This window comes from Amphiura filiformis, chromosome 16 (assembly GCF_039555335.1).
Source record: "Amphiura filiformis chromosome 16, Afil_fr2py, whole genome shotgun sequence".
Taxonomy (NCBI): Eukaryota; Metazoa; Echinodermata; class Ophiuroidea; order Amphilepidida; family Amphiuridae; genus Amphiura; species Amphiura filiformis.
In genome coordinates, this window is record NC_092643.1 from 37,025,738 (window position 1) to 37,314,095 (window position 288,358).

The 288,358-nt window shown below is 37.2% G+C and overlaps 6 protein-coding genes across 9 annotated transcripts in view; 3 read left to right on the forward strand and 3 right to left on the reverse strand.

Annotated features, from left to right (window-relative positions):
* Window positions 1-747: 747 nt before the first annotated feature.
* LOC140172620 (uncharacterized) lies at window positions 748-45,113 on the reverse strand. Its single transcript, XM_072195757.1, has 25 exons — window positions 44,477-45,113; window positions 42,430-42,759; window positions 41,369-41,498; window positions 41,044-41,241; window positions 37,933-38,292; window positions 33,701-33,964; window positions 32,457-32,729; window positions 30,790-31,047; window positions 30,107-30,361; window positions 28,887-29,095; window positions 28,674-28,710; window positions 27,745-28,011; window positions 26,928-26,978; window positions 25,467-25,739; window positions 22,082-22,120; window positions 20,914-21,198; window positions 14,448-14,600; window positions 12,322-12,638; window positions 11,216-11,384; window positions 10,374-10,632; window positions 9,069-9,227; window positions 8,490-8,625; window positions 7,252-7,485; window positions 6,455-6,713; window positions 748-5,516 (listed from the first exon to the last, which is right to left on the reverse strand). The coding sequence occupies exons 1-25, from the start codon at window positions 44,987-44,989 to the stop codon at window positions 4,318-4,320; spliced, it is 6,627 nt and encodes a 2,208-aa protein (XP_072051858.1). The 5' UTR covers window positions 44,990-45,113; the 3' UTR covers window positions 748-4,317.
* A 5,134-nt stretch (window positions 45,114-50,247) lies between these two features.
* Window positions 50,248-54,186, forward strand: LOC140135944 (uncharacterized). Its single transcript, XM_072157638.1, has 2 exons — window positions 50,248-50,803; window positions 53,288-54,186. The coding sequence occupies exons 1-2, from the start codon at window positions 50,683-50,685 to the stop codon at window positions 54,097-54,099; spliced, it is 933 nt and encodes a 310-aa protein (XP_072013739.1). The 5' UTR covers window positions 50,248-50,682; the 3' UTR covers window positions 54,100-54,186.
* Window positions 54,187-75,620: 21,434 nt separating this feature from the next.
* Window positions 75,621-112,916, forward strand: LOC140135945 (ranBP-type and C3HC4-type zinc finger-containing protein 1-like). Of its 3 annotated transcripts, XM_072157640.1 has the most exons (13): window positions 75,621-75,758; window positions 85,553-85,683; window positions 88,583-88,736; window positions 89,402-89,495; window positions 92,292-92,490; window positions 94,333-94,598; window positions 96,253-96,432; window positions 103,613-103,794; window positions 104,576-104,687; window positions 105,697-105,975; window positions 107,818-107,961; window positions 110,314-110,428; window positions 112,040-112,916. In XM_072157640.1, the coding sequence occupies exons 2-12, from the start codon at window positions 85,653-85,655 to the stop codon at window positions 110,392-110,394; spliced, it is 1,722 nt and encodes a 573-aa protein (XP_072013741.1). In that variant the 5' UTR covers window positions 75,621-75,758; window positions 85,553-85,652; the 3' UTR covers window positions 110,395-110,428; window positions 112,040-112,916. The 3 variants fall into 3 exon arrangements, with proteins under 3 accessions (XP_072013741.1, XP_072013740.1, XP_072013742.1); XM_072157639.1 differs by lacking the exon at window positions 110,314-110,428 and having other exon boundaries at window positions 112,040-112,915; XM_072157641.1 differs by lacking the exons at window positions 75,621-75,758; window positions 110,314-110,428 and adding an exon at window positions 77,407-77,765 and having other exon boundaries at window positions 112,040-112,915.
* Window positions 112,917-130,471: 17,555 nt separating this feature from the next.
* Window positions 130,472-219,171, forward strand: LOC140135947 (1-phosphatidylinositol 4,5-bisphosphate phosphodiesterase gamma-1-like). 2 transcript variants are annotated; one of them, XM_072157644.1, is made up of 33 exons: window positions 130,472-131,047; window positions 136,861-137,010; window positions 138,504-138,597; window positions 139,334-139,381; window positions 151,509-151,590; window positions 152,143-152,223; window positions 153,076-153,110; window positions 154,426-154,477; window positions 157,323-157,421; window positions 159,558-159,673; window positions 161,505-161,590; window positions 162,265-162,385; window positions 163,645-163,730; window positions 165,700-165,840; window positions 166,907-166,971; window positions 167,916-168,029; window positions 169,493-169,680; window positions 170,156-170,224; window positions 171,659-171,859; window positions 178,292-178,414; window positions 181,888-182,065; window positions 182,553-182,621; window positions 183,454-183,557; window positions 184,307-184,464; window positions 185,747-185,904; window positions 187,347-187,443; window positions 192,749-192,964; window positions 195,919-196,067; window positions 198,057-198,174; window positions 198,850-199,026; window positions 202,664-202,752; window positions 213,887-214,065; window positions 217,769-219,171. In XM_072157644.1, exons 1-33 carry the CDS (start codon window positions 130,870-130,872, stop codon window positions 217,935-217,937), a joined length of 3,990 nt encoding a protein of 1,329 aa, XP_072013745.1. In that variant the 5' UTR covers window positions 130,472-130,869; the 3' UTR covers window positions 217,938-219,171. The 2 variants fall into 2 exon arrangements, with proteins under 2 accessions (XP_072013745.1, XP_072013746.1); XM_072157645.1 differs by lacking the exon at window positions 170,156-170,224.
* A 33,697-nt stretch (window positions 219,172-252,868) lies between these two features.
* LOC140172621 (transmembrane protein 70, mitochondrial-like) lies at window positions 252,869-253,366 on the reverse strand. The gene has a single exon (XM_072195758.1). The coding sequence runs from the start codon at window positions 253,364-253,366 to the stop codon at window positions 252,869-252,871; it is 498 nt and encodes a 165-aa protein (XP_072051859.1).
* Window positions 253,367-281,538: 28,172 nt separating this feature from the next.
* Window positions 281,539-288,358, reverse strand: part of LOC140136584 (uncharacterized) — a 10,288-nt gene continuing 3,468 nt past the window's right edge. The window contains exon 2 of the mRNA XM_072158272.1: window positions 281,539-281,909. Within this exon, the coding sequence (XP_072014373.1) occupies window positions 281,602-281,909 (308 nt within the window). The 3' untranslated portion in view covers window positions 281,539-281,601. The remainder of the gene's footprint in view (window positions 281,910-288,358) is intronic.

A 288,358-nucleotide genomic window follows, 5' to 3' on the forward strand; every position in this document is an offset into this window, starting at 1 on the left:
CAAAGCATACTCATGCGAAGGAGACTAACTCCTGCAACTATCAGCAGTTGTGCACCCTTCATGAACACTTTTTGACATTACCATGATTGTGTGTATGTGTTCTATCCAAAAACATCCGTGAAAATTACATGATTGAGCGAGTAAAAATCTACCAAAAGCATGACGGAATCTTGGCCAAGGAATCTGAGACAAACCTTGTTTTTGTTGCTGCAGCCCACTTTTGGCTAAATATTGTAGGTGGCCCATGCAATTACCTCCATCCTGATCTAGCCCCCTACATATTTGTGATTTATTCCGTATTCATTATGTGATAAAAGATTTAGGGGAGTAGATCGAGATTCAGGTTTCTGCGTGGCCAGCAGCCCTATAACCACTAGACTCCTCATGCAGTTTGCTAGCCTGGAAACATTAAGTATATCCTTATACTATTGTACTCTTTGTAATATTGCTAGTATTATGAATGGGCTATTCCAGTTGAAATCCATATACCCCCTGTGATAGGCATGACTTTAATCTCCCCACAGGGAGTGTGAATATCAAATGGAACAACCCAATTGAGCTTTGTAAATTGTAATATGTTATACTAAACACTGAATTTAGAGAAGTTTTCTAAAGTTCACAGGTATCAAAAATGGTTATTAATAACCTGTTCATATGTACTTATTTATACATTTTGGAAGAGACTGATCACACCAATTGTAAGGATGTCAGGATGGGTCTAATTATTAGTCATCCAGAATTAAGATATGAAGGACAATTTTTTTTGTGTGTGAACAAATTGCTAGAGTAAGAGCATTGACTCTTCCCTTTTTGCCAAATTTTGTAAAGGTTTGTTTTTTGGTCAACTGAAAGCAGAATATAAAAACAGGGAAAATCTGTACCAAACTGACCAGCGGGGAACAGGGAAAATAAGCTGGTCTCCACTACATTGAGAGCAGGTCTCTTATTTTATCCCTTGAGAAAGAAACGTTTTGTCTTTTCGAAACGTCTGGTTTTTAACTTATATAGTTATATGTTTTGTGTTACTCCCCCATTGGATGTTGTGTCATATTTTCCCTGTTTTTAATTTTGAAAACAGAATAACAGATTTGTGAGAAATCAACTTTTCTCTAGGAGCAGAAACAACAGATATTGGTAGTTGTGAAAAAAATTATTTTGTACAGAAAATCTTGATGATGAGTCGACCTAATAATTTTATGAATCTTTCCACAGTGCAACAATGGCTCAAGTTTGATATAAAATTGGATCAATTGAGCCCATATTTATTGGTTGAGCTATGAATTTTAATACTTTAAGTCCAAAATATTTAAAAACTCACAGCGAGACCAACAAATATTGGGCGTAAAGCATCCAATTTTATCATCATTATGTTTTGGATCCAATATTTTCACACACTTGGATTCATCAAAACATAAAATGGTTGCAATTGGATTTCAAGTTGAACAGTTCATGCGAGGCCAAAAACTTATTGCAAAACATTAACATACAGCCACACACACCCCTACAGGCCTAGAAATCTGTGAGAGTGTAGGCAAATCTATTTGGATTCTCGCAGACGTTTGCGAGAATCCTTTTCATTTTTTTTATACATGATTATCTTTTAAGCTGCTGTAAACAATCAAATACAAATTTGAAACTCTTTTTTATCCATATTAGTTCCAAACAACTCACTTTGCTTGCTCATGCCACACATGCCAAATTTCACATGAAATATTTAACTTAACCTCTACCCATACCAGATGCCAATAAACCTATTTTTTTCAACAAATGCATGTGGTTCTCAACTTCGAAAAACAATCTTTTTTCCAGATATCAATCCTTTCAAAATCAAATCCACTGGTTTGAAAACGAAAAGAAAAGAAAAACTTGACCCATCAAAGCCAAGTGACATGCAGTCATAAATGTACAATGTTGATCATAAATTATTTTTGCATGAAGTTGATGAAAGTATGACCCCCCCCCAATCTTGGCCCAGATTTGAACCCACATACTCCAGGACTCTACACTAGCACTTCTACCAATTAGGGATTCAATCATGTTTCACCGTTGTTCATCACCGATTAACAGCGATGCGTCTGCGTCGTCTCGAGTGGTTTACTTGGCGAGTTTACTTAGCTGCCCGAGCCAAGTAAACCACGCAGATGCGCCGGACGCGAGTTGTTAATCGGTGATGAACAACGGTGAAACATGATTGAATCCCTTTCAACAACGAAAAGAAGCTAAACATCGTATAATTCATGATTATTTTCCGAGGAATGTCAGTTCATCATTGCCACTCAGCCTTACAAAAGCTTTGATGATTTCTCTTTTGATATCAGCAATAAAACTACAATGTTTAGCCGCTTCCTGATAAATACTGAATTCAACTTGCAAGCTGGCATACGCACAAAGGTTCCAGGCATGACGAATTTTATGCGCTCTCTCGTAACGCGTAGTCTCGCTGGCGTTCTCGTAAACGCTACAGTAAAAGTGTTGGTTCATCACGGATTAACAACGGTTGGCTCCTGTACAAAGGTATAGGAAGAGTTGTTGAATGTACAATATCCTTATGACAAGAGGAGAAACTAAAGTGGACAATGACCTTGGACATTCAATATAAAACCCCTATATTTCCCCAGCAGACCTAATTTAATATATTTGTGTATTTCAAAACATAGAATATTTGTTTTCAATCATACAGTGAGTGAGATATACAATCAGTAGGTCATGTATTGGGCTAATCAATTTTAAGTCTACACTCTGGAAGAGTTTGGAAAAATCATCCACAAGGGAAGTATGGATTTCAAATGGAATTAGCACATTAACCAACTCTATTTGAAACTCATCCGCCCTCTGTGGAAGATTCAGGTTGAATATTTCTCAGAGGGTGTATGAAATTCAAATGGAGCTGCCTAATAAGTTCATTCCATTTGGATGAAAGATTCCAAAAGATATTTCTAACATCTTGTCAAAACTTATCACATATGTACACACAAAGACTGTGCACCAGACCCACAGGGCACAACTGCCTTACAGCTCTGATGTCACGGAGTTGAAGACAAAAATGTGATGTGATCCAGCAAAATCAAACATCTGTTGAGCAAAATAAGTTTCTTGTTTCCTCTGTTTAACAGGCCACAATATGCTGATAATTCTGATAATTGGGACTTACCCTACCCTTCTTAAAATATGTATACATGTATATGCATTATGCCAAAAACTATAAAATAAACTTCTTTTACTCATATCCCAGACTCAGTTCACCCATTGTATGGATGGGAATTGAACTGGTCATATAAGTTATGTAATTCTTCCTTTCATGTCATGCCAGTTTGAGACTCTCCTTGCATCATGGCGGAACCGTGCAATAGGCGAATTCTAGCAACAGACAACTTCTTTTGTTGCCTCAAATTACAAATAGGTAAAGTATACATATGTTTATCCACGGCCAGATTTCAGAAAGACTGGAAATACACACCAAGTACCCAAACCATAGCTTACCACATTGTCTATGCATGACCCAGTAATGTATTAAATTACAATCTTGATGTATACCAAGCATGAGGGATGGGCACATGGCAATCAATCCAATCACGGTGGCGCAGCGGTACAGGCTCTGTTCTGATTGCGAGTTTGAGCCCCGATGGTGCCATCGTGTTGTACACTTGGGCAAGGTGTTTTGCCTCTCTCTACCCATATTGATACAGAATGGCATGCACACAGTTGGGCGCAATGCTTACATTAGTTGTGCGATGCATAATGCGTGACGGGCGCACGCTTATGTGAATTTACATGAGCTTGATTTGCGCGCAATAACAAATTCCGGATAATTTCCACCTTATATAAACCGAACGAACTTTCACAGAGGGCAAAGGTCAGAAAGGCTTTCAGAAAATATGGCCTAAACTATCTAAAGGTACGTCTTCAAGTCCAATCCAATGTTGAAAGTGCTATTAATTTATATGTTTGGGTACTTAGCATGATTTGATGTCTTAGTGAAATTGAGCTATTGCAGTTGAAATCCACACACCCCCCGATGGAAGACATGACCTTAGTCTCGCAAACAGGAGGGATGTAGATAAAAGTCATGTCTTCCACAGAGGGTGTATGGATTGCAACTGAAATAACCCATTGGTCCTAGGATAATGTCTTAAATCTTTGACAAGCTTAAATTTTTTACAACCACTTGGTTCAATCTCAAAAACATCTTGAGAAAAATATACTACCAGGAAAAAGTAGAACATATAACACATCTTTCTAAGGCAAAAAGGAATATTTCATGTTCAATCTGAATAAATATGAAAGAAATCTTGCGTCCATTTCAAGCAAGCTTCTAAGTTACAGAGTAGTGCCGCCGAGACTGAACCCAGCGATTACATTTCTCATCTCATCGTCGTCTGTTGGTGGTGATCTTATGTCATGCTTGGCTAATCTACTTGCTGATGCACTCAAGTTTGTTTGGTATCTGTCTCTATTATACTGATAATTATCTCTTTGATTCGTCTGTGGCTGTCTCGATGGGTGACCTCTTGGTATCGGTGCAGATATCGGCGCATCTGCCACAACGTTTCGGACGACTGGAAAGTCTGTTCTTGACGGCGGATGATGTATGTGATCTTCTTGATTGATTATGACTGATTGTTCTTTTGGTCGTGAATACATATCTGCATCTTCGGATAGCTGCAACGTATATGGCGTCGTCGGAAGAGATGCGTATTGAGAGTCTCGACTATGTATGGATGATGTATCACCACGATGTTGTCCATCATCATCATATCCTACATGACCAACATGTTGTTTACTTGAATTACCGATAAGTTCATCATCAAAACTTGATGATCCCCTACTTTTCAACATTGTTTGATCTTGCGGGGTAAGTCTATATGCACTAAACTGCGGTTGCTTATTCCCATTTGTCATGGGCCCACTACTACCAGCAACTTCAGCATACTTCCGATAATCTGCCGCTGGATTTGAAGTAGCTCCTTTTGGTGCACTCCCTTGCGGAGGACTAGTGAGTGCATCAGCATAGTTACGATAACATAATGCTGCATTTGCAGCGGCTTTTGATGAACTCCCTTGTGAAGGGCCTCTGTGAGTTGTGTAGCTAATAGCAGGTGTTGTTGTTTCTAGATAATGCGCAGGAGCAGGAGGATGTTGTGGAGGAGGAGCATGAGGATGTTGTGGAGGACTCACACCGTAAGACGACGTACTGCCTCTGCTACCGCTAACATTTGTCACAACATAAATGTTATCGTCAACTTGCATCTCATTAGATGAAGCACGCTCTCTCAGACCGGGCAAAGGAGCTTGTTCGGCTATTTTATCAATGGGAGTTGTCTGTTGGAATTCTCTTGTGTGCTTATTCGCAACATCAGGGTCTTGATACATGCACATGTAGCCGTCACAGAGTAGGCGTCGTAATGGCGGAGGCAGATCTTTGTCTTTAGTTTCTTTCAGTACGGTTTCATTTTCAATCCATTGCTGGAATTGGGGTAGATGGGTGATTTCTGGGATGTTGTATCCTTGTTGATCTCCTGCAGAATGAAGAAATGGAATCAATGATTATTATAGAATATCATGAAATGATTTTGCAATACAAGATTTACACTGACTAATACTGCCTTTTTATGTGATTTCAAAGGGCATTCCATGATCCACAGCCTCATCCCCCACTTTCCTCAACACAGGTTGAAATTTTTATACCACTGGAAACCTCTAGCTACATAATGTTTATGTAGAAATAATTTCTTGCAGATTAATTTGTGTAGCAAAAATATTGTCTAATTTTAATGACTTTCTGGTACACCAAAACAAAATTACAACACTGGCCTATGGAGCAGTGTAATACACTTGAATCATGCACAACTCGCAAATGCAAAATCGGAATCAACTGAAAATTTGAGAATAAGCATTTTTCGTTAATATCTACTGAAAAATGTAATAAAAAGAGGATGTTAGGATCACGAAATACTCCTTTAAAAAAAAAAAAAATTGACACGATCTTGGGAAAACAAAGCCGTGTAATGGTACACATGCATTATAAAGATTCTAGACAAACAGTAACCAACATAAATTATATTATACATTTTACATCAATATACAGCAATTATGTGATTATTTAGTAACCCCTTGAAATTTATCTAGGCTCAAATTGTGTTTCACAGGAAAACTAACATACCGTAAAAACTCGATAGTAAGCACATGTGCTTACTATCGGGTGCTTTTAAACATGCAAACATAAAGAGCTCCATCCATAAAAGTGTAAAGGGTTTTGAGCAAATCATCGATACACATAGTTATACGAACAAGTAAACCTGCAAATGTGTGTATCAACCCCATTAGCTCAGTTGGTAAAGCACCAGACTTTGGTACAATTTCATGTTTTCGAAAGCACTCAATAGTAAGCACATATGCTAACTATCAAGTTTTTACGGTATAAGCAAGTTGAGAAATGAGTGAAGATTGCACCTACCTTCCCTATCTGCCATGCTGTCAAAGAAAACCCACTGTGCCTGTTGTCCTGACCCACTGCCAGCTTTCACAAAGGCCACATAGTGACTGGTTTCAATACACACCACAGCAAACAGCTCCATCATCTTGCGTGGCGCAAACACTTTCTCGTGGATCTCTTGCTCCATTGTGCCGTTTTCCTTTTCTTGAGCGTATTTGGCAAGAAATTCATCTCCCAGTTGGTAAGCCTTTACGTTGTGATTTTTCCTATGGGCGTGGACCTGAATAAAAAATAAAGGATATTATTAGGGTTGCATGACTTAATACCCTCCTTCGGGTCCGTGGATAACGACTGGTAATGTAGACTATACCATTAGTAATCAACCCAAAAACATGGGCCCTTGGAATATGCAGACATTTTACCTTCCACTTCAAAAGAGTCTATGGGAAGTTCTCTTTTACCGATCCAGGGTCAGGCGAGTTTTCTATATATCACATCCGTGGTCTCACTGTCTTGCCGTTTGTGTAAGCGGCTACTTAGCCTGACCAATCAATACAGATCTCAGCAAACAAGGCAATATTTGAAGTGAATTTCATTGATCATAACCAACGTGCGTACAAAATGACAATGAAACTGGGACATGTATATATGTTATGTGCCTACCATATTTGAATTGGCAATGGGGCGGGCTATCATAATTGAAGCCACAGTCACGTTACATAGCTTGAAAAGTAGTTGGAAGAGACTTTTCTATTCAAAATCCAACAGTCTCAGATAAGGAGAGCTATTATAAACAAGTTATCGTTGACGGTACTTACTGTATTACAGCAATCCTGGCAGTATGAGTTGATAGCTTCAACGATACCCGCTTCTTCAAGTTGTCCGCTGCAATCCCTGCACTCATACTCAGCCAACTTTCCACACACAGTACATATCCTTGGCCAACCTTCTAGTAAGTCCGATATATCCAGATACAGGCTTGGGAGTATACGGTTGTACATGCGGTATTCCTTACCAAACCTTGGCATTTGCATGATCAGACATGGTGGAACCTATTTTGGGAGGGTGATAAACAAACAACATTCACATTTGTATGTAGGCTTTATAAATGGTACATATTTTACATAGTCTTGTTTACAATAATAAATATCTCAAGTGCATTTTTTACCCCGATGTGGCAGTGATGTCAGTGCGCATTACTTTGGGTAGAACTTCAAACTTCAAGACACCGCATACACCCTTAGAGACACTTGAAGTCACTACAACATCAGGTTGGAAAAACCTTTTTTACATTGTAGCCAGAATCTAAATAAGCCTAAACAACAAAAGCTGTAATAGGTGTGAATTGGGGCATTTCACTTCTGTATTACATCATGTTTTTAAATGGTTTCAGAAGTGTGAAGAAGTTGTTTAATATATCTTTTAGGATGTCAAACACACCCTAACTGACCAACTCAACTTAAAGAAGTAAGTTTGCCTATTCGCTGTCGAAATGACGTAATAATCAGATTAACTACCATAGCAATAAGACTACAATTTTTGAATAAATTGCCCTGCACTACAACATTCACACGGTACCTATGCATTGAACCATAGATGTCAACGAAAAGATGATCACTGGCACCTGTAAGATTAGTATCTTTGCACTAATCACCTGTGTGCAAACATACACAGGTGATTAGTGCAATCTGCTTGTAGTGCAGGGCGATCTATTCAAAAATTGTATTTATCTACTGCTATGGTAGTTAATCCAATTATTACGACACTTCGACGGCGAATATTTGCTGACGTAGTGCAAGTGTACATTAGTATCCATTAGTTACTGGTTCAAGCCTTGGCTCAAACACCTATTCCAAATTATGATATGCCATAGGCTTTGTATTGTGATCATTTCGATCAGTGGTTCATAACCAAGAAAGCGTGAGCAACGGTCATATTCTAACATGCACTACGCCAGCGAATAACATGGTTTCTTCTGTCCATCACCGTACCAGCTTATTGAACATTGAAATAAAGAACTATCCAACTATCTCTTCATGACAAATTACATACATACCTTTGTTAGTCTTAGGTCTGAATGAAGGAAAGAGTAGTGAAGAAGTTGTTCCACTGTTGGTAGCTGGTAGGATTCATTCTTCTCCATAAAGATCTGATAATGGTAAGATTTCTCCACATGGGTACTTCCTTGTTGCCTGAAAATTTTTTTAAATAATTTGTCAAGTTATATGAGGTAAAAGTAGTGATTCTCTCAGTCAATTAGAGTGTTCACAGATAGGGGTCAAAGGTCATTTGGAAGTAAAAATTGGCCTGATGTGCAGGAATAGTTTCATTTCTGTGACTTCCTGAAGAAATTCCTCTGGAACGTTTTCTTCACTAGTCAATTCCTATGGGGTGTTCATTCATTGCAGGCAAAGGTCATGTAATGTTTAAAACTCATTCTGATATGCAGGAATGGTTATGTTTTAGTGATTTCTTAAAGAAATATGTGTAGGAATTCCTCAGGATCCTGTTCTTCGCTAATCAATCCTTATGGGGTGTTCACTGATGAGGGTGAAAGGTCATAAAGGTTCATATCTCACCTAATTTGCAGTGTTCATTGTTGAGGGTTAAAGGTCAATTAAGCTTCATATCTCACCTGATATGCAGGAATGGTTCTGTTTTTGTGACTTCTTGAAGAAATGTGTGCAGGAATTCCTCTGGATCCTTTTCTTCACTGGTCAAGCCTTTGGTAGTGCCTAGCTGGTCAAGGTATTCTCGTAGTTTCAGTACTCGGTCTGCTCTCACAAAGCCGTAACTTTCGGAAGAAAATATTGAAATGGAAGGTTTCAGCTGTTAATTTATTTCCATCTTTAAGCGTAGATAACTTGGCGGTCCAAAATATTTTATTTCGAATCATCTTTCCAATATGGTTACTGTATAACGGGAAATTTTTGAGGGGGTTTAATTTTTGCGCTTTCACAGTCAAACAGGCAGCCACAAAATTATATATTATGAATATATTTGGAAACACAAAATTTAACACTAAACTGTCCAGAAATGATAAAATTGCAAAAAAATTAACATAGCGAAAATATCACACTGTACAGTATGTGGAAACTAAAATTCTGAAAGTTAATAAGTGCCTTAGGTTGGACTAATTGGATTTTCTGCCGACTAACATTCATTACAAAAAATGTAGAAGATAAAAATTAATTGAAATAGATTGAATAACGACCACTTGTTGAACGAATATTCTACATCAAATATTTGCCGCTTAGTTGCTCAGAATTCTCAAGAGAAGTGGGTATTCCTGGCACCTTCCTGTGTATTGGACCAATCCATTTACAGTCCAGACTCCCACTGTGGAAGATTTTGGAAATATCGTTCACAGGGGTAGTATGAATTTCATACGGAATGAACACATTAAGCAACTCTATTTGAAATGCACCCTCCTTCTGTCGAACATCAAGGTTGAATCTTTCGCAGAGGGTGTATGTCCCTAATGTGTTCATTCCATTTGAAATTCATACTCTCCCTGTGGATCCAACATCATCCACAGGGGTAGCATATATTTTAAATGGAATAGCCTATAGACCACTTGACATCACTGTTTATCAACAAAGGCGAGGGACTCGTCTATCGATATGCTCGAACGAGCCGCTACACTGTTCAATGGCTTTCTTGTATTGTATGAAATGTGGCGGGCGATTTAAAATGCACATGCCCTTAGCAGACTACGATGCGCACGCACACTGCAGGGCAAAGAACAATGTAAATTGTCATAATGCGCGCGCATACTGCCGGGCAATGACGTCACATGCCAAGTGGTCTATAGGTATTTCAGTAAGAGCCCCAAGATGTTCATATACAAGTTATACCACTTTGGCTTCAAATCGTAGTACATGGAGAATCTGAGTAGTGGCCTGCTCCACAGCCGACTGAAATGAATGAATTTAATTACCTTCTGAGTGGGTTGACAATGTTCTCCCTCAATATCGTCTGAACGCTCTCATATTCAGTCAAATCCTTATGAGTCCCCTTTCGGTGTAAAATATCGTCAAAAATGTTGGAGTATGCGTACATACTGTATAGTGTCGTATCAAGGTAGCATGAATTCTGGTCACCTTGGATGCCTTTCTTTCTTCCCACAAATTCAAGAGTGAGTTTCTTTGGTGGATGGATGTAGCCTTTCAAGGTGGGTGACTTGAAACCACCAAAATCTGAAGGAGACAGAATGATGAAATAGGTTGAAAGGAAGTCATTCAAATATTCTTTTTCTATAAGGTAATGAAAAATGCACGATGCGCAAAAAGCGTCGACATTTGTGCATTTTGGGTACAATCGCGCATTATAGATCTGACTGCAGATTTTAAGATTTTCCCAAAATAACCATTTTTCAAGTACTTATTTTCCAAAAGTTTTCACTAATATCAAAGAATCCATATGATCTGCAACACAAACCATGTTGAAAAAATAGAAAATAGGCTGTTGCAAACAATTGCAAGAAATTATAAATAGAAGAAAAAAGTAAAAAAAATAAAAAAATAATTAAATATTGCAAATCCAAACTTTTTGGGGAGAAAATTAACACATTTTGCTCTCAAAAATTGTGCATTTTCCCTGTGCTTACTATAAGGCCTGTGCACATCGCATATTAGCACAGTTTTGCACATTACAATTTTTCCCCCTTTAAAATAATCAACAAAAATTCTAGCCTTTGTATTTATAGCTACAAATGAAGAGCAGAAGCGATAAAAATGTGATATATTGTTTATTAGACTTATTTTGTGAATATAATTGTACCTTGACTTGTTAGCCTTTTACGCTTGGTAAACGTCTCAGTCTGGGATGGAAATCTGGAATCGGGTTTCACTGATGATAATTTCACAAATATCGCCCTCCCGTGCTCACAATGGAAGCATCGGTTACCAAATAGTGTGCCGTCAGTACCTCCTGATGTTAATTTCTCCTCCTGGAGAAAAAAAAGATGACAGGATTATGTTTAAATAATTTTTTTTATAATACAACACTTATATTCACGGTAGAATACCCTATAGACAGCTCCATCCCCCACTTGACCCTATAAAATTTGAGAGTTTGACATATAAAACTAAATGATTTAAGGGATCGGATAGCAACGTCCACCATTTGCACATTTTGGCCTTTCATAGTGAAGATATACATTCTTTTCCAAAAACCCTAACCCTAGAATTTCAAAAAACCAAATTTATTTGATATCAAAAGAACATTTCTCGTATTCAGAATGCAATTTGGTGTGTCTGACGTGCTCACAGGTCCCACAAAAAATACTGTGCAAACATTGCTATCCGATTCCTTAAAGTAGCAAAATGTTTTTCTAGAATCCTCATTTTTAATGCTAGAATAAGGGTATGGTTCAATACATGTTGATATAACAAAAAAGTGATTCGGACATTGACTTTGCGAGGAACATATTACAGTGCCCCATAAGGTCACTATGTTGTAAATTTTTGCAAACAGACAGAAAATACAATTGGACAATCAAACGGCAAACAAAATATAATAATATTAAATTCTAGGTTTTGATGGTATAAAAAATTAGTAGGGAGGGGCTGAGGCTCTGAATCACAAAGTGCCCTTTTCATCCTACTCACCAATTCTATATCAGCCATGGAACTAACACTCTGGTTATACCTCATCCATCACATTACTCTCATAAAATTTCTCATGCACTCAAGTGATAAAATTAACAAAGTTACACAAAGCTCATATGGCATCCAGTGAGATGGTTTGTTTAAAGGAGGTTAGTACTGTGATAACTCAGAAATGGCACTCTACTGTTGGTACGGAAGGACCTGGCCACCCACCATACTATTCGGCCTTTAATTATTGTAAACATGAGAGTATGAAATCAAAAGAAAACTACTCACCAATTCTATACCAGCCATGGAACCAACTCTCTGGTTATACCCCATCCATCTCATCACTCCATAAAGTTTCTCATCACTTTTGGTAATCTCCACCATGGAGTTCACTTCAAGACTATAAGTATTGTCCGGCAGAGGGACCGATTCAAAGAGCATACTCGCATGTTCCTTCACTTTCTCTTGTGTCACCGGAGAGGGGCGAGAATCTTGCGCTGCGGCATCTTTATTGTCCAAAGCTTTAGAATTACTACCGTAATAGTCGTGCTTCACTTCAATTGGTACAATCCTCGATGTGTCCTTGTCAATTCTTGAGCTGTGAGCTGCATAAAACAAAAGAAAATACATCAGTTTGTAAGCAATCCTGCTTTAGTTTGAAGAATGTCTTACATAGTGAAAATTATAATCCATTATAATTTAATCTTTAGGCCAAAAAAAGTTGTTTGCTTGTCCTCGTCCAACTGACCGTCTCGGCAGTCCCGACCGTAGAACTTTTTTTTTTTTTAAATAAGTTTTTTTACAATTTTCTCAAAAATGTCATGAACTTTTTGATTGAAAAACTGAAGATTTAAAAGATATGTTGTAAAAAAAAACATTTCCTGCATGTTTCCCTTGTCCAGTCGTACCTGGCTGAGGGTTTCAATATTTCGTACTATCATTCTCAGCGTCTACACAAGTAAAACACTGTTGAACTTTAAAATGCAGTACCGGTATTTTAAGTCTGCCAGACACGTACATATCAAATAAAGTAGAGTTTACCTCAAATTTGTCTTTGGTTGAAATTCTGTGGTCAGTGAGTGTTTTACATAAATACAAACAAGTACTTCACATTATACTTTTGGTACATGAAAAAAAAAAACTTTCCGACCGACCAACCCAACTTCTGAAAGAGATCTATGGATAAGCAAACAATTTATTTTTTTGGCCTTATTTTAGCACTATAATAATCCCAAAATAGATAAAAACATCCAACCTTTGTAATTTTTGCTGCTTGGACTTCAGATTTTCCCACTGTATTTCCTACCATTGCATATAACAATTGCACTTTATATAATAGTCTCAGTTTTGAATATGATTGACAACTGATTTGTACATCTGTTTGGAGTACACACTGAGCTATTCCAGTTGAAATCCATACTCCCCCTATGGAAGACATAACCTAATAACCTTCCACACAGGGGGTGTAGATTTCAAATGGAGTCACCTATTCAGGTAACCCCATTTGAAATTCACCCATGTGGACGATTAAGGTCATGTCTTCCATAGGGGGAGTATGGATTTCAACCAGAACAGCCCATTTTATCTCCGGTATTTCCTGCTTGTTCAGATCCCCTTAAATGGAAGTATATTTATTTTAGTACAATTATGAATACATCTCTTAAATTTGTTATATTACTTCCTGAATATATGAATTAGGGAAGAGCTTCAGGATGTGATGAGATCATAAATTATGATGCAATAATGATCTGTCCACCTCCCCAGGGTAGGCAAATTGCAAAATGGCATGACAATGACTCCCCTCCCTCAGCATGCCAAAACACTTTACCACATCCTTTGCACATGCCAAAATTTTGTGAATCAAATCTGAATTAATGGTCTACATATATAATATAATACACATACATATCGAACACAATGTGTGCCAAAAATCTTTTTCCTCTCATTCCAACTTGCCAAAATCTTTCCCCCTTTGCCAAATATTGCTTGCCCTCTTTTGCCTCGCCACAAATTGCTTGCCAGACCTGGAAAAGGTGGAATCAGGAAGCTCATTCCAGTGAAATTTTGGGATTTGGAGGGAAATCTTGCTTCCCCATGTACAAAATACCTCAAAATTTTGCTACATTGGAGCAAATTTTGGCTTGTCTTCCCAGAATATAAATATTTTTCCAGTCCTGATGAACATTTTCTAAAATAGAAAGTTTGATCTGATATTAAATTTGAACTTATTACTTAAAAAGATTTAATGTCTAGAATAAATTCAGGTAACCTAACATTACAACATATGGCCAACTATATCAAAAATCAAAACACCCTATAGTGTAGAGTCATCCAGCCATGTATTCCCACATACACCACACACTATGTCAAGCCAAGCCAAATCTTTAGTTCACATGATTTTTAGTATAACATACCACAGTCAACTTCATCATTGCCTTTTGCTTTTATTTTCGGTGTTTTGTTTTTCCTTAACCAATTCATTCCAAAGAAAGCATCAAGCAAATCGCTCCCGAAATTTTCCACCAAAACTCCGCCACCACCAGCACCATAGACGCCAAAACTCATATTGTTTTAATTCACTATCAGTCACCCTGATCACAAGTTTCCGTGTTTTGTTCACCATTTAGCGGATATCATATGCTAGCCCTCCTACCACTAGCTACCAGTCATCCTGCATGAATGCACTTCCTGAATAGGGATTTTCCCAAGTCAACTAGATTGTTCCAGAACACTGTACTATACCATTCACAATGTGACCTTGTCTAAGCATGGATGATATAAATCAGAGTAATTTGTGCATTCTATGACCATTCATGCATGTCCTGTGACCATAGTGACACAGACCCACACAGTATACACATTCCACTTGTGACGTTGACACAATTTGAGTCACTTCTAACAATATATTGTCGATACCAAAAAATGATATGATCAATTGTTGACCAAATGTCCAACTTAGCATACAAGTATTTTTAATGATACTGTAATGCTAGCACCCGGGGCTAGCACACAGATTACACACAGTCCAGTCATCTATTCCAAGAGTGATACCACATAAATATTGCTGATACACGTTCCTCATACAGAACAATGATTATCATGTGACAAAATGATTAGTACACTGCTCTGATAAAATATGACATGGTTACAAGGCAAGTCCTGAGAGTCATGTGACCAATAATACTGATTATGTCATATCTGAGCTTTATATGGAAGCAATATCCTTATCTGTACAAATGGAATTCCCCTTTTGATCTGATATTTTTAATGCAAGAAATTTTCACAAATTAGACATATTCATATAGTGTGTACTTCCTTGTTCTAAAAGTGTGTGAATACTTAATAATAGTACCCGCCCACTAATTATGGACTATAGTTATGAACTTTCTGAGCTTAAATCTGTCCTAGTCCCCATTTTGAGTATACTTGTAACTACATGTTTTTAATTTCGCAAACATTTAATTTTTCCAGAAACAAAGGGACCTGGGATCTCAATGATTTTGACCTTTGATTTAATTTTACTGACTCTATTATCATGTGCTGAACTCCATTGTTTTGCACAGGATATTCCCATGAAAACCTGTCAAAACATTATTTTAAAGGCACTTTCATTGAGTTACTAAAGCAGAATATCTAAAAAAATCATTCAAAATTTGTGATTTTCAACGTTTTTGTACAATAAACAAGGTGAATTGAAGCTGCACTCACTGACGTCACTATTACGCTATGGTGATAATAATACAAGATATATTCTACTGAATGTTTCACTTTCATTGAGCGTGTTATAAAAAAAGATTGAATTATACTATAGCCCTAAATAGTATAACTGCCATTTCCCCAACATCAACATTGAACACTTATGTAATAACATTATGGTATTTAATATAATGTAATAACATGACTGTGTTTATCTTATTGAACCTGGGTTCCTTAGGCCATACCAACTTACGGGTGATTAGCCAACATAAACTTCTACTTAATTAAATCGATGACTTCAGGATCAAAGCAAACAAGTAATAACCACCATGCAAATCATGCCTGCATGAGTGTGCCACTTACAGCTTTTACTATGTATGATGCAGATTTATTATCCTAAATAAATACAATTTAAAGAAATTTGAAATATTTGCACAACTATTTAAGACTGTATGCATGTACAGCCCTCTTCTTATTAATCCTTTTTTCTTTCTTTTTTTGGTTTCTCTTTCCATGCAACATTTTTCTTTTCCCTTCTTTTCCTTCCTTTTCTTGTCTTTTTTTCTTTCCTTTTCCTTCTTTCCATCTATATTTTTCTTCCTTTTCTTGTCCTTTTTTCTCTTTCCTTTACCTTCTTTCCTTCTATTTTCCTTCCTCCCTTCTTTCCTTTTTATTTTTCATTCTACTTTTTTTTTTTTTTTTACTTCCTGTTCTGCAATGCCATTACATGTACAAGAATGTAACACAATTCACAGATAAAGTCTTTGAGAAAAGTTGAAAACGAGCACAGAATGGTAAATTTCCGGATTGCTTTGATTATTGGTATTGATCCAAATAATGCATAACTACCAGTTTATTGTTATCTATAACTGGACATGATAACATGTGTAAGTGCCATCAATACCTGAACAAAAACATCATTCCTCAAACAGCATGAAGTTTGTTCAATGACTGGAAAATTATTATGATTCAAATTTGACCACCTGATGATTTACAAATTATTTGTTTTGTGTGATGAGTGATTTGATATGCTAATCATAGCAGTCACTGAACTTGTGTACCTCACATGACAAATATTAACTAATTAAAGATATAGAGGTGATATAGTATAAATCAAAGGTCAATGAAATCATATCTGTAAGTATACATTCTGGTCATAGGTGAAACAAACTAACTTAATGACATCAGATTAGTCACAGCATACATACGACCTTAGAACTAAAAGGGGGTTATTAAGTCACAAAATCATGAAAAATTATTGAGTGTCGAGTCTCTGCTACAAGGGGTTATCTACACCTTCTGTGCAAATTTCATAGTGAAATAATGTTGTAGAGCATTGAAACTGCATAGACATAAACCACCTCCTTGCATTGTGACCACATAGACATAAAAAACGTTTTTCCCATTTATCTCAAAATGCACTCTATGTGACTTAACCCCCTTTTAGTTCAGAGGTCTTCAATTTGTCTGAAGCTATAGACGAATCCAATTTCACACATTCCTACACCTCAATGGCAGCCATAGCTGGGTCCCCCGGGTCTATCCCACCTAAAATGGGAAATGATGTGGCCTTGGCGGGGATATTAAACTGCATTCCATCACCTGTGTTACACGTAGACAAACGAATGATGACAGTTTACAACACAATACAAATTAACTTCGATTTTTAAGCGGATTTAATCCACCCAATTGGGCAGTAACAACACCAGTTTGGTGCAGACGGGACCCAGTAATGGCCGACATAATTCTGACCATCACTTGGCTCGTTGGATTTGTCTATATTATATAAATACCACATTGAGATTTGGGTATGTACATTGGATTGTTAATGGTCCCCTAGCTTTTCTGGATGATACATCATTACATACATAATGTCGTGTAACGTAGCAATTCATATCTGTATTCAAGCAGCGCCTCATATTTTCCTACACAATTTATGTACTTACCAAGCAATTTAAACTACAACCTTATGACTACAACTAAAACTATAAATCTACACAGGACTACACACAATGAAATAGCATAGACTAAAAAATACAAGTTACTAGCTGATTACCCATGTAACAAAAATGTGGGTATGGTCTATATGGTTCTAACCATGCACTGAACCTACCAAGTATAGACTTGATGCAAATGAATTTGAAAAAGGATTTCACCCTGGTACGACTACAGACCCAAGAGACTACAGACTACAGACCCAATGGTTAAAATCTATAATAAATTTCTTATAAAATCATGAAGGCACTGTGCATACATGCATCCCAGGTGATGTGATGACGCAATCACCCTAATTCATGTACGCAGTTTTGTTGGCTGGACCAGCGAAACACCTGTGACTACTGGTCGCCAAACGAGTGTTTGGCAAGCGAAGGGTTTTAAGTTTGGATTTCAACAGAAACAAACACTTTCTTTGTTCATCCTCTCTCTTGATACCTTCTTTAGCAGTCAAGTTAGCTCAATCGATAAGGCGTTCGACTATGGTGCGAGAGGTTGCGGGTTCGAACCCTGGACAAGGAACTTACTGCTAATTTGTCTCGTTGTAACCCGTACGAAACTCGGGGAGCTGATCCTGGTTGCGAAGGTTATTTGTGGAATGCCTAGGGTGTGCGCTCTTGAAGCAGCAAAGTCCCTGATTTGTTGTTTAATGGTTTATGGAATTATGTGGGCCGTAGTGGTCAGCGACAACCTGTAAAGTGTGCTGAGGCTTGTGGATCAACGTCTAGGCATTGTGCCTGTGCGTAGCGCACTATAATTTTGTTTTTCTTTATTTCTTTTCAATTGGCCAAAAAGTACAATGGGCATTAGAGTTAATAAAACCAAAGGACCTACTGCTGAGTGAGTATTGATCCCAGCCCATAAAACTTGTTGATCAATGTTTCTTTTTCAGTGTTTTTTCAGAATTCTCAAAAATATCACATATATTATTTACCAAATCACCTATTATTCACACCAAATTAAGTGCCCTGTGATTATTTTCATATCTAGATGAACAAATTCTGAAATTCTAGTTCCCATGCACTTTTTTTCATTTCACAAATGGCATTTGGAAATTCCTTTGGTTTATATCTATTGTCCTTTAATAGGCTTGAAGGTACTACACCCTGATAAATTTTAGATTAATTTTGCATTTTCTCGAAAATAACTACACACTGGTAACAAAAGTTATGTATATTATAGAGGCAAGGAATCCAATTAAAGACAAGTGGTTCATTATATATGTTAAGAAGTGAGGTACATTCTAACAGTACCTCTTTTCTTATCATAAATAACATACCGCTTGTCTTGAGTCACTGAAATTCCAGTGTAGTAACTGGATTCCTTGCCCCTATAATATACATAACTTTTGTTACCAGCGTATTATTATTTTTTGAGAAAAATGCAAAAATAGTCACAAATTTATCAAGGGGGGTAATACCCCCTTAACCCTAACAAAATACTTCTTTCTTTCTTTTCTCTCTTTATTCCTTCCTTCTTTCCCTTCCCGTCGCCAAAAAGCCCTTAGGCGGTTAGGGTTAGGTTACCACTATCGAAACTCAGTATAGGCTTCCTTAACCCTAACAGGACGGTATACTACAAAATACTACTTGATATATGCGCTGTTCATGCATGCATCACACATGGTGTGATGACGAATCGCCAAGTGATATATAGGCACGGTTTCGCTGGCCAGCGAAGCCCAAGACCCGTGGCAAAGTGTTGCTGACCCAGTGCTTGGCATGCGAGGGGTCTCGGGTTCGAATCCCACCCAGAGCAAACAACTTCTTTCTTTCTTTTCTCTCTTTATTCCTTCCTTCTTTCCCTTCCCGTCGCCAAAAAGCCCTTAGGCGGTTAGGGTTAGGTTACCACTATCGAAACTCAGTATAGGCTTCCTTAACCCTAACAGGACGGTATACTACAAAATACTACTTGATATATGCGCTGTTCATGCATGCATCACACATGGTGTGATGCCTTAATCGCCAAGTGATATATAGGCACGGTTTCAGCTGGCCAGCGAAGCCCAAGACCCGTGGCAAAGTGTTGCTGACCCAGTGCTTGGCATGCGAGGGGTCTCGGGTTCGAATCCCACCCAGAGCAAACAACTTCTTTCTTTCTTTTCTCTCTTTATTCCTTCCTTCTTTCCCTTCCCGTCGCCAAAAAGCCCTTAGGCGGTTAGGGTTAGGTTACCACTATCGAAACTCAGTATAGGCTTCCTTAACCCTAACAGGACGGTATACTACAAAATACTACTTGATATATGCGCTGTTCATGCATGCATCACACATGGTGTGATGACGCAATCGCTCAAGTGATATATAGGCACGGTTTCGCTGGCCAGCTAAGCCCAAGACCCGTGGCAAAGTGTTGCCGACCGCGTGCTTGGCATGCGATGGGCCTCGGGTCCGAATCCCACCCAGAGCAAACAACTTCTTTCTTTCTTTTCTCTCTTTATTCCTTCCTTCTTTCCCTTCCCGTCTCCAAAAAGCCCTTAGGCGGTTAGGGTTAGGTTACCACTATCGAAACTCAGTATAGGCTTCCTTAACCCTAACAGGACGGTATACTACAAAATACTACTTGATATATGCGCTGTTCATGCATGCATCACACATGGTGTGATGACGCAATCGCCAAGTGATATATAGGCACGGTTTCGCTGGCCAGCGAAGCCCAAGACCCGTGGCAAAGTGTTGCTGACCCAGTGCTTGGCATGCGAGGGGTCTCGGGTTCGAATCCCACCCAGAGCAAACAACTTCTTTCTTTCTTTTCTCTCTTTATTCCTTCCTTCTTTCCCTTCCCGTCGCCAAAAAGCCCTTAGGCGGTTAGGGTTAGGTTACCACTATCGAAACTCAGTATAGGCTTCCTTAACCCTAACAGGACGGTATACTACAAAATACTACTTGATATATGCGCTGTTCATGCATGCATCACACATGGTGTGATGACGCAATCGCCCGAAGTGATATATAGGCACGGTTTCGCTGGCCAGCGAAGCCCAAGACCCGTGGCAAAGTGTTGCTGACCCAGTGCTTGGCATGCGAGGGGTCTCGGGTTCGAATCCCACCCAGAGCAAACAACTTCTTTCTTTCTTTTCTCTCTTTATTCCTTCCTTCTTTCCCTTCCCGTCGCCAAAAAGCCTTTAGGCGGTTAGGGTTAGAGTCACAAAACTAAATTAGGGTACTTTAATTCTTTTTATATAAAACTTACCCTCTACACTCAATGACGTGATCATTTTGACCAAGTCCGTTCTGCCCATCGCCTGCAACACCTGTAGAAGCTCGCTCACTTTACGCTTGTTCCCTTCTCCACGCCGTACCCACGTGTCAAGAGCGTAGTAACATCTTCTTTCTGGTTTCTGGTAGTTCACTTTAATCATATCAATGTCTTTGGTCTCCAGGTTCAAGGCATTCACCAGTGGATTAAATTCCACATGTTTGGCCACGTCGAGCATCATTTGATATGTAACAGTCGTAATTTCACTTATGTTTGTAGCTGAAAAATTAAAAGTGAATTATTCGCCAGTAATTAGCACTATTTACTACTCCAATGTAATTTCATCTTTTAACAGAGGTTTATGCAAGAGTGTCAGGGTTCCCGCACCTTGAGGCCTTTAAAATTTAAGGACTTTTTAAGGACTTTCAAGGTCCAAAAGCATGATTTTCAAGGACTTACCACAATACAAAAATCATGATGCGGTTCTCCATGTGGCATATATTAACGGAAGTAACAGCTCCTCTCCACTCCCCAAATTATACTTTAGGTAAAACTCCCATTTTCAAGGACTTTCAAGGACCTTGTACAAATTTCCAGGACTTTCAAAGCCTTGAAAAGGTGTTTTCAAATTCAAAGACTTTCAAGGACCGCAGGAACCCTGTATTCCTGTAAAGCAACTTATCTTGAACACCAACTTAATTATCTGATTCAAGATATAAAATAACTACAAATATATCTGCAGAACTATTGACTTGTTTTTACTGTACATCTTTCCCTTCCACAACCACCAAGTGCTTGCTTTGGCAATCACATTACAAAATCTTACATTTTGTTTCAACTATTAACCCTAACACCCAACCCTGCTTTTTGCTATCGGAAGTTAAAGAAGAAACGAAAAAGGAGAGAAAATGAAGAAAGAAGTCATTTGGCACCCCCAGGATTTGAACCTTAGACCCCTCGCATGCCAAGCACACAATGACGGACTGGTAGCTACACGGGTGCTTGCTCAGGGAAATGTGGGTTTTTTTGTTCTCTTTATGATGAAATATCATCATCCAATTCCAGCATTGTCAAAAAAAAGAAGAAAATAATAATAATAAATACGAGAAACTTCCACAAGAAACTTGCATCCCTGATAACATGATAAGAAACAATCAATTACCTTGTGTGTCTGAAGCCATCATTGGGGAATCAGTAGTCTCTGAAAGGAGAAGAGAAATAGATAGAGATATAAAAAATCCTACTTTTGTTTTGTTATTGTACTTCTTAGTGTAAAGTTGTTAGGGATATGAATGAAATACCAATACACAGGAAGGTCTCAGGAATATGCACTCATTTCTGGGCTGTGAATTCTTTCCCTAGGGAAGATAAAATATTTGTAATGTTCTCAATTAAAATATTTTGGGCACATTTGCCTGTGAAACATAGCTAAACCAAAATATCTGAAATGCACCCCAAAACCATGGCTTACACCCATATCAACCATCAAACAGGTAGAAAGCCTTGAATTCTTAGTTCAAAGCATGGGTAAATCCTGGGCGATTACATCTAATCTACTGGGCTATTCCAGTTGAAATTCACATACCCCCTATAGAAGACATGACCTTAATCTCCCACACAAGGGGTGTACATTTCAAATGGAGTCACCCATTCAGGTAACCCCATTTGAAATTCACACTCCCTGTGTGGAAGATTAAGGTCATGTCATCCATATGGATGTATGGATTTCAACTGGAATAGTCCATTGTTTACACATAGGCAAGTCCTGGGTGAATGCCAAGTGGGTGGATTCTTCTATGCTGCCTTGTGTCAGAAATGTCAGTAAGCGCCCTTCTAATAATAGAAATATTTTGTAAATATTATAGTCCGTATAAATGGTTAAAACTAAGGAAAATAGTCATAAATGTACGTAAACACAGTGCATATACATTGTAGTCTGTCACATGTTTATTGTAGGGGTGTGAGAGGCCACAAACCAAAAGTGAGGAAAATGACTAAAAACGCTGAAAAACAGCATAAAATCAGGGTAAAAGTGCCAAATATGGGCCGATAATAAAAGAAAAGGCGTAAATTTTGGTAACAAAAAATGAGGAAATCATCTGAAAAGAGGAACTCTCACACCACTGTGATATTGAAAACTGTGGCATTGCAACAAAACCGAATTTAGCGAGAAGTAATTGTTACAGAACCAAATAAGACAACCCACAATATAAGTGCACCATTTTCTTTTAGGATTACTACATTTCTTAGCAAGGTCCCTATGCACTTATATTTCCTGACATGATTCAATTAGCCAATCAGGATTCACTTCGATATTTTACACAGTACAGAGAAAACATCAGCAAAAAAAAAAGTGTGAAAGAACTGTGATAAATAGTGACATCACTTCAAAGAACATAATGTTTATGATGTGGCTATATAAAGTGGACATAAGTGAGTGAAAATCAAACACAAATATAGAAGCGCCTTCCAGACACCAAGAAGCAAAGAAAGATAGGCTTTTAATGGTGAAGTTGGTAGGAGTTAGTTCGAGATACTCTAGCTAAAATACAGGTTTACATTTACTATCTTACATTATCTTGCTGTATTTCAGCTAGAGCTCCAAACGACAAGCTTCCGGGTTTTTTTTGGAGAACAATACTGTTACGTAAGATGAAGAAGAAACCCACCTCGGAGCCCGCCCTACTCATTATTTCATTGTACTTATTGCAATTTGCCTCCACACATTACGTAATCAACACAAAGCTTTTGTGAGGATTAGTGAGTGGATAAGAAATTGACAGTGGAGGATACAAAGGACACGCCGATTGTTAGTTGTCAATCATGAATTGCCGCAATGTATTAATATTTTACTGCATGGCATTCCGCAAACACCAAGACAAATTATGCCGTATTTTTCCAAAGATCATCTCATATGAAGTAAGCTGAATGCGATCTGTACTTTTGTAACATTCCGATCGCTTTTGATCCCCTATTATCGGCGAATTTACTTGAAAACACGTGAGTTCATGTTGTGTAAACATAATTAGCATAGACACAAATGAAATTACGATGCAATACAATGCAATTTGAATGCGCAGCAGATCTATAGAAATAACATTGCCCGGTTTTATGCAGAATTAGACCCTGTCTGGTAGGAGTGCTGGTCTGGAGACTTGGCAGTCAAGTAGAACTTGATTGCGAGTGTATAAACTTGAGTATGATTAAAACTTTTTGCTTTTATGTTGGTGTCTGATATGTATCAAATAGGAATATAACAGGTGTCCAGAGCATTCCAAGGGTCAAAGTTTACACACTACACAGGGGTCAAATTCAAGTCTGTTCCGATTTGGTTAAAACCAATCCCAAAATATTCCTCTGGTAATAAGGATTCAGAAAATATATACTTTGATCTATCTTCAGCTTATCTGTCTGGAGTTTTTAGCAAAAAGGTTAAAGGTCAACATTCGGGCTCCACACGGGTCAAAACAGAAAATATCCTCAGATTTTAATGAAAATTATCACAAATTGTTTGCCTTGTATATATACCAATCCACAAAAAGAATATATGTGACACGATCAAGGGAAATGAGTCGGATGTCGCTAATATTGATTTTGAGATATTGGCAAAGAAAGTGTTAAAATTCTTTTGTTTTATATTGTTTACAGCGATTTATAAATTGACATAACTTCACAAAGAAAAGTCGTATCAACATGGGGTTTTCAGTTTCTGAAAGCTCTAAATGTCCTCTTTAGAAACATGTGTAAAACTCATTTTCGACCGGGCCGACATGTGACTCATTCCCCTTGATCATGTCACATATGTAGTTTACACTACAGTTTTTGTCAGAGAAGAATGGCACTTGTTTACATTTTGAGAGCTTGCAGAGCATAAACACGGAAGTGGGGTTCTGATTGGCTGCCTCAATCGTCTGACAATCATAGCAAGAGACCGATAATCTGATTGGCCATTAAATCATTGGTCAACGCAGATCGGTGCCCTTCAAGTGCACACAAATTTAAGCTGTGTATGTTGCTCATTAACACTAAGGGCGCTCGAATCAATCTGAGAAGGGACAGCTGTTCTTCTCTGAAACCCAGTGTATATGTAGGACATTTTGTTACCAAGGTAAGACAACAAAACAGGTGAATCCCCATGCAGTCTATTGATTGTGACCTATTTTGCTTTGTGCCCTCCATAACAAAATGTCCTACATAGTGCAAACTATTCATTTTTGGACAATGTTTCTTTGTCTGTTTTGACCCATATAGAGCTCAAATGTTAACCTTTTTCTGAATCCTTATTTTGAATTGTGACCCTGTGTAAACTTTGACCCTGGATATCTAAAATATTGACAAAATTTAGTCAAAAATCCACTTAAAATCTACCAATAGCTGAAATTAAGATAAGCAAAACCATTCCATGTGACACAATATTTCTGAACTAAATTAAAATACTTAATTAAAAAAAATAATTAACTACAAACATTGGGAAATGCAAGATGGAGACATATAGGAATAGGATAGCGAGGTGTTGCATTAAGCTTCCACAAATCAATTCAACGAACCTCTTCGGTTATTCCAAAGTTTTGCAATGAGATCCCTATGGCCACATCTTTCCATAGCTCTCTCAAGATCTTTTTGACCACTGTAGCCTGGCAAAAGCTTTGTTTCTTTCCAAGTTTGAAGCATGCAGTAACACTGATCAGCACTACTAGGTGCTTTGCCTTCAATGTCTATGATTTCATTCTGCTTAAATCCCAGGTCATTTGCCATGCGTTTCCAACGATGTTCAATTTTGCCTGCTATTTCTAGTAGGTCCTCTTCTTTTACTGGTGATTCTGTTTTGTAACATAAAATATTTGACTAATCATAAATGGGGCTGCATAAGGTTGCTGGACATGAAAAACCTCCTGTGTGCATATGACCTTTAAATCAAAATCTCTTCAGTAAAAGTGCGACCAGTTCTAAAACCAGTCTGTTATGTCATAGTCCCAATACCCAATACTATGCGATTAAGAATGATCGGTGCTTAAACTTGTGTTGCAACATGAATCTTCCACAGAGGGAGAATGAGTTTCAAAACAAGTTGGTTTAATGTGCTAATTCCATTTGAAATTCATACTCCCCATGTAGAATGTATTTCCAAAATCTTCCACAGGAGTGGTGTGGATTTTATGGAATGGCCCATTACAGCCCAACAAGAACCAAGTTCACTCTGATTCATATTAATTTAAAGCAAGCCCAGAATGCAAGACATTGATTTCAAACAAGAGTCTTTGCTTAAGCCATGAATCACTTCAGAATGTCTACTATGCATTACGCTTAACATTCTAAAGTGGAGTGTTTTGATATTAAAGCCAATTTTGCACAAAGCCTGATTGTTGTATTCCAGTTAAAATCCTTACACCCCTATAGAAGACATGACCTTAGTCTTCCACACAAGGAGTGTACATTTCAAATGATGGTACCTGAATAGTGACTCCATTTGAAAAATACACCCACTGTGTGGGAGATTAAGGTCCTGTCTTCAATATGTAGTGTATGGATTTCAACCGGAACAGCCAATTATGAAACTAGGCCATGTTTCACATCTATAGGTTTCAATGGTCAAATGCACATAGGTTTTCCGGCCCAGCCACAATAAGCAAACAAAAACAAATGATGCTGAAGGGGAGGCATCCAGCCTCTGGTAATTTGTGGTATTTACTGGTGTTAGGGTTAATTAAATTAGGGATGGGGAAAAAAAGAAGTTGTGGGCAGAAGAGGCAAAAAGGGGGAACAAGGAGAAAAACACTGCGAGGGTGATCCGGTATCGAACCTGGGACTCAATTGTGACAAAATGCCAATCTCCTGCACCACGCCATGACTGGTCTGCTGCCAAGTCCAATATTTTGGTGGCTAGAGATAGGTTCTGACGACACGTAATTTCTGGTACTTACTGCTGTCCCTGACTAGTGTTAGATTTGCTTCAACTACATAGACTAACTTTGTATTTTCTTTCAATAAAAATATAAAACATGACTTACCACTGGATACCGAATATGAAGAAGTTGGTTTGCTGAAGTCGTTGTCCATACCTGGTAACAAATAGGAAGATCAAATATGATATTTGATTTTGATATTTATGTTGGAAAAGAACATCTCTTATCATTTCATTCAATTGTCTTAAAGGGATATTCACAGATGAGTTTTAAAGGGAGTCTCTGGCAATTAAACATTATGCCTTATAATGTTGGAACAATAATTATCAAGCACAAATCACATGCTTTTATTTAAAACAAACTCATAATGATCATGAAAACGAATAAAAACAGTCCGCTCTCAGCAGGCGATATTCAAAATTCCTGTGCCGAAATGGTCTAAATGCAATGATGTAATGGCCATTTGTGCTCAATTGTCGTCAGCCTTCATTATATTACTTGGACGTCATTGCACTCGACAATTTTGGCACCCGGGAATTTTGAATATCGCCTGTTGTGAGACGGATGTTTTTATTCATTTTTATGGTCAATATGAATTTGTTTTTGGCATGTCAAAACCATGTTGTTGCAACTTCCATTGGTTATTTCATGTTTAATTGATTGTCCAAGATCATGAAATCAAAAATATTTAGCCTAAAAATTTCAGTTGAATATGCCCTAAAATCTGTTAATGTGCTTTTACGTCAGCTGATTTTCATGGTACATTTCTCATAAAAAAATCTGCATGTTTCATAATAGTCAAGCCTGTACACAACTCAATTTATCATAAACTGGTCCATGATGCATGACTTTTTTGTATGATGTTACTTTAAATTTAATAAAATCAAATACACTGCAAAACAATCTCATTTTATACACATACCTGCTCGTGGTCCTAAAATGCTAACAACCAAGTCATGCCTTCCACAGCTTTCTAGAGCTTGGATCAAGTCCTTCTTGCCATCATCTCCAGCTGGACGACTTTCTTGCCAGAGCAGTAGCAACTGATGACATTTATCCTCTGGTTTGAAGGAAGTCTCCGATATTTTGAAGATATCGTTCCGATCTATGTTAAGGTCTCCAGCAAAAATTTGCCACCTTGAGCTCAGTTCCTTTGCTATTGTCATCAATTGGTCTGTGGTTATTGCATCTGAAAATCAAGTTTATTTGTTCAACTGGGTTAATTTAATTTGTTGTACATTAGAAGCTTTCATTTATTTGTAAATATGATTACAAGCGGTAGTCTTTCAATGCTTGTCTTGTCTGTACTTAGATTGGGAATATCCAAACAGCAGTGGGATGCATTTGGTACAGTCGAGGTGAACACCCTACTCTTTTTGAAACTTACTGTAATATACAGGTATAATAGGTATGGCTCGCTATACACTGCACCAATGGCTTAAAATCTCTGAAGGACACAGTAGTCTCTTGTTTCACTTAACCAATTCTCACTGAACCATGGAGAGAGAAAAGTCTGAATTCAATCTACATATATTGCCAAGAATTAGATAAGCAGGACCGGGACTCCATATACCACCACGTACAATCGCGCCGTCAGCTATAGGGTCTCTGCAGACGATGGGCAGAGATGAACGAAAACAATTAAATGCGCCTCATCTGAAGTGTCTTGGTACTCACATGCAAGTCGCATCAAGTGCGTTTCTCAAATGCGCCCATCATCCATATTGTGCTTGCATGATAACGTAATGCCTCAAGCTCATTCCGAGGGAAACCAAATACACCCAATTTCTGATCCTTGCCTGTATCAAGATGGTGGTTGAATCCCGGTTCAATATCACAGCAAGTTACTACCATTGGGATTTGAACCGAGGACCTTGTGACACCATTTCTATTTCACATCAAACATAGTTTTGTGAATCACACTATATGAGACACAGATTGTGGATCTCTGACATAAATTATACCACATACCTTTGGATGGAGAAGGAACAGTGGCAATGTCCTGGCCTCCAACCAACTGTACCACTAAATCAGCGATATCTTGCAGTCCACATTGCTTCAGACCACTGGCAAGATATTGGACTCTGTCCAAATCCTATAATGTTGCCTGTACCTCCACTGGCAAAGCATTTTGTAGATTCTCTGAGCTTCTAGCTTATTCCCATCTTTGATGGCCTCGATGTCAGCTTTTTGAAATCCTAGGTTTTTGGCCAATTCCTCCCATTCATCTGCGATCAACGAAGCTATTTTGTCAAGAACGTTATCGTGTATACCTAATACAGAAAGAGAAATGTTTATACATGGTTAACCATCTCCACAAGGGTGTCGACTGCAGACGACAAAATCCAAACTTTCTTTAAGGATTCAAAAATGTCAAAAAAGTACATTTTCATGAACATTGGAATTAAAGATTGCATTAAAATGAGTACAAAGAAGCCCGGTATTGGTTCAGTGGTTCTGGAGATAGCTTTTGACATCTCGAGAACAGAGAACATATCTAAAAACTTTTATGTCAAAGCCTATGGCCAGCACCAGGCCCGTACACAGGAGGGTGCAACGCCACCCCCAACCAAATTTGGAAAAGTATACAAAAAGTCTGAAAATTTCAGAAATCGTTTTTTTACGCATTTTGGGGCAAAAAAGGTCCAAATTTTGGGAAGAAAGTCCACTTTTCACAAAATCGCCCAATCCCCTTGGAAAAAAAGTCCACTTTTTCAAAATCAGCACCCCCAAATGAAATCCTGCTTACGGGCCTGGCCAGCACGTACAGCATTAATAGCCATGCATGAGGTTCAAGTTCATATCAGTCACAGAAATTCTAGTTTTCTTCCAACTGACATGATTCAATCATGCTGATGCATGTTTTATTTTTCCACGCCTAACAACAGACTATTCCAGTTGAAATTATACACCCCTATGGAAGACATTATCTTAATCTCCCACACAAGGGGTGTATATTTAAAATGGAGTCGCCCATTTAGGTAACCCCGTTTGAAATTCACACTCAAATCCTGTGTGCGATTAAGGTGATGTCTTCCATATTTCCATAAGAAGTGTATGGATTTCAACTTGAATAACCCATTACACCAGCCAAACATGTCATTATCATTTCACCACCTTTTATCCATCCAAATATTTGTTATACAGAAAAACAACATAAATGTCACTTTATACAAAAGGACATAAATTTGAATCTTTCGGCCGAATGTTATAAATAAATAAAAATAAATAAATCGTATGCACTGAAATTTTGATTCAATAAATTTTAACTCTTAGCAACCCACCTTGAACTAGCCAATCAGCTATTTTTCTGTGTTCCGTTTCTCGTAGCACTTTGGCAAGTTCTCCAAGGAGATCGCAAGAAGCATGTTGTCTTTTCCTCCACTTCACCAGTACCTGGTGAGCTCGTTTGGCATCATCGGTGTAACCGTTCGCTAGTTTGCTCAGTTCTGCATTTGGAAGGTGCAACAAGGTCCCGATACGTCGCCAGTCCTTTTGCAGCTTGAAAGCAAGGTCATTCAGTAGATCTTCATCCAACCCTGTAAAATAAATAGAGCAACATTTACATATTATTATTTAGTATAAAATGTATTATCAAACGTTATCGCATTTGCATTTCTGTCAAATGCACTTCAGTCTTACTCATTCATTCACTGACTTACTCATTCACTCACTCTCACTCATACTTGCTCAATCACTCAATTTAACTCATACATGCATGCTCACTTACTTTCAAACACACCCCTACTTTTGTGTGACAACCGGCGACACACAGCAAAACACAGTTTACATCTTTTACTGAGAAACTGGGGACTTGGTCATAGACTTGGACTAAGTAGCTCCAACAGGGAGTTTGTTAAAAACCAGGGACGTCCCCAATTTGTCCGACGTCAACTCTGTGTAAAAGTCCCCGATTGCCAGTGATTACGAACGCACCCACTCATTCAAAATCAAAAGAGACATTTACCTCTGCAAATTTCCCATGCTAACTGCGACAGTCCACAATGTTCAAGGGCAGTGCTTATGGCAAGGATTTTATCCGATGTAAATGGTTGAGTGTTTCTCCACGAACCCAGCATAGTGTAAACACGAAGCTTGACTACATCACAAGAGTTTTCCAGTGCTATAAGGTGCTCATTTGAAAAACCAAGGGCTTCGCCAAATGGGAACCATTTTGTCGCATCGACCATTCTTGATATCCTTTCCATCATGTCCGTATCCAAACCTGCAAAGCAAAAAAGAAACAGATTCAAAATAAATTGATGTTGCATTAAGATGTATGTTACAAAATAGCTCTGATTAATAATCATTTGTCAAAATTACCTAACATTTTCTTTGATGAATGAATACCAAATTACCAGGCCTAAAAAATTAGGAGGAAAAAAGCCAGACTTATATACATGAGATCATTGCGATTTAAAAAAAGCTGCAAACCACTTTGATCCAAGACTCAACTTATTTTAACTATTCAGCATTATCCAGGGATGCAGCATTATACAGATGCAGTACCTCAATTAGCCTACAGAAAGAATAACCATCGCAGCCAGGATCAGCACCACAAGTTTTGTATGGGGACAAATAGCAATACATTCCAAGGGAATTTCAAGCTGGCTTAATTTTTCCACAAAAACAACCCCCAGAATTCGGACACTGCAGGGGCTTGTACTGTTTTGCATCAGATTCAGTGCCTTATCGCTTGAAGCTAACTGGACTTGACTCTGCACAGAATAATATAATGCTGGTTTCATACTTTCTGCCGCTTGCCGCTGAGCGGCGTGACGCTTCATCATGCCGCTTGCACTTGTCTGCAAGCGGAGCGGCACACCACCGAGAGGCAGTGGCATGACTCTGAAAGCCACTCTTGTCTCTCAGCACCGCTCCAAAATTGTATTTTGTTCTCATACGTCAGCGCGGTACCGCTCTGAGTTGATTTAAATTGAACTCCCAGTGGTGCTGCCGCCGCGGCTGGTGCGACTGCATAGTGAAGTAAAATCATCTTCTGAGCGGCAAAGCAGCAAGCGGCAGGAAAAGTATGAAACCAGCAATTTGAAATAAATGCTGCATTTGGAGACTCATCTGCCTTTGTAATAAACTGAGCTCAAAAAAAAACTTATAATTTTTTAAAACTTGTGAATCACAAGGTCATATCTTAAAATACTGTCAATCAAAATGAACCAAAATTACACACAGGATTACCTTAATACTCTACTCAAAACACATGTCAGTAACCAAGCAGTTGTCCCAACTGACACAACAGCAAAATGCACTGTCATAGGACAGCTTTCTGGACTTCCTTCACTTTTACAGCCCAACATTTGGCACCCAGGACAAAAAATCTGTGAGAATGCACACAAGATCCTTGCACAGATGATAAAACGGTGCTGCTTTCTGCTTTTCATACACTTTTTTCATGAAACAGGGCTGGGCTGTGAATGTGGTCCAGGAAGCTGTCCCATGTCAATGCATTTTGCTGTTGTGTCAGTTGGATAACTGCTTGGTTACTGACATGTGCTAAGAGTAGAGTATTGAAGTAAATCTGTGTGTAATTTTGGTTCAATTTGATGGACAGGATTTCAAGATGTATGACCTTGTGAAAAATTATAAGTTTCTTTTTGAGCTCAGTTTAGCTCTTACCTTGTTCCAGTTCATTGGCAAGCTCTGCATTACCACTATGCCGACAAGCACGCACAAGCAGCGACAGTTTCTCACAACCGATGCTGATCTCTTGATCCCAGACATCCAACATTCGCCTAGCTGCATCCTTGTATAGTGGTGAACCAGACTTGTCAATCTCTTCAATCGTCTCGTTTTCAAGGCCTAATTCACTGGCCAGGCTTTTCCATTTGCTGTAGGTTCTGTCAGCTACTATGTCCAGTAGTTCCGTGTCCATCTCACTTTCGGATATTGCTGCAGAAAATGAAAGAGATTTTTTAAAGCTCAGGATGCCCAACCACACTTTGTGTAACCAGTACTGCCTGCACTTAGCATAGCCTACATCTTAATCAGAGGATTATGGGAGATTCAAGTATATTTCCTAATTGTTCAGAGCTATGTGCTGTGCGTCGAGGGTACATGAGCATGAACGCATAAGTAATAAACAATCACGATGATTGGTAAATTTCTTGATTCTTGACAGAATATTGAGATTTATCACTGTATAATTCAATTAATGAGAAACAGAATGGTTAGGGCAAGTAGGATGGCAGGTGCCATATTTTTTTAAAGTTCAAGCAATTTAACTAAAAAAACTGCAGTGTACTTTTTAATATTATACATATTATAGGAAATGAGTCAAGGAAGCCAATAATCACATAGTTTATATTTCCATAGGGCTTATAAAATCCCGCACATTTCCTACGGTACGGGTCCGTGTGACCCCGTAAAAATTGAACCAAGCAAAGAGCAGAAAATCCTAGTTTTGTTGTTCCACTGGAAAATCTGGTTCACATAATACGTCCAGCTGCCTGAGTTCACTTTCATTCTAGTTTCCCATCAAGTTTTCAACCCAGGTTTTCAATTTTTTTGAAAATGAGTGAGGACCCTTGAAATTTCAAAGGCAAGGGTCCGGGGTTGGACCCTTGAAAATTGGCGAGGACCCTTGAAATTTCAAAGGCAAGGGTCCAGAGGATCCTTGGATTTTTTTTCGTGTTTCAAGGCCTGATAAAATCCTTGCCATCAAGCAAATGTTTTGGGCATTTCCCCCTCCAAAGAAAAATCATGCATATGGGGCACATCAAGCCTTGGGATCGCCTTGATAGAATCTATACCATTCATCCTGTGCATCAGCTTTATTTGTCCCAATATTTAAGTGCAAACATCACTAGATTATGCTACTCTCTAACCTTTAGTAAGCAAAGTTCGTATCACCTTGCACTTACCTATTAGAACTCGGCCAGCCAATTTTTCTAGTTTAAGCTCTGACAGTGCATACGCTAGAGTCTGAATAGCCTGTGGCTGCTTGTGCACTTTCTTCCACCAATGAACCAAGGTGAGTATTACACGGTCAGCTGAATTGGAAGTCTTTCCCGATATCTTCTCGATTCTGGTCTTGTCAACTTCAAGATTGTGTGCCAGAAAAGCCCAGTTGTGGTCCACTTTTAAGCAGATTTCCTCGATTAAGTCTGTTCCCAGAGGAGGTAATTCTGAAAGAAATTACGGCAATTCAAACGAGTCAGCTTCCATGCACATTTCTACACTACTGTATAGCAGGAGTTTTATTTTAGCATTTTTCCAAAAATGTATACCGCAAAAACATCCCCTGTACTACAAGTAGTCTCTTACTATGAGAGTGTAGGTGTAAATGACATGTCCTCCCCTTCAAGCACTAAAAACATATGTTCCCTCACCATACACTTGTACTTTTTAGATCTTTTCATGACAAAAAGTACATTTTTAGACGATAGCCTGAACAAATATTTCATTTCCCTTCTCAACCATTTTTCAAGGCCCCTTCCTCTTGAATCCCCTGTGCAAATATTGATTCCCAACATGTCACATGATATGTTCATTACAATTAAGCAAAATGAGTGGCATCTGTTGTGAAAATGGGATATTCCAGTTGAAATTCATACACCCCTATGGAAGACCTCATGACCTTAATCTCCCACACAGGGGGTATAGACTTCAAATAGAGTTACCATCACGTAACTTTATTTGAAATTCACGCTACCTTTGTTGACGATTAAGGTCAAGTTTTCCAAAGTGGTTGTAAGGATTTCAACTGGAATAGCCCACTTTGAGAGATGACCTACTGCATTCACATTGTTTTGTTTTCTACTACTGAATGAACAGAAATTATTCTTTCAATTTTGATGCATCCCATAATTCCTTGCAGTTAGACCCCAGATGTCATCATTTGATGTCACGCCGATGCGCACATTATTTAGCGAACATCGCTACTGCGCACTGCAAGTTGGTGTGATGTCAAATGACGATATCTGGAGTCTAACCGCAAGGAATTATGGGATTTAACATAAAGGTCACTCATAAATTTTGATCAAGAAATTACCAAATGAGACCTGTTCCCACAAAAGCAGTGGAAAGTCACCAGATGCTAAGTATATATAGGCCATCATTATACATGTCACAAATCAAAAGAAAACAAAAGAAAAGCTCAAGGAAAAGTCAACTTTTGAACACCGAGTGAAAAATCAACATCGACATGTCCTATATCATTTAAATATAAATATGGCCATAACATCAAATAGGTGGAAATCATTTTGCTTGAGATGTCAGAGCCATAGAATAAAATAATGCTTTAATCTATCTGCCATGATAAAGTTCAGCCTATATTGTACCTACCAAAGTATAGTTTAAGTAAGTTTTGGAATGTAAATTTGCTTCACCTTGTGCTACTTAAGATAAATTTTGAAAATGTTGTTTACAAATGGACTAGCTTATGTTCAATATGGGAATTCCCCAGGAGAATCACTCAATCGCTGGGGAATTCCCTTCATTTTCACATAGCACATTATCACAGGTGGAAACATGTAAATGTATGTTACAATTATAAACCAAATCAAATACTGTTTTGATACTTGCTTATTAGTGTTGAAATACTATAATACCACCCAAAAAAAACTCACTTTTTAACTCAAGAGAGAGAATTAAATAAATTTAAGCTATCATACAAATGCTAAAATAAAGTACCTATTTCCATAGCTAAACTAGTAAAATCACCGATACAGTCATGTTTAAAACTGGCTAACTAAAATAAGCTTTCATAATAGTGCCTTTTGTTTGGGAATAAATATACATTCTACAGGTATCTACTCTGTAAGCTTACATGACAGTCTCCACAAAGATAGAGACTATAAAATATACATGTACTGTGCCCAAAAAGTGTCAGAACACTTGAAACAAACGCCATTTGTTAATGGCACCAAAGCTAAATTACAAAATAAAGTAGTTGATAGAGAATTTTTGTTCTGCGTATTCCGATACCTCATTCGGTATGATACAATGTTATTTTACTAACTTATAGCAATTTGAATAAAAAAGAGTGTTCCAAACATGACAAAAATTTGTATTGACTTTTCCCTCAAAGCAGCCAGATATTGATCACAGCGGAGGAACTTATTGGGCTTTATTGAACCGGTAACAAAAGGTAATAGGAAACGCCTTGAAATAGGAAATATCTAAATTTGTCATTTTTGAAATTTATCATTCAAACGAGTATAACTTAGTAAAATTGCAATGGCTGAATAAGGTATTAAAGTGCGCAGAACAAAATTCTATTTTGCAATTTAGATTTAGTGTCTTTAAGATACAAACCAGTGCAGTATGGCTTTTGTTTCAAGTGTTCAGATACTTTTTGGGCGCAGCATACTTACAAGTATGTGGCCAGGCAGCGAGGGAAGTAGGCCTATTAAATTGGTGATCAAAATTTCAACAAAGACATACCAAGACAAAGGCTACACTAAGGTGCACGATGCAACATCTTATCTACCAATATAAACTGCAACATGGGCTAGTAACAGGTCAGAGGGCATCAGAGGCGTTCATTGACTGATAGCATTGCTCTTAATACTTTCAAACAAGGATTGAAATCTGTGATAAGGTGTTCCCTCCAACATTCAGGTTAGTATACAAGGCAGATATAACAGGAGTTATCAATTGGTGTGTTGCAGGGGTAGTTTTGTATAATTTATATGCAAATGATCTCATTAATATTGATAAAACATGCAAATCATGTGCAAAACCATACATTCATTCCTGTCCCTTACATTGCATTTCAGTGGTAGATTAGATTAACAAACGATGCGACCAAGTGAGCAAAAAATGCAAATTATGTTAAGCCAAACCCTACATGACTTATAAAAATCATGCTCTTTCACCACACCAAGTTTCCATACCAAATATGCCAAAATGTGATATTCAAACAAAATACTGGGACAAAACAAAATTCCATGTTAATCCATCATAGTAATGGGGGTATCATTAGTAAATGACTTGGGCCTGTCAACCCAGCAAGATAAATAAATAAAGAGAACAAGACACAGAACAAAGGAAGGAAGGAAGGAATTAACATATGAACCAATGAATACTCTACTAAACTCTAACCCAACAAAAGCCACAAAAAAGGAATGAATGAATGAACAAATGGATCAATAATCTACTTAACCCAATCAAAAGCCACAAAAGCTACAGTACCAATCAACTGCGAGTATCCCGCATGTTGCGATTGCATCATCATGAAGAAGCACAAATGAGCATGGAAAGCGCACGGTACTCCCACATGGCACGCTATCGGCGTTCACATGTCCAACACCCAGGCCGCTTTCTCTTAATCTTCTTCCTTCCTGCCTTCTCTCTTTCCTTCCCCACAGCCAAAAAGCCTAGGATTACGTTACATGTTACTGAATACATTTTTTGTACCGCGCATCACCTCACTTTAATTCCCCTATATTTTTGATGTGTTTCACTGTCTGGGTTGTTTCTACTGCTTTGCAAAGGTAGATAACCATTCATGTCCCATGGATTTAGTAGGTTCATGCCCATGCATTTTGTAGGGAGATTGGAAGTACAGAAAAACTTTTTTTGTGACCTTTAAGATGCTAAGGTCAGGTTTGGTTTGGATCATGTGTGCTGTATTGTAGCTTAAGTTTAAGTGACTTTTGGTGTACCCACTAAATTGTCACCGGCACTGTTTCTACTGCCACTATTAATCACCTCAAAAGGTGGTTGACAGTGGATGAGGTTACCCTTCACCTGAACTGTTTCTACTGGGACCGTAACCACATATTAACTTGCATCATCCATCAACCCTTTGCTCAGAAACATGTCTGGTAAAACACCTCAGGCATGAGAATGGCTTTTTTGAAAACTGCCTGAAAAAGTGCATGAATTCGACCTATAAAGCCACAAAACAGGCTGAAAAATATAAAAATTTGGAAATTTGGACAACAAAACTGCCTGAATTCATGCAAAAATCTGAAAATTCTCATGCCTGACACCTACATGCAACAATCACAAGCAACCTACATTCACAAGACGAGCATTTTCCGACAATCACCGTGCAACAACAACAAAAACAGCGAGCAACTTGTTACACCCATGCCAGCAGACACGCAAGGCAGGGAGCAATGCTACCCACAATGCTCAACACTACCTGTTACATCGACTTCGGACAGGGGAGACGAATCGAGCTCTACCAGGGCAACTTTGCCCGACACCACTGCACTGAAGCTAATACCTGCTTGTATCGAGGTCACCTCCTTGTTGCTTCCCAGACTCTGCAGTCTGTTCATGAAATCCTTGCTGAACTTTCGGAATCCTTTCGGATTGCTGGCGTTGCCGTTGTCCTTGCTGGCCTTTTTGGCGCTGTCAAATAGTTGCTCTTGCACCTTGAGGTTGATGTCTTGGCCTTTGCTATTGGTTCCGTCGTTGGATCCTGATGACAATGTTTGTAATGGAAGGTAAGTATTCTGGCATTGGATGGTTGCAATTTCGGTGGGATGTGCATGCATACCTAGTGAAATAACATGGAGGACACATCAAAGAATACATACAACTACTCTGGACCTCCCAACTCAACACAAAAGTGGGTAACAGTGATGTAAGTGCAGACTTGTGTTTAACACCACAGTACCTGAAAGGAGTATCCCATCATGCATTGCAGTATATCTGCATGCTTCATAGCAAATGTATACAAAATATTAACAAGAGCCGCTTAGATAGTGAGAGCTATGGATAGTTTCCCCAATACTTCAGGGGTCATATTTTTTCAAACAAAAGTCTAAGAAATTGAAAGTTGAAGTGAGGGATTTTGTGTACATTTTCTATGACACATTTAGTATGGTACTGCAAAGCATAATGGGATACTCCCTTTAGCTGCTGTGGTTAAACACTTTTCTCATAGTCATCATTCTTCAATTTTTTTCAATACCTCTTTTGCAGAGATTTTTCAGTAAATTTATCTCTCTTTTTCATGCAAAAAAGAAATACCCCTTTTCTGGTTTTTTTTAAACACCTCTTTTCAATGAAATTTGATAGCAACCTCATGGATGCATTTAACATGGCCTTTAGTTTGCTACCAATCTAAATAATTGTGATGTACTTCAGGTCAGTGCCGTGCCGGCCCAGCCGACTCCTATAAACGATTATAGCCAAATAATTGCGGCGAGTTATGGCTACTTGTTTGATCTAAGTACCTCAGATGTTGTTTCTGAAATTTCACGGATTCCTTATCTGAAACACAATGCATGTAGATTTTCCCAAAATACCCCATCCAATTTTTGTGGACAGTGTGACTTAGGCCCTGTATCCATAGGCTGTTCCCTTGTGGCGTGTGCCCTTGTTCCATGTTCACTTGTTCCCATGTGACCTGCCACACAGACAACCTATGGATACGGCCACTAAGCAAAACAAAGGTTCGTTGTCTGTGTGGCAGGTCACATGGGAACAAGTGAACACGGAACAAGGGCACACGCCACAAGGGAACAGCCTATGGATACAGGGCCTTACATACCGCCCTAGTATTTTAAGCATTTCAAGGTCCACGCTGTCAGTTGAAAAAAATAAAACCTTTTCCGTGATATTTAGAATGATTATGGTTACCCAATTTTATGTTGAATTGGTGGCCAGGACAACTACATACACAATTACATAAAATTCCTATGATTTGACAGGCAAAAGAAATCCTGCATTGTATTGTCTTTGTTTTGTTTATACTGACAATGGTACTAATCCCATTGTGTATTATTGCAAACTTGGGCTAGGTACGACACCCACCACAAGCTGCGCTTTATTCCATGAGTATGCACCATTCTCAAAATAATCAGAGGGTGAATGACACTGAACCTGGCATGCTAGATTCTAAAATTGCACTTGACATGATATACCAAGATGAGAAGCACACTAAGTAAAAAACAGTCAAAACAGAATTTTCAAAAAATATGAAAATTTAACAACTGAAAGATCATTTTAGATAATAAACCTAGATGCAAATATGTGACATGATCTGGTCCATGGGGGCCAAGAAGGCATTTTTGACAATTGAGTTACTGTAATTATTACATTATACATACAATAGGCTATCATTTACTGAAAACACCAAAGTTCTAGCACACTTGGTTGATTGGTTCGAAAGTTATGACGTTTTTTGATGTCTATTTTCTTATGTATTTTATTGTTTTTTTACTCCATATTTGTACCTTTTTCTCAGTTTCAAATTTGCCGCCTTTGCCCCCATGGACCAGATCATGTCACATTATCACATATGAAGTATGATACTAACATGACACCAAGAAATAGCGAGTACATAATGCAGAAACTTCAAGGGCCATTTGCTGTATGCGCAAAACTATATTAGATCAAGTCTAACTTTACACCTGGTCTAACTATGGAGGTTAGACTTAGGCAGGCAATCATCCCTTTAATATTTTATTCCTTTCCTCCTAGCAAAGTCCAAAAATTATTCTGTAGCCAGCTTAATATTAAGCTACATGTGTTTGTCCTTAATAAGATCTACAAAATTATAGAATATAAGGTATGTAAATACTAATAAGTTCCTTCTAATTAGGACTTCTCCATACTTAGACCATATCGAAAGTTAGGCCTGGTCTAACTTGTTTTGTGCATATGGGCCTTAATGTAGAATTTCAGCCAAAAATGTGAGACTTCATATCACCCCAGATGGACCGTGGATGACAATTCAACTGCTCAGTGCCAGAAGGGGGTAAGTGCAATAGCTGCACAGCTACACATGGCAGCTATTGCACTTACCCACTTCTGTCACTGAGTCATGGTATGAGAATAGACAAAAGAAGCCTGAAATAATGTACAAAGATGGTAAAGAGGAGAAGGGTGGAAGATGTTTCACAAGGGTAGTTGAAAATGACAAACAGAAGGCTAATGAAGATCTCAATTTAGAGGGTGCCTTACAAATGTTGGTCTCAAAATTTCACATACAGATCTGCAAATTGGCTTTAGCTGCAGTGATTCTTTTTTAAACATTAGGAATTTAACCCAATTAAAGACCTTTCACCTTATTTCACAAAGAGTAAGATGTGATTGGGCTATTCGAGTTTAAATCTATGCACCCCTATGGAAGACATGACCATATTAATCTCACAAAGGTACAAAAAAAATGTATAGATTTCGAATAGAGTCGGCCATTTAGGTAACTCCATGTAAAAGTCACACTCCCTATGTAGATGACCAAGGTCATGCCTTTCATTGGGGTGTATGAATTTTAACTGGAATAGCCCAATATACCTACCTGTAAAGCTATGCAACAGACTAGGCGTTCCTCTGCTTTGACATTCACTGCTATTCTTCTTTGCACCACCAGCTTTCTTGTTACCCTTGCTGTTCACAGTCACAGATTGAGTTGGTTTCGTCTGTATATGTACGGCTCTACCAGGGGGCGGTTTACTTTTTGGTGGACCAGAACAGGACGGTGTTGGGCTGCTACATTCTGTTACAAGTGAAGTACAAAATATTTGTCATGTATTTGATAATTAGTTTGCAACTTTAGGTATTCAGTAACACACAATAAGGGTTTCTATCCAATTTAGCCTATGGGTGAATACTGATCAACATACCTTGTTCTTCAAGGAACCCAGCTGGCACGATATCGTTTATGGGGACAAGCTCTGAATACCATGGAGTTTTTGGTTGGCACAGCCTGTGACTCTTGAAAGTCCCATCCCAAGGACTGGTTCTTGGCTTTTCCTGCAATATATGAAAACATGACCACAAAACAATGACTATTTTATTTAACATAATCCCAATGTATGGGTTGATGCAATGAACCTGTTTTAAAAAAAACAATAAAATTTACAACAATTAAAAAACAACTTGTGGGCCTATTTGATCAATTACTCAAAGTAACGATGTAGAGTCATGGAGATTAAGATTATAATAATTATGGTACACAATATGACTACAATACATATGTGATGTGATCAAGCAAAATCATTCGGAACTCAGCAATCCTAGTAATGAGATATGGGCCAAATAATATGTGTAGGGGTGGAAAAATCAAAATTGCACTTTTTTGCAAAAATGGAAGGGAAAAACTTTTTTTCACATGAAAATATTTTTTATCAAATTCAGTGGGGAAAATGTTAAAAAAGTGACTTTTTTACCCCATCCAACTTTGATAATTGTCAAAAATCATGAAATAATTCCAAAAGAAGCTCGGATTTAGCGTTTTGTTATTTCAAATTTCGTAGACACATCTTAAACCAAAGGTATTGTTGCTAAGTTGACTACATATTTACATACATGTATTTTAGGTGTGCTAAAAATGACTCAATTAAGGTGGTACTACACCCCTTGATAAATTTGTGACTATTTTTGCATTTATCTCAAAAAATAATAACACACTGGTAACAAAAGTTATGTATATTATAGGGGCAAGGAATCCAGTTTCTACACTGGAATTTCAGTGACTCAAGACAAGCAGTATGTTATTTATGATAAGAGAAGAGGTACCGCTAGAATGTACCTCATTTCAAGTAATTGGATTCCTTGCCCCTATAATATACATAACGTTTGTTACCAGTGTGTAATTATTTGTTGAGGAAAATGCAAAATTAGTCACAAAATGTATCAGGGGGTGTAATACCACCTTAAAGTAGTCCAACTTCAGTCTACCTACCAATTCCACTCCAACGTATGTGAGATGCTCACCCCTAGGTTTACCAATGTAGATGATTTTCCCTTTGACATATTCTTCTTTGCTGCCTTTCTTTGTTGATACGTACACCTCCATATTCTTTTTGAGATCAGATTCCACGAAGCTTTGTCGTGGCGCTGCCTTCACACTACCTGATTGTGACTCCTTTACTCTAGGTGGAATTGTTGCATACAGTGCATCTTTGTCAAATTTCAGTTTATTTACACCCACAAAAACAGCGCTATCTTTATTACAGGTAAAGAAACGCTTCTTCCCAAACATACCATCAGAAGACCCTTGGCCTGGGTTTTCCTGCAACAAAAAGCAAAGCAAGAATTTTATGATTATTTTATACATCTGTTTCACCAGTTTCAAGTATATGACACTTTTTCTGTACATACTTTTATTTTGAAAAATACAAACAACATAACATTCAACAGACAATCAAGAATTGGTACCTGGTTGTCTGGCACAGATCTACATTTTCCCTTCATTTGAACACTATAATTTTTTGCCTGACGCATAATTTTATACAAAATGCTAAATTGGTATGCCACTGCGCCACTCACCCAAATGCGTGCAAATATGGTGTGCAAATTCGAAGCTTGAGTTCTCTAGACTCTTACAAATGTACATACATGTGTAGTCTAGTACTGTTTACTTGAGAAGTCTAGCCACGAATTTGCTCGCCGATACACTATAGCAGATTTATAGCTTCACATTCACGCAAGCCTTGAAATAAGCAGACTGGAACCAGGAGCAATTTGTTTTTGAACATTGCTCCTGGTTCAATGGGATTTTACAAGAACCAGGAGCAATTTCTGCAGAAACAGGAGCAATTTTCAAATAGTAATCCTTTTCTGCATATAATACCAGCACTATTGCAGCAAGTGCAAAACTGGAACCAGGAGCAATTTGTTCTAGAAAATTGCTCCTGGTTCATGTGAATTGTACAAGGACCAGGAGCAATTGGTGGCTTTACGAGAGCAAATTTGCTCCCTGCGCCCGCTTATTTCAAGGCTTGCATTCACGGGTCAAGTCCATTGGCCATTGCTATCAAAATCTAGTAGAAATCGATGAAGCATGACACTGTGTACAGCAATGGAAGTTCTGAACAAACACATATAGCCAATTATCACGAGTGGTCCCATCAAAAATGTTGTTCAAATTACACTTCAACTTAGAATACGGTACTGGTAATATAGCTTTATAGGCAACGATTGCTGAAAAAGATTAAAAGTTTTTGTCAGAAAAGAACGACGCTTGTTTACATTTTGAGCGCGTGCAGAGCGTAAACACGGAAGTGGGGTTCTGAATGGCTGAATCAATCGTCTGACAATCATAGTAACAGCCCAATAATCTGATTGGCCGATTATGTGTGCATCGTTGGTTGGCGCAGATCGGCGCCCTTAAAGTGAACACAAACCTCCGCGTATGTCGCTCATTAACAGGACGCTCGCGTCAATCTGAGCAAGAGAGTGCCGTTCTTCTCTGAAACCCAGTGTAGTACCGGTAACTGTAGTTGACTCACATAAATAACTACATTGTAGTCTCATCCAAATTTGAACATGAACAGATTATTTAAAATGCGCTGCAAAATTGTAAATACGACAACACTGATTTACCAAATTCGTAATTTTAACCTTATATAACTCGGGTGGTCTAAAAGAAAAGATCGCCACAATATTATAGCTTTGACTCTAGCCTCGAATGTGTAACCTATCATTTAAAGCTAGAGTTCTAAAGTAAATACTATAGATAAAATATTTAATTCTCGATCATGAAGACATGAGAGGATGTACTCCAGCTGTGTACTGCGTACTTTTGGTGGAACAACACAATCACGCAACCAAGATCGTGATTGGTCAATACTCAAAAAAGTGCTTGCGTCGTAAGCGTGTGGCTTTGCGTAGTACACTTGACGCAAATACTGTGCGTACCCGAGTTGGCTCTCATGATCGAGAATTATTTATTGCCTTCCTACATGTATAATTACTGAATAACTGATACCTAAATATTAAAAACCTACATGTAATTCTATTCCAAATTGTCTTCCCCGCTCATTTGGAAGTGGTCCGATGTATCTGACAATACCCGGTAGTGTTTGCTTCATTGTATCACATTTCACATCAACCTTCACAAGCATATTTTCTTGCAGCGCAAGAGCATTTTTCAGTTGATCTGGCTCAAAGTAAACTCTGAACCTCTCATTATCTGAAGTTATCGCAGACAGAAGTTCCATTTCGTCTTTCGTAATTCGTTGAACTTCGGACGCATAACAATCGATTTCATAAGATGCTGTGTCATTTCCAATTTGGAGACGTCGAAGTTTGATAACTTTACCATTACCACGTAGAGCTCTTCTTGGTTCTTGCCACTGAGAGGTTGCATGAACAGGCTCCAGAAGAGATCCACGTAATAATTTCTGGTGTTTTGGTTGCGAGTGAAGAAGGGAAGTACGACTTCCCTTACTCTCAACTTCTTTATCGAATTGCAGGATAAAATAACTGCCATTTGTTGGTTCATCGTGTGCCGAAGCCATGGTTAAAGCTTGGTACTTCGCACAGACAGCACGAAACCTCGGAAGAACTTAATTATTCTAGTTAAAATACTAATGTTTACACTACTTCCTCTCCCATTTCTCGCCAATGTCCTCCATTTTGAGACTGTGCAGTGTTGCCTGCCTAATAACAACTATCAGCCGATTTGGCCGATCACTAACATACCACTATAAAAATCACTACATTGCTCAATTGGCATCTAGACAAAAAGTCAAAAAGGCTACACAAAATTAATGATCTCAGTCTTCATCGGTCTTGCTCAATTTTGATTTAATAAAGAAAGTTACATTTTATTAATTTTTAGAGAACTGTTATTTTGGGTAGCCTTACCTGACATGTTCACCAAGCGCGTCCTGCGTATCGCGCCCGTGTACGATGTATCACATATCCTGCATATCGCGTACTGTATAGACGCACCCCTCATCCTGTGCGCATATAGGCCGTACATAGCAACCGCTATTATTTGCCCCCAAAATTACAGATTTTGAAGCCGATTCTTGACCGTTTTCAACCAAATAAACCGAAATAATGTTCGTTACCCTCCCAGAATATTAATCTCCTGTGTGAATTTGGCGACATTTGGATCGAAACTGACTGAGCCTTTATGGGTATACTTGCATACGCCCATACAACTTTTCGCTATTTATTAATGTCTGGCTGGCAACATTTCAGTCAGACTGGTAACTTTATGAGTTGAGCCCTGTGCCTCAACTTGTATAGCATATTTTATCCCGCAAGTATCCAGTAAATTACAAGGGGGGAATGCATTAGACGCATCAACATCTCAGTACAAGTGCATTATTTTATAAAATTTCTCGAGCAACAAGTGATACGCATTTATTAACCTATTTCATACACGAAAAAAATCCTGTGATTTTTGTTTTTTGTATAACAAAATTGTCACTAAAAATGTTGGAAAATGAGCTAAAATGCAAGCAAATATAAATGCATCTACCCGCAAGAAAAATGAACGCGTCCAAAAGCACTGCGCGTACCCGGTGCGCGTACTACGCGGAGTGTACGCCCGTGCAATTATACAATATTTATGCACGGCTAGTAATTTACTAACGTTTGCTCTGATTGGTTTGCACTCTCTAGGAGTGTATGAAAGATCCTTAGGATCTTTGGGGCCACTGACCAGGTTGTGGAGTGGTCAATCAGAGACATAGGCTAGTTTTTCAATTTGGCAACACCTAAACATATTTTTAATCCTCTAGAATTCAATTTTTCCTTTTAAATAGAGTGAAAAACAGAATGGATGATAAATCTCTGTGCTTTTTTTAAATAAATTAATTGAAAAGAAACCTTTTACACATAATATTCAGCATATTATAAGCTGATGCCAAATATCCAATTAACATGTTGATGACGTAATGTCCTAAAAATATCGGGGAATTCCCTCGCCTCGTTTTCACACACATCACGCAGTAGCCTACCATAAAATTCCCCGATTTCATGATTTGATGGATTGATACTATGATTTGATAGGTGCCTGGGGCAATGAGCTCCCAATGAGCTCAAAGTTTCAGGACTTGAGTCGATCGTTTTTGGGAGGGAGGGAGGTGTTGATAAGTACGTGGGCCTAAAAAAAGTTTTAAAAAAACTTTGCATGCCTAAAAAACGGCAGAAGTGGAAAAAAAGAGATAAAAAAAAAAGAAATGGTATAAAAAATTGAACAAACACCAACCAACTAAAAACAAATAGGCCTAAACAAGCAAAAAACAAACAAACATCAACAGCTATCAACATAGGCCTACCAGGTCTATTTACAAGTTAAAGAGTATGCCTTCATCATTACAGGACTATGATACCATTCATCAAGTTATTCAGTTTGTAAATGCATGATATTTAATCATCATTATTTTGTTGTAGTTTAACTATAGGCCTATTGTTTACTTTTACCTTTTTGTATCTGTTACAATTATACAATGATTTGATCATTTAGTGTAAGATGAATATCAAATAAATAAATCTTGAATCATTTAATACGCATTTTCTGGATAACGAGGAAGTGCTGAGCATGTTATAGGCTATAGGGTATTCAGATTAAAATAAAGGGCAAAGTTCAATGATGATATCAATGTTGTTTGACTTTGACTATAGAAGTAAATCGGACAGAAGTTTTCATAAAATTATAGGCCTATTATAGGCCCCGGCCTACTGTTAGAACGGTTGCGTTAAACTTTATGTGGGCCTACAACCATGCCGCAGTCAACCAGGCCAAAAAAAGGGTTGTTCATAGGCCTATATGACACTCAGGGATGGGTATAGGCCTAATATGCAAGGCTAGGCCTACATGAGTTTTGTGTTTGTTTGTTTTGTATATCTGGCTAGTTATAAATGATTGAGAATAAATTTTTACCAATATTTTTACATTAGGCCTATAGTCAAGTGACTCGTAGGCCTATAAGGCGGTACCAAGCGTTTTTTTGGGGGGTGGGGGGCATGGGGGCAAGGTTAAGTTCAGCCTCGGAGCAAAATCAACCAATTTTGCACACAATTGCTGCAAAAAGTTTTTGTAATTTAGGGGATTTGTGTGGGACTGTGTGTGTGTGGGGGGGTAAACAGTAGTGCCGTCACTGATTTAAAGTTAAAAAGGAAAAAATACTTTAATAGAGCATTTTGCCTCATGACCCACCTTAAAATAATATCCCAACAGGAAGAAGCCTGAACCCATAGTTATGAAAAAAATATGACCATGCTCGCCATTACCGTGCATAGTTGTTAATGAACTGAAGAACTTAGCCTACCTGCAAGCAACTGCACAACCCGGAAATCAATGCCCCAGAGACCACGTATGCCAAGCCACAAAAACAGACTTAAAGGTGTGCATTAAATGCAAGGTAAGGATTTATCTTTATACATGTATATGGTCAACACTGAATAATTCACATTATTTGCTATTTCGAATATAGGCCTACCGGTAGGCTTTCGTCACTGCCGTAAACGGTCAGACGGTAATTAAGCTTATACTTTTTCATGAAACCCACACAAAGACAGTCATGCATGCGCCGCTCTGCAAAAATTAAGCCTCCAGCATACTTTCCTGCCGCTTGCCGCTGCGGCAAGCGGCAGGGCGTTTCAACCAATGACAAGCCTTTATTGTGTCCGTTTGTCTGCAATGCGCGTGCGCCACGCCGCTCAGCGGCAAGCGGCAGGGTAGTATGAAACCAGCATTAGGGGTGGTGCCCGGGGGGTGGTGCAATAATTATGTGTAGGCCTACCCCCGGGGTGGTCAATTCTCAAAATGGTCTGCCAAAAATCGCTTGCCCCCCCGATTTGGACGTGCCAAAAAACCTTGGCTCCCCCCTTTTGATGTGCCAAAAAATCTTTGCCCCGCCCCTTGCTTTACGTATGCAAGATTTTTGGGAACCTGAATTTAAAACCGTAACTTGTCTTGGCATATAATCATATAATGTGATCGCAGCGAGCAGGAAATTTTGCATATTTGAATTTTGAACGTGTTCGTAACATTTTCCTACACCTTTTTAGGGTGTAATATAGAAACAGGGTGTGACTGTAATATAGAAACAGGGCCCAAAATATCTGTGCCAAAAATTGCTTCCCCCCCTCATTTCAAAAAATACTTTCCCCCCCTTTTGGCCTGCCAAAAAATCTTTGCCCAGTGATATTAAAAATTCACCATCCCTTGGGTACACATAATTATTGCACCACCCCTTGGGGGGCGCTGGATGCCCCCCCCTAAATACGCCTCTGTTAAATTTTGTTTTAGGGGTGGTGCAATAATTATGTGTAGGCCTACCCCCGGAGCTGAATTATAGGGGGAGCAAAGATTTTTTGGCCTGCAGGTCGAAAGGGGGGGGGCAAGCGATGATTGGTACAGATATTTTGGGCACCATATTACGCCCTAAAAAGGTGTATAGGAAAACGTTAGGAAAACATTCAAATATGCACAATTTCCTGCTCGCTGCGCTCGCATCTATGAAATAGACTATTTAAGGTTTAAATTTCGGTTTCCCCAAAATCTTGCATCATGTTTTAAGGGGGGGCAAAGATTTTTTGCCACATCAGAAAGGTGGGGGGGGGGGGCAAAGATTTTTTGACACAGCCAAAGGGAGGGGGAAAGCGATTTTTGGCAGACCATTTTGAGAATTCACCACCCCGGGGGTACACATAATTATTGCACAGCCCCTTTAAACTAATAGAAAAAGTTAAAAGTACAAATTTGGACGTACTGTTGGCAAAATATATTATTGCCAAACAATAGACCTTTTTCTGATGACGTCACCTAATCGATATTGGGGTCTCAGTCTCAGATGTAAACAAACAACACATGCGTTTCCCACATGCCCATAGTGTGAAAACACCAAATACTGCATATTTTCTCCTCTGTTTTGTTATCTTTCACATTAGCTTCCATAAAATATTTTTTTAAAGGGAACTATATACTGGTTTATTTGTTTCAGATTGTTTTGATACCACAAAATACAAAAGATACGGAAAAACTGCCATGCTATTTGAAAATTAATCTGTTTTGTTTCACATTTTTGTTTACTTTTTACACCGTGGCGAACTAAATGCATACTGCGAGCTGGCAATTCCGCGCAGGATGCCCAGCGTGGCACAAAGTTGATCGCGCGCCAACACAGCATTTGCATTTGGGTGCTGATGACTCGAATGCTGGACCCCAATATCGATTGATTGGTGACGTCTGAGAAAAAGGTCTATATTATAGAATATTTAGAACAATGTATGTCAACTTGTCAAAATATTGAAGAAATGTGCTCCCCAAACAAGTACATGTAGGCAAAATAATTCCCCTTCAAACGTTTGGGAAACTGAAAGTGCATAATCCCGGCAAGTCGGTATACACAAATGTCAGATCAGGGGGGGGCAAGGGGACATTTATTTTCTTTCCCTCCAGTTTGTCCCCCCCCCACTTTTGAGGAAAAAACCCAAAATTACATACGTTGCAGCAATTTTGCATAAAATTAGTCAATTTTGACCCCCTGAAATTCACTTTGCCCCCACCCCCCACAATGCCCCCCAAAAAAATTCCTGGTGCCACCACTGCAGATCAATTGCCAAAGACACCCTTCTTTTGATGCAGTTGGATATTCAAGTAAGTAAAAAAAACCAGAAAAATATGGCAACCTGTCATCTGATTACTTCAGAAGAGTTTCAAAAGAGCACACAGAGCTAAGACTATGATGTGCAACTTTCCCAAGTTTAATATGTATACATGTGATATGTCGATCTTGAATTGGGTCATAATGCTGTACCAAACACCAGTGGACCCAAAATTGTTGATATTTTTCATTTCCCAACACTTTCAATTTAGTTTAACCCCATGAGAACTACCTGCCGATTGGCCAAAAAGAAGTTTTCATTATCAATTGGACCAATCAGCAACATTGTTAGAATAATTTCACCATGCAAAAAAATTTGGATTAATTATTTGCAAAGCTCCATTCTGATTGGTGATTAAAGTGAAGACATCATGTAATTGACCAATCAGAGGCAATGTGAGATCGACAGGTAGTGCTCAGCCCAGGGGTTTAAAACCAACAAATTCTGCAGGCGAATATTTCACTTAATACAGTACTTCACTGTTTACTATTATCAGAAAGCAGATAAAGCTATTGTACAGCAGAGTGAGTCATCTGCATCTGACAGTGGAGTGGGTAGTGACTTTTTGGGGCGTGTTGAAGCCATGACTGTCAAAGATCATGACAACACCACAACAGCTACAGCAACAGCTACTCCAAGCAGTGATACAGCTACAGCAACAGCGAGTGATACAGTGACCTCATCAAGGGCAGTTGATGAATCAAGTAAGTGGTCTTAATCCCATACATGTGGTCTTGACTAAAGTGGCAAGTTCTCTGTGTCACAGAAAAACAGAAAAATTTAAGAAAAAAACAGAAAACACAGAAATTCGTAGAAAACATGTTTTTCCTTGAGAAAATAAAAATGAAGTAAAAATAATGAGAATGTGAGGTAAAAATAATGAAAATGAAGTTTGTCAACCTTAAAACAACTAAAAATAATACGAGTAACTTCTTTTTACCCCGATTTTTAGCGGTGCGCATCTTCTGCAGGGACGGATTTAAGCAGTGGCCCGGTGGCCCGGGGCCAGTGGATTTTGCGTCGGGCCAGTAAACATCCAACAACGCTATTCCGGCGGGCCACTAGATTTTTGAGCCAACGTATATGAGACAAGATATAATCAGTCATAGACATTATTTACACAGTTTCTGCTCCGCCTGTCACCTGTAATTTATATCTTTATTCAATGATTTTTCGTATATTTATATTCTTATTCTTGCATTGCTAGCAAGTTGGAAATATACGGCCGCTTTTTACGGCGATAGTAGGCCTACGTAGCCTACTACTTCCAAGCTCTTTCATGCTCTATCAGATGATGATAGCGATACCGCAAATACCGCATAGTTGAACCTTTGTGAACTTTTGACCTAAAAAAGGCAGGACCAGTGGCGTAACAACAGGGGGCAGAGGGGGGCAACATGCCCCGGGCGCCACCGTTAGGGGGCGCCAAATTCAGCATCGATTCTGCGCCCCTCCAAGCGATGAAAGTCAAACTTTCTGCACAAAATCAATTGAAAGAACATTTTAAGATGGATATTCAACATCTAGTAACCAAAATTAATTAGTGTATAGGCCTTACTTGTCCAAATTTTTGCAATTGTTTCAAGAATGGGGGAGCATTATGTATCCTTAGCCCCTGAGTTACGCCATTGCCCGCGTCTAAGATATTTATGGGTGGGGGGAGGTAGGGGTGCCAATTTTGTTTCTTGCCTCGGGCGCTACCAACCCTAGTTACGCCACTGGGCAGGACTACTGACTGAACTCGTCTTAGTGACTACTACACTCTCTACATTGAGTACATGTCAGTACAAAACAAATGTTAAGGTTTGCTTGACTTTAAGGGCTCGGATAGCGACGTTTCCACATATTTTTTGTGGGACCCATCAGACATATCGAATTGCATTTTGAAAACGAGGAATGTCCTTCTGATTTCAAATTATTTTGATTTTTTGAAATTCGTGATAATACATAGATTTTTCCCCAAAACACCAAGAAAAAAATTAGGGTTTTTTTTTTTTTTTGCAGTAGAACATATTGAAAAAGCTGGGCCAGTAAATTTATTGCAGGGCCACTAGATCTGCCATTTCACTGGCCCGGAGGGCCAGTAGAAAACTGAAACCTAAGTCTGTCCCTGATCTTCTGTAGGCCTACCTAGCACAAGGGCATTCCATAATTTCTATAATGAAATCACAGAGTTTAGTATTTAAAACCACCCATGGAAAATCATGGAATTTGGTGTTTTAAATCACAGAAAACTTGCCACTTTAGTCTTGACATGTGTTTTATTTGCACATGACCGTGTGTTGGACATCAGTATCACACACCGACATCGCCTGGCTAATAATTATTTGGTGCAGCAGAGACATTAAAATGAATACACGGGATCGATACACATGAATTGCTATGCACGATTTTAATATCAGACGAAAATCTTCGGATACTGGGTTAGAAAATGATGAATATCTCCCGTAAATAAATTTTTCTCAAGAAACCAGATGTGGTCTCATACACTTGAAAATATGTGTTGAACAGATATTATAGTCGTTAGCGTGCGCTTTGAAAATTGGCTGTGCGCTTTGAACTCAAAATTTGACCAAAACTCTCATTTTATATTGCGTTGGTCCTGTAGGCCTATGGACTACAGCGCGCAGCAGGCTATAGCGGCACTCACTCAAGTGGAGACATTAACCATTGACCGCAATGTCGTATACAAGCTTGCTCACACAGCGAGAAATCAATTACCCCGTCTATTGTCATAGCCTTAGTCAGGTCACTTCGCTAATAATATGCATCTCATAAGGTCCGAATAAAATAGCCATGTGTGGCTGTGGATTCAATCTACCATGGCGATTTCTACTATGAAGATATCGGGGCGATGTCACTGTGTATCACACTTACCTTATTGGACATATTGATTTGAGCCAAAGGAGGAGGAGGATGTTCCCATGCAGAAGCATGAGTAATCCTAGGGGGGCACTGACCACGATTGGGCAGTTTTCCTATGGGATTTTCTAAAATTTTCAAAGCGATTGAGGGCCCCTATGATGCTCCGCCACTGTAGAGAAGTCCCAGCATAAAAAAATCCATGTTTCCTCGTTTTCTTGCATAACTGTAATGAATGAATATAGTTTACATGTTTCATGATTTAATACAAATATCAATGTAAAGTAATTAATGCATTGATCAATTTCATCCATTTATTGATACAGATATGAAATGGCGATACCAGCACACCATAGACCCTGCAGCCGGTGATGTTAGGGCGTGTCAGATGATTAGTCCTAACCAACTGGCTGTATGTGTGCGCCACTGTGTGAAAGTGTACGATGTAACAGGAGAGAGCTCACGTCTGGCGTACACAGTGGCAACTCAGGAGTGGAGAATGAGGGGCATCCATGGTGTCGCAGTTAGTGAATCCTCTCCTGATAGCATGCTGGTGATCTGCGATGGCCTACCGTATGTGTATCAGTGTCCTCGACATGAGTCGACTGTAGAGAACAAGAAATTTGAGATTCAAAGTAATGACAAAAACCCATGGTGTATAGTAGCTAATGCTAGTGTTGCTGTCATTGCAATGTCTCGCCGTTCATCATTTATAGTGTGGAATTTACCTGATTTTACTCATCAATCTCATGTACAAATAGGTCTAGATCCATCAGATATGACAATCACGTCAGATTACTTGGTGGTAGCGAGTGGGAAGGTAATGATAGTGAAGGCGTTATCTGATGTTACTCAAGATGTTGCTAGGATAGAGTCACCGGATGGGGGAGAATTTAGTAGCATAGCGTTTAGGAATAATGGTAGGGAGATCTACGCTGCATGTAATCAGGTTGAGACGTGTTGTGTCTACAAATATACATGGGATGGTGTAGGCAAACCTGAGTATGTTAACTCTGGTAGCATTTTTGAGTATGATATTATGAGAGTGTATTATCGGGTATTATCAGTGACTTCGGGGAGGTTACTTGCTGTGGGACAGTACATGGATGGGATTGTGTTGATATACAAATTACACTAGGCCCTTTTTAACTTTTGGATCTTAGCTTCAGGTAGCTTTCGGAGGTAATGGTAGGGAATTCATACCTGGGGGTGGTTGGAATATAAGGCAGGGGGCGAAAATGTAAAAAAAAAAAAAAAGGGTAATAATAAAACAGTGCATTATAGGGGAGATGGGGATCAAAATTTACCTTGATGATGTATGCTAGATCCAATGTAAACATTGCAAAAATTGTAAAATAGGTTCTCTCTACACTTTTCCGGTCTTTGTTATTTGTAAGTTCGAACAGACATGTTCACCCATCAATGTCCGTAAAAGTCTAAGTTGGAACTTAACCAAAAACAAACAAAAAACGGTGACTCTTCCTGCACTTGTATATATTTCTGATTTCATATAAATTCACATGATTGAACATAAATTACTCTTTTTATTGAAAAGTAAAACTATAAAGTTGATTGAGTTTTGTAAACAAGGTACCGTACATTTATAAGGCCTAAAAAAATTGTTTGATTGGCGTAACATAAAAAAAATTAGGGTAGGTAGGTCGGGATTCTTTTTTTTTTTTTTTTTTTTTTTTACTTTTTAAGCTGTAAATGTCGTTTGATAAAGGCTTTGGAACTTTTTTTCTTCTTTTTTTTAAATTTATTTATTTAAATTTATTTTTTTAAATTTTATTATTTTTTTAGGCAAAAAATAAATAAAAAAAGTTAGGGTAGGGCCTAATTTTATGGTAGGTCGGGTTACGCCAATCAAACAATTTTTTTTTTTAGGCCTAACTTACAGCCTGTAATTTGATGTAATATTTTCTCTGTGTATAGATTGTTATTTGAGTTTGAAAATGAAAAAAAAAATGTATATAATATTTAATATTTTGATATGTATTAAGGGATCTAAAATGAGCGTTTATTGGGTTTCGACAGTATTTTTTGTGGGACCTGAGAGCACCCCAGACCTATCGAATTGCATTCTGAATACGAAGCATGTCTTTCTGATATCAAATAATTTTAATTTTTTGAAAATCACAATATAATACAAATTTTATGACAAATTATAAAATTTTGATATTTTTCAAATTTTTGATATAATACAGTCCTCGAAGTAAATTATATAAATCTAATGATATATTCTTAAAGTGTATGTAGCAGGGAGGAAAAGCCCGACGGTCAATTGAAAATTTTGACCTTTCATATTGAAGATATGGATTTTTTTCCCAAAAAGACCTAATTTTTTTTGGTGTTTTGGGAAAAATCCATATCTTCAATACCAAAGGTCAAAATTTTCAATTGATCGTCGGCTTTTCATCCCACCTAAATACACTTTAAGTATAAATCATCAGATTTATAAAGTTTACTTCAAGTACTGTTAAATATCAAAAATATCAATTTTAATGATTTGCCATAAAATGTGTATTAAATTGCGAATTTCAAAAATCAAAATTATTTGATATCAGAATGACATTCTTCGTATTCAGAATGCAATTCGATATGTCTGATGTGCTCTCATGTCCCAAAATAAATACTGTCCAAACGTTCATACCCCATATACCTTAATGTGTGTATTGAGACATCCTTGATAAGTTGTTGAATATCTATTTTTTATGATACATGCATATGATAATTGGGGTTAAGCGTATGCGAAATTTAGGTGTTTTTGCCATAAACATACTGTCTTGCCGGTAATTGTTTTTGTTGTCGCTCAAATCTCTCTGCGAAACAGATGCATTTGGTAGGTTAGTAGCACAAATTCATTGAGAATAGTAATGCTTGCCAAAACCAAACAGGGCCTCAATTTTGTGTCAGTTTGCGAGAATCAAAAAACATCCAAGTCGCTTTACTTACTGCATGATTCAGTAAAAGAAGTAGATTCTCGCAACAAATATTACGAGCATCGTATACATTACGAGAGTCGATTCTGTGATTCTCGTCAAATCTGAGGCCCTGCCAAATTGTACTCGCAAATCTCACATACTTAAGCTTTTGCCTCCTTAGACGGAGGCTTGATCAAAAGAAGTGGTCTGCTCCACTGCTTTCTGTTTTTGATACAAGCACACCATAGACCCTGTTTATAGATATGACGTGGCAATACATGCATACCATAGACCCTGCAGCTGCTGATGTTAGGGCGTGTCAGATGATTAGACCTGATCAACTGGCTGTGCATCACTGTGAAAGTGTACGATGTAACATGAGAGAGCTCACATCTGGCGTACACAGTGGCAACTCAGGAGTGGAGAATGAGGGGCATCCATGGTGTCACAGTTAGTGAGTCCTTTACTGATAGCATGCTGGTGATTTGCGATGGCTAACGTATGTGTATCCGTGTCCATGTAATTAGTCAATTGTAGAGATCAAGAAATTCAAGATTGAAAGTGATGAAAAACCCATGGTGTTACTCAAGATGTTGGTAGGATAGAGTCACCGGATGGGGGAGAATTCAGTAGTGTAGTGTTTAGGAATGTAGGGAGGTATATGCTGCATGTAATCAGGGTGAGACGTGTTGCGTCTACAAATATACATGGGATGGTGTAGGCAAACCTGAGTATGTCAACTCTGGTACCATTTATGAGTATATGAAACTGTATTATCGGGTATTATCAGGTTATTTGCTGTGGGACAATACAGGGATAGGAATGTGTTGATATGCAAATTGCACTAGGCCCTGTTTAAGTTTTAGATTTTCTCTTTAGGTAATGGTTTTGGAGGTAATGGTAGTGAATTCATACTTGAGGGGTGTTGGTGGTTGGAAAAGGTTGGAAAATACGGCAGGTGGTTAAAATGTTTTACATCCCAAAAAGGGTAATAAAACAGGGCATTATAAAGGGGCGGGGATCAAAATTCGCCTTGATTATTTATGGCTAGATCAATGTAAATAATGCCTTATTTTTTTTATAAAATAGGTTCTCTCTACACTTTTGCAGTCTTTTGTTATTTGTAAGTCCGAACAGACTCGTTCCCCCATCAATGTCAGTAAAAATTTAAGTTGGAACTTAACCAAAAAGCGGTGACTCTTCCTGCACTTGTATATAATATTTCCAATTTGACATAAATTCACATGATTGAACATAAATACTGTTTTGATTAAAAACTAAAGTTGGAACTTCACCAAAAAATGGTGACTCTTCCTACACTTGTATATATTTACGATTTCACATGATTGAACATAAATTGTTGTTTTGATTAAAAACTAAAGTCGGAACTTCACCAAAAAATGGTGACTCTTCCTGCAATTGTATATATTTCTGATTTCACATTAAATTCACATGAATATTGAACAGTAAAACTACATTTGATTGAGTTATGTAAACAAGGTACATGTATGTGTATAACTTACATCCTGTGATTTGATGTAATTTTCTCTGGTTATAGATTTTTGTTTGAATTTGAAAATTAATATTTAATATTTTGATATGTGACACAATATGGTCCATGGAGGCCAAAGGAGGCATTTTGAAAATTGAGTTACTGTAATTATTACATTATACATATAATAGGCCATCATTTACTGAAAACACCAAAGGTCTAGCATACTTGGTTCTAAAGTGATGAAGTTTTTTGATGTCTAATTATGTATTTTATTGTTTTTTACTCCATATTTTTACCTTTATCTCAGTTTCAAATTTGCGGCCTTTGGCCCCTATGGACCAGATCGTGTCACATATATGTATCAATGTGTATATTGAGATATCCTTGATAAGTTGTTGAATATCTATTTTTTATGTACTTGAAGTTGGGATTAAGCGTATGTGAAATATTGTGTTTTTGCCATAAACATGCTGTCTTACTGGCGATTGTCTTTTGTTGTCGCTCAAATCTCTGTGAAACAGATGCATTTGGTTGGTTAGTAGTACAAATTCATTGAGAATATTATATGCTTGTCAAAACCAAATTGTACTCGCATACTTTAGCTTTCGCCTTCTTCAACGGAGGCCTTGATCAAAAGTGATCTGCGCCACTGCTTTCTCAGTGTATCTGTATCTTTGGAGCCCGAGTCCTCCATGACCTTAAGAAACAATTGGGAAAGAGACTACCAGCAGCAATTACCATGGTAAAATCAGTGGAGCCGTTCACTTATTGATCAAGCTTCCGTCGAAGGAGGCGAAAGCTAAATATGTGAGTACAATTTGGTTTGGGCAAGCATAATCTACTCAATTAAAAAAAATCTGGAGCTGAAATTAAAGAAAAAGTTCAAACAGATATAAAAAATTTGGTGAAATAAAATACTAGTAATTAAATTGAAGTCAAAATGAATGTTTCAGAATGTATGCTTGGGTTTGTCATTTAAAATGTAGTAGGCCCTACCTGTACACACATTATTTTTGTATTAACACATGATAAATAAACGTAATCCAGAAATGTATGCTGTGATTCACTTTGTTATTTAGTTGTCACCGGTTGTGTCTCCATTCCTTTCATCATCCATCCCCTCCTTAGTTATGGCATGTTTCAAAGGATGATTTAAATACTACCCAACACTCCACTGGGTTAACTTGCTGTTAGCATCGCTGTGTGAGTGAACATGACACCACTGCTCGCCCACTGCATAGACGTGCATGGTTACATTTTAATTTGGACTGATATATTTACAATTAAAACACATTCAAAATGCTGGTCGATTTCACATTTTATGTTATCTACAGAATATGTGAATTATTATTTATGCATACATCACTTTTGTTCTGAAATCGACCAAATAATAATGAAACACACACAATTTTAAAACAACATCTTTTGCACAGAATTCAATGGGATTTGAAAAGAAAAGTAATTTGAAACTTTAGTGACAACACTTTTACAGTGCATGATGGGGCTTCCTTAAATCATCCTCTGGGCATTTTTGGTAACTATTATTTTTGTCATTTGTACTACATCAAAATCATATTTGGTCATTAACCTCTAATTATCGGATAGGTACCACCTCAAATGATTGGTAATGCCCTTGGAATTTATTTATTTAAATTTAACAGTTTTTTGAGGCAACCTTAAAGTTATACACATTGTTTTGGGATATTTTTAAAATTCCATATTGTGAGTCCTCAGGCCTCATCAAGGGTGCCACTTCCCATATTTGTGTAGTTTTCAAAATTAGATATTTGACAAATAGCACCCCCAAACAAATGTCATATAAGTGATTTTAAAATGAAATAATGTGGGCCCTGGAGTACTACTCCTCATACTTGTGTATTTTTCAAACTTAAATATCCCCGGTAAATATCTCAAGAACATGGTGACTCTCTGGTAGATAACAGTGCTGGTATGTCGTCCATGACTCTATCAGCAGTAGATAGCAATGCTGGTATGTCATCCATGCCTCTATCAGGAGTAAATAGCAATGCTGGTATATAATCCTTGCCTCTATCAGCAGTAGATGGCAATGCCGGTATGTCATCCATGCCTCCATCAGCAGTAGATAGCAATACTGGTATGTCGTCCATGACTCTATCAGCATGCATGCAGCAGTAGATAGCAATGCTGGTATATCATCCATGTCTCTATCAGCAGTAGATGGCAATGCTGGTATGTCATCCATGCCTCCATCAGCAGTAGATAGCAATACTGGTATGTCGTCCATGACTCTATCAGCATGCAGCAGTAGATAGCAGTGCTGGTATGTCGTCCATGTCTCTATCAGCAGTAGATAGCAGTGCTGGTATCTCATCCATGCCTCTATCAGCAGTAGATAGCAATGCTGGTATGTCATCCATGCCTCTATCAGCAGCAGATAGCAATGCTGGTATATCATCCATGTCTCTATCAGCAGTAGATAGCAATGCTGGTATGTCATCCATGCCTCTATCAGCAGTAGATAGCAATGATGGTATGTCGCCAATGCCTCTATCAGCAGTAGATAGCAATGCTGGTATGTCATCCATGCCTCTATCAGCAGTAGATAGCAATACTGGTATGTCGTCCATGACTCTATCAGCATGCAGCAGTAGATAGCAATGCTGGTATGTCATCCATGCCTCTATCAACAGTAGATGGCAATGCTGGTATGTCATCCATGCCTCTATCAGCAGTAGATAGCAATGCTGGTATGTCATCCATGCCTCTATCAGCAGTAGATAGCAATGCTGGTATGTCACCCATGCCTCTTATCAGCAGTAGATAGCAATGATGGTATGCCATCTATGCCTCTATCAGCAGTAGATAGCAATGCTGGTATGTTATCCATGCCTTTATCAGCAGTAGATAGCAATGCTGGTATGCCGTCCATGCCTCTTATCAACAGTAGATAGCAATGCTGGTATGTCATCCATGCCTCTATCAGCAGTAGATAGCAATGCTGGTATGTCATCCATGTCTCTACCAGCAGTAGATAGCAATGCTGGTATGTTATCCATGCCTCTATCAGCAGTAGATAGCAATGCTGGTATGTCATCCATGCCTCTTATCAGCAGTAGATAGCAATGCTGGTATGCCGTCCATGCCTCTTATCAACAGTAGATAGCAATGCTGGTATGTCATCCATGCCTCTATCAGCAGTAGATAGCAATGCTGGTATGTCATCCATGTCTCTACCAGCAGTAGATACCAATGCTGGTATGTTATCCATGCCTCTATCAGCAGTAGATAGCAATGCTGGTATATCATCCATGCCTCTATCAGCAGCAGATAGCAATGCTGGTATGTTATCCATGCCTCTATCAGCAGTAGATAGCAATGCTGGTATGTTATCCATGTCTCTACCAGCAGTAGATAGCAATGCTGGTATGTTATCCATGCCTCTATCAGCAGTAGATAGCAATGCTGGTATGTCATCCATGCCTCTATCAGCAGTAGATAGCAATGCTGGTATGTTATCCATGCCTCTATCAGCAGTAGATAGCAATGCTGGTATGTCATCCATGCCTCTATCAGCAGTAGATAGCAATGCTGGTATGTTATCCATGCCTCTATCAGCAGTAGATAGCAATGCTGGTATGTCATCCATGCCTCTATCAGCAGTAGATAGCAATGCTGGTATGTTATCCATGTCTCTACCAGCAGTAGATAGCAATGCTGGTATGTTATCCATGCCTCTATCAGCAGTAGATAGCAATGCTGGTATGTCATCCATGTCTCTATCAGCAGTAGATAGAAATGATGGTATGTCATCCATGCCTCTATCAGCAGTAGATAGCAATGCTGGTATGTCATCCATGCCTCTATCAGCAGTAGATAGCAATGCTGGTATGTTATCCATGCCTCTATCAGCAGTAGATAGCAATGCTGGTATGTCATCCATGCCTCTATCAGCAGTAGATAGCAATGCTGGTATGTTATCCATGTCTCTACCAGCAGTAGATAGCAATGCTGGTATGTTATCCATGCCTCTATCAGCAGTAGATAGCAATGCTGGTATGTTATCCATGCCTCTATCAGCAGTAGATAGCAATGCTGGTATATCATCCATGCCTCTATCAGCAGTAGATAGCAATGCTGGTATGTCATCCATGCCTCTATCAGCAGCAGATAGCAATGCTGGTATATCATCCATGTCTGTATCAGCAGTAGATAGCAATGCTGGTATGTCATCCATGCCTCTATCAGCAGTAGATAGCAATGCTGGTATGTCATCCATGCCTCAATCAGCAGTAGATAGCAATGCTGGTATGTCATCCATGCCTCTATCAGCAGTAGATAGCAATGCTGGTATGTCACCCATGCCTCTTATCAGCAGTAGATAGCAATGATGGTATGTCATCCATGCCTCTATCAGCAGTAGATAGCAAATGCTGGTATAGACCTATCACCTGTGCCTCTATCAGCAGTTGATAGCAATGCTGGTATGTCATCCATGCCTCTATCAGCAGCAGATAGCAATGCTGGTATATCATCCATGTCTCTATCAGCAGTAGATAGCAATGCTGGTATGTCATCTATGCCTTTATCAGCAGTAGATAGCAATGCTGGTATGTCATCCATGCCTCTATCAGCAGTAGATAGCAATGCTGGTATGTCACCCATGCCTCTTATCAGCAGTAGATATGATGGTATGTCATCCATGCCTCTTATCAGCAGTAGATAGCAATGCTGGTATGTTATCCATGCCTCTATCAGCAGTAGATAGCAATGCTGGTATATCATCCATGCCTCTATCAGCAGTAGATAGCAATGCTGGTATGTCATCCATGCCTCTATCAGCAGCAGATAGCAATGCTGGTATATCATCCATGTCTGTATCAGCAGTAGATAGCAATGCTGGTATGTCATCCATGCCTCTATCAGCAGTAGATAGCAATGCTGGTATGTCATCCATGCCTCAATCAGCAGTAGATAGCAATGCTGGTATGTCATCCATGCCTCTATCAGCAGTAGATAGCAATGCTGGTATGTCACCCATGCCTCTTATCAGCAGTAGATAGCAATGATGGTATGTCATCCATGCCTCTATCAGCAGTAGATAGCAAATGCTGGTATAGACCTATCACCTGTGCCTCTATCAGCAGTTGATAGCAATGCTGGTATGTCATCCATGCCTCTATCAGCAGCAGATATCAATGCTGGTATATCATCCATGACTCTATCAGCAGTAGATAGCAATGCTGGTATGTCATCCAAGCCTCTATCAGCAGTAGATAGCAATGCTGGTATGTATCCATGCCTCTATCAGCAGTAGATAGCAATGCTGGTATGTCACCCATGCCTCTTATCAGCAGTAGATATGATGGTATGTCATCCATGCCTCTTATCAGCAGTAGATAGCAATGCTGGTATGTCATCCATGCCTCTATCAGCAGTAGATAGCAATGCTGGTATGCCATCTGTGCCTCTATCAGCAGTAGATAGCAATGCTGGTATGTCATCCATGCCTCTATCAGCGGTGGATAGCAATGCTGGTATGTCATCCATGCCTCTATCAGTAGTAGATAGCATGAGAGCAATACTGGTATGTCATCCTGTCATGGCATGCCTCTATCAGCAGTGGATAGCATAATAAGGGCGCTATATCATTTTCTTCGGAAATGGATACAGCCTTGCTATCTACTGCTGATAGAGGCATGAATGATATACCAGCATTGCTATCTACTGCTGGTAGATGCATAGACGACATACCAGCATTGCTATCTTCTGCTAATAGTAGGCATATCACCTCAAAAATAATCGCAGCAGAAACACGTTATTTAATGTTCCTACATTATTGAGCTTTATTAAAGCATCAAAAATCAAAAAACAGAATTGAAATCGGTCAATGCATTGTGATGTAGTGTCAATTTAAAGATGCTCGTAGATGGAATGAAATCCTGCCACAAATGGCTGTAATGACAAAAAAGGTATATTTGGACGCTTGCTTGAAAAAGCAGCGTTAATTTAAATATCACATGTTAAATGCCTATCTTTCCTGACTTCGTTACAGAAAACAAAATTAAAAAATCTATCATTGAATAATCATAATAAATTAACCAAATATACTATTTTAGCAATTTCGGCCAAACTGCAGACAAATTAAATCTCAAAAAATGACTAAGTTCAGCTAATTAATATGCAAAATTGATGCCAATAGAAAACCGTACATGATATTAAGGTGCGGGTTTTTTTGCACACATATGTATACAACGTTGTTTCAATTGATAACAAAAAATACACAAAAAGTAATTAATTATGCAAATTAGGTAATTACAGCTAATTATGTATTATGCTATTATTATGCAAATTAGGCATGAGTAATTTTAGGTTTTTTTCAATATTTAATGAACGTCTGTTCATTCATCATAATTTTTTTAAGTATGATCCTGTTATGAGGTTGAATAAATGAACTGCAGTTAATTATTTAAAAACAATACAAAAAAAATAAAAAGTTTGACATTTTGACGGTGTATAGAATATAATTTTCATTTTTACTGTAAACATGGTATGTGTCACCATTACTCAAAGCCAAGTCCGAAAAGTAAAAATTAAAATTCAGTTGCAATGAGACTTTAAATTAACATTTTGTCATCTGGATTAACATGGGAGGATAATCGGTAAAGTGAACAGCAATTTTACTGTACCGCGTATACAAAAATAGTATGGCTTAGAGCTATTGTGGTTTGGAAAATTACTCCCTAAAAAAACCATTGATTAATGTTTTGCTTCAACTGGTTTTAGGGAAGTGTTTCATTTGTTGTCGACGGAATTAATTTACATGCTAAGAAAGACTAGTATTTCAGCTAAATGGTGGTAGTTCCTTTACTTCAATAGGCCTATATTTACTGATTTATGAGCGATCTTCAAAAATCCATAAAAACAGGCAGTAGCTCTTAAACAAAACAATTTTTAATTTTTGAGGACCCGATGTTAGCCACGGAAAGGCTTCACATATCATATATTAAAAATTTAAACAATTTGGATAAATGAAGCATATGAAGAAATTCATTTATCGACATGGATGTTTTCTAAAATTGGCTAAATTTGAAGCGCGCCCTTTTCAATTCACTGTTATGCTTGCATGCACAGTGTAGCAGAATTATTGTGCAGCCACTGTGACATACCTACTAATAGAGGCACGGGTGATAAGTCTATAACCTACCAGCATTGCTATCTACTGCTGATAGAGGCATGGATGGCATACCAGCATTGCTATGGATGACATACTAGCATTGCTATTTACTGCTGATAAAGGCATGGATGACATACCAGCATTGCTATCTACTGCTGATAAAGGCATGGATGACATACCAGCATTGCTATCTACTGCTGATAGAGGCATGGATGACATACCAGCATTGCTATGGATGACATACCAGCATTGCCATCTACTGTTGATAGAGGCATGGATGACATACCAGCATTGCCATCTACTGCTGATAGAGACATGGATGATATACCAGTATTGCTATCTACTGCTGATAGAGGCATGGATGACATACCAGCATTGCTATCTACTGCTGATATAGAGGCATGGATGGTATACCAACATTGCTATCTACTAGTGATAGAGGCATGGATGATATACCAGTATTGCTAGGCCTATCTACTGCTGGTAGAGACATGGATGATATACCAGCATTGCTATCTACTGCTGATAGAGGCATGGATGACATACCAGCATTGGTATCTACTGCTGATAGAGACATGGATGGCATACCAGCATTGCCATCTACTGTTGATAGAGGCTTCAACAACTCCTCCTATACCTTTGTACAGGAGCCAACCGTTGTTAAACCGTGATGAATCCACACTTTTACTGTAGCGTATACGCGAACGCGAGCGAGACTACACGTTTCGCGAGAGCGCGTAAAATTCGTATGCCTGGAACCTTTGTGCGTATAGTAGTGCTCGGTGGTATGCAAGCTTACACGTTGAATTCAGTATTTTTCAGGTAGCGGCTAAACTTTGCCGTTTTATTCTGTAGTTTTATTGCTGATATTAACAGAGAAATCATCGAAGTTCTTGTAAGACTTTAGTAACAATGATTAACTGACATTTTCTCCTAAAATAATCGTGAATTATACGATCTTTAGCTTCTTTTCGTTGTTGAAAGGGATTCAATCGTTAAACGGTGATGAACACCGGTGAAACATGATTGAATCCCTAATTCAACAACTCCTCCTATACCTTTGTACAGGAGCCAACCGTTGTTAATCCGTAATGAATCCAGCGTATACGCGAACGCGCGCGAGACTACGCGTTACGCGAGTGCGCGTAAAATTCGTCATGTTTGGAACCTGTGTGCGTATGCAAGCTTTACTAATTAAATTCAGTATTTTTCAGCGGCTAAACATTGCAGTTTTATTCTGTAGTTTTATCCCAGTTTTATTGCTGATTTTAGCAGAAAAATCATCGAAGTTTTCGGAAGGCTGAGTGGCAATGATTAACTGACATTCCTCATGAAATAATCATGTGAATTATACGATCTTTAGCTTCTTTTCGTTGTTGAAAGGGATTCAATCATGTTTCACCGTTGTTCATCACCGTTGTTCATCACTCGGGCAGCTAAAGCTAAAGCTGCCCTCGCGAAGTAAACCACGCAGACGACGCGGCCGCATCGTTGTTAATTAGGGATTCAATCATGTTTCACCGTTTGTTCATCACCGATTAACAACGATGCGTCCGCGTCGTCTGAGTGGTTTACTTCGCGAGGGCAGCTTTAGCTGCCCGAGTGAAGTAAACCACGCAGACGCGCCGGACGCGAGTTGTTAATCGGTGATGAACAACGGTGAAACATGATTGAATCCTTTCAACAACGAAAAGAAGCTAAAAATCGTATAATTCACGATTATTTTAAGAGGAATGTCAGTTAATCATTGACACTCAGCCTTACAAAGACTTCGATGATTTCTCTGTTGATATCAGCAATAAAACTACAGAATAAAACGGCAATGTTTAGCCGCTTCCTGATAAATACTGAATTCAACTTGTAAGCTGGCATACGCACAAAGGTTCCAGGCATGATGACGAATTTTACGCGCTCTCACGTAACGCGTAGTCTCGCTCGCGTTCGCCTATACGCTACAGTAAAAGTGTTGGTTCATCACGGATTAACAACGGTTGGCTCCTGTACAAAGGTATAGGAAGAGTTGTTGAAACGGTGATGAACAACGGTGAAACATGATTGAATCCCTAAGTATTGCTATCTACTGCTGATAGAGGCATGGATGACATACCAGCATTGCTATCTAGGCTACTGCTGATAGGCCTATAGAGGCATGGATGGCATACCAACATTACTATCTACTACTGATAGAGGCATGGATGATATACCAGTATAATTGCTAGGCCTATCTACTGCTGGTAGAGACAGGGATGATATACCAGCATTGCTATCTACTGCTGATAGAGGCATGGATGACATACCAGCATTGGTATCTACTGTGATAGAGACATGGATGGCATACCAGCATTGCTATCTACTGCTGATAGAGACATGGATGACATACCAGCATTGCTATCTGCTGCTGATAGAGGCATGGATGGCATACCAGCATTGGTATCTACTGTGATAGAGACATGGATGGCATACCAGCATTGCTATCTACTGCTGATAGAGACATGGATGACATACCAGCATTGCTATCTGCTGCTGATAGAGGCATGGATGACATACCAGCATTGCTATCTACTGCTGATAGAGACATGGATGACATACCAGCATTGCTATCTGCTGCTGATAGAGGCATGGATGACGTACCAGCATTGCTATCTGCTGCTGATAGAGGCATGGGTGACATACCAGCATAGCAATTTGCTATACTGCTGATAGAGGCATGGATGACATATACCAGCATAGCAATTTGCTATACTGCTGATAGAGGCATGGATGACATACCAGCATTGCTATCTACTGCTGATAGCTAGAGGTATGGATGATATATCAGCATTGCTATCTACTGTTGATAGAGGCATGGATGGCATATACCAGCATTGCTATCTACTGCTGATAGAGGCATGAATGACATACCAGTATTGCTATCTGCTGCTGATAGAGGCCTTTTTTGGGAGCTCAAAGACATACAGTCTCTATATATTGTATGATGCAACTGTAATTTTGTTCGTCTGTGCCCCCAAATTTTTATTTTTGCCCCCCCCCCCCGACCAAAAAAGCTGGCTACACCCCTGTATGAAACTGAATTTGAAACAGTCTTTGATAGTGATTGGTCGGTTGTTTGCTGATGGAGATGTGTGTATTGATTAGGGGTTATCAATAAATAGGCCTAATTATCTATCCTCCTAGCCTTTCCTCTTGGTCTGCCTAAAATAAAAATTGCCTCTTGGCCTGCCAAAAAAAACAAACATTCACCCCCGGCCCCTCCAGTGGTGTAGATTTCTTTTTGACATTGGGAAGGGGGGATGGGGTTGAACAATTTTTCTTGAAGTAGTGAATCCCCAGGTGAATCCATCACCTTTTGGCGACATTTAAAAAAAATACAAATGCGCGCAAAATGCACGAAATATTTTGGCATAGGGCATTTTGGGGGCTAAAATGGCAAATAAGAGGTTCATTTGGTCAGAAAACCACAAACACGCGTCAACATTGGGGGAAGTTTGTATGGACCATCCCCATGGCAAAATATCGGGTCTATAGGCCCCCTATTAGGCCCAGGCGTATACGCGAGTAGAAAATTGTGCATGCTTATAACCTGCTTATAGTGTTTTGCCAAAATCGCTTGCCCCCCCGGCCCTCTCGGCTGACCAAACATTGCTCCCCCTTTCGGCTCGCCAAAATTTCTTGCCCCTCCCCAATTTTACCCTCCCCAGGGCTCATAATTATTGCACAGCCCTTAATCTGTTTTAAGAAAAAGAAAAAAAAAGGAAAAAAAAAAGGTTTCATTTTTGCCTGATGTCCCACCTTAAAATACCAACAGGAAGTTTACAACCCGATGAACATGCGTAATAGTTATTGAACTGCAGAATTTACCCTACCCTTTTACATACATGCAACAACCGGAAGCCCGAATTTATGAGTTACAAAGTACACAAAAGGTAAGAATTTTATATGTTATCTTGGAAATATGACCCACACTGTATAATTCACATTACAATTCATATTAGTGCCTTTTCTTGTGTGCAATACTAGCCTTTCGTGACACTGCAATAAAACGATAAGCTTACATGTTACATGATGATGATGTAGGTACTTGGTACTTGGACATTGGAAACCTCCAAAAATCTCCTTGCAGAAGTTTAAACTGGAGGCTCGCGAGGGTGGATTAGTTTTTGTTTAGAGCTGGGTCTTGCAGGAGAGATGACTTGAACTTGAAGGGGTCTAGGTATGCTAGGTGAATTCAAATTTGCCATCAAACTGCATCATTTTATATATCAAATTAAAGCCCTGGCCTTGAGTAAACAAAGTCAAAACTGAAAACCCTTTTTTTATAGCACTTTCCGTGTAGCAAAGTTACATCTTGTCAAAGATTGACTTTCATCAAAAAGATTCAGCTAGCAAAATTCCCCAAAACGGCATTTCGGGGTGTTTCTAGATCTTTTGTCTCATTATGAAAGCAGGTTTTTTTAATGCCATAATGGAACTGCTATCAAAATCCCTCTAAAATTCCATGAGCGAGTGTCTTATCACCATAAAAAATCATATATTTGGGTCAAGTGAAGTATAGAAAACATATTTATGTAGGTTTCCTTCTTCGCCAGTTGTTTTAAATTTCTATGTAAAAATGCATTGACCGTGCATTTTCGGCGAATTTGGCTGACTAGCAAATGTGTTTGCCTGGCATACCTACATGATGACATGCCTACAGTGTCATGACTGTCTGAGGCTACTCCATAAATGGCATCATGTATCTGTCTCTGTTGGGACCAGAGAGTTGATATTCTTGAGAGGGCACTCTATTCACGTGGTTTCTTTTCCAACGCTAAAAGATCATTTAATTTTGGTGGTTTGCAAATGAAAAGTGTCCGCACTATCGATTGATTACGTAACTGTTATGAATAATTTATTAGGTTTTTCAATGCAATCGCCTCGACCCATTAATACATTATTATCTGTATTATCAAAGTAATTGGAATAGCAATACGGTGAGTTCACTGAACTACGCCTAATACTGATGGAGTTTTAATGGCGTTAATCCTCTCCATACACAGATGAACAAATACAATAGATGAAGGTCAACACGTATGACCTCCTATGTGACATGTTATATGTGATGTACAAAAACCTGAATATCATAAAGATCAGTATTCGTTTGTGCATATGAACTGCACATTTACGTTGCTAAATATTACTCTAATATATATATATAATGACAAATATTGGTATTATGACAATACGGTATATACATTGTATATAAAACGACTAATAGATCTACTATCATGGCGTCAGGTCAATGTTCATCATATCCCGTATGTTTCTTAAAATTCATTCTTATTTGAGACAAATTGCTGTGCCCATTTTATAGGTGCACAGGTAGATCCGTGTTTTTTTTAATTTTCATTTCCTTTTAATGAAAGAATTTAGGTTTTCCACTGCACGGGGGCGGAAAGGGGGATACTAGTTTTAATGCTATATTTTCAAAGCGAATAAGTGTTCCCGGTTGGCTCTATAGCGATTTCACAGAAAAGGTATTTCTAGTGCAATGCAGCGTCGGACTCTAGCTGAGAGCGTAGCCTAAGTCATTACGGACTCCAAGAAGGGCTCTCCATACACAAATGAACAAACACAAAGGAGGGTAGTCTCCTCCGTGACCAGCTTGATTTCGATGGAGCGGAACCAAATTGGCTGCAGAGGAGACGGGTCATTTTGCTATGCAAATGAGTTGAGTGTCATAGCCCTGCCCGTACGCAGGATTTTTTTTTTGGGGGGGGTGCTGATTTTGAAAAAGCGGACTTTTTTTTTTCCAAAGGGGGGCAATTTTGTGAAAAGTGGACTTTTCCCCCAAATGTGGACCTTATTTTACCAAAAAAACGTAAAAAACCTTTTTTTTGATCGCTACGCTCGCAAATTCTTAAATTTTGGGACTTTTTGTATACTTTTGCAAATTTGGGGAGGTGCGGTCGCACCCCGCACCCCCCCCCCTGCGTACGGGTATGGTTGGGCCTGCTGGCCACTGGTACTGCCTGCATTGTGCAATGCATGACTCACAGTGACATCGCCCCGATATCTTCATGGCAGAAATCGCCATGGTAGATTGAATCCACCGCCACGCATGGCCATTATACAGTCGCATAATAGGCCGAATCGAAGGACATCTGACTAAAGGCTACTGACAATAGCCCCGATTAGCTCGGTGACTAACCTCGCTGTGTGTCAGTCAAGCATGGTATGCCATAGGTCATTCTTTTAGACAACCTTCACGATTGGCCTATACACTGTGCTATATAATTCGGCACATATAAATCAGAATTATTGCGGAATTATTGTCAGTTTTTGACTCAAGACGCAAGCTACTGTCTCAAAGCGCAAGCTAACAACTATCATATCTGTTCAAAATATATATTCATGTGCAAGGAACCACATCTGGTTTCTTTATACGAAATCATTTACGGGAGATATTCATCATTTTCTACACGGTATCCAAAGATTTTCTTCTCATATCAAACTTGTGCATAGCAAATTCACGTGTATCGATCCCGGGTTATTTATTTTAGTATCTCTGCTAACAAAGTAATTATTAGCCAGGCGATGTAATTTTTTTTTTTTTTTTTGGGGGGGGCATGGGCCATGGGCGGGAGGGGTAGTCCGAATAATCAGTCCCAGAACAAAATATTCATTTACTGACATGATCGTGTTCTGGGTCTGAACATGGACGTCTTATTTAGTACGTCCATGATCTGAACGGTTTCCATTCGAAATCTTGATGGCAAATTGGACACAAAAAGCACACGGTCCTACAAAATGTACTTCAGAGCTCTTTTAAATCCCCTCATGCTGTGTGAAATCTGTGAATCATCCTTCTTATACATGAGTCTTTGGACAGTGTTTGCGCGCAGTTTGTTCGACGCACAACAACACGCAAACGCCGGTCAATTGTCTGTGACATTGGAACAATTACGCATTTTGCGGTCAATTGTGAGATATTAATGACCTCGATTTGCGTTCGCGTTTTCACAAATAACTAAATGTAATTGGATCGCACTCATCGCGTATATTAACGCGGCTGTGTACTCTAGCCATTGTTTCTTTCTCAAAATTGAGTTTTTATGATATGTTTGTACCTTGTTATGTTTTTTATAAATACAAGGACTGAAAATCCAGATTTGTAAACTCCAACTGCAATATTTTAAGGATTTTATTTCACTATTCCACTCGTGTTTGAAATTGAAAAGGAAAGAAAATCTTTGTTGTACCAGCAAGGTACACGCGCGCAACAACTCATCGCGTTGTGTATCGCGCAATTTGTTAACGCACAAATACGCGACGCATACTGCTGACGCTTATCTGCATCTTGTGGCGCATCTTATGGAAACACCACGGAAGCACTGATTTCACAAAAACCTAGTGGTTAAATGGCTCCGTTTTAGCTGATAAAATGTGGGTTTTTCAAGTTCTTTCCCCGATTTAAATATCAAGTTATGAATGGATTTCGCTCAAACTTCTCAAGGGGCTGTGGATTTACCCGATGTTCACGTAATATAAGTTACAAAAGCGAAAACTGTCGCATTCTCCTGTGAGATTCGATGAAAGTTCAAAATGTGACCACTTTAAACTTCAACGGCCATTATTTCAATGTTCATTTTTTCGGTAAAATGACGATTTAGGTACACGATAACTCAATAAATACAGCATCTATAGATAAGCAAATATGATCATCGTAAAAAGCATGATCGACTCAAGAAACGGTTTTCTCATTTTTTTATATTTTGATCTATTTCCAATTTTGGGCATCATTTTGTGCAAATAGGCGTTTTTGAATTTTAAAAGTTCATTTTGATGCCTTATATGGTCAATATCTCAAAAAATAAGGCCAATATCAAAAAAATAAAAAAACCGTTTTTGGAATGGAGGCTCAAGATTGAGATAAAAACAAAATAAAATATTTTGGAAAGAGTTTTTTTTTTGTTATGATGTACCTAACAAATATTGCCAAAAACTCACTTTTTTGTGATTTTCTTCAAAATTGTTGTTTTTACCCCAAATCTGTATTTATATTAAGATTTATTGATGTCTTGCCTTCATAAAAATGTATACTTTTATATGTTTTTGCTGAATAATTACAAAGTTATTGCACTTTTACTACATGCATGTCTGAGAGTACACAGCCACCTTAATGAGGTTATGAATAGATATCAATGAAAATGAAAAACCAGACAGTTTGAGCCTCTTAACTCTTTTCGTTTTCACATAGCATCAATCAGCTCTCAAATTAATCGAAGGCAGTTGCCTTTGATGCCCTACATGTATAGTGTTGCCTTGGTGCCCTACATTTCTGTCTGTCTGTTTTCAAGCCATTGAAAACCATGTAATTGCCTTGGTGCCCTTTTCAAATTTTTCAAAATGCCTTGAATTGGCTGCCCTTTCAAATTCTTAATTTGAGGGCGAGCGTCAATTTGAAATTTAGGGTTAGGAACGGCATGAAAAGCGTGTTGTCGCATGAAAGTCCAACTTTAAGGGGCCATTTCTCCCAAGCTACAACCCCCTAGAACATTAAATGACTCTACTCTGGGTTTTTTGGGGCGTACCCTCTACGGAGGGTCGCCCAGTTTTTGACATTTACATGACCTCCAGCACTTTTTATCATAAGCAGAAGTTGCAACAAAATATTATTTACAGTCTACACTCTACAGATATTATATAATTATGTAATATTTGCACAGTATCAGTCGCCAGTTTACATGGGTTATTTTGCGTTGCTTTTACTAATTGACAGTGGCATAGCCAGGGGAGCTCCAACCCCATCCCCCTTCCCACTGTGAGAAGTTTTGACACCCTCCTGGATGCTGGCCGCATTTTTAGGCATTTTTTTGTAAGCCCATTTTAAACAATGTTTTTCAATTTTGTCCCAAAGTTGTCCCAAAATTGAAATTAAAAAAAAAATTATATGTTATTGTTATGAGGGGAAAAAAACAATTCAGATTTTGTTTCCAGATTTTTTTTTCGTTTTTTTCCCCCGAGTTTTTCACTCTTGTCTAATTTTAGGAAGATTATCCCAACAGCCCTTGATGTGACTTCTAACTAAATGGTAGTCCCAGATATTATTCTGGTGAATCTGGTCACTGGAAGGGGTTACCTATCTCGCAATGACCAGAGGCTACAAAACGATTTGTTTGGGGGATTTTGTTTGTTTGGGTTTTTTATATGATTATGAAATTAAAAGTTTATTTTTTGGCCAAAGTGAATTGATTTGACTGATATTTTAAAAAAAAATTCTATGTTATTGTTATTTAAAAAAAATCAGATGTTGTTTCCAGTTTTGTCAAGTTTTCTGTGATTTTTAGGGTCATTTAGCCTCTCCCCAAATTTTTTTTTTTTTTTGCTGCCTGATATTTTCACACTCTTGTTATGTTTTGTCTAATTTCAGGAAGATTATCACCAAGCATTAAATTTCTAACGGCCCTAGATGTGACTTCTACCTAAATGGCAGCCCCAGATATTATTCTGGTCACTGGTAAGGGTTACCTGTCTCGCTATGACCAGAGGCTACAGAACTGGTTCCAAGTGGTACCTGTTGAGGGTGATCCAGAGAATGCTACACCAGTGAGACTCTTGATATTACAGAATGATGGGTTTAGTCTCAAAGCTGTTCATGATAGGAATGGAAGTGTAAGTATTAATGCAATTTGAATCAGGAAGATTATCCCCAAGCATTAAATTTCTAACAGCCCTAGATGTGACTTGTAACTAAATGGCAGCCCCAGATATTATTCTGGTCACTGGTAAAGGTTACCTGTCTCGCTATGACCAGAGACTACAGAACTGGTTCCAGGTGGTACCTGTTGAGGGTGATCCAGAGAATGCTACACCAGTGAGACTCTTGATATTACAGAATGATGGGTTTAGTCTCAAAGCTGTGCACGATAGGAATGGAAGTGTAAGTAGTTATGCAATTTGAAACTTGTAAAAGGGTTCCTGTCTTAAGTTAAATATATGACCTCTTCTGGATTAAATGTGTCTGGAGTTGACCCCCCCCTAGCTACAGCCCTGGGGAGGGGGTTACTGAAATATAAAGATAAAGGTGTGGGTTATGTGACTATGTGCAGCTGTCAAGGGTCCCTTGTTCAGGCTCTCCGACAGTTTCTTAAGATCCACATTTGCATCATGCCCCAGTTCTTTGAACCTCAAACTCTGACAATTGTAGCTCAGATTTGAAAAAAAATGTCTATAATTTCAGAAAATCAATCCTTATCTTAGTTTCCAAAGTGTGTGGCATGTAGTTCACTCTGCAAATAGTGCATGCAACTGTACAATGTACAGTGCACTGTAATGTCATCATCAGATTAAGCTCTTAAAAGGGCATTTCGTGATCCACAGCCTCATCCCCCCACTTTTCTCAAAAAAAAGTTGAGATTTTTATATCACTGGAAACCTATGACTACATAATGTTTATATACAAAAAATTTCTTGCAGATTATTTCGTTTAGCAAAGATATTGTGAAATTTGAATTTCGTTCTGGTGCACCAGAACACATTGTCTATGGAGCAGTGTAATACACATAATCATTCATAACTCGCAAACGCAAAATCGGAAACAACTGAAATTTTGGGAATAAGCTTTTTTCGTGGATATCTACTGAAAAATGTCATAAAAAGAGGATGCTAGGATCACGAAATACTCCTTTAAGGGAACTTGTTTCTTTGTTTTAATAGCGGGAGGGGGGACTGACATGAAACACGTCTTCACATACAAAGCAAATTTTGGAAACTGTATTTTGTCAGAAATGAGTATGACAGAAATGAGTATGACAGTATGTGATCCAGCAATGAACCATCCTTGAATGCCTCAAAACTTCAAAAGTCTAACCTACTGCATAATTCTTGCACTCATCACATTATTGTCTGACACAATAGTCAGTGGACACTGGACAGTTAGCATCTGTGCTAAACCTAACACTGAAGGATGGAAACACATGATAGTCATTAGTCCCCCGAACAATACAATATGCTTGCACCAGGGATATGCTTGTACTCATTATATTATATTCTGTGTGCACACTTGAAACAGGTGGTGTTAGTATGCAACTTTTCTGAGACAATTGTCAGTGGACAGTCAGCATCTGTACTCAACCTAACCCTGAAGGATGGGAACAAGTACTGTATGCAATTCACGCACACTGATGAGGGCGCTCAATTTCAGATGATTCTAAGAAGCGCTTTTGAAGAAGCAAGGAGGAAACGTAAGTACATACATGTACAGAACGAATTGAGTGGATTGCATTACATTGTTTATTACGTACACACTAGTGTGTATAAGGGGGCTATCGTTTTCTTCAAAAGGGGGGTCCAAAATATACAGGGGGTCATAAATTTGAAAGCAAAAATTATAGGGAGTTCATAAAATATTTGATGACCAAAAGGTAGCGAGTCACAAGATGACCACAGATAGTGTGTTTATTTTATTCAATACAATTTCAGCCTGTTTAGGGTATAAGGTGTATCGGTGGTTGGGGGTCATAAAATTTTTGTTGCCGAAATAGGGGGGATCGCAATTTTATTGACGGCGACTTTTTATAAATTTGGGATACCCCTTCCAAAGAAAATGATAGCCCCTAAAGTGGATACAACGATTATAGATCTATAACGGATTCTCAACTGGTGGCGTCCACGCATTGACGCAAGCCAAAGCCAAGTGGCGCTTGACCTGTGTAGGGTGCATACATGTATGCAACCATGTCCCAAGCTCAGGTTTATGGTTAACTGTTCAATTACAAATTATATAATTGAACAATAATTTATGTAAAAAATTAAAATTGGGGTGAAATTGTAGGAAGTGTAAAATTCGCTTATTTCCTGTGCTTGTAATTCTATTTCCTCTCAACAATTTATTTTTCCATAGAAATAAACATGGTAAATTATATTTAATTTAAAAACAATAGATTTATCCTTCAGCCTCTCCCTTTTGAAATATTTTTATGCTTTTGAGAGGAACACTGATTTAAGGGGGTACTACACCCCTGCCCAAATTTGCGCCTATTTTTGCATTTTTCTTAAAAATTATAGCGCATTGGGGACAAGTAAGATGTATATTATAGGGGCAAGGACTACAACTACTGCACTGTAAATTTTATTTCAGCACAGACAACAGTTGTGGGGTTACAGTCAAAAATGAGGGGAAACCAATATTTGATCAATAAATCAATAACTACTTGCTTTGAGTTGCTGAATTTTCACTACAGTAGTCAGTGTTCGAATTAAGGAAAAATAAATGGTTGTCCCACGGACAACCAGGTTACAATTTCTGGTTGTCAGTCTTAAGTTTTTGGTTGTCCGCTAAAAGATACACATACAAAGGTAAGTTTTGGCTACAGATTTATGGTTGTCCGGCGGACAACCGAATCAGTATTTCTGGTTGTCCGGTGACTTTTTTGGTTGTCCCGGGCGAACGGACAACCAAAATTACGAACGCTGACAGTAGTTATAGTCCTTGCCCCTATAATATATGTACATATCTTACTTGCCACCAATGTGCTATAAGTTTTGAGAAAAATGCAAAAATAGGCATAAAATTGGCCAGGGGTGTAGTACCCCCAAACAATATTATTACCTCTTCAATATAAACACATCAGCTGAAAATTTCGGAGGTAAATATTTTGTATTGTGATCAAGAGTTAAATCTTTCTATACATATTTTTCTGTGCACAAACAATATACAATAAGAAAGTAGAAAAACAATTCCACCATTTGGAATTTCCAAGTTTATTTTTAGATTGAGTTGGGAATTCCCCTTTTAGAGCATGCATTGTGCAATTGTTGTTTGCACAGTATTATACCATGTATACTGCTGTGCATTGATCTGTGTGGTGTGACCTTCACTGTATTATTATGCTGTTGTGAACTGGTTATCATGCAGTACACAACCTGACATGCACACCTTGCGGACTTTGTGCAGTTGCAAGTTGATCGATAAAACATTGGAATATTTTTATCAGGAAAAAGGATTTATACCTGTGGGGTGCTGTTGATGGGAGAATGAGAATTATTTGTGGACGTTTAGTTTGATATATATAGTACCCTTCTATTTATAGCTGACTGCAAAGCGTCCTTGTCTTTTTGCAAAACACGTTTCCTGGTTTTGACATTCTATACATGGTATCAGTGATAAAGCTTTGCGTTATTCTTTGGGTACCTTGCATTGGTTGTGTGAATTAGGTTGACCTACTTTGATACAATGTTTGGGCCAGGAGGTAAGTTGTTGTCTGAAAATTTGAAAAGATCTATGTTAAAATTTTTATTAATGTTCTGCTTCTAAAATCTATATGTTAAATATATATTCATGTCATGAAAATGTGTCAACAACATTAGTTTCATAATTTTTAATGAGTAAAGTTGAACAATGAATGCTACCTGTATATGGTACAATGCGGAAGTTGCAGAGCTCGCAAAATGTTTGTGTTTGTTTTTGATGTTGTTTTTTCTGTGAGGCCAAACAAAATTAATTGTTTGTCTCATGTAAATGGCCCTTGAAAATGTATTGCGGTATGTGTATTATTTTATTTTTCATAATTTATTAATGCCAATTTTGGGAATTTTGTACAGTACCTAATATCTCAATATAAACGCATTTCTGTAGTATTATCTACATTACTTTTGCAACCACTTTTCTGCCAAATTTTGTTCAAATGTAACAAAAAATAATAAAAAATAAAACTTAAAACTTAATATGCAATAAATGCAAATGTGCCGTTTTATGTCAATACATGATGATATGAGTCTCATTTATTTTTGCCTATTATAAACCAAACTAGAAAGATCATGTTTTGCATTAACATGCAGACCTGCTAACTGTCCCTCATTTTTTTTTTTTTTTTTTATCTTTCCCACAAGACACAAAGTGCCCTGTGCTTTTATTTTCATTATATATTTTCATTTTGAGTGACTGTCCCTCACTTGGGGTTTACCAAAGTGAAAAAGAGGGACAGTCCTGTTTTCTGAAAATTTTAGTGATAGCAAATTTAATTATAAGAACTGCATAAAATGGTCGATCCTTCATGTAATTATTTCGTGTAATCTAATCCTAACTCTAACCCTAATCCTAACCCTAACCCTAAGCCTAATCCTAATCATAACCCTAATCCTAACCCTAACCCTAATCCTAACCCTAATCCTAACCCTAAACTAACCCTAACTCTAACCCTAACCCTAACCCTAATTTCGTGTAAAATTACATGAAGGAATAACCCATAAAATGATGCAAATTTCACTTTAAAATTTTGCTATAGCATTCTCTTTAGTCTATAGAGGCCGCCAGCGTGACGTCATATGCCGCCATCTTGTGAGTACACGCTGCGATGGTCGTTCGATCTCCATGCGTAAACAGCAAAATCACCGCGTTGATGCGTGGTAACAGCTTGCGCGTAGTGTCCGACGCATGAACACGCAGATCATTTGTACCCACAAGATGGCAAAAGGCTGATGGCCTCTATTGTGATAAATTCAGACCTGCAAAACCTTCTCTGAATTCTGAAAGTATTGCACACCTCAAGTCTTTGAATTTGTCTGTACCTGGTTTGTGTAAATGTACAAGGTTTTTGTCTCAATGTCCCTTTTTCTGACTTTGGAAGGTTGGCAGGTCTGCACTAAAATGCACTTGCAAATTAGCACACCTATATATACTCTTTACAAATATTAATAAAATCTGATTATTAACAATATTTTAGATTTTCTGATTTAGTGAATCACTGCTAGTGCCTTTAAATACTGGAGGTAATAATTCACTTTTCTTATGTTGCATCCACAACCTGTGGACTTGATGTCAATGTAATAGATGGGGGTTGGGAAAGAACCTTTAAGCCCCATGCATCTGACAACTGAAAGAAGGTTGCCCATTTTTTTGATGATAGTCATCTTGCCCGGATCATGCCTCCCCTAGCACCTCTTTATAACTACTTCTCCTTAAGAAATAAAGGGTGCAGCATTATCCTTTACACGCAAATAATGTGTCCGAGGCAGTAAAAATGTAAATAATGGGTGAGGCGCAGCCGAGGACACATTATTTGCGTGTAAAGGATAATGCTGCACCCTTTATTTCTATTCTATTACCACAAAATAGTGCGATTTAAAGAGAAACTATCATAAATATTTCAAGTTGTTTACCTCAATGTGGAGCGCCTACGCGTAGCCAAAACGTAAGTGATAAAGTTTGTTGCCCTGGCCAATTTTTTGCTAATTAATGGTCTTTCATGTGACGCGTTTCAACCAATCACAGTGCGCGATTTTGAATAATGGGTCATGGGGGTAATAGAATTGAATGGTGAGTAAAGAGTACAGTGAGTAAAGAATGGTTGCTTCTTAATGGAAATGTCTGCTGAAGTCCTGTGGTTCTGGATGCAATGTAGCTATTATCATTTTGGAGCCTTATTTACATGTATTACAACTATCTACATGTATTAACTTGTTTTTGTCTCGCCTGAACTTTGTTCAGGATGGGACTTAGTAATCACTATTTCTGTCTGTCCGTCCGTGTGTGTGGATGGATGTGTGTGTGGATGTATGTATGTATGTGTGTCCGTCCGGAGCTGTATCTGGGGAACCGTAAGACTTACGGCAACGCTACATGGTGGGAGGAAGGGTATCCAAGTTTGCTCCGTTTTCGGTGAAAAATATGCAAATTAACATAGCTAATTTGCATAATTTATCTTGAAAATCAGCGCAAATTGATAGCGGAGTTTGTGGACAGACTATCTCAAGATCCGTCGGGCGCATGGTAGCGAAACCTGGTGTCAGCTATGATACACATCTGCTGATCACCTGATTAGTTTAAATGAAAAGTATGCGCATTTAGTTGTTAATTGGCATAATTTATGCGGAACGATTCTACAAATATGGTTGGAAATCTGAAGAAATCCGCCTTGTGGAGCTGTATCTGGGGGATTCGTAAGATCCCTAAGCCCTATCAGAGAAGATGAGAAAAGAGGAGATCGCTCGAACATATAATCCGATTACCCACAGTTAACCTCTATTCACTTTTCTTTGTTTGAGGTACTTAAAACACCACTTGAATCTTCCTTTGTGGTAATCTGTTCATCCGCCACACGCTCGTCTGATTTGGTAGTTCTCTCCAGTGGAGAAAATATTCCACACACGGAAGTACATCGTTAAAGTCCCAATTTTGCAGTCAAATCATGCTTTTTTTGTTTTAAAAAAATAATACTAACCAGGGTGACCATGATTTTTAGACGAGTGAAGAAGCATTATATATATTGCAACTCCCATTAAAAAAATCAAAAAAATTGTTAAGTTATGGAAAGTCAAGCATAATTAATTTTCCAGTCAAATTAATATAAGGTCAAAGGAAAAGAAATTTAAATGATAACTATTTGAATATTTACGGCAGTTTACGGAAACATAAAACCAGTGTAATCAGTAATTCAAACTCGTGTCAGTTTCTCCATATACTCCCGTTTTGTGTCCAAACGTGTCCAAAAATGCTATTTGGATCCAAAATGCGGGTCTTTTTCACAGGGATCTCGGGTCAAACTTAGCAGCCAGTCATGCCAAACAATACAGAAATTATATTTCGCGGTTAACTGACGTAACAAATTGATATCCGGGCATGCGTCGTTTAGAGCTAGACAGTCGTGACTCGCAGTAGCCACTTATCGTATTAGTTGATCAATCGGATTAGATCATTGTTTCCATCAATAGGCGGATGCACACATTATTTATTTGATGTAGGCAGCGAGCGACCTCCTCTTTTATCATCTTCTCTGGCCCTATGATGATGAAACGTGGTAGGGGGTAGTATGACCAGAGGATCTCAATCCGATTCGATTTTCAGCGCAAAATATGGTAATTAAGTACCTAATTTGCATAATTTATGCATAAAATGCAAAAACCTATTTTCTCGGAGACTAGGGGTCGCACGTTATTCAAACTTGGTGGGTGGGTGCATCTTCACCCCAGACAGAACAAGTTTGTATTGGTTAGTGCGTCAAGGTCACCTAAGGTCATCCAGGGGTCATCTGAGGTCAAATGACTAAAAACTGTCGTATGGGCACGATACTTGGTGGGTACGGTCAACATAATGTGGTAGGGGTAGTATGACCAGAGGATGCACACTATTACCCCCCCCCCCCCCATGTGGCCCCTCCCACACACTCAAAGTTGGGGGGGTCAAAAATTTAATGAAATATTGTTTTTATATTGCGCATTACATATATCAATTTCGGTCATGTAGGCCAAGTCATTAGGCCAAAAAAAGACTTTTAAGAATGTCTCTCATGTACAAAAGTATAGGAAACTGTACATTTAAAACAACCTTTTTAGGGTGAAGCAAGCATTTTTTCAAAAAAATGTCTAAAACGGGTTTTTATGTCAGAAATGTCTCTGTTGGGGTGCTACATCGAGTCAAATGTTCACTAGCACCCCCCCCCCCCATGTGGCCCCCTCCCACACACTCGAAGTTGGGGGGGGGGGGGGTCAAAAATTTAATTAAATAATGTTTTTTATATTGCGCATTATATAATTTTATATTGCGCATTATATATATCAATTTCGGTCATGTAGGCCAAGTTATTAGGCCAAAAAAAGACTTTTAAGAATGTCTCTCATGTACAAAAGTATAGGAAACTGTACATTTAAAACAACCTTTTAGGGTGAAGGAAGCATTTTTCAAAAAATGTCTAAAAGCGGGTTTTTATGTCAAAAATGTCTCTGTTGGGGTGCTACATCGAGTCAAATGTTCGGAAGATTATTTCGGGGTCATCTGAGGTCACCCAGGGGTCATCTGAGGTCAAATTACTACAAACTGTCGTATGGGCATGAAACTTGGTGGGTACAATCAACATTTAGAGTAAAATGTTCGGAAGATTCTTTCGGGGTCATCCGAGGTCACCCAGGGGTCATCTAAGGTCAAATTACTAAAAACTGTCGTATGGGCATGAAACTTGGTGGGTACAATCAACATTTAGAGTCAAATGTTCGGAAGATTATTTCGGGGTCATCCGAGGTCACCCAGGGGTCATCTAAGGTCAAACTACTAAAATCTGTCGTATGTGCATGAAACTTGGTGGGTACAGTCAACATTTAGAGTCAAATGTTCAGAAGATTATTTCGGGGTCATCCGAGGTCACCCAGGGGTCATCTGAGGTCAAATTACTAAAACTGTCGTATGGGCATGAAACTTGGTGGGTACAGTCAACATTTAGAGTAAAATGTTCGGAAGATTATTTCGGGGTCATCCGAGGTCACCCAGGGGTCATCTGAGGTCAAATTACTAAAAACTGTCGTATGGGCATGAAACTTGGTGGGTACAGTCAACAGTTAGAGTCAAAGTTTTGGAAGGTAATTTCGGGGCCATCCAAGGTCACACAGGGGTCATCTGAGGTCACATTACTAAAAACTGCCATATGGGCATGAAACTTGGTGGGTACAGTCAACATTTAGAGTCAAAGTTTCAGAAGGTAATTTAGGGGTCATCCAAGGTCACCCAGGGGTCATCTGAGGTCAAATTACTAAAACCTGTCGTACGGGCATGACACTTAGTGGTTACAGTCAACATTAAGAGTCAAATTTTTGGAAGGGCATTTCGGGGTCACCCAGGGGTCATCTGAGGTCAAATTACTAAAAACTGTCGTATGGGCATGAAACTTGGTGGGTACAGTCAACATTTAGAGCCAAATTTTTGGAAGGTCATTTTTGGGTCATCCAAGGTCACCCAGGGGTCATCTGAGGTCGAATTACTTGAAACTGTTATATGGGCATGAAACTTGGTGGGTACAGTCAACATTTAGAGCCATGTTTTTGGAAAAGTCATTTGGGGTCATCCAAGGTCACTCAGGGGTCATCTGAGGTCACATTACTAAAAACTGTCGTATGGGCATGACACTAAGTGGTCACTGTCAACATTAAGAGTCAAATTTTTGGAAGGCCATTTCAGGGTCACCCAGGGGTCATCTGAGGTCAAATTACTAAAAACTGTTGTATGGGCATGAAACTTGGTGGGTACAGTCAACATTTAGAGCCAATTTTTGGAAGGTCATTTTGGGATCATCAAAGGTCATCCATGGGCATGACACTTGGTGGTTACAGTCAACATTTAAAGTCCAATTTTGTAAGGTCATTTCAGGGACATCTGAGGTCACCCATGGGTCGTCTGTGGTCAAATTTCTAAAACTGTCACAGGGGCATGAAACTTGGTGGGTACAGTCATCATTTAGAGCCAAATTTTGGACAGTCATTGCAAGGTCATCTGAGGTCACTCAGAGGTCATCTGAAGTCAAATGACTAAAAACTGTTGTATGGGCATGACATGTACAGTCAACATTTAGAGCCCAATTTTTTGGAAGGTCATTTTGGGGTCAGTAGGGGTCATCTGAGGTCAAATTAGTAAAAAATTGTCGGATGGGCATGAGACTTGGTGGGTAGGCCTACAGTCACCATCAGCCAGGTAATTGTGCCCAGCCGAGACCCCCGGGGGGGGCACTCAAAATTTTTTTTGGTAGGGGTGTGCCACCGCCATTTTTGAACTTGAGGTCTAAGGAACTGATCGGACAGCCAAAAAGGAGGGTCTAGGGAACTGATCGGCCGGTCAAAAAGGGGGGTCTTGGGAACTGATTGACCGACCAAAAGGGGGGGGGGTCTTGGGAACTGATCGGCCGCCAAAATCCGAAAAATCTCGGAAACTAAACCCGCAGGCCAAACCAGGGTTAAATTTTGTTGCGTTTTTGCCACAGATTTTTTGAAGGAATCGATTTCACTTTGAATTGTGCATTAATGCAAAATAGGTCTGGTTTGGCCTATTACGATGGAAACCTCAACAAAGCAAAACAGCATTCAAATCAAAAATTACTAGACCCTGTAGACCTACAATCTATGCTATTAGCCTACTGACAATTATAGCAGCAGCCCACCATAAAAACAAACCCACAAGAATTTTTTTTCTGTGCCGAAAAGAAAAACATTTAGACAACATTGAACTGCCATGCGTAACATGAGATGATTGAGTGAAGTGTGCACGTGTGCAGAATTTGACACCCATTCCACTCCCGATTTCACTAGACCAGTAGATCGTAAATTACCTTTTAATTCATTGTTTATGGAGAGCTGCAAGGATGTGTACATAATTATTGAAGGTACTTTTCCTCCTATTTGGCAATTTTATTCCCAAAAGAGATCTCAAAATCATTTATTTCTAGCTAAATGTTCACCAGCTGGAGGCATCGCGATAGTGCTGCAATGTTTATAACCAGTCAACCAGTGTTGCCACTATAAAAGGAGCCCAAAATCCCGCCCAAAGTTCACTTTACAATGTGTTTCAATGGGGAAGAAATTAATGGAAAATTCCCTTTGAAGTTTTTGGGCTCGCAAAAGTAGCTTTTGGGTCTGCTTTTGGGCTTGAAATAGTAGGACAGAAAACACGCCTCTCAAGATGCCGATGAGAGCGGAAATCGATGATCTGAGGGTCTATGGAGCGGCTAGAAAAATTTTTGGGCTTCAGAGCGGGCAAACAATGAATTCAGAGGGTCTAAGGAACGGCCAGCGGCTCTGAAAAAGGGGGTCGTCGCCGCGGCACATACCCGTATAGCTGGGAAATGTGAGTGCCCCCCCCGGGCCGAGACCCACCAAAATTTAGGGATCAAAGGTCAAATTCCAATATTGGTCCAATCAAGCTCAAATTGAACAGGCAAATCGCCATGGGTTGTTGCAGGTTCATTTACTTCTACCAAAAGTAATCGTAAAAGCAGGCGATCGCGAAAGCAGGCGAGACTCGTGGTTCGAGAACCGCCTTGTTTTAATAGCTGTTAAATCTCCCATTTGTCACAGTAGGGCAATGTGTTTATGAAGTCTCTGTACCCAGATGTCCAACTTATGATGACATACATGTATTTTCCAAACAGTGCTTGAATTATTATTTTCAATACAAAATCTGCATGAAGATAAACAATGGTAAAAGTAGTTTCTTGATCCCCCCCCCTGAAAAAAAAGTGGATATCTTATCTCAATCATGTTTTATTTTGTGATTAACACACAGCAACTGGCAAACCATACAGCAGTGGTACTAAGCTAGGAGGGGCTGCTGCTGCTGGAACATTACCACCCCCTGCTAAAGCAATGGAAGCACCAAGGAGCCCATGGGGGGTGCCACAAGTGGAGAAACTGTTGGTAGGTCAATGAGGTAGAAACCAAAGAGTACCCACTGTGCCATGTTTGCATGTTACTCACGGGGGGAATAGTGTACCTCGGGATTATTTTGCTATGCACCCATTCAGTTTGGGCTTTAGCTAGCCGATAAATGATTGAGGTATACTATTTGCCCTCTATGAGTGACCCACTACAATGGTATTTTTAATGGCAGATTTACCATAGCATTGCACACAGGGCCATTTTGAGTCGGTACTCTTTGTATCTCTGTGGCGTAGGTTAAGCCTCAGGGTTTTGCTCAATTTTTTTGGGCAAATTGCACCGCCCATATTTTTAATCAAACTGGGGCATTGAGGTAAAAAATTGCATATTTTGGAAAAGTTTTACAGCAAAATATTGTGTTTTTTCCTGAAGCCTACTGACGAATGTCAAGAACACATTAACTTACGATCAATTGTTGTTGTTTTTAGTAAAATTACATTGCAAAAGAGTTATTTTGGAAAATTCCCACAATGCGCAATGGGACACGAAAAGTCCCCTTTTTTTGTGCAATTTGGCGCTATGATGCGAAACCCAGAAGCTTAGCTAGCATAGGTAGACACAATACTTAAGATCTTAATTGTTTGTTGTTAATTAATGTTCAGTTAATTTTCAGTGTTGTTAGTTATTTCTGTGGTGAAAATTACTTGATCAATTCTGAATAGACAATTGAATACCTGAGTGGAAGAAGGGCCCAACTCCATCAAAACTGTTTTTGAGATATTAAGAAAAAACTTAATATTTGGAAAAGTTTTATAGGCAGAATGTTTTCATCTTCAGAGGACCTTTAATACATGAACATACAATATTACATACATTCGAAATTATAAAAGATGTATCCATGGCAACGGTACAGGTCTTAATACGAGCTGGAGTTGGGCCTTTCTTCCACTAATATACTGCAACTACCAGTTTCGTAAGCAGATGTGTTATAAATAGCTACGGAAATTTGGTAATTATCCATTAATTACACAAATAGAAGCATGTAATATGTTAACAAGAAAGTTTATTGTAGTGAAAAGCAAATTTCATGGATGAGCAAAATTCCTCTTTAACCCAATATTTGTGGAAGAAGGGCCCAACTCCATGGAGTTGGGCCTTTCTTCCATACGACCATGATTAAGTGTACGTGGAAGACTATTTAGAGAGTGGATTTTGGCTCATCTTTCACACACAAGGAAGAACAATCTGCTGGCAATAAAATGCTGGGTCTAACTCATTTTTGTAAAAAATTGGAGTTGGGCCCTTCTTCCACTCAGGTATTCAATTGTACAGTCTGATATATTGTACAGAACTTTCTACTCTGAAAAAAACAAAACCTCTACAAAAATAGACCAGTCTGCACACTTTGATCTAAGAGGAGAGTGGGCACTATCATTGTCGGGTGGTACGGGTATGCGCCGCGAGGCAGTCACAACTCCCCTTTTCACCCTTCTCTACGCCACCTAAGACCCTTGTTTTCAGCTAGCTTCAGTTCTTTTGCCCTATATTTTGCACTTTTCCAAAAAAAAAATTAGCATTTTGGCTAGTCATCATAATCACCACTTTTTGGTACTGTTTACATGTAGTTGTCATTTAAGCCATAATGTATGATTTCTGTCAACTATTAATGTGTTATTCTTTACCAAAAATGATAAAATAATATTAGGGTCAGTCCATCTCAAATCACCTAATGGGTTGGCTGGTCACCCTCTCAGATTTTGTTTAAAATCACTTATATCATAGCCCTATGTGCCAAATGAACACATTTCAAACGGTAGGTCTCTACTCCCTGTCGTTTCCGAGAACCGGCCTATTGAAAATTGGGTCAGACCCCCCTTTTCGACATTAATTTTCTTCCGAGTTTAGACATCCATATCTTCCCCTAGGGGTAAGCTACAGGGCTACAAATTGGAATCTAGGGTGTCTTTGACCCAAATAACCAGATTCTGGACTCATAAACAATGTATCTCACCCCCATTTGCTGATACAGACATAAAAATGCATGTTCATGTTGACGCACATGGCATATTCCTGTTTTTGACCCCCTTCCTCTTCATCCTAGATGTCAGACATCATCTATTTGGCTTGTAGGCAATATAGGTTCAGGTGTGCCCCCCTATAGCAGGGTAGACCACTCATTGGCTTAATAAAAATTTCACAGGGGCTCAAAGATGACTCCTCAGCCAAAAGACCCCCCGTTTGTGACCCCATTTGACCTTGGGGGAAATAATCCACCATAACCAAACTCACACAAATTCAAAATACTTGCATGATGTTCCTCTGTACCAAAAATCTTAGTGGTATCAAGCCATCTTCATGGTTAAATTAGTGTTTGAATCTCTCATTGAAATACACAGTAAATTGATGAACTTTGCATTCTGGGAATTAGAACATTACTGTATATTTCAATGCGATCTCCAAACAGTCATTTAACCATGAAGATGGCTTGACACCACTTTGATTTCTGGTACAGAGGAACATCATAGAAGTATTTTGAATATGTGTGAGTTTGATTATGGTGGCTCATTTCCCACATAATAAAATTTGGGTTGGTATTTAGGACAATTTTGTGTGTATTTCAATGGGAACTGGACAAATTGCATCAAAAAACACCAAATATTCAACAAGCCATAACTCAGAAACGACAAGGAGTTGAGACCTACCGTTTGAAATGTGTTCATTTGACCCATAAGTCTATGATATAAGTGATTTTAAAGAAAATCTGAGAGGGTGACCAGCCAACCTTTTCTGAAAATTAGGTGAGTTGATATGGAATGACTCATTAGTAATGATTGTCAGGAAGAATTTCTGTCTATTTTAGGCTGAAGTAATGAGATAAAATGAAAGAAACCATATATTTAACCGTTTACCTGGCAAATGTGATTTTTCCCCCATACAGGGGCCCTTATTGAATCATTGAAGAAGGCCTTGGCAGCAGGTGATGTAGCCAGTGCAAAGGAAGTAGCTGGCAATTTAGCACAACTCAAAGTCAAAACTAACATGATTGTAGAAAGTGTGGGAGATATTCCACCAGGAAGGCCTGGGACTATCAGGTATGTTGAGTGTTTATCTAAAAATGAAAATGGGAAATATATCCTGTTACTTTAACAGCAGCTTCAAAACTCGACCAGTGGTTGATGGCGGTTGAACCATGTACGTTTCATTATTTAGAACAATAAAAACTGGCTCCAACCAGATGGAACCGGGCGGAACAGGCAGGCAACAGGCGGTTGAGTTTTGAAGCCATCCCTTACCATCCATATACATCTGTATATCAGTGCTTTGTTGTAATCTGATTTTCTTTCATTCTTCTATTTGATATTTTTCTGCTGTTACATGTAACTAAATAAATCGCATTCTTGTATAAATATGCACTTACATATAAAATTTTGTAGTATTTCCGATAATATGTGATCCTTGTATGCATGCGAGCCACCATGTTGATCAAAGGCATTAATTTTGCCTTGCTAAGACACTGGCTATATCCTTCATTTATTAATCTGGTCTTGTTTTGAGCTCACAGAACTTATTCAAGCATTAATTTTAGAATTTAGCATGTCACAGCCATTAATTTTGCCTGTCCCAGGAATAAACTGCCCATCCAAAATGATGGGCAATGCTGTAAGTTGGGCAACATAACTGTGATAATGTGTAAGTGTAAAAATGACTGGAAATTTGATTTTGCCTATTGAGACATTTTATTTATTTCCATCATCAGACTTAATGTAAATGTAGAAGACAGGGTGGAAACAGGTGTGAAGATCATCTTAACAGTAAGACCAAATGACACTATTGCTGCACTGAAGAGAAAAGTAAGTGTTATTTATCTCAAATACTAACAACCTAACCTGGAATAAACACATCAACCATATTACATCTTCTGCAAATAGATCACTTGGCTTTATAAAAAGGAACCTTTACTCTTGCAACAAATCCATCAAAGAAAATGCATATTTCACCTTAGTTCGCCCACTCTTGGAGTACTCATCTTCAGTTTGGGACCCCCATACACAGGATCTTATTAACAAATTAGAAAAAATTCAAGGCAGAGCCGCAAGGTTTGTCGTCAATGACTACTCCAGACAGAGCAGTGTTACTGAAATTCTCACCAACCTTCAATGGAACTCACTCAAGAACAGAAGGACAGTAAGCAGATTATCAGTTCTCCAGAAGTCTAAAACAAAACCTCCTCGCCCTGCCGGTGAATGACCTCCTTCTGCCGGTCCGACGTCTGTCACGGCACCAACATCCCAACTGCTACCAAATCATCACATCAAACAAGAACTGTCACAAATACAGTTATTTCCCCCAAACAGTCAAAGATTGGAACTTACTACCCTACTCAGTAACCACCATAGAAGACACCAAGCAATTTAAAACGGCCGTCATAAACCACCTCAACCAACAAGACTAGTAAATTTCATGCGCACATCTCATCCTGCATGTATGACTCCACCAGGAGTGTTATGCAGTATACATTCAGATTCAAATTCAGATTCAAAATGTTCTTTTACAACAATTAATGCTCTCCGGAAAAAAAATTTCTCAGAAAAAACCTTTTTTAGCCCATAGAGGGCGTAAATATAGAAGTGATGTCCAGTTTGGATAATTAAATCATCCCACAATCATGAAATATTGGGATTCAATTGGGTCAATGCATTAATACTAAAATCTAATTGTTAACCCCATGAGAACTACCTGCCGATTGGCCAAAAAGAAGTTTTCATTATTAATTAGCCCAATCAGCAACATTGTTAGAATAATTTCACCACGCAAAAAAAATTGGGATGAATTATTTGTAAAGCTCCATTTTGATTGGTGATTAAATTGTTAATATCATGTAATTGACCAATCAGAGGCAATGTTAGATTGGCAGGTAGTGCTCGGGGGGTTAACCCTGGAAGTAAAAGATGATTACCATCGTTGGTCAAAATGCTTCTTATGGGAAGGGTCAAGTGGGGTGTCAAGGACAATAAAGACAATGGCCACCCAGTGATCATATATACATAATATTATCAAATTGCAGAAAATGCCTCTAAATAAATTTAAAGGTGTTGGAGGTATGTTAAAAAACAACCAGAGGTCCTCCAATGTTGAAGTTCATATAGAGGTCAAATTGTAATTTTTTATATTATTTTTTTTATTTCTGGTTTTGACAACCATGGATAACCCAAGAAAGCCTCTATTGAAGCTTATTTCCATTGGGGTCCATTTGAATACCGGGACAGGTTGGGAACAGTCAGGGGTTAACAGCCTACTCTTTTCGAAACTGAATGCGAGATACATCTACAGGTATGGCTCTCTGCACACGGGACCGACAGCTTAACATCCCCTCCGAAGGACTGAGTACTTTCATGATTCATTTACCCAATTCTAAATGAACCATGGGGAGAGCGGAAGTCTGAATTTAATCTACAGAGGCTGCCAATTAATTTCAGATTTTTCTTTCCAAGTACCTTTTTGCTTTCCAAGCAGGCCCTCATACATCAACAATCAATCAGATTTATTTTATTTCCATCAAAAATTACAACAAAATACAATAATTATAAAAAGTACAACACGATGGAGGAGGTACAACGATAAGCGAAGCCTGTAAATGCTGCACCCCCTGTATAATTAAATTACACAAATTAAAACAGAACAAAAACAAAACGAGGATTTGTAGCCAAAAATTTTTTAAACACAAATATATCAATTAATGAATCAATAAAAAGTTTAAAATATTATCTAAACACTTAAGTAACTTTCAGTGGTTCAGCATTCTGAGATTTGCCATCGTTAATGATCAACGATAGATCTTTTTTACATAGTGATATCAAAGATTAAAAGTGAACCAACAATATGTACTATGGACTTTAACATTTGCGCCAAATTTTGGTACACTTTTTAAAAGTTAACAATATTATCTAAACGCTATCTGTTCATCTATCGACAGTTAATAAATTTGTTAGTACATGTCGTTTGTTTTATAATATATTTGAGTAAGTTTTGTTTATCTGTACTGGGCCTCCGAATAGGCTGCCTAGATAGAATTGGAGAATATCCAACAACTTTTTTTCCAATATTTCTTATTGATAAATAAGGCCAAAAAAACAAAGGTTTGTCTCAAAGCTTGCGCGCGCATTTGTAAAATCACATGATTTGAAAAAAAAAAAATGCAGAATTTTTTTATTTAAAAAAAATTTTGTTTTTTGTTTTTTTCAGAAAAATTCCGCGAAAATCAGACTTTTTTCTCAAAATATCATAAAAATACCAAGTCGGGAATAAAAAAAAATGGCATTTCGCATTTGTTTCCAAACCACTCGTGAGCTTTGAGACAAACCTTTTTTTTCTTATAACATGTGTACAAGCTACACACAGAAACACTGGCAAGGATGCACCTTTGAAAGAACTCATTAATTCTCAAAAAAATGCAAAATTGTCTCTTCAAACAAAATTTGTCTTTATTTCATACAGGCCTCAAATCGAATTGTGACCAGGAATGCATAAATGTATTTTTCAATTTGGGAAACAATTGTATTTTTATAGATATCTATCTACAAGCACCAGCCAAAGTTCGTTTATTATCATTATATATTTATTTGCTTCATGATTTGTGATTATTCCAGATGTTTCATGAATATACATTTCCTGTTCAAGCGCAGAGATGGATTATGGGTAGAAGAATACCCAAAGACTTTGAGACTTTATTAGAAAACGGCATTGGAATTAGTGGTGCTAATTGTTATCTGTATTTGGTATCGGCTGAGAAAGTTGGTGTCACAAAGAGACAAGCAGAACTTGAGAGACAATCATTAAACCATCCAGGTAATGTTCACCCTAACGCTTTTTGAAATCAGTCGAAAAAATATTTTATGAAATGAAAACAAATATGTATGTGTAGCCTTATTTGTTGTACATTTCTGGACCAATTTATATCATTGCGCATCATTGCGTTCAGTCACAATGGCTTATGTAAAAAAGAGGCCATTTTTAGAAGTTGCATCCGAGTCTATAGGAGTCAACTCTCAAACACTACAGGAGACCAGGCCAATATTCATGTGTTTGTCAAGGAAAGATGACTCCTATGGACTTATGTGCAACTTTTAAAAAATGGCTTATTTTTTATGTAATGAACCATTGTGACTGAATGGAATGATTTGTGATGCTATAAATTGGTCCAGATGTATAGAACAAGTAAGTCTATACATACATTTTTACATTTTGCAAACTATTTAAAAAAAATTTATTTCAAAAAGCGTTAAACGTTTTAAGTTGTGGATCCTATTTCTATAGGGCTGAATCTGTACTGCACTTCCCAGCAACAAGTATAAGATTTATAAAGTAAAACACAAAAAATCAATCATATATTTCACATATCGTTATCTCTTTATAGTGTATCTTCAGCTTCTGATATGAAAGCTGTGATTTTGTCAGGGGCCATTATTTGTATTTTGTCAATATTGTTTCACCTGATATTTGTTTATGGGGCAATTGTGTAGGATTTAAAGTCCCATTCAGTGATCCCACGAAAGTGTAAAAAAAATTAAATTGTTCATTAATTGCTTAAAAGTGAAGGATAAGTCAAAAACAAAGAAAACAGCAGTATTGATGAAGTTGAAGCCCCATTCAAATACATGTACATGTAGCTAATTTATGTACTCTCATAACCACTGAACCACTAGCAGGCTATGTTAGCACATCTATGACAATGACAAATGTACCAAAATCTGAATTTTTATGATTTTTTTACGATTGTCCAGATGAGAAAATCACTGAATGGGCCTTTAAGGTAGATCATGAGGCATTTTGAAAATGTTTTAAACATGTACGAAACAATTGAGTATGGCAAAGTACGATCAATATGCCTTTTGTTTGAAGCAAATCAGACATATGGTTTTCATAACATATCAATTTATATTTTCTTTGTAGCTTATTGTTTTTATCAATAATCAATATGGTTAATGAGCTAAAATGACTGAAAAGGCTCATGTAATTTTTGCCAATATTTTGATAAAATATTAATGCATAAATATTCAGGGTACATAAAATTGGTATACTTTTGCCTTGAAAGTTAGTCAGTGTTTCTAATGTGCTCAAATGGATTGTGAACTAGACCTGATTTCTGTGTAATAACTGTTACATTTGCAAATTCACTCCCACATTCCCAAAAAAATATTGTTCATCATAATATGTGACGTGTCATGTCAAAAGGAGACACTTTTGGGCAGGATCGTAAATAGAGAAATAGCCAAAAATCTGCCCGGGGGTGATTTTTTCACAATACGGGTTTGTTGCGAATTTGTGATGTTATTAATGTTGAAAATATTGTCTGATAGTTTCAGACCAGAATATAACTGGCATCTTGTATTTTTTGAGACATTTTCAAGGTAATTCCTACTCTCAACATTGTCAATAATATTTTTAAAGGCCGATATCTGAATCTACAATTTTATAATACCATAACTTACAAACTCAATATCTTCGCTTAGGAATGTCCGATTTCATTGGAGAAAATGGCGTTGTGGAGCAAAATATCTCTTTATGTAAAAACCTCAAAATTGATAACCTGCCCAAAAGTGTCTCTTTTTGACATGACACGTCACACATATAGAGCAATCAAATTTCTAAACACAGCCAAATTATGTTTGATTTATCCTCATCCTACAGCGACACCTCAAAATCCTCCAGGCTTAGACCGCGCTATACCAGCACCTGTCTACCCTCCCTACGTGGAGCCACAACAAACATATCTTCAACCTCGACCAGAAGCATATCAACCACAGTCAGCTGGTTATACTACGTTACCACCGCCTAGAACCAGAATACCGTCAGGAGGTGATAATGGTGGTTATATGAGAATGGATCCAAGGCCTAGAAGACCTACTCCTGCACCTACACCACCTAAAAGACCAGCTAAGCCAACTGCAGATGAGGTATGTTGGGTGGGTGATTATGTATGAGAGGGGTGTGTGTGTATAGGGTGTGTGAATTGTGGTTATATGAGAATGGATCCAATGCCTAGAAGACCTATTCCTGCACCTACACCACTTAAAAAACCAGCTAAACCAACTGCAGATGAGGTATGTTGGGTGGGTGGTTGTGTATGAGAGGGGATGTGTGTTGGGGTGCGTAGGAGTGTGTGAATAGTGATTATATGAGAATGGATCCAAGGCCTAGAAGACCTACTCCTGCACCTACACCACCTAAAAGACCAGCTAAGCCAACTGCAGACGAGGTATGTTGTTGGGTGGGTGGGGTGGGTGTATGTGAGAGGGGGTGTAGGGGTATGCGTGCATGGTGGTTATATGAGAATGGATCCAAGGCCTAGAAGACCTACTCCTGCACCTACACCACCTAAAGACCAGCTAATCCAACTGCAGATGAGGTATGTAGGGTGGGTGATTATGTATGAGAGGGGTGTGTGTGTATAGGGTGTGTGAATTGTGGTTATATGAGAATGGATCCAAGGCCTAGAAGACCTGCTCCTGCACCTACACCACCTAAAAAACCAGCTAAACCAACTGCACACGAGGTATGTTGGGTGGGTGGTTGTGTATGAGAGGGGATGTGTGTTGGGGTGTGTAGGGGTGTGTGAATGGTGATTATATGAGAATGGATCCAAGGCCTAGAAGACCAGCTCCTGCACCTACACCACCTAAAAAACCAGCTAAACCAACTGCAGACGAGGTATGTTGGGTGGGTGGTTGTGTATGAGAGGGGATGTGTGTTGGGGTGCGTAGGGGTGTGTGAATGGTGATTATATGAGAATGAATCCAAGGCCTAGAAGACCAGCTCCTGCACCTACACCATCTAAAAAAACAGCTAAACCAACTGCAGATGAGGTATCTTGGGTGGGTGGTATTGTGTGAGAGGAGATGTGTGGGGGTGTGTGAATGGTGATTATATGATAATGGATCCAAGGCCTAGAAGACAGGTGCTCCTGCACCTACTCCACCTAAAAACAACTAAACCAACTGTAGATGAGGTATGTTGGGTGGGTAGTTATGTGTGGGGGTGTGTGTGGGGGGGGGTGGCGTAGGGGTGTGTGAATGGTGATTATATGATAATGGATCCAAGGCCTAGAAGACAGGTGCTCCTGCACCTACTCCACCTAAAAAACCAACTAAACCAACTGCAGGCGAGGTATGTTGGGTGGGTGGTTATGTGTGAGAAGGGGTGTGTGTGGGGGTGTATGTGCATGATGGTTATATGAGGATGGATCCAAGGCCTAGAACACCAGACCCTGGGCTTACACCAGCTAAACCAACAGCAGAAGAGGTATTGTTGCATAGGGGTATGTTTAGGGGTGTTTGAATGCTAGTTATAGAACACCAGGCCCTGGGCCTACACCAGCTAAACCACCAGCAAAACCAACTGCAGAAGAGGTAGGGGGTGTGTGTGTAGGGGTGTTTGAATGCTTGTTATGTGAGAATGCATCCAAGGCCTTAAAAACCTGCTCCTGCACCTACACTGGGAGGAAGGATGTCCCTGGTTTCATGTGTGTAGTCAAGTAAGGTCTGCTGACTATCACACCCCCTCTAGGCAGCTCCTATAACATGAACTTTATTTTCTTGTCTCATACAATAGGTTGGTTGGCACTGCCCAGCATGTACACTTATCAATCCCCCTACATTCCCTGGATGTTCCATGTGTAGTACAGAAAGACCTGCTGACTACCAGGTACCACCAGAAGGTTCTTATATTATGGATGCAGATGAGAAAAGAAGATATGAAGATGTGAGGAGAAATGAGCAACTTATGCAACAGGTGAGAGCTTAATTGCATGTACCATGTGCTGCCTTGTGTTGTTTTTTGTCAATGGGCTATTCCAGTTGAAATCCATACACATCCAAAATGACTTTGTAAAGCGCCCTGGGCAGTTAATGGAATGAATACAGTACATGTTTTGTTAGGCTTTGGTAGGCTTCAGTGGTAAACAAAACAGGATCATATTGGACCACACCCTATAACCAACATATGGCAAAAGACAGTAACATTGTTTTAAATTCTTTGTATGTTACAATCCTTTTTCCATATGAGTCATGTAGAGAGGTTAACTCTCTTCACACGGGTGTCGACTGCAGACGACAAGTTTTAAAAAAAAAAAAAAAAAAAATTCAAAATTCAAAAATTTCAGAAATGTTAATTTTCATGACCATATTTGGAATCAGCATGAAAAATGCATTAAAATGAGTACAAACAAGCCTAGTATTGATCCAGTAGTTCTTAAGATAGCTCTTGATATTTTGAGAAAATATTTCAAAACTTGAACTTTTTCCATTGAAGCGCATGGCTAGCACGCAAAGCATTAATCTCAACCATGTGATGTAACTGGGAGATATCAACTGCTCAGTGCCAGAAGTAGGTTTATCCTTAGTGTAAGAGAGCATGAAATACTAATAGGATTAGATTTAGGGTTAGGGTTAGGAGTTCGGGTTAGGATAAAGGTTAAGGTTAGGGTTAGGATTTGAGTTGGGATTTGTTTGGTATTCTCTTACGCGAAGGATACACCCAGAAGTGGGTAAGTGCATTAGCTGCCCCTGTGAACATTTGGCAATTCACGCACAGTTTATTGTACTCATCTACACATGGCAGCTATGGCACTTACCCACTTCTGGCACTGAGCAGTTGATATGCTCTTTTACCATATTACGGCAAATGGGCTATTCCAGTTGAAATCCCCACACCCCTAACCTAACCTTAATCTTCCTTTCAAATGGAGTCACCCATTCAGGTAACCCCATTTGAAATTCATACCCCCTGTGTGAAAGATTCAGTTCATGTCTTCCATAGGGGGTGTAAGGATTTCAACTGGAATAGTCCGCATGAAGGTAGGTTATTCCATAGTGGTGGTTTGTAGGTGTGGTTCCGTAATAAACCAAAATAAGACGACAAATATTAATTGATTTGCCAATTAAAAATCGACATTGGCTTGTCTTTTGCAGTAACAGTTTTGTAGTTAAGGCATCGTGGAACAATTTAACAGTAATTTTTAAATTTCTGACATAGTTTTTGGACTTTTTGATTGTTTTTTGCAGGCTGATTTGGAACCACAACTACATGACCTAGACCTACAACCACCACTACTTTTAAGCCACAATGCCCCAGTTAGGAGGCAACGCTATGATAGTGATGATGACGATGATAATGTTATCGAAAATCCTATATAGAATTCACACACAAAGTGCAATAGATCATATAGATCATTAATATGATAAAGAAAGAGTATGTTGTATATACATCTCTGAGAAGAATTAACATTATGGATTATGGAACTTGTAGTCACAGTTTCTTTACAGAGATAAAGCTGAATCTTATTATTGGAGAAAAATATGAATCTCATTATTCACACTTTGCACGGATCTGCCATTTTGCTACCAGGGTTGTCACCAGGACCAAAAAAGTACTGGTTAAAATATTGAAGGCGAAGCATAGCGAGCGAAGCTCTCGTGCCTCGCACTATCTTTTTAGTGAATGCTAGGGATCTGGGAACAGGCTTTGAGGGTACCACCCCCCTAAAAAAAATTTTTTTGCTCTTTTTATGATGAAATATCATAATCCACATCCGGAAATTAATTTTTTTTTGTGAGTGCCAGACGGCCCCGTACGTCCAGCGTAGTGACAACCCTGTTTGCTACCAAGATGAAGCTCTCCCTGCAAACGCATGCACAAAAAAAGGCATTGTTTTTTCTAGTAATGCCCCAAAAGGATTATGCAAAGCGTATGCGTAACTAAAGCATGTGTATTAAAGGTGCACACACACAATACGCACATTAAAGGTAGAACGTCATTTGAGATAACCCTGTAAAGGTCAATAGGTGGAAGTGGAAGTGAACATGTGAATGTGATGTAATCTGTTAATTAACAGTGTCTCGGAAGCGAGCTATTTGCCCTTTGCACGGATACACCATCTTGCTACCAAAACAAGGTCCTCCCTCCAAACGCATTTTTTGTTTATTGTACTTTTCTAGCAACATGCTAGAAGACTTTTCCAAAGCGTATGCAGTAATTCACGCATACGTAAGACAAATGTACGAACACACAACACACACTTTGCGGGTAGAACCTCGTTTTGAGATGACCGTGCAAGGCACATTAGTTAATAATTACTTTACATTCCAAATTCAAGAGAATCAATTTCATATATGTAACCAAAGCAATTACTTAGAGAGAATAAGCGATAGGAATTTTTATTTTGCCTATCCTCTCGTGTGATAGGCGACAGGCAGGTCCAATATTTTGAGTAGTGGATGCCGGCGCAGCCGTATCCACTACGATAAAAATATTGGACCTGCCTGTCGCTCATCATAGGTAGAGGATAGGCAAAAATAAAATTCCTATCGCTTATTCTCATTCTTAGTCAGTTAAATATTATTTTAATAACTGTAAACAATTTTTTAAAAGCAAAAACTAAGTTACCGTCATAAAACTCCCCTCATTATAAAATGAAGCGAAACTTGTTTACAACTTCACGTATTCTGTTGCGGCGTACTGCTAGCGCGGCGTATTCCGCACTAGTCTCACATTACAGCGCAATACATACGCGCACCTCTACAAGCGTGTAAGGCATTATCAAGACGCTTGATGACGTGGGGTCGATCACGGCCTGATAAGCGGCACCGAAATCTTGCGATTGTCCAATCAAAATGTGTCACTGAACTAGACCACTCCCACTGACTAAGAATATCTATTGAATTGATACACCCATCAGTTCCACTTGAGTGAGAGGGGTGTTAATATGGGTAAACTCAACACCCCTGTCATTGAAGTGGGACTGGTGGGTGTGTATTGAGTGAATAGATTGAGCAGGAGAGGTTACACATGTGTGTATGTCTGGTAAAGTAAATTTCCTAATTGTCCATGTGATATATGTGCTGTGCGTTGAGCATCTATGAACAAGTATGAACACAAGTGATGAACAACCTATCAACAACGATGACAAGAAATTTGACTCATTGGTCATCGAGTGTGTAGAAAGTGTGGAGATATCAACTCTTCTTTGTGCTCAATGATCACCATCTTCTACCCAGAACTCTGAGGAATTGGGAAATTACTTTAGAAGGGTCAAAGTTGATAGAGTTCCTAAATGTTATGGCAGAATATTCATGGCAGAATATTCAACTTGGTTAACAGAAGCATGACAATATGCCTAACCAAAGCGATTAGATTATAGCAGATTCAACCCATCGTGGGATGTTTTTCAAACAAATTCAGGCTACCGGGTGATCATTACATTACATTACATTACATTACATTACATTACATTACATTACATTACATTACATTACATTACAGGCAAGAACGATCATGCATATCACACTATGCATGACTGGCGGATGATTGACTGGCAGCCTGGATTTCTTGGAATAACGTCCCACAATGGCTTGAATCTGCTATAGGAGGTGTTGCACTGCGCCATATGATGTTTGCATGTAGAGAAGAAAGGTCAAAGACCTTGTGTATTATGCAGTTCCGTGCAATCATAGACGAACACTTAACTCGGTTCAAAACAAGTGCAACATATTGATTGGTCTTTTATTGAATTGACTGCAATGTGATAAGAGACACTAGTATGAATCCTTTATCCTCTGTTATAGGATGGAAGTTGTGTGGCGTAATAGTGTTCAGATTGTAAGTGAGCACTCTAAATTATAAATATTGCATGTGTATGTGGGGGTGTGTGTGCGTTTACGTAGCCAGGCAAACAAGGACACATGCAAGGATACGATTGTGGACGTCCTTGGTCTTTTAGATATATCCAGGACATCGCAAATAACGTAAAAATGCACTAAAAAGGGTTCACCTTTGGGTGGTATAGGATGGGCCACGGTATGGCGATTAAGAACAGGGTGTGTGAGTCCTCCGTTAGTATGTTTTAAATCAAGTGAAAAATGAGGTCCTTGTTTTCCTGCCTACACGAGTGGGGGTGTGTGTGTAAGGGTGGGATGTGTTATATATGGGTTTATATGTTTCCAATGTGTTCACGGAGTGAACGTGTACATGTTCGAGTTGAAAACAACATGTCAGCAGCTCATATCAGATGTGACATGATCTGGTCCATGGGGGCCAAAGGCGGCAAATTTGAAATTGAGATAATGGCAAAAATATGGAGTAATAAACAATAAGATACATAAGAAAATACACATCACAAAACCTCATAACTTCAGAACCAAGTATGCTAGAACTTTGGTGTTTTCAGTATATGATAGATTAATGTTACTACAAGGTAATAATTATAGTAACTGAATTTTTTTTTAAATGCCTCCTTTGGCCCCCATGGAGCAGATCATGTCACATATAAATGTTTGAAATACAAACAGGACCAACTATAATTGTTCTTTAGAGGCTGCAATATTATTCGGCATAGTTTTGCAAAAAGTAGATGATATACATTTAAATGCATACATTAAGCTTTTACTTCATAAGTATAAGAATGTATTTTTTTGAAGTCGCTATATAGCCAATTGCTGTTATGTTATAACTGTACACAAAAACTGTTTGTATTTATGTGGGTGTGTGTTACACATTATACATACACTCACATGAGCACACCTTACAGAGTGGGTGACCCGACTCCCTATTCTAGAAAAATACAGCACTAATTTTTTGGAATTAAAAATATATTATCCGGATTTGCCAAATGAAACGTACCTAAATCGTAATCATTTAGTTAGTTCTAACTGACAGAGAGTAACATTTTAATATTTTTGCAATTTGAGGGAAATGGGCCAAAAGCATGTTTTCTTACAAAATTCTAAGACTTGCTTGGTACAAGTCTAAGCATTCAAAACTTGAGTATAGGCTAAGAGTTAGCTCATAAATTTAATATTTTGTGAATTGGTTTAAATGAAAAAGATTAACAAATGTGTTTTCCAATTAGAATGCTTAACTTGAAATTAGTCTTTGTACAAGTCTTTGAGCTTGATTGTCACAGCATATGAGAAACACCCTAACTTTCATTGCCAATTAGAACTAAATGATTAGGATTTAGATATGTTTAATTTTATCGAAACAGGATAGAATGTTTTAATCCAAAGAAATTAGTGCTGTATTTTTCTGGAATAGGGAGTAGACAATGAATCAACGAAATAATCAACATAACTTCTTGCCTGAGTAGATCAGATCATGTTAAAATATAATGCATAGAAATATTCAAAATTTATTTATATTTTAACCAAGACTTATATTATCTGTGCCTCAATTACAATAAATAATGTTATAGAATACAATGTGTTGTGTCCCAAATTTCTATGTAAAACTGATGCAGGGTATCAAATTAAAATCATATTGATTGATCAGGATTGAATAGTTAAGTTAATATTTAGAACTTGGGGTTAAGATGATAGCAATAAGATTAGCTGCTGTGAGCAATTTTGAGAACACATCAAAATATCATCAAAAAAATCACTGATATAAGGGGATTTGCAACAAAAACAGTTTTTGGCAGGACCAGAAACTACTTTTGTTGCAAACCCCCATCAGTACTTTTTTTGATGATTTTTTGATGTGTTCTCAAAATTGTTTATGTAAGGGGTTTTGCAACAAAAAGCTCTTCATGTAGAATAACCACCACATCCAGGAATTCCTGATTTACATTGGAGTAGACTGTCACAATTAGCAGTAAATTTCTTGTCCAGGGGAATTTCAGGCTAGCTGAATTTCACCATGCATTATTTAAGTCTTTTGTATAAGTGATTGAGGTAACTGTATTACTCAGGACTCTGTTTCTGTTAGGAGAAACAAGTATGCAAGGGAAATTTGATTACATGCTCCATGAAGTAGGTTTGAATGTGTGTGGGGTGTGTCCAAGAGGCAGGGGCTAAATTTATGACGATCCTGTAGTGTGAGCCTATCAACGAGAGTCACTCACAGCATTCATTCATTCATTTTATTTTTCAATAAATTAAATGTGGTGCAAGAAATGTGTAATTGGAGATGTTTCATGTATCCCTTATATCTGCAGTCACATTTTCATCTACAAATTCAATTTATGGTGACAAGTACTGAATTTTTGATTTTGCAAAGCAAAATGTATAATGACTTCAGCTCCTACATTTTTACATAACTTGGAAAATTATCACAAAATATATTTACTGGAAAATAACCACTTTTACAGGAGAGATAATTCCAGTTATGGGACTTATTCAAAAGCAGACTAGATGCTAGTGACAGAGACTAGGCTATGGTGACTTTTGGAAATGAATTTGGTTCAGTTTTAAAAACAAATGCAGAAGAACCTGAACCCCAATTCAATAAAAAAATTCACAAATCTGCTTATTGTTACACTAAAGGTAGTTTAAAGCAATTTTTGACAAAGCATATCTTTCCCTATCCCTGAGATTACCAGTTTAACATACAGCCAAGATGGGGAATCAGTGGTTAGTCCAGCTTTCCAGAAAGTGACCATCACTTCAGGCTATTGGTTTTAAATAGGCCATTCCCGTTGAAATCCATACATCCCCTATGGAAGGCATATGATTGTAATCTCCTTCACGGGGTGTAGATTTCACACAGAGTCGCCCATTCAGGTAACCTACTTCAAATTCATACTCCCTGTGTGAAAGATTAAGGTCATGTCATCCATAGAGGGTGTATGGATTTTAACTGGGATAGCCCTATATTAATGGTTGGTGAGAGGGTCTTGCTGAAAGCATGTTTTGACCACAGTGGTTAAATAAATTTTTACACCCCTTTTCAGCTGAAATGTTAATGCTCTGCGTGCTAGCCATAGGCTTCAACATAAATTTAAAAAAAAAAAAGATTTGAGGTATTTTCTTATCTGAAATTCTGTAATTTTTGAATTTAAAAAAAACCACTGAAAACTTGTCGTCTGCAGTTGACAGTGACACCCACATGGAAAGAGTTATAAAAGTAGTCTGTATAGCTGTGAAATTTGTTCATTTTGATTGGTCGGTATAGCATAATGTTCTTGCATTTTTCCTTACAGTTGGAGCAGGATTGGGAGAGGGAAGCGAACGAGGAAGCAGCAGCAAACTTTCAACGGATCTTAGACACAGAGGGCCAGGAACTGATTACAAACACAGAAGACTTTGAGTGTCTGATATGTTATACAGATGTGGCACCAGGTGAAGGGGTGGTCCTCAGGGACTGTTTACATACATTTTGCAAGTAAGTTGGTGGACTTGCTCAAGTCCTCCACTAATAAATTTTACCATCTCAAGTTTAAGCGATAACTTGGTTCAAGGAAGTTGGATGATTGACACTTTTCATAGAGATTCTGTGGCACACATTTTTTGCCTATTCAGAATTTGTACTGTGTAAATATATAGAAACATGGTTCAAATTGGCCCGGACCCCGGGGGATACTTGGTACAAATGACCATTCAGTGATGTGTAACAAATATGGGTAGCATTTTCGGCCTCTTGGTATATAAATTACCCCCTTTTCTAGGCCAATTTTGATGTATGGATGGGTACTTTTTTAAAAATGTTCTCTTTTTTTTTCATTTTCGGACCAGAGTCAAATTGTAAAAACTAAGACAATTTGTGTTAAATTTGGCTGCAAATTTTGACTTTTAGTATATCAATGGGTCCAAATTTCTTGAAAACTTTGTATATTGATTGGTCCACTGTGAAAATATCAGTGGCATACCCTACTCAAACCAAACTTGAGTACTCTTCCCCCCCCCCCCCTGGGAGATTAGCTAATTGAAATAAGGCATGACATATTGTAAACTCATAGTTTATAGTCATTGATTCTTATTGTAAGTCTCACCCTCTACCCAACCAGAATCACTCATTTTTTAATCAGCAACAGTAAGCAGTCAGCAAACAGAAAATTTCTAATAATCCCTTATAGGGTGTATGCAGCAAATATTATTGTGATTTGCCATAGCTATTCAAATTTGTCCTATTTTTGACATTTTCTCATTATGACTGCATTTTTCAGAGAATGTTTAGGAGAGCACATCAAAGCAAGTGAGGAGCCTGTTGTGATGTGTCCTTATCAAGATGGGTTATACTCATGCCCAGAAGCTATAACAGAACGAGAAATCAAAGCTGTAAGTTAATAAATGCATACTATTGGATATGTTATTCTTCCCCTCTTTAATGGGCTATTCCATTTAATATCTACACTACCTCTGTGGAAGATTTAGTTAAAGTCTTCCACAGAGGGAGTAAGAGTTTTGAATAGAATAGACAATTGGGTAGCTTCCATTTGAAATACTCACTCCAGTTGTGGAAGATAAAGGTAAAGCCATGATACAGGGGGAGTATGAGTTTCAAAATGATTAACCCTGACCAATAGAGGCCATCAGCCTTTTCCGCGGGATCCACCATCTTGTGTGTAGTGCCGTTCTGCATGTCATGCGTAAGACATTTTGCCCCCGATTACACAGAAGTCGCAGCGCGTGACGCACCTCTTCAGTCAAGCGTCAACACAGTGATCTTAGCAACAAGGCACTCCGTACCCACAAGATGGGGGCGTTTACGTCACAATGACTACCTCTATTATATTTGAAAAACATACTCCTATGGAAAATATTTCCAAAATCTTCCACAGGTTTAATGTGGATTTCAACTGGCATGGCTCAATGCTCTGTGTGTTAATGCTAGCCATATACTAGGCCTCAACATAAAATGTCCAAGTTTCAAAATATCAAGAGCTATCTTGAGAACAACTTTTAATACATTTTTCATGCCGATTCCAAATATGGTCATGAAAAGTTACAATTGTAAAAAATTTTGAATTAAAAAAAAAAAGAATCTTTATTAACATTTAGCGTGTAACTTCAGGGCTTTTAATGCAAGGAACTAAAGTAAAATTTTTAATTCATATATACACAAACAATGGCATTAAAAATGCCTTGGTTCATGAGAAATTGCCCCTGGTTCTTAGCGAAAGCCCATGAATCAGCCTGGTTGTCAGTCCCTTATTTCGACCCATATTCTTTTAATACATATACCTCCCTATCATCCACCATTGTTGTTCACAATCAGTTATGGCATGTATCATGTTAACATTTTCTGTTAGAATGAATGTACATTGTTTTTTGTTTTCTTTTATAGCTTGTAACACCAGCAGAATTTAAAAAGCACCTTGATCGTGGACTAACGACAGCTGAATCACAAGCAGCTAACAGCTTCCATTGTAAGACACCAGATTGCCCCAGTTTTTGCTTCTTTGACGATAACAACAACTTCTTCCCGTGTCCTGTGTGTGGTAAACAGAACTGTTTGACATGTAAAGCAATACACGAGGGAATGAATTGTAAACAATATCAAGATGATCTAAAGAGAAGAGCGACTAATGATGATGCGGCTAGGAAGACGCAGGAGGCACTAGATGTGAGTGGTTGGAGCTGGGGTGTGTTGAGGGTGGGGGCAGTTTAGTGATAAGTAAATGGTGCTGTGTCTCATGGGTGATTTGTAAAGCAATCCATGAGGGAATGAATTGTAAACAATATCAAGATGATATAAAGAGAAGAGCTACTAATGATGATGCATTGAGAAAGACGTAGGAGGCATTGGATGTGAGTGGTTGGGGCTGGGGTTTGTTTAGGGTGGGGGGAGGGGGAAGTTTAACGATTGATAAATGGTGCTGGGTCCATGGGTGATTTCTAAAGCAATCAATGAGGGAATGATTTGTAAACAATATCAAGATGATCAAAAAAGAAAAGCTACAAATGATGATGCAGTGAGGAGGACACTGGAGGCATTGGATGTGAGTGGTTGGAGTCTGGGGTGGGTTGAGGGTTGGGGGCAGTTTAGTGATTGGTAAGTGGTGCTGTGTCCAATGACTGACTTGTAAAGTAATCCATGAGAGAATGAACTGTAAACAATATCAAAATGATCTAAAGAGAAGAGCTACTAATGATGATGCCGTGAGAAAGACACAGGCCAGGATGCGTTGGATGTGAGTGGTTAGAGCTGGGGTGGGTTGAGGGTGGGGAGGGGGGAAGTTTAACAATTGGTAAATGGTGCTGTGTCCCATGGCTGACTTGTAAAGTAATCCATGAGGGAATGAATTGTAAACATATCGAGATGATATAAAGAGAAGAGCTACTAATGATGATACAGCGAGGAAGACACAGGAGGCATTGAATGTGAGTGGTTGGAGCTGGGATGGGTTGAGGGTGGGGTGGGCAGTTTAATGATTGGTAAATGCTGCTGTGTCCCATGGCTGACTTCAGTGTCAAGTAATTCATGAGGGGATGAACTGTAAACAATATCAAGATGATCTAAAAAAAAAGCTACTGATGATGATACAGCAAGAAAGATGCAGGAGGCGTTGGATGTGAGTGGTTGGAGTTGGGGTTTGTGAGGGTGGGGGAGTTTAGTGATGGCCGATTTGTAAAGCAATCCAGGAGGGAATGAATTGTAAACAATTTCAAGATGATCTAAAGAGAAGAGCTATTAATGATGAGGCAGTGAGAAAGACGCAGGAGGCATTGGATGTGAGTGGTTGGAGCTGGGGTTTGTTGATGTTGGGGCAGGGCAGTTTAGTGATTGGTAAATGGTGCCCAGAGAATGAATTATAAACAAGATCAAGATGTACCCCTGGATTGATGCCCATGGATAATTGGTATCATGGAAAACACAACAATTCTAAATGTTTGTGCATATAACACTTAGCACATTGTCTGCTAAAATCTTAATACGCCCAGAACATGTCAAACAAATTTGCGCTAAAAGCAAAGCTGGCGTGATGGGTAGAAATACAATATGGAGGTACACTATCTTCCCCTTTTATCTGGCAAATTTGATGGAGTCCTTTTTGTCTGATAACATTATTAATTGAAGCAACATGTCAATATGCCTTTAAATTTTCAGGTGAGCTCATAGGTGAATATCATACTCATGTATGGACCTTCAAAACAGACCCTAAACAAGTATTGTCCCCTGCTTCCATAATACACTAAACAAGTATTTTTACTACCATATCTAAAATAGCAGAAAGTTACCATTATTTTGCCATGTTTTATTTGAGGTTCTGTAAAACATACCTTTTTCCCAAGTTTGTGATGTTGTTGACACCCTAAACATAATTATACATCACTTGCAAGTGAAAAACCACTTTTTTATGCACAAGCATGATCTTTACCTCTGAATACAAGTGCCCCCACCCCTACCCCCTGGTGAGCCTGGGGCTAGTTGACAAGTAATATTTATGTTGTGTTTGATTGACAGACCATGGTGCGAGACGGTGAAGCAATGAAGTGTCCTAAATGTGGTATTATAGTACAGAAGAAAGATGGATGTGATTGGATCAGATGTACTATGTGTAAAGTTGAAATATGCTGGGTGACAAGAGGCCTCAGATGGGGGCCAGGGGTAAGTTAATCTGTCCAAGTGTCATGCTTTGAAAGAAATAGCCATAGATTGTCTGTAACATTTAGGGTTTTTAGAGATAAAAATGTGTTTAATAATATGTGACCATCCACCACAAAGTGGTAGTAAAGTCGGCTCTAGGTCATTTTCTGTTTATTGCAGATTTTGAAAGAATTCACTTTCAGCTTTAAAATGACACCTCAACCAGCTTCATCGGACATCTGAAAGTGAAGTTATGGTTCATCAAAGGTCAAATTCCTAATATATTTTACATAGAAATCCATATACTGTTTTTGATTTATCTCAAAATGGAAAATGCCGACTTTACGACCAGTTTGTGGTGGATGGGCACATATGTGACGTGCTTAGTAAAAAGGATTTGGAGTATCCCTGGACCTAGCTAGAGCTAAATGCTAGGAACATTCATGGTGACTTAAAAAACAACAACATCTTGTTTCTTCAATATGCAAAGTTATAATTTGTGTTCATGTCATAGTCTGTTAATGATTTCAAAATGGATATAATTCTGATATTTTGAAATCATTTATAATAACAATATTAATTATAATAGACTATGACACAAATTACAATTTTGCATATTGAAGACATAAAATGGTTTTTTGGGGGGTTTTCAACCATTAATGATACAATGCACTAGCATTAAGCTCTAAGCTCTTTAAAGAAATAGTACATTTAAAGCAACCAGTCACTTCATAGCTGTCATTTTCCACAGTAAAGGATAGGGGACTGTAACGGTGGTGTGAAACAATTTTCATGTACATCATGAACCAGACTTATCATGTTTCAGATTGATCATTTCATTATGCAGTATGTCAACCAAAAATATTTGCTTGCATTTTTGCATGTCTTCCAAACGGTGAATGTTTCTAACTCAATTTGAGCCTTCTTCTAGGGAATTGGTATAATCGGAGCCAGAGATAAAGATACTAGTTTGCATCTGTCATCACCTGTCAATCAAACTCAGAAAGGATATTTTTACAATTTGTTGTGATGATTGAAGTTTCTGATTGTGGCAGTAAAACAGTGTGCCTTATGGTTCATTTTGCACCTTCAAACATACTTACTGCAGGGATGTATGTTTTCTGGATTTTTTTTACGGATTTCTGTTCAATGCAGATTTTTCAGGGAAACAAAATTTAAAATATGGGTTTTTTTTTGGTTTTTTTAACATATCCGGTATTGGATGATGATATGTCATCAGAAAAAGAACAACAAATTTTAGGAGGGGAGATACCCTCGTAGCCTATCTCTGATTCCTAGCATTGGCTAAAAAGATAGTGCTCTATTTGGCTTGCTCGCTTCACTCACACCGTTTCAACAGCTACTTACATCCCTGAAACTGTTTCAAAAGTTAGGTTTGGGGAATAGACCTTTTTCCCTCTTTCCCATCATGCACTATTCCAGGGAGTATGAGTGTCGCGTAAAATACATCATCTCCCGGGAGAGTACAAAGTTATGTTCATTACATTCTGGAATACGGACATTTCGGCTGGTGCCTTCATCACAAAAAAGGAATCCCCGATAATCATGATAATGGCGCCACGATCACTAATACCTTTCGGGGGCAAAAAACAACATTTCTATGCCTTATGGACATGGTGTCGTCGCCAAAAAAAGTTTCCTGTTATTGAAACCTAACTTTGTATACATTTTATAGACCTAACGGTGAAAAACTAATGACAGGACACGCAGTGATATTTTGTCGGCGTCCGTTTCACTTTTTTTCGGAGATGAAAATAAAACGGTAAACAAAATCTCTTACACAGATGTTCTGCATCGCTCCGTAACTGCATCACTCGTGTATTCAATAATTGCATAATTAGTAACATCGATGGCCTTTACGATAATCCGCATATATGGAATCAGTATGCCCATATTAAGACAAAATAATTGCAAAGGCCTGGCAAAGACCATCGGATGCACACGATCTATGAGGTTGATGAACTACGTCATACCCCCCTGGAATAGTGCATTGTGGGATAGAGAGAAAAAGGTCTATAGGAAACTTTGGCACCTTGTCAACAATGACTAGAAAAGCTGCTTTTTGCTACTGTTACAAGACAAGCAACTTTTCTAGCCATTGTTGACAAGGTGCATGCACCAGGTGACAAGGTGAATCAACCTTTCTTTTACGCGCTACTAACCAATCAACGGTTGTGGGGAGTTTGATTGACAGTAACATCAGATGCAAACACATCAGATGCAAACTAGTCTTTTTAGTTCAGTCTCGGATTATAACATTATCCATTCTTCTTTACTTAGAATCATTACCCATGCTTTTCGTATCATAAACATCATTTGCATATCCCTATACTTTGTGTGTTTTCATGGCAGGGTCAAGGTGATATATCTGGTGGCTGTAGATGTCGAGTCGGTGGTGTACGCTGTCATGTAAACTGCACTAATTGTCACTGAGTTTCAGCAAATACTTATTATATGGCTCATTAAGGTGATTTCATGGTTTTCATTTTAATAGCAGATGTCATAATTTAATTTACTTGCTTTGAGACACTGTCATTCACATTTTTCTGGAAAACTTCTTCATAACTCCGTACTATTAGGAAGTCCGTCTTATAAGATGCAAAATTGAGATATCATCAACACATAACGCTCCTGGAGCACACTGCCTAACCCTAACCCAAATCTGGGAGCACTAATCCTAATGCTAGTGCTCTAGGAGCACTATGTGTTGATGAAATCTCAATTTTGCTACTTGGAATAGAATACCATGTTTGACCTAATTAGCACCCCTCCCCTAATAAGAGCTCCCAACAGAATTTTTCAAGTGACAGGTGTCTCCCTTTTCAATGCACCTAGCTGTGCAACTAAATTCCATCTAATTTCTAAATAAAATTGCCTTTTTAAACTTTCCCGTTTAGGATTATGATGATTTTTGAATATAAATTCCCTTTTGTGACTTTTAATTTCGTAATTCTAACAAGCAGTCCCCCAAAATAATGCTAATTAGGTAAAATATGGTTAGAGGTATACTAATTGGCAGTTGTGGGTGGGGCTCAGTGGTGGAGCCAGGGAGAAGACAGGGGGGAATTTCACCCACAGAAATTTTGCAGGGCTAAAATGGGGACGGCAAAGAGTAAAATGCCATTAAGATGACTATAAACAGGGTGAAAAATTCACAAATGGGGACAAAAAAAACCACTCAAAGGCTGGCTACGCCACTGAGGGGACTCAAAATACCATGACAAAATGTGTGGTTTGCAGATCAAAATTCACCTGAAGGGCCACTGGTTTCCCCCTCTGCCTAGACATTTTACCCTGTGTGCCATTGTATGCCATTGAGTGTTGCTTTGTATTCACCTGTAGCTGTATGGGCTATTCCAGTTGACATCCTTATACCGCCTGTGGAAGACATGGCCTTAATTTCCCCCACAGGGAGTGTGAATTTCTAATGGAGTCACTCATTCAGGTAACTCCATTTGAAATTCACAGTCCCTGTAGAAGATTAAAAGTTGTGTCTTCCATAGGGGTGTGTGGATTGACAGACTTATCCCCCCTCCTCATAAATTGCAGATTTTTCTTATAACTCCAGTGAAGGTATAGGCCTAAAATATGTTCTTTTTGGTGATGTGAACATAAACATGTACCTTTCTATGGGTCACTGTGATGCACACATTTTCTTCAGGAATCCAAACCACTGAAAGCAATTCAACTCAAAATTTGTAATTTTTCATCAAAATAATTACAAAAGTGAGAACATTACCAAACATTGTACAAAAACAAATATCAAGGGGTCAGAGCCAAAAGGCCCTAAGTACAAAAATGCCATTTAATGATACAGACATTTTTGTACTTAGTGCCTTCTGGCTCTCACACATTTCATGCATAGTGTTGCACTTAGGGCTTTACATTTCTGCTGATAACAGTTTCTGTGGCGGTAGCTTCATTATGGCTATACAATCATAACGTGCCCAGTGTTGTAAGGATTATTTTTGGTACCAATTTTGGCCAAAAATGCACTTAGGGCCTTTTGGCTCTGACCCCTCAATATATTAGAAAGGATTTCAAAATGCAGTTTTTTATTTTTCTTGATTTCTTGCAGGGAACAGGCGATACCTCTGGTGGATGTCGTTGCCGTGTTGCTGGTAAACCTTGTCATCCAAATTGTGGTAACTGTCATTAATGACACATACAACTCACTTTGTCATAATGTCTGAAAATGACGTATTCAATAATGATTGTAACCTACACAGTGAAGAAAATATCTATGGACAATGTAAGGTTGTCAACGTATAATCTGTACCCAACTTCACTATTTTTTCTGGTGTTTTGGAACACCCTGTATAAGTTTTTCTGATGTAATGTACTTTTACAAGCTACAGAGAACAGGGTCTTAGCTAGAAATTGATGTTTGCCCGTCATTTGAATAACATTGCCTGTCCTAATTTGACCTTAAAAACATTTACCAGACTTCCATAGCCCATTGATGTTCAAATATGTGTTGCTATGACCTTGTTTTGCAAATCTGGTCAACTAAAAAGATAAATAGCCTTTCTCAACACCTACAATAATTAAGTAGCATCTCTTAAAGGCATTAATTTTGCCCGTCCTAGAAGCAAACTCTCGTCTAAAATGATGGGCAGATGGGTGGCTAGCTAAGACACTGAATCAATGACCCAATTTTGGGGTCATGTGTCCAAAATGTCACTGACCTGGGTTGCTAGTCTGCTGATGAAAGTCGAAGTGTCGACTGAAAATTCCAGGTCCGCAAACAATTTTTGTGTTGTGATCAAAGATTTAACCTACTAAATTATAATGTAGTTTTAGTTGGCATAGAAATGTTGTCTTTTTTCCTATTGGTTACTTCAATCAGATGATATGACAATTTTAAGATAAATACCGGTACTCATTTTCATGTCAACACAGAGACCTGTAATTATTGTGCAATTCTTGGTCTCTTCAATGGCACTTTTGACATGCCTATTATGGGCTAGAAATTAAAATAGAGTTTAATTGTAATGAACTTCGGTATGCAACCTGTTGTTGGGGTTTGTCTTTTTCAAATGATCAGTGTTTTGCAAACTGAAAGAGGTACATTCACAAAACTTTCACATGTAATATACAATATATTATTCTAATATTTCCTGCAATATTTTATGATTTAATTACTGTCAAGTATTATAACGATTTTGTGACATTGGGTACAGATCATTTTAACTCACACTGTATAAATTAAGACAGAAATAAGACCCCCCTCAAAAAAAAAAGATTTGTCTCAGAGCTAGGACTGTGCATGTATTTTTTTTTCTTTTTCCACGTTTTGGGAGGGGTTTTACCTTTTTCTGCTTTCATTTTCATTTTAAAAAATGAAGAAATTTGGCCTCAACAACAACAAAAGTATCCCAAATATTAAATTCAGTAGTTCTCATAGCTTTTGCAAAAGCAATGCAGATTTGCTATTTTCTTCTGAGATAAACATTTTTTGCCTAATAAAGGGGAGGTAAATAGCAAGTGAAATGTTTTTCATCTCTGTGTTGTTGCCCATGCAGTTGTGCACTGTGCTATTACCTGCCTGTTTTTAGATACTGTTTTATGGTCAAATCAGTTATCATGCATGTTGGATGTGAACATAAGCAATTTCAGGAAAATTCTAGATTGATTTCAAGAAGTGTTATTGATTTCATCCTGCTTGTAAACAAACACTCTGAGAAATAGTTTGAAAATATATTTTTCCTTTGCATTTTTATGCTCTGAAACTTTCAAAAAATTTCAGTGTCTATATTTGGTTTAACAATATACAGGGATCTATTCAGTCAGAGTATAAATTGTTGTATTTAGGGAACAAACCAAAAGATCGATGACGTCCTATAAACGAAACTAGTTTCGTTTAGGGGGGAGGGGGTAAAAATACTCGATTACATTTGTAAAAGAACATCGGTCTGAGGAATGTGTGATTATTATTATGTCAAAATTTTCAACATTTCATTATTACGTTTCTGGCAGGAAGGGAGGGGGATCGGCTGAGAAACGAAACTAGTTACGTTTATAGGACGTCATCAATCTTTTGGTTTGTTCCCTTAAAGTTTAGTCCACCAGCTTGATGGTCAACAACAAAATCCATTTCCAAGTGTTTTATTGCAACTTTAATTTTGCTCTCCATAAATTACCCCCTATGTTATATTTAATACATGATTTATTAGCATATGTTTAATGTTAAAGAGTTGTAATTACAAATTTAATGTTAGCAAGTACTTATACTACCGGTATTATACAAAGATTTATAAAGGTTTACTTTTCCAATCAAATGATATTCTGTACTTTAAAATAGTTTTAATATTTTATACTGTGTCTTGTATCAAGTTGAGAGTACCATTGGTGCGTTTACTTGTGGGTGCGTCACCAGCGTACAGACAAATCACTTCAGCATGTTTCAATACACTCGACGGGATTAGGTTGGCATGCATGATTCGAAACTGCCACTGCGACACCCAACATGGCATTACTCTCAACTTGGGATGATGAGACACATTATATTCTTTGGTTCAATCAAGTTCAGAAGTGACGTCATTCCTTTTTTTTTTTTTTTTTGCAAGCGTACCAACAAACCGCCCTTGTACGCATGTGTGTACGCTCTACGCAATTTACTTTACACTCACTATTCGACACTGCGACCTGCGAAATAACGCATCGAGATCACTACCAAACTTGAGGCAAACCAATGTATTATAGTACTATTCATCTGTTTACCTGCTTGATAGGAAAGACTCTTTCAGCTTTAAAGAGAATTTTAGAGATCTGTCAGGACCAAAATAATCTGCAAATTTTCTGAAGTCAAATAGTTGATAACTTGGGAGAATAATGCTTAAACCATTTCTTTATCACAAATATCAGCAAAATATGAAGAAATCAAGAAAACTGAAAGGTTACATCCGTCTGTGAGATTGGACTATACCATTTAAAGTACCCATTACCCCTGTGGAAGATTTTGGAAATCTCTTCCACAGAGGGAGTATGAATTTCATATGGAATGAACACATCAGGCAGCTCCATTTGAATATCATACACCCTCTGAAAAAGATTTAACCTGAATCTTCCGCTGAGGGAGGGTGAAGTTCAAATGGAGCTGCTAATGTGTTCATTCTGTTTGAAATTCCTACTCCCCCTGTGGCAGATATTACCAAAATCTTCCACAGGGGTAGTGTGTAATTTAAATGGAATAGCACATTATGTCCCTAGATTTGCATGGAATGCCAAGACATTGGAAGAATTAAAGCAATAATGTGTGATTTGCATAAAGAATAGATTCTTATTTAATTTCGAGCCAAACAAATGAGGTATAACGAAGAAAATTGTGATTCTTTCCAACGCCAACAATGCGTGTACTACGCTCACTGATCGTATTACATGTAACTGCATGGAGCATCGCGCTCGACATGTGTACATACGAGCTGACATCCATGGTACATGTTAGCAAGTACTCGATCGTTGAACTCTGAATAAAACCGGGTCGACCCGGTTTTAATACAAAAAGTTAAATTTTGCTGTTATTAAAGCACTTCAGGCTTTTAGGTGGTATTTTAGTATACCACTGGCCATTATATAAAGTATGCAAAAAGTTGAAATCCGAGTAAAATTGAGGCATCGCTGTAAAGCAAATCACACATTATGGCTTTAATATTTGTCGCTTCTCTTGATAAAACAGTGCTTAGCTTGTTCATTGTATGGGTCAGTTACTACATAAGCAAATATACGTATATTATGAAAGTGCAAAAAAATAACATGCAGAGATAGTTTAGTTTGGGATTAACAGATCTGTGAATGTAAATTTAAATTCAGGTAGAAGTGTGTTACTTGTCCTATTAGGGGCTGTGCAATAATTATCTGTCTCCCAGGGAAGGCAAATTTCAAAATGACCTGCCAAAAATGCTTGCCCACTCCGCACTTGCCCCAAAAAACTTGTGCCTCTCCACCTCTCAGCCTGCCAAGCTATCCTTGTCCTGCCTTTGCTCATAGCAAATTTTTGGGAACCCAATGCGCAGACCTTAAATGTTCTAGATATAGGAAATTGAGCAAATTTTGAACATTTGCGTACTGTTTTCCTAAGCCTTAGTGACCCATAAACATGATAAATGTGTGCCAAAATAGTTGGCACCCCCCCCCCCCCTTTGACCTGCCAAAAAATGCTACAAATTGCTTTCCCCCTTTTTTGCCAGGGGATAATTATTGCACAGCCCCTTAAATAAAACAATATAGGTAAACTTTAGTCAAAGGTCATCTAGGGGGTAATTTAAATAACTGCCTCATAGCATTAAGCAGTATAAAACTATGTACACTAGACAACTCTGGGAAGATGATTGGAAACTTTTGGAGCTTTTTGGGTTTGTCAGCTTACGCACATTGAGATTTCGCCACTCCTGAACACAGCCTTCCCAGAATGCAAAATGATTTCTTCTTCCAATGCTGCTTTAGATTAATGTTCTTGTTCAGGTTGTTAGTAGGTTTGTGTCTACCCACTTTGAGGGGGAAGGACACAGACCAGGTTGTTAGTAGGTTTTTGTCTACCCACTTTGAGGGGGAAGGACACAGACCAGGCTGTTAGTAGGTTTTTGTCTACCCACTTTGAGGGGGAAGGACACAGACCAGGTTGTTAGTAGGTTTTTGTCTACCCACTTTGAGGGGGAAGGACACAGACCAGGTTGTTAGTAGGTTTTTGTCTACCCACTTTGAGGGGGAAGGACACAGACCAGTAGGTTTTTGTCTACCCACTTTGAGGGGGAAGGACACAGACCAGGTTGTTAGTAGGATTTTGTCTACCCACTTTGAGGGGGAAGGACACAGACCAGGTTGTTAGTAGGGTTTTGTCTACCCACTTTGAGGGGGAAGGACACAGACCAGGTTGTTAGTAGGTTTTTGTCTACCCACTTTGAGGGGGAAGGACACAGACCAGGTTGTTAGTAGGTTTTTGTCTACCCACTTTGAGGGGGAAGGACACAGACCAGGTTGTTAGTAGGTTTTTGTCTACCCACTTTAAGGGGGCAGGACACACACCGAAGATGGTGGAGAATATCATGGCAAAATAATTTGAAATTCATTGTTCACAAACGTTGTGGGGTCCAGACATAACCTGCAGTGACTCCGGATTTAGGGGGCGGCACCCCAATAATTTTGGTGGGGGCCAAGTGCCAGTAATTCAAGGTAAAATTCATAATTTTAGGGTAAAATTAACAATTTTAATGTAAAAATTCATAATTTTAAGGTATAAGGTATAATAAGATACACCCCTCCCGCACACATATCCCTCAGCATTGTGCGCCGGGGGGGGGTCACATCAAACAAATTTGGTGGGTATGTTCCCCCGGAATTTTGAGGTGGTGGGACTTTGGGAGCTTACGGCGTACCGGTAAAAGGGGGTCTTTTGGAGCTGCGAACCGGGCTTTGAACAAGTAAAATGGGGACTTTTGGAGCTGCAAACAGTCAAAATCAAGGTTCTTTCTTGGCTTTTTGGTTGAAAATCGCCTGAAAAAAACCCCAGAAATATGAGGAATGAGCAATTTTGGGGTCTTTTAGAGCTGAAATTATCAAAATCAAGGGTCTTTCGGAGCTCTATTTTGGTCAAATATAGGGGTCTTCGGCTGCGACCAAAAGGGGGTCTCTCCGGGGAGCATACCCATGTGGTCATTTGTGTTAAATGCCCCCCCGCGTGCACCTCATAGAAGACCCATACTATGGTCTGATTTGTGATATAAATCACTTTAAAAAATATTATAAATTGTTTTATTTATTTGAAATGCTATACCAAAATGTATATAACGCATGTGATCTATTTGTTGAGATAAATTGAAATAAAGTTTTTATCGAATTGTACAAATTGACAAAGTTTGTAAACTTATTTATTTTGATGTTCCAAATAACCCTAACTTCCCCTAAGCCTCAGTCAGAGTCGCGCGTTGGCTTTTATGCAATCACTTGCAACATTTGATCTATGAGTGAGTTGTGTGAGACAGTATTTTGTTTATTTCAATCAATATATTTCTGCTCATGAAACGTGCTTGCAGCGAGTCTTTTTTCCTATTATATTGAATTCATGCGCTTTTGCTATCTACTGAAGTTAGCTCAAATTTAATGCATTTTGTTCTTTTTATCTCTGGAACGAAATGGATTGATGTGCATATTTGACCCCGTATATTTAAATGCTATCTTCAGTAGATATAGCGAAACAAATTTTAATTAAATTTAGAGAAAATGATGTAAAACGTTACTTCCAGAGTAGAAAGATGCAATGAATCAGGATGAGATTCTAAATGCTATCTTCAATAGATATATCGAACAAATATCCTAAAACGCAAACGGCTACTCTGCGTGATTTAAAAAAAAATCGTCATTCGGCGCGCTATTTAAAAAAAAAAGAGGGGAAAGAGGTAAAAATAGAGAAACAGGCAGATGCAAAAAGCAATGAATATGTAATGTCGTTTTAAATTTTGTGATCGGGACTGATGTATTAGAAAGAAAAAATTCGCCGCTACATGATGAAGTAAAAATGTAGAGAAATGTAAAACGTGACTTCTAGAGTAGAAAGATGCAATGACTCGGGATGAGATTCTAAATGCTATCTTCAGTAGATAGGCCCTATAGCGAAAAAAATTAACGCACGGCTACTCTGCGCGATTTAAAAATAATCGGCATTCGGCCTAATGTCACACGCTATTAAAAAACCAAAAAGGGTGGGGTGGGGGAAGAGGTAAAAATTGATTTTAAAAAATAATTTTAAATCTGTAGGCCTAAGATTTAATTTTAAATCTAATACTTGATTGGTCCCTGATCACAATCCTTTAGGATTTATTTTAAACCCTTGAAATTTAGAGTGTAGGCCTACACAGAAAATGATGTAAAACGTTACTTCCAGAGTAGAAAGATGGAATGAATCGGGATGAGATTCTAAATGCTATCTTCAGTAGATATAGCGAACAAATATCCTAAATCGCAAACGGCTACTCTGCGTGATTAAAAAAAAATCGTCATTCGGCGAAAAAATTCCGGCCGCTACATGAAGTAAAAATTTAGAGAAATAAATGTAAAACGTTACTTCCAGAGTAGAAAGATGGAATGAATCAGGATGAGATTCTAAATGCTATCTTCAGTAGATATAGCGAACAAATATCCTAAAACGCAAACGGCTACTCTGCGTGATTAAAAAAAAATCGTCATTCGGCGAAAAAATTCCGGCCGCTACATGAAGTAAAAATTTAGAGAAATAAATGTAAAACGTTACTTCTAGAGTAGAAAGATGCAATGACTCGGGATGAGATTCTAAATGCTATCTTCAGTAGATATAGGCCCTATAGCGGGAAAAAATCAACGCACGGCTACTCTGCGCGATTTAAAAAAATCGGCATTCGGCCTAATGTCACGCTATTAAAAAAACAAAAAGGGTGGGGTGGGGGAAGAGGTAAAAATTGATTTAAAAAAATAATTTTAAATCTGTAGTCCTAAGATTTAATTTTAAATCTAATACTTGATTGGTCCCTGATCACAATCCTTTAGGATTTATTTTAAACCCTTGAAATTTAGAGTGTACATTTGTCTTATATCGCTTTAAATTTAGAGAAAATGATGTAAAACGTTACTTCCAGAGTAGAAAGATGCAATGAATCAGGATGAGATTCTAAATGCTATCTTCAGTAGATATAGCGAACAAATATCCTAAAACGCAAACGGCTACTCTGCGTGATTTAAAACAATCGTCATTCGGCGCGCTATTAAAAAAAAGGGGGAAAGAGGTAAAAATAGAGAAACAGGCAGATGCAAAAAGCAATGAATATGTAATTTCGCTTTAAACTTTCTGATAGGGACTGGTGTATTAGAAAGAAAAAATTCGCCGCTACATGATGAAGTAAAAATTTAGAGAAATAAATTTAAAGCGATATAAAAAAAAATGTACACTCTAAATTTCAAGGGTTTAAAATAAATCCTAAAGGATTGTGATCAGGGACGAATCAAGTATTAGATTTAAAATTAAACCTTAGGCCTACCGATTTAAAAAAAAAATTTAAATCTATTTTTACCTCTTCCCCACCACCCCCACCTTTTTTTTTTGTTTTAATAGCGTGACATTAGGCCGAATGCCGATTTTTTTTTTTAAATATCGTTCATAAATCCGCCTGTGAAGCGGTTTCCGGTCATCACGCCTATAGTCCAAAACTTTGCATAAAAATTCTAGAAAATCGGTACAATATTACCAATTTTAGTGTTGAAAATCGTGTTTTACTAGAACTTGTGAATGTGATCTCTACAAATTTGATATTTTACGATTATGTGCGCATGAACAAACGAGGTCAGAACGAGGTCAGAACGCGGTTAGCAGTCGGATATAAACACGGGAAAATTTTTTATATAGCACTAATTTTCTCAAGGTCGGACCTAAAATGTGTAGTCATTTTCAGAAATGTTATGCATTTTGTTATAATTTTGTTCTAGTTAAGATGATATCAAATATATATTTCAAAGTTGGACCTAACTCGACTTATGACCAAAATGCGACCACTATTTAGCACGTAAAGTCTCTGGAAAGCTTTTTTGTGGCATGTACACTACCCGGGGGGGGGGGGCACTTCCATGACAAATATGCATCATGTGCCTCGGGATAGACCCCCTTTTTCAAACCGGCTTGTACCCAATGACCCCCTTTTTTGTGTTATGGTCCTATCTATTACCCAATGACCCCTTTAAAAAAATTCATGTACTCAATGACCCCCTTTTTCTATTTCCTGCTATACCCAATGACCCCCCCCTTTTTATTCCCAAATTTAAGTGGTATTTGTGTTCTCCTCCAGAAATAATGAGATTTTTCACATTTCCAAGGTGGCCAAGTTGTTTTTACGCAGTTTGGCACTTATTTATGTGTACTTAATGATATTCTTTTGGCAATCCTGTACTCAATGACTCCCATTTTACTTTTTGTTACCCCAATGACCATCTTTTTTTAATGTTTCATACCGAATGACCCCATTTTTATTCAGGTTGTGTACTGAATGACCCCATATTTTTGTAATTGTACATTTGATCTGAATGCCCCCTACTTTTAACATGGCCGAGGCACATCCCTGCCATTTCAGATAGGGAGTGCCCCGCCCCCCGGGGTACACTAACTTTATCTCGTTCAGCAGACAAAAACGACAACCAACGGGCATTTAAATTTGAGCTATCTGCAGTTGATAGCAAAATCACACCAATCCGAAAAACACCAAAATGACATAAAACAGATAGAGAAATGTAAAAGCTTTATTTCAAAGTTTGTTTCAGCGTCATACGGTATTCGATTCTTGAGATATTTCAATTTTAATATTACCCATGTAAATCAATGCAGGAGCGCTATAGACACCGGCACCAGAATCGAGCAAATTACGGCATGTCTCGCCACATTTTCTTTTAGTATAAAAATCGGCACTAGGCCGAATGCAAAGCTAAAACAGAAATGTTAAAATGACGAAGCTGACGAAAATTGCTATCTTCAGAAGATAACAAGCAAAAATAATAATAATAATAATATTAAAAAAAAACATTGCCTAGCACGCGTTGTAGATGGTCGTTGAAGAGGAAAAACCGTGGCTACCCGGAAAAAATTGGTAAAAAGCTGATTTTTGCACCAGACAAGCAGAATATATCATAGAACATCATATCCAAAATCCCCAGAAATCCTCCTTGGGGAATTTGTTTTATCCAAGATGGCCGCCAAAATGGCCGCCAGAACATATAATTTAGTATCTTAGCTTCTAAAGCAGATATGATGATGATTTTAGTGTCTTTGAATAGGTTTAAGAGGTCAGAGAATTCAAATTTGTACAAACCTAACACACTGATGTCTTCAATCACACTGAAATCCAAGATGGCCGCCAAAATGGCCGCCACAACATATAATTAGCTGTATCTTAGCTTCTAAAGCAGATATGATGATGATTTTAGTGTCTTTGAATAGGTTTAAGAGGTCAGAGAATTCAAATTTGTACAAATCTAAGACACTGATGTCTTCAATCACACTGAAATTCAAGATGGCCGCCAAAATCCCACCACCACATATGATTAGATATATCTCCGCTTCTGAAGCAGATATGATGATGATTTTAGTGTCCTTGAATATATTTCAGAGGTCAAAGAATTCAAATTTGTCCGTATCTAAAACACTGAAGTCTTCATTCACATAGGAATCCAAGATGGCCGCCAAAATGGCCGCCACCACCACGTGTTATGATCAGGTATATTTTGGCTTATGAAGCAGATAATGATAATGATTTTAGTGTCATTGAATAGGTTTTAGGAGACGCACAAGTCAATTTTGTATTTATCTTCATAAGTATATGTCTTTACTGACACTTCAATCCAACATGGCCCTCAATATTGCTAAAATCAAACATGATTAGCTCAATATCTCAGCTTCTGAAGCCAATATAATGGTGATTTTAATCTTGAATAGGTTTTTAAGAGAATGTAGGTTTTAAGGGTCAGGGAATTGTTGCAATTACTTAAAACCCGGGCTTATAACACTGAAGTGCAAGTCGCAATAGAATCCCAAATAGCTGCCACCACATGTGAATATATATCTCAGCTTCTGAAGCAAAAGTAGCTGTCTTCGTTCTCATCTACAGGTATAATCGCCTCAGTGTTTTGGCAATGTTCTGTGTAATCTTCACAAGCTGTGACACATATAAGTCCATTTTTGCGACAGGATCATCGGTTATTTACACAAGAATTCCTGGAGGAAAGTTTACAATTGTATCGTACAAGCTTAACATTAAGCTATGTGGTGCTGCATCTAAATTCGTAAGGACCGGTGCTAGTACGATGTCAGAGTGTTTCCAGCCCCATTGCTTTAAATTGGATTCAAGTCATTGTTTGTTAGCTTTCTCCAAAGTATGACCTGTAAAACAACCCGCAGACTGTGAAAATGCGCTGCTCTTTCAGTAGGTGAAAGCTTTTGTCGATAGCTGTGGATCAAATGATGCTTTATATGATGATACCATCGCCATGGATTAAACGTAGACCGTTTAAAGAATCTTCTTCTCTGCCACAATATAAGATAACAAATAATCTGATGCCAGCTGTACCAATCTGTTCTAATGTCGCCTCAGGATCGCTCATCTAGGATGATATCTGCTGCAATTCTTTTATCTTCTTCAACAAACTTGTCTTTCCATGTCTAAATGTTGCAGAAGTAGAGTCGCAACCACTCCAGACATGGATAAACAAGAGATGGGATGTCACTACTTCACCAGCTTTGTTAACAAGGTCTTGAACTTTCCAAACCACCAACCCTTTCTTCTCTGAATGGAAGTAGATATCAGCCATAGTCTGGTCTCAGTGGGACAAGTATATCTGTGTCATCTGCTACTACAGGTACTTTTCTTGTCTTGCAAATTGAAGGGTACATTCCATTCCACTATCATATAGTGTCAGCATCTCCAGTATTATTGTGCACGATCTGACCATTGGTTTCCAAGTATCGACTCAGCAGCGAGATAAACTGACTGTTGTTCTTCTCATTCGAGAGGAAGGTCTACTGGTCATGGTGATAACCTTCATAGATTCTGTGAGCTGAATATGATAAGAACAAATAGTTGATAGTGGAATGTACCCTTCAAGACTCCTTCAATATTCAAGACAAGGAAGAGAAGTGCCACTGGGGACCAGAATATGGCTGATATCGGTGGGTTGGAAAGTTCAAGACCTTATTAACAACGTTGGTGAAGTATTGACATTCCATCTCAGGTCCTGTTTATCCATGCATGGAGTGGTTGTGACTCCACTTCTGCAACATTTGGACAACAAGTTTGTTGCAGAAGATAAGAAGAATTGCAGGAGATATCATTCTAGATGAGTGATCCTGAGGCGACATTAGAACAGATTGGTACAAATGGCATCAGAGTATTTGTTGTCTTATGTGGTGGCAGAGAAGAAGATTCTTTAAACAGTCTGCGGTTCGCTTAATTCATGGCGATGGTATCATCAAATAAAGCATCACTTCATCCACAAAAGCTTCCACCTAGTTAAAAAGAGCAGTGTATTTTCCCAGTGTGAGTGTTCTTTTGTAGGTCATACTTTGCAGAAAGCTCACAAACAATAACTTTGATCCAAATCAATGGGGTTGGAAACTCTCTGACACCGTACTAGCACCGGTCCTTACGGATGTAGATACAGCACCACAAGGCTTGCTTAAGTTTGTACGAGACAAATGTAAACTATCCTCCAGGAGTCCTTGTGGAAATAACGGATGTTCCTGTCACAAAAAGGGATTTAAATGTGTCACAGCTTGTGGAGATTGCAGAGGAGAAAATTGCCAAAACGCTGAGGCGATGATACTTGCAGATGAAGTCGAAGATAGCTACTTTTGCTTCAGAAACTGAGATATAGAAAATCATGTGGTGGCAGCTGTTTTGGATTCTATTGTTACTGAGCACTTACTTCCGTGTTTTAAGTAATTGCAACATTGAAATCTTTAACCCCTAAAACCTACATTCTCTTAAAAGCCTATTCAAAGATTAAAATCATCATTATATTGGTTTCAGAAGCTGAGATATACAGTTAAGCATGTTTGATTTTAGCCATATTGAGGATCATCTTGGATTACAGTGTGAGTGAAGAATTGACTTAGTACTTTAGATAAATACAAAATTGACTTCTGCGTCACCTAAAACACATTCAAAGACACTAAAATCATTATCATATCTGCTTCATTTGCCAAAATATACCTAAACATAACATGTGGTGGTGGCGGCCATTTTGGCGGCCATCTTGGATTCCAGTGTGAATGAAGAATTTAGTGTTTTAGATACGTACAAATTGGAATTCTTTGACCTCTGAAATATATTCAAGGACACTAAAATCATCATTATATCTGCTTCAGAAGCGGAGATATATCTAATCTAATCATTTTGGCGGCCATCTTGGATTTCAATGTAATTGAAGACACCAGTGAGTTAGATTTGTACAAATTTGAATTCTCTGACCTCTTAAACCTATTCAAAGACAATAAAATCATCATCATATCTGCTTTAGAAGCTAAGATACAGCTAATTATATGTTGTGGCGGCCATTTTGGCGGCCATCTTGGATTTCAGTGTGATTGAAGACATCAGTGTGTTAGATTTGTACAAATTTGAATTCTCTGACCTCATAAACCTATTCAAAGACACTAAAATCATCACCATAACTGGTTTAGAAGCTAAGATACATCTAATTATATGTTGTGGCGGCCATTTTGGCGGCCATCTTGGATAAAACGAATTCCCCAAGGAGGATTTCTGGGGATTTTGGATATGATGTTCTATGATATATTCTGCTTGTCTGGTGCAAAAATCAGCTTTTTACCAATTTTTTCCGGGTCAAAATGTCCAACGACCATACTATACGGCGAGAAATGGCAAAACTACATTGAACGGGGTTGCGCGCTCAGAGAAAAATCGGCACTAGGCCGACTGCAGAGCTATAAAACACAATGTTAAAATGACGAAGCTGACGAAAATTGCTATCTTCAGAAGATAACAAGCAAAAAAATAAATAATAATTGTAATATTAAAAAAACAAAAACAAAAAAACATTGCATAGCACGCGTTGTAGATGATGATTCAGTACGGCGCGAAATGGCAAAACTGCATTGAACGGGGTTGCGCACTCAGAGAAAAATCGGCATTAGGCCGAGCTATATAAAGAAATGTAAAAATGACGAAGCTGACCAAAACGGCACTTAATGACTTATAAGGCAGAGATTATCATCTGCCTGTTTCTCTATTTTTACCTCCACCCCCCTTTTTTTTTAATATCGCCGAATGCCGATTAGTAATTCGGGCAGAGTACGGTAACCGTGCGAGTTTTAGGATTTTTTCGCTATATCTACTGAAGATAGCATTTAGGATCTCATCCCGATTCATTGTATCTTTCTACTCTAGAAGTAATGTTTTACATTATTTTCTCTAAATTTTTACTTCATCATGTAGCGGCGAGTTTTTTCTTTCTAATACGTCAGTCCCGATCAGAAAGTTTAAAGCGATATTACAGACTCATCACTTTCCGCATCTGCTTGTTTCTCTATTTTTACCTCTTTTTAGCGCGACATATAGGCTGAATGCCGATTTTTTTTTATTAGCGCAGAGTAACCGTGCGCGTTTTAGGATTTTTTTCGCATTTAGAATCTCATATAGTCCCAAATTAACGCCTATAGTACCAAATTAAACCAAAACAAAATGTCGCAACATTTGAATTTTTAATTTGATTCTCAGTAGATGTAAGCCTAATTCGATTCGAGAATATAATATCTCGCGCAGGGGACAATGAAAACATTTTATTTAAGCTATATACTAGTATTCAGTAGGTAGAACAAAAAACCACATGCAATTAAAATTATAATCCAAAACATAATGTAGCAACATCTGAAATTTTAATTTGATCTTCAGAAGATAGCACACTATAAAATATCGCTTTAGCGTTCATAAATCCGCCTGTGAAGTGGTTTCCGGTTAAAGTTTATCACGCCTATAGTCCCAAACTTTGCATAAAAATTCTAGAAAATCGGTACAATATTAACAATTTTAGTGTTGAAAATCGTGTTTTACTAGAACTTGTGAATGTGATCTCTACAAATTTGAAAAAAAAAAATGCGAAAATTTGAGTGATAGGCCTATTTACGATTATGTGCGCATGAACAAACGAGGTCAGAACGCGGTTAGCAGTCGGATATAAACACGGGAAAATGTGGCCTTTTTTATATAGCACTAATTTTCTCAAAAATTAGTCGGACCTAAAATGTGTAGTCATTTTCAGAAATGTTATGCATTTTGTTATAATTTTGTTCTAGCTAAGATGATATCAAATATATATTTCAAAGTTGGACCTAACTCGACTTATGGCCAAAATGCGACCACTATTTAGCACGTAAAGTCTCTGGAAAGCTTTTTTGTGGTATGTACACTTTATCTCGTTCAGCAGACAAAAACGACAACCAACGGGCATTTAAATTTGAGCTATCTGCAGTTGATAGCAAAATCACACCAATCCGACAAACACCAAAATGACATAAAACAGATAGAGAAATGTAACAGCTTTATTTCAAAGTTTGTTTCAGCCTCATACGGTATTCGATTCTTGAGATATTTCAATTTTAATATTACCCATGTAAATCAATGCAGGAGCGCTATAGACACCGGCACCAGAATCGAGCAAATTACGGCATGTCTCGCCACATTTTCTTTTAGTATAAAAATCGGCACTAGGCCGAATGCAAAGCTAAAACAGAAATGTTAAAATGACGAAGCTGACGAAAATTGCTATCTTCAGAAGATAACAAGCAAAAATAATAATAATAATAATAATAATATTTAAAAAAAACATTGCCTAGCACGCGTTGTAGATGATGATTCAGTACGGCGAGAAATGGCAAAACTACATTGAACTGGGTTGTGCGCTCAGAGAAAAATCGGCACTAGGCCGACTGCAGAGCTATAAAACACAATGTTAAAATGACGAAGCTGACGAAAATTGCTATCTTCAGTAGATAACAAGCAAAAAAAAAAAAAAAAAAATAGTAATATTAAAAAACAAAAACAAAAAAACATTGCATAGCACGCGTTGTAGATGATGATTCAGTACGGCGCGAAATGGCAAAACTGCATTGAACGGGGTTGCGCACTCAGAGAAAAATCGGCATTAGGCCGACTGCAGAGCTATATATAAAGAAATGTAAAAATGACGTAGCTGACCAAAACGGCACTTAATGACTTATAAGGTAGAGATTATCATCTGCCTGTTTCTCTATTTTTACCTCCCCACCCCTTTTTTTTAAATAGCGCCGAATGCCGATTTTTAATTCGGGCAGAGTACGGTAACCGTGCGCGTTTTAGGATTTTGTCGCTATATCTACTGAAGATAGCATTTAGGATCTCATCCCGATTCATTGCATCTTTCTACTCTAAAGTATAAAAGCTTTATTTCAAAGTTTGTTTCAGCGTCATACGGTATTCGGTTCTTGAGATATTTCAATTTTAATATTACCCATGTAAATCAATGCAGGAACTCTATAGACACCGGCACCAGAATCGAGCAAATTACGGCATGTCTCGCCACATTTGCTCAGTACGAATGCAAAGCTATAAGGAAATGTTAAAATGACGAAGCTGACCAAAATTTAAAACGGCATTTATAAAGCAGAGATTATCATCTGCCTGTTTCTCTATTTTTACCTCTCCCCCCACCCCTTTTTTGTTCTTTTTAATAGCGCGGCATACAGGCCGAATGCCGATTTTTTAATTCGGGCATAACCGTGCGCGTTTTAGGATTTTTTTCCGTGCGCGTTTTAGGATTTCTTTAGCTATATCTATTAGGCCTACTGAAGATAGCATTTAGAATCTCATCCCGATTCATTGCATCTTTCTACTCTAGAAGTAATGTTTTCACATTATTTTCTTTAAATTCTTACTTCATCATGTAGCGGCTTTCTCTATTTTTCACATTATTTTCTTTAAATTCTTACTTCATCATGTAGCGGCTTTCTCTAGTTTCCCCCCCTTTTTTTTATAAATAGCGCGGCATATAGGCCGAATGCCGATTTTTTAATTCGCGCAGAGTAACCGACGGTGCGCGTTTTAGGATTTTTTCCGTGCGCGTTTTAGAATTTTTTTAGCTATATCTATAGGCCTATTGAAGATAGCATTTAGAATCTCATCCCGATTCATTGCATCTTTCTAATGTTTTCACATTATTTTTTCAAAATGTTTACTTCATCATGTAGCGGCGTATTTTCTCTTTCTAATACATCAGTCCCGATCAGAAAGTTTAAAGCGATATTACAGACTCATCACTTTCCGCATCTGCCTGTTTCTCTATTTTTACCTTCTCCCCCTTCTCCCCCCCCCCTTTTTTTTTTAATAGACCGAATGCCGATTTTTTAATTCGCGCAGAATATTAGGCCCTAACCGGAACCGACCGTGCGCGTTTTAGGATTTTTTCGCTGTTATTTACTGAAGATAGCATTTAGAATCTCATCCCGATTCATTGCATCATTCTACTCTAGAAGTAATGTTTTACATTATTTTCTCTAAATTCTTACTTCATCATGTAGCGGCGTATTTTTTCTTTCTAATACATTAGGCAAATAGGCAGAGTGTGCGCGTTTTAGGATTTTATATCTACTGAAGATAGCATTTAAATTCTTATCCCGATTCATTGCACCTTTCTATTCTATGGTGCATTTATTTTTTGATTGCGATCAAATGAAATACTTGTGGAACAGTCTGACCCAATTTATTGAAAGCAAAACTGGTGATAATATTACAACTAACTAACAAAAAATGTATGACTCTGAGCACAGAATTGTAATAAACTTTCTTGTATTATGTTTGAAGTTTTATATTCATAGATGTAAATTTCAAAAGACTTTTCCCAGTTTTCAACAAGCTTTTATGAACTTTGTGCGACTCGGAAACTTAATACAAAATATAGGATTGCCGAAGGTAGGGCCTAAAGGTAAATTGGGTAAAACATTTTAAGAAATTTGACCTATAAAATGAGGATTGAGGTCACTTTGACTGCCAATCTGTTTTTATTTGCATTTCCTATTTTTTTCTCATTCTGCACCTGATGAAAATAACATGAAAAACTTGTCCTTTTGTCTGTGTCATTGTTGTTTTGCGTTGTTTGTGTCCTTTTTGGTAAAATTTCCAAATAGCTCGCCAAAAATCGTTTGCCCCCCCCTCTCGGCCCGCTAACTTGCCCCCCTTTCTAGGCCCGCCAACAAATCTTTGCCCCCCCCCCCCCCCATTGCAGGCCCTACATGCCAAATGTTTTGAATCCAATTTGCAAACTTTAAATGGTTTATATACATGTTGCGAGCGCAGCGAATGTGTGCCAAAAATCTCTTGCCCCCCCTCTCGGCTTGCCAAAATGTGCTTTCCCGGATCCCCCCTTTCGGCTCGCCAAAAATGTCTTGCCCCTTATGATTTTACCCAGTCCCCCCATACCCCCCTAGGGCTCATACCGGTATCTTTTTCGCTGAGGTTTTGGTCCCCTCGGTATTTCTGAACACTCCCTTAAAAAAATGGGGGAACAAATTTGTCAATTCCTCTGCTTTACCCCCAGATCATTTTACCCCCCTGTACTTTTTTTGTAGGACAGGTTATATCAATCTCTTTTACTAATCATAAACTTACACTATTCACGACAAGGAAATTGTTGTTATAGCGAGAATCAAGACTACGAGCAAGAGACGCGCATGTCAATGGCCGTAATAGGGTCAGAGTTCAAAGATGGAATGCTAAAAACTTCCTTTTAGGGGTGTTTGCTTTTCATTCAATTTGGTAATTATTTTTTCATTAAGTTCACGTTCACAAAAATAATTGTTTACCCCCAAAATGACATCTATATCTATCTAAATTGGTCTGTAAATTTGAAAATGGATAATTATATCTCAAAATAGCTATGGATTAAAATAATTTTGATATGTCACACACCTTCCAAAATATTGGCAAGAACGACGGAACTCACGGAAGTGATATTTCCATGATCTGGGAAGCAAGTCGTCAAAGTTCCTGTCAAATGACAGCTGAAATATCACAGAAAATGTAATGTTTCATTTATCTCAAATGTATTTTGCCAATTTATGTACAACTTGGACTTAGTTGGTGGTGTTTGATGGGCAAGTCGATGCACAGATCCGTAGCAATCAGAAGCTGAAAACATCGCTCAATTGAGTCGAGTTGACTTTATTTACCAAGGCAAGTTTTTTTGTACACACTGCCTTGGCATTGGAACTTGGAAGGAAACGAACGAACTTTAACTTGTGCTTGCCTTTTCACATCACAACCCGGCATTTCAATAACATTGTACACTAAAGAAATATATATTTACAGCTTTTGACTTCTTTTATTAAGAATCGGCATTTGTTGCTGATTGACAATGGCATTGCCAAACGGGGACGGTTTGTCACCCGTGAGGATACAACATTTGTTGAGTCTTGGGACCGTCTTGACAAAGTTTTACCAAAAGAGGAGACCGGAGAAAAGGTCTTTTGAAGTGAACTATGAAACACGACAAATTGTTTGGCGTCGGCAGGCTGGTCGTATCGAAGGATATAGTAAGTATATTGTTCATAACACATATCCATTTGTTTATTTCTTGGAAATTAATTAAACATTGTATAATAATATACTACTACTAGTCAATTAAAAATAAGCCCACATTACTCATTTTCACACAAGTAAAGTTGGTAACGTGGATACGCAATTAGTGAATTACGCATCCTGCACAAGAACAAATACACGTCGGTCATTGTCAGTAGGGAACGATTGCTTGCTACAAGAGGAAAGTAACTGAATATATTTAAATTTAATAAGAAAAAAATGTTACAATTATAAACAAGACAACAAATAAATACTAATTCCGACCGGCACACAACCCAACTTGGAAAAAAATCAAGGGAATGTGCCGACGGCATAGGAATCGAACCCCTTCTGGCACATTCCCTTGTTGTTTTTTTCAAGTTGGGTTGTGTGTTGTGTTTATTTGTCATGTTGTTGTCTTGTTAATTGTAACACTTAGGGGTTGATTAACTGTTCTTTCTTTCTCATTTTCACACAAAGCATGAATTGACTAGTACTACCGGTAAACCTCCACTTTCTGATTCATGTTGCTCATATCAAATTACTTTCAGCTCAAGGTTGAGAGAAGTCTAGCCACAAATTTGCTCACCGATGAGCATCACAATTCACATTTGTGGCTAGAGACCATTGCATTCGAAATCTAGTCGGATTCGCTGTTCAAGCATGACACTATGACTTTAAAGTAGATTCCAAAGTTTACCGTTTTCTAAAATCCATTTTCCGTATTGTAATCCGTGTTGTAAAATTTGTAAATCCGTGTCATGAATAAAGCTTAAAATGTATAAACAATGATATTAATATCACAATAAAGTGTTCAATATCGCGATCAATATTGTCTGATTGGAATATTCTCACGATAATAGGCCGACTATTACGAAGTTTGAAGGGATAGGGGTCATGCCTTGGTAATATACCTTTATTTCGGTATTATTAAACAGTAGGCCTATTAAACATAGGCCTACACAACTCATGATTGTTTTTGACACTTATTTCTCTTATCTTTTGACAATTTTTGTCACTCACAGCATACAAAAATGTCATTTTCCGTGTTGTATCTCCGATTCCGTGATTTTCTTCCGTTTTCCGTAAAACAGAAAACTTCGGACTCTACTTTAAAGCAGTGGAAGTTCAGAATAAACACAGCCGATCACGACGGGCGATCACATCAGAAATGTTGCTAAAATTGTACTTCAACAAAATTTTGGACTGTTCAAAATAGGCAATCTAAATTTAAAAGATATTACAGTTGACTCATCAAAATAACTTTCATCTAAATTTCAACATTGATCAGAATAAATAACCCCTGTTGCAAAAAAATTACAATGCTGACTGACCAAAAAACAATAGCATCGAATGCGTAATTATCGCACGTGCAAGTTCGAAGCTCGAGTTCTTGAGTAAATTCAAGGTTATAGTTTCTACATGTACATGTAGTTATAGTCCATTGCTGTTGATTGTTGAAATATAGTAGAAATCAATGAAGCATGTCACCGTGTATTAAAGCAGTGGAACTTCTGAACACGATGAGCTATGTTATGTGTTTGTACACAGCTCATTTCATATTGGCTGTGTACTTAGGCGAAACTTTTGTTTCGGCAAATGTTCATATTTCACTCAATATTCAAAACGTGACATGTGCACTAAATACGGCCCCCAAAATGGTGTACTTTTTAGTAATACCGGTAGTTAAAAATGCGATCCCCAACCCTTAGGAAAAATTTTAGCCCCCAAAACACCATGTTTTGGGCCCAATTAGAGCTAAATAGGGTGAAATTTCAAAATTACGCTACACGTGCACTGGCCCATTATGTAGCAAAATGCACCTTCATTTTGGGCTAAAATAGTATGATATTGAAATTTTTGAATGTCCTAGTAAAATCTATGCTTGTCTCCCTCTAAATTGTAATGCTCCTGTCGCCACTGTCTATACACCAAAACGTGGCCACTTGAATGCACATGCTTTCCTCATGGAGAGTTTGGTTGCCTCCAAATTTTGCAAACTCTCCTTATAAAAGAGTGATGTTTAGCTCTCCTTAGTTTACCATTCTCTCCTTATTTACATTATGTTGTAAATGTTATAAACAGCTCTCCTTGAAGGCTCTAGAAGAGCTATTTAATGCTCTCCAGCAAATTCCAAAAGACAGTCCCAGAGTAAACACAAGCAATCAAGATGGGCGATCATATCAAAAATATTGTCAAAAATGTAAATTTGACTGCAGCACCCGCGTACAGGCCTAAAGTTCGTTTGGCATATAAGGCAGAAAAAATAAGACTCATAACACATGATGATAACACCGTGTATTGATATAGAATGGCATGCACACAGTTGGGCGCAATGTGTAAACACTAGTTGTGCGCTGCGTAATGTGTGACTGACGCACGCTGGTGTGAATTTGCGCGACATTATTGACACGCACAGTAACAAAAGCCGAATAATTTCCATCTTACATGTATATAAACCGAACAAACTTTACCACCATCATCATTATATACCGGTACATGTAGACAGTCTAATCTTATGTCATTCAGACATTTTTTCATTGCTATGTTAGATCTGAAAATTTCAGAGACAAATCATCTAAATAACATTCACGAATGTGTTTCAATTTCCATTTCAACCATGGTAAAAATGTTTTTGTTTCACCATTCTTAAAAGTGCTTTTTTTCATACCAAAAATAGGGAATTTTTAAGTATACCCCGGTAACCCTGTACAATTGTCATTAAATTTCCCCCGTAAATTTCACAACTTTAGCAATGCAATGCAGAATTATTACTTGTTCATCCTACATGTAGGAGTAGGCTAACTATACATATTGGTTTGCTTCAAGTTCGGTAGTGATATCCCAAGTTTATAACAAAATTCATCCATGAAATCCATGACCAACAGGATGAAATTATGTACCAGGATAGTTGAAAGGGGCCTATTGTTTACAAAGTGAACTTCTTGCCCCTTGTGGTTTTCAGTACTTGGCTTTTCTTCCAGCCTGTCTGTGTTCTTGTACCAAATACTTTGCTTAGTACTATATAAGTCTATTAAACCCAGACCTGATTTGAATTAATTATAAAGTTCTGCGGGTTGAACAACTGTGAAATCATACACAGCAGAAGAGATCTAGGCTATGTACATACTACTATTTAACAAAAATGTGGTTTTGATGGAAAGCAATCTGTACAAACAAATTTTATTCAAAAAGTATGGTATACCTACATGTAGGGCTGCTAAGAATACGCGATCTTGGAGGCCAAAAAACGCACCCCAAATTCTATTGAATATATAAAAATGCATTGGTTTTGTACACAAGTCTATATCTTCAATAGATTTTGAAGTGAACACAAGTTACAAATCGGTCCCATTTGGATACAAACTTGTTTTTTCTTGGTAACTTTTTTTCAATTTTTTAAAATCAACCACAAATGATTACAGTACTTCACACTAGGTCAAGGGACTCTCCAAATCTGCGAAATATTTTTTTAAAAACACAATTCGTAATTTTTTTAATTAAAAAAAAAAAATTTTTTTTAATGATGGTAGCACTTGATGTTAGGTCCAGGGACTCTCCAAATCCGCGAAAAATTTGTAAAAGATTTTTTCAAAAATGTCAAAAAACGCATTTGGAGCCAAAATACTCAAATTGCGCCACAAATAACGCAATTGCGTATTCTTAGCAGCTCTAGGTATACAGAACAAGAAATTGTACACATTGAAACATGTATCACACATGCTACATGTAGGCACTCATGGAAAAATGTAGTCAAAGATTACTTTATTAGAGCACATTGGGTGTTACTGTTAGCTAATTTAGAGAGGTTTAAAGTGTATTGTATTTGCTCAGCAAACAAATTAACAATCATTACTCTCATTTAGTTTGGGCAAAGATGTTTCCAATCTACCTAATTAAAGGCATGTTCGCTAATTAAAATCACATTGATTGGCGCTCTATTGTTATGAATACGTTGAGATCAAAGAGCAATAATAATGTCCATCATATTTAGTAGTGTACACAAATGTAGTGTTGACTTCAATGCATTGGGCTATTCCAGAAATTAATGGCACCCCACAAGAAGACATGTAAATTGTTACCATACATTTTTGGGATTAATTCCCAGACCAAAATTTTATCCTCCAAAAAAAAAAATGCTTCAGAAAATGAGGAATTCCCAGTAAGAAGAACATTTTTAGGAATTCCCAAGTCTATAAAAGGGGTATTTTTCTTGTGAATTCCCATATCTTCCAGGGTTTGAGAATAATGATCATGTTTTGGGGGGAATTTCCAGAGCAAAAAATGGTAAAAAGTTTTGGGAATCCAGAGGGGGTCCCTTTAATTTCTGGAATAGCCCATTTGTTGTACTGATTACTTTATTAAACCGAGTGACTGATTGTAAAATGCAATGTACTGGTACAGTGTTTATGTACAGAGTTGGGGTATATCATGTGTTATAAAATATTTTAAGGCGACAAAAAACACCCTGTTCTGTGTAGTCAAACGAATCTTTCAAGTAGGGTTGGTTGGGTGGATGTTTCTTTGTTTTTGTAAAATAAAGAAAAAAAAAAATTTGCAAATTATTTGCACTCATTTTTCATTTGCAACTGGACTATACACAGAACTCGGACTCAACCGCCATCTACATTGTAAACCCCTCATTGAGCAGTAAATTGGGGGTATTCGGTTTCACGCGGAATGCGTTCGAGGCAATCATTGTCATGCGAGTGCAACATCGCATTCTAGACACATTTGCGAGATGCACTTGATGCGTCCTGCATACAATACCTATACGCTTCAGATGAGACGCAGAATTGTTTTCGTTTGTTTCAGCGCACTGTAGGCAAGGACCTGAATACCCAAAATTTTTCCCCCCATATCTGACGGCGCTACAGTACGATTTATTCTGTGACAACAATGTATACATTATAAAACATGAAAATTACCGTACTATTAGATTGGGATATTTGAAAAACACGTTAAAACAAACTGGTAGTGACATTAAACTTTTTATAATCGTGTCATGTTTTCAAAAGCAAGCAAGAAGCAAAATAAACCAGTGAATCAAATAAAACTTTGTTAACTCACCAAGTTCCTAGAAGTAGAAATCAGCAATTCAAATTTTGAAAGATCTAAGTTACGCAAACTGGTGTCTTTTAAAAGCTTAGTTTATTTGTTTTAACTAATGGGTTTGAAATTGCTATTTCTGTAAATTTCAAGCAAGTCATAAAGTCAAGAAATAAAATGTAACAATTTTCTGCATGGTCATTCATTGCCGCTCTGTCAGATCAGTGAAATTAGTATCTAGTTTGATGAGTATAGTACTACAAACCTTCCCCTTTCCCCTCCTTCCCTCCCACCTTAAAAGTGCTTTCTATTGAATTGGAGAAGAACCTGAGAGAGTGATTTGCATTTTAGCTCAAACTCTATAAAATTTTCAAAATCTTACTTTAAGCAAAACCACTGTGCATGCATGCATCCCGCATGATGCCATGACGCACTCAGCCTAAGTCATACAGACTGTACACATGCTTTTGTTGACTGGGCCAGTGAAAGACCTGTGGCTACCAGTCAGTGATCTAGTGCTTGGTACCTGACGGGTCTAAGGTTCAAATTTTAGGGGTGCAATGTAACTTCTTTGTTCATCTTCTCTCCTTTTTCATTCCTTCTTTCCTTTGTGATAGCCAAAATTCACTTTTAGTGTAAGTATGCGAGTGTGTGCCAACATTTTTTCTTTGATTGTAGGTGTGACTGGAAACATGTTCATTTAAATGTTTGCTTTTTCATACTCATTTTTCCTCTACAGTTAATATATGGGAGATCAAAGAGGTGCGACGAGGCAAGACTTCACGAGACTTTGAGAGATGGCCAGACGAAGCCAAAAGACTACAACCGAGCCATTGTTTTGTCGTCTACTATGGCTTGGAATTCAGACTCAAATCTTTGTCAGTAGCAGGTAAATTTTAACGCATTTTGCGCTTTCCAAATCTTCTTGTGTATTGTGTTTTGACTGTAGTTTAAAAAGGAAATCACTTAACCCTAACATTACCATGTAACATAACATGTACTACAAAACATGAACTGCCCGAGTGCTTCCCATTCAGCGGTGGCAGGCAACACACAGAGGACATGTCCAAAAATGACCCCAGATGACATTAGGGTTATAGATAGAGCACCATAATGTATGTGACCTGCTACCACAAAATGAGCGTCGTTCGAGACGTGCTGGCTGCGGCGTTGGTTTCTTTGTTTCACACGCACAGCCAGTAGTATGTCTGCATGTCCTTTGTGAATGGGAGCACATTGGGCCATTCACGAAGGACATACTGCTGGTTTGTACAGGTGTGCGGCAAACAAAGAACATCAACTATGCAGACAGGATGTCTCGAAACTACCAACTTGTGACTTCATTCTCATTTCGTGGAAGCAGGTCACATATGTCCAAAAGTGACCCTTAGAAATTCAACCAAGACACATCACAGACTACAGTAAGCCAAAAAATTAAGGTAGCAGTTGTGTTCACCCCAGTATATCCTAAATAAAGAAAAATGTGTCAAAATTAAAACAAGTAGCTAATACCTGTACTCTTTAGCTCTGATATAAGACCTCATTTGTTGAAATTGGTTGAGAATGAAAGAAACGGTGGTTTAAAACTTAATAAAGAAACAAAATCAAAAGTTGCACTTTTGTGTTCTAATCAATGAAAGCACAACGCTAATTTTAACGTGTTAATCAATGGAAGCACGGCGCTGATTCTCTTGTTCGTGAACGCATTGTGTGCAAATCAATGGGGCACGCAATGGAGCAAGCTGCAACCTTTAAACTGGAATCTTCCTTGGGTTTTTGGATCCTCATATCTTTATTTCTTGAACAATTTCAACAAATGAGGTCTTAAATTCGAGCTAAAAGATGCAGCTATTGGCTGCTGGTTCCAATTATGACATATTTGGCTTTGTTTAGGATATATACAAGGGGTGAACATAACTGGTACCTTAATTTTTTGGCTTACTGTATATATATTTTATGTACACGGCTTATGGATATAATAATGCTTGCAACATGCAGCTGCATTTGAAGGTAATAATAGAGCAAAGAGAAAGGTACATAGAGCCGCTGATCACCTCCCCATTCCATAGTTGACAACAAGCAACCCTACTCTGGTCCACATTGCCACTCCTTTGAACTCCCCCCTCAACATATCTTCTGTGCGCACACACCGCCCCCTTTGCCCCTTGCTAGACCCACTAGACATGTGTATAACGTGGGTACGTGGCGAGTTGGTAGGCACACTGATAAAATACGAATTGAAGAACTATGATAAACCACTCTTCCCTTCACAATGTTCATGAAGTAATATTGCTGAGCTTCATCCAATGAAGTGTGCCCTATCTGCGATGCCAATAAAATTGTGACTGGTGATTATGATGTTTTTTTTCTTATCTGTTTCAGCTATGAACCCAGATGAATCTCATTCCTGGGTTATAGGTCTAAACCATCTCATGAACGAGACTAAACAGGCACCATATCCAGTCGCTATAGAAAGGTAGGTAGCAGCAGCTCAGATTACCAGAACCTCAGATTAATTCAATTCTTTCTAGAGTTTGGAGATCCACAACAGCAATGACAACAAATTATTATGTGCAGTATCGGCCCATTTGAGGAGTACCGACGGGTGCAATGCGTGCATCGGAAAGCATTAATTACAGTGTGACTAACAGGTGCATCTCATTTGGGCAATAGGCCTATTTTCAACACATATTTCAATACAGAACGTGTGCACAGGTCTATTTCAGCAGAACATGACTATTTCTGGGGTCCTCCAGAATGATTAATATAAAAATAATCAGTTATGGTAAGGCGTATAACCCGTAATATTAGGCTTTATTGCGTTCACATTTCGCCTGATTGATTTCATTACTTTAATAACAGCCTAAATGCAGATACTAATTTCGGGGTATTTTCAGGGGTCCTCCAATGTAGAAGCAGGACACTCACTCAGTCTTGGAAGAGGTGAATGATGGGTTTACAGATTATTGGTACCAAAATAAGCATCACAGCTACAAAACATAGTTGTGTCAAGTTGGGTCTTGATCATTGAGAGACGTAGGCCTATATCAATCATAGTAGTTTAAAAGGTAAGGGCAGGTATATGGGCAACGGGCGTTGGGTAATTATAGACAGGACTATTACGAGAACTGCCTGACCAGAGAACCGCAAAATCTAGTTTCAAATATTTATGAAAAATAAAAATATTTACATTTTGTATTTTTTTTATACAGGTGGCTCAAAAGAGAATTCTATGCAATGGGAAAAAATAAGAATGACACGTGAGTATATATATCTTATTGTCCATTTTATTCAATTGACCCTTTGCATGGTCATCTGAAAATGAGTTAGCATAGCATCAGGCCCGTAGCCAGAACGGGAGGCCCCAAATTCAGTGTCTGCAATAAGCGCGTAACAGTAGCAAAATGCTTCACAATTTTCATCATTTGCTACACAATTTTGGAATGTTTAGTAATTTTGTCCCATTCATAAGCATTCGCTGCCAAATTTGGTGAGCATTTGTGCTACACAAATAAAATTGCTTAATGCGGACCCTGCCCAAATTTATTTTGGGGCAGGGTCAGATTCTTAAAAAAAGTGGCCTCATGTTTGTTTGATGCAGGGTGTGTCCGAGGAGGCGAGTCTTCGTAAGTTTGACGTCTTCAACATGAGGTCATAAATTCACGCGATGAAGTGGATTTTTTGTAGGGATTTTGGATGGGAACTTCATGCTTGGCTACAGGCCTGTATAGCTTATTACTTATAATGCCTGATTAAAACTCTAAATGGTGTGATTTTCACAAGTCAAATATCAGTTAAAACATCAGCAGTATAATAGATGTACTGTTGTTAAAAGTATAATTAATTTTTTGATTTTGTTATTCTTTTCCAAATTATTATTTTAATGATATAAAGTAATTGTCAGGAAGGTTTTCTGGTCATTTTAAGCCGAAATAATGAGGTACATGAAAGAAAACCCACTTATAATCTTAGTATCTTGGCTGCTTAACTGTGGTTATTAAAGGTGGGTAGATGTAAATGTCTTACCAAGGCAATTCATTTAAAATTGCTTTGTTGTCTTACGCAGCGATTTATACTGCGCTATACACAGGCGCAACGCCTAGGCATTGACCAACAAGCCTCGGCACACTTTACAGGTTGTCGTTGACCTTAAGCACATTGAATTAGGCTGATTCTAATTAGATGTAAGTTGGGACATATATAAACATTACAAATATATCCCAATAAATCAGGTTAAAAAAAATAACCAAATTCATTTAAAAAGGTCACATGGTTTTAAGTAAAAACCTGGTCTGTCTGTCTGGAAATAAACCAAATTCATTCAACAAAATATACATTATGATTTAAATCAACTACTTTGACTTTCATCTGTTGCCAATTACCTTATTATGTCAAAACCACTTCCTCTTGTAGACAGATATATATTGTTCTTACACCTCATTAGAGCATGAACTTGCAAAAATGAAAGATTTATTTCACTGGAGCTTCATTCAATATGCACACCAGGGTATATTTTTCTTCCGTGTTTCTGTCACTACACTCCTGAATATGTAAATCTTTTTTCTGAAGTTTTTTTCTGAAGTGTATTTGATACAAAACAGCAATTTGTGTTTCCTTCAAAAATCCCGATAAAGTTCCCCCAGGAAACTGTCATTAGACTCCTAAATAAAAATGTACATTATACATTTTTTTCTTCTGAATTTCATGTTTGTTACAAATATATGTACAATTTCTATTGGAAATGATTAGAAAAAACACAGCGCTCTGTGTTTTCTTGGAATTGGTGTTTATTCATGATGTGTATCTAGCTTTGTGTGATCTAAGAACCATGCTTATTTGCATTTAGCGCAGTGAGATAGAACCAAAGAGTATCAACTCTTCCATGTTTTTGTGCTGCTTTGAATGGATGTCAAATAGTGCACGCAGGGAGGTACTCACTCAGTACAAATGGCCATATGGGGACATGTCGCAAACATGGGTTTCATTTTCGGCTATTTACTATATCAAATTATCAATGATTCCTTTTCTGTAGGCAAATTTTGGTATATGAATGGGTCATTTTGTTCCCAAAATTTTCCCAACTTTAGCCAAATTAAAAAAAATTAACTTAACAAATTTAGACTTTTGGTATTTTTTTTTTTGGTATATAGCGGAACACTCCTATCCAAACCAAACTTCATTACCCCCTGAATAGTGCACCACCGGATAATTACACTATTACACTGGCAAACTTCGATTCAAAGTGCGCTGTTGTTTGCATTTTGCTTGTAAAGTAAATTGTGGGATAGGCTTTTACGACTGGAATTCATAACAATTAGTGGGTTTTTAGCGGGTTCGCCGTCGGACAAGTTTAGAACTGTAAAGTTGCTTGTAAAGGTTGTGCCAAAAATTTGCACCAAGCGCTAAGTGTTGAAACCTTTGAAAAGAAAAGATACAAATTATTGTTTGATTTTATCATATCGGGCTCTTGCCAAAAAATGCAGGAGGTATACTATTTGCCCTCCATGAGCGACAACCCAAAATGGCAGATTTACCATAACGTTACGCACAGGCAATTTGGAGTTGACGCTCTTTGATTATAATCTCTTTGGTTTAGAGTGATAGATATCTTCATCCTCTATCTTCCTCTCATCACCATCAATTTATGTGTACCTGAGCTAGGCAGAGCTTCCGTTGTACGCAGAATTCTACCTGTTATGGAAATCTCTGTTTCCAACACTTAAGACTGATTTTATCAGACAAAATTAGGTTGATGGAGAATAATATATACACTAAGGATGAAAAATGTAGGTGTAGGCACTGATTTAAAGAAGTCATTCTGAGAAAAGTATCTTTGCTGTTCCCATTTTCCTATTGTAGAACGATAAAATAGAAACAGTGTAAGTGTAACCCGCTTTCCTGGTGGTGCATCAGTAATTAGGTGCATCATAGAATTACTACATTTTGTTTCCTGGAAGCAAAGTTGTTTTAGGTGGTCCATAAACTAGAACTATAATCAAATTAAGTATTTCTTGGCCAAACTGGAACACTGAACGCTAGTCATGCTAGTGGCTCCGCGATAAACACACACGCACAAAGCGCGATAGAAGTATACATGCGCCTTACACTGGGTACACGCTTAGTACACTACATGGACGCAACGCGCATGTTCCAGTTTGGCCAAGAAATACTTAATTTGATTATAGTGTTAGGTACATTATAAGGTGTCAAATATTTAAACGTTTGGGAGCCGTTTAAAGGAGTGTTGCCGGTCTGTTGAAAATGTAGTGTCCACTTTTCAAAGTTTGTGTCCACTTTTCAAATTTTGTGTCCATTTTTGTTTAATATTTTGTTTTGTTTTTGCTGAAATAAAATGTAAAAAACAAAATAAGTTTTTGTTATGAAAACTCCCCTTACATTCTGAGATGAACAGAAATTGTTTACAAATTCAGTTCAGCACCCGATAGCGAATTATGCACTACATGTATGCTTACAACTCGCTATTATGTGCTATGACGCGGACACTGCAGTCTGCCGTGTGATAGACGTCTCGCAGGAACCAATGAAATTTGGCGCTTACAAGCTAAACCACAATCACTGACGAAGAATGTATAATGATATGTTGTGAGTGAATAAATTAAAGTTAGGGCACTTTTACTCAATGCATTTCTAACACTTGACAGCGTCGTCCCCCTAATGTGCAGTGCATTTCAAGATACAGCAAAAGTCATGTTGAGAGAGTATGGGTTTAATATGTACCACACAGAGCAGTACAATGTATGCCATAAGCCTGTGTACATATACATATGCATGCAGGCCAAGGAAATACCACCTTGATGCACATAATGTAGATCTCAGAGTCATATCCCACTAATACATTGTAGATTGCCACAAAATTATTGTCCCCTTTTCATTCACAAATAACTTCAAAGCAACTGCACATTTGAAAATATTATTCTTTTGGTAAAATAACAACTCTTTTATAAAAAAAATGCAATTATTATTGTGATTTCCAATTAAATCTTGAGCTTGGCAAACAAAAGTTGTAGGTTTAATATCTGGGACACACTGTACATATGCTACCCCAGACATCCAGGGGCTGTACATAATCTGATATCGTGATCATTAATAGTAAATACGTGAGAAAAGAGGGGCAAAAAGTTGATGCATAATGTATCATATCTTGAGTACAAAAAATGTAATGTACATAGGATCAGCTTAATTATATTCCACCATAGAATTTATTTATTTATTTATTTATTTATTTATTTATTTATTTGAACTTTCTTTACCCAGGGTAGCTCCTTCAATATAAAAACACTGATTTCAAGGAGGTCCTGCATATACAAAGATACTGTTATGAGTCGCTATGAACACACCTAAAACTGTTGCATAGATCAGTGAAGAGGCCTGTTGAAAAACCTTTTAGTTAAATTTTACCCAGAATTTTACCTTCATTTCAACTCATTTTTGTCGGCATCTTGGTGCCTATTTTAGCTATCCTTTTCAAGTAAGGTACAATTTTCCACTATTTGTGCTGTTTTTGATGCCCAAAACGAGCTATTCATGTATAGTGCCCAGCCGTGAAAAAATACCTTTTTACTTGTTTTTGTATGCACAGGTGATATATATCTTGAAATACAAGTGCTTCCCCCGCGGAGTCGGTACTTGTTGATTCTACATGTACGTCATTGGATAGAATGCATGATCTTACATAATTTACCAAAATACCCTTGTCATTGGGAATCAACTTGACCTTTGCACTCATCAAAGTCATCAGTCCACACATCAATCTTGTATGATAATATCTACAATCTTGTGTGAAAGTGCAAAGTGAGAAATAATTTGTTTTCCTAATTGGAGATTTTGTGCTTCCTCCCTCTCCCTCCAAGCATTGTTGAGGGTATTTAAACATGAATGCAAGTAATAGCGCAATCAAAGCTTTAGCCAGAAGGTGGGGTGCATTAGCACCTCAAAAATGGAAAAGCCTTTTTGGCTGTGTAAGTAAAAAAGATAGAAAATCAGCCTGTTTTTGAGGGAAAATTTTATAAAAAGTATGTTATATTTTTTCAAGAAAAACATTAAAATTAGTCCTTTTTGGAAGGAATATTAACTAAAAGTACACATTTGAGCTCCCTGCACCCAGTGGCGGCACCAGCAATTGGGGGGGGGGGGGGCAAGAGGGGGGTGCAAAGTGAATTTCAGAGGGGGCAAAATCATTTTGTGCAAAATTGTCACAAAAGTGGATATTCATGTAATTTTTGGGGTTTTGCCTCAAAAGTAGGGCGGGGGGCAAAAGCTCCCTCTTGTCCCCCGTAGCACTGCCACTGCCCGCACCCCTTTCTCAATTAAATCCTGGCTACAGGCCTGAGCACAATCATTTGCTCCATTCAGCATAACTTTCACTTAATATTGTTCAAGGGGAGTGAGGATGCATAAAATGCACAAAGTGTTGTAGGCATTGTGTATTGAACGCATCAATCTTATGCGTGACAATATCTAGGTATCTCTTGTGCACATTTGGTTCAAATTACACTTCAGGTCCAGCAAGTCATGTTTACTTTGTGTGTTTATACTAGCATTAAAGATGCAATTCCATAACAACTACTGTATTCATTGGTGGGGGGGGGGTCATTTCAAGGGGCACTTTTGAGCTCCCCGCACCCCCTTCCCAATTAAATCTGGCTACAGGCCCAGCACAATCATTTACCACTCCATTCAGCATACCTTTCACTCAATATTGTTCAAGGGGAGTGAGGAAATCTGAGGATGCATAAAATGTATTGAAATTGTTGTAGGCATTGAATGCATCAATCTTGCATGACAATATCTAGGTATCTCTTGTGCACACATTTAGTTAGAATTACACTTGGCTGCAGGTCCAGCAAGTCATGCTTGCTTTGTGTGTTTATACTAGCATTAAAGACGCAATTCCATAACATATTATTCATTGGTGGGGAGGGGGGGGGGGGCTTGACATCATTTCAAAGGGCACTTTTGAGCTCCCCGCACCCCCTTTCCAAATAAATCCTGGCTACAGGCCTGAGCACAATCATTTACCACTCCATTCAACATAACTTTCACTCAATATTGTTCAAGGGGAGTGAGGAAATCTGAGGATGCATAAAATGTATTGAAATTGTTGTAGGCATTGAATGCATCAATCTTGCATGACAATATCTAGGTATCTTTGTGCACACATTTAGTTAGAATTACACTTGGCTGCAGGTCCAGCAATAGTACTGTATTAATTGGGGGAGGTGCACTTAACGTCATTTCAAGACTGTATTCTGGGGGAGGGGCACTTAACTTCATTTCAAGGGGCACTTATTTATGCATGGTGTTCTGAAATTCAAAATGGACATCTTCACGTAAAACAATGTTATAAATCGCAGTAACCATTGCAAACAACTCTACTGCTCAAGTGCAAGAAGTGGGTAAGTGCAGTAGCTGCCCCGTGGACATTTGGCAATTTACACACGGTATATTGTACTCATTTACACATGGCAGCTATGGCTCTTACCCATTTCTGCGACTGAGCAGTCAACTGTATAAAATATTATCAAAGCCATTGAAATTCAAAATGTCAGGATGGGTTTCCTGCAATTTAGTAAATAATTTGATGCATGCTATAGTGCACTCAGACAGGACTGCCAAAGAAGATATTTTGCCTTTCCCAGAATCCTTTGCAACTTGATATCACCTTACACCCATTACTTAGCTTTGTTTTCATTTTGAGAATAGACTGGTTAAACATGGATTGGTAGTCAAGAAATTAACATATCTTGCAAAATATGGATGTGCTCTGTTCATTGAGGTACATTTCGTCACTCATCTCATGTTGCACTAGAAACCAGATCAGTACAGGACATTAAAATAGGAGAAATGCATTCTGGGAAGTATAAGATATCTTCAGGTGCGCATTAAAAAGTGCACAGGCGACACTGATTAAGGAGGGTACTGATTAGGTTGAATACTCTAAGTTGAATTTAAAGCAACAAAAATAATGCTCCAAACTTAAAGGAAGGTGACCTGATATATTTGGTAAATAAAATTCTTTAAATACGTAAAGTGTTGTCCCTTTCAAGTATTCATGCAAAAAGAACAAAATATTTTTCTTCCCCCCACTTTTGAGGGAAAAACCCAAATCACACAAATTCCCACTTTCTGCAGCAATTTTTTGTAAAATTAGTTGATGATTTTGCCCCCTGAAATTCACTATGCCCCCCAAAAAAAAAATTCCTGGTGCCGCCACTGTCAGTTAATAATTAGGTTTGAGCTGTGTTTCATTTGGCAGAAGTTGATAATATTGTTTTAATCTCTAAAAATGTAATTTCCTGGAATGGGGAGCAGAATGTTGCATGCACAATATTATGTATTCTATACATGATTTACACTAAATTAGAATGTATTGTGTACATTTAAAAATCAATTGATTTTGCAAAATATTATAGCAGTGCCAGACTTGTCCTTTATAAATGAATTCTGAGCCTGCTTCAAGAATTCCATAGCAACATTTGTTTGCAATTTAATGTCTTCCTTATAGTAATTGATAAAATGTTACTTACACAACATAATGAAAACAACAATTATACTTGCTATTCAAGATTCAGGAAACATTATATTTTAATGAAAAATGAAGTACATTGTAATAAAAAAATTGTGAAAATATACACACATGTGGAAATGAATTTTGTTATGTTTTGCTTCATGTCTCAAGGCCAAGTAAAAATTACGAATTGCTTCAAGGTGACAGGAAAAATCAATAAAATTGTCATTAGATATTTTTTTCATGTTTGAAAAACATGGGAGTTCTACGGGGGAATTATCTGAAAATGTCATTATGACGGAAATTGCTCTGTTAACCTACAAATACAACAAAAAATTTCCAGTGAAAAGATAGTTTCATATTTTTTATCTTGTGTATATTTAGGTGAAAAGTCATGTGAAATCATAAAATCAATTCATGTACAGGTCTGTAGGTGAAAGAAACAAACATCTTTTTACTGCCTCCAGGGGGCCATGGGAAAAACAATTATTTTCATGGTAATTATTTTGGTGAAAATGAGCTCAGTTGTGGCAAATTTTTATTTGTCCAATATGGTCATTTTCACAGTAAAGGGTGTAACTTTTGATTTTTAGGGTCAAAATTTCAAACCACTTAAATATGTTTCTGTTTACTGAAATCATGCATAGAAGCAACTTAATTCCAGTAAAATAATGTTTCAAGGCTTAAAACTTTTGATTTCTAATAAAAAATTTGACATTTCCATAACATTTTGGTTAAAATCCAAGAAAAATGTATTTTACATAACCTCAGAAAATTATGACATGAAAGCTGGAATACATGTGAAATCCCATTCCAAAGTAAGTCAACAGATATAAGTTAAATTTTATACCATGTTTTGCTATGTTTGTAATTGCAGTTTTGAAAATTTTTAACATCAAGTGTCATTTACAATGGAAATTTCCAAACCTTAAACATATTTTTAAAGTTTTTATTGGGTTCCTAAAATAATTTGAATGTCTAACTTCATGTACAAATACTACTTGATGAAAGGAACCTCCCAGCCAAGTTTCACAGAAATTGGAGTTATTTTTAGAATTGGCAATTCAAGCGATTTGTGTTTCGGAGGCTTCAGTTAACAACACAGGTGATCATTAAGTAAAATATTTGGCTAACTACTACAAGTTGACATAAAAAATAGGTAAAAAATATCACAATTACCAATTTTCATGCTTTGCTTCTAAGTATTGAATTTCAGTTGTGACAAAAATTAAATTATCACAGCAAGTCATTTTTTTTTGTTTCGAGGCTTCATGTTAACAATTGTTAAACATCGCAGAAGTAGTTTTTTTGAAAACAACAGTGTTGGGATCATCTAAGCTGTTATTTTCTTGTGTGTATTGAATCAATGATTCTATGCGGCAGATATTGTAGATTTATCACATGTTAATTTTTTCACCCATTTGATTAGTATGGTGTTTTTTGCATGTGAAGCCTCCGAAACAGGCCTTTTTGGGTATCAGTATATTTTTCAAACATTAACCATAATGTCAAATTTTTTTTTAATTTATGACATTCTGCACATATCAAGTAATAATTACAATGCAGATATCAGTATGAAACACACCAATTTAGATATGCATAGATGATAATTAATCTTCTTGTTGTTTCGGAGGCTTCACTTGTTTCGGAGGCTTCAATTGTTAACGGAAAGTTTGTATTGGGTCCCATTTTCAAACGGTGATATATATCTCCACGATTTAAAAACATGTGACTTGAGGATCTACTTTGCTACATTTTGATAAATAGATTGGATGAGCTCTTTTATTTATATTTGCACAAGCTATGGAACAGTTTGTTTCGGAGGCTTCAAAAAGTTAATGGAAAAACGGCTCTTTGAAGTCAAGATTTTATAAAATTTTTAAAAGCTTGCAAATCGACTAATTTTTGTTACCCATTTCAAGTTAAGATAACAACTGTTATGAATCAAGAAGAAGTGAAGAAATAACCAAGAATTATGAACCAAAGCTACACCCACAAAGTTTGTTAACAATTGTTAACGGAAAATGAAGCCTCCGAAACGACAAATATCGAAGTCTGGTTCTCAAAAATACAGGGCTGTTCACAATTAAATCTAATGTGGCAGTGTTTACTGAACATATGACTGTACTTTCAGGATAATAACAATTATCCATGAACTAAGTGAAGAAAACACAGGGTTTTACAAAAATGTTACTGTTTTTTATAGTTTTTCAAAATGGCAATATTAAGTACATTTAAGCCTGCTAAAACTGAACGCAGTAACTCCCAAAGCTGATTATGCTACCCAAGGTAGCTGCTAACTAGATGACTTATGTGGCCAAAAACCATGGAATTCTGTGGCTTTATTAGAATACTACGGATCAAAATGTTAAAAATCCAAAGTTACACCCTTTACCGTGAAAATGACCATATTCAAATGGGTAATTTGTGTGTGTGTAATTTTCCATCCAAATTTCTACTTTTGCATTTAATAGTTACAATATAGCCATTTTGATCTGGGAAACAGGTTGTGTTAAATCATGAAAAAGTAAAAATTATTTATCGCCAAATTTATTTGCAAGAAACTTGACTGCACAAGATAATAACAATTGTGTTGAACAAAGAAGGAATAAATAGTTTGCATACTTGGGGATTGGTGAGTTGTGGTAATATGAAAAAGGAAGTAGTGCAGTGTCCTATTCCTCCAGGTCTCTGAACCAGACATGGTACTCAAATGGGAAATCCCCATTTCTGTCCATTAAAAGTTGCATAAGGTCATCATTTCATGATCACATGGTGTACATATCTGAGTCCGCTTCAGAACCTGAAGGAAAGAGATTGGTGGGGGTGTGTGTGTAGGTTTTTGCCAGCAAACGAGGACACACACCTGCACTTCACATTCAAACCGTGGACCACTCTGCAATGGGGGACCGTCCTCGGTTTGTGGAGGTCTGCAAATGACCGCAAATGCATGTATAATGTATTTGCGAAATACGACCTCATAAGATATAACGTCCGCAGTTGCTAGGTTAAATTCCATACACACAAAAATACACAAACAAAATGGTGGAAAACGTCCTCGGTATGTCGATTGAATACGGATTCAGATGGACCATGTTCAGCATAGTCCTCAACAGCGCCCACGTTTGGACATGGATGCAAGATTTTGAAAAAAAAAATGTGAAAGATTTTATATTCTTCAGGAATATGCCAATGTCCCTGTGGAGCATTTTCTTGCTAAACTTGCTACTGTCTATTCCAGCAGAGCAGAGGACCCCTCCCCCTCCCCCTCCCCCCCACACATAACCGGTAACCATGGATGTCAACCCACCCAATTGACTTTTACTATCCAAATGGGGACATATATGTTTATTTCACCTTACCTTAATAGATTGGTTAAGTGTTCTCTATCCAAGTAGAGACTGACCATACACCAGCAACTGCGGACAATGGCTATAATGTATTCTTATGCTGCTTAAGATGGAGAATCATCCATGAAGTGTGGACGTCCGCAGTTCCTGTTTATCCACAGTTACACAGATTTCTTGTGTGTGTTCTTTACAAACACCCTCCCCAAAACACTCCCCCTAAAAAGATCTTGAAAATGATTTTCTCTGATGAGCCTCTCGAACATGAAGATTTAAATAGAAGTATTTTGTTGACTGTCATGTGTAGCATTCTTGTTCTTATAGCCTATATAATGGTACTTCAGACCAGATATCACTTTTGTTTGACCTTTTAAGCTAAGAGCTGTGAAAAATCAAGAGTATTCAGCAGTGGTGCATTTGCAATTTTACATGTATGTATCAGAAGTTGGATACAACATTATATCCTGAAATAAAAACAAAGCAGAAAAGCACAAAATTATTAACAAAAATAAAATTTTTGTTGCTCATATTCATATAAATTTAGAATATTATTTAAAAAAAAGCCATAATGTACGATCTTTTTATTAAAATGAATTTGGTTATATTTTTCAAACCTGTTTTTTGTTGTTGGTATATTTGTAATGTTTACACATGTCCCATCTTACACTTTATTGGTATTACATGTAGCCAAGTTCATTGTCTTTGTAGGACAACAAAGCAATTTTGAATTAGTGTTGTAATTACAACATTAATCCACCATAGAGCGTCACAGTTAAGCAGCCAAAAGTACTGGGGCTTCTTTCATTTTACCTCATTATTTCAGTTTCCTTTCCAGACATTTTTGCCTCGCCTGAAAGGGGGAGACTATTTGTAAAATAGGCTGAAAATGAAAAAAATTAAAACCCAAAAAATATTGTCTTTATTGAATATTTACTATGCGCGGTGTTCACTTCCCATCTTGGGACGACCTATTTTGAATCACCATTCCTATTGTTTTACTTCTGTTGCCAAAAGTAATCACAAAAGCAGGCAAGACTTGTGGTTCAAGAACTTGTTACTGATATTATTTCATAATTGTTGGCAAAGAATAACAAAATTTTAATTTGATTGAAATCATATATATTTTGGCTTTAAATAGGGATAAATCATGAACTCAAGTCCAACGTCAACTGAATAGTGGGACCAAATACTGCTCACAACAGTGACAAATCCGGATAAGTGAATTATGTGTAATTCTCCATTGAATGTTCAAAGTACTAAAATTGGGGCAGCATACAATTACACAGTACAGGGTTATAACACTGAGAGATGAGTACTGTATGCAACATAGATATGTCCTTCTGAATGATTCATAGCATTAAAAATTAAGGTGTCAAAGCATTAAAAACAGGATTTCATATGAAGATCACACAGCCGGATAACAGAGAGATCCGGATAAAAGAGGTCCTGATAAGGGAGATTGGACTGTGTTTAACTTTCTTCAATTGGCATGCATTTCATTTATTTTTTCAGAGTGACGTTACGAGACATGAAGTCCTTCCTACCTAGGGTCAACCTGAGGATTTCTACCAGAGATCTCAAGGAACATTTTACGGTAAGTTTTTAAAGCCCCATACAAGGTAAAATGCATTGCATACATGTATGTGGAACACACAGAAGTGAATTAATCTGGCAATTTGTTTTAAAAATATTGTTTTAAAATACGAATATCTTATAAATTAGGGCTGATAGGAATACACATTTGCGTAATTTGCGTATTTTTGCTCTCAAATGCAGGTTTTTTTTGTTGCAATTTTTAATTTTTTCCGCGGATTTGGAGAGTCCCTTGGCCTAGAGTGAAGTATTGCAATCATTTGTAGTTGATTTTGGTGGGAAATCATGGATTTTTGCGTTTCTTGGAAAATTGAGGTGTGTTTTTTGGTCTCCAAAATTGTGTATTCCTAGCAGCCTTATTATAAATGAATTTAGAAGTAGTCTTCCAAAAATTTGTAAGCTTATCTATATGTTTAGAGGTAATGTTAAATCGAATTCTGGAAATAAAATTTGCAACTTGCATGCGATAGTTGCATCTGGTACCTCCGGCGGACTTCATCAGACATCTGATTGGTCACTTATCTCTTGTTTATTTTTTTCCATTTATTTATAGGAAGCAGATCAGTGGGGGAAACAAGAAATAGGCATCGAAGGATTTGGAAAGCTTTATCACAGCTTGATCTTTCAGAGAGAGGTAGGTGTGCGGCTTATATATATGGTGGAAAAAATAAGACTCATAACACTGTGTATTGATATAGAATGGCATGCATCCAGTTGGGCGCAATGCTTGCACTAGTCGTGTGTTGCGCAATGTGTGACTGGCGCACGCTTATGTAAATTTATGTGAGCAAAAAGCCAAGTAACAAAAGCCAAATAAGTTTTCCCTAGCCTCATATTAAAAGTCAAACAAAAAATAATCAAGAATGCTTTTGGAAACTAACACCTACAGTTTTTGGCAGAGAAGAATGGTACTTGTTTACATTTTGAGAGCGTGCAGAGCGTAAACACAGAAGTGGAGTTCTGATTGGCTGAATCAATCATCTGACAATCATAGCAACAGACCGATAATCTGATTGGCCGATTGTGCATCAAATCGTTAGTCGGCACAGATCGGCGCCCTTGAAGTGAACAGTCAACACAAAAGCTCTGCGTATGTCGCTCATTAACTGGGCGCTCGCGTCAATCTGAGCAATTGACTGACATTCTTCTCTGAAACCCAGTGTAGTCATTGCGCCTCAGGATCTTGTTGATGTAACCATTTTTCAAGTCCTCAATCTGCCAATAGAGGTTATCCGTGTCCTATAAGCTGCATATCCTACCAGCAACTGCTATACGTTGTTTAAGATTTTCAAAAGAAGTACCTGCATGTGCAACTATTGCCCGCCAAAGTCATGCAAGTAACTCTGAGGTCGTGCATTGAATTTGTTTGAATGAGGAATACTACGGGAACCAGAGCCTTTTGTTAGAAGTCACACATGAGTAACGTGGATAACCTCTGATCATTTTCACAAAATAATTTTTTGCATTTCTGATTTTGTCACTCTAGCTTGCAGAGAAGTTCAAGATGTACTACAACGAAAGGTGAGTACAATCAAATAAGGATATCGTGCAATTTTCTGTGTATGTTTGCACGATTTTGTACATGTTGGACTTTGGGCTTTGGATTTGAAGGGGTACGCAAAGTGTGTGAACACGCAAAAATGCGCTATGTGTACGTTAAGAAATCCCTGTTGGAGGTGTAGGGCACTTGGATAGTGAAAAGATTATATGTGACACAATCAGGTCCATGGGGGCCAAAGGTGGCAAATTTGAAATTGAGATAAAGGCAAACATATGGAGTAAAAACAATAAACTACATAAGAAAATAGATATTACAAAACTTCATAACTTAAGATACATTTTGCTAGACCTTTGGTGTTTTCAGTATACGATAGCCTTGCCCTGTTGTGTGTATAATGTAATAATTACAAACTCAATTTTCAAAAATGCCTCCTTTGGCCCCCACTGAGCAGAATGTGTCACATATAGTACATGTAAGGCAAATAAAACATGTGTCCAAGAACTTTTGTGGATTGTATTTGTGTCCACAGTTAGACCGTGAAAGATCTTCATTGGTGTATCGATGTCAACTTCTACTGTATGAGTGGGTGTGTGTTTGCCATCAAACAAGGACACACACATGACATTTCACATTTAAACTGTGGACCTCTCAGCAACAGGGGACCATCTTCGGTTCAAGAAGGTCTGCAACCGATCAACATATGTGTGCATAATGCATAAAATATGTCCTCTGTCGTACATTAGATATACATTTTTGTATTTCATATATACATACATACAAACAAATGAGTTTAAAATGTCCTCTGTATGTCTGTAGAATGAGGACTCAGACGTCTGTGTTTGCATAGAACTAAACTTGTCTACAGTTGGAGGCGAACACTTGTAGGGTGAGTGTGTGTGTGTGAGAAAATGTCAATATTATCAGATCAGCATAAGTTCATTCTTGTATTTCATATAGTGACCATCCAGCACAACTGAGCCCTGAAGTCGCCAATCATCATTTTTGAGATATTCAACCAAAATATTCTGCTTGAAATTAGCTTTAAAATGATGTATATCATGTCTATAGTACTTGACATTTAAGTAGTGAAAAATCAATAAAACAGTCAATAAATCCTTTGTTTCCTATTGTTTATTGTTAAGTTCAATGGAGCATATCTCAATAGTGGCACTGGCGACATCCGGGCTCAGTTGTGGAGGATGGTCACAATGAAGACACCACCATGAACCTTATAGATTAATCCACAAATATTAAACATCTTTATAAGCTCACCAAATGCATCCATTGCTTATGTTTGTATATTCTAATTTTGAATCCCGTTTGTTATCTTTTCAGGAATCAAGTCTCGCAGATTGACTTTATACAGTTTCTGGCCCAAGAACAGAAGGTTTGTTGTACTCTGATGTAAACTCTGATATAAATGTGTCTGTTTACTTGCCTGTGTGTATGTCTATGGTTTTGATTTATATATCTGTCTATCTGTTAAGGCTCTCACCACTTACCGGGTGCCCAAGTTCCTGAATCGTTCTTGGCCTACCCAGAATAAAATTTCAGTAACGGGTTCCCCGAATCCAAAAAATCCAGGGCGGACCCTCTCAACTGGCAGCGTGCGTGCCACTTGTGTCGCTTGGAGTGAAAATACTCAATCTCGGCCTTTCAAAAACCTTAAAATCCAGGAGCTTCCGGGGGTGCTGCCCTGGACCTCGCTTAACATGTTGGCACTACATGATCACTGAAATTTTCCAGTTGGTACTTTAATAAACTAGTTGAGGGCCTGATCCAGGGACACATTGAATTAGTATGCATTGCTAGCTGTTCAATAGAAGCAAAAGTAATTAAACGCATACAACTTTATCCAGCTTTGAAAAAAAAACACCTTTTATTTTTAAAGTAGCAGTATTCCTCCGGTTTCCAAGCTAGTATAACTAGTAATTTAGGGTCTTTAGATTCTTTTTTATTTTTCAATTTTTGTAAAAAACAACAAAAAAAACCAAGCATTTTTTTGTAAAAAACAAAAAACAAAAAAAAATCATTTTTTAAAGTTATTTTGTGTACCTGGATTCCCACCATAAAATTCAATTGGGCACCTGAGTACGACCCCATTAAATTTTAACAGTGTCTTAAGTTACTTGACTTGACTCCAGCTAAATGACTTGGGACTGGACTCTCTTTCTCTCTCTCAGGGGATATTAAAGTCATATATTGATACATTAATGTTACATAATAGAATATCACATGGCCATTTTACAAGCTCCAATCTGATGTTCAAATCAAGCACAAAAACCTGCAATATCAGGAATATTGTATACGAAAACAGCAGCATAAAAACCATTTTCCCCACAAAATCAGGAGCGCTTTAGATGTTGACATGTGCTAGTGGTTTTGGAGGCCTTTATGGGAGCCTCTTATGTACTTATAGAGGCAAGATGGTCCTTGTGTATCACATTAAGTAGTTACTACCAAGAATCGTATGTAATTGCCGTCTATGAGTAAAAATAGAATAAGGTTAGGTGTATAAGGGGAGAGCATGATCTGTGATAGTCTCGATAAAGCTGAAAATATACTAGAAACTAGTTTAAGAGTAATGTTTTGAACCTGTAGCATGCATTTGTCTCACACAAGTAGAGATAAACTGTCATTCAACGCAAATATATTGAGTTATTTACCTCGATATTCTGATGTGTACAACCCACATCCACATCTGGAGGGCTCCAATGATGAACTGATGAAGTTGAATGTCCTGCTCTTGTCCTTTTGATGTCCTTTTTATTGATTGGATTAGGGCATTATAAAATGAAAGTAGAAGAATCAGACGGCAGAAAGACAAGCTGTACTGCAATATGTCCCCATAGCCAATGTATTCCTTGTATAAATACTTGTTTGTTTAAATGGTTGCTCTGTGTGGAGACACGCTTGGGTCCTGATGGGACCAGGCTCAAACAAAATGTTCAAGCCAGGTTGAAAAGCATATAAGTTATTGAGTTACATTACATAAAGTCATAATATAGAATCTTTTAATAAATTTGGATAATTTGTTTCAATCATGATTATTTGGCATATTTACATTTTGGTATGGAGCAAGCAGATACACTACTATGCATTATGGGATAGTCACTTCAGCTACTGTGAGCGTGCAATTTAGTAATAGGAGTTAAAAATCCATTACAAATATTTTGGTTATGTAGTACAAAAGGTTTGAACCAAGCTAAGAGAAACGGCCCATTAGTCTGAATGGTCATTAGTCCAAAAAGTTAGGGGTTTGGGCATTTTAGGTTAGGATTGGGGATAAAGTTAGGGTTAAGATTAGCATGGGGGTTAGTGTTAGGGATATGGGACACGATCAAGGGAAATGAGTCGGATGTCACTAATATTGATTTTGAGATATTGGCAAAGAAAGTGTTAAAATTCTTTTGTTTTATATTGTTTTCAACGATGGATAACTTGATGTAAGTTCGCAAAGAAAGGTCGTATCAACATGGGGTTTTCAGTTTCTGAGAGCTCTAAATGTCCTCTTTAAAAACCTATGCAAAACTCATTTTCGACCAAGGTCGACATGTGACTCATTCCCCTTGATCATGTCACATATGGTTGGGCTAGGGATAGGATCAGAGTTAGGATTAGAGTCAGGGTCATGTTTAGGATTAGAGTTAGGGTTAGTGTTAGGGCTTAGGTTTTAGGTTAGAGTTAGGGTGATGTTTAGGGCAAGGATGGGGGTTTATAACTAAGTTACTGGGTTTCTGACCTGTAACCCTATGGATAGCTTATATATTTGCTGATTATATGGTTACTCATAAGTGTGTTCCATTCAAACCTAATATTACATTTTTCTAGTAAGTAGATGGGCTTTCACAATGGGATTCCATAACAACTGATTTTTATTCGGGTGCGCCGTCGGATATCACATTACTGGTGCAGCCAGTCACTGTGTGAAAATGGTCAAGCTTTCGTCAGATGTGGCTCTGATGACGTCAGAGCCGAAAGCTGACGAAAACTTGACCATTTTCACACAGTGACTAGCTGCACCAGTACTGTAGTTTTTACACATTGAGCGGCTGCACCAGTACTGTAGTTTTCACACATTGAGCGGCTGCACCAGTACTGTAGTTTTCACACATTGAGCGGCTGCACCAGTAATGTGATATCCCACGGCGCACCCGAATAAAAATCAGTTATTACATTTTCTGTTTTCATACTTATATTTATGTGTTGTCCCCTATTTGTTTAATTTGTAGGATGAATTAGCCAACGATCCTGGTGCTGTGTGTAAATTTATCAAGAATTACAAGGGGGTACAAGATGTATCAGTGGATACACACTTCACAGTCAAGGAGGTAAGTCTCACCAAAAAAGTGTTTTTGACTTCCCCTCCCCCTCCCCCACCTCACTGAAAGGCTTGTCTTGGTCGAAACAAATGAAAAATGGGCTATAAGTATGGAGGATGTCTTCATCATTATCAGCAGCAAATGTTACAATATGGCTATTAGTAATTAGTGCTCCCCACTTCACAGGTTCTGTAGGGATGGTTTATAGTTAAGTGGCAAGTTTTCCATGTCACAGAAAAACGGACAAATCCACGGAATTTAAGAAAAAAACAGAAAACACAGAAATTCGCGGAAAACATGTTTTTCCTTGAGAAAATAAATATGAAGAAAAAAATAATGAGAATGTGAGGTAAAAATATTGAAAGATATCAGGCTTAAAACAACTAAAAAGATAATGCAAGTAACTTCTTTTTACCCCGATTTTTAGCGGAATTTAGTATTTAAAACCACGCACGGAAAATCACGGAATTCAGTGTTTTAAATCACGGAAAACTTGTCACTCTAGTTTATAGCATGAATTTAAGGTTGGTCAAAAACATGTTGATTAGATGATTTAGATCTTAAGAAAACTTTTTTATTTTTTTTTTGAAACTTAATTTTGAATTAAGACGTTATTTCTGATTGTTAAAAGGTACACAGCATAAAACTGTAGTTCAATTACACAATTGAAGTACAAATATCAATTGTTTTATACCTGTAATTGAATCAAGTAAATTTTCTTCAAAATATCAGAATTTCATGATTTAACTGTAAAAAAAGAATGACATATAAAATGAATTTGCCCGTTCCAGCTGAAATGGACGCACTAAGAAAAACAAACGTATGTGCACTTTGAGACATTTTTAGCCTTATAGGTCAATTTATAACTGTGTTTCCTGAGACACAAAAGGGGGTAGTTTGTTGGTAGGTCACCAGTGCGGTCATCTTCAAAGTCTTTAATTTCACTCTTCTTAAGATGAGCACTCCTGGTGTAGTTCTCTCTTGGAAGATGACAAAATTGGAAAAATCACCTTGTTGCAGTCTAACTAACAAACAAAATCAGCTTGTTTAAGCCTGTGAATAACAGGGCATAAGCTACACTAGCAAGTGCCACATCGTTGCAACGGTCCACCCGGAGTGATGTAAGGCAGCAGGCAGGACTAGTGTATAGCTATGAAAAGTGTCGTTGAGGAATAGTCGTTGGTAAAAAATCAACATTGTCACCATCGAAGCCTATTTTCACAGTATAGTGTGCACTGGGGTCTCTGGACTTAGGACCAGACTTAGGCGGGTTAACTGGTTTATGAGCTCAACATTCCCCCAGTGCATATCGATGGTGTTGGTATAAACTCTATCTGTCGGAATGCCTTTGTATTTCTCCATATGAAAATATTTTTGTATGCACTTGTCGTCACTGATATCAAACTGAATAAATTGTAATAAACAAATATAACATGTTTTGAGGGGAAGTAGTCAAAACTACTGGTCCCGAGGTGTTGGATGATTTGACTACATCCCGACGCGTCAGCGGAGGGAAGTAGTCAAATCATCCAACACCGAGGGACCAGTAGTTTTGAATACTTCCCCGAAATGGAACATGTTGTATTTGTTTTACTATACCTCATAAATATTTTCACTATCATGGTAAAATCATAAACAAAAGTTAAAACACACACCAGTCAACGTGCCGGCTGGCATGGTAAATAAGCTTAATATTTTGCTTCCCTGATTTTATTGGAGGATTTCTGCAGTACATTTTGACCTATAGGCCTTATAATTTTAATTTTCTTTTTAACATTCCATAAATAACATTTTGTTTCATAAAACGTAAAATTTGTGTGTTATTATCCGTCGGTATCTCGACATAATAACTGCAACAGATGCCATTTTCACGATAAACGCATCTGCAGAATCACCGTTGTGTAGCATAACGCTATGTCTGAAGGATCGGTGACACGCGGGGTCGAGACACGGTGTGGTAGTAGGGGTGCGGAAGTTTTTACTACTTTCCTGTGTGCGCGTAATTGCACAGGCACGAGGAAGTAGTCAAAATACCGTACTCGGACGCTGGCGTTATTAACCAATAAGATGTCTGGATTACCTAATAAATATTTATGAGGTATAGTAATAGTTTTTACTTAATGTTCATTTTGGTTTGTTTTTCAGTTTGTGGAATTTCTATATTCAAGAGAGAATTGTATATATGATACGGCACACAATGTGGTTACAGATGATATGGACCATCCCATATGCGACTATTGGATCGCCTCCTCACATAATACGTAGGTGGTTAATACCGTATTTCGTCAAATAAACGCCGGGGGCGTTACATTTTCCCAAAGGGGGGCGTTTATTCAAGATCAATTTTAGAACGATAATTCACGTTAAAATCATTAGGTAAACATAAAAGTCACGCTAAAATGACGAACTATGAACTAGAAACACTGACTTCTGGTTCACTTCCGGGTTTCCAATCCAAATTTTCGCCAAAAAGTGACGCTGTTATCGACCATGTGAGCAACTTGGTAAGCTTACTACACAAGATAGCATGGAAATATCTGCATTTTTTAAACATCTTGGTTGAAAAAAGTGGTGGGGGCGTTTATTTGAGAGGGGGCGATTATTTGACGAAATACGGTAACTGTGTATTACTGGTTGAGAGTGAAATTGTACAAAATTGCACATGTTGATGCGTCTAATGCACAAATGTTGCAGGGGGAGTGCATTGTGTTACGAGTCGTACTGGACTCAAGGCCAAAATCACCTTTTACCCGCGAACTCACACGAATGCACAACACAAATACACTGTTTAAGCTAACAAAATCTAAGTCTTTAATTGAAAACAAAGTATGTTTGGTACATATAACAACAATTGCATATACAATAAAATCACACAATCACAGTTTTATTCTATCAGTACTTAACCAGCGGTCTTCTTGTTGGTGATCCTAGAGTTCTTGCAATGTTCTGACGACTGATGTATATATTCTTATTCACTTGTCCTGCGAAAATCAGCGAAGTCCATTGTACACTTGCGTTTATAAATATCCTTGCGTATGAAATACTCACACTTACATGATGCTGCACCAAAAATGGTGTTTCTTTCACCAATCGCACTTTCTCCAGGGAACAGGCTTCTTTAACACTGCTCTGCTGTATTTGACAGATGTGTGGTTTTCATAAACCCAGCAAACTCCAGCAATTCGACAGAAGAACTTTAATCCTTCGATGAGGAAGAGCACATTTGTGTACTCGAAATCTCCTTCGTTGCTGTATTAAAAATAGCTCAATTACTGGCTATGTAAACTGGTTGAAATGTACTTCTTTTTTGAAGCACGAAAGACCAACACACACATGTGGAGTTTTACAATCTCCCATGACATTCTGTAAAGTCCAAACAAAAGCCTACAGCTTTTATACCAGTACTCATGCAAAACTCATCATTTATCACTTCGTTCACATTTTCACAACAGATAGCTGCAATCTTGGGATTTCCCAAGATTAATTATACACATTAACCTTTCACATTACATCACTTCCTGGGGGGTTTTCCTGATGGTGCAATACACTGAACTGGGGATTTCCAAGTTCCAAACATAGATCTGACTTTGTTTACAATAATTTGTGGGGAATCCCAAAATGAATTTCCACACCAACTCTTGCAAGTGCAAGGGGGTTTCCCATCTCATGAAATACTTTCAGCTTGTAAACAAAGCTAAATAATTAAATTAAATTACTCAGGGCACATCACAATTGGATGCATCAACATCTCAGTACATTTGTACTATTTCTCGAACAACAAGTAATATGCAGTTTTTAGCCTATTTCATACAGAAGAGAAAAAAATCCTGTGATTTTTGCTATTTTTATAATAAAGTTATTGTCATTGAAAATGTTAGAAAATAAGAGCATATATAAATGCATCAACCCACAAGGAGAATGAATCAACATCCAACACGAGGCGAACACCTCTGAAAGCACTGTGCCCCTAGCAGTGGCAGCACCAGGATTGTTTTTTTATAACATAAGCCTGTAATTTATAGCACATCGTGTATTCTCTCTCCTGTTATATAACATCTTTTATAAGTATAATCTTGTGTGTTTGTTTCCTAGATATCTAACTGGAGATCAAGTTGCCAGTGAATCTTCCGTGGAAGCCTATGCAAGATGTCTACGATCAGGATGCAGGTGTGTGGAATGTAAGTTTACCGCACAGACAAGAAAATATTATACAGACCATCCACCAACAGGGAAATTCCCTGTGCTTTATATGCTGTGAATTCTCGCATATTCATGAGGGCCAAGCAGTTGATCGCATGTTTCTAACAAATCAAACCAGCATTGTGTGTCTTCGTGTTAATGTTGCGTGTCGTCGCGAAAAGTGAAATACCCTAAAATGGAACTATTGGCCCTCATGAATTATATGTGATGTAATCAAGCTAAAGTCGTTTGTTGCTAATATTGATTTTGAGATATAGCCAACAATAAAAGTATTCAAATTCCTTAAGTCCAATTATGATGGAGTTTTCATCAAAATAACTTTCTGAAAATGGTACTTATAATGAAATTGAGAAATTTCTATACTATTCTGAAGTTAAGGCCAAGTCATACTAGCAGTTACTTGTAGTGGTTTCACAATCGCTGCCAGCGTCAAGTCGCTGCTAGCAATGTAGTGACAAAAATGCCTTCAAGTACCTGGTTGGCATGCTATCGACTGACCGATTAGAAATCGGCAATCGCTTACGAAAAGCGACAGAAGTTATGTCACACACAAGAAAACTATACGCTCCTTACGATTGCCTTGGGTGATATGACCATTACTTCATTTTCGAGCTCATCTCAAGCTATTTTTGTTATCTTTCTCAAATTTCAGTGGACTGTTGGGATGGCAATGATGGTCTACCCATCATTTATCATGGACACACGCTAACATCCAAGATTCGATTCCGAGATGTGGTAGAATGCATCAAAGAGCATGCCTTTGTTACATCGGAGTAAGTATAATGCTGCAAGTGATATTGATAAAATTTGCATATATGCAACTTAACCACAAGGTGATGAGTAAATGAAAAATTGAACTTTTGTTCACAACACATACAGTTGTTCACCTGAAATTTTCGGTTGTTTACACTACAACCTTCGTCAGCAGAATGATCCAGTTCGTTGATCGATTTGACGACTCTTGTGACGTCAGAACTGGATCGTAGACTCTTGCCAAGGTGATGAGGCCGATGGTAGTTTGATTTATTGAGATAAAGGGGACAAAAAAAACCCACCGTTTTTGTATTTTGGGAGAATTTTTTTGTTGTTGCTAACGTTTTTTAAAATTTTGACTAAAATTGATTGATTTTGACTCAAATTTTTGAAAAAAATTCAGAACATTTCAAAATATGTATGCCAAAAAATATCAAATTTTTGCCATATTTTTCAAGCTTTTTTTTGATGATATTTTTGGGACATATCTTCAGAAAATAATTCTGATTGACCAAAAAGTCTGTCCGCCCGGAAAACTTTTATTTCTTCGGCAAAGGCAGCTGTAAAGAACTGTACATCAAAGTCTGATTTGTGCGCTTGAAAGCAATGGAATATAACTTTGGTATGCATAACAACAAATGGGTACCAATTTTACCAAAGTAGTCACTTAAAATATAACTTCCTTTTGATCTCTTAGGCCAAAAAAAATAATGGTTTGTCTCAAAGCTCACGAGTGGTTTGAAAACAAATGCGATTTTTTTTTTTTTTTTATTCCCTTGGAGAAAAAACTTTTTTTTTTTTTTTTTTTTTAAAAAAAATTCTGCATTTTTTTTTCCAAATCTCACGAATTTACAAATGTGCGCGCGAGCTTCGAGACAAACCTTCTTTTTTTTGGACATGTGTATCATATTTGTGTGTGAATGATTTCTCAATCGCTTTGGATCGGTTAACAAGTGCCTATAATCATTTGCAGGAAACCTTTGACGAGCGCGTATTTTAAGCATACATTGCGTATTTACTGCGTTGGACGCATTTGTCTCTGATTGGCCGCTGAGGCGATCTGCTGTTGCCTTGTTCATCGATGAACTGTGCGCCGTACGCGTTGTTAGCTCCGAATTTGCAACATGACGGTAGTCGAGCTCGTCAAAGGTTTACTGCAAAATATTATAGCTGAGGCATTGACAAAAGATGTTGTCGGGTGGTAACTTTGAACCCTTCATCCTACATGCATTATGCAAATGAGTAATTATGATGTAATTTTCTGATGTTTTTTTTTCAGGTACCCAGTAATACTGTCCATAGAAAACCACTGCAGTCTACCGCAGCAAAGAAACATGGCTGCCACATTCCAAGAAATATTTGGAGGTATGTTGCACTTAGTATATGAAATAAAAGTAACAAATGTGTTTTGTACGTATAAAGTTGATCAACAGCTGATCGACACGTCACCTGTGTTTCTTAAACAGCCATTGTGTTGTGCGCCCCAAATGGAATGTGTGTCTTGTTTATGTACACATACCCACCACAAATGTTCTTTATACCAGTCAATAAGTTGACCACAAACACTTATATATTCTGTCATCGCCATGGTTACAAGTAGTATTTACTTGACATTTTCCAGATTTGTACCTGGATCTTTAAGCATTGAGGTATAGGACATTTATTTTTGAAGACATGTTTCATTACTGAACTATTACATGATGTACCTCTATGTTTGAAGCATATATTGTGTAAATGTTATGAAAAACAAAATGTTTTTTTTCCTACAAGCCTAAAACTAACTGAAAACTGAGGTGATATGGTCCTCATTGAACCCGGGTGTAACCACCATTTTTACAAAATCGTAGATGAATGAAAAACAAGTGTTTCTACCAATAAGTGTTTTGTTTTTCATCAAAATTTCACATTATGTTTTTCATAGAGGTATGTCAAGCAATCATTCATTAATGAACCTAACAATGATGAAACCATACAAGGTTTTGAAAGTTGGAAACTCAAAGCAAGTACCAAATTTAGTCTATTAAACGCCCTGGGGCATTACATTTTCGAAAATGGGGGGTGTTTATTAGAAGTGAATTTTCAATGAAAAAACTCGCAAAATATGACCTCTGGAACACCATGGCGGCTTGCATATGGATGACAGATTATCGGAAAAATACTATGAAATTTAGATCTGTAGTGTAAGTGCATTTTTATGCAAGAATGTGATTTATTTAGTTACATATATGAATATTCTGCTATTATGTGGCAATGAATGTAATGGAAATGTAAGATTTGTCCATGCAATTTTGCAACCATGACATGCCAGTTTTAAGCTTACTTACGATGCATGGATGAGGGCAAGGTGGCTCAGTGGTTACGGCCTTGGACTCATAATCCGAGAGCTTGCTCGACGTGCGTGGGGTTGTGTTCCCCGTCCTACCACTGTGTTGCGCCCTTGGGTGCAATGGGAAGCTGTTAGGGGTAGTCACAGTCGTTGTACTGATGGACCCTGTGCCACTTGTAGGCTGTAAACGTGGTTCTGACATATTCTAATGACGGCGGAATAAATGTAAAGCGCTTTGAGGCTGTTTACGGCATAAAGCGCTATATAAATATCTACATTTATTTATTTAACATGCTATGTTATGGAATTTTTTGAATTTTAGTCACTTTTTCTTTGAAAAAAGATGGGGGTGTGTTTAATAGAAGGGGAGCGTTCAATTATGTAAATATGGTACTTAAGAGCATTGTTCATTGAACAACAACCCTAATTTATAAGGAAACTATCCAGGTGGAACATTTTCCATATTCTTCTTGTGGGGGTATATAATTCAGATCAAAGACCGACAAGCCTCATCACATTTTAATCATCATTTAGGTATGAAAGGCAAACCTTAGTTAACACATTTGCTAGTCAGCCAAATTGGCCTAAACCGGGGCTCAAACACAATGCATATTTACATAGAAATTTAAAAGAAAATATTTGTCAAGGAAACCTTCATAAATATGTTGTATATACTTCACTTGACCCAAATATATGATTTATTTTTGTGATGAGAGAATTGCACATGGAATTTTAGAGGGATTGTGATAGCAGTTCCCATAAAAAAGCTGCACTATCATGAGACTGCTGTTTTGTTTTTAAATTGATGCATTAAATATTGGCTGAATATTTTTGATGAAAGTCAATGACAAGATGTTACTTTGCTACGGAAAGTGCTATGACAAAACGGTTTTCAGTTTTGGCTTTCTTTACTCAAGGGCTTTAATTTAATATATAAAATGATGCGGTTTGATGGCAAACTTGAATTCACCTTTCATACCTACCTCATTTCTCTCTTGTCATTTACAGATATGCTGCTGACTCACCCCATAGACCGTGCCTCAAACACATTGCCTTCACCAAGTCAACTCATGAAAAAAATTATCCTCAAACATAAAAAACTCCCAGATGCATCCAACGGAGAAGTCTTCACTGTTGCAATAGAGGACAGTAAGTAGACATTTTTTCAGATTGATTACGTAACCAATTGGTTCCTTCCCCAGTTGGTAGTGGTATAGAGGTTGTGCATATGACGTATGATACCATAAATATGGCGGACTTCTCAAATGCATTCAACAAATGATTGCAATCTACCGTGACAGTTCGTCTCACACACATAACAAAATGCACTATGGTCAAATAAGTTGATGACAACATTTGATTGAATGGACTGCACTGCGCCATGATTACGGTGAAGGACACTGGTTCAAATCCTTTGTTTGGAACCAATCGACTAAAGCATGCAGGGCCTCTATGTGAGATGCTGAGATCAATCAGTGTTTCTAGATGTTCTTCTACTACAGTTGTCAGTTGGTTGGCATGTGACATTTTGTTGTTTAAGTTTCCAAACATATTCAGATAATTTTCACAGATAGAAAACAAACGTTGGAAATGGGAAATTGTCAACCAGAAGCACATAGAAAGCATAAAAAAGTTGCTCTAGATTTTGATAAGAATGGACATTCAAGTTGATAAATATTTTCTGTTAAAATCAGACAATGTACCAAATATGAGACATATCCCACAAAATCAATATAAAATCAGACAATTTCCTTTTGGAATTTAAATAATCAAGATTTGAAATGTTGAAATTACAAACTGTAAAATGATATATCACATGTTATGAATGCATAATCTTTTGTCCATGATAATTAAATACCTTGCTTCAAAATTCTGTTGTTTGTTATTGATTTTGGTAAGGGTTATTGGCCATCATGTCTAAAAAGTGCTCTGGCGACATTGTCCTGGTTTTGTTGGAGCAGGTCTCATATTATTAATATTAAAGATATCACCTTAATCTCCCACACAAGGGTGTGAATTTCAAATGAAGACACCCATTTTGGTAACCCTATTTGAAATTCACACTCCCTGTGTGGCAGAATAGGGTCATGTCTTCCATTGGGGGCATGTGGATTTTCAACTAGAATATCCCTTTCCCATAGCCCATCTTCAAACTGTTGACCGTATTTCTTTTTTCCCTTTTGTGTCTGTGTGTAATGTTGTGTTTGCTCCACAGTAGCCGACTTGGATTTAAGAAACACCATCAAGAATGGCATAATGATGCTGGAAGACCCAGCTGATGTAAGTAACTTGGATTGGCTGTATAATAATTCTTTCATCTTTTGAGTGATTAGCTGCAAGAAGATGATCCAGATCTTGTCACAGTGACCAAAATCAAACAATAATATTCGTCTTTAAGAACTCGGTCACCCAACTTTGCACAGTAGTTTTTGTGGGACATGAGAGCACATCAGTCACACCAAATTGTTTTCTGAATACGAGGAATGTCTTTCTGATATCAAATAATTTTTTTTAAAATTTGCGATATGATACAAATTTTATGGTAAATTATTAAAATTTACATATTTGACATTTAACATGTCTCTTTTGACAAATGTTATCACATCCCTGAATTGTATGTGCCCTGTACAACCACTAAGTACATGCACTCTCACTATGGACCACAAGAGCCTCATCCCAATGGCATAGTCCAATAATCTCAATTACATAATCATAGTGCAAAATTTGATCTCAAGTTGCAGAGTATGATGAATGTACAAATGTATTGGGGCTTAAGAACTGTTCCCCCTGATAGATGAGCATGTTGTGGATCTTAGTGTCTATGCTTTGCTATCGGGATTCATGATGACAACATTACTACAATCTCATGGAACTGAAATTTCATATATGTGACAGGATCAAGGGGAATGAGTCACATGTCAGCCCTGGTCGAAAATGAGTTTTACACAAGTTTCTAAAGAGGACATTTAGAGCTTTCGGAAACTGAAAACCCCATGTTGATACAACTTTCCTTTGTGAAGTTACGTCAATTTATCAATCGCTGAAAACAATATAAAACAAAAGAATTTTAACACTTTCTTTGCCAATATCAATATTAGTGACACCCGACTCATTTCCCTTGATCGTGTCACATATGTGAACAAAGTATGTGCCAAGCAAATTTTTGTGTATTCATTGCACTCATGCTTTAAAATCTCTCCTTTCTGTATCCATTTTAATTTTAGGGAGAGTGGACGCCGCATTATTTTGTTCTGACCGAGAGCAAGTTGTACTATTCAGAGGAAGCTCAAGTTCAAAGAAACGACGACGACGATGACACAGCAAGTCAACTAGATGTGGTAAGCAGGTTTTTGTTTGTTTGTTTGTTTGTTTGTTTGTCATTTTTAATTTCATTTCAAGAGCCAATCAGTGATTAGCTAAAGTAGAACGCTATGAATTTTGTAATTCAGACCTTAGCATTTGGAACAAGCATGATGTTGGTGTGCGTATAAATCATGAGATTTGGCTATTTCAACTGGGATACATGAATGGGTGATTACATTTGAAATTCACATTCCCTGTGTGGGAGATTAAGATCGTGTCTTCCATAGGGGGTGTATGGATTTCAATCATGAGAGTGATCTAATAAAGGAAAAATTGAACTCTCAACATACATCTTAAGATGGTTATTCATCCCGGTATAATTAAATATTAAAATTGGAATCGAAAAATGTGTGCTAGTACTGGTTGTGGGGATTCCGACATGTAGATGCATTTGGACAGCACAAATCACATCTTTGACAACAAAATGTTGTCATTTTGAAACAAAGTCGCAGTTGGTATAAAAGGGGAGCCAAGGAAGCGATCTATGTAAAGAAAAAACATCCTTCACAGGGGAGGCAGCCTTTGTCATGATTTAGCAGAGGCCTACAATTCTGTAATCAAACAAGAAGTTTGACTCAGAATTAATGACCTCTTGAAACACCATCTTGTTATGGGTCAATGACCAATGGCAGCCAGACCAACAGTCGGCATGAAGATGCACCTAGGATGAGGTGCAATACTATAGCCACTCAAAAATTTGAATCCAGTTGAATAGTTTCCATTTTAATATTAACTCTCTTCACGCGGGTGTCGACTGCAGACGAGAAGTTTCAAAATTGTTTTTAAAAATTCAAAAATTTCAGAAATGTAAATTTTCATGACCATATTTGGAATCAGTATGAAAAATGCATTAAAATGAGTACAAACATGCCTAGTATTGATCCAGTAGTTTTTAAGATAGCTCTTGATATTTTGAGAAAATATTTCAAAACTTGGAACTTTTTCCGTTGAAGCGCATGGCTAGCACGCAGAGCATTAAGGGAGGATAAAAGTATGCACATTTGTTTTAATATTCTTGTGCAAGCGAGGCTGTCCACCTGTGAAATCATTGACAATTTCTTTGGAACAAGGCTACCATGTGAATTCCTAATTTCAAGTGATTTCCAAAAGTTTAAACTGACTTTCAGCACAGATGTGTGACACACATCTTCATCAGAAGAAATCCTAAGATGTTGTGATGGACTTGCCCTTTTGTTGATCATTGGCAACTTTTGATCATTGGCATCTTCTGATGAAGATGTGTGTCACACATCGAAAATTCAAGGTTAGTGAATTTTTGTGCTGAAAGTCAGTTTAAACTTTTGGAAATTGTTTATTACCAGCACGTATGAACTTACATTCGAGTAATTTCAAGTGATAATCCGTGCTGTGATCATGCCTTTTCATGAATTTATGCAGCTACAAATAATGGAATTTAACTTGTGTTTTTCTTTGACAGGCCATGCCCAATGAAGAGCTCCACTACGCTGAGCCTTGGTTTCACGGTAAGCTTACCAGCAACTCGCCACAAGATAGACCTCCACGTGAAATTGCTGAGCAGCTGCTGACCCAATACCAGCAAGGTGACGGGACGTTTCTGGTGCGGGAGAGCGAGACTTTCAAAGGAGACTATTCTTTATCATTCTGGTAGGAGATAGCATCATGTGAATTTATTCAATTGTATTAACCCCATCTACCTGCCGATTGGCCAAAATGAATATTGAGTCCAATTTTGAACCAATTAAGGAGGGTATTAATAAAATCATCTGCAAATGCTAGTTTGACCATAAATAGTTTAAAGCCTAGTCATTATTGGCAATTGAAATGAGCATTTCAAGTTATTAACCAATCAGAAATGCTGTTAGATGTCCAGGAGGTTAACTGCAAAACAGGATGACATGTTGCAAATATTTTCACTTTTGTAGCAGGGCTGCATGTTGACATAGTTGGCCGAATGTTCAACTCTGTTCAACAGAAGCATACCAATAGTTTATTCCACAGAAAAAATAAAATGTGCACCGTAGGTTGATCCCAACAATTTATCGAATAGTATACAAATATTGAATGAATAAAAACATTCAATATTTTTTTTATATAACGGATATAAAAATTCATTTTCTAGGTCGTCCGAAGGAAAGGACCGTATGGCATCACGAGCTGTGAGTCCGTCTGTCCGTCCGTCAACAATTATGTAAGGCTTTTTGCTTTTGGGGCTGAAAATGAAAAAAAGGGTTTAACAGAAATGCAAAAATATGCTTCACATGAGTATTTACTATGTGTAGTACTACCCATATCTTCGGACGACCTATCTGGGACCGCTGCCCCTATTTTTTCCACTTAATTTTATAAATCACCAGAAAAACGAAATAAATATTAAAAATATTACAAACTATTTATTTTAGAAGCGACACCCATACCTATAATTGGTGAGTCGGGGTAGTCTCCATTTGCGATATATGCTCGCGTCTGTCAGCGTTGCCATCGAAGCTGCGCGTGAGTGCAATGAAAAAAGGACTATTGCACGGAGCGGAATTCTATAGTATAAATAGCAAGAATAATCAATAGTAATTGACCAACCAAATGATAAGAATCTTTATATAAACTTCATTATGGCCGGCGAATATTTTGAATACTTTATTTTAAGTCGGTCGATATTATTAATTATCGACTATGTTGAATTGATTGAGTCTAATCGTATACTGTTTACAAATCATGTAGAATTAGGGAATAAAGGTATTGTTTTTAGCCACTGTGGTGCATCTATCGTCTCATATAACATCATTATTTTAAAGTAAAACAACACGGCAAAGCTGTGTTATTTTACGCCACAAATAATGACGTCGCCCATGACAATACATTTATTCTCATTCTTAAACATTTTGTCTTCAATTCAAATAAAAAATATCATAAGTATATCAAATTTTAATTAGAATAAATCATTTTACAAGGAATTACCTATGGCTTATAATCGATCAGTCCCGTTATTGCTATGCGCCTCCGATTGGTTCAAATAGCGATCACACATATTACATCGAGCCGCACGTGCTGAACTGTGTTATATCGTGTCATATCACATGGCTAAGAACCAGTAAGATTGCATGAACGTTCTCAAGTGTTTAATTTTTAATGATCATGACCTCAACAGGTGTGGAAGGCTTCTAATTATAAGTGATGAAGTATTACACAAAAAGAAACAAAAACTAAAGAAATCTTGCCAGTGATGACAAATATGTTTAAAGGATGTCAATAAATCACACATTTGTTGTTGTTTGCACTAAAATGCACTAAATGTTCTTTTAAAATGGGAATTATATTTGCAGGCATACTGCGGGTTTCTAGGTTCCTTTCTAAAGTGATTATATGCTGCTGTTGTAGCTTTTGATTAAAACCAAATTAAACTTGCTAAATTCAGTAGAGCCAATTAATGTAATTGGCTATTTCAATTGGGACTACATGAATGGGCGACCCCATTTGAAATGTGCACAACCTGTGTGGGAGATTAAGATCATGTCTTCCATACAGGGGGTGTGTGGATTTCAACTGAAATAACCCAAAATTTGTGCATGTTATAAATTAAAAAATAACTTTACACTCGTTACTTCCTAACTTATTCACAACTTTCAAGGGCCAAGAATCGCGTGAACCACTGCCGCATCAAATCCAAGCTGGAGCGAGGCCAGCCAAAGTACTTCCTAGTAGAGAACGTTTGCTTTGACAGCCTCTACAGTCTGATAAGCCACTACCGACAGGTCCCCCTGAGGAGCCGAGACCTGGAGCTCCTCCTCACTGAACCCGTACCCCAACCACAGCGCCACGAGAACAAGGAGTAAGTTGCTATGGTGACGTGATGCTGTCAATCATCATGTTGATGTGGTGGTATGTTGTGGTGATGACACTGGTGATGGTGTGCTGCTTACTCTTTAAACCCTGCTGGCTCTATGCTTCTTCACCAGATCATAACCCCTTGCATGCTGTCATGGTAACAAAACTGGTAATGCTTCCTCTCTTAACTCCTCTTCCTTAACCCCCCTCTATCTCTTTTACAAATTTCTTCCATTTTTTAACACCACAGGGCTAACGGACGGCCCAATCACTGTCGTATAATATCCAGGATGGAGCAAGGCAAAGTGAAATTCTTTCTGACGGAATACAACCAATTTGACAGTCTGTATAATCTTGTTGTTTACTACCGGGAAAATCCGGTGCGAGGCAAGAAAGGTTTACAGGTATACCTGAAGAATTCAGTCCCTCAGTTGCAAGGCCATGAAAACGCAGAGTAAGTGTATTATTTTTTGTCGTCAGAATGCGAGGACATCGTAAGTGGTTTTAAGATGTTCTCGCATACTGCCGATGATATGATGCTCATGATGATGATGATGATGATGCAAATAAGATGATGATGCACTTGGAAGATTCTGCTCGTTTTCATGTGTTAATTGTGTTCATATTTTGTCCATCTTGCCTACGTCAATTCAAAGAAAAGTATTAAAATTTTGAGCAATTCTAGACATTTTATCATGTTAAATATTGATATCAAATGTGTCGTATCAAATTAGGTCAATCATTTTACTCATTCCTATGCAGTATTTCTCATTTGTTACATTTTGCTTTAATGTCAAACACTTCACTTCAGAAAAAAAAAGCAACACATTTAAAAGAAAAGTTATATTCCATTTAGGATTATGTTCATCATTTAACATATTTTCAGTAAAGATTTTTTCCGTCTTTCCAAAAGTTTCAAAATTATATATTTATAATTTGTGTATTATATTACTTCAAAAAGACCCCAAAACTCGGGCTAATGGGAACCCTGGTCTTGATCTATAGCTTGATTGTGCTCGTTCATCACTAAACAAATGGTCTGGTAATAACAACCTGGGGATAAACTGACAAATGGATCACTGTTTGGCTAAGGCATTTTCCAACCAATTTACCAAGTAACGCTTTCTGGATGAAAAATAAACACTTTCAGTTGTCTGAATATATTTCAACTTGGAACCCGAAAGTAACTCTAGAAACACAGGCTGTAAGGTGCATTCCATTTTTGATATCATCATCATCAGGTACGCTGTTCGTCTGTCGACATGGCGCCCTCAATAAATTCTTCAGCTGGCATATAGTTGTTTCAGTTCTTTTTGGATCAAAGACATTCAAGTATTTTTTGGCTTTCCTCTAGGCTTTTTTATTTTAATTGCGACTCCATAAAAATATGGGATTATAATAGACCAATCAGAGACCTTGTACCTGAGGATGTCACTGGACGTCTTGTTTAGGGATAAAGGAGCACAAGTTGACTCGAGACCATGACTACTCTAAAGATGTTATAAACAGAAGAAGAGGAAAAAAGACAAACATTCAAGTAGATCCAAACATGTATTGAAACATTGAAAACTAACGAGTTATCATTTGATACAGACAGTAAAGTTTTAATTCAAGTTTTGCTTTTTTCCCTTTATTCCAAGTTGATTCAATAATGAAAATTGGTATGTAAACCTACAAATTTGTTCACTGGTAAAATACTTTGAACTAATATACCATAGTGGGATATAGAACACTTCCTTTTCATGTGTGACCTGCTACCACCAAATGAGAATAAAGTTGCAAGTTAGTAGTTTTGAGACGTCTTGGCTGTTGAGTTGATATTCTCTGTTTGCTGCGAACCTGTACAAACATGTCTTTTGTGAATGGTCCATTGTGCCCCCATTCACAAAGGACATACTATTGGCTTGAACAGATGTGTGTGAAGCAAAGAACACCAACAGCAGCCAGGACATTTCAAAACTACTAACTTAAGACTTTACACTCATTTTGTGGTAGTAGTTCGCATGCTAGGTCCGTCTGTGCTTCACCCAGTCTTTCTAGAACTTGTCTCAGCTCATTTTGGGGGACTGAAGGATAAATAATAAGTGCCTTTGAAATCTGATAGTGTAAAGATTTAATTTGATTTGCTTAGATTTTTTTTTTTTGCATTTTCAAACCACAAAATATCTGAATTTATTTATCCAAAGAATTAGACTAAAATAAACATGATGATTGAAATAAAAGAAAATGACAGCCAAATGCATTACATTTTCCAACATCAAAATAATTTCCAGTATGAAAATAGCCTTTTGTTGGGTTTCAACAACCAGCTAGATTTCTGCTGTACTGCTCCTGGATCCCTGCCAGAGCTTGTGAGTGTTCAAATTTTGCACCATCCATGCAGTGTTGGCATGTATGATTTAGTGTGCAGATGGATAATACACAGTTTGCCATACTGTTATACTATTTTCCTCTCACATTAGGACAAATATATTTTTAACAGATAATTATCCAAAATGTGTTTGGAATTCTATAAAATGAACAATTGCAGGTTTCTGATTTTATACCTTAATTACAGCTTCACATTAAATTTTGTCCTCAAACTTAACTCACACAAATGGTAAAACAGCCAGTAACAAATTCATTTTAAAAGCATTCTTGGACATGATTTTTTTCTAAACACTGAGCACTACCATTTACTGAATATCAAGCTGAGGCACACATGGTCTGTATTTCGAAATGTTTTTTTCCCGCTATGGTATATTCGTACCAGATATAACTTAACAATCCACTCTTTTCCTTTAACTTTCCCAGGCTTTGGGCACTATAATAAAGATTAGACCCGACCCAAGTCCATAATATTTACCACACCTCATTTACTTATCATTTCTTCTCTGGTTGATGTTTATCATCTTTAACCCTCATTGCATGTTTTGTGATACTTACCCTTGAACTTTAACCCTTGACCTTTGTACATGTAGTGTTGCATGTGTCTTTCACCTTAGTGACCCACACATATTTCTTAATTTTTCAAGTGCGAATGTTGTTATTGTTATTAACAATTAACATCTATCTTTAAGACAGTTTAGAAGTGTACCCACTGAAAATGTTTGATTTATTTGTGAGGCAAGCTATAATAAAAGTCAGAAATAAAACAAATAAAACAAGGTCTCATCTGATGATTCTGTCAATCGAACTCCAGCACGCTCTATTGGTTAGTATCGTGCAAGTAGGTTGGTGTTAAGGAGGGGAGGTATCTTCACTAGTTACACAATACAATGTACTAAAAATCACAGGGGGAGTTTGATTGACAGAATTATCAAACGCAAACTAGTTTTTTTTTTATTTCTGGCTTTTATTATGAAACTATTTTATGTCAAAATATTCTTATGTTAAACAGCACAAAATAAATTTATAGTAGAAATTTTGTTTTTTCTTATTGAAATGTATTGGTGTAGACAACCACCCCCCTGGGGAGGGGAGAGGGAGAGGTATACAGGGACATGCTCTCAAAATGGGTATATTCTTCACAAGAAATCTGTACACATATGGGTTTATTACAGAAAATCCTAAGACATAGGTCCATGTTTTGGAATGTGGTAGGTAAAAAATTACCCTTCGAAGCGGGTAGGCTTTTGAAGTTTGGATGGCACATCACGTCAAATCAAAATTCAAGTACCTGCGGGTCTTAATCGCAGACTACCACAGACAACCTACAAACAGTCTTAGCATCACCCGATAATGAGGGCTGATCGTTCCATGAAGTGCAGCAAGCAAAACTACTACGCACATACCGCATATTTTTACGGTCATTTGCATATCGCGTATACATGAAGTCACGCGATGCTGGCGTGATTGTTAGACACATACGATCGGTCCTCATTAATATGTGTGAAGTCACAGCATTCAAAACACAGGGACTTTGACTATTTGTAGGTCGTCTAGTGGTCTATGGTCACGACCTGTTGCACTTGGTACCAACAGATAGTTGGTAATATATGTGTTTAAGAAATCTTGCATGTGGTGTGAGCTGGAAAGGGAATTCCCCCTTGTTGATGCCAGGCTGTTCCACTCTTTCCCAGATGGCTTTCTTAACAATGACTCCCTTGAACCACTTCTCCTCCTGCAAGATCACTGGCAATCATCATTCAGTTGCTTGATGAAGTCAGTTGACACCAATTGCAAATATTTGGGTACATTGTATTTCACTCAGTTTATAAGTTATGTGTGAACGACTCTTCTACACCAAGATATATTAGTTGCTTCATTGCATGTGTGCATGTCTTATGCATGTGTATGACCCCTACCCCTTGGTGAAGTGAGCCATGCTGCTTTGCATGGATTGTAATTTGCGTAATAAACTAGGGTATTATTGATCAAAGAGATAGGTCGGTATGCACAGAAGAGTTAGACCGGGTCTAAAGTTAGACCTGGTCTAAGTGGAATTTAGTTCCATCAGGAATGGCCCTTTACTCTTATTTCCTTCCCTAGAGGAGCTAACAAATTCTAAAGATTTAAATTATGCAAAGTTAAAAAATAATACAAAATAACTTAAGAAAATGTAAAGGAAAATGTCCTTTCTCCTGGTACTAAATTCCACTTAGACCAGGTCCAACTTTAGACCCGGTCTAACGCTTTTGTGCATACCGACCATACAGTCTATTTTTCGAGTAAGTTATAGCCTATAGCCTAGGACTTAATACTAGCATTAATACTAGCAAATCTATATTTGATGACATACAGTAATTAATCACAGTTAGGCCATGAAAAAGTGATTGTTTGGTTAGGATCCCCTGCTTCTCAGAAAGTATGGTCAGTCGCAAATTTATTTTATTTTATATACATATTTTATGTGATAATCAATACACTGCCAGGCCGGCCACCACTGCCTGGGACACCGTTAGTGCACCATCAATTGATGAAATTGCGTTTTTAAAGAGATACTTCCAGGAAACTGGCGATTCCAACAGTTGATCCATAAACAATGTGTTGGTCGATTTTGCTGCAAAATTACAGGTCAATTTACATGGACAGCGTTGCATGCCTTTATTGGTATCTACGCAAAAGATATTAAGACTGTTTAAAAAAAAAATGTCTGACAAGGCAAGTGCAGAGTGGGTGAAGCAAATTTGTTTCTTGTGCTTCATGGAATAATTGGCCCTCACTATCAGATGTTTCTGGTATATAATTTGTGTAACAAGGGTAGTAACTTCTAGAGAGAAACGTCACCTGGGTGGGTTGCCAGGCTGAAGCTCAGTGGGTTGCCAGGTTGAAGCATCACAACCTGAAACTGTAATCAATGTTGTCATCTAAATATGGATTTACTAGTATGAATTCCTACAAATATTATTTTCGATGTAAAACTAAGTATAGTTTGATAAGCTCATAATCAATGGGAATTGTTAGGCTTTTACCATTTTGCCGAAAAGTAACCCACATTAAGAGTGATATAGTTAACCTGTCTGGTATATATTGTGTGTATTAATAATTTGATATATTTCTGGCGAGATGTCACAAGATAATTCTTGAAAATAAAAGATATTGACTTTAATCTGCAATGTTATAAGCAGGGACAAGTGATTTGCGCGGAACTTTTTTTTCCGCGCAATCTCCGCGCAATTAGCTATTTTTTTCATATGGGCAGGGATACATGATTTGCACTGAAAAAAAGTTCTGTGCAATCTCCGCGCAATTAGCTATTTTTTACCGCGCAAATAACTTGTCCCTGGTTATAAGGCCCGCTGATTACGAGCTGATCAAACTATAACATATGTTCTGTCATCTGTTGGTTAGGTAGACTTGATTGATTGATTTTAACCTACAATGCCGTTAATATTGAATTGAGCCCTGTGTATGTATATGTGTGCATTTGGGGGAGTGTGTAGGGGGGTGTCAGCGGGAGTAAGTGTTCCTATGTCTTTGTGCATATCACATGTCACTATAAGGTTCTGTAGTGTGTTATTCATAATCAAGAAGATAAATGAAGAGCTTATTTCCAAACCGTGTTAAGTCCACTATCCCATGTTTCTGATTTCCCTGTGCGATATTGCAATGTGTTGTGCTGTTAGGTATTATAATTTCAGTTGGATGCACCATTACAAAGCGAACAGTGGATGGACGCACAGTAACAATACTGTAATACTGTGTGGGGCTTTTGTTTCCCAAATGAGAACAATAGTCTGCATATTGTTATGTTATAGCATTGTTATGGTAAATTATAGCTTGTTGATGGTACAACTCATTGTTGTTAATGTCAAACGTGTCAAAGTAATTGTGATTGTATCTCACAAGTAAATGAGACACATGGGGTTGTGGACTTAACACGGTTTGGAAATAAGCTCTTCAAATGTATGATAAAAAACTAGCAAAATATGTGTATGTCTGAAAATATTAATGTTTAACAAATCCATTTTTTTAATGATGATTACTCACATTTTCCTCCTTACCTGTGTACCAGATGGTTCCACAAGAAGTTGTCGAGACAAGAAGCAGAGGATATGTTGAAAAGAGTGACAATAGAGGGCAGTTTCTTGGTGAGAAAGAGTGAACGGGATGAAGATGCCTTCTCAATTTCATTCAGGTAAGAGCAGACAACAGTAATCTGTTGTGGACACCTTAGTGTAATGTGGAAGATTTTAATAATAATAACAACAACAGCAACACAATTCCACTCTGATAACCCGGAGATAAAGTAATATTCAGATTTCTTTTTACAAATTAAGCGTACTGCTAGCCATCCAGCGCGTATTATTTTGCACAAGGTCCAATGCACACGCTTGACGTCGCGCGCGTATACGCGATGGTTATGCTGTCAAAGGAAATCTGAATATTACTTTAGCAAGCCATGAGTGTGTATGTTGGTGCCACCTATTTTGTGCCGATATGTATTTACGGATTATTACTCAATCACCTCATGCAGGATACTTGCGCTTGCAGTCGCTTTGTGCTGTAGCATTTTGTAGCCCCTTGGGCTGTTAGGGGATTAGACAGCTTCAATCAATCAGCTGTATAATTCAGTAAGCGGTATAATTATATAATTATTTACTTGAATTTTACACCCTATTTTCTTATTTGAAAACTTGTTAGAGGTTAATAACTGTGCATCGGTTATTTGGAGGGCATTGTCTTTGGAACCGAGGAATATTCCGAGGGGCGTAGATATTCCGAGGTCCAAAGCAAAATGTTTAGATTTTTCACAATGCCCGACATATTACCGATGCAAAGTTATTAACCTCATTTATAACCATCACTTTGATCGCTTCACTTTACAAAATAACACAAAATTTTGCTCAAGTGGATGATTTTTACATCTTCCCTTTCCAAAAATCGATCAGGCTAAAACAGGACGGACCAATAACAAAAGTGCCTATCACAATCGGTGCAAATATGGTAGCGCGCAATCCAAATACAGCAGCCAGCTCGCGCGCAACGCACAATACGGCGCTCGCGGAGGATACTAATATTTACTTTCGAACAATTACACATTTTGCGGTCAATTGTGAGATATTGTAATGAAAGCAACTGGCACCTCTTTAATAGGCCTGGCAAGTGAAGTATGTGACCTAAACAGGAAATAGAATAAAATAAACCAATAAATCTTAAAGCTACATTTCGATGGCTCAAACTTATATACAGGGTAGCGTTTCTTGGTAGCGGCCATAAAGGACCCAGTGCAAAAGATAACCAAATGTGGAATTGACCTGGCCTAAATTTTGGGGTAGAAATAAAGAAATCATACAAACCGTCGAGCGTCAGGCAAATCAGCAATCTCCAAGTTCTGGAATAGGTACGAACGAATGGACGAGCGAATCGAAGATCTAATCTGCACGGCACTTCGAATGGTTCGAATTAAACTGTTCGTTTAAATATTAGTTTGACTGTTTAAAACCTTGTTATGAAACCTTTAACCTGGTTACATAACCTTTAACCTTTGTTGAACCTTATTTCGGTTCATAACACCTCATTGTTTTATAACACCATTATTTTGTTGGTTTATAACACTTATTGTTTTTATTACCTGACACTAACACGAAGTAACTGACAACTGAGATTAGGTAATACGGTTGTTGTATATATAATGTGAAAAATAAATATGTGAAATATACGCTTTTATTCGCCTTTTCAATTTCTACAGAGACTGACTGCACAAGAAGAGTTTTTGTCATAACACAAATGTATTATTGCCCAATTTTTATAATAAAAAGGTCAATTCATGACTTTTAGAATTTTGGGGAAGGCCGCTACCTTATTTCTTGTTATTTTGTAAAGAAATAAGAACTTTCATAACTTTCACTTAAATTGCCTGAACATTACGGGATTATTTTGGCTTGTTTCTCAACTTCAATCAGCTGACTCGTATCACGTGAATCACATTCTAAAAATAACATACCAAAAGTGTATGCAAATAAGTCGCAAATTCTCTCAATCGAACGAGCACACAACAAGGGGAAAACGTTGATATAAAACTGACTTGCAATTCATGTGATAGTTATTTATTTATTTGGAATTGTTCATTGTTCTTTCTTTCTTTTGGGGATTTTATTCTTTGTTTACTTTGGGAATGGGACAGGAGAGAACGACGGACTCTGTTTCTATGATAAACCATTCAGTAACCATGGGACTCGGGTGATCCCCGTGAGCAATTAACCTTGCAAGGCTCCGACCTAATTCGTACGAGCTAAAGGAGCCGAGCCATTGCTTGAACCGGGTACCATTTGACAAAATGGCGAACTCTGTACTCGATTCAGAAAGTTTAATACCGAATGGATTTTCCTGTGACTCTATCGCACAGGAAATACTTACAATATGATTAATTTGGAATAATGAAAATGGCCTAGTATAAAAAGATAATGTCCGTCGTTCTGATCCTAAAAGAAGCTCTTGCCGAGTGGCTTATGACCCCGAAGGGATTTGGGCATATCGAGTCAAGCTGGAATCCCGGAACGGTATTTTCTCCCCAGAGACCCCACCGGTGTAAACCGGCGGGACTGCAGCATCCATACCGTTCCAAGACTCCCTCGAATCACCCAACAAGAGCTTGGGGATTACATGCTAAATTGCTAACCTCCAAAGTCTGTATTTGAAAAAATACAGTATATCAAAATTTGAGTGCAGACGATAATTTCACGAGATTTCCTTTTACACGTCTGCTCTGGTCGAAAGTAATTTGAACAGTGAACAATTTTCTTTCTTTTGAGAATGCCTCAAGCTGATTGGCCTAGAAAAATTGGAGGAATGACGTACTGAAAGCTGATTGGGCAATAATTTGTTATGACGTATTAAGTGTTTTTATGATTGAAAATTCCTGGTAATCCTAGTAATTAGTAATTCTTTAAATTGCTTTTATTTCTAACTATAATTTTACTAATTCTTCATTAATCTATAAAACTGACCTAGTTTCCAAAACTGGGGAGAAGCTGCTTTCTTATGAATATAATAATTTAATGCGAAATAAAGTATTACTTAATTAGCACTGTTATTTGAGAAACCCCTCATTGAATGTGAAGAAGTCACGACGACAAAATGACAATAATGGCGTCTTTTCCAAAAATAAACATTGAAATTTGGCAGGGAATTTTAAAACAATGGTTGCACCTCCAAAATTGGGCACCATATCAGCAGAAACCTGAATTGCTGAGGAATAAAAATATAGAAAATCTAAGAATTTGAACCATGTTTTATACTGGAAATGGACCGAAATGTCAGCCGATCCACGAGGTAAAATTGGCGTATTTTGTGCCGATAGAACCCCATTTTCCTTGGATCGGACTGTTTACGTGGACAATTTAGCTTCAGTACATGCATGGAAATTAAATAAACGATGCAGTTTTGGCATCAATTTGGGCCAGGAAGTCCTGACATTGCATGACGGAAATCCCAATAAACGAATACAATGCGACGGCATAATAAATTAGGTAAGCTTAAAAAAATCTACATTAGCCTACAGCTCCTCCCGTTTCAATATTAATGACCTCGATTTGTGTTCGCGTTTTTAAAAATAACTAAATGTGATTAATGAAGTTATGAATATGAAATAATTTCTCCTTATTCCAGATCTGAAGGTAAAATCAAGCATTGCCGAATCAAGCAAGAAGGACGTCTATTCACCATTGGTACTGCTCAGTTTGAGAGCTTGGTGGAGCTTGTCGGTTACTATGAGAAGTACCCCCTCTATCGCAAGATGAAATTGAAGAAACCGATCAATGAGGCTGCGGTGGCACAGTATGGAGTCGTAAGTCAAGTCTTTGTTTGTTTGTTTCCTTTTTAATAAATTTTGAAAAGGGACGCAGAATTAAAGATCAGTTGATTGTCATGACCAAGAATTCTTTTTTAATCAAAATCAAATATGGGCTGTGCAATAATTTTATATATGCCAGAGTGAATTATCAAAATCGTCTGCCAATAATTGCTTGGTCCTTCTTATGACATGACAAAAAATTGTTGCCCCTACTTTTGATGTGCCTAAAATATTTGCTCCCCCTTACACATGCCAGATAAATCCACATTTAATGGTTATTGGTTAGTTTGCAGTTCGTGCATATATAATTCACAATGTTGCATTGGGGCAATACTTCTGCTTTAGCATTAAAAATATAGTGTCATAAATTATTTAGGTAACAAACTTTATTTTCACTTAAATTTCATTTTAAAACTATGATTCTGCCTTGTAATTTACATACAGTGACTAAATGTTTGCTACATTTTATTTTTCTATTTAGGAAGCAGATGATTCAGCCATTTATGGTCATCCAGATATCTACATGGATCCTAACCAATTTATTCCAAAGGTATGTACATTGATTTGTCCTGAAAATGTTATAAGAGTTTATAGAATGCAAAATTTTACCTCTACGCTACTCAAATTTGGTACACTCACCAGAGCGCTTTCACCGAGTTAACCAGCGTCTTCAGTGGATGTTATTGCTCTGAAGATTTGTTTTTGCTAGCGATTTTGTTGAGACACCTCCGATGACATCAAACAAGAACATGTTGTGGCAGCCCTTGGTTCCGGGGGGTAAGGGTCTACATCTGTGACGTCATCTGTGAAAACACTCCGTTGAGTGTATCAAATCTGAGTGATGTATTATTTTGCTTTCTATTTACGTTTATATGTATGAATATCATTATATTATAAGAGTTTGTTTTAAATTAATTACATTTTGTAGTTTTGTAATGTGTATTTGTCAAATTGATAGTAGAAGTGGTATTTGTCTCTGTTGCTGAGTATGTTCATTATAAAAGTGATCTACATTGAATTCTAAATATTACTGGCTGGACTTCTTATTACTGTCTGGACCAACAATTAGTGGTCCCTCGTTTGGACTTCTCACACTGATATGAAATGGTTATCTGCATGATGAGGGGGTTCTTATCAACTGCTCAGTGTCAGAAGTGGGTAAGTGCAATAGCTGCCCTGTGAACATTTGGAACATTTGGCAATATACACACAGTAAATTGTACTCTTCTACACATTGCAGCTACTGCACTTGCCCACTCCTGCCTTAGTGAAACCTTTGATCAACTATTATTTCAATATGTCAATTCTTTTACCACAGACAAAATGTGATTGGTATCAGCAGTCATGAAATTGTTTCTTTGTGTCTTCTTCCCTTTTACCAGGTAACAGTGAAAGCTCTCTATGACTACCGAGCCCAGCGTGATGATGAACTGTCATTCTGTAAACATGCTATTATTACTAATGTGGATAAGCAGGATCATGGATGGTAAGGAAATAGTGCATGGTCCAATAATCAAAACCTGTTCTAATTTGAGCCCATTTTAGCATTAAAATTGGAATTGTCGTGCTGGTGATATTTTACATTGTTGCATTGCATATTACAATAATATCAATATGGTTAAAATTAGTCACAAGATTTTTTGTCCTACCTCCCTTCCCCTCTACCTTTCTTGAGCGCTCTGGTGAAAAAATATGGGGTCACCAATTAACAATATTAGTCGGCAAACAATATTTCTGAAATTTTGCCCCCATCTTGGTTGGTCCCAGTATTCATCCATATTGTGCATCCACTTAGCCTCTGAACTCAAACTCATGAAAAAAAAGAGCACAGTGATTTATAGTGCGCTACGCACAGACACAACGCCTAGACATTGATCCACAAGCCTCAGCACACTTTACATGTTGTCGCTGACCACTACGGCCCCACATCATTCCATTAACCATTAAACAACAAATCAGGGACTTTGCTGCTTCAAGAGCGCACACCCTAGACATTCCACAAATAACCTTCACAACCAGGATCAGCTCCCGAGTTTCATACGGGTTACAACGAGACAAATTAGCAGTAAGTTCCTTGTCCAGGGGAATTTCAAGCTAACTCAATTTTTCCACAAGAGCGTACTAGGCACCGCCAGGGTTCGAACCCGCTACCTCTCGAACCATATTCGAACGCCTCATCGATTGAGCTAAATGTGTTAAAAGCTGAGTGAAAATTTGTATCTTTTAATTTTGCAGGTGGAAAGGTGATTATGGTGGGAAGAAGAACATGTGGTTCCCATCCAATTATGTGGAAGAAATTGCTAACCCCAGTAATGCACCAGACTCAACACAAGATTCAACTCTCATGGGGAATCTACAGAAGGGAGCTATAGAAATAAGGGGCTGCAGTGTGGGTAAGTTGTGCTGTATATCCTGTACATAAATATATCCTGTAATGGAAGGGAAAGGGAATGAGGGAGTGAAAGAGTTTAGTAATGCACAGCCACAAGACTCAAATGGGTATTCTACAAAAGGGAGCTATAGAAATAAGGGGCTGCAGTGTTGGTAAGTTGTGCTATACAGATATCCTGTAACGGAAAGGGTAGGGGTTGAGAGAGGGAAAGAGATTAGTAATGCTAATGCACAGCCACAATACTCAAATGGGTATTCTACAAAAGGGAGCTATAGAAGTAATTAGACTGTGGTATGGGGAAGGTGTGCTACACATTGCTAAGAAAAGACAAGGGAATGGGATCAGTAACTCGTATGCAGATCCACAGAACTCTGATAGGAATTGTACAGAAGGAAGCTATAATAGTAACAGACTGCAATGTAGGGAAGATGTGCTACACATTATCTTGCTAAGTAAAGACAAGGGAAAGGGATCAATAACTCGTATGCAGAGTCACAAAACTCGGATAGGAATTGCATAGAAGGGAGCTATAGACCACTTGACATGTGACGTCATTGCCCGGCAGTATGCGCACAAATTATGCCAATTTTCATTGTCCTTTGCCCTGCAGTGTGGGTACGCATCGTAGTTTGCTCAGGGCACATGCATTTTAAATCGGCCACCACATTTCATATAGCACAAGAAAGCCATTGAACAGTGTAGCGGTTCGTTCAAGCATATCGACAGACCAGTCCCTTGCCTTTGTTGATAAACAATGATGTCAAGTGGTCTATAGAAACAAGGAAAGGGCTGCAGTGTGGAAAAGATGTGCTCCACATATCCTGCTATGCTGAGAAAAGGCATGGGGAAGAGAATAAGGGAAGGAAATGCACTGGTAACTGGTATGAAGAGCCTCATGACTCAAATAGAATATAAAGAAGGGAGCTATAGGAATAAGGAACTGTAGTGTGGAAAGATGTGCTGCATATATCCTGCTAAGAAAAGGCAAGGAAAAGGAAACACAGGATGGAAAGGGATATTTAAGTCATATGAAGAGCCACAAAATTCAACAATGCAATGTACAGAAGGGAGCTATAGAAATAAGGAACTGCAGTGTGGAAAAGATGTGCAACACGTATCCTGCAAAGAATAGGCAAGGGGAAGGGAATGGTGGAGAGAAAGGGATCGGTAACTTGTATGCAGGACCACAAGATTTTTCATATTTTTTTATGAAGAATATAATATATGTTACAGCTGCACTTTTGGTTTGTCAATATATTTTTTGTAATACAATCGTGTTTCAGATATGATGGTTGGTGTGCGTACTAGACAGCAATTTGTATTGAGAATTGTCTCGCCATCCCAGCAGCGCCCTCCTGTGGATGTCGCAGCCACAACTCTAGAGGATCTGCAAGATTGGACTAAACATATCCAAGAGGCTTCAGTCAAAGCAGAGGAAAGGGTGAGTTCTTATGCAACAGGAAAATATGTAACCCATACCAAATGGTACCTCGAATTGCCATCGCTTATTTAAAAATATAAGCTATTTAAGCTAGCAGAATACACACAAAGGAGATAATTTGATAATTCTTAACTATCTTCATAACATTTAATCTGATTTTCATCAAGGGGGGCGATGAAGTATCTTTTGAGCCTTGTAAATTTAGTTTTAAATTGAAATGAAAAAGTGTTTTGAAGACATGTTTGTCATAGGAAATAATCATATTTATATACCTCATCTAAAGATTCCCTCCATCTGATTGGTTAAAAGCGTGAGCATAGTTTTGACTATGCCCTCAAAAGTATCTATTCCCCGGGCATAGTTCTGCGTGTGCTTTTTCCAGCATAAAATGATATTACGCACACGTTAATGTTTTTGTGCGCTATAGTTACGCGGAAATCGCAGATTGTAATCTGAGCCGTTCGCATTGAAAACTATTAATTTCTCTTCCCACAATCGAGGCTTTTAATCAAACAGTTGACAAGAATCTTTAAGATTTGGTATATAAAACAAATATTGACTGCTTTTTATTCGGGGCATGGTTAAAATGGAAGGCCCGCGGTGATCTCAAAACCATGATTTTGAGATCAACTTGGGCCTATAATTTTAACCATGCCCCTCATAGCAGTCAATATCTGTATAATATTTAGTTTACCAAAAGGATATATTCATGAAATTAAAATATTCAATGAAGAACCTTTGACACTTTCCCTCTCCACCCAAAAAAAGATTATCTTGAGGATAAGCAGAGATGCCAACCCTCCCTATTTAATAGGGAGGCTCCCTATTTTGGAAACATTTTTGTCCATTTTGACACCCATATTTGGCAACCTGCCTATTTCTGACAAGTTATGTGCCATTGAAGTTGCATGTAATTTAGAAAACCTCCCTTTTTTTTGTTTGAATCCTCCCTATTTTCTGGATGTTAATGTTGGCATCTCTGGATAAGATTAGAAAATCAGATTTACCCTTGCCAACCTTCTCTTTCTGGTAGAAGAGTCTGGTAAATTTCTTTTTCTTTAGCTTCAGGTAAGTGCAATAGTAGGAGCAGGGTTGTAGCTACGCTGGACGGTGGAGGGCGGCCCTGCCCGGTACTCTTAATTTCCACCCGGCACTCGAGTTAATTTTGAGCCCAAATACCCGGCACTCCAGTCTCAAATGTTTCAAAATCAATGAACAATCAGTATACAAATTAGCAATTCTTATCAAAATTTCAATTTTTTTACCATTTCATATAAATTTTACCCGGCACTAAAATTTGTCTAGCTATAACCCTGAGTAGGAGCCATATTTTGCCAGTTTTAGGTATTTAACTAAAAATTGCAGTGTATTTCTTTATATTGGTACATTGATTTTATAGGAAATGAGTCCTAATCAAACCCTGTTTTCTTGTTTACCTGTAGGTGATAATTGCCCAATCTCATGAGCGTAAGATGAGGATAGCAAAGGAGTTTTCAGATTTGGTGGTATACTGCCGATCCGTACCATTCCGAGAGGATAGTGAGTAAAAGATTTATAAAAGGGTGTTTTGTTATTCTAGCGTCCTATTTTTTAGGATATGTACACTTCAAATGAGCCCAGAATTTGTCCCTTCATCAGATTTTTGGCCCCCACATATATGTGGGGCTAATGTTATCATCCAGATGGTTGTTTGTTCCCTTGTTTGTTTCTTTGTTTGTTTGTCCGGGCGGAAGCAAATTCATTAATCCACTCTCCAGCTTAAACGCTATCACCGATCAACTTCAAACTTGGTACAGAGGTAGGGTATGGTGGCCTCATGTGCTGTATAGTTTTGTGTTGCATTATTTGCATATTTATGAATATTAATGAGCTCATTAGCATATTTTGCCTACATTGTCCTTAATCCACTCTGCAGCACAAACGCAATCACAGATCAATTTCAAACTTGGTACGGTGATAGTATATGGTTGCCTCACGTGCTGTATACTGTCGCATTATTTGCATATTTATGAATATTAATGAGCTCATTAGCATATTTTGCCTACATTGTCGTTAATCCACTCTGCAGCTTAAATGCAACCACCGATTAACTTCATTATTATGTCTTCAGAATCTGGGCTCCTATACTTTGTACATAACCTGGCTGTCTGATCAATTTGTGTATCGGTCACCTGGAGCTACAGGGTTTTTTCATATCTGTAGCCTCTTCATAGAGTGCATAGTTCATATACTTTATGTGTAAAAGTCTCTTTTGGTGTGATTTTTTTTGTAAATGTGACAAGCCATGACCAAAAAAATCATATTTTTGACCAAAAATCACATTTTTGACCAAAAATCACATTTTTGACCAAAAATTTTTGACCAAAAATCACATTTTTGACCAAAAATCACATTTTCACCAAAAATACATTTTTGACCAAAAAAACACATTTTTTTGACTAAAAATCATGTCAAGAATCATTTTTGACCAAAAGTCGCATTTTTGGCCAAAAATCACATTTTTGACCAAAAATCACATTTTTGACCAATAATCATGTTTTTTTACTAAAAATCATGTTTTTGACCAAAAAAAGATTCTGAAGACATAATAATGATAAAATTGACGGATAATTTAGCATGATACCTGAATTTATCAGTCTCGCTAGAGTTTTCAAATATCACGCTCGACTTCGTCTCGCATGATATTTGAAAACTCTAGCTCATTCGATAAATTCAGGTATCACACTCAATCCGTCCCATCCTATATCAAACTTGGTATTGTGATAGTATATGGTGACCTCATGTGGTGTATAGTTTTGTGGGGGCCACCTTAATTACGAACCGCGTAATTCTAGTTACAGATTTGGAAAGATCATACCTGAAGCTTCAAAATGACACTTCAACTTTGTATGATATCCTGAAATGAAGTTACATTTCTTCAAAATTTGCCTTACAACAGAACGCAACGCTGAGAATAATGCACTTAAAGTTATCAAAATTCTATTATTTCTGTTGAAACCAGCTCCATGCAATGTCATTTTTTAATTATTGTTAGTTTTGGTATAGCTGTGTAATTTTGCAGCTGTGTAAGAGAAGTATGAAATATTTGTGAAAATCTTAATTTTGATCAAAATATGACATTTTTGGATATTTTGCACTGTAGCTCAAAATCACATTTTCTGACTTCTGGGCACATTTGTGGTGGATGGTCACAAATGGCCATGCGTTTTGAGGTGGGCCCATTTCTGTTTCACCGACTGTTATTCCAAAAATCGCGCTGTTTTCGGTTCAATGAAGTATATTATTAATGTTTGACATCCTACACCCATAAAAGTATACATTTTTCAACAGGAAATTGTCTCAGGAGTTCAAAAATACAATTAAAAAAAGCATAGGATGTAGTCATAAAGAGTTAGAGATCAAAATATGTTGAAAAAATAGAAAAAATGTTATATTTTAAAATTGACAGTAAATAAACAACCATGCACCCTATTGAAATTTAACCTGCATTTTTCAATTCTCCTCAGTTAGACCTTTCCAATGATATATAACTTGATAGGTGTTATGTTTGGTAAAATAATTTTGTGCGATCATTTTTTCAGATAAAATTTGAGTTGCAAATTTCCAGCGATATTTGATACACATACTATAATCTCAAAAGTTGAAGAGTACATTTTGCTTTATAACCTTTATAAACATTCAAACTACTTATTTGCAAATATAAGAGACACTAATAAATACATAAAATCACTTACATTGCTTATAAAAAATGAAATGCACGACTCTGACTGGTGGGTATCGTATCATGGCGTAATTACCAGCCAACCAACAAAATTTTGCAATATATCTAAATTAACTTTGCAAACATAGTTTGGGACAGTTTCATGAATTTAAACAATATTTACACCCTTAAAGCTAAAACACAAAAACAACTTACTGACAAATGCAGTTTAGACTCATCTTAATAGATTATAAATTAATTAATTAATTAAATAAAAGAAGAACATAAAAATTGGATGAAATTATACCCCAATGTCCAGGGTTCGCAGGTTTTTTTATGTTGAGAAAGATGTTAAAAGACAACAAATGGATAAATATACAAGAATCCATTCCCTTGAATCAACAGGGTGTGATGGAAAGGTGAATGTGAGAGAACTGACAATGCTATTGCCAAGAGTGTAATCAGTGTATATGAAAATTACTCCCTCAATGTGAAAACAAATCGCATGTTTCTCTTTTTAAAGGACTTTCCTTTTACAGTGGAGGCTATGACAGTGTTGAACGGACTCTTTGGCTGATTCTGATGCATTTATAGTCTTATAGATACACTACCTCTAGATTAAATACAAATCTAGTTAGTGAGGATTCATTTGTAGCCATAAAAAACCCTCATCTGATGCCATATGATAAAATACCGATTTGGACCTTCATCGGTCTGGCTGGACGTTCTGCTTCCCCCCCCCCCCCAATTTTCCCATTAAAACTATAGGTTTGATCTTGTAATTAAGCCTACATTTTTTATACATGTTTACTGGCCTGCACTTTATTTAATTCTACTCAGAGCATATTAAATTTGTAGGGGACACACAAATTTCACTCCATATTTTCCAGCACGATCTTGCGCGCAACTTTTAGAATTTCAATGGCATTGCTTTCATGATTAATTAAATTTAATTAATTAATTAAATTAAGTACCAATTAAGAATAAAAAAGTCTTCAACCTTGGTTTATAATTAAGGAATAACTCAATGATTCAATAAAGTAATATTTCTTGGGTATTGTGATCTATAGCTTACTCTTATAATGTTCCCATATTTCCTGCTCCCCCCTCATCCTGCTCCCCTCATCTACCACCGTGCAAAAATGGCTATTTGGGGTTAATTAATTAGCAATTACTCAAAAACAAGATAACAACAGGCATTTTTGTGACTTTTAAGTAGCTGACATATATATTCCCTTCAATTTGGTACCAAATTTGACTATGTAGCACATGAATTTAAAATTATACACCCTTGTCAATTTCCATGTTTGTTGCACACATGAAACAATACCACCTATTTGTGGGCTCAGCTCAAAACGCACGGCCAAATGCATTAATTACAATGCCTCATAGGCCACTGTGTTGTAATTTCAGTCTGTCTACAGATAGAAAAATGTAAATTGGACGCTGCCTTTTTCAAAAAGACCAAATCGGCAAGAAAGGTTCTGCACACAAATGTTGAATGTTTATGAGGGTATTTTGTAGGTGTCTTAACTTGGATATTCCTCAACCTGTCCTCTGAACACTCACATCGGTAAAAATCGCAGTGGTGACATGTCTTTTCGTTCTGCTGGTCCAGCGTTGTGGAACTGATGCCTCCCGCGTAACATCAGGGAGGCAACCTCAGTGGCAACATTTAAAAAATCTCTTAAGGCTCATTATTATCCTTTTTGACTCTTTGCTTTTGTTCATTCTCTTGTTTTTGCAGTGTATCACTTAGCGCTTTGATCTTTTTGTAATAGCGCTTTATAAGCTCTAATATGTATGTATGTATGTATGATACTGCAGTGAAAATGGCTGTTGCAGAGCCATAAATTTTCCGTGATATGGAAAACGGACAAATTTCATGGAATTTCATTGAAAAAAATAAAATTGAAATAAGTGAAAAAAGTGAATTAAATACAGAGAAAAAATATAAAAATGTGTGTCTGTTGTTGTTTTCAATAAAATAAATGTGTAAAAAGTGTGATAAATAATACCCCTACCAATCTCCACATCGCTGTCAAAGCACATCTACTCATGCTGTATTTATGTGGAAGATCGGCTCACCTAGTTACTAGAATAGATTATTTGTTAATAATGGTACGTTACAACACACATAGTTTGTAATATATTTTATTGATCTTCTTGTAAAAAGGACAAAACATGGTAAAACCGACAAAACACGGAAAGCCACAAGAAAACCAAGAAAGTGACATTTCATAAAACGGAATTTTAAAAGTAGAAAACAGACAACGTTTGGCTCTGTAGTAAAGTAATGTGGGATCAATGTCTGACCAACACCACTCCAGTGGTTGCCAGAGTCGGGATTCATCAACTCAAATTTCTCGGCCATATACTGTGTCTTTAAGACGATGAGCCTGTGCAAGAATATGCCCTTTATATTCCATCACATGGGAAGAGGAAACCGGAACGGCAGCACACACTGTACTTACAGTATGTGCAACACCTCCTGGGAGATACTGAAGGGATGCTGCAGCCAAACAAAATTGTTTCGCTTGCCCAAGATCACAATAGTTGGAGAAAGCTTGTAGTCGCCTGCTCCGCAGCCGACTGATGATGATGAATGTGGGATCTCGACAATATCATAACCAGGGTTGGCGCGATTTAAATCAAATGATTTAAAAAAAAAAATCACTGATTTAAATCAACTTTTTCAGTTTTTACCATTTTTGATAAATTTAAGTTAATTTCTATCTTCAATTGACTATTTTACTTCATTTGTAATGCTTCTACACCTTTTGGATACAATTAAATACCTCTATGATGTCATTTTATCTATTGCTAAAAAATCATTTTCAAGGCGCAGAATTCAACAGGTTTTTTCCCATGATTTAACCAAATTTTTTCATTGAAATTTTCACATCTAAAGATGTGTTTTGATTTTTTTGTAAATACCTGATAGGATTGTGCATATGTCTAGCATTCTACTGGTCTCTATTGACTTTATCATGGGGTATAGCAGTTCTTGGAATCAAAAAAATCGATTTAAATAAAAAAAATCCAATTTAAATCAAATAAATCAATTTTTTTGATTTAAAAAAAAAAATCAAAACTATCGCCAACCCTGCTCATAACCCATTTTCTCTTTGTTTTCCCTCCCAGACATTCCAGGTAACTATTATGAGATGTCGTCATTCCCAGAGACCAGAGTAGAACGCTACTTCTTCAAAGAAAAGTGCAAGATTTTACTTACGTACAATACAATGCAATTGAGCAGAACGTATCCCAGAGGTCAGCGGTTCGATTCCTCCAATTATGACCCGATACCGATATGGCACTTGGGTTCACAGATGGTGTCACTTAACTACCAAACTCCAGGTGAGTACAGCAACTTATGAACTAAGTGCAATAGCTGCCATGTGTAGCATGTGTAGATGAATACAATATACTGTGTGTAAATTGCCAGATGTTCACAGGGCAGCTATTGCACTTATCCACTTCTGGCACTGAGAAGTTTATATATATATAAATTTGAATTTATCCAAACCAAGTGAAAACCTCCTGATCGTCTCAGAGTTTTGACAGTGAACCACAGACATTCTCACACCTGTTGTTTTTGTGATGATCCAACTGTTGACTGTCAGGAAGTTTAAAATGTGACACGATCTGGTCCATGGAGGCCAAAGGAGGCATTTTGAAAATTGAGTTCTTATACAAATGATAGGCTATCTAATACTGAAAACACTCAAGGTCTAGCATACCTGAAGTTTTTTGATGTCTATTTTCTTATGTATTTTATTGTATTTTACTCCATATTTTTTGCCTTTATCTCAGTTTCAAATTTCCCGCCTTTGGCCTCTATGGACCAGATTGTGTCACATATGTTACTTACTTACGGTAGTGATGTTAGACTTAGTTGCAGTCTCAAGTTAGTGGATCATTGAGGCTAAGATTATAGATGCCTTCATCTCTGTTCATAACTCCTCACCCCTCCTGATCCAGATGTTCACCCATTCTTTTTACATTCTCCAAGATATTTACTCCCCATAATTAATAACATGATTTGCCCTAGATGTGGTATGTAATAGCCGAGTTCTTAATATAGTCTACAAGTACTAAACCAGGTGAACCTGTTTATAAATAAAAGTACTCTTTAAACATATTTATTTTAATTTTGTTTTACATAGTTGGTTTGCTACTTTTGATAGGATAATGAAAAGTTTTTTCTTTCTTATATTACTTCACAAGTGCTTATATTTTTCCATACCAAAAAGTAGGGAATTATTAAGTTTAAATATCCCTGAATATTGGTATAAACTGACGTATTAGGCAAATTGACTTTTTATGCTTACAAAATATTGTTTGAAATGTCTTACCAAAATTAAAAGAAAGTTTAAAAAACACGAAAATAATTTCAAGTACAATATTTTTGTTTTATGCTATGGAATAGAGTAAGACAGTAAAATCATTGCTGTCCATGTGTGTGATTATAGGCCTATCAACATTCTCAGTTTTGTGTTTGTAGTCACTATTAAACAGGAATAAATGTAATAAAATTGGTACCATTGTGTTATGTTTTTGTAAAAGTTTGTTCAACATAAAAATTATATCGGATTATGGTTTATTTTTGATGTTATAATCATTTTTGTTATTGGTTTTACTTTTTAAAGTTGAAAAACACTTTAAAATATACCATTGATTTGAATAACATTGTTTCTAGTTTTTGCTGAACCATGAAATGGTATCAGCCTATAACTGCATAGGTTACTAGGTTACTAGGTTACTAGGTCCCTAACTAACCATTTGGTCTGAAATGGACATATCTCTAAATGCCACGAAGGTATGACCCCATGAGTGGTGTCATATGAAAGAGAAAAACATAAAGAATATAATAAAAATATTTCCAAACGTCAGAGGTCACCCAGGGATCACAGGGGTCAAAAAAGGTCATTTTAACCAAAAATGCTCTGATTGAGCTTAAATTTAAATGCAATGATCCTTATGACATTCTAAACATGTGTAAAACATTTTAAAATTTATTTAAGGTCATTAAAAGGGGTCCTAAAGGGGTCAAAGGTCAAGTTGTTCAAAATGTTCCAATTGAGCTGAAATTTAAACGCAATGATCCTTATGACATTCTAAACATGTTGCAAATATTTTAAAATTCATTTAAGGTCATTAAGGGGTCATAAAGGGGTCAAAGGTCAAGTTTTTCAAAATGCTCCAATTGAGCTGAAATGTATATGCAATGATCCTTATGACATGCTAAACATTTTAAAAACATTTTAAGATTCATTTAAGGTCATAAAGGGGTCAAAGGTCAAGTTTTTCAAAATGTCTCGATTGAGCTGAAATTTAAACATAATGATTCTTATGACATTCTGAACATGTTGCAAATATTTTAAAATTCATTTAAGGTCATTAAGGGGCAATAAAGGGGTCAAAGGTCAAGTTTTCAAAATGCTTCAATTGTAGGTATAGGCCTACCACAATATACTGCCAAAGCCACATGGTTCAGCTATGGTGCGGTTATCGCTCTAGTTTTTATAATTTCAGTAAAACATTTATTATGTATTGATTGTAAAGACGAAAGAACAATATTCCTGATAGGTCAGAGTTTGCCAAAATCGTCTCATAATGCAGCAGGAATTTAATACCAATATCGCTTATTCATTTTAAGGGCTCGGATAGCGACATTTTCACATATTTTTTGTGGGACCTGAGAGTACATCAGACATATCAAATTTCATTTTGAATACGAGGAATGTCCTGATATCAAATGATTTGGAAATTTTCGATATAATACACAAATGGCAAATGATTAAAAATGGATATTGACATTTACAGTTTTTCGAAGTAAAATTGATAAATCTAATGATATGTACTTAAAGTATATGTAGCTGGAAGGAAAAGCCGACGATCATTTAAAATTGTGACTTTTAGTATTTTTCCAAAAAGACTTTCTGAAAAAAAATGTGTATCTTCAATGTGAAAGGTCAAAATTTTCAAATGATCATCAGGTTTTCCTCCCAGCTACATACTTTAAGTAGATTTATCAATTTTACTTTGAGGACTGTTAAATATGAAAAATAAAAAAATGTAAATTTTTGATAATTTGCCATAAAATGTGTATTATATCGCCATTTTCAAGAAGTCAAAATTATTTGATATCAAAAGGACATTCCTTGTATTCAAAATGCAATTCGATATGTCTGATGTGCTCTCATGTCCCGCAAAAAATACATGAAAACGTCGCTATCAGAGCCCTTAAGCTTGCCCTAAATTGCAAGGATCAGGTTCTTAATGTAATATTTTGATTTGTCTTTTTGTAGATCGGTTCATGCAAATCAACGAAGGCATGTTCTTGCTGAATGGCAAATGCGGTTATGTCTTGAAACCAGAGTGTATGAGAAAAGATAGCTTTGATCCTTATGATCACACTACAGTGGAAGACAAGGAGCCCATACATCTAACTATTACTGTAAGTTGAGGGATGCCAAAAAAGATTATACAGTCCAACCTCTTTATTCGGCTATAATGGCACTAAACAATGACTGGATGACTGAAAAATCAGGATAAGTGAATTACAAATAAACATAATTATGTTTATTTGTATAATTCCCATTGATCATGCCGCTGTATTTTCCATAAGTGAATTATGTGTAATTCTACATTAAATATTCAATGCCCTATACTTGTGACAACAAAAGATTGCTCAATTATGGGGTAATAACACTGAAAAGAAAAAGATTAAATAAAATAAATTATAAATAGTAAATAATAAATATGGAATATGAGTGCTGTATGCAACATAGAGATGTCATTTAAAAGGCTTCAAATCATAAGGAGTCAAAACATGCAAACATGTTACCACTAAAAAACCCAGACTGAACCGTGACAAAGGGTTACACATAGACCCCGTCTAGGACCACCTCCTGACCCCCCCTCACCCACCCGGAACAAAGGGGGCGCCACAACATCTTCCAGTTTGACGTCATCTACATCTGTGATGTCATCGGAGGTGTCACAATGACATCACTAGCAACAACAAATCTTCAAAGAAATAACATCTGCTGAAGACTCGGGTTGAACCGGTGAAAGCGCTACGATGAGTGAAATTTGAGTAGCATAGAAGTCGTAATTTGCTTTCTATGTTACCACTTGTAGCGGCTCATTTATGGCGCCATGAGCAAGGAATGTTGATTTGTTTGAGTCATTATGCACTGTGAGCGATTGAAGTGTTAAAAATGTTTTGCCAAATCCTTTCTACAAATTACCGAATTTACCGTACTACTCACTGTCCAGTGCATATTATTTTGCATAAGGTCCTATATGCACATGCTCAATGTCGCACACATACTACAAGAGGTACGCTTAAAAAGGATTAGGCAAAATATTTCAGCCAGTGCGCAGTCTTCCCCATCCAAGCTCCCATTGATTGAGGGATTCCCCAGCCAAGCTGGGGAAAGCTGCAACACTGGTATTTGGGTTTGAGCTTAAGCTCCCATTGATTGAGGGATTCCCAATACAAGCTGGGGAAAGCTGCAACACTTTCTACAAATTACCGTACTACTCACTGTCCAGTGCATATTATTTTGCATAAGGTCCTATATGCACATGCTCAATGTCGCACACATACTACAAGAGGTACGCTTAAAAAGGATTAGGCAAAATATTTCAGCCAGTGCGCAGTCTTCCCCATCCAAGCTCCCATTGATTGAGGGATTCCCCAGCCAAGCTGGGGAAAGCTGCAACACTGGTATTTGGGTTTGAGCTTAAGCTCCCATTGATTGAGGGATTCCCAATACAAGCTGGGGAAAGCTGCAACACTGGTATTTAGGTATGGGCTTAAGCTCCCATTGAATGAGGAATTCCCCAGCCAAGCTGAAGAAAGCTGTAACACTGGTATTTAGGTTTGGGCTTAAGCTCCCATTGATTGAGGGATTCCCAATACAAGCTGGGGAAAGCTGCAACACTGGTATTTAGGTATGGGCTTAAGCTCCCATTGAATGAGGAATTCCCCAGCCAAGCTGAAGAAAGCTGTAACACTGGTATTTAGGTTTGGGCTTAAGCTCCCATTGAATGAGGAATTCCCCAGCCAAGCTGAAGAAAGTTGTAACACTGGTATTTAGGTTTGGGCTTAAGCTCCCATTGATTGAGGGATTCCCCATACAAGCTGGGGAAAGCTGCAACACTGGTATTTAGGTATGGGCTTAAGCTCCCATTGAATGAGGAATTCCCTAGCCAAGCTGGGGAAAGCTGCAACACTGGTATTTAGGTTTGGGCTTAAGCTCCCATTGAATGAGGAATTCCCCAGCCAAGCTGAAGAAAGTTGTAACACTGGTATTTAGGTTTGGGCTTAAGCTCCCATTGATTGAGGGATTCCCCATACAAGCTGGGGAAAGCTGCAACACTGGTATTTAGGTATGGGCCTTTTTACTAGCTTGATTTATGCCCTGTTTCTTTTCAGATCTTGGCAGCAAGACACTTGGTGAAGACTGGGCGTGGTATTGCCAGTCCATTTGTAGAAGTTGAAGTGATAGGAGCAGATTATGACAACAGTAATAAATACAAGACACAGACAAAACGTAAGTCTTGGCAAACTGAGGTTGCCTAACAGAAGAACTGAAGCTAAATGAGTTTGATGTCGATTAAAATCAATGTTAGGCTTTCAATGTCATTACATGAGCCAGAGCTTTATTTTGCAAACCCCATCATAATTTCTTCAGCCCCACAATTCAATTAGAGCAATGGAGAGAGTGGATAATTAGAAAATATTTTCCTCTGCTGGGGATTGAACCTTGTCCTTGGCCCTCTGACAGCGGAGTTAAAGACCTAAAACCACTGTTTAATACTGCCCTCTATACAACTTCAAAAGTTTAATACCAAATTGTGATGCATTTTTCTCAAAGAGTATTCTGTTGGAACTGTTTGGGTTAAATATCAAAATGGCAAAAAAATGTTGGCTAGGACCTTTAACAGTTTTGAACTTTTTGAAGAGGTATTCAAGTAGTTTTAGACAGCTGCCATGTTGAAATCTAAGCTGTATTTATTTTAGTTTTATTCCCTTCATTGCATTCATATCCTTAAAGCTTTCCTGTTAGATAATAAAACTTGTTGTGGGTGACAGCCTGTCTGAAAAATGTAATAAATGACAGTAAACTTTTGATATTTACTTCACACGATCAGAACAGATTATACACTGAAATTGTTAGTGAAAAGTTGATTAATTCATTTTATATCCAATGTAATTTTGTTGACAGCTGAGAATGGTTTCAACCCGGTGTTTGGAGAGGGATCGGACGTCGGTGAGAGATGTGAATTTGATGTACAGAATCCAGAACTAGCTTTTATACGCTTTGTTGTGCAAGATGAAGACGTGTTTGGTGATCCTAATTTCCTGGGACAGGCTACATACCCACTTAAGGCAATACGAACAGGTCAGTTGTCTTGTCTGTTTTTCTGTTTGTTTGTTTGTTTGTTTGTTTGTTTGTTAGGCAAAAGAATAAAAGATTGTTTCCTTCTCCATAGAACACATTTGATAGATGGGTCAGTAAGTCGATAAAAGGTTTAAAAAAATTTTTTTCCTAAAGTTACCAGCATGGAAACATTCATATATTCTTGCTCAGGTCTACAGCTCGCTAAGTACCGTAGAACGATCTGACATTTCAATTCTTGTCAATTTTTAAATAGATTATTTCTTAACGTTTGTTTTTTACACTTGTATATTAATAATGTATTGTTGTATTTAGCTTTATTTCTCTATACATGTACTTTTAAGAATTTGTATATTTCATATGTAATGTTTTAACCTTTTGATGTATTTTGTTTGACCCCTGGGCACCCGTGGAAAACAGTGTTATTATTGATTGGGTTTCCCCAGGGTAAAGAAGATGTAATAATAAATAATAATAACTACCCAATTTTTTAGGCCATCATAATTTAATAATTTGTCTCAAAGCCTTTTCTAAGTTGAAGCTCTAATGCAGAATGCATTTTTTTGTATCAAACTGTGGGACTGGCTTTTTGACAAGAATTTGCCGGGGAATACGCACATATAGTTTCGCTGTGTTGTAGATGAAAATTTTTATTGAGATTAAGGGATCTGGAATGAGCGTTTTGAGCGTTTGGACAGTATTTTTTGTGGGACATGAGAGCACATCAGAGATATCGAATTGCATTCTGAATACGAAGAATGTCTTTCTAATATCAAATAATTTTCATTTTTGAAATTCACGATATAATACAAATTTTATGACAAATTATTAAAATTTGATATTTTTCACATTTTTGATATATAACCATCCTCGAAGTAAATTTTATAAATCTAATGATATATTCTTAAAGTGAGAAAAGCCGACGATCAATTGAAAATTTTGACCTTTCATATTGAAGATAATGGATTTTTTCCCCAAAAAGACATTATTTTTTTTGTGTTTTGGGAAAAAAAATCCATATCTTCAATACGAAAGGTCAATTTTTTCAAATGATCGTGGGCTTTTCATCCCACCTACATACACTTTAAGTACATATCATCAGATTTATAAAGTTTACTTCAAGTACTGTTAAATATTTAAAATATCTATTTTTAATCATTTGCCATAAAATGTGTATTACATTGCGAATTTAAAAAAAATAGAAATTATTTGATATCATCAGGACATTCTTCATATTCAGAATGCAATTTGATATGTCTGATGTGCTCTAATGTCCCACAATAAATACTGACCATTCATACCCCATCCCTTAATGATTTGGGCTATTTTTTACATCTGACGATGTTAAAAGTGAGTTTTTGTGGTGGATTTTGAAAGAAAAATAAAACAGTGAAAAGAAAAAGAAATTTACTCAATCCAGCTGGAATAACAATACATGCATAAAGCAGGCAAAATACACTTTTAAAACATGTTTGTTTTAACTTTCCAGTGCTTTATAGTGGAAAATAGAAAATCACAGAAATCGTCAATTTGTAAAACAGTTTTAAATTTAGTAACACAGAGAAATTGTGGCTTTAATTTGCAGCAGCAGAATAAAATTATTGTTAGAAACTGTTTAGTATGTACAACTAGCATCCAAAATTTTAGTTTAAAAAGACAAAAAAAAATCATGAGCATAAAAGCATTCCTTTTGCTAGGTAAAAACAAGTAGCACTAGCAACTAGCACTGCAAATGATTTAAAGAATAAAATGAGTCTGAGACTAGCTCAAATTTTAGCTATCTGTGCTCTGTTGTACTTGCATTTATATTCATTTTTGACTCTGTAGACTGAAGCATGCAAATTTCCCTTCTTGGAAATTCCAAAGCCAAAATGTCACCAATTAATATCAGCAATATATTAATTTGAACACACCTAGTACACCCTGTTTGTACTTACCAGGTGTCAATCATTCTTCATTCGCATGTCAATGACTCTTCAAATAGTGTCAGCATGTGCCAATCTCTATCCTATCAGTGCATTCAGCGTGTTAGCAATTAGCATGGACCTCCATCTCAAGTGTTTTGAAGCTTCAAATGACACACCTGTCAATCAAATATCAATACAAAAAATATTTACCTCCGTAATTTTTAGCTATTGTTACTTCAGCCTGCGTCCGCAGGTTGACCCAATCTTGAAATGTAACGTAATGATCGGATCATAGACATTTGGTAACTTAGTGCCCTCTGTCCTTAGTCTTCAGAGATGGTTGAATGGCTTCCTTCACTCCTCTATCAAACCATTGAGTGCTTCATGTCCAAAATCTTTCAAAAGACACATACCGTAAAACCCTGTCTACAAGCATATACAGGGTGTATCAAAATGATTGGTACCGACGACTTCTCTTTTTTGCCAAATTGTTTTACTATTATTTGGGGTTAATTGTTTAAATATATGAAATTATAGTAGTTTTATCTTCTCTAAGAATTTTAGATCATAAAGATCGTAATGCTGGATCAGTAGCGCACCATTTTCAAAGCTCTATTTTACCAAAGATACCTTGTAAGAATGATATTTTTAAAATCATGGAAATGTTTAATTTTTTCGTTGCCTATTTCTTCATATATAAATGTTCTAATCAATATTTATTGGTTGAGAGTAATATTATTGACATACATCATTTAGGTGGGGTGAAAGAAGTTTGTGTGTCATGAGCGGTAATTTAAATTGTAGTAATAGATGTTTGAGATTACTAAGTAGATGGTGTGGCAATGAATGGCTATAGACTGTAGAGAGTGTCTGTTTGGTTAGACCCGGTAAGAGTTATTAGAATGGCTCCACAGTATTCCACACTTCAGCGTGCATTCATAAAGAATTACTGGTTGACACGAAGCTAAGTGCAGAGAAGATTTAGAAGACCACGGAGAAGAGCTAGGACTATCCCATGCAAACATGCTATAACTTGTAGTGTTTCAAAATAATTTTGGGCAGTTACAGAATGGATCCATCCCAGGTGTTAAGTTAATTTAAGATAGGGCTTCACCTCACACTGCCTGAGTCGTAAGGCAGGGACTTCATTCAGGAACTATCTTTCTAAAAGCATGCGTAAAGAAATTTTATGTTTTGTAGACTGAGGTAAGATATTGAAGAGCATGTATGCAACGAATAGTTGGAGTAGTGAACCTATTCATCTTGTGTTGTGTAAGTAAAATCATGATTACGTCGATCTTCGTTTAAATGACAATAGCTCCCAGATGCATCAACCTATTATCTTCAGATCAATGAGTTAACATATGCCTATTTATAGTACAAAAATTATATTAATTAGGAATTTTATATTTTTGGTATATTTTTGAAAATGTCACATAGCCCGGTACCAATCATTTTGATACACCCTGTAGAGTGCTTCTGATGAAAGCTACATTAATCCAGGCACCATTATGGAGTTTGAACAAATAAATTACGGATCCAAGCATATACAAACAAGTATTATTTTAAAACCAATCTATTGTATTGGTATATTTACGCTTACTTCGAATTAATTTAGCTTTCATAAAAAACACTATATATGCTTGTAGACGGGGTTTTACGGTATTTTCTTTTACTTTGTAAAACGACATATACTTAATTCTGACACACGCTTCTTAATTTCTTTATAACAGGATACCGTTCTGTTCCATTGAAGAATGGCCATAGTGATGACTTAGAGCTGGCAACATTACTAGTACATGTGGACAAGAGAGTCATAGGGGTAAGATGGGTTTTTTGTTTCGTTTTTGCTTTTTTTTCATCCTTCATCCCACCACTTAAACATGGTACTGCCATTAAAATATTAAAATTAAATAGATTTTAATAATAGTACATGTTTATTATGAATAATGTATTAAATCATAAAAATACTCATATATGTACACTAAAAACAAGCGCCGATACATCCTTGACATCTGCACACGTCAGCCCCATTCACCAAAGATCATAGGACACGCCACGCCTGCTCACAACTCCAAAGCGCCAACCTCGCTCCCCACACCCCACCTCCGCTTACCCTCCCAGATGCTGAAGTCAGCATATTTAAGCATCAATAGAAGTGATGTAGAGACATCACATGTGTACACCTACACATCAAAGTGCCAACGCCCGAAGGGTAAGATGTTAATTATTTATATAATCCAGATACAAAACCGAATTTATATCCAAAGGCTACCCCAGTGAGAGGAAGGGGGTTCTCAAGTTTGGTTTGGGTAGGGATGTGCAGCTGAGTATTTGAAAGTGGACCATCCATATACCAATTCTTGCAGATTTTGAACTAACGCTATACCAAACATCACATTACCATCGCTACCAAAGACAGTCAAGTTGCATCTCATTTGGAAATATAATTGATAAGTCATCTTAAGAGCTCAGTTAGCGATGTTTTCACATATTTTTGTGGGATCTGAGAGACATCAAATTGCATTTTGAATACAAGGAATGTCCTTCCGATATCAAATAATTTTGATTTTTTGAAATGGCAAATGATTAAAAATTGACATTTTTGAAATCTAACAGTCTTCAAAGTATATTGTATAAATCTAATGATATTATAAATGTATGTAGCTGTGATGAAAAGTCACCATCATATGAAAATTTTGACCTTTCTTATCGAAGATCTAAATTAATGTAGGTCTTTTTTGGAAAAAAATGTATATCTTCAATATGAAAGATCAAAATTTTCAATTGATGGTAGCCTTTTCATCCCAAAAATATCAAATTTTGATAATTTACCATAAAATTTGTATTATATCGCAAATATATATTTAAAAAAAAATTTGATGGACATTTCACATGTTCAGAGAGCAATTTGATATGTCTGATGTGCTCTCAGGTCCCACAAAAAATACTGTGCAAACGTTGCTATCTGATTCCTTAATGTGAGAAGAATTCTGTACAACTTTTCTGATTCTGAAAATGTAATATATATTTATGGCTACTTTTCGAGACAATTTGCTATATATAAAAATGTCAGATCCCCTCCTAACCGCATTTGACCTTGCTATTCATGCACAGATAATTGTAAACATCACACAAATTATAGAATTGCTATTATTGTACCAATCATAGGCGTGATGAATTTGCCGGAAGCAATCCGCAGCATTTGACCCAAAGGCTGACAGTAAAATTGTTAACTTGATTGGTGGGAGTGGCTTTCTTTTCCTTGTTCTTTGTCTTCAAATCTGTTTCTCACTTCTCTTTCCATACAGGCCAGCATGCTTATATAGGCTTTTTAGTCTTTTAGTCTGGCTTGAGCATTTTGTTTGAGCCTGGTCCCATCAGGACCCAAGCGTGTCTCCACACGGAGTGACCGTTTAAAAACACACACAAACAAACAAACAAACAAACAGACGCATTAGTGATATGGACCCTAAAGAAAAGGGAAAACTATCTATATATTGTCTGAAAACATTGTGCCATTCCAGTTGAAATCCATACACCCTGTATGAAAGACTAGACCTTAATCTCCCACAGAGGGAGCGATAATTCCAAATGGGGTTCCCTGAATGAGTGACTCAATTTGAAATCTCCCTTGTGTGGGAGATATTTCAACTATGCATTGATTATATGGTGGACTTCAAGTGCCATGACATGTCATTGACAGTTAATCACCCATACTGCTAGGGTGATATTTTCATAATACTTAACCTGTCAGCAGTGATGCCTACGCAGTGCCTTAAGGTGGCCCTATGGGCTAATGCAAAAATTTAGATTTTCTTTCAATTGAAATATGTTAAAGCCCTTGCCTTGTAGATTACAAAACTGAAAAGTTTGTTTCAGTCGGACATTCGGTTCTCGAGTTATGGCCTGTCAAAATGGCGCGAAACCAACAAATTGGCAACAACTTTCTTTTTATTTTGTATATTTTTGACAAGTCCAGTTGCCAGGTAATTTTCTAATTATATATGCCTGAATTATGCAACGTAAAGTTTTCAGATACAATTAAAATAGCTATGGTACTAAGGCATGGTAGTACACACAAGGTGCTACAAAAGCATGGTTGCGTTTGGCAAATTTCAATTTGCATAATTAATTAGGGCCACTAATTAGAAACGTTGATTAGGGCCCTAATTAATCATGCAAATGGAAATTTGCCAAATGCATCCGTAGATTTGTTGCATTTTATGTGTACATTGTATGTACTACCCTTCTAATTGTATCTGAAAACTTTACTTTGCATAATTCATGCATATATAATTAGAAAATTACTTGGCAACACTGCATGCTAAAAATAAAGAAAATAAAAAGAAAGTTGTTGCCAATTTGTTGGTTTTGTGCCATTTTGACAGGCTATATCTCGAGAACTGAATGTCCAATTAAAATAAAATTTTCAGTTTCAGTAATCAGGAGAGCATGGATGTTCACATATTTAAATTAGAAAAAAATCTATGTCCAATAGAGCTACCTTAAGGCACACAATTGGGCTACTTGGCAATCACTTGCTGCCACTCAAAAAACTGTGCTGCTACTTGTCTAAAATTGGGCTACTTTTGCTAGTGCCATGCTGCAGCAGTTATTTCACATATGTTCCTTTCAATTTAGGCAAAGGCCTACGAAGCTCCTAATTTTAATAACAATGGATTTTGTGACCAGTTGTTGATCGTCAGTGATTTTCCATAAAATACCAGAAGTTTTAAGTCAAGTACTTTCCACCGAATTGGGTGATTTACGTTATGAATTTGGGTTAAGCCGCCCAAATATCTGGTTTTGGGTGCTTTTTTTGGAATCTTAAAAATTGAGCTACTTGAGATTCATTCTCTGTGGCCTGACTAGCCAATTTGCTGCACCTTGGCACTGAAAAGTTTTGGCAACACTGCCTATGGTTTGCATCAAGTTGAGTAAATAATAATCTTACTGATGAGGGTAAATAAATTCTGTCAATTAGACAAAAAAGCAGAAAACATTTTTGCCATACTGTATTTTCTCGAATAGTCGCCCCCTTCAAGTAAACGCACCCACCACTTTTTTCAGCCAAGATGTTTCAAAAATGCTGATATTTCCATGCTATCTTGTGTAGTAAGCTTACCAAGGTGCACACATGGTCGCTAATGGTGTCGGTAATTGGCGAAAATCTGGTCGTAAACCCGGAAGTGAACCTGGAAGTCATCGTTCCTAAGTTCATAGTTCATCACATCAGCATGGGTTTGAAGCATACATAATGATTTTAACAGGAATTATTGTTATTATTCGCTGACTTTTTAAATATTGGAATATATAGTGACTAGGGTAAAGCCAAGAATTCTCCGCATTGCGGAAATTCCGCAAAAATCGCGGAATTCAGAGGTAAAGCGGAAAACGCATTTCTGAGAAGAAAAAAAAAAGCAAAAATGACCTAGAAAAGAAAAAAAATACAATTGAAAAGAAATAAATAAACTACTAAATGAAATGGGTCTTCAAAATTCATCAAAATAAAGTAAAATCCGTCATAGATTTACTGTACAACGCCTGTCCTACCTCCCATTGCAGCCATGATACCCAATCAACCATGATCGTCACATTGGCCGGGCTTTTTAATCAGTTTATTCTTGGATTGTTTGCAAACAATTTAAAATATTATTATGTCAGAAATGTGCTAAAATTACAAAGCGGAGAAAAGCGGAATTTAGCATTTGTAAAGCAGAAAATTCTTGGCTTTAGACTAGGGATTGTGATACATCTGCTACTTTACATCATTGGTGATGGGTAAGATGCTTGACAAATGGAAAATAAGTGCATCACACTTTTTGAGACGAAAGTGTATAGTAAGCACTTCCTTAAAATTGTATTACATTTAGCCATACGATACAGGTGAAATCAAACCCTGATATAAATACTGTTTTTGTTTTCCTTTGAGTCTTTTAATTGTGATGCAATCTGCTCCATGGGGCCAAAGAAGGCATTTTTTTGGCCCCTACATATATGTGGGGCTTAGGTTATCATCCAAATGGTTGTTTGTTTTTTATGTTATCTTCCAAATGGTTGTTTCTTTGCTTGGTTGTTTGTTTCTTTGTTTGTTTGGCTGTCCGGGCAGAAGCAAAATTCATTAATCCACTGTGCAGCTCCAACGCAGTAACCGATCAACTTCATTATTATGTTTTCAGGGTTAATAGGAGTTAAGAAAACTTAATGATAATATTGGATGGCTTATTTCGCATGATACCATAACATATCGGATTCGTCATACAAATATCGAACTCGCCGTTGGCTCGTCCGATATTTTTATGACTCATCCGATATGTTATGGTATCATGCTCAGCCATCCAATATTATATCAAACTTGGTTTGATGATTGGATATGGTGGCCTGATAAGATTGTATTTGGTCAAAATTCAAAAAAAATGAAAAAATGGGTCCTAGATATTTTGATCTAGTTTTTAAAAATTGATAAAAAAAAAATTTTTGTTAAGTTTTGTGTCATGTTATTTATGAATATTAATGAGCTTATTTGCATCTTGCATATTATTTGTGTTTACAAAATCTGCATATTTTGCCTACATTTTCATTAATCCACTCTGCAGCTTAAAGGCCCATTCAGTGATTTGCTCATCCGGACGATCGTAAAAATCATCAAAATTCAGATTTTGGTACCTTTGTCATTGTCATAGATGTGCTAACATAGCCTGCTAGTAGTAAAGCCGAAAGCTGTGTATGAAAGACAAAATAAGCCATTTTACATGAATCTGTAATTTATATACTGCCAGTATATAAATTATCTACATATATTTTAATGGGGCTTCAACTTTATCAGTTATGCGGTTTCCTTGTTTTTTTGCCCACATTTTCATTTCAGAAATACCTGATAACAATTTTGTACTTCATTTAAAGGGGGGTAACCCTATTGGTTTTGGATATGGATTGTCTTTAAAATTACATATAATATCAAATATTGTCCCCTTTATGCAGCTTTGTGAAAAAATGAGAGATTTTTCTGCGTAAATGTGAATAAATAGCAAAATTTGCAATCCAATACTTGGTATGCGTGAATTGCATTCTGGCAAGGCAAGCAACAACATGTGCCGCAATTACGTTCAGTCATGTGCCGTATGCGTGCATGGTTGCAGTTGCACTGGTGACATTTCCCCCACAACCAGTTCTTCATGTTCGTCTGTATATCGTTCATGATAGATTTTTTGTGTATAAATTATGGCATAATGGCAATAGAGCTCAATATAGCAAAGCAAACTGAAATGCCCTGACGACACATGATGCTGGAAGTGGAAATGCCCGTATTGAACGGAAAATTTTGATTTGACTCTTTTTCTTTAAACCGGTTCAGAAAAAAAAGAAACAAAATATATTTCCCCTTGCAATATGTACATTTCAAATGAATGTAAAAAAGTTTGGGTTAAAAAAATGGAGCAGAAAAAGAAACCTCTCACTACCCGATTTTGAACCGGGGACCTCTCGTACAAAAATACGATGCGCTAACCAACTGCGCCACGGAGGCAGCTACCAATACGTTGGAAGTTTTAAAACTTTATAGTTTCGTTGTCGATCTGAAGTCTCTTCAGCAGTTATTGCGGTTCGCTCTTTTCATACAATGTGAATGACGCTAAACCAAACTAGCTGTTGAGGAGACTGAATATTACGATTTCAGTCATAATAATGCCTGCCCAGAAGTCCGAAGTGGTATACAACTGGTAGCCTGTAATTGAGCATGTTTTGCGTGAATTCTCCGGAAATACATCGACCGTGAGTGTCAAATTTCAGGATAGTAATGAGAAAAATATTATCTATTGTGTGATACCAAAACTCATGGCCAATGAAAAAATCGGGGATGATGTTGTCGATCGGGTTACAGACCTTTAAGGGATTTATACACAATTTCATTTGTTTATACTTTTGCTGGGATCACTGAATGGGACTTTTTAACGCAATAACCGTTCAACTTCAAACTTAGTTTGGTGATTGGATATGGTGGCCTCACTGGCCTGATAAGCTGTATAATTTTGTGTCATGTTATTTTTCATATTTATGAATATTAATGAGCTGATTTGTATATTTTGCCTACATTTTCATTAATCCATTCTGCAGCTTAATCGCAAAGACAGATCAACAACCGTAAAATTGGTATGGGATTGGATATGGTGGCCCGATGTGCCGTATGGTTTTTTTTGCATGTTTTTTTTTTGCATATTTTATGAATACTAATAAGCTTATTTGCATATTTTGCCTTCATTTTCATTGATCCACTCTGCAGCTTAAATGCAATAACCATTAAACATCCAACTTGGCATTGTGATAGTATATAGTGGCATGATGTGCTGTATAGTTATGTTGCATGTTATTTGCATATTTATGAATATTAATGAGCTTATTTGCATCTTGCATATTATTTGTATTTACAAACCTTTGTGTGGGGCCACCTTAATTACGAACCATGTAATTCTAGTTGAAAATTGAGTTACTATAATTATTACCTAATACAAACATTAGGCTATCATACTTGGTTCTAAAGTTCTGAAGTTTGTATTTATTTTGGTATGTATTTTATGGTTTTTACTCCAATTGTTGCCTTATCTCAATTTCAAATTTGCCGTCTTTAGCTCCCAACCCCCCATGGAGCAGATCGGGTCACAATTGTAAAGTATTACGTTTCCTTGAATTGTGAAATCTTAAGGGCTCGGATAACGATGTTTTCACATATTTTTTGTAGGACCTGAGAGCACATCAGATATATCGAATTACTGATATCAAACAATTTTGATTTTTTGAAATTCATAATATAATACACATTTCATGGCAAATGATTAAAAATTGATATTTTTGAAATTTAACAGTCCTCATAATAAATTGTATAAATCTAATGATATGTACTTCAAGTATATTTAGCTGGGATGAAAAGCTGTCAATCAAAAAAACTTATTGAAGATATAGATTTTTTTCCCCAAACACCATAAAATGTAGGTAAATTTGTTAAAAAGATTTATATCTTCAATGTGAAATGTCAAAATTTTCAAAAGATGGTCGGCTTTCATCCCAGCTAAATACACATTAAGTTCATATCATTAGATTTATAAAGTTTACTTCAAGGACTGTTAAATATAAAAAATGGCGTGATTGGGGCTCGAGCAAACTGGCATATGAAAATATTGAGAGAGAAAAAATCAGGACTCAGTGGGGATTGAACCCCGGTCGCTGGATTACCGGTCCAGAGCTTTACCACTGTGCTACCTGAGTTCACAGTCGGTACTCGGGCAATCTCAACTTAAGTCCCCATGATAACTCTCTCATTGTGTCTCAGCGGCCAATTATATAAAATATTAAATTTTAATACTCTGCCATAAAATTGGTATTACATCTCAAATTTCAAAAAATCCAAATTATTTGATATCAGAAGGACATTTCTCGTATTCAAAATGTAATTTGGTGTGTCTGATGTGCTCTCAGGTCCCACAAAAAATATGTGAAAACATCGCTATCTGAGCCCTTAAAGTAGATTTGATCAGGAGTCGGGTCAATGAGCAAGCAATGAGTAGGTAGAGAGATGGAAATAGATGACAATTTGACTTCAATGACCTTCATGATAGTGACAAACAGTATGCATTTAGGCTATTCTATTTAAAATATATACACCCCTTGTGAAGAGAAGATATCTTACCCTTCCCAGAATCCTTTGCAACATGATGCATCATCTCATCTATAACAAATTACCGAGTTGCAAAACTTTTCGTGATAAAAACTCGAACGGTGGTGATGCAACTGCAAATTTCACTTTTGTAAACCTAATCATTCACCGAGTTACACTGCATATTCACCTCATTTTTTTTCAATCTTAGTGATTAAAGTCTAAAAATGAGCAAATATACTTTTAAAAATATCCAGGGACCTCAAAATAGTGAGCATCAGTTACTATATCCGCCTAACAACTACATCAACGTCAAACAAAACAATCTTGCGTCTTGGCGTATTATTTAGTTTCGTCATCTCGCGACATCGCGTATCAACACGCTGCCTCTAAAGCAAGTGGGAATAATAAACGCGGGAAAATCAAAATGAGTGAGGAGAGTGCATGGGTGGCATGGGTTGGCGATATTATTTAACAATCCGCGGTGCATGGGTGACCATCAAACTTTGTTCTTAATAAAAGGGTGGTGATGCACTTGCAAATTGCAATCATTTTACGAACCGCGAAAGACAGGTGACCGCTAGTTACAGTAAATTACGCTCCTATTACATTGTACAGGTTCCCTTTGTTTTCATGTGGAGAATAGACTCACTAAAAAACATGGGTTGATAGTCAAGAAATAAACATATTTTGCAAGATCTGGATGTGCTCTGTTCATTTCATCACTATCGACCCATGTTGCAAATCTGTACAGAATAATGAAATATAAGAAATGTATTGTGGGAAGTGTAAGATCTTTGATCTTCCCCGGGGAGGTACTCAAGTTTGGGTTTGTAGGGGTGTGCCACTGACAATTTAAAAGTGGACCCATCTATATACCAATTTTTCAATAAATTTATACCCATCGATATACTAAAGTCAAAATTTGTGGTCGAATTGAACCCAAATTTTCTGTTTCTACAAATTTTCCTCCAATTTTTTACGAAATTTTAAAAGCTTTGTCTAGATTGAGGCAAAATTAGGTTATTTTCACAAAAAATTGAGAACATTTTCCGTCCATATGTACCAATATTGGTCTAGAAAAAGGGTCATTGATATACCAAAAGCCTGAAAATGCTACCCATGTTTGCGGCACATCCCCATATGGTCATTTGGCAAGTACTGAGTACACCCCCCCCCCAGGTCTTCCACACCTTTTCCACTTTTATGGATGACGGGATCTGGATTAATATAAACTGTTGAATTTGGTTGGAAGACCAAAATCTTCCAGTGGGGGTGTGGATTTCAAATGGATTTGCCCATTTTGCATTATGGAAGAAATGAAAATAACCCTTCACCTTTTTTATTTTCTTATTTATTTTTAATTTTGAAAAACAAGCCTTTACCTTTTTTTATTTATTGTTAATTTTGTTGCTTTGTCAAATCTGACAAGACTGCTGAAATAGTTATTACACAATAACAGGCGAGAAGAACTTACTAAGAAAAACAACAATCACTTTCCTTAGTGGATTTATTGTTAATACTAAATTATGGAATTTTACAAATCTCTTGTGCTTTGTTAAAGCCGACAAGACTGCTAAAAATGGTTATTAAATAAAAATAAACAACAAATACTTACAAAGAGGTGCCAAAATCAGTTTCAATGCAACACTAAGTGCAACATATATATATATAACTCACCTTTCAATAGAGTGTCGCAGATATGTTGGCACTTATTTATTAGGTATTCATATAAATTTTCTTTTGCTATTACTATGATTTGTTATTAACCCTTACACCCAAAAATACCACAGAATACCACAATGAAAAAATCAAATCATGCATGCATCCCAGGGTCTGCGATGACGCAATCAGCCTAAGCGTCAAATGCTCACGGAATTGCTGGCCGGGCAGCAATAACCCGTCTAGCTCCCAGTCCGCGATCGTGTGCTTGGCATGCGGGGGGTCAAAGGTTCGAATCCCGGGGGTGCCAAGTCAAAAATTCTTCTTCTTCTTGAAAAATTCGGATCTTCTGTGACTTCCGATAGCAAAAAACCTGGGTCAGTGTTAGGGTTAATATGATAAAAGTTGTTGCTCTGAAGGAACTTTACATCAATATGTGGGCATTTTTACAAGTTGCAATATTCGCTGCTCAATGTTTTTTTTTAAATCAGGAAGAGTGACTTATTATTTGAATTTCATTCAAGTTCAAGTTCAAGTTTATTATTAAATACATTCAGGCCTTTGGCCCATAGTATTGTAAAATATTTTGCATTATAAAACTTCACAAATATACAAACAACACAAGTTATTTTAAAATATAATGAGAAAAACAGTATATTGCTGAATAAAGTTTTATAAAGTATTACCATTAAGTTTTAACTACACACTAAGCCTGCCAAAGTGTTTGAGTCTTTCGTATCTATTAAAGAATAAAACTTTTGACAAGTTGGATGAGTCAAAACCCAAACTTGCAGGTATCTTGAATGCAAGCTGGTAAAAAAATTGCAAATGAAAACAAAATAAAATACGTCCTCGATATCTCTTGTTTCGCGAAGGACACAAGTGCGACATTCTCTATAAATATTCTGAATTCTACCAGTTTCAATAAAATAGTGACTCAAACACCACAACTGGCGAAGGAAGAGCCTAAAGTTCTCTGTTTTACGGAAAACAGAGAAATTTCACGGAATTCCAAGTATAAAACGGAAAATGTTAGCAAGTCTATTTTGCATGACAGAAAGTGCATAAAAAGCATGACTGCATATAGAGGAATTTTCACAGACTAAAGATGAAAGACTTTAATATACAAATGTATTAATTTCTTGAGCTATAAGCGTATGTTGGTTGCAGTGTTTCTAGTATGCTCTGGAAGATTTTAAATACGGTGGGGGGGGGGTATCCATGTGAGGACAAAGACCTCTGATGAGTGGAGGATGGGTTGCATTCAGCACATAGGGCTTTTGAAATACACTATATTATATTAATTTTTCCAAGCACTTAACATAGAGCAGCAAGAGCCCCAGCACACATTCTTTCTCTCTGTTCATGATGAGCATTATCATATTTACAGGGTTAGGGTTAGTATTTAGGGAATACAAACCACTAAACTCAGGCAAAATCGACAAATTTAGCGTAAAATTGCAACAAAATGTGGACATTTACGTAAATTTGGGTTTTTTGCCTCAAAAGTGGGGGAAACTGGGGGGCAAGAAAACTATTTGGGGGAAAGGCCCCCCCCCCACACTTCCACTGGATGATAGATGCACAGCTTTCAGATCTGCATGAAAACTAATACAATGTGAATTTATTTTCTGTCAATTTTCAGGAGTCTGATGACAGTGACCTGTACGCATCTATTCAAGTATTGCGTAATCGCACCGATCAGCTGATGACCCAGGTAACGAGGATGGGGGAGACAAATGCGGAGGATGTTGCTATGATGGCCAAACAGGCTGAGCTCAACAGGTGCCAAGAGATCCTCTTTGAACTTACTGAGAAAAGAAGGTAAGAAGATAAACATATAAACGACACTCACTGTTCGCCACACACCCGTATCGCTATCCAAACTAGGAAGTCTGAAGCGGTTTTTAATCCCCACACTTAGGACAAAATGGTAGATTTTTTTTGTGTGTGTATTTGTACACTGCAGAAGGTAAGCATGTTGCCTATGGGAGTCAACGATAAGTAAGCGGTGTGTTAGCAAACTCAAAAATAGCGCAAGCGTACACAAATGATAGTTTTGCGTAAGCGCTGACAAGTTGAGCGTTCTGTGTAGGCTCAGATGAGTGATGCCACCAGGTCCAAATGCTGTACCGGCGTCAGCTGAATTCAAGTATGCTTAGAGGGCACAGGCATGGACCATTCCAATCTATGTGTTATTAAATCTATGTGTGTGTGATATACAATATGAACAAATATCCAGTAACTGAGGTCCGCATTTCTAGTGCCATAAACTTAAACTTTTGTAGTTCAACCGCCTTACAGGGTTGTAGCTACAGTGGGTGGTGGTGTCAAGTAGTTAGTAGTTGTTGACAACAAATTGCTAAATATGCAACAAGATTATCATCAAATGCCACACAGCACTAAAAATATCCTAACTATAACCCTAAGCAACACCTTAAGGGAAGAAGTTGCATTGAGTCGAGTTGTCAGAATTACTATAGTCTGTTTGCCTTCCTTGAGGCAGTGAATTTTGTGATTTTCTCTAAAACTACTCATTTTTGGCCCCCACACATGTGTTGGGCTTATGTTATCATCCAGATGGTTGGTTGTTTTTTTCTTTCTTTGTTTCTTTCTTTGTTTGCTTGTTTGTTTGGCTGTGTGGGCGGAAGCAAATTCCTTAATCCACTGTGCAGCTTAAACGCAGTAACCGATCAACTTCATATTTGGTTTGGTAATTGGATATGTTAGCCTGATGTGCTGTTTAGTTTTGTGTCATATTATTTGCACATTTATGAATATTAATGAGCTTATTAGCATATTTTGCCTATATTTTAATTTATCCACTCAGCAGCTGAAACGCAATAACCGATCCACTTCAAATTTGGTTTGGTGATTGAATATGATAGCCTGATGTGCTGTAAAGTTTTGTCATGTTATTTGCATATTTATGAATGTTAATAAGCTAATTTGCCTATTTTGGCATACATTTTCATTAATCCACTCTGCAGTGTAATTGCAAAGGCTGATCAACTTCATTATTATGTTTTCAGGGTTATTAGGAGTTAAGAAAACCTAATAATGATAATATTGGATGGCTTATTTCGCATGATACCATAACATATCGGATTAAGTCATACAAATATCGAACTCGCCGTTGGCTCGTCCGATATTTTTATGACTCATCCGATATGTTATGGTATCATGCTCAGCCATCCAATATTATATCAAACTTGGTCTTGTGACATAGTACTCTTTATATTTTCCAACCTTTGTTGTGGGGGCCACCTTAATTACGAACCGCGTAAATCTAGTTGTATAGTTGGATTACCTGCTTCATTACCTTTCTAAAAATATATATACTTTTATATACTTATCATTGCATTTAGAGATACAATGAATAACAATATCTAAATTACTGCATCAAGGAAGGCATACAGACTATTGTTGTCAAAGTGTCAGTGATGTCTATTTTCATCTCACCTGAGGGGAAAAACTTTGAAGCCACTTTTGGGGATATTAAATTATTTTTAGATATGTCATTCAGTGCTTTGTGTTTTTGGGTAATATTGCCTGAAGATTATTCACGTTGTGGTACAAAATTAAGGTGTGCATTTCAAAGAAATGTTACAATCAAAAGGGAAAATATTAAAAAACCATCTTATAGGCTCTCTTTATTTACACGACTCATATGTCAGTACAAAGCAGAAAAATTACTCAACAGTATTCATCCCATTTATGCTGATAGAGAAAATCCTTGTTGGCCTTCTTTAACACGGTGTGATCAATGCATCTTAAAACCCTAACGGCCCAAGGGCTTTTTGCCAACCGGAAGGGAAAGAAGGAAGGAATAAAGAGAGAAAAGAAAGAAAGAAGTTGTTTGCTCTGGGTGGGATTTGAACCCGAGGCCCCTCGCATACCAAGCACTAGGTCGGCGACACTTAGCCACATGTCTTCCGCTGGCCTGGCCAACGAAAGCGTACGTATATGTGACCATCCTCCACAACTGAGCCCGGATGTCGCCAGTGCCACTATTGAGATATGCTCCATTGAACTTAACAATAAACAATAGGAAACAAAGGATTTATTGACTGTTTTATTGAGTTTGCACTACTTAAATGTCAAGTACTATAGACGTGATATACATCATTTTAATGTTAATTTCAAGCAGAATGATGATTGGCGACTTCAGGGCTCAGTTGTGCTGGATGGTCACATATATCACTTAGTGTGATTGCATCATCACATCAAGTCAAGTTTTAATATTTTTGCAATTAGAGGGAAAATGGTCAAAAACTTGCAATTGTGCATTTTTTTCTTACAGTTATCGTCACAAAATTCAAAGACAACCGATGGAAGACAACCCAACACCTTTTTTGTTTGATACAGCATACTTACATATAGAGGAGTTCAAAATATATACGCAATAAGCCTCTCTACTAGGTGTTAGTTGCAGACAACAACTTTCATTTTTTTTAAATTCCAGAATTGTAAATTTGGAATCAGCATAGAAAATGCATTAAATCAAGTACAAGCAAGTCTAGTATTGGTTCAGTGGTTCTTGAGATAGCTCTTGATATTTTGAGAAAATATCTCAAAACTTGGGGACTTTTTATGTTGAAGCCTATGACTAGCATGCAGAGCATTAAACTGAGGGTAATAGTGCAATGCTGCCACCAAGGTGTTATCTGCAAGTACTTATCACTCTAGAGCTACACAACAGCAGATAAACTTGTACATAGAAAAGCAGATAGATAAATTGTGCAGTAGAATGTCATCAAATGTTGGTAAAATAATGGTGTGTAAATTGCAGTTTAACATCATGTATGCCAAATGCAAAAAAATGTTTCACATGAATATTAATTATATGTAATGTTCACTACCCATATCTTTGGACAACCTATCTGGGGCTGACGTCCCAATGTTTTCGATTGGCCATGTGGTTCTAAAGAGTGTATGAAAATATCATCAATTTGTATACATGTAGAAATGAGAGGAGAGAATGTTGTCATATTTTGGTCAAATAGTGGTATGGTAATTTGCATTTTAACATGTTAAGAGGGGTATTACTACAGCCCAATTTTGTGCCTATTTTTGCATTTTCTCAAAAATTATAGCGCATTGGTAACAAGTAAGATATGTATATTATAGGGGCAACAGTTGTGGAGTTACAGTCAAAAATGAGGGAAAACCAATATTTGATCAATAAATCAATAACTACTTGCCTTGAGGTGCTGAATTTTCAGTGCAGTAATTGTAGTCCTTGCCCCTATAATATACATATACTTGTCACCAATGCGCTATAATTTTTGAGAAAAATGCAAAATTAGGCACAAAATTGGCCAGGGCTGTAGTACCCCCTTAATGTATTTCAAAATATTGCTGCTTATCAGAAAGTCAACACCTTTAGAATTAACTTGACATATTTTAAGGAAAGTATTAAAATGTTTAAACACACAACCAAAAGTGTTATATGCAGGCTTGTGTGAAGCTTAAAATCCATTGATTGACAATATCCCTTTTATTCTTTTTTTTTGTCTCCTATCAGGAATCAAATCGAGAAGAAGAAGATCCGCAAGCAGACCAGCAGTAGCTCGATATCAAGTTTGCAAGGGACAACGCCAGCTCCACGTACGCCCCCACCAAGGAATCCCAGTCAAAGTTCAAGAAGTAGCACTAGTAGCGTCAATTCCAGAACAAATCTTGTCAGACGATGAAGTTAGTCGCAAGGAGACGCGGAAATTTAAATACAGAAAGAACTGTAGCAGTGGTTAAGGTATCATAGTGCATTCTGAAAAGTGACACATTGTTTAGTTTGTCATGGGATGGACACCAGGTGGAATCATTCTGGAAGTCAAGGCATTACTTAATTGTTATCTATACACTATTCAAGCGCTAGCTACACAAACAAATGCTGTGTCCCGGAAGCTTGTCTAGCTCACAGCATTGAGCTGGCTACCTACACTACTAGATTGTTATTGCTGCTGCCCTCACTGCCGAGTGCCGACCACATATAGCTACTCCATTGGCACTCTATGTAGTGCCTGTGTGGGTACTCTAGAGTGCACACGTCGGAATCACACATACAATGCATACACTGGTACTGGACTGGTGCTGCACTGGTACTCTAAACGACAAAGCAGAGTACCTCTGTGGGCAGCAGCAAACGGAATCTGGTTGTGTAGCTTACCCAAAGTGTGTTGTAAAGTGCTTTTGTCATTCTTTGTAATCCCCACCAGTGCCTCACATTGGGCTAGTCCAGTTGGCATCCATACACCCCATATGGAAGACATGACCTTAATATCCCACACAGGGGGTGTAGATTTCAAATGGAGACACCCATTTTAGTAACCAAATCTACACCCCCTGTGTGGGGTGTAAATTTGAAATGGAGTAACCTGTTTTGGTAATGCCATGTGAGATTCATATTCCCTGTGTGGGTGATTAAAGTCCTGTCTTCTATAGGGGTGTATGGATAGCACATATCCGAGGGGCTGGGGGATGAACTTGAATAGTGCAATAAAGTCCCAACTTATGCTCACGTAAAATCACATACGTGTGCGCCAGTCTTGCATTACACAACAAGCAGGTAACATAAGTGCTGCTCTCAACAGTGTGCATGCCATTCTATATCAATACACGATGTTATAAAAAAAATTTCCGCCAATTATAAGCCGAACAAACTTTAGCAGTAGGAACTTGTGCAAATCTGATGACTGTATTCAGGGAAAGTTTAGTATGGTATCCATATAACTTTCCTTGTAGAGATGCCTCAAAGTGACACAACCATTGACCGTATTCATAATCAACACTTAAGTTAATTATTTCCAGTGATTTCTCTTAAAACACAAGTGAATTCATTAAAGCGAGTAGGATGTCAGGAGCCATATTTTTCCAGTTAAAGCCATGTAACTAAAAAACTGCAGTGTGCTTGTAAAAATATTAATACATTGATTTGAGTAAAGGAAGCCAAAAATTGCTTTCATATTTCCATAGGTCTTGCAGTTCTTGAGTTAAGGGGGACCACAGGTCGTTTTTAGGTGGATTTTTGAATGGCCTTGTTCATAGACTATTAATAATAGAAGTATGGCTTGTTATATATCAATGTAACACACAAAGATTGAAGTTTCAGAAAATTATATTTTTTTTGTGTGTCGATATGTATATGCAAATGAGGCGAGGTCAAAGGTCAAATATGTTCAAATGAGGCATAGGAAAAATGTGAATTTTGCCCAAAAAAATAATGATTAAAGAGAACATTAAACTTACTATTTACTATCCAGATATGTTATATAGGTATAGCTTTGCAACTTCTGACATAGCCGAATTACCATTTTGAGATATTAGCATTTTAAGTTTAGAAACACTAATTTTTTTTCTTCAAATTTTAGAACACTTACCTTTAAATATTGATATTTGTATAGATTTATATTTTTCCCAAATTACTAAAACAGTTTACACCATAAATTGCTGTTTACTTTGCTGTAAATAATATTGTTATGAAATTCCTTAACTATCGCAGCTTGAAAAACAATAAAATACAAAAGAAATGATTTATATAGTAATAACATAAGAACGAGCTGCTATTTCTAGTACTTTTCCGTGACTTATCATCTTGTATTGGCAATAACTTTAGATAGGAATGTCTGATTGTAACCAAACAAAGACCAAATTAAAGCTCAGAAATAGTACAATTTACCTCTGACAAAATCTCCATTTTTACAAGGGTTTGGGAAGTTGAGGTGTGGTCCCCCCTTAAGGCCAATAATATATATCAAAACAAATGTTTTGGGCATTTTCCCCTCCCAAGATAAAGTGGGTGGAAATGACCCCCCTTACATCAAGCCTTGGGATCTCCTTTATAGAACCCGTACCATTCCTCTTGTGTGTCAGCTTTAAAATGCATTAATTACAATCATGTACAAAGTGAATTTTGAAAAAGACATTGAGGGTGTCCTCCTCAGCAAATGCTGCTATATTGCTTTAGTAAGGGATATCATAAACACGTCAAAAATAGAAAGTCCTACTACTTTGAGTGACCATAACCTTGAATATTTCAAGAGTTTTGTTAGCTGCAGTTTAATGTCATGCTTGTGTAAAATCAAATCAAAATGATCGAGAAATTAACCATTGAATGGAATTTAATGCAGTTTGAAAAGTTGCACATTCAAACTGATCACGCGGCACGAAATTGCGTACTGTAACATGTTGCATTCACCTGAAGTGAGTGGCTGTCAGCGTGTCTAATCAATGGGCAAGTCCCATGACTGCAATCTATTCAATTTGCAGAGCATTATGCATAGTTGATACCCATTAGCGCATAATGCTATTACACAGAATTGATGCACCAACCTCCATTCAGTCCTTTACCCTAACACTGAACACTGCTTTTTGCTATCGGAAGTTAAAATTAAACGAAAAAGGATAGAAGATGAACAAAGAAGTCTCTTGGCACCCCTGGGATTTGAACCATGGATCCCTCTCATACCAAGCACATGCGCAAGGCCAGCGATTCCCTGAGCATAGCACTTAGGGTGATTGCGTCATTGCATCACCTGAGGTTCGTGCATTCGCGGTGGTTATCGTTGTGGTATTTTGTGGTACCTAGCTGTGTTATTTATACAGAAAAAATCCTTCAATTTAGTTTAGTGTAAGTGTTAGTTATGAATATGGCCAAAGGATTTGAAAGGCTAAGGTGGAATTATGGTCACAGTATATTTTGTTATGGTTAGGTACATTGAGAAAAAGTGAAAAAAATGTTGTGATCAAACTGTTTTGCTAGTACATACCAATTTAAAGACGAGCTTTTAAAAACAAGAAAATGGACTTTATATGCATTTCTTATTTAGCATATATACCATTTATGCATGATCAAATTGTGGAAAGTGTGTCAAAAATGCCATATTTTGTCGTACAATGTTGATCTTGTTGATAATTTCTATGGTAACTAACTCCAAGTTATGATGATGTGTAAAGGACACGAGTAAAACACATGATGAATGATTCCCGAAAATAAATTCATTTGGAATATAATTTGGCAATCACCCCATCTCCATTATATATATATATATATATATGTGTGTGTTTGGGTGGGTTAAACTTGGAAGATGTACCAAATCAAGTGCTTTTTACTTTCAACATTGAACTCGTAGTAACTTATTCATAATTTGTACAAACCACATTTGGTACATTTTGTTTATTTATTGATGACAGTATCAATATGGTAAAGTATAATTAATTTTCACACATAAATACTTGTACCCCAGTTATACAAAAGAACATGTTTACCCAGTTTATTTTTGTGAAACATTCAAGTATAAATATTGCCCAATTTTTTTAGATCAGCTAATAATTATTTGCCCATTAATTATTGTGTGCAATTGAACAATGTGATTCTAGATGATAAAAATTCATATGCAGCATTGTATGGTGTAATATACTCCAGATCAAACCTTCAGACAGAAGTTGGTAAGTGCAATAGCTGCCATGTGTAACTGCCTTGTGTAGATGATTACAATATTTTGTGTGTAAATTGCCAAATGTTCACAGGGCAGCTATTGCACTTACTCACTTCTGGCACTGTGCAGTCGATATGCCTGGTTCCCTATGAAAAAAGGTGTGTGGGGATAATTTTATCACCTTTCCTGTGGGGAAATAGTAGATAAGACAAATTGGGCTATTCCAGTTGAAATCCATACACCCCGTATGGAAGACATGATCTTAATCTTCCACACAGGGAGTGTGAATTTCAAATGGGGTTACCTGAATGGGTGACTCCATTTGAAATCTACATACCCTGTGTTGAAGATTTTATGGATTTTAAATGGTAAGCCCATTGAAAACTGTGTGTGTTTTTTATATTTTTCTTAGTGGCATGCCCACATATTTGGATGATTATCGTAATGCCAAATATACTTATTTTTCATCATCTTATTTTTTAAATGACGTGTTTGGGGCTCGAGCAAACTGACATATGAAAATATTGAGAGAGAAAAAATCAGGACTCAGCGGGGATTGAACCCCGGTCGCTGGATTACCGGTCCAGAGTTTTACCACTGCACTACCCGAGTCCACAACTTGCCCAATTACCCAGTTTATGGTTTTCAACTCGTCTACTAGTATTTCAACCTTCATACAGCCAAATCCATTTAATATTTTACTAATCTGAGCTTTCGCCATCTTGCCTGATGGAGCATACTTTCTAGATCATGTATATGACCCACTGCTAAAATCAACATCACTTCTGGGTTACGAGGATGCATCGTTGGGAACCAAGTTTCGCTGGAGAAGCAGTGGACCAGATCATTGATGATCAAGCCATCAGCCAAGATGGCGAAAGCTCAGATTCGTGAGTAAATATTTAATGGATTTGGCTAAACAAAAAATTAAACAGTTTATCTCAATAATCCTACTCGAATGAATCTTTTTACATGATAATTTGATAATGACTGCATTTGTATCTAAGATGCAAGACTTAGTGTACTAATTACAAGGCTAATTGTCTCGTTACTTGTACGCTATTCAGGGAGCTGATCCTGGTTGCAATGTGGGTAGACTGCGCCTATTGCATCCGCGCTTGTTGTCAAATGGTTATTTTGGACACAGTTGTCTGCGAAGATCTGTAAGCGTACAGAAGCCTATTCACTCTTTGCACGGATCCGCCATCTTGCTACCAGAACGAGGCACCGTCCTCCCTGCAAACGCATGCGCAAATACTGCATTTTTGTTTCTCACGTGTTTCTAGCAATGCGTCAGAAGGCGTGCGCGGCAATACAGGCGTACGCAAACGTATCACATAACGGTGCGATCGGCGAATTGTGCAGTATAACTCCTCTAAAATTAAATTTTAATGTCAAAAGTGAAGCGTTCAATCCAGGACCACTCCTAGTAAATATGTTTCATAATATACAAATTAAGGTGTTTTTCTATAGATGTGAATTTTACAAGGTGTGTGATTTCTTTAAAAGAAGAATATAATATAGAAATATACCAGTCACTAATTGATTCCCATTCTTTGAAGTATGACATGTCCACTTCATAACAGGTGATTACCGGTAATTAACTAATTAGTGTACCATATTATTTCTTCTGTTCTTAATTACCAAGTATTTTATCCAGTGTCTAAGATGATCTTCTCTGGGTGATGATAGTGTGTATTTCTTGCTTCTCTGCATTGATACACAGAGTTCAAAGTTCACAGAGTGTAGGTGTTTGATGTAGGTGCTTGACCTTAAGTGTGTGATTGAATGCCATTGGGCTGTTCCAGATGAAATCCATACACCCGCTATGGAAGACATGACCTTAATCTCCCATACAGGGTGTGTGAATTTCAAATGGGGTTACCTGAATGGGTGACTCCATTTGAAATATACACCCCCTGTGTTGGGAGATGAAGATCATGTATTCCATAGGGGTATGCACCGCAACTGGAACATTATTAGGATACCTAAGAGTAGGTCATTGCATTATCTACTCCTATTGTGAGGAAGAAGAAATTAGGCAAAGGTGGGAAATCAGTTTGCAATATTAATTTTTCAAAACCAAAGTAGTTAAATTTAACTAATCTGGCAGTTTCGAATGTCCTCATCGATATTCTTCCTCATAGTGTTGAACTTTGACCCAACACCTTTTTTGATGAACTGTAGAGGGTGAAGTACTTTTTGTGATGAAATGGGCCCCCTCGTCTCTGTTCATGACTTATGGAGCTTTCTTACTTATCCAGATAGATTCCATTATTTTTAGCGATCTAGTATTGCATGTTGGGTCAGAGGTCTACTGAGGAAGAATGTCAACCAAGACATTCAAAACTGTCATAACTACTTTGGTTTTGAAAATGAATATTGTAAACTGATTTTCTGCAAATCTGGTGAATCTATTTACGGACAAAAGATGGGAAAACCGTCATTTGATACTGGGAGAGTGTGCCTTTGACCCCTTATTGTCCAAATGTTCTGATTCCAAGGGTGACACCCTGGTGCCTGACTTCAGAATAATGTGTACCTCTCAATGACGCAACATTGTGTTGCTTAAGTTTTGGATGGCTTTGTTGTTAAAGGGATATTCAGAGATCCGTCAACGACCAAAAATATGTAATATTTTTGTAAGTCGCTTAAAATGGTTGACAAATCAAGGAAATACACTTGAGTCATTTTCTATACAGAAATATCAACTAAATATGAAGAAAATTTTGAAAAGTTTAAAACTTGGTCTGTGAGATTGCATTCCCTCTTTAATTGCATGGAATTCCTTATGCCTGGATATAGAGAATTAAGAGAAGTTTATCTTGAAAATGCAGTCTAGCTTATTCATCGTAAAAAAGTAAAGCTTTGTGCCTGTAATGGCCTATTCCATTTAAAATCCACACTACCCCTGTGGAAGATTTTGGAAATATCTTCCACAGGGGAGTGTGAATTTCAAATATAATTAACACATTAGCAGTTCCATTTGAAACCCATTTTCCCTCAGGGGAAGATTCAGGTTGAATCTTTCTCAGCAGGTGTATGAAATTCAAATGGAGCTGACAATTGTGCTTATTCCATTTGAAATTCATACTCCCCTGTGGAAGATATTTCCAAAATCTTCCACAGGGGTAGTGTGGATTTTAAATAGAATAGCTTTAATTTTACAGGCCGGAGTATCTATCCATCTCTCTTTGGAATTGACTTGGGGTCAGACTCCTCCATGAATGAAGAGGGGTTAGTTAAGTTACCACATAAGTAAATATTCTAAAAAGTGCACAAAATTTGACATGTGTGGGGAATGATGTACTTTCGAGATTGACGGATCTCTGATTGTACCGATAAACAACTTGACATTGTAAGTTATATTCTAATTTATGATTTATTTAAGCAGCTTGATAGCAATACAACTACTAAGGACATATTCAATCCCAAAGTATATTTTGTGAAGAGGTTTTACATGTTACAAATAATAATGTAGTAAAAATATTTGTATGTAAGAAATAAATGTAATTGTATTGATTCATGTACAAAGGGAATGGACTATAGTCTGTTCAGTATTAGATGGAGTATGACCTATGCCAAAATGCATTAATCTTACACAAATGAAGCAAAGGTTGTGTTGCCAACTTATATTAGAACATACTTAGTTGTAGTTCATTTAGAGAAAGATGGAACATGACCTTGGACAGGGTGTATGAGATAACAAAGCCTAATGGATGTGGTTATGATCCATCTGATAACTGAACAGACTATAGATTTTTAGGTCATTAACAACCTGTACAAAAACTAGTGAATTCTATCGACAAGTCGGAAATCATAATTGACTTTGTCATCAATGATGACAAAATAATGTTTATACCAGTAAATATAAAATCATAGACTGTAAAATACAGATTTTTATGACGAGGTTATTTTCTATAATGATTATTTTCTGATAATTTTTCTTGGAAAAAAAACATTACGTACACTTGATTTTTTTGTTTCTTTTGTTGTATAGATCAGTGGGCTATTCCATTTAAAATCCACCCTCCCTGTGGAAGATTCCAATTGTATCTTATGTTCAATCCGGTTGGAAAAGTTTGGAAGTTTTATACTAATTCTGTTGAAAATGTTGAAATTATAAATCCGGATGAAATTTTGCACAGTTTGGCCTCAAATTTCACAATTTTGTTTTGAATTCCAAAATCGTCCATAAATTCTCAACTTTATGAATATGGTCGGATCTGGAATAATTAAAAATGTTGAATTTGGTTCAAAAAAATTTCATTGGGGGGGGGGGTGTTTTTCAAATGGAATAGCTGCATAATGAGACAACTTTCTTAATTTATGCAATCATTTCTAAAATAGTTTGCTCATAAACTACAAGTTATTTTGTGACAAACTAACTGTAATCATGGCGAGAGATATTAAAAAGAAGATTTGATATTTTGACCAATTATCTAGTGTGTTCTATAGGCGATGAAAAAAGGTGATGATATTTTTTTAAACAATACTTCCAATGTAGAATAATTTTCGAATCATTATACTACTTACCGTATTTCCTCAAATAAACGCCCCCAGGGGCGTTGCATTTTCCAAACGGGGGGCGTTTATTTAAGGTCATTTTTGGAACGATAATTCCTGTTAAAATCATTAGGTAAACTTAAAACTCACGCTGAAATGACGAACTATGAACTAGAAACACTGACTTCTAGTTCACTTTTAGGTTTCCGACCATGATTTTTGCCGATTCATGTGAGCAACTTGGTAATCTTACTACACAAGGTAGCATGGAAATATTGGCATTTTTGAAACATCTTGGTTGAAAAAAGTGGTGGGGGGCATTTATTTGAGGGGGCCGACTATTCGAGGAAATACGGTACAAGTTTTACAATTTAATCAGGTATTGGTTAGTGCCACTTGTATATTAGGCATGGTGGATGGAGAGTTATAGATTAAGTTCTTATTTTCATATTGGGAATATACTTAATAAAATGAACAGCAGGTTCATTTCTTGATTAGGCCAAAAAAAAAGTTTGTCTCAAAGCTCACGAGTGGTTTGAAAACAAATGTGAAATGCAATTTTTTCCGGAAAAAATGAAGAAAAAAATAAAATCTGCATTTCTTTTTTTTCAAATTGCGCGATTTTACAAATGCACTGGCGAGCTTTGAGACAAGCTTTTTTTGCCTTAGAATATGTAGTGCTTTAGAATGAAACCCAACTTCCAGTCTCATATAAATCCAACAACAGAGGGCAGTATATGTTCTTTAGAACATAGACATATCAACCTAGACCTATAACTGCCCATCCCTGACCATGGCAGTAGGTGAAGCCTCGTATCCAAGGTGATTTTGGTCGGGTGGTTGGACGCGGAGAAATAAGCGTTCATGTCTGGAGAGAAAAACACGCTCGTTTGCGTGATTGTTGCGCCATTATCGCTCGCGTCAAATGCAACATGTTCCATACACGCGAACAAATCTGCTTGCTTGCGTCCGGGTTGGCGTCTTTGTCAAAGTCGTTGCTAAGCAGTGTCGGCTTCACTACGCGAACCAAAGTTCTAGGTCTAGGTACTTGTTTGTCTGGGCTTTAGAAAGTTGTTGTCTGCAAATAGTTGGCTGTTCCAGTTGAAATCCATACACCCCAAAACATGATCTTTGTCTAACAAATGAGGGTGTAGATTTCAAATGAAGTCGCCGATTCATTCCATTCCATTTGAAATTTACACTCCCTGTGTGGGAGATTAAGGTCATGTCTTCCATAGGAGGTGTATGGATTTCAACTGGAATAGCTAATTATTTGGGTGTACATGATACTGCAACACAATTTATTTCTAAAAAACAGTTCGAAACGAGAAAATGTCACTTTTTTGCCCAAAATATTTTGAGTTTCATACAACAAGGTAGAGGTATACAGTGCAAGTGACAGTGCACATCATGGAAAATTTTATGTGTACATGCATTTAATGCTCTGCATAGAATTTCTTATCCTTTACTGCGATTCAGACTTGATTAAGGGTACATAATTGTACTCTCATGTGAGAGTACATAGTAATGTGAATAGTAATTTGAATAATGTACCCTTACATGATATGTTTGGACAAATCACAGTGTGTGATTTCTAATTATGGACGGAGGCGGTAAGAGGATTTTTATTTTGGTATCCAATTTTCCATTTTGGGTGTGGCTATAATATGTAGTCGCACTGTCAAAGTGGACGTTTTCGCACCATATTTATTTTCCTGCTTTTCATGTTTCAAACTGCTTCCGTGGATATAACAACGCTCAAATATATTCCTTTTGTATATTGGACAATATAAGGAAACTTTGAATCGTGAATTTAAAAACAAGGGAAACAGTTCATGTTTGGTAAAGAGCGAAAATTAATAGTGCGAAAATTTTCACTTTTACAGTGATTTGATTTTTAGACAAAAGATGATGATTTCAGAGACCTATAGTTTTAGTTACTGGTCTACACTGCCTTAATACTACAAATGGGTGCAACTGACTCCAATGGTTGATGTTAGCATTGGGGTCAGAAATTGCAATCTCTCAGTCACGTTGGTACCCAGTAAACACAAAACGTTTTTGAAACATTTAACAACATTATGTTGGGTTATTAAAAGATTAGAAAAATATTTTAAAACCAGGAGAAAAACATTCTGTATCAATAATGTGTTGTGGCAATTTTTGAAAATGTTCACATAAAAAATGTGATGAAAACATTTCTAAAACCTTTGTCAGCAACCTTTTCCAGCAATATAGTCAGCAACATTTGTCAGCAACCTCGGCACAAGCACATCTATCTGTATTAAAAGTGTGATAGTTGATGTTGTCTGCATCACATACTGTCGTATCTCAAAAGGCTGCCTTGTGTGACTTTTTTATCACCATCTAATTGTGATGAGATGCACCGTAAAATTAACTTCATGTATTAATTTTGGGGAATTATCACAATATTACTACAATCTCATGTCCATTCATAAAAGAAAGAAGCATGCTGAAATATAAAAAACAGTATGAAAAAAACCATAATAAAAATCACACAGGGCAGCCTTTTGAGGTACGACAGTATGTGATGCAGACGACAAAGTATTAAAGCGCCTAGCAATTGATAAAGGAGCACTGGGAAATCCAACACCAGAAACAGCCAAGTTTAAACATTGAAGCTGGCAAAGAAAATTTTGAAAAAAACCCAACAACCCACAATTAAAAACCTTTTTGTGTTTGCTGGTATATATACCAACTACCTGAAACCATCCAAGAAGAAATTTATTTGGGTAAAAAACCATATATTACTATTATTAGTAATGTATGTTTGTCAGGGATGCAATTGCGGTATTGATTCCCTTTTAATAAGTTTGTGAGAATCAAAATCATGTAAAATTTTAATCCAACAAGATGTGGGTAATTGGAATAGAATCAGTTGATTCTGTAATGAGAATCAAAATTGGGCTATTCCTGTTTAAATCCATACACCCCATATGGAACACATGACCTTCATCTTCCACACAGGGAGTGTAAATTTCAAATGGGATTACCAGAATGGGCGACTCCATTTGAAATCGACACCCCCTGTGTGGGAGATTAAGATCACATCTTCAGTAGGGGGTGTAGCCCATTCTAACCTGCAGCAAAAATTCACCCCTGTTCGTGTCTAACAATGCAAACCTAATCTATAACTTTCTAATGATAAACCTATTCAGAGATTATGTAATGTACAACAGTATATATACGGCAATGAACTTACGGTGTATTAAATTGTGCACTAATCCATGGGTTGGTTCTTGTATTATAAAGTGTCTCAAAAATAAATCCATCGGATATTGTCTTACGTATGATTGACTACATGTGTTTGGTGTTATTAAGGGTAGACGAGGTATTGTTGGTCGAAGCAACCTAAAAATCGAATTTTTCATTAGGCGCGTGAAAGTCGATTCGAGTTTATCGTCCCCGCCAGCGTCACTTTTGGACACCAAAAACACCAGCGTCAAATTGTCAAAAATGCCAAAATAATTCATTATTTTCAAAGTATCAGTGTTTTCACCAGTTTTAGCAATTGGAAACATATATTTTTGTTTGTAAAACATATAAATTTATAACTTGGAACCAAAACCAGGCTCTTTTCTAACTTTTCTAGTCCCTACCCATATAAAAACATGTTTATAAATAACATGTATGAGTGTGGCTTTAAATCAACACGCACTTTAGGTCAATAATGAAATCTGATGAAATAATGAAAAATGAAAAAGTCACCTCACCAACCTGGGAAAAAAAAGGGACGATAAACTCGGAATTGACTTTCATGGGCCTTATCTAGATCAATATATTATTGAAAATTAACACCTTGATGCTTTGCAAAAGTTCATTCTACAAATCGTATACTTTGCAAACTTGCTTAATTTATTGTTGTTAATGAGTTATGTACGTTTTACAAAAGTGTTTTTGTTTCAGACCTCTTTACAACATAACTCAAGAACCGCAGCACCTATAAAAGTATATCTGTGATATTTCAATTCTTCTACACGCTTGCTATGAATTGAGCAATGCAGTTTTTGCCAAAGCTCACTACCATTTGTAAGATGCTGTGAACTACCAAATCACAACAGTTTAAAATAATTAATAACCTTAAACCAGATCAACAGCCTTATCCCATGTTTCCTTAGTCCGACAAGTAGGACCTGTTTTTTTTCTTAGTTGCCAACTATACTCTGACTCGGATCGCTCAAGAAAGATTAACCACAAAAATCCACTATCCGCCCCGCGGTCACTGGACTTTCACGATTCGTCTTTCTTGCGCCATGTGAGATAGTGATCATAGTCTGAGCTGAGTATAGTCTGGTAACGTAGAAAAAAAGGTCCTACTCATCGGACTATGTTTCCTCATAAAAACTGATATTTTGCTATCAGAAGAAAATTCATGTGAGCCGATCCAGTCCACTCAGGCTAAAGTCATGTTTTTTTTTAAATTGAATTATTAGCAGGTTTATTTGAAGTAAAAAATTCACTTTCTATCAGTCCAAACCCATGTTACTGATTTGGTTGCAGAGTTGCAACATTTTTACATGTTCATAGTCTAACTATGAGTAACTACAACCTTATCCTATTTCTGGCTATATCACACTTTCGTATTTGCCGACCAGTGGCGTAGCGTCATTGGTAGAATGGGGGGGATCACAGAAGAACAATATCCATCACAAAATTTTAGACAAAATGACAAATGCTGATATATACACAAACACTAATACTGAACCATCAAAAGAAGAGGGCTAAACTGGGTAGGTAATCTTTACAGACTCCCAGAGGAAACATCAGCACGTCAAGCCCTAGCTGAATTTCAACGTAAAACTAAGTGCCCAAACCAACATGGGTAACGCAAATCCAGAAACAGACCAATGACAGAATAGCCTGGAGAGGAGGAGTAGCGTGCGCAATGCAACATAGCCGGAAAGCGTAGGCAATTATATCTTAATAGGGTAACGATATATTCCCCCGATAATACCCCTGATTTTCCCTGATAATACAAAATTTCTGAATATCATACAAAACATTTAAATGGTGCACATATGAGGGGGTATCCAAAAGTTTTTGACATCACCCAGAAGTGAAGGAGCTATATCGATGAAATTTTGTCAGTGTATACTGGTCCTTATGTACATTATGGTCTAAAAATTGTCTCATAAGTATGTTTACTTTCTTTACAGGTGGTGCTAGATGGGCAGTAGGCACATAACCTGCAAGATGGTGAAAATTGAGGCACACAGCATGATTAAGTTCCTGCATTTGAATGGTTAGGCCTACAATGCTCAGAAAATCTATGATGAAATGAAAGCTATCTCACGGTGATGATTGCCCATCATATGGCACTGTTGCTTTTTGAAAAGGAATTTCCAAACTGGGTACATGTCCCTCACAGATGAGCCAAGAAGTGGGCGTCCATCACTTACGGATGATGCGGCCACAGTGAAGAAACTCAAGAAAGTGGAGGATCTATGATGAAAAGGTTATGCGCCTACTGCCCATCTAGCGCCACCTGTAAAGAAAGTAAATATACTTATGAGACCATTGTTGGACCATAATGTACATAAGGACCAGTGATTACACTGACAAACTTTCATCGATATAGCTCTTTCACTTCTGGGTGATTTCAAAAACTTTTGTATACCCCCTCGTAGACCTGAATAATGATGCAAATCAACAAGATAAACCTCTTCATACTGTCACAATCGGTGATAAGATCAATCAAACAAATGTTTACTAAGTAATTGTGGCTTGGAAAATTGTTTTATTCATTCAAATATTGCCTTAAATGTACTGTACTTGAAAAATCAGACACGAAAAGCAGGGTATAAATCTTATTTGTTTATGCCGACTTCCGTTGTGTACCGATGTTATTGTCTCGGTCTGTGCATATTGCATATGTATTAGAAAGTCAATGATTGCCATAACTAGTTTAACAATTGACATAATTATGATGATCATTCATATTCTAGTTGTGGTATTTTTTTGTTGTTGAGAAAGTATGCAATAGGATTGAGCAAAATGCTGCTTCAGGTTTTAATTGATTTGTTTTATTTACTTTTACATGTGAGCCCCGCATTTTGTTGAAACCGCATTAAAATCAAATCAATTATAAATAAAGAGGGCGGTCCATCTGCTGTGTCCTAGTAGGACATCAGTCAATATGAGACATTAAATATAATAATGCCAGGATCCAAAGGATACATGCCTGAGAAAATATATAATAAATGAAGAAATGGAGCTCAGACAAACTGGCATTATAATAGATGAGAGAAAAAATGAGAAACGTTTGGATTGTACCAGTGCGCTATGCCACAACAGCTCATGGCGGATCTGCCAGCGAATTACATTGGCCGTGAGACATTTGCGAGAGAATAAAATCATTGCATGTTCAATTCGCCGGCAGATCCGCCATGATCTGTTGTGGCATGTGGTGGTGAGCTGTACGGCATGTAATCGTCAGTGCGCGATGGTTCGAAACCGAATGGTTCTGATTTTTTTCTCTCATCTATTATAATGCCAGTTTGTCTGAGCTCCATTTCTTTATTTTTTTAAAATCAAATCAGTAGTTTCTGGGATATATGGAGTTTTTAATGTACCGGGTATGTAAAAACAATTAACCTGTATTCTTGTGTAGCGTTCTGGTTTTTGCTGGCAAAAACAGGATGAAACTAGAAGAAACATCCCGGAAGCACCATGTACTAGGAGGTGCAGGGGCTCTTTTGCCATGAATTTGATCTTTTATCAAACAGGATCTTTCTCTGGGAGGCGACCTGGACGGATGTGCCCAAGCATTTTAAGGTGGGGATTTTTTCCGGGGAGGGGGGGCACTTGTATTTCAAGGAGGACACCATGCTCGTTTAAAAAAACAAGTAAAAAGGGTTGTTTTTCAGCATTGGGCAAGTACAGCGCTGTACCTGTTTACCCGGGGTGTCAAAAATGCCAAAAAATCAGGAAAAATGGTATACTTTTCCAAGCACAATACTTGCTTAGGGTACCAAAGTTTAATGGCAACATAAAAAAGGGTGAAATAGGCGCTATGTTTGGCTTCTATCAGAACAAATCGTAGGGTAAAACATTAAGAAACATCAAACTACTTATATTAAACAAGAACCTGAACATGAATTTTTACTTTCTTAGTGTTAAAAAAATGACAAAATACTTGTTTAGAGTATGTTTTGCACGCGCTGAGTAATACTCGTTTAGGGTGCGTTTCGAGAGTCCATACATGAGCATGGTGTCCATCACGTAATGCAAGTGGCCCCCTGGGGATTTTTTACGGAGTATAGTTACACCACCGATCCTTAATGACTGTCACTTTCATAATTATTCTCATTACCACTTTTATATTCTGTTTTTGAATACCAAGAGAGAGGGAAAAAAGACATTAATTAGTGTTCTTTTAAGGGGGTACTACACCCCTGTCCAATTTTGTGCCTATTTTTGCATTTTTCTCAAAAATTATAGCGCATTGGTGACAAGTAAGATTTGTATATAGGGGCAAGGACTACAACTACTGCACTGGAAATTTTATTCAGCACAGACAGCAGTTGTGGAGTTGCAGTCAAAAATGAGGGGAAACCAGTATTTGATCAATAAATCAAGAACTACTTGCCTTGAGTTGCTGAATTTTCAGAGCAATAGTTGTAGTCCTTGCCCCTACAACACGCATATCTTAATTGTCACCAATGTGCTACAATTTTTGAGAAAAATGCCAAAATAGGCACACAATTGGCCAGGGGTGTAGTACCCCCTTAAGGCCACATTAAAAAAATTTTAGGGAATTTACATGGGCAGAATTTTTGTCAATGCAAAATTGGCATTACCAGCAGTTATAATACTTTTTAACTTTTTCTTTGCATTTTTGGAAAGGACGAGGTCTTGTTTATTTGAAAGTTCCAAGGGTAGAATCCTATAAAAAGCATGTGTTTGACGCACACACACTTTGCAGGCAGAATCTCATTTTGAGATGACCGTGCGATCGGCGAATACTAACAGGATTGGTGACTGCCATTAATTCAACTCAACAGTCTTATGTTTACGTACTTTTATTAGATTTTCATTAATCCACCCTGCAGCTTAAAGGCAATAACCGATCAACTTCTAACTTGGTGTGGTGATTTGATATGGTGGTATGATGTGCTGTATAGTTTTGTGTTATGTTATTAGTATATTTATGAATATTAATTAGCTTATTTGTACATCTTGCCTACATTTTCATTAATCCACTCTGCAGCTTAATCTCAATAACTGAGCAGCTTCAATCTTGATATTGTGATAGTATATATGTTGGCCTGATGTGCTGCATAGTTATTTGCATATGCATATTAATGAGCTTATTTGCATATTATTTGTACCAACCTTTGTTATTTACACAGTGACCTTTGTGTGGGGGCCACCTTAATTACGAACCATGTAATTCTAGTTACTCTCCTCCAGTTAGGCCCAAAAATATAAATTGTTTGCTTGGCCATAGATGACTTTTAGATTAGAAGTTGGGTTGTCGGTTGTGAATAGTTTTTGTTTTTCCTTATATCTTTTTTTAAATTTTTAAGTACCAAAATATAATGTGAAGTACTTGTTTGTATGTAAAACACTCACTGACCACAGAATTTCCACCAAAGACAAATTCAAGGTAAACCCTACTTTATTTGACATGTACATGTCTAGCAGACGAAAAAATACTGCATTTTTAAGATCAACAATGTTTTTCTTGTGTAGATGATGAAGATGATAATACAAAATAGCGGAACCCTGAGCCAGGTACGACCAGACAGGGGGAAACATGCAGGAAATGGTACTTTACATCATTTCTTTTATATCTTCAGTTTCACAGACGAAAAGTTCATGACTTTTTGGGATTGTAAAAAAAAAAGGAAATTAACAAAAAAAAAGTTCTATGGTCGGAAATGCCGAGACGCTCCGTCGGACGAGGACAAGCAAACAACTTTTTCTTTTTTGGCGTTATTTGATAGTATTTTCAGATATCCATAATAGTACTAATTCCATATGTGCCCATCCACCACAAACTGGTCGTAAAGTCAGCATTTTCCATTTTGAGATGCAATCAAAAACAGTATATGGATTTCTGTGTAAAATATATTAGGAATTTGACCTTTGATGAACCATAACTTCACTTCCAGATGTCTGATGAAACTGGTTGAGGTGTCATTTTGAAGCTGAAAGTGCATTATTTTAATATCTGCAATAAACAGAAATGATCTAGAGCCGACTTTATACCATTTCGTGGTGGATGGTCACATATCATACTTCAGCTTGATTTACTGAGTGATATGCCACTATTGTGACACAAACATGCACATTGTGTATTTTTCCATGGATGAGTAAGATTTAATCTCCGTTTTTTAAGCGGGACTTTCCCTACAGAAGTATTTTATCCTTCTGAAAAGGACTTCTGTATCGTTTGTTCAGCTTATAATTGGCAAAAATTACTGCACAAGTCAATAAAATCCAATTTGCGCTTGCATAAATCCACATACAGTGCATGCATGCCATTATATTCGCCGTAGAAGTGATGATGTAACCACCGAACTACCATAGCAAAATTTTTGAATATATCGCACTGCACTAGTACGTTCACACAGTGCCTCTGCATACCACAGATGTCTAAGAAAGACCTGGATTGTAGAATATTCATATCATGCTGATCACTCACACCTGTAAGATTAGTATCTTTGAAAAAAAACCGGTATTGTATTCAATCTATGATTGCAGACATACACAGGTGATGAGTGCAACCTGCTTGTAGTGCAGGGCAATATATTCAAAAATTGTTTTAACTTATTGCTATATGGCAGTTAATCCCATTACATCATCACTTCGAAAATACGTACATGATGTTATGAGTCTCATTATTTTCACTAATTATAAGCCGAACAAACTTGAGAGAAAGATTAAATACTAGCCATGTTTACCAACTTTGTGTACCAAGTAATTTCAAATAGTTTTTCGTATGGATGTATGCATGTCAGTACACAATGCCAAAACACTTATAAAATCAAGGAGCCTGCAGAAAGAATTAGCAAAATGAATGAAATGTGCGTAGGTGTGTAGCTGCTAATAAATAGTTGATCAATTAATGTGATAAAACCCCGGGGGGGCCACTCATATATGAAAGTTGTAAGCATCCGCGTGAAAGAAAACGCGGATTTAGGGTGGTTTTGAAAAGCAAAACGAGGGTCCGCGCGGATCCACGATTAGGGTCTCAAAACACTCATTTTAGTAAAAGAAGGGGTGTTTTTTTAAAGGATGATCCTCGCTTAGGGTAATTTTATCAAATTACCCAATTAACGGACATTAGTGGTGACATATTTATCAAATTATTCGGCACAAAAGAGTGGTTTCTGAGCAATTTTACCAACCAGATTTTTAAAATGGAGCCGACTTCAACAGCGCCAATTTTAAGCTTACTGATATCACTGTACCGACACACGCAATGTCTATCCTTGTTTGGGGCAAATTTCTAACCAATTCCTCGATTAGGGTGTTTTTATAATGTCTACTGTTTTAGGGGTAAATTTCAAGACAATTCCTTGCTTAGGGTGTTTTTATTTCAGTTCAATCCTTGTTTAGGGTCAGTTTGACAAATTTTCGACATCCTAGCTTAGGGTCATTTTTGAAAGTCAATTCACGCGGATGCTTACAACTTTTATACATGAGTGATCCCCCCGGGGATAAAACGTCTTGTATGCCTGAGTGGGTCAAAGTAATCAGGGCGAGGCATTTAGAATTTAGTTATAAAATCAAGATTACTTTCTAGTGTGAAGGAGTTAATTGCTTTTATATAACTCATACAAAGATTCTTATCACTTGATTGGTAAATTTACTATTGAATATTTTTGCTATGTATAGAAAGACTATTGCACTCCGCGCCAGTGCAATAGTCCAATTGAAGCCACTTGTTGGACCAATTTGGCACTATAATTGTATACAATTTTAGTATGAAAAAATTACAAGTTATATTTAAAACAAATATTTTTCATTAAAATTATTTTATTTGTAAAATATAAAGATTAATTTCATTCAGTGAAATACAAACTGGTCCATTCAACTCAGCAAAGCCTTTTTCTTAACCACACCAGTACCTGAAACACACTGCCCCTCAGTGGGCCAATTTCTCAAAGCATGGCTAGTAGTCAGGTGTCCTAAGTCATCAGGCTTTTAAGCCCACTTAGTCCTATATACCAGTGTTATTTAATACCTAGAAAGATCAATCAACAAAAATGGATCAACATTGGTAAGGCTATTCCACTGGCTTAGGAAGCCTGACCACTAGCCAACCTATTTGTTTGAGCCTGGCAAATGCCTCGCCGCTACAGGCGCTGATGATTTCTATGTTTATTTGCAGGTCTCCTTTGGTGCAAATGGCAGGCACGTAAGAAATAGAGTGTGTTTATAGTGAACCAGATTATCCGGTATTTAGCGTATAAGTACTGCAAAATCACTTGTTATTGCAGTATAATATAGTCACTACAAACACCAGTCAAACACACTCAAAGTTGACTTTGTGTGTAACAATTAACATGCGAGACAACTGTCCACCTGTTATGTGCAAAACCTAGATAGAAGACCTTTGATCAGTGCTGTATACTGACACTGACTATTTAAGGTGGCTGTGTACTCTCAGACATGTATGTAGTAAAAGTGCAATAACTTTGTAATTATTCGCTCAAAACATATAAAAGTATACATTTTTATGAAGGCAAGACATCAATAAATCTTAATATAAATACAGATTTGGGGTAAAACCAACAATTATGAAAAAAAATCACAAAAAGTGAGTCTTGGGCAATATTTGTTAGGTACATCATAACAAAAAAACACTCTTCCAAAATATTTTATTTTGTTTTTAGCTCAATCTTGAGGCTCCATTCCAAAAACGTTTTTTTTTATTTTTTTGATATTGGCCTTATTTTTTGAGATATTGACCATATAAGGCATCAAAATGAACTTTTAAAATTCAAAACGCCTATTTGCACAAAATGATGCCCAAAATCGGAAATAGACCAAAATATAAAAAAATGAGAAAACCGTTTCTTGAGTCGATCATGCTTTTTACGATGATCATATTTGCTTACCTATAGATGCTCTATTTATTGAGTTATCGTGTACCTAAATCGTGATTTTACCGAGAAATGAAACATTGAAATAATGGCCGTTGAAGTTTAAAGTGGTCACATTTTGCACTTTCATCGAATCTCACAGGAGAATGCGACAGTTTTCGTTTTTGTAACTTATATTACGTGAACATCGGGTAAATCCACAGCCCCTTGAGAAGTTTGAGCGAAATCCATTCATAACTTGATATTTAAATCGGGGAAAGAACTTGAAAAACCCACATTTTATCAGCTAAAACGGAGCCATTTGACCACTAAAAATCACTGAAATCAGTGCTTCCGTGGTGTTTCCATAAGATGCGCCGCGCATGTAGATAAGCGTTGCGTATTTGTGCGTTAACAAATTGCGCGATACATAACGCGATGAGTTGTTCTTGTGGCGTGTACCTTGCTGGTACAACAAAGATTTTCTTTCCTTTTCAATTCAAACACGAGTGGAATAGTGAAATAAAATCCTTAAAATATTGCAGTTGGAGTTTATAAATCTGGATTTTCATTCCTTGTATTTATAAAAAACATAACAAGGTACAAACATATCATAAAAACTCAATTTTGAGAAAGAAACAATGGCTAGAGTACACAGCTGCGTTAATACAAAACATCTTAAAAGTTTCATCTGAACTTAAGAAATACTACTACCTGTATCAAAGTAGCCCTTTTTGCCCTTTTTGTATTACTTAGTAAAATCTGTAACCACGTCACTGACCACACATACTTGATTTCCTAGCTTGAAATGCAATTCCCATAAGTAAAGCTATTTAATGCAGTTACAAAAAACACAAAAAAGGAAATGTATTTTCCCATGAGAAACTAACTTTAATAGCTAAGCCACTGACGTCAGTGGCGTAGCTAGGGGTGGGCAGGGTGGGTGACTCGCCCACCTTGGAAAAATCTAAAATATTTAATGCAGTTACAACGAACACAAAAAAAAAGGAAATGCATTTTCCCATGAGAAACTAACTTTAATAGCTAAGTCACTGACGTCAGTGGCGTAGCTAGGGGTGGGCAGGGTGGGTGACTCGCCCCCGGTCCTCGCACTCCGTGCATCCGCGGGTATTCATGCTTGTCGGTGAACTTTAAAAACACCCCTTTGCATCTCATTTCGCGAAGTTTTAGGGAAAACGGCCCTTTTTTAGCGATTCGCTGAATTATTTGCCCTTCGACAATACCCTATTTTCGCTAAAACGCGAACGATATTGCTAATACACCCTTTTCTGGCAGAAGCGCGTAGGCTGCTCGATGAAAATACCCTTTTTTTCAATTTAGCGAACATGTGGTTTGAAAAAATACCCCTTTTTTTTTTTTTTTGCGAATCGCGTTTTATTCATCTGAAAACACCCCTTATTTCGCGAAATTTTCGACGAGCATGAATACCCGCGGATGCACGGAGTGCGGGGACCGGGGACTCGCCCACCCTGGAAAAATCTAAAATATTTAATGCAGTTACAACGAACAAAAAAAGGAAATGTATTTTCCCATGAGAAACTAACTTTAGCTCCCGGGCAATATCCACTGACACGAAGAGTGTGATTTAATATTTTTGAAATTGTTATATGAACATTAAAGTTGAAGTGATTCCAAAAATAACTTTTGGTTTTGTGCAATTACTGACCACAGTTGTGTTATAGCCTTGATTTTACACACAAGAGAGAAATAATTACGGACCACTGAACTGACCAAGCATAAAAATTTGTATATTTGTGAAACAATTTTTGATAAGACCTGTGATATCCTTGATTGTACACGTAAGAGATAGATAATTACTGACCACTGGACTGATAAGGGAAATTGTTATGAAAAAGGCATCAATTTGTGAAAAACTAAAAATATATATAAATGGTTACATCTTATCTGTTATGATCAGCAATTATGTGCCTCTTTCAAGTACATTCAAGGCTATCACAGCTCTGATCAGTTTAATACATTTAATTACACATACAGAAACCTTTTATTTTCAGATCTTTATAAAAAATAATAATTGTATTTCCTGTTTACAGTGGAATGACAAATGTTGATATGTAATAGTCCTATTAATATCCACAGCGGTTGACAACCTTTTTGGTAGCACTACTTTCGGGCTCTGTTGCTTTTATATACTATCCAGAGAGGTTGCGTCGCGCTCCCGGTCGTGCTAAAGCGCTTCGGTTTAACGCCTCGTGGTACGCGATCGGATTCTCACGCTACGCGCTCGCTAAGTCCGTGAGGGCCACAGACTGCAGCTACCTTTTTGGAAGCCATAATATCCACAGCGGTTGACATCCTTTTTGGTAGTGTCATTTATATGAAGAACAAAATGGTTTATGTGTATCAGAGCAGAACAACAAATGGGTGTGGTCCACGGCCCCACCTTAGTTGCATCCAAGGACATAATGACCCAGAGGTACTGACAGGGCAATGGTAACTCTTGGGTTATTAGGCTTTCTGCCTACAAATCCTATTTTCAATGTCTTCACTTCAGAGCTTTCAGTTTACATACCATGATATTGGTCTATTCCACTTGAAATCCACACTACTCCACAAGGGGAGTATTTTTTTCAAATATAACTAGTCAGGGTTAATCATTTTGAAACCCATACTCCCCCTGTTTTATGGCTTCACCTATACATATATCACACCTTGAACCCTTACCCATTTCCAAGGGTAATTTTACCGAAAAAAGGGACCCATATCAAAGGATTTTCATAAAACTGGGACCCATATCTAGGGATTTTCAGAAAATAAGGACCCATTTGAACTTGAAAATAGTAAAAGCAACATGTTTTTCACACATAGCACAAAAAAAAATGTGTTAACCCAAATGGGTGACTCCATTTGAAATCTAAACCCCCTGTGTAATGCCAAAAAAAAACCACTTTGAACTTGTTTGAACATGCTGAGAAATTGAGTTTTACTGATGTACGTACTTTGTGTAAATACAAGTAAAAAAAATCCAGATGTGTAAACCATAACTGCTTTTTTCATGGATTTTATTTAACTTTTTCACTTCTAGGGTGGGGAGCAATTTTGTGAAAATTGGACCTTCCCAACATTTGGACCTTTCTTGACCATAAAGAACTTTATTTATACTTTTGTAAATGTTTTTTTTTTTTTTGGGGGGGAGAGGACCCCTCCTGCGTTCAGGCCTGCTAATTACAAATGGCATTTTTCAAAAGAATTGGCAAGAGCCATGAAAGCCTGAATATTTTGGTCACATAATTATAGACCATTTTGCCGATATCAATTGTACCACGAAGAATTTTAAGTTTACAGATAATTATGAGATTATTGGTGAACTGAGGGTATCACCCTTTAGAAGTGTGTCTTTCTTACTTGCTTATTTACTTACTGACTAACCTTTTGGTCTCAAATGGACATATCTCAAAATGTCCCAACAGTATGTTTTGTTTAATTTACCATTAATTTTCACAAAATAGTTTGTTCAAATGTTTTCTGCATTGTTTAAACTGGTTTTGAGCCTATAAAATGGGAAAGAAATGAAAATGTTTTAATCATGTGATACTTCATTTTTGTCATTTGTTTCGTTGCATATGGCATGATGAATGCAAAGCGTATTGCGACATTATCATAGGCACAGGTCACAGTACATCACACAAATGGATCTTTCATGTTGGCTCAGTGGCGTAACTATGGGGGGGGGGGGAACGTGCCCCGGGCGCCTTGAAAGAACATTTTAAGACCGATATTCGACTTCTAGTAACCAAAATTAATTATTGGTAGGCCTTATTTGTCTGGGGGGGGGGTAGGGGCACCAATTTTGCTTCTTGCCCCAGGTGCTACCAACCTTACCCCACTGTGTTGGCTTTGAACGCAGATCACTGTGAATGCTGTGTTTTCACACATGCTGTCTCTTGGACCCAATATTAACTGATGACGCCACTGGACAAAGGTCTACATTAGCCTACTGAAAATTAATTCTTGCCACTCACTTTGCAACATTATATAGCTTTGCACTTCATTGATGGTGGTGTGTGCATGTAAAGTAAAATGATTGGGAAAACCTTTTCATTCTGGGGATGGTCCCATGCATGTGAAAGTGGGAAGTGGAGTCGCCTTTCTTATTGATGGCGGGCTGTTCCACTTTCTCACAGATGGTTTTCCTAATAACTCATTTCTCATATCACCTCTTCTCCTAATCCAGAATTGCATGCCTGACAAAGTCCAATAGTAGCTTACGAGAAAGCCACCGAGAACTGGCCTAGGTGTAAATGAAAATTCAGGGCCCTATTTTTTAATTAAAGGACTCATTTTTGGACTTTATGCCTAGAGCTCGGCTCCAGGCCCTCTATAGCCCATGCCGTGGAGGGATTTCTCCCGGTTACCCATCTCCCCATGGCAATGCCTGTAATGTTTCCTTTGTCATTTATTCATGTTTAATGTCAGTGTGCGATGCATGGTTTTGCTTTCCTCTGTATATTGGGGCTTTTTGGTGACGGGAATGGAAAGAAGGTAGGAATAAAGAGAGAAAACAAAGAAAGAAGTTGTTTGCTCTGGGTGGGATTCGAACCCAAGATCCCTTGCATGCCAAGCACTAGGTCTGCGACACTTTGTCACAGGTCTTGTGCTGGCCTGGCCAACAAAAGCGTGCCTATATATGTATATCACTTAGGGCTATTGCGTCAGCACATCACGTGAGATCACGCACGAACAGTGCATATATATCAAGTAGTATTTTGTAGTATCTGGTCGTGTTTAGGTTAATTTAATCTTGTGCGCTAGTTTGAATATTCTCTTGTTATAGTATACAATGCGTAAGCCTCTTCACTTATTTATTTACAGTATTTGATTAAAATAATGTTTTGAACTGGTGAATGAATAATCTAAACCAAGATGTAGGGCTCATTTGTTTGAACTGGTACATTAAAAGCTATTTAAACATGAAAATGTATGTAAATTTATGTAAATTTACATGATTGTATAAATTATATTTTAAATGAAAACACTTAATGTTGTCATGCTGTCATGTATTCTATCAGATGCAGGCTATTTTAATTTCCAGTACTTAGGCCTACAAAAAAAATTGTTTGATTGGCGTAACCCGACTGACCCTAAAAATAGGCCCGACCTAGACTTTTTTCTTATTTTTTTACAAAAATGGATTAAAAAAAAAAAGATTAAAATTTAAAAAAAGAAGACAAATTTGTGATTTTCAGCTTAAAATGTGTGGGAAAAAAAAAAATTGACGACCGACCTACCCTAATTTTTTTTCATCAAACAATTTTTTTTAGGCCTTACTAGAATTATATTGACATAAAATACACTAATTCAATATCACACAACATAATGTTAGTGCCAGCATTTCAAAGTGGTGGTACCTGCTTTACAATAGTTGAAACTTGACAGATACCAGGTGTCAACAGTGGCGGTGCCAGGAATGTTTTTTTTTGGGGGGCATTGAGGGGCAAAGTGAATTTCAGGGGGGCCAAAATCAACAAATTTTGTGCAAAATTGCTGCAAAAAGTGGAAATTTTCATAATTTTGGGTTTTTACTGGGGGGCACTGGGTATCAAATTCAGGTAACAGTATTTATTGCAAGATATATATTGTAAGGGAGTTTATCACCGTACATGAACAGTGGCTGTGTTGTCATTGAATACTGCACATTCTTAGTCAGTGGCTGTGATTGAGCTTACTAATTATTGAATCAAGAAGTAACAATTATTTTTGTGAGTTTTTAACCCAAAACAAACTACAAAGAAGCAGAATTGATTACCTAAGGTGCAGACAATTTGTGAAAAGTTGACTTTCTTCCCAAATTTGGACCTTTTATGACCAAAAAAGCTTTAAAAAATCTGAATTTTTGGCTCGCTATGCTAGCAAATTCTTAAATTTTGGGACTTTTTGCATACTTTAGCAAATTTGCATCGCACCCCCCCTGGCTACAAGCCTGCTAAGGTGGAATTAAAAAATAGAATTAGCATAATTAGGGTGAGAGTCATTTATAATAGTCAATGACAGAATATGTAAACCTATGCATTTTTAGTAGACTTAACCAAAATAATGAAACCGGGACAATTTTCTTCATGAACAGGAATTTTTCTAACCCGGGACCCGAGTAGATCCTGGATTAACTTGGGTCCCGGGTAAATAATTCATAATGTGAACATGTCCTAAGACAGCTCCCGAGGTGTCTCTGATTTTAAGAGCATCATTCCAATCTAACTAACTAGTTAAGTCGTCATGTACATAGCCTTATGCCTAAAAAATTGTTTGATTGGCGTAACCTGACCGACCCTAAAAATAGGCCCGACCCTGACCCTGAAAAAAATATGTTTATTTTTTTTATGTTACACCAATCAAACAGAGTACATGTACAGATATACTACTTATGATACTTAAATAAGTAATTCTGGCAACAGATCCAAAAGAATGAACTACTCACTCAAAATATTTCAGCTAGTAATCGTGTAATTAGTTGGGACTAGAACAAAATCATAGATTAAGTGGCACTCAAAATCACATGTTGGCTAAAAGAAGCCATTTGGATCAGGAGCAGAGGGAAGAACACTTGAATAAAGATGAGGGGACATACAAATTGGACAGAGTTTATGACCAGATCATTTTAAAATGGCAGCCTTCAAATGTGGTGACTTCATTACTGCCACTGAGGACTGCCGCCATTTAGAAACCACCAGTCATTGCAGAGTGAACATGGAATTGAAATATTTAGAGCGAGTATGTCATTCTTTTGGATCTGTTAATATTACCAGAACTTTTTTTTTTCCATTTTTATTCACCTGTACTTGGGCCTGGTGGAAGGGAAAAAAGAACATACAGACATGGTCCACCAGACCCATCTTAATTAACCAAGATAGATACAAAGATACAATCAGAATATGACGATGAGATTTAAATAATACTGCCCACCACGACAACAGGATCCAACCGATATATTATCAGAACTTTTTTATTAAATTGACTTTTGAATGATCCTGATGACTCTCATCAATAAACTTACGATACTGTTATGTGAATTTGGGCTCTGCACTGTTCATATATAGACAGCTTGACTACAATATAAAGTGGTCATTATGGAATTAATGAATATAGATGTAAAAGGTGTGTAACTGTTTTCATCAAAATCTGTAAATGGGTAAAGTAAACAATTTGATTACATACTGCCTATGTTATAAATTGTTTAAAGTTCATAGAATGCATAATTGAGTTACAGATCAATCATCTCTATTTTCTGTCACTTTATATTAGTCTTCAAACTTTTTTTCTTGTACATAGCTACTGTATTATATGCTCTAGTAATAATACATTAGAGAACTCTAGTAATAATGTATTATATGCTATTATTATACATCTCAAACAACTGTGTCAATAAAACATCGTTGAACATCACTATTATCATTAAATCAACTTTATGTTCAAACCCCTCAAACCACTCCAGTTTTACATTATGGTTTTGTATACTGCGCCAATAAAGTATCCTTACACTTGGAAAAATAATCACAATTTCCAAACTGAACAATATTGGTGTAAATTTGTTTTTTTAATAGATGCGCTGTCTAATCCTGCACATTATGACACCGCATTGAATCCAATGTGACCTCAAGAAGTAAAGTTACAAGCAATTGAATAGACGAAAGTCCAGTTTTAAAAGTGACAAACTGGCCTATACAAGGCGCAAAAAGATTCCAACAAGGGCAACAAAGAGACAACACAGTTTCTTCAATGAAGCGTTATTTAAAGCAGTTTTATTTCAATTTTTACTTCTCTGTACTTTTCATAACTTTCATTTTATTTGTCAGTTCTTTTGTTTCAGTTTTCTTTTGTTCCTTTTAAAGCCAAACGCATAAATTTGCCATTCACCACTCTGAAACCAGATGTCTAGTCTGTGGACTTTTGAATAGGCCAGTTTGTCACTTTTAAAACTGGACCTTCATCTAATCAAATGCTTGTAACTTTGTTTCTTGAAGTCACATTGGATTCAATGTGGTGTCATAATGTGCAGGATTAGATAGTGCATCTATTAAAAAACAAATTAACCCCAATATTGTTCAGTTTGGAAATTATGATTATTTTTCCAAGTGTAAGGATACTTTATTGGCATTAGTATATTTGTTGTGTGTACTTTACACACACATCATTGCGGTAAACACCGCCAATTGTGGATATTTTCCGATCTATAACAGAAAAACCGACAACAGTGGATATCCCCTATGGTAGACAGACACTATTTCTTAATACACCATACCCATTTAAAAATGCAATAAAAACAACCAGGGACATGAACCCCTTACAGTCAGAATTAATAGGTAAATTTTCACGGGAAAATTTTCTGGACATGTGACACCCATGGGCTTAGACATATTAGCATTATGGAATGTGACCCGAAAGCACAGCGGGTGTTCTTCCAATGTATTTGAATAGGAAGAATTCATCATTTGATGCAAAATAAGTTACTTGTCGCAAGTTAATAATATTATGGTAAGAGTTTCCGTAGATTTTTTTTTTTCCCGTAGATAGATATTTTTGATGATACTGTGAAGAAATGAAGATCACATAATATTTAATAAATTTGCAATGCACTAATTTCTATCAAAATTGCGGTCAAAAATACTATTCCAATTCAAAATTACTAAGACTTGAATAGCGAGGTCACCGCCGGGGGTCAGAGATCAGGCTCGAGGTTACACTCACATTGATACGCATTGGTCACGTGTCCAGAAAATTTTCCCGTGAAAATTTACCTATTAATCTTGACTGCCTTATGAAGTTATGGGGTCAGTGACCATTTTGATAATCAAAAATAAGAAGTGTGCATTCAAGATGTCCCATGTGGAGTTCTATGTGGGTCAAAATTTTGTGTCCCTGGTTGTTATTGGTGTGTCTCTGGTTGTTATTTGTGTGTCTCTGGTTGTTATTTGTGTGTCTCCAATTGTAGCATGAAATGTGTGGGGTGGGTACACATAGTAATAGTAGGGATGCCCACTCTCAATACAGTTTCCACTAGAACGATTTTTCATTTACTGTGTGCGTGCACTCACACACGTATTGTCTATGGAGAAACTGATCGATACAAGAAATCCCAGGCCTGTTAAATGGCGTACATACTTGTTTTGATCCAAATGTAGGCCTATATCAGGGTGTTTCAAGAAATTCCTGATTCCACCAGAAAACATTAACCAAACTTTTTCCTGTTTGGTCAGTAAATAGAGAGGACCTTCCTTCATGAAGAGATCAACTTTTTTAATGAAAAATTTAATGAGATGAGAACTACAACAGGTTGAAGTGACACCATTCCGTGCATCAGGTGTTCAAACGCAATTATCTCCGAATTTGGAGTGAATCAGACAAGCAAACTTACATACTCATAAAATTAAACTATTTTTGCAGACAAAATGTACAGGATGTTAAGAAATTTAAGAATGTTTAAGCCTACCATGCCCATCTCAAATCATGGACTTCCGTGCACTTCTCACTACCATGTCCATTTCATATGCTATCCATCATCATGTGATCATGGCTTCCATGCACACACAGTGTATTGCTCAATGTAGTAAAGATAACCTTTGAGTTGGAGCAAATTTCTCAAAATTGGTAGTGATTAATGTTACCAAACTTATGCCATGATGAAATATAATAATTTTTGAAGATAAAATGTGCTGACCTTAAAAGATTGAACAATGTTTAAGACTACCGCTATTCATTTGAAATAATGCACTTATTGTTCATCTCCTCTATGGAGATATTTTTCATGGCGGCCATCTATGATCATGCTTGAGGTTTCACCAAACAAACCATGGGTTTTGAGGTCTTATAGTTTTTGTTGTATGTCAACAAAATCGATTAAATTTTCAGGATGATCTTATTTTCATGTTGTTATAAGCAAATGTAATGTTCCAAATAACGCTAGTTAATAAATACATTAAGAAAAAGTACCTTAAAGTTGCACTTTCTGTTAGTATTCCATTTTGGACTTTAACTTTTTAACTTGTTCTAGCAGCCCTATATAAAACTGTGACACTCGAAAGGCCATATCTCTGGAATGAAACGTCCGATTAAGATTATTTAAACGCCAAAATGTTTCTTTCATCAATTCCCAGCCAATAAGTTAGGTCTGAATCAATTTAAAAGTACTTCAATTTTTAGTGGACATGCCTAGTAATAGGATAATAATTAAGATATGCCAATATGTGACCATCCATCTCAAACCGCTCGTAAAGTCGGCAAATTGAATTTCGAGTTAATGTGCATAAAGCTTGTATTCATAATGTACCTAATAATTTCTCATTTCAGTCCAGTCATATACCAATCTTTAATCCTATTGTTGAAGAGGATAATAAGCTTATACTTATAGTAAATAGCTTAAGTCTTTGTTTGCTTTGGCTAAATCCTGTTCAAGTGGTGGATTAACCAATAATTAACAATGAGAGGACATTCCTGAACCTCGTTGACTTGGGGATGATTTGAAGTGACCGCCAATTATGACCATTTGATATTTAATACCAGAAATGTAGAAAAAGAGATGATTGTAGCACCAAAATAATGTACCTTTTTACTGAAGGAGCAAAGTTTAACAAGCCATAACTCCACTTCTGGATATCGTTTGAAGTCAAATGATATATCATTGTACAGCTTATGATATATATTTTCTAAACATGGAAGAAAACAAAATTGACCAGGGGCCGACTTTACGAGCATTTCGATGTGGATGGTCACATATGTAGTCAAGTTAGCTCAATCGATAAGGCGTATATGGTGCGAGAGGTTGCGGGTTTGAACCCTGGTGGTGCCTAGTACGCTCTCGTGGAATAATTGAGTAAGCTTGAAATTCCCCTGGACAAGGAACTTACTGCTAATTTGTCTTGTTGTAACCCGTAACTCGGGGAGCTGATCCTGGTTGCGATGGCTATTTGTGGAATGCCTAGGGGTGCGCTCTTGAAACAGCAAAGTCCCAGAATTGTTGTTAAATGGTTTATGGAATGATGTGGGGCCGTAGTGGTCAGCGACAAACTGTAAAGTGTGCTGAGGATTGTGGATCAACATCTAGGCGTTGTGCCTGTGCGTAGCACACTATAAAACACTACATCTTTGTTTATATCCATCTTGATGGCTAACATACAACATCATGGTTTGTTGCCAGGAACTAGAATGTCTAGTGGAAAAAAGAAAAACATGGATCTCAATGGTGAAGTGGCTGCTATTTCCTAGGGGCAGATCTAGGGGGACCTTTTTAAAACAAAAGGAGGGAGTGCGAGATGTCATTTCAAAACCTGAAATCATTAAAAAGCTTCAGTTTGTCTTTTCTACAAATGAGTTTTCACCGTTAAAAAAATGTTTAAAAAATGAATGGATCACAAATTAATCTGCAAGTTCAGAAGAAAATCATCTGGGAGTTGAGTTGCAGTGGCTATACCTAAAGATAACATTCGTATAATTCTACAGTGAAGCCTTATTAAATTAACAACATAGGTATGGTTATGCAGTCTTCCTAGAATCCTAACTTATGTATCAACACATAACTCATGCAAAAACAATGAATAAAATCATCATCATTACAATTTCTGAAATCAATGCCTTTTCAGCCATTCAAACTATTATGACTTTATACAAATGTGTCTTTGCATGCAGGAAATGAAAAGCTTAACATTCTTATAATCCTCTATTGTGACGCCTTATTAAATTACCACCATCAAGGTCTGGCTTTGCAGTCTTATGTATCGAAAGTGAACTCATAACCCCAGGGGGGAGGTTCTTAGTACAAATGACCACACGGGGACGTGCCGCAAATATGGGTAGTATTTTCGGCCTTTTGGTATATCAATGACCCCTTTTTCTAAGCCTATTTTGGTATATGAATGGGTCCTTTTTTAATTTTTTTTTCAATTTTCTCGAAAAATAGGCCAATTTTGCCTCAATCTAGCCAAAATTTTGAAATTGTCCAAAAAAATGTGGGGAAATTTGCCCGAATTGGTAAAAACTAAGACAATATGGGTTAAATTTTGGTATATCAATGGGTCCAAATTTCTTGAAAATGTGGTATATTTATGGGTCCACTTTCAAATTCTCAGCAGCACACCCCTACCAAAATCAAACTTGAGTACCCCCCGGCCCATAACAATGAACAAAACCCGGGACAAAACCATCATCATTGCAACTTCCGAAATCAATGCCTTTTCAGCCATTCAAACTATTATGACTTTATAAGCAATTATGCAAGAAATGAAAAATTTAAATGGAAAATAATTTCTTGAACATAATGGTATCCTGCAATACATAAAATACACCCAGTAAATAAATGGCAAATTCAATTACACAGGTTATATCTTTAGAGATATATACACAAATGATCATGTGATTGAAGGACACTAGTCTTTAACTCGGAAACATTACACAAGGGAGAGTAATGGAAGAGAACATGGACCTTTCCCAAATCCATTATTTCTGAAGTTTAAGTCCAGAGTCTATGATAAAACTAAACATGAAAATGAGTCGAGGAATCCTAGATGGTAATGTTATATTTTAAAAACAAAAATATTCAGTTTTTGAAAAAAAAATCACAAAATGCACTTTTTGCCTCACATTTTGGTGACAACCAGTGGAGGCGCCAGGAATTTTTGTGTCGAGGGCATGGGGGGGGGCAAAGTGAATTTCTGGGGGATCAACAAATGTTGCATAAAATTGCTACAAAAAGTGGAAATTTTCGTAATTTTGGATTTTACTGGGGGGGGGGGCAACAGTTCTGACAAATGCCCCCCCCCCCCCTGTGGTGCCGCCACTGGTGACAACATACAACAAATCAATCTGGAGTAAAAATATTTCAGTTAGCTTTTCATAAAGTAGAGATGTGAAATTAGGGAAGGTTTTTTATTTTTTAGAAATATGCCTTGTTTTTTCAAAATATTGAAAAAAAATGTGAAAAAAGCAATTTTATCACTCTGATCAGCAAAATGTTACACATAATGGTGTATATTTTTGTTTCAAACAACTATTTTGAAAAAATGTGAAACCATCCCTATAGTGCAAAAAATTTACCGTTTGCTTGCATATTTACGAGTTATCTTGTCACAAAAATTGTGCAATGTTGTCAAAAGTGAACTCTGATAAATCAATGTTTTAGTAAAAAAATGTCTAAATTTTGTACATTTAAAATGGTTTGGTAAGACTTTCATGATTGCAAAAGCTCTATCTGGTGCATGGTCTTGAGATGCCTCTATTTGCACTAATGAATCAAAAATGTATGCTTTTAGTGCACCAAAATCCAAAATAATTGGGAAATCTGGATGGCAGTTTGACTGCAAATCTATTAGCTGCGCTAATGACATTCCTATGTATTCTGTCATTTTATTCAAAATCTTTTTATTCAAATTATTTTTACAACTACAGCACCTACAGAGTACAGACTTCATATTTTCAGGGTTGTTAGTATACAAAATTACATTACAATCACGTAAAAATGAGACTTTTTAAAAACATTGAAGGCATCCTCCTCAGCAAATTTTACAATATGGCTTTAGTCAGTGACTGACCCAAGCTTTGTTGGTGTAAAGTGTGCTGAGGCTTGTGGATTTATGCCTGTACCATAGAATACTAATCACCACTGTAGGTGGCTCCATTTTAATTTCATGCACCCTCTGAGAAAGATTCAATCTGAATCTTCCACTGAGGAGGTGAGTTTCAAATGGAGCTGCCAAAAGTTCATTCTATTTAAAATTCATACTCCCCTGTGGAAGGTATTTCCAAAATCTTCCACAGGGGGAGTGTGGATTTTAAATGGACTAGCCCAATCAGAACAAAGTTGGCAATAATTAAATCAAAATAAAGCAAAAATAAGATCATGGCATGAAATGATAGTTTCAGGTGTGTGAAGAATTCAAGAATGTAATGGCTGATCTATTGTACCCTTGGGTTTTCATTCAGGGGTCAAAATTTATAATTGCTCTTATTAACTCCAAAGCTGCAACAAAAGACTTTGCAGGAGATGAATCTCTCAAAATAATAATTTCAAACAAACAATATATAGGCCTACACTTTGTTAAAATAATGGCATTGACTTATTTCTCTATACTATCACCATCAGGGCAGCACCAGAGTAAACGGATACATGTGAGGTGGCAAATTAATCCAGAGGTCCATGGTATTGACAACTTTTTCTAGGAACAAAAATAAACGATACAATCAAAATTCTTGATTTTTTTCCCTTCCTCAAAATCTTATGGAGGGTGGCTCCATTGCAAATAACCTCCTTATTAATTAAACTATATAGAGTAGTATTCTGTAAGCATTTATATCATAGACTAATACAGATTATTCACCAACAGCCAAAGTCCCCATGCTTTTTATGCTGTGAATTCTTGCCTATTCCTGATGACTGATCGTGTGATTGTGCTTGTTGAACCAATCACAACAGCATTTTGTGCCTTTGCTGTATGTGATAGAGCATTGCATGTCTTTGCATTTACATGAAAGACCACAAAAATATGCAGTATGTGCAGCAGGTTAATGGATCAATTGGCCTCATTAAACGTGTGATGCTGGGATTTTACCTGTTGGTGAATAATCTGTATTAGTCTGTGATTTATATGAGTAATTATAATTATAATATCATTCTACATTCTTAGTAAACCCCATCATGTTGTTATAGTCCGCTGGAACCTTAAAAAATGGTGGATACACAATGTACTTTTTATTTTTCACCTTAAATTTTGTCTGTATTGTCATATCTTTGGAGGCACTCCAAGTCCTGTTAATCTCCTGTTTTGCAACATCTTCCGTCCTCTGTCGTAGCGTCGCCTTTTGAGTTACCAACTTGTAAGTGTCCGTAGCTTTATTATGATAAGCTTTCAACACCAATTGCTTTCTGAAGTATTGGATACTAGAAGGAAGAATGAAAGTTGATATCAGCAGCCCTAATAGATCAAGTGCAGTATTGAAATCCAGACTGTCATGCTCAAAGACGCCAACCATAATATCGGGGGCAAGGTACACCCAATAAGCTGCTAGGAAATAGGTGAAATAGCTGATGAACTGAAGCTGATGGTACTTGCTTCTCTTTAGTTCATAGATGAGTGCGTAGTCTTTGTCGAGGTTTGTAGACTTCATCGAACTTTTGGGTTGTTCCCTTAGATCTACCTATTAGGCTATGTTTCATTTGGCAAAACAGGATAAAATATTTTTTGTAATCCCAAAAATTAATGCTGTATTTTTCTGGAATAGGGTGTAGTCTGTGATTTGTATGAACAAGAGGAGTAACTATATATCATTCTGCATTCTTAGTAAACCCCATCATGTTGTTATAGTCCGCTGGAACCTTAAAAAATGGTGGATACACAATGTACTTTTTATTTTTCACCTTAAATTTTGTCTGTATTGTCATATCTTTGGAGGCACTCCAAGTCCTGTTGATCTCCTCTTTTGCAACATCTTCCGTCCTCTGTCGTAGCGTCGCCTTTTGAGTTACCAACTTGTAAGTGTCCGTAGCTTTATTGTGATAAGCTTTCAACACCAATTGCTTTCTGAAGTATTGGATACTTGAAGGGAGAATGAAAGTTGATATCAGCAGCCCTAATAGATCAAGTGCAGTATTGAAATCCAGACTGTCATGCTCAAAGACGCCAACCATGATATCGGGGGCAAGGTACACCCAATAAGCTGCTAGGAAATAGGTGAAATAGCTGATAAACTGAAGCTGATGGTACTTGCTTTTCTTTAGTTCATAGATGAGAGTGTAGTCTTTGCTGAGGTTTGTAGAATGCACCATACGTTTAGTGAGGTAGTTATGTTGACTGTTGATTTCAGTTGAGGGATCCCTTGCTGAGAAACTGTGGTACTGTCGACAGTCCATGAACTAAAAAAACAAACAAAATAAAAAATACCTGGTATGGTGAATTGATGAGCAGACAAATGGTGCTTAAGGGATCTTGAATGAGTGTTTTGAGCGGTTCGACAGTATTTTTTGTGGGACATGAGAGCACATCAGACATATCGAATTGCATTCTGAATACGAAGAATGTCTTTCTGATATCAAATAATTTTCATTTTTTGAAATTCACAGTATAATACAAATTTTATGACAAATTATTAAAATTTGATATCAGCCCTCGAATTAACCCACGGCACCCATGGCATTTTGCCGTGGGTGCCCATCCCCACTGCCGTAATGCCCTAAAAATATGTCCTTTACCCAAGGCAGTCACTTGCCGTGCCCTCTAATGAAGTTGCCGTCGGTGCCCCAGCCCTGCCCCTTCATTATAAAATCATCTATGTTTGTGTGTGTTTTCTTCACTTTTGAAAAATTGCCTTGGTGCCCTTCTCAAATTTTCAACAGTTGCCATGATGCCCTCTTGAAATATTACAAACTGCCGTGCTGCCTTGCCTTTTCAAGTGAATTTGCCCTAAAAAAGTTGCCCTGCCCCTTCAGATCCTTAATTCGAGGGCTGTTTGATATTTTTCACATTTTTGATATATAACAGTCCTCAAGTAAATTTTATAAATCTAATGATATATTTTAAAGTGTATGTAGCTGGGAGGAAAAGCCGACGATCAATTGAAAATTTTGACCTTTCATATTGAAGATATGGATTTTTTCCCCAAAAGACCAATTTTTTTCTGGTGTTTTGGGAAAAATCCATATCTTCAATACTGAAAAGGTCAAAATTTTCAATTGATCGTCGGCTTTTCATCCCACCTACATACACTTATCAAAAATATCAATTTTTAATCATTTGCCATAAAATGTGTATTACATTGTGAATTTCAAAAAAAATCAAAATTATTTGATATCAGAAGGACATTCTTCGTATTCAGAATGCAATTCGATATGTCTGATGTACTCTAATGTCCCACAATAAATACTGTCCAAACGTTCATACCCCATCCCTTAATTTCCAAGATATGCATATTGTGTGTATCACTACATGAGTTTTTTTTTATGGGGGGGGGGGTTGATGCCAGTTTCATACTTTCATGTCATACTTTCATGTCGCTTGCCGCTGATCGGCATGACGCATGAGCAGTGCAGCTAAACGGACATGAACAAGGCCCTAGCAGAAGTAAAAACGGATACTATGGCTAGAGTTTTAGGTAAGGGTGTTATCGATAGAGATTTTGTGTATCGCCATGTCGGAAGAAAATACTTCCGACAATCGACATGTATCGACAGTCAACAACCTGACAGCGTGGGAAATATCTTAACTTGCCCATTGCAACAACCTCCAATTAAGCTTACCTAATATTCATCAAAACAAATGCTCTACAATGATTGTGTGTGTGGCATTACTGCTCTACCCCCACATGATCTGCACAATAGTGAACATTATGTCATGATATTCCTAAGCTGTAATTGGTTGGAAGGTGCCCATGTCACTGACATGATATTTACATAAATGTGTTTGTCCATTTATTATGGTAAATTCACATCACTGTGATGACATATCTTGTATATGTCATGTAATTTGTGAATTCAGTTCTATGCTCCTGGTTGTGGGGGTATGTCTTGGTGTATAATTTTTGTTGACCGTGTGAACTTAAGGTCAACAAACTTAATCATGTCGGGTGTCTCAAGTTGGCCCCTGGATGAGTGCACGAGTGGCTAAACTCTCTATGCCGGGGGTGTGGCCTAGTAATTTTCCTAGTTTGTTTTGGTCTTGTGCTATTTATATTTCAAGTGTTTAAGCAGAGAAGATGTAATAAAGAGGAGGTTGATCAAGCTATCCTCAAACAAAATATGTGTGAGACCGCTCACTCGAAGTAAATGATGAATCACCCTATTTAGCTGCTTTACAATAGAATACCACAATAGGGTTTGAACCCGGGATGGGTGTGATACACAAGTTGCAGCTAACTGCTTTTAGGGATATGTCAGTGTGTGCATGTCATCATGCCATACACACCATGCATGCAGACCCTGTCATCTTGTCAGATTTCAGATAAAATATGACTGAAGTTCCATGGGAAATTATAATTGTTGCTACTTGTTGCCACTTTCAGACTCTATTATTTATGATAAAGAATGTTATCAATTATCAGAATATCTTCATTAGGTTGGCAGGAAATGACAGGAAAATACATAAAATAATAAAATAGAAATGATCAACAATCATCACCTCTCTAAAAAAATCATAAAAATGTCTTCTTTAGAAATTTATATATTTACAAAAAACGGTGGATTTGGGGGGAAAATTTACAGCACTCGATTTCTTTCTTGTATTATTCACATGTGGTATCTCATCCAAGCATCAGGTCCTTAACACACACGTTTCATACTTTTTAACAAATTCTCTATAGAAACATTGGAAATATTTTCAATTCTGAAGTGAAAATTGGTCAACCATGGGCGGTCACACACATAACATCATAGGATATTTCAAGTGGATGTCTAACTACTTGAGAATAAAGGAATATGAATAGATGCGACAGGATTACCTACGGGATTATCTCAAGGACATAATTCCGTTGACCCTCCTCTTTATTACATCTTCTCTGGTTTAAGCTATCAGCGGCTAGTGGCTTTTGATGTTGAGAGACAGTACATCGTTCATGTCGTTTGTGTATCAATACTACCATTGAGTGTACCGACATGTCAGAAGTCTGTGAATTTTCCGACTATCGATACTTTCGACAGTCGATAACAGGCCTAGTTTTAGGGCTAATTTATACAAGCAGCTAGGGCCGGGAGTGACGCCAGGTAACTTCAGTATTTTCTTGTCGACCTAACCCTAACCCCCACAATTAGATGTTGATTGACAGGATAGCGGTCAGCAGATTACTGCTTACTGTGTAACAACAATAGGTTACATGGCGCCCCTTAGCCGCTTCTTTAATTATCATTGAACAAAAGCAAAATGAACATCAACAACAACATGAATGATAATAATGATTGATATTGATGAAGACAAACCTGGGAGACACCGAAGGAAGAAATCCTTTCAGAATTCTGCAGCTGAAAAACTGCCATCAGGCACTGTTGTTTACATGAAGTCGCAATGTGACTTGATAAAATACCATGCTGAAGCAGACTACGGTTAGAGAGATAAGGTTGTTGAATTCGACATGTTTGCATGTGTACACCTCTTTTCAAATGTGGCACAAATGCAAGCTGGTTGACCATGTAACACATTTTTTTATTCATCCGTTTAAGGCAATAGAGCCACATTTTCCAAACTCTTTGAAAGGATTACTATCCGAGCACCATTTACTTTAAAAACAGTGAAATTATGGAAGTTATTTTTCTACCACTCCGGTCGACAGTGGTAAGGACAGCATGTATGATTTTCGAAAGTTGGTAAAACAAGCGCGTGTGCTACGTGAGACGAAAAAGTTTTGCATGTCTATGAAGGGGGGGGTCAAAAAGTTTCAGGTTCTCTCGATCGAGGGAGGGGGAGGGTCAAACAGGTTTCGATTTCAGGGGCGTAGCCAGCTTTCTTAGTGGGGGGGGGGTGCAAAATAAAATTTCGGGGGCACAGACGAAACAAAAACTTGCAGTTGCAAAACCCATTGCTGTCTACTGAAGATAGCAGACAAAATAATACCGTAAGCATTATTCATTATCTTGAATTAAAACCGATAAAACAGTCTTTTGGTACGGTGCCAGGGGAAATATGTGTGTATGTGTGGGGGCGTTGGTGTGTGGGTGTACTGTATGACCAAAGAAACGTTATTTTGGTATTTTCATACCTTTTTTCCACACTTTGTTGGAAACCTTTTAGGGCTGTTCTATTTTAAGAAGTTTGCAATAGGCATTATATAGGCCTACTATCTCTTCAAATATTCAAATGACGGATAATCCAAATTTTTTAATTTTAGAATTGACATACCTTTTATCAACTTTTGTTTAAAAAATAAGCAAATCTGCAAGCTGTCTAACTGAAGATAGCAGAAATTTCTTGATTCAGAACCGATGTTTTTATACCAGTGGCGTAGATTTCTTTTTGACATGGGGGGGGGGGCGGTGGAAAAAATTCTTGAAGTATAGTGAATCCAGCACCTTTTGGCGACAGAATAAGTTTATGGTACAAATGAGCGAGAAGCGCGCGAAAAATGTTGCCATATTGAAGCTAAACTGATGAAATATGGTGCAAAAGTGGAACAAATGCTCGCGTAACGCGCAAAAACGCACAAAAATGTGCACTTTTGGGAATAAAATGGCCAAATATGAGTTAATTTGGCCAGAAACATTGGGGGATGATTGTACGGACCATCCCCCTGGCAAAATATTGGGGGGGGGGGGTGGTTATGCCCCCACCCCGGGATCTACTTCTATGTTTTATACCTTCATCAAACCATTTTTTGTTTATTTAACTCAATAAAAAACAACCCAAGAGGTGTTCTATTGAGAAGCTTGCTATCTACTCAAGCCTGATAAAAATTGTAAAAACATATTGCTCCCAATTTCTTCAATAGAGGGATGATTGAGACGGGTTTTTTGTTGGTATTTTCAAACCTTTTATCAAACCTCTTGGAAAAGCCCTTGCATTGTTGTCTATTTATACCTTTTGTCAACCTTTGTTTAAAAAAAAATCAAGCAAATCTGCATGCTGTCTACTGAAGATAGCAGAAAAAATAGCATGATCGGTTTTCTTCAATTTCTTGAATCAGAACCGAAAAATCTATTTTGGTGTTTCTATACCTTCATCAAAACTTTATTTATATAACCCAATAAAAAACAACCCAAGAGGCGTTTTATTTTAAGAAGCTTGCTATCTACTCATGACTGATAAAAATGGTAAAAATATATATTAGCTTCCAATTTCTTCAATGGAGGGATGATTGAGAGGGTTTTTATTTTTATTTTCAAACCTTTTATCAAACCTCTTGGAAAAAGCCCTTGCATTGTTGTCTACTTACCTTTGGTCAACCTTTGTTTAAAAAAACCAAGCAAATCTGCATGCTGTCTACTGAAGATAGCAGAAAAATTAACATAAATCGGTTTTCTTCAATTTCTTGAATCAGAACCGACACATTTATTTTGGTGTTTTCATACCTTCATCAAAACTTTTTTTATATAACTGAATAAAAAGCAACCCGAGGTGTTCTATTTAAAGAAGCTTGCTATGTACTCAAGACAGATATAAAAATGGTAAAAATATATAAATTTAGTATTAGCTTCCAAGAGTTTTTTGTTGGTATATATTTTGAAACCTTTTATCAAACCTCTTGGGAAAAGCCCTTGCAATGTTGTCTACTGAACAGTGGCGTGTCCGGGGGGTGCTGAGGCCCCCCGCACCGTTGTTAAAAATCATGTAAAATCAGCCGTTTTTGGCGATTTTAGCCATTTAAGCCCCCGCATAACTCTGAAAGCCCCTCTGAGACCCCTGCAGGAAAAGATCCTGGACACGCCGGTGCTGAAGATAGTAGAAAATTGACATTAATTGGTTTACTTGAATTTATTGAATTCAGAGCCGATAGAACGGTCTTATGGTGTGGGGTGTGTGGGTGTGTGTGTGTGGGGGGGGGGGTGGGGGGGAGAAGTGTGTTGGTGCGTGACCAGGAAAAGTTTTATTTTGGTATTTTGGTCAAGGTGGCCAGGAACAGTTTTTGTTGTTGTTGGTATTTTCGTACTTTTTCTCAAATTGTGAGAAGCGTGCTATCTAGGCCTACTCAGTTTCTCAAATAGGGGATGATCGAGAAAGTTTATTTTGGCATAGGGCTAACTTTTACCCCCTCCTCACCCATAATAAAAAGTATGAAAAAAGACTCTTAGGGGGCCTATTCCATGAATGGATCTTTTAGTAGGTTCTTTTCATTCCCGTCTCTTTGTCCAAAATAAATGCCCTATCTGCATGTAAGTTGTTCCCAAAATTCAAAAGTTGTTCTATATAATATATAAAACTATACAACATTTCTTGTCACATTGAAAATTCAAGGTTATTTGGTAGGGTATGAATTCCTGTCTTCAATTAAGGTGGCTGTGTACTCTCAGACATGCATGTAGTAAAAGTGCAATAACTTTGTAATTATTCGCGCAAAACATATAAAAGTATACATTTTTATGAAGGCAAGACATCAATAAATCTTAATATAAATACAGATTTGGGGTAAAAACAACAATTTTGAAGAAAATCACAAAAAAGTGAGTTTTTGGCAATATTTGTTAGGTACATCATAACAAATATACACTCTTTCCAAAATATTTTATTTTGTTTTAGCTCAATCTTGAGGCTCCATTCCAAAAACGGTTTTTTTATTTTTTGATATTGGCCTTATTTTTTGAGATATTGACCATATAAGGCATCAAAATGAACTTTTTAAAATTCAAAAACGCCTATTTGCACAAAATGATGCCCAAAATCGGAAATAGACCAAAATATAAAAAATGAGAAAACCGTTTCTTGAGTCGATCATGCTTTTTACGATGATCATATTTGCTTACCTATAGATGCTGTATTTATTGAGTTATCGTGTACCTAAATCGTCATTTTACCGAGAAAATGAACATTGAAATAATGGCCGTTGAAGTTTAAAGTGGTCACATTTTGCACTTTCATCGAATCTCACAGAGAGAATGCGACAGTTTTCGTTTTTGAAACTTATATTACATGAACATCGGGTAAATCCACAGCCCCTTGAGAAGTTTGAGCAAAATCCATTCATAACTTGATATTTAAATCGGGGGAAAGAACTTGAAAAAACCCACATTTTATCAGCTGAAACGGAGCCATTTGACCACTAGGTTTTTGTGAAATCAGTGCTTCCGTCCCAGACAAACAAGTACCTAGACCTATAACTTTGGTTCGCGTAGTGAAGTCAACACTGCTTAGCAACGATTTTGACAAGGACGCAAACAAGCAGACATGTTTCTAAACTTCAAATCGTCTATAACAATCTTTGGGTTAATCATATTAATAATTTTAGTCCTAAACTCAGAACATATTGTACATTCAAAAATTCTTTCAGTACAGAAAATTATGTTATTATCGCTAAAAGATCTTCCAGGGCTGCATTCTGTAAATTAAGAATAAGCGCACATAATCTCATGATCGAAAAGGGCGTCACTTCTCTCAAAAATTAATCCAGAGAATAGAATTTGTACACTTTGTAATTTAAATAAGGTGGAGGATGAATTTCATTTTGTAATGATATGTCCTTTCTATACCAACCCTCGCCAAGATTTATTATCTACAATACATGAAATGTATGATATAGATGGTATGGTAGACACTGACATTTTCAAACTTATAATGAGTGCAAGTGATTTTGACAGTATTACTCAATAACCAAATTCGTCAAATCAGCTTTTGATTCACGAACGAACATGGACTTATAGATAATAACAAAGTTCCCATTTGGGCTTAGAGCAGCGACCCCCTGTCATATTTTCATTCTATAGGCTCAATGTAACGTGGACTTGAGCGCCACTATTAATATTGTCTATTATTATTAAGACTAATTTATATTTCTTCTATAATTGTAAATATTTGTACTTGTAACTTTAATATTGCAATTTCAATTGTAAATATTTGTATTTGTAAATATTAACTATACCAGTTTGTTTGGTGAATGTTAATTAGAGAATAAAGGTATTGTTTTTAGCCCCTGGAGTGCATCTATCGTCTCATATAACACGGGCGACATCATTATTTTAAGTAAAACAACGAGGCGAAGCCGAGTTGTTTTACGCCAAAAATAGTGATGTCGCCCATGTTATATGAGACGATAGATGCACGACAGCGGCTAAAAACAATACCTTTATTCTCATTCTTAAACACTTCAATTCAAATAAAAATATCATACAAATTTTAATCAAATTAAATCTACATTTTGCAAGGAATTACCTAGGGCTTAAAATCGATCAGTCTCGTTGTTGTTGTGCGCCTCCGATTGGTCCAAATAGCGAGTACGCGTATCGCGTTGACGCACACGCGCTGACCCGTGTGATATCGTGTCATATCACACGGGTAAAGCTGGGTAAGAACCAATAAGATTGCAGGAACGTTCTCAAGTGTTTAAGAATAAAATATATATATATATATTGTTCGCGTCTACAGAACATGTTGCATTTGACGCGGGCGATAACGGCGCAGCAATCACGCAAACGATCGCGTTTTTCGTTCCAGACATGAACGCTTATTTCTCCGCGTCCGACCACCCGACCAAAATCACCTTGGATACGTGGCTTCACCTACTGCCATGGTTAGGGATGGGTAGTTACAGGTCTAGGTGGTATGTCTATGGCTTCCGTGGTGTTTCCATAAGATGCGCCGCGCATACAGATAAGCGTCGCGTATGCGTCGCGTATTTGTGCGTTAACAAATTGCGCGATACGCAACGCGATGAGTTGTTGCGCGCGTGTACCTTGCTGGTACAACAAAGATGTTCTTTCCTTTTCAATTTCAAACACGAGTGGAATAGTGAAATAAAATCCTTAAAATATTGCAGTTGGAGTTTACAAATCTGGATTTTCATTCCTTGTATTTATAAAAAACATAACAAGGTACAAACATATCATAAAAACTCAATTTTGAGAAAGAAACAATGGCTAGAGTACACAGCCGCGTTAATCGATCGCATGATCCATGCGGAGGAGGTGGTGGTGGTGTGGGGGGGGGGGGGGGGTATAAAATATGTTCTCACTCTTTTGGCTACTTGAGTGCACATGGCTTCCTCACGGTGAGTTTGGAGCCTCCAAATTTTGGCCTGGCCCAGGGCTCCCAAAATGGTAAATCCGGCCCTGCCTACGAACTGATTTGCTTAGTTCTTACATGTTTCATTCAATTTTGTTTGCTCAACTATTCTAACAAATTTAAACTTGACGTTGATTATGTTTTTGTTTTTGGTGATTTTAAGTTTAGAAAATTCAGTTATCTTTTACCCGGGGTCTTTTACAACTGTACAAGTAGCCGTTAACACGGAAAATCATGTAATTGGCAAAGTAGCTATAACTTCTGCATGATAATTCAGCACAAAACCCGAAATTATAAACCAAATTTCTTGTCCAAACCTCTAATATAATAATAAACATTATTATTATTTAAAAAAAATATTTATAATATAATTCCCGTCGATCATGCCACTGTTTTCCGTGCCTCTAATGTAAACATCTCAAAAAAAGTAACTAACCCCCCTTAAATAATGGCCATTATTCAAAAAGGGGCTATTGTATTACAAATCTGTCAAATGCGTTGGAAGCAGAATTTATTTCTGCGCATTTTGACACCTCATTTGATACGATAGCACAGAAAACAATAAAACACCGGTCAATTTAATGTAGTGAGGTCTAGATTTGAAAGTTGCACTTACATACAAATTTTTACAATACAAAAACACTCAGATGTCATTGCACAGATTTCCTTCCATTACACTGAATGCAAAATCAATAGAATTTACTGCAACTTTCAGATCTTGGGCTACATTGATTTAAATGTAGGCTACGCTGTGACGTCAATATTTAGTCAATTGCTACAAATGAGGTGTCAAAACGTGCAGAAATGAATTCTGCTTCCAACGCATTTTACGGATTTGTAATACAATCACCCGTTTTTGAATAAGGGTCATTATTTAAGGGGGTTAGTTACTTTTTTTGAGATGTTTATGATAATCCTAGTCCTACGCCCGGCCCGGCCCTGGTATGCAAACATTGATCATTAGAATAACAGGTACATGTTGCACCTGCGCTGCCGCATACCATTATCTGCCGGAGCACCAAAGTGAAACTTTATGTTCGTGTTGTTACGCACGAAAAAAAAGTGCCTAGAGTAAAACTTGTTGATAGCTGTTGATGAGGACTGAATTAAAAGGCATTCTTACCCATTCTATAGCAACTGTTAATTGTCACAACAAATTGTAAAAGGATATTTTACTTCAATTGTTGTTGGTTATTTTGGGGTATTTTTGTTCAGGTTTTTTACATTGTTCGCAGACGATACGGAGTGATTCGGTCGAAACCATTTCATAAAGTTTGTGCATCGCAACGGCTGCTTGGTAAGAAGTCTTCCGTGTTTTAGCATCTACTGGTCTAAATTTCTGTCGAACGTTGCTCTATCAAGAAGATATTGGTCAAGGCAGTCCATAGGCTGGACAATGTAGAAGACGTTGTACGAAAAGTAAGTGTTTCTCGTTTATTGTTCTAAAATTTTTCGAGGTTTTAACAGGCCCATGAGATTGGAAGTCTACTCCAGACCGAGGGCACTACGCTAGGGCGAAATGTAGTGCAAGGAACTCCAACGAGCGGCCTAATTGTGTTTACGTGGTGACATTTTGGTAATGTAGGCCTATAGTAACGACCTGGGTGACTTGCTTATAATTAAACTCGTCGACGTCACGTATTAACTGTTGATAATCATGCATTAGCATCTATGGCCTAATTTGATTGAAATTTGCATATTAGGCTCTCCCAGCCGTAAGAAGATTCAACACTGTTTCAAAAATAGGCCCGGTACTTTGACGGTAGGCCTACGCGGTAGGGTGTCCCGTGTCCCCCAGAATTGACACCTTCTCCGACTTGCCCCGGGGGGCTTTTTGCGGGCTGGCAATTAAGCTCCACCTGCCGGGCAGAAATCGACCAAAATCAGTTTCTCAGTTAGTCTTTGTTTGTAGCCTAGGCTACGCACTATTCAAGATTCAAGTAACCCACCCTCATATCCCGTATGTAGGGCACTGCTGGGGTTGTAATGTAGCCTAATTTTTTGTAGTTACCCCAAAAATTACAAGCCACCCCCACCCCCACCATTTCCCACATTACCCGGGGTAGCGGGATGAGTGAAGTATTAGAATAACCCCTTAAACATCGTCATTTGGGGGCTATAATATAGAGTGTTGCAAATGGGCATGGTAAACAGGTAAACACAATATTTCATCTTGATTTTGGGTTAGGCCCTAAATATTTATGTAAAATTGACCACTCATTTGCGCGCCGGGCCAAAATGGGCTATTCTTGAAAATAGATGCCCTGTAGAGGATTTTGGATTTCAGGACTTTTTGTCCAGTCATGATTGTTGGAAATCCAGACTTTTAAAGTAGCCAAAGGTGGAAAAATAGTTCAAATCGGAAATCCTCCATTTAAAAGGCTCGTTTTAACAATTCTGTGATTTTTCTTTAATTTAGGCCCAATTCCATTGTCAAGCTTTTTCCATGCAGTAACAATGGCAACGGGAATTCCAGTCATTTTCAAAAAGTAAACTTGGAAATCCAGACATTTCTTTTATTGATAACTTACTCCTGACTACTTGTGCACTTATTTTCTGGAAGATCCCAATAATGCCTACTTGGATTTTTTTTTGTATTTATGCCTAATAATTGGCATTTTGGTTTTATATTTCAGCTGCTTTATACAATATTATTACAAAAGGATGTACGTATAGGCCTGCAGGGAATCTTCATTAAATCAGGGATAAGCCTAACATAGGACCCCCATCGGCAATGCAGTACGGCCACCCCAGTTTCGGAGAATGAAAAGGTAAGGCATATACAAACCCTGAGACACACGTACCCAATCCTCCCACTCCCCTTGACAAAAGTCCATTTTCAGGGACAAATTTGCACAAGAAAGTTTAATTACATTTGTTGGATTTGTCTGATTTTTCTTTTAGATTTTTCAAATTGTTTGGACGTTGGGATACATGTACTTTAGGAAAACATTATACTTGTAGGCCCTATATAGGTCTAAAATAAGTTTATTAGAGAACATGGATCACCTCCAAGACTTTTTGTGGTACTCCAGGGGTTTATCCCTCAGAATCTTGCATTTAAAAAAAGGGTCCTCCTTTCCTCGGGCGCTGTTGGAAAAGACCGAAAGCTACTAACAATGCTAATTTTAAATAAATAAACACACACCCCCCCCCCCCCACAAAAAAAAACCCTAAAAAAACCTCTTTCCTACATCAATTCATGAAAAAATGGGAATATTAGGAAATTGTTGAAAGTGTATCATAATTCATATGAAAAGATGAAGATCAAGGATGTCACGGATGAGAGTATATTTATTTGTCATTGATGTCCTGTAAAAACTCGAAAATCAAGGATGTGATGGGAATATTAGGAAATTGCTGAAAGTGTATCATATGAAAAGATGAAGATCAAGGATGCCACGGAGGAGAGTATCATTTATTTGTCATTGATATCCTATAGAAGCTCGAAAATCAAGGATGCAATGGGAATATTAGGAAATTGCTGAAATATATATATGAAACGATGAAGACCAAGGATGTCACGGATGAGAGTATATTTTATTTGTCATTGATGTCCTATAAAAACTCGAAGATCAAGGATGTGATGGGAATATTAGGAAATTGCTAAAAGTGTATCATATGAAAAGATGAAGATCAAGGATATCACGGATGACAGTATATCATTTATTTGTCATTGATGTCCTTTAAAACCTCGAAGATCAAGGGTATGATGGGAATATTAGGAAATTGCTGAAAGTGTATCATATGAAAAGATGAAGATCAAGGATAACACGGACGAGAGTATATTTATTTGTCATTGATATCCTTTAAAAACTCGAAGATCAAGGATGTGATGGGATGATTAGGAAATTGCTGAAAGTGTATCACATGAAAAGATGAAGATCAATAGAACATCACTGATAGGCCTAAATAAACGATGTCATCCGTGACATCCTTGATCTTCATCATTCTTAGTTAAATATTATTTTAATAATTGTAAACTATTTTAAAGCAAAAACTAAGGTACCGTCATAAAAACTCCCTTCATTATAAAATGAACGAAACTTGTTTACAACTTCACGTATGGGAATATTAGGAAATTGCTGAAAGTGTATCATATGAAAAGATGAAGATCAAGGATGCCACGGATGAGGGTATATTTATTTGTCATTCTTAGTCAGTGGGAGTGGTCTAGTTCGTAGACACATTTCTGATTGGACAATCGCATGATTTCGGGTGCCGTCTATCAGGCCGTAGACGACCCCACGTCATCATGCGTCTTGATAATGCGTAACACGCGTGTAGAGGTGCGTGTATGTATCGCGCTGGATGCGTATACTAGTGCGGAATACGCGAACGCGCTAGCAGTACGCGCAACAGAATACGTGAAGTTGTAAACAAGTTTCGTTCATTTTATAATGAGGGGAGTTTTTATGACGGTAACTTAGTTTTTGCTTAAAAAAAGTTGTTTAGAGTTATTAAAATAATATTTAACTGACTAAGAATGAGAATAAACGATAGGAATTTTTATTTTGCCTATCCTCTACCTATGATAGACGACAGGAAGGTCCAATATTTTTATCGTAGTGGATACCGGCTGCGCCGGCATCCACTACTCAAAATATTGGACCTGCCTGTCGTCTATCACACGGTAGAGGATAGGCAAAATAAAAATTCCTATCGTTTATTCTCTAATTGATGTCCTATAAAACCTCGCAGATCAAGGGTATGATGGGAATATTAGGAAATTGCTAATAGTGTATCATATGAAAAGATGAAGATCAAAGATATCACGGATGAGAGTATCATTTGTTTGTCATTGATGTCCTGTAAAAACGCGAAGATCAAGGATGTAATGGGAATATTAGAAAATTGCTGAAAGTGTATCATATGAAAAGATGAAGATCAAGGATATCCCGGATGAGAGTATCATTTATTTGTCATTGATGTCCTATAAAAACTCGAAAATCAAGGATGTGATGGGAATATTAGGAAATTGCTGAAAGTGTATCATAATTTTGAAAAGATGAAGATCAAGGATGTCACGGATGAGATTATCATTTATTTGTCATTGATCTCCTATAAAAACTCGAAAATCAAGGATGTGATGGGAATATTAGGAAATTGCTGAAATATATAAATGAAACGATGAAGATCAAAGATGTCACGGATGAGAGTATATTTGTGACTGGTCGCGGCGAATCAGCCGTAAAGTCGGCCCCGGTCAATTGTGTTTTATTTCGTGTTTAGAAAATATATACCATAAGCTTTAAAATGGTATATCATTTGACTTCAAACGATATCCAAAAGCGGGGTTATGATTTGTTGAACTCTGTTCCTTCGACAAAATTGTATTTTATATCGGTTCTACATGTGTCTCTTTTTCTACATTTCTGGTAATAAATATCCAACAGTCATAATTGGCGGTCATTTCAAATCATCCCCAAGTCAACGAGGTTCAGAAATATCCTCTCATTGTTCATTGTTGATTATACATACCTAGACAAAATACAATGCTTTGTTATCTACCACTTGAACAGGATTTAGCCAAACTATTCTATAGAAATAGGTAGAAGCTTATTATCCTCTTCAGCAGTAGTATTATTGATTGATTTAAACAGCGTTTAAGATACTTGTCGCAACGAATTGATACACCTATGAATACGACCTTCACATACATTTTACACTTTAACTCAGAACACAATTTGCCGAGTTAACGGCTGATTCGCCGCGTCCACTCACATTTTATTTGTCATTGATGTCCTGTAAAAACTCGAAGATCAAGGATGTTATGGGAATATTAGGAAATTGCTGAAAGTGTATCATAATTTTGATTTATTTGTCATTGATGTCCTATAAAAACTCGAAGATTAAGGATGTGATGGGAATATTATGAAATTGCTGAAAGTTTATCATATAAAAAGATGAAGATCAAGGACGTCACGGATGAGAGTGTCATTTATTTGTCATTGATGTCCTATAAAAACTCGAAGGTCAAGGATGTTATGGGAATATTAGGAAATTGCTGAAAGTGTATCATATGAAAAGATGAAGATCAAGGATGTCACGGATGAGAGTATCATTTATTTTGCCATTGATATCCTATAAAAGCGCGAAGATCAAGGATGTGATGGGAATATTAGGAAATTGCTGAAAGTGAATCATGAAAAGATGAAGATCAAGGATGTCACGGATGAGAGTGTATTTATTTGTCATTAATGTCATATAAAGACCCGAAGATCAAGGATGTGATGGTAATATTAGGAAATTGATGAAAGTGTATCATATGAAAAGATGAAGATCAAGGATGTCACCGGTGAGAGTATCATTTATTTGTCATTGATGTCCTGTAAATACTCGAAGATCAAGGATGTAATAGTAATATTAGGAAATTGCTGAAAGTGTATCATATGAAAAGATGAAGATCAAGGATGTCACCGGTGAGAGTATCATTTATTTGTCATTGATGTCCTGTAAATACTTGAAGATCAAGGATGTGATGGGAATATTAAGAAATTGCTGAAAGTATCGTAATTTTGAAAAGATGAAGATCAAGGATGTCACGGATGAGAGTATATTTATTTGTCATTAATATCCTATAAAAGCGGGAAGATCAAGGATGTAATGGTAATATTGGGAAATTGCTGAAAGTGTATCATATGAAAATATGAAGATCAAGGATGTCACGGATGAGAGTATCATTTGTTTGTCATTGATCTCCTATAAAAACGCGAAGATCAAGGATGTGATGGGAATATTAGGAAATTGCGGGAAAGTGTATCATATGAAAAGATGAAGATCAAGGATGTCACGGATGAGAGTATCATTTATTTGTCGTTGATATCCTATAAAAGCGCAAAGATCAAGGATGTAATGGGAATATTAGAAAATTGCTGAAAGTGTATTATATGAAAAGATGAAGATCAAGGATGTCACAGATGAGAGTATCATTTATTTGTCAATGATGTCCTGTAAAAACTCGAAGATCATGGATGTGATGGGAATATTAGGACATTGCTGAAAGTGTATCATATAGAAATATGAAGATCAAGGATGTCACGGATGAGAGTATCATTTATTTGTCATTAATATCCTATAAAAACGCGAAGATCAATCAAGGATGTAATGGGAATATTAGGAAATTGCTGAAAGTGTATCATATGAAAAGATGAAGATCAAGGATGTCACGGATGAGAGTATATTTATTTGTCATTGATGTCCTATAAAAGCGCGAAGATCAATGATGTAATGGTAATATTAGGAAATTGCTGAAAGTGTATCATATGAAAATATGAAGATCAAGGATATCACGGATGAGAGTATCATATATTTGTCATTGATGTCCTGTAAAAACTCGAAGATCAAAGATGTGATGGAAATATTTAGGAAATTGCTGAAAGTATCATACTTTTGATGTAATGGGAATATTAAGAAATTGTAAGTGTATCATATGAAAAGATGAAGATCAAGAATGTCACGGATGAGAGTATATTTATTTGTCATTAATATCCTATAAAAGCGCGAAGATCAAGGATGTAATGGGAATATTAGGAAATTACTGAAAGTGTATCATGAAAATATGAAGATCAAGGATGTCACGAATGAGAGTATCATTTTTTTGTCAATGATCTCCTGTAAAAACTCGAAGATCATGGATGTGATGGGGATATTATGTAATATTAGGAAATTGCTGAAAGTGTATTATATGAAAATATGAAGATCAAGGATGTCACGGATGAGAGTATATTTATTTGTCATTGATGACCTATAAATACGGAAAGATCAAGGATGTGATGGGAATATTAGGAAATTGCGGAAAAGATGAAGATCAAGGATGTCACGGATGAGAGTATATTTATTTGTCATTGATGCCCTATAAAAGCGCGAAGATGAAGGATGTGATGGGAATATTAGGAAATTGCTGAAAGTGTATTATATGAAAATATGAAGATCAAGGATGTCACGGATGAGAGTATATTTATTTGTCATTGATGACCTATAAATACGGAAAGATCAAGGATGTGATGGGAATATTAGGAAATTGCGGAAAAGATGAAGATCAAGGATGTCACGGATGAGAGTATCATTTATTTGTCATTGATACCTGTAAAAACTCGAAGATCAAGGATGTGATGAGAATATTAGAAAATTGCTGAAAGTGTATCATATAAAAAGATGAAGATCAAGGGTGTCACGGATGAGAGTATCATTTATTTGTCATTGATATCCTATAAAAACTCGAAGATCAAGGATGTGATGGGAATATTAGGAAATTGCTGGAAAGTGTATCATATGAAAATATGAAGATCAAGGATGTCAGGGATGAGATTATATTTATTTGTCAATGATGTCCTATAAATACGCGAAGATCAAGGATGTGATGGGAATATTAGGAAATTGCGGGAAAGTGTATCATATGAAAAGATGAAGATCAAGGGTGTCACGGATGAGAGTATCATTTATTTGTCAATGATGTCCTGTAAATACGCGAAAATCAAGGATGTGATGGGAATATTAGGAAATTGCTGAAAGTGTATCATATGAAAAGATAAAGATCAAGGATGTCACGGATGAGAGTATCATTTATTTGTCAATGATGTCCTGTAAAAACTCGAAGATCAAGGATGTGATGGGAATATTATGAAATTGCGGGAAAGTGTATCATGAAAAGATGAAGATCAAGGATGTCACGGATGAGAGTCTCATTTATTTGTCATTGATATCCTATACAAACTCGAAGATCAAGGATGTGATGGGAATATTAGGAAATTGCGGGAAAGTGTATCATATGAAAATATGAAGATCAAGGATGTCACGGATGAGAGTATCATTTATTTGTCATTATATTACCTCCACGACCCATTATTCAAAATCGCGCACTGTGATTTGTTGAAACGCGTCACGTGAGAGCCCATTATTCTGCAATAATGGGTCGAGCGCCGTAACACATTCTACGCACAGCATCACGCTTGGTTACGCGTGCAATATTTCCGCGATATGCGCTGTCACTTACGCGTACGATGAAGATGAAGATCAAGGGTGTCACGGATGAGAGTATCATTTATTTGTCATTGATATCCTATAAAAACTCGAAGATCAAGGATGTGATGGGAATATTAGGAAATTGCGGGAAAGTGTATCATATGAAAATATGAAGATCAAGGATGTCAGGGATGAGATTATATTTATTTGTCAATGATGTCCTATAAATACGCGAAGATCAAGGATGTGATGGGAATATTAGGAAATTGCGGGAAAGTGTATCATATGAAAAGATGAAGATCAAGGATGTCACGGATGAGAGTATCATTTATTTGTCAATGATGTCCTGTAAATACGCGAAAATCAAGGATGTGATGGGAATATTAGGAAATTGCTGAAAGTGTATCATATGAAAAGATGAAGATCAAGGATGTCACGGATGAGAGTATCATTTATTTGTCAATGATGTCCTGTAAAAACTCGAAGATCAAGGATGTGATGGGAATATTATGAAATTGCGGGAAAGTGTATCATGAAAAGATGAAGATCAAGGATGTCACGGATGAGAGTATCATTTATTTGTCATTGATATCCTATACAAACTCGAAGATCAAGGATGTGATGGGAATATTAGGAAATTGCGGGAAAGTGTATCATATGAAAATATGAAGATCAAGGATGTCACGGATGAGAGTATCATTTATTTGTCATTAATATCCTATAAAAATGCGAAGATCAAGGATGTGATGGGAATATTAGGAAATTGCGGGAAAGTGTATCATATGAAAAGATGAAGATCAAGGATGTCACGGATGAGAGTATCATTTATTTGTCATTAATATCCTATAAAAACGCGAAGATCAAGGATGTGATGGGAATATTAGGCAATTACTGAAAGTGTATCATATGAAAAGATGAATAATCAAGGATGTCACGGATGTGAGTATCGTTAATTTGGCATTGATGTCCTATAAATACGGAAAGATCAAGGATGTGATGGGAATATTAGGAAATTGCGGAAAAGATGAAGATCGAGGATGTCACGGATGAGAGTATATTTATTTGTCATTGATGTCCTATAAAAGCGCGAAGATGAAGGATGTAATGGTAATATTAGGAAATTGCTGAAAGTGTATCATATGAAAATATGAAGATCAAGGATGTCACGGATGAGAGTCATTTATTTGTCATTGATACCTGTAAAAACTCGAAGATCAAGGATGTGATGGGAATATTAGAAAATTGCTGAAAGTGTATCATATAAAAAGATGAAGATCAAGGGTGTCACGGATGAGAGTATCATTTATTTGTCATTGATATCCTATAAAAACTCGAAGATCAAGGATGTGATGGGAATATTAGGAAATTGCGGGAAAGTATATCATATGAAAATATGAAGATCAAGGATGTCAGCTATGAGATTATATTTATTTGTCAATGATGTCCTATAAATACGCGAAGATCAAGGATGTGATGGGAATATTAGGAAATTGCGGGAAAGTGTATCATATGAAAAGATGAAGATCAAGGATGTCACGGATGAGAGTATCATTTATTTGTCAATGATGTCCTGTAAATACGCGAAAATCAAGGATGTGATGGGAATATTAGGAAATTGCTGAAAGTGTATCATATGAAAAGATGAACGTCAAGGATGTCACGGATGAGAGTATCATTTATTTGTCAATGATGTCCTGTAAAAACTCGAAGATCAAGGATGTGATGGGAATATTATGAAATTGCGGGAAAGTGTATCATGAAAAGATGAAGATCAAGGATGTCACGGATGAGAGTATCATTTATTTGTCATTGATATCCTATACAAATTCGAAGATCAAGGATGTGATGGGAATATTAGGAAATTGCTGAAAGTGTATCATATGAAAAGATGAAGATCAAGGATGTCACGGATGAGAGTATCATTTATTTGTCATTAATATCCTATAAAAACGCGAAGATCAAGGATGTGATGGGAATATTAGGAAATTGCGGGAAAGTGTAGCATATGAAAAGATCAAGGATGTCACGGATGAGAGTATCATTTATTTGTCATTGATATCCTATAAAAGCGCGAAGATCAAGGATGTAATGGGAATATTAGAAAATTGCTGAAAGTGTATCATATGAAAAGATGAAGATCAAGGATGTCACGGATGAGAGTATCATTTATTTGTCAATGATGTCCTGTAAAAACTCGAAGATCATGGATGTGATGGGAATATTAGGACATTGCTGAAAGTGTATCATATGGAAATATGAAGATCAAGGATGTCACGGATGAGAGTATCATTTATTTGTCATTGATATCCTATAAAAACGCGAAGATCAATCAAGGATGTAATGGGAATATTAGGAAATTGCTGAAAGTGTATCATATGAAAAGATGAAGATCAAGGATGTCACGGATGAGAGTATATTTATTTGTCATTGATGTCCTATAAAAGCGCGAAGATCAAGGATGTAATGGTAATATTAGGAAATTGCTGAAAGTGTATCATATGAAAATATGAAGATCAAGGATGCCACGGATGAGAGTATCATTTATTTGTCATTTATCTCCTATAAAAACTTGAAGATCAAGGATGTGATGGGAATATTAGAAAATTGCTGAAAGTATCATAATTTTGAAAAGATGAAGATCAAGGATGTCAGGGATGAGAGTATCATTTATTTGTCATTGATGTCCTGTAAAAACTCGGAGATCAAGGATGTGATGGGAATATTATGAAATTGCTGAAAGTGTATCATATGAAAGATGAAAATCAATGATATCACGGATGAGAGTATCATTTATTTGTCATTGATATCCTGTAAAAACTCGGAGATCAAGGATGTGATGGGAATATTATGAAATTGCTGAAAGTGTATCATATGAAAAGATGAAGATCAAGGATATCACGGATGAGAGTATCATTTATTTGTCATTGATATCCTATAAAAGCGCGAAGATCAAGGATGTAATGGGAATATTAGGAAATTGCTGAAAGTGTATCATATGAAAAGAGGAAGATCAAGGATGTCACGGATAAGAGTATCGTTAATTTGGCATTGATTTTTTTTAAAACGATCTCGGGGAAAACCTGATGATGTTTAAAGAGGCCACATTTCTTTCTGTAAAATTCCCGGGGCTGAAAGTTCTTCATGGTAATATCGTTAATACCATCTTCTGAATTTGTCATTTTATCATTTCTTAGTCTCTCCCGAAGAGACGATGACATCTCGCGCATTGTCTTTACTTTGTTCGGGATTGTACAAAAGTCTACAGGTAGTTACAATAAGCCATATCCAATTAAAATAATGTATATATCGTCTTTTTCAACTGTACAATGTATTATATTTATTAAATGCTACGTTACTCTGCATACAAGGTGATCAAAGTCATAAAATAAATCAGAAACATCAAAGGAATCCGATCAACAGGCTCATCCCCGCCTAGTGGGTGTAAAGGTGGTTATAAACCACTCCAGGGGCCACTCGAATATAAAGGTACTATACATCATCGTTAATCACGTAGAAAAGGGTCGAATTTTTGGCATTGTAATGCAGTGTCGACATCGTTTACAGGGTGCATTTTGGCTACATCGACACTTACACCGCAAGAAATATTTTACTCAACACTGAGTAAAAAGGTCACAGCTCAACAGTTGAGTAAAAAATTACTCAACATTGAGCTCATGTAGGTCACAACTCAACAAATGAGTAAGAAATTACTCAACATTGAGTAATTTTTACTCAACTGTTGAGCTGTGACCTTTTTACTCAATATTGAGTAAAATATTTTTTGCAGTGTAGGATCTCCCATTTTGAACCTCAAAAATCGCCACTGAAGGGTTACATTTGCTGGTTACAAAGCATTTTGAACGAATTGTATAATTAACACTTTAAATTAGTGATATCACGTTATTTGTATTAAATGTTGACAGTAGCGTCATAGCAAATTAAGACGCTTTAGTGACGTCATTCTGTTTTGATATTTGATTAACGAGCATGGGTAGAACTTTTTTAAAGTTCGATTGATCTCCTGGGTTAACCATAATGTACTTACTACCCACGGGCTGTCAAAATAACGCACATTTTGATTATCATATGAATTGAAATAAGGGCACAAAGTGGGGATTTGAACCAATGCGGTAATACAGACAGCAAAAGAATTAAGGGATCTGGAATGAGCGTTTTGAGCGTTTCGACAGTATTTTTTGTGGGACATGAGAGCATATCAGACATATCGAATTGTATTCTGAATACGAAGAATCTCTTTCTGATATCAAATAATTTTCATTTTTTGAAATTCACGATATAATACAAATTTTATGACAAATTATTAAAATTTGATATTTTTCACATTTTTGATATATAACAGTCCTCGAAGTAAATTTAATAAATCTACTGATATATTCTTAAAGTGTATGTAGCTGGGAGGAAAAGCCGACGGTCAATTGAAAATGTTGACCTTTCATATTGAAGATATGGATTTTTTTCCCAAAAAGACCTAATTTTTTTTGGTGTTTCGGGAAAGAAATTCATATCTTCAATACGAAAGGTCAAAATTTTCAATTGATCGTCGGCTTTTCATCCCACCTACATACACGTAAAGTATAAATCATCAGATTTATAAAGCTTACTTCGAGTACTGTTAAATATCAAAAATATCAATTTTTAATCATTTGCCATAAAATGTGTATTACATTGCGAATTTCAAAAATCAAAATTATTTGATATCAGAATGACATTCTTCGTATTCAGAATGTAATTCGATATGTCTGATGTGCTCTAATGTCCCACAATAAATACTGTCCAAACGTTCATACCCCACCCCTTAACGCACTAGTTATTTTCACCCCTGCATATCCTATAATTAGTACCAGCAGCCAATAGCTGAATCTTTTAGCTCGGATTTAATACCTCATTCGTTGAAATTGGTCCAAAAATAAAGATACGGTCATATGGAAAGGTTTCTATACAAAAACGATTCTTTTATAAACTATCATGCGCACAGTTTCCACCTCGATACACCTGAACACACATTTTCGTCACAAGAGCTTCCCGGGGAGCTTCCAAGCATAGAACAACAAGCAGTGAATGTCTCCACCACAGTCTTTGATTACACTACACTGTTGAGTGCATAGTAATGTAGGATCTGTGAAGCTTGTAGCTAAAAAATGTGCCTCTTTGATTGGTTTTTGTCGAAACCTCAAGTGTTCCCTTCATCCAATCAGAATTTTTTTTTTATATCAAACGAAAGCTAACACTTCCCCCTAAAAACACTTTTAGTCACTAGGTCAACAGATAACACAATTCAATGTTATAGCAAGGCGAATGTGGAAAATCTGTTGAAAACTACCTGTCCAAGCACCTTTTTTTAACCAAAATGTAGGTTTTAAAAGTCAATCCTCAAGTGTTCCTTACAACATTTTTCAAATGTTATGTCATTATTAAAAAAAAAAAGCACACTTATATTGTCCATATACTAGAGTCACTAGAATGAGCAATAGTTAACTCTCTTTAAATGGCAAATCTTGTGCAAAAAGTTATTATTTTCGCCTGTTTTGTCATACGGTTGTAAATTCAATGAACTATGACTTTTAAAAAAGAGCGCGTACAAATTGATATGAATTCAAAATCCCAAGGAAGATGCTAATTAAAAAGTTGCAGCTTGACCCAACGATGTCCTATTGATTTGTACACAAAGCGTCTCGAATAAGAGAACTAACGCCGTGTTTTTGATTTCGTTCTTTCCGTGTGTTTTTTGATCACCGTTTCTTAAATTCTCAACCGATTTCAACAAACGAGGTCTTGAATCAGAGCTAAGGTATTGGCTGCTGGTTTTATCTTTGTTTATGAGGTCTCGAATCAGAGCTAAGGTATTGGCTGCTGCTTTTATCTTTGTTTAAGATGTAGAGGGGTGAACATAACTGGTACCGTATTTCTCGTGCGGTCTGTATAGCTTCTGATGAAATCAGACCACTCTCCTTTAACGCATTATTAACGATATGTAAGGACTACATGAAAAAAAGTTCAATTAACATAATAAAGTATGTACACATACAGATATGCATGATAAATTGCTCACAAGTATCGTTACATTTGAAAATGGCGTCATGTTTTAAAAACCAAAAGAGTATTAAAGGAAATCTGTACCATAAACTTATCAATGGCTAATATAGTTATATACCCCTAAATTAAACATACCAGACGGTCTATATGTATTTCGGAATATTCCTAACAAAGAAAAAGCACTTTTAATCCTTCGTTTCTGCGATTCATGGAAGCCGCCATGATAGCTGCTTGCGAATCCTTTCTGCCACAAGCGGTAGTGTAACCTTTCACACAGACCCGCGGCGAGCGTGTGTTGCTATGGCATTCGCGACCCCACAGCGAATTTTGGTTTTTAGTGCTGTTTTTACTTTTCGTTCTCAAAAGACATTGTTGATCATAAATATTACTTAAAATACATTTTTTTATGTTCTTCTGTAGTTTTATGGGTAAAAATTGTTGCGTTTTCTTTTGAACGAATGTTGAATCTGAACTTTGGTAGTATTCGCTTCGTGTCACCAAAGTTCACGAGGGACGAGGCTGGTGGCACGGATTTCGCTGGTTTCAAAATCGGGGTACCGTTACAGCGTAATAAAATCCAGCGGGTATCAATATGGCCGCCACCATGGATTACAAACTGATCGCTGATTGTCTTAAAAGAATTTCTCCTTTATTTGGACGTATATAAGCTTGGGACTTTTACTGTTTGTCGTTGTTATTATTACTGCAACTATATAGCCATTGATTAGTTTATGGTACAGATTTCCTTTAAGTAAATTATAAAATTAACTGGGTGCGGTATTTTATACTGCGAATTTTGATACCACATTTGTTGTTCTGCAATCTGTTTGAAAAAGTTACAACCATTTGAATGGTAAAGGGTCGAATTCTAATAGTTGCCCCTGTACAAAAGACCCTGTACATGATTTTGGATGAGTATCCAATGCGCTACTTATTTTATTGTTCACCTTTCCATCCAAATGTAAACAATTATGTTTGCTGCATGAAAAGCAATGACAATAAAAAAAATCTGCTTTATTTTAATGAGGAACAAGAATCACTATGGATTTGCATCAAGCACAACAGAATTCATTAAGAAGCACCCTGCCCTGTAGAAGTAACACTCAGACGGCCATTTCTTGGACGGTCATCAACGTTTCATACCTGTCTCTTCATATCTATACGGTTGGTTGAGTGACAACTCGACGGAATGCCCCTCTGACTGAAATACCGGCTTCTAAAAGGCCAAATGAACCGTCGAGATTCACTGCTTCTTGAATGTCCACGTTTCTCTCTGCATGTGGTGGCTTCTGGAGTGATTGATGCGAATCCAGATTGATTTGTGTTCCCCATTGGTATTTTTGTCCCCGCCAAACGAAATTTGGACAGGGGACTATAACATGAGCTCCGATGTATTCTCTGTGCGTCGATGTCTCTGTGGCTGTATGTGCACAAACTTTTAGTATACGCTAGTAACATTCTCCGAGAGTTATAATTAAGTCGATCCGAGAGGGAAAAGAGAGGTTTTTGCATTTGTACATGGTATAAAACAAAGTCGTCACGTTCTGGGTTTGTAAGAACGGGTCACATCCCAGCCAACAATTTACGTTGTTACAACGTCGTATAGAAGTAATCTACATTGTACTTAGGTTGTCATCTACGTTGTAAATACGTAAACTTGTGAATTTGTATTCGTGAACTCGTATTCGTGTTGTTACAACGTTATTTTCGACGTTGATTTTCGGACGTTGATATAAGATCATCATGACGTTGTTTCGACGTCAAGTTGTGAACGTATTATTCATACGTTGTTACAACGTTCGACCGGACTTAATAGGGACGTTTGAATAATACGTTCACAACTTGACGTCGAAACAACGTCCTTACAACGTCCTTACAACGTTATATCAACGTCCGAAAATCAACGTCGAAAATAACGTTGTAACAACACGAATACGAGTTCACAAATGTACGTACTTACCACGTAGATGACAACCTAAGTACAACGTACAGGCCAGCATGCTTATATATAGGCTTTTTAGCCTGCCTTGAGCATTTTGTTTGAGCGACCGTTTAAAACAAACAAACAAACACACGTAGTGTGTTGGCTGGAAAGATTGTATTCTTCATTTTCTTAAAATAAGTACAACATCAATATCATATTAAAGTATGTTTAAAATTGGTGTCGAGTGTTGTTATTTAATATTAATGATATAGTAAATAATGATGACACGTAAAATAGTTTTCTTTAAAATACAGTTTAATTTGCTCGTCAAATGAAACACAAAATTATCCCTGCAGCTGAAATAGGCTCGCTTTCGTGAGGTCACGTGATGTTTTCATGGGGGAGCAAATGGGATGCCTCGTCCTGTGTCAACATTGCCAATCATGGACGTGTTTGCTTGGAGCTTTCGGCGGCCATTTTGTTTGCATTCCAGATGAAGAGATGAGATCGCTATATATTTGTCCATTGGTATATGGAACTTTCGTCCTCCTTCTGATGAGGAGTTGATCGCTAGTGTGTGACGGGGAACTCTTGGTTTATAGGCGCAACTGACTTCCCAGTAATTGTTTGGGATGTTCGGTCGGGTAATTACTTCGGGCGAAAAAGTTCTCCAGAAATCATAATTATTTGGCTGATTCCAGTGAATTTTCTCGAAGCATTGCTTGAATAAATTATGCGTTCTTTCTGAATGTCTGACAAGAGGCCCAAATATTGGTGTGAGTTGTTTCGTTATTTCAGTGTCTGGGGATAAAATGATACTCGAACTCGACACCAAAGGTTTTAAAGCATGTATGTAAACAAATTTTGTAATGATTTAATTGCACAAATTCATTGTTTTTAGTTAATTACTCGTTTATATCCACTATATTTTTCACCCTGATGTGGCAGTGACGTTAACACGTTGAGACAGCTGTTTCGTGCGCGCATTTGTGCGTTATCGATTTCAGCGTCCGTTTGCTACTTGAAGCTGCGCCTAATGAAATGCGCTTTGACGTCACTGCCACGTTAGGGTAAAATGATATAGTTCGGTGAAATATCCTCTTTATTGCATCATTAGAGTTTCGTTCATGTATGTTGATGTTGGTATCAGTGGAACCCATATCTATCATTTGGATCCAAATAGAACATTGTATGGGGTTTGGTTTAGAAATCCATAGGGGATCATCTGATGTTATTAAGAATATGTAATCAATGGTTAATTTTAGCATTGTGCTTACAAGTATTGAATTAACATGATTAAGGTTTGACACTATTTTAAAGTGTTGCGATTTGGTAGTTCACAGCATCTTGCGAATTGTAGTCAGCTTTGGCAAAAATCGCATTGCTCATTTGAAAGCGAGTGTGTAGAAGATTTCAAATATCGCAGATATACTTTTGTAGGTCCTATGGTTCTTGAGTTATGTTGTAGGAGGACTGAAATACCTGCAACACTTACATAAACGTACGTAATTCATTAACAACGATAAATCAAGCAAGGTTTGAAAGGATATGATTTGTAGAATGAACTTTTGCAAAACATCAAAGTGTTATTTTTCAATAATATATTTATTTACATAATGAAAATCGATATATTTCGGCTGTTTCGACCAACAGTACCTTGTCTTCCCTTAAGGAGTCCTAGTTTGGCGAATCACTGATAATGCCGTGGCATGCTTCCAACAATGCTACTAAATGTACAACGAAGTAAACGAAACTATCAATCTTATCAATTGTCTTCAAGTCCTCCATTCTAACTCTTGACTAACGCCGTCTCGTTTGCCAAACCTGGGTGGATCAGCTAATGGCCGCCTTTCTCCTCTTTTGCCAAATCTAGGTGGGTCCGCTATAGGTCGTCTAGATCTTTTCCCGAATCTAGGTGGGTCTGCGATGGGCCTTCTGTCACCTCGTTTCTCCAACATGTACAGATCAGAGATAGGACGTCTTTCTACGTGTTCTACTCTTTTACCAAACCGGGGCGGGTCTGCAACGGGTCGCCTGTTTGCTCGTTTTCCAAAACGAGGCGGATCAGCCATTGGTCTTCGTTCTGTGATAATAAGTTAATTAGCTGAATTAGTAAACAATAACAAACTGGAATAGCCCGATAGGCATACTTTCAATTTTGGACGGGTGACACAACGTCCTCATAAAGTATATTCTCGTTTTATTTATCGAGGGTTGCCAGTCAAGTCAAGATGAAATCAGCAGTTTAGCTAGAACTGCAGATAGATCAGGAACGGGAGTTGTCATCCTTAATTATTACTCTTAAATATTGTCCTGATTTAACCTATAACTTAAGGTCATCATGTGTCCTCGACTCATAAGGGTAAAACAATAGGCTATTCCATTTAAAATCCACACTACCCCTGTGGAAGATTTTGGAAATATCTTCCACAGGAGGAGTATGCATTTCAAATGGAATGAACACATTAGCAGTTCCATTTGAAACTTGGCCTCCCTCTAGAGGGTGTATACAATTCACACGGAGTCGCTTAATGTGTTCATTCCATTTAAAATACATACTCCCCCTGTGGGAGATATTTCCAAAATCTTCCATATGGGAGTGTTGATTTTAAATGGAATAGCCCAATCACACCGTCACGTGACCCTTTTTGATCAGGACGTCGTGCCATGTACATCGAAAATTCAAAGTCGATTGAATCTTTTAAAATTTTAAAATGTTATAATGAAAGACAGAGATAAAAAGACAAGTTCGCGTCAAAAATTCTGACAACTAGACAGAAAATGGGCAATTATGGACATTAATGGCGCGCCTTTGCCCTGACGTCAGACGCGATTTAGTCTTTTTTTTTTAAATCTCTGTCTTTCATTTCAGTTAAAACTGTTTTAAATTCTTATTGACATTATTGAACTACCTCAGGTGCAAATGTTTGACAAACAATTGACAGTATTGATTCAACGGTAGCTTGATCCGATAGAGGATTTCTTATTCAGATTAAACGAGTTATAAATATTTCACGATAGGAGCAAAAAGAATGCTATTATTTGACGTAGTGGGTACTTGAAAATCGTTAGCATTTAATGACTTAAAAACTATGAGAAATGCAAATCAGAATCTTTTCGAAATCTCGCCGTTTCAAAATTTAAAGCCAAATTGTTACTACAGACCTTTATATAGCTATGACATTTACAATGCAAAAACAGTGTTTAGAAATTAAACACTTTTCTAAACACAATTTTGCCTTCACTTTATAAACACGCTTAGAAGCTAAACATCATGTGTCAAATTTCTTAACATTGTCCAGTGAAAGGTGTTCAAATTCTCAGGGCAGTTCCTAGGGATTTTGCCGCCCTAGGCAAAGCCTCTCCCTGTCGCCTCACCAAAGCATACCACAAAAGTGTTATTTTTTCCCCTTTTCTTTCTCCATTCCCGTGTTTTTTTGGGGGTTTTTGCCCTTTTTTGCGCCCCTCTGCGTTTGCCGCCCTAGGCGACCGCCTTACCTGGCCTAATGGTCGGAACGGCCCTGCAAATTCTAAATATCTGACATCCATATTCTAAACATGGTCCGGGAAAATTCGTTTTAAATTTCCCTTGAGCGCGTAAGTAAAAAGCCACGTTTACAAAAACAAGTACCCAGTTTGTAACCCAAAACGGAAAATGTACGTTTCTTTCGATTGTACTCTCAAATTTTATCTTCAACACTAATTACAAAATTCTTCGTTTGTAAATCAGGGACTGGAAAATCATCACTACATCGGTCATAAATTAGAAACCTCTAAATTGACTCTCAACTTTCAAAATGTTCTACGGTTGTAAATCCGGGATGGGAAAATCCTCTCAACTTTCGAAAGTCACCAGTAAATCTACTCTACTTTCAAATTTTTTCCTCAGTTGTAAAATATAGACTGGAAAATCTACTCTAGTTTTAAAATTCGTTCCCGGTTGTAAATCAGGGATCGGAAAATCGACTCTACTCTCATAATTCTTCTTTGGATTTGGATGCGAATCGAGGACCGGAAAATCAAACTCTACTTTTGAAATTTTTCCTCGGTGTAATTAAGGTAATGGAAAACGTACCAAACTCTCAAAATTTGTCCTCGTTGTAAATCAAAGACCAGAAAATCTACACAACTTTAAAAATTATTCTTTGGTTGTTAATCAGAACATCAACTCTTTTATCTTTCAACACAAGTATTTAAAATATGTACGCAAAAAACAACAAGCCAAACAATAATGTCATTGTCAATGGACTCAAAAACAAACATGGGAGACAACAAAATTTTGTGGTGGTCATGTTCTATACCAACCGAGAGATCATTTGGTTTATTTATATATAAAGTATATATAAAGAATATCCTCTATGGGATTTCTTAAGTATCTCATACCAAAGAAAAATGCCTCTACACCAGACATGACCATAATCTGCGCGTATTTAAAGGGGGGTAACCCTATCGGTTTAGGATATGGATTCTCTTCAAACTTACATACAATGTCAAATATTGTCCCCTTTATCAATCTATGTGAGAAAACGGGAACAATTTCAGCATAAATGTGAATAATTAGCATATTAGCAAGCCAATACACTGGTACGCGTGAATTGCATTCTGGTCAGGCATCCCGAAACAACGGCCGAGCGCATGTCCCGGTGGAAACAGGAAGTGTTCGCCTTGGCACTGAAAACCGGCTCGCCCCTGTACACTTTTATACCCTCTATTCATACTGATTAATATCACTGCGCTCATTATCATTCTTGACAAGATAGCCCATGCTGTATTTACTTCGCTTAATTATTTCTTTATTTTTAGCTATATGATGCACATTTTCACATATTTATGATTTTTCTTTGTTTTATTTTTTAACTAATTTTTTTAATGGGGGGGAGGTGCTCATAATTTTTTCATATTCCTCGTATCATGCTTGACAATATAGGTCATGTTTCCTTATTTATTTCGCCTCTTATGTATTTCTTTATTTTTGTTTTTGTTTTATATCATTATAGCGCCATCTATAGTTTGACATTAGGGGGCCTATTTGATGTATTTTTGCGGGCGAATTGGTACTGGGGTGAAGTCTTCCGAATCTATTCCGATTTCATTCTATGACTACCCAAAACTCCCGTGTCGTGTAAAATGCGAACAACTGGTAACCTGTAAAACCGCTGTGTTTCATGATTTCTCCGGAAATACATCGACTTGGAGCGTCAAATTTCAGGATAGTAATGAGAAAAATAGTATCTATTATGTGATACCAAAACCTCATCAACAATGAAAAAATCGGGGGATGATGCTGTCGATCGGGTTACGGACCTTTAAAGGCACATTATTTCTTATGACGTTATTAATTTAACAGCTTCTTCCATGGGAAAGTGACCCTTGACCCGGACAAGACCATAATCCGCAGCCATTTCAGGGCACATATTATTCCCTATGGTAAATGCCCCAAAGCCAAACATGACCATAATTTGCACTAATTAAGGGCACAAGTTACCATTGTTCACCATAAATATTCGCCAATTGGCACACTTCTAGATTCCATGGGAAATTGACCCTTGACCCGGACAAGACCATAATCCGCAGCCATTTCAGGGCACATAGTATTCCCTATATGAATGCCCCAAAGCCAAACATGACCATAATTTGCACTAATTAAGGGCACAAGTTACCAAAGCCTCAAAGTGTATTTTATAACACCCAATTCCATACTTTACGCAGATTTCAAATAATGACCATGTCATTTGCCATGATTTGTCATAAATGCATATAATTAATGCATAATATCATTGAAAGCCGAAAAATAACTGCACATATGCGTCTTCTTTTATAGACATGAAAAGTTTTGCTTCACTCATTTCACGTATTTATTTCCCATCTTAGGCACAATTAATTGGTATGTATTTACCGCAATGCCCAGAAAACTGGTGACATACATGTACTTGGCTTGTATCTTTAACTTCAACAACCATTTTTTTTGTTTGTTTTTTGTTTTTTGTTTTTTTGATTATGTGGTAAAGTGCTTTTTCTTCTACTTTTTGTTTTTATGATAAAGTGCCTCCTTGATGTCGACAGAAACATTCTTTTTGTGGAATTATTTTAGCATACAAATTCTCAGACTTCAGAATTTGCTTTGAATTCAACGTCATATCAAACTTATTTTGAATTTGTTGACTTTTGTTATCTTATTTCTATACGGCTAGTTCTCTATTTACATTGTGAACCATTTTTCTCAAGTGTTTTGGGCTTGGAGACATTCTTAGTTTAACACGACCGCTATATGCAGTGTTTAAGGCTCAAGTATATACAATTGAAAGCTTTAAGACTTAAACTTAAATTCAAAATTATAATAACTTGCTAACTTGCGAGTTATTATCTTATCCGTGTCCCCACTTATTAAGATAAACATGTTTTATTAAACATGTTAAGCCATTAACTTAATTTCCATTAACAAATAAAGCCTGCACGGCTTGATTATATTCACTTCAATTCTTCTATTGTTATGCATGAATTCGAATTTAACTCATTCTGTGAATATTTGACATTTCGTGAGGTATTTTTGTTTCACATGATTAACTTTGAAACGTTTAACGCTCTGATAAAACTTAAACTTGAATTCAAAATTATAATAACTTGCTGACTTGCGAGTTATTATCTTATCCATGTCCCCATTATAAACATGTTTTATTAAACATGTTAAGCCATTAACTTAATTTCCATTACGCCTGCACGGCTTGTTAATATTTACTTCAATTCTTATATTGTTATGCATGAATTCGAATTTAACTCATTTTGTGAATATTTGACATTTCTTAAGGTATTTTTGTTTCGCATGATTAACTTTGAAACGTTTAACGCTCTGATAAAACATTTAATGCTCGTGTAAATTCAAGCCGCATAATTTAGCATTAAACATGTTTTCACAGTTACGTAAAACTCCTGACCAATTGATTATTCTTACTAATTTAATGCTTGTGTAAATTTAAGCCGCATAAATTAGCATTAAACATGTTTTCACAGTTACGTAAAACTTATGACCAATTGATTATTCTTAGTAATTTTCCGCTAAAACACTATATAGTCACTCAAATAATAAAAAGTGACACAGAAAGCTCATAAACAGTAACACACAACTTTTAATGAATCATTCAACATATTTTTTTGTCTCATCAAGTCCTTAAAATGAAAAAGGTTTGAATTTGATACATGCCACATTTCGGTTAAATGCACTAAGTGAGCAATGAAAACGTATGCCTTTAATTTCTTAATATAATTACAAAATCTGGCCTTGTTACACTCGGGAACTTATTTTTGTAATTTAATAATTTGTTTTGAGATGAAAAAACTGAACTTTTTTTAGTTTTTGCCATTTTTGCCGGCAAAAACTGTTTTTGCCAAGTGGTTAAAACCGCGGTTTTTCCACCTGCGGCAAAAACCAAAAAACCCCCATCCACAAAAGTGTAAAGGGTTTTCAGCAAATCATCGATATACATACATAGTTATATACGAACAAGTAAACCTGCAAATTTGTGCCTCAACCCAATTAGCTCAGTTGGTAAAGCGCCGGACTTTGGAACAATTTCATGTATTCAAAAGCGCTCAATAGTAAGCGCATATGCTAACTATCGAGTCTTTACGGTACCAGAAATCGACCAACATAAAGTTGATCATCACTTGAGAGATAATGGATTATACCAAAAATAATAATTAATACAAATTTATTACTTGTAATGATTGGTCCCTGCCGATATGTTTTCCTTCATCGCTAAACAAATCTAGTGAAAGAGCACAAATCGGCCGAGACGTTTACGTACAAGTCTGGCATGCACTCAGTGACGTACTGACTGGACAAAATGTCTCTCCCAGAATGAATTTACAGGGACAGTTGCGCGTGAAAATGTGCACTTTAAATTTAAAAAATAGACAAATATTCATATCGCACATATTGCTAAATTTTCTCCCGGTATTTCGAGCCAGGAGAGGAGACCTTTCTGTCCCTGGTCCGAATGCAACTTTGGATCAAGTTTGTTTGATGTTACCAACATGCAACAGATCTATAATCAATTTGAAATGTTTTTTTACATGACAATGGATATGGTATCATTTAAATTGGATCTACTATTGCATCAAAAGGACGCACTATAGGAGTACTCCAAAAAGCATTACATGATGCAGTCATGGTCCATGGCAAAGGCGATTCGACCTTTGTGGCATTAAACCCAGTTAACAGGAAATTAATCCAGTAAATCGATTCAGTAAAGCAAATAAGCTCATGCATTCGATCACTAACGGCAACAAGCTTCGGTCGATTACCCCAGCTGCAGCGTGTGTAAACTCTAATTTGCATAGAGGCTGTACGTGAAATTATTGATTGGCTCCAAACAAAGGATTTGAACCGGTGCACGTAATCATGGCGCAGTGCAGTCCATTCAATCAAATGTTGTCATCAACCTATTTGATCGCAGTGCATTGTTATGTGTGTGAGACGAACTGTCGCGGTTGATTGCAATCAAACAAACGATGTCTTATGTATTACTTTGTTCC

What these genes read in the sequence shown, in the direction of transcription:
- LOC140135944 (XM_072157638.1), top strand. Translation starts at nt 50,683, where the DNA reads ATGACTGTCAAAGATCATGACAACACCACAACAGCTACAGCAACAGCT. An exon ending in AAGGGCAGTTGATGAATCAA is followed by an intron (nt 50,804 to 53,287) that starts GTAAGTGGTCTT and finishes TTATTGATACAG; the next exon opens with ATATGAAATGGCGATACCAG.
- LOC140135945 (XM_072157640.1), top strand. Translation starts at nt 85,653, where the DNA reads ATGGGGGGTGCCACAAGTGGAGAAACTGTTG. An exon ending in CACAAGTGGAGAAACTGTTG is followed by an intron (nt 85,684 to 88,582) that starts GTAGGTCAATGA and finishes TCCCCCATACAG; the next exon opens with GGGCCCTTATTGAATCATTG. An exon ending in AGACGCAGGAGGCACTAGAT is followed by an intron (nt 105,976 to 107,817) that starts GTGAGTGGTTGG and finishes TTTGATTGACAG; the next exon opens with ACCATGGTGCGAGACGGTGA.
- LOC140135947 (XM_072157644.1), top strand. Translation starts at nt 130,870, where the DNA reads ATGGCATTGCCAAACGGGGACGGTTTGTCACCCGTGAGGATACAACAT. An exon ending in GCTTGATCTTTCAGAGAGAG is followed by an intron (nt 152,224 to 153,075) that starts GTAGGTGTGCGG and finishes TTGTCACTCTAG; the next exon opens with CTTGCAGAGAAGTTCAAGAT. An exon ending in CACACTTCACAGTCAAGGAG is followed by an intron (nt 157,422 to 159,557) that starts GTAAGTCTCACC and finishes TTTGTTTTTCAG; the next exon opens with TTTGTGGAATTTCTATATTC.
- LOC140172621 (XM_072195758.1), bottom strand. Translation starts at nt 253,366, where the DNA reads ATGAAGTCTACAAACCTCGACAAAGACTACGCACTCATCTATGAACTA.
- LOC140172620 (XM_072195757.1), bottom strand. Translation starts at nt 44,989, where the DNA reads ATGGCTTCGGCACACGATGAACCAACAAATGGCAGTTATTTTATCCTG. An exon ending in TGCCAATGAACTGGAACAAG is followed by an intron (nt 31,048 to 32,456) that starts GTAAGAGCTAAA and finishes TTTGCTTTGCAG; the next exon opens with GTTTGGATACGGACATGATG. An exon ending in ACTTTGGAATAACCGAAGAG is followed by an intron (nt 22,121 to 25,466) that starts GTTCGTTGAATT and finishes TTCTCCTTTCAG; the next exon opens with AGACTACTGATTCCCCAATG.